Source organism: Perognathus longimembris, chromosome 1 (genome assembly GCF_023159225.1).
Source record: "Perognathus longimembris pacificus isolate PPM17 chromosome 1, ASM2315922v1, whole genome shotgun sequence".
NCBI classification, from domain to species: Eukaryota; Metazoa; Chordata; class Mammalia; order Rodentia; family Heteromyidae; genus Perognathus; species Perognathus longimembris.
The window spans coordinates 108,557,234-108,840,310 of NC_063161.1; the positions used below are offsets into that span (position 1 = coordinate 108,557,234).

A 283,077-nucleotide genomic window follows, 5' to 3' on the forward strand; every position below is an offset into this window, starting at 1 on the left:
AGCTCCACTTCCAGTTTTCTGGTGGTTAATTGGAGATAAGAGTCTCATGGACTTTCCTGCCTGGCCTGGCTTTGAACTGCGATTTTCAGATCTGAGTAGGATTACAGGTGTGAGCCATCAGCACCAGGCTCTGGTATTCTTGCTTGCTCCCATTTTCCCTGTGTCTAAACATGTGCCAGTTTCCTGAGGGTAACAGCTCCTGGAACTTCATACAGAGAAGTAATGCTGAAAGCAAAACCAAAACTTAGCACTGGATCAGAGTTTCCGCCAGAGTATCTCAGAACTTGTTACCTCCTTTTCCAGGAAAGCTGGACTGGACAACCACAGCTTTACTTCTCTTGTTTAACCCAAAGTTGGACAGATCGATCTTCTCTCTCTGTCTCCCTCCCTCCCTCCCTCCCTCCCTCCTTCCCTCCCACTCTCCCTCCCTCCCTTCCTCCCTCCCTCCCTCCCTTCCTCCCTCCCTCCCTTCCTTCCTTCCTTTTCTTTTTCTTTCCTCTCTCCTTCCCCCCTTCCCTCTCTTTCTTCTTCCTTATTTCCTGCCAGTGTTCAGATCTCCATCTCCTGAGTGGCTAGGATTACAGGTGTGAGCCTGTGAGGCTATCTAGTCTCTAATGCCCCAACTAGAAAGAATCCTAGGTTGCTGCTATTGCTTGTTGATGGTTTGGGTTTGATGGTTCTTGTTGTTGACCAGATGTGAATATCAAATGGGTTGAGATTTTTTTCTACTTCTGAGTTTGTATTACATGCAGACCTTGGTGGGGGGAGTGTAGTCATCCCTGTTTTTCTGCATTATTTGAGGTAAAATTTCTTCTGCCTCAGAAATTAAGCTTAGGGTTACAAACTAGGTGATACCCTCCTGATCCTCCAATAGTAATATTTCTATCACTTATCTCAGTGATTGTCATTCTTGCTGGAAAGGTTTTGGAGTGAAGTTATTTTCTGCACCAAAAATGTACACCATAGAAAAGTCGAACTATTCTTGTCTCTCCACTTGATTTTTTGAAGGGTAATGGCTAAGAATTAAAAAAAAAATCTGTTTCCTACAACTAACATCTGCTGGTGATTATGCTTTTGCCTGGCAGCCAACACATTAGGCTAGCCTGTGTTTATAAACAATGCTATGAAAGTATATTGTCAGGGCTGGGAATGTGGCTTAATGGTAGAGAGTTTGCCTAGCATGCTTGAAGCCCTGGGTTCTATTCCTCTGTACCACATAAACTGAAAAGGCCAGTAGCAGTGCTATGGCTCAAGTGGTAGAGTGCTAGCCTTGAGCAAAAACAGCCCAGGCCCTGAGTTCAAGGCCCAGGACTGGCAAAATAAAGTATATTGTCAGAGAGAAAGTTATTTTGGTAACTTATAGAAGTAGTTATTATTTAAGAAAAGCATGGTTTGGGGGCCTCTAAATGGCTTATTTGATCCATATAGAATGATTAGAAGAGAGTAAAATCAAAGACAACTATTATTACTCACCACCTGGGATACACAGTAGAAGGGATGAGGTGTGGATTTATGTAGGTTTAGATGTGGAGAAGTAAAACTTGACTAAGCCTATTTATCAGGACTATTTCTAAACTCAAAAAATTCTATGGTTTTGTGGATGGGAATGATAGTCACAAATTTCCAAAATGTAGAGTAAAAAAACAGTCAAGAGAGGGCTACTTGAATCAGAGAGTAGTATCTAGAGTAAAAAACATATTGACCCAGATGTTCTCAAGCAATTTTCTTTTTTTTTGTAATTTATTTATTAATTAAACACAAATTTTTTGACAAGGTGTTGTGCAAAGAGGGTACAGTTACATAGTAGGGCAGTGTGTACATTTCTTGTGATATCTTACATCCTGTTTTTCTTTCCCTTCCCTAGGTCAGGTAGACATATATACAATACACAATGTACCAAGAACATATACAGTAGCCACGTGGCCTACACCCAAGAAAATTTGCCTAGGGCTTTAAATGTAATGTCGATATTAGACAATATGTCGACAGTAGTCTTATATGAACGTACATACATAGCTTTTGAGCTATTGTATTCCACTGAGAGGTCAATTTTTGACCTTTATATGTTGAGTAGTTGTTTGGTTTTAGTTACATAATGTTGGATCACTGACCCAATCTTGTGGGAAATACCATTTGACAAGCAGTTTTTGGTTTCACAGACCTGGTCTCTACTGTCTCTCCGTCACCCCTTCTTAACAGTCATATATCAGGGAGCTCATGCCCCTTTGTTTTCTGTGTTCTAGGCTTGTCTCTCTCAACATTATTTGTTCAAGTTCTGGCCATTTCCCTGCGAATAACAATATTTCACCATTCCTAATCGCTATGTAGTATTCCATTGTGTAAAGGTACCATATTTTTTGGATCCATTCATCTGTAGAGGGGCATCTGGGTTGTTTCCATATTTTGGCTATTGTGAATTGTGCAGCGATAAACATGGAAGTACAAATGTCTTTTTGATATCTTGGATTTTGCTGTTTAGGATAGATGCCTAGGAGTGGTATGGGTGGGTCATAGGGTAGGTCTATATTGAGCTTTTTGAGAAACCTCCATACTGTTCTCCAAAGTGGTTGTACTAATTTGCACTCCCACCAACAATGGAGAAGGGTTCCTCTTTCCCCACAGCCCCTCCAGCATTTGTTGTTTCCTGAGTTCAGAGTATAGGCCATTCTAACTGGGGTGAGGTGGTATCTCAGGGTTGTTTTTATTTGCATTTCCTTTACTACCAGGGATGTTGAACATTTCTTCATATGTTTCTTTCAAGCAATTTTCTTAAACAACACTTGGAAAATATTTAATATTTTTAAAAAATTCTTTAAGTGTAAAAGCTGTGGTTTATGTCCAATTTTGTATTCTGCTTTGAATGACATCCTAATGATCATGAGTCAACAATAACATGTGAAATTTATTTCACATAACTCATGCTATTATGCAAAGATTAAAAGCCTATAAAGATTAATAAGTTCGTCATCTTAACTCCTTGCAACATGATGATTTAAATAAAGAAATTCAATTACTTTCCTATTACCTTATAAAGGTTGAAGATATATTGGTAATATTTCCAGTTTCTAATTTGCTCAGTCTTACAACTACCAATTTTTAGGATGATGGTAGTTAGAGAAGACTCATTCTTTTCTTTTTTTTTTTTTTTTTGCCAGTCCTGGGGCTTGAACTCAGGGCCTAAGCACTGTCCCTGTCTTCTTTTTGCTCAAGGCCAACACTCTACCACTTGAGCCACAGCACCACTTCTTGGCCTTTTCTATATATGTGATACTGAGGAATTGTACCCAGGGCTTCATGTATAAGAGGCAAGCACTCTATCCCTAGGTCACATTCCCAGCCCTCATTTTTTTTATTTCAAATGTAGTTGTTAATGAGTATATGAAAAAGCACTCAATATCACTAAAAATTAAAGGATACAAATAAGAATAAAATTCATCTCATTTTTTAACTTGCTTGATAAGGAGCTTTCTAAAAGTATTTGCCAATGTCATATAAAATAGGGAATTACTTCCTTTGGATCTATTATGACTATGAGTATTACAAATGTTTAGTAGTTTGTTTTTATTTACGAGATCTAGGATATCTCAAAGCAAAGCACGTGCCTGCTCAAGAACAATAGGGTATCTTTCCTGGCTGGGTCACCATGTTTGGTGAGTAGACACATTGGGTAGAGTCCTTCTCTTGAATAACAGAAGCTCTATAATCTTCATATATGTGACTTAAATAATTGTCACAGGGGTTCTTGTCATTCCAAACAAATGAAAATGGAAACACTTGGAGAAGAACACTAGGGGAGTTCTATATAGTTCAGTGTTTCACTACAGTCATTGGTTGGGATCTAGGTTCACAGGTAGATTTAGCTTCTCAAGCAATTTTCTAAGTTTGAAGTTGTAGAAACGGACAAACAAAATTGCTTACCCTCCTCTTTCAGGGGATCCTGGGCTTTTATCTGGGCTCCCCATCATCAGGCTCTTTGCTGTTTCATGATGTCTTCCATCCGATTTCTCTTATCTGGGAGCCCTTCTACTAATGGAAGCTCCTTGTAGGCATGGACTACATCTTTAAGGTTTAGAGTTGGGAATACCTAGCAAGCACGTGAGTGGGTGTTCTCTGTGTGCCTATTATTCAATTGTTTCATTAACATGTGTAAAATGGCAAATAAATCACCAGAAATGAAATGTTTGTTAATATACTAGGGACAGTTTGATTTTGATTTGAAAAATAATATGGTGGAAATGTCCTCTAAAACATTACATGTTATGATGTTTAGCTTTACATTGATTAGCTTTACAGTGTACTAGACAAGGAGCCATTTTGCTGTGTCTCATTTTTACTCCATGACAGTGTCTGAATATAAATTTACCACATCTTAAAAAGTCCAAAGATAATCATCTTCTCACCTTATTCAGCTGTGAGTGGCTCTAGCTGAGGGACAGTTTTTTCCCCCCTTCGGTTGCGGGGCTTGAACTCTGGGTCTGAGCACTGTCCCTGAGCTCTTTAGCTCAAGGCTAGCACTCCACCACTTGAGCCACAGCACCACTTCCTGTTTTCTGGTGGTTAATTTGAGACAAGAATCTACCGGACTTTCCTGCCTGGGCTGGCTTTGAACCGTGATCCTCATATCTCAGCCTCCTGAGTAGCTAGTATTACCCCCCCACCCCCAGTTAGGATCCAAATAAACAAATTGAATGATCTGTCTCTCTAAAAGGGAAAGGAGCCAACTTGTTGTCTGTCTTCTGAGCATGATGCTAAATCGTCTTGCATGAACACATTTCTTTGTCTATTCAATGAAGTTATGATGAGTCAATTAAGTACAAAGAGCTCTTGTTCTAGTAGAGAAGACAGAGCATAACAAGTTAACATGTGGTGGCCTGTTAAATGTTAATATATCAAATATTTAGGATATAACTGAGCAGAGAGGACAGCCTAAGGAAAGGCAAGCAAGAAAGGCTTGTGTGGAATGTAGATGAACAAAAGGCTTCTTAAGATATATATGATGTGACACAATTTTCTCAAGCTTATACAGAAACTGAGGTAAAGGAAAAATAATATCAGAAAAAATAAAATGAGATTTGAATTCTTTTTTTTTTTTTTTTTTTGGCCAGTCCTGGGCCTTGGACTCAGGGCCTGAGCACTGTCCCTGGCTTCTTCCCGCTCAAGGCTAGCACTCTGCCACTTAAGCCACAGCGCCGCTTCTGGCCATTTTCTGTATATGTGGTGCTGGGGAATCGAACCTAGGGCCTCGTGTATCTGAGGTAGGCACTCTTGCCACTAGGCTATATCCCCAGCCCGAGATTTGAATTCTTAAAGCAGCTATGAGGCCCACATGGAAAGTGTGTGTGTGTGTGTGTGTGTGTGTGTGTGTGTGTGTTTGTGTGTGTGTGTGTGTGTTTCTGTATGGCTGAGGCAAGATCAAAGTTTTGCAGGCTGTACTAAGAATAACTTGACTGTGAATAATGAGAACTCTTCAAGTCTCTTAAGTAGGAGTGACATCATCACATGTGGTTGTTCTAGAAATCATTCTGCTTCCTATGTAAAAGGGTAATTCATTCAGTAAGTACAGAGTGCCTACTTACTGTTTAGAAGCTGAAGACATAATCATGAGCAAAACAAAGATCCAGGTCCTCTTAGTACTTATGTTCGTATGGAAAATGATAAACAACAATATAGTTAAGGAGTACATTGTATCATACATTAGATGGTAATGACTGTGGGAAATGAGATGGGTAAAGAGAGTTGAGGTGGGGAGGGAAAGTGGGAGGAAAGGAGGGAGCGGGTAACATCGTTCAACAGAAATGTATTCATTACCTTACTTATGTAACTGTAACACCTCTGTATGTTACCTTTACAATAAAATAAGATTAATTTTTTTAAAAAGAAAGCAAAGTCTTCAAATTAAAATAAAAGAGGGAGAGTTGGGAATGCTTGGCTGGGTTTAGGAGTGCTGTTGCTATTTTACATGAGGTCAGCTTATCAGAAAGAATATTAAAGTGTCAAGACACAGGAATATGCACATTGGCCATGAGATCTGTCCTTGGGGGTTGGGACTGGGGAAAAGCCAGTCATTCAGATTGGCTGTCATTCAGATTGGGAATTCCAATGACCCAAGGATCCTAGATAGATTGTGATAGATGGGATGGGAAGTTAAAGCTCCCTGATAGCACCTCTCCATCCTGCAGATACCTCACACTGAAGGGAGGGGTATGAGTACAATGAGGACCTTTAAGTAAACCCAATGGATAGTAAAAGACAAAAAACTACACTTGGGCATGATAAATTAAACAGGAAACTCTAAACATTCACACAGTGAGACCAAAGGAGGCTATTCTTAGGAGAAGATCAGAAGGGCTCAATAGCTATATGTATATGATCACATAAAATGAGATTTATCAAAATGAACTCCAAGAAATGGAAACGAGCTTTTTTTTTTTAATTTTACTGTTTGCAGTTCTTTTTTACTGTCTCCCTCCCCCTCCTTTTGCCACTGTTTTTGATTTCTGTCTTTTGTCTTATGTGTTAGTTTTTCTGCTATAGGGAGGGGAAGGGGAAGCACAGAAACAGTGGAACAAAGGATAAATGAATTCAGCGGTGGTACTACACACTATGTTAGAAATGAACTATACAACTTTTCGGGGGCGGGGGAGACAGAGGTGACACTGCTCAAAAAGAAATGTACTCAATACCTGATAGGTAGCTGTAACCCTGCTGTACACCACTTTTACAATAATTTTTTTTAAAGAGTCTTATGAACTTTCCTGTCCAGGCTAGCTTTAAACTGTGATCCTCAGATCTCAGTCTCCTGAGTAGCTAGGATTACAGGCATGAGCCACCAGCACCCAGTTTAGCGCCTGAGCTTTTACTAATTTCATGGAATGCATTGTATCATAGGAAAAAAGTTTGCCAAATGGAAAGTACCTTTGTAACAAAGACTGAACCTCAGTTTGCTTGTGGAGGCAATGTGTCAACAAAGTCTCTTTGGATGGGCAAAGAAGGAGAAGTTAAAGGTAAGTGATTTTTTTAAGTACTACATTTGAATTCATGGTTTGAATTCAGGTTGAATTCAATCATTTCATAAGTGACCATGGTCAGTGGCCTCTACCACACCACTAAATCCGACTCTCAGGAGCATTTACTTCTACTGATTACTTGTTCCCTGTAGCATTATGTTTTAAAATATAGGTTTGGTTATTATTTAGGCAAGGTGAAACCAACAAATAGAAGATGGTTGATACAAAGCAAGGGTTTGTGGCTCATCCCACATAGAAACCAATACAATGGTACTGTTTTTGCATAGAAAAAAATTGTTTGGTGAGATGAACTGGAGAGGTGGTCAGGAGCAAGAATGAAATTTTAAATCTGCCTCCTCAATGGATTGGCAATGGAGGAAGTGAGAGGAACAGGGTGTTTGTTACGATGGGTGGTGAGAAGAGAGTTTTATAGTTCTTTTGCAGGCAAAGAGGATCATTATGCTTGTTCAGGTGTATTCTATGCAGAGGATTTTGATTTTTTTTTTCATCCAAAATGAGACTCAAACTTTCTATCTGATGCTTTTGGCCATGCCTTTAACCCTGGATTTTGAATTTTTTTTTTTTTTTGGCCAGTCCTGGGGCTTGGACTCAGGGCCTGAGCACTGTCCCTGGCTTCTTCTTGCTCAAGGCTAGCACTCTGCCACTTGAGCCACAGCGCCACTTCTGGCCATTTCCTGTATATGTGGTGCTGGGGAATCGAACCTAGGGCCTCATGTATACGAGGCAAGCACTCTAGCCACTAGGCCATATCCCCGGCCCCCTGGATTTTGAATTTTTGATGTCAAAGGGTCATTGGTTGGATGGATGACTTCCTTGCATGTCCGTTCTAAGGAAAAAAAATAGTTTAAAAGAACCCTTGAGTGGATTCCAAAGGGATTTCATGGAAAACAACCTAAGCACTTTGTTATTTAAGGAATTTACTTCCACTGTGCCAAGGACTCAGGCAATCTCACCATTGGGAAGATAATCTATTTATAATCACAGAGAAAAGGATCTCATGTTGTGGAGTTGGGAGTTGGGGAGTACCAGGGTCAGTGGAAGAAGGATGTGAACTGTGGACAAGTGCCTATATTGTGGTTTCCACAGGAATGGACGAGGCAGGGAAACATTTAGGATTGGCCGTTATGAATAATTTTTGTAGGCTTTTGGGAATTGGAGCTGTCTCTCGTGTGTGTGTGTGTGTGTGTGTGTGTGTGTGTGTGTGTGTGTGTGTGTGTGTAATTGGCCTTGGGATGATTATGGCAGATGGGCAGTGAGTAGGAAAGGCTCCAATAAAGGAAGTGGTTGAAGGTGCGGGGTCTGCATTGTCTGGTTTGCATTTAAGAGCTGTGCTCGTGGGTATGTTGTTACTGGCCAGCGGGACTGACTAACCTGAAGAGAATGGTTCCTTGAAGGCCAGCAAGAGCAAGGCTCCAGAACATGAGAGCTTCAGAATATAAAGAGCAGAAGATATGGTGAATAAACACTGTCACTTGTCATTTTACATTAGTGGCTCAAATTTAAGAATACTCATGTCTTTCTCTGTTTTCCTTGAAAAAAAAATAATGTATAGACACTGTCAACAATTCCCTTCAAACATAGGTCTAAGTAAATAGAAAGACAGGCTGCCTTCATGAGGTGAAAGGCAATAGTACTTAGGTGGTCATATTTCCCAAATGGTTCCACAGATTCTGTGTAATCCCTACCAAAATTCCAGCTTCATCTGCAGACATAGACAAGCCTATCCTAAAATTTCTGTGGAAATAAAAGAAAGCCAGAATAAAAAAAATCTTGATAAATAAGAGTAAAGTGGAAGCACTTAAACATTAGGACTTCAAAATTTACCACAAAGCTACAGTAATCAATACTGTGTGATATTGACATAGGGATAGATATAGAGTTCAATGAAAGAATGAAAGTCCAGAAATAAAGCCACATGTCTAAGGTGATTTATATGCCAGTGTGCCACCATTACTCAATAGAGAGTGAAGGTTTATTTTTTAAAATAAATTGTTTAGGAAAAACTGTATGTCTATGTACAAAAAATGATTTTGGAGTTCTGCTTCATATGATATACAAAACAACTCAGAATGGATCAGAGATCTAAATATGATATAGATATAAATCTTCATAACTTCAGACTAAGGAATATTTCTTAAGGTATAAAAAAGAAGAAAAAATGGATAAGCTGGTCTCTATAAAAGTTAAATTAATTTATGCTTCTAAATTTAAATTAATTTGTACCTTAAAGAACATTATCAAGAAACTGGAAGGAACTAAGTTGCACAACAGGAGAACTTTTTTGCAAATCATATATCCAATAAACTATTTGGAAGCTCCTGAAAGAGTTAAGCATAGTTATTTGAGAGTTATTCTACTCCTACATATGTACTCAAGAGAAATGAAAGCATATCTGTACAAAAAAGTACAACAAGGTTCATAGCAGCTTTATCTGTAACAGCTAGTCAATACAGCTCAAATATCCCTCAAGTAATAGATAGATAAATAAAATGTGGCATATTATACAATGGAATATTACTACTTAAAAAGAATGGAATACTGATGTTTGCTAAAATACAGATGAACCTTGACAACATTATGCTCAGTGGAAGAAGCCAGCCACAAAGATAAAGCATTAACTGGTACCATTTATATGAGTCATCCAGCATAAGCAATTGATAGAAACAGAAAGCCGACTAGTCATTGCTAAGGGCTAGTGGGAAGGGCGGAGGGGGAAGGGGAAGTAGGGAGTTTCTTTGGATGGGTTTGGTTCCTGTCTAGCATAATGAAAAGGTTCCAAAATTAGAAAATGATATATGTTGTACAAGTCTGTGAATATGCCAAAAACCACTAAAGTATACCACATACGTTTCTTAAAGTTTTGTTAAATGCATAGAGAAAGAAAGAAAAGGGATAGAGAGAGAGAACTCTTTTGGGGGTCAAGGATATTTCAGTAAAGCTACTTTTCCCTTAAGCATTGAAAAACAAATGTAAGGAAATATATAGAAACTTCAGATAGACCACTTCTCACCACATCTCGTCATACCACCCTCATCCAAGCTATTCAGATTTCTGCAAAGACATTCCTAAATAATCTTTCTGCTTCTAGTTGCCTTGCCAATGGACTCACCCTTCCAACCATAGTCTATTGCTGAACCAAAACAGCATCCTCTTCGAAAAATGTAAATGAGGTCATGCCATGCTTCTCTGCTTTTACGAGCTTTCACTGAAGAAATGGCTGCATGGCTAATGGAAAATTGAAAGACAGAATAGCTGGCAGTGGTGTAACTTGTCCTTTTTTGCCTCCAAACATGAGCATTCTGTGGATGAGAAAGCCCAGGATCAAAATTAAAAGCACAGGATATAGAATGGCAGAGAGTGAGGCACGCTCCTTCAGAGCCAGGGCTCTTCTTTTATCTAAAACCTCTTAGTAAGAGAAAAGTCGAATGATGGACACATTCAAGCTCAGTACTCAAGAGAGCTTGACCACTTTGTAGAACACTCAACTAGGAAGTAGTAATTCAGACTGCAACTCTTCTCTACCGAGAAGAGTCTGACTCTCTGACTCCCAGGCTAGCTAGAGAAAATGGTGTGTGTTCTTCATTTGACCAACAAGGTTAGGGTGCGGACCTGCTGTTGACGAAATGATGGAAGACTTTGCGAGAAACACAAAGAATTGCAGGTAATCATTGCCCACTGGGCAATGCATGAGCTCCATCTTCATCTTCACAAAAGGTCACTAGAAGAGAATGAAGAGTTTCTCCTTTGAATTGAGAAAGAATGAGTGCTTACTTCTCCTAATTCTATACTGGCAGTCAGCCTATGATTCATCTCCTAATCTATTCCATCATCTTCAACCACTTCTCAGAAAAGATTTGTTTACAGGTTATTACCATGTTCCCACGAGTAAATAAGTCAACAAATTTTGAGACCAAGGAAAGCTGCCTTAGGCCCTGAGACTTTCAATTGTCTATTTCAGACTGAGCACAGAACATGTTCCTCCTGCTAGTGTCGAGTCTCTGATTTCAGCTTCATTAGACAGCAAATAAAAGAGGACAAGAGAGGGGTTTAGGAAGGAGGAAAAGGTGGTAGCCCAAGCCAAGATGAATAATGAGAATGTAGTCCTCAGGCTGATAAGAGTATGCCTACTGGCTGTTCCAGGCACCACAAAAGAATGGTGCCTAGGGTGGCTTGTGCATTCCAATGTATAGGAACAGAAACTGATAATATTGACCCATCTATCTCCACTCTCCAATGCCCGTAATGAAAGGAAGACAGGGTCAGTCAGACCTCTTGATCTGAACTGACACAAGATGTCAGTGGTCCAATTTCCTTAAAGGTTAAATGCAAGAAATTGTCTCCTCTTCTGTCAGAGAGATAGAATAGACAATAATCAGGGGAATACCTAGAGGACTTTGTTAATACAAAGAGTCTCTTATTATTATATAATATTTTTAAAATAATTGTATGCTCATGTGAGTTCCTCTTTTAAAAAGCAACAGAAGGCTGGGGACCACTGGTTCATGCTTATAATCCTAGTTACTCAAGAGGCTGAGATCTAAGGACCACAGTTCAAAGCCAGCCTTGCCAAGAAAATCCATGAGAATCTGTATCTCCAATGAACCCTCAAAAAAGGCAGAAGTGGAGTTGTGGCTCAAGCAATAGAGTGCTATTTAGCCTTGAGCAAGAAATAAAAAGTTCAGAAACAGTTCTGAGGCCCTGAGTTCAAGCCCCAGGGGTGGCACACACACGCAAGCATGCACACACACACACACACACACACACACACACACAGCACTCATTGGTTATTCATACTGTAATGTGGCTTTATTAAGTCTTCCTAAAGCCCTAGTGAGCAACAAAACTTAATGCTATGGCACGCAGCTAAAAGAAGAGTCACTTAGTGGGGGATGTGTTTGAAGAGGAAGGGAAACCCTCTCAGAATTAGTTTTCTTCTTCTTCTTTTTTGCTAGTCCCAGGGCTTGGACTCAGGGCCTGAGCACTGTTCCTGGCTTCTTTTTGCTCAAGGCTAGCACTCTGCCACTTGAGCCACAGTGCCACTTCTGGCCTTTTCTATATACGTGGTGCTGAGGAATCGAACACAGGGCTTCATGTATACAAGGCAAGCACTCTTGCCACTAGGCCATATTCCCAGCCCACAAATTAGTTGTTTTCTTGGGGAAGCTAGTCAGGCTGTTAGAGTTGGGACCATGAGTGCGCTCTCAGATGAATCCTAGAAGGTAAGGAAGGAAGACAGCGGCAGGTACAAGGGATTAGATCTTCCATGATATCAACTGTAAAGCCATGGAAAATCACCTAACATTCTCCCCTTGATTAGCAAATGATCCTTTGGAACATGATAATCTTTTGAAGAATGTTCTGTGCCTGTTTAGGTGGTTCTGGCCATACTTCACAACCTCCCCTGGGCTGCCTGGCCTAATCTGGTACTAGAGACATAGATTTGGTTCTTTTTCTCACAAGAACATTCCTATGTTTTGCCCCCACAGGACCAGCAAGAGCAATATTTTATGATTCCTTGGCAAGGAATCCCAACTGGCTGGGAGTTTAGAGACATTACAACCCACATTAATAGAAAAGACCGCTTTTCTTACACCAGCCATTTATATTTTTATATCTTAAAAATAATGCTTCTAAAAATAGCAAACAAAACAACACCAAAACTCTGGAGAATAGAGAAATTGTGGTATATTAATCAAGTAGATTATTATATTAACCAAATATACAGCATGCAAATAAATTAGTTACTTAAAGAAGTACTATTGTATCTATAAGATTAATAGCATAATGTTGGAGGGAAAAATAAGATTGGTCCAGAAAGATGATATACAGTACCATATTTTTTTATAAATAAAATATTGGTCAATCATACTTACTGTATAAGATAAAAAGCTAAAATTCAAGCAAGACCTATGAGAAGCATAGGTTCAACTGTCAGTTAATTCAGTGCCGGAAGTAGATGTTTATCATTCATAGTGTTTTACTTCTTGGGATGAAGTGGTGGGTTCAGAGATGTTCACTGTCTTTTTTTTCCCTCCTTTTTTGTCCAAAACTGGGACTTAACTCAGTAGCTGAGACTTTACTCATTGGCTGGCACTCTCCTACCTGAGCCACATCTCCAACCCTTATTCCTTTATTTTTATATAAATTTTCTTAAAGTTTTTATAAAATATGTCACAAAAATAGTATAACACAAATATAAAGCCTAATGTTTCTGACCAGTTTTGTAGCCACCACCCAGATTAAGAAGTAGAGGAGTGCCAGCTTCCCCCTAAATCTTCATCTACCCCAGCCCAACTAACCTTCCCCCCCAACAGACATTTTTCTATAAAATAAACTACTAAAGATTACTAAAAGAACCTAGGTGCCAGTGGCTCAAGACTATTCTAGCTACTCAGGAGGCGGAGACCTAGAGGTTCACAGTTGGAGGTCAGCCTAGGCAAAAAAAAAATTGCTATAGTCCAAAATAATCATAAAAAACCTAGGCTAGAGGCATGGTGCAAGTGGTAAAGCACCAGCCTAGCAAGTAAGCTAAGCAAGCCTGAGGCCCTCAGTTCAAACCTCAGTTCTACACCCCCAAAAAATTACTAAAAGAAATCTTACTAAACATTCAGCATAAAATGTATATTTCTTATAGTTTTAAAATTAGCAAATGTAGATACACCAACATCTAAAATGACTTTATGTATTTTATTGGACATGGTATAATTTATTTAACCAGTCCCCTATTGATAAACATTGCAGTTTTATTTTCATTTTTTTCCCCTGCAGGTTCTTGCCTGTAATCCTACTGTATCTTACTATTCAGGAGACTGAGATATGAGGATTGCGGTTCAAAACCAGCCCAGGCAGGAAAGTCTGGGAGACTCTTATCTCCAATTAGCCACCAGAAAACCAGAAGCAGATCTGTGGCTCAAGGTGGTAGAGTGCTAGCCTTGAGCAAAAGTGCTCAGGGATAGTGCCCAGGCTCCAAGTTCAAGCCCCACAACTGACAACAACAAAACCAAAATACCTCCTAAAGATAGTGGTGAAGGGACTGGGAATATGGCCTAGTGGCGAGAGTGCTTGTCTCATATACATGAAGCCCCGGGTTCAAGTCCTCAGCACCACATATATACAAAAAGGCCAGAAGTGGCACTGTGGCTCAAGTGGCAGAGTGCTAGCCTTGAGCAAAAAGAAGCCAGGGACAGTGCTTATGATAGTTCCATCCATGCAAATAATGCATTTTGTTCAAATTCATCCTATTACTTGTTTTTTTTTTTTTTTTGGCCAGTCCTGGGCCTTGGACTCAGGGCCTGAGCACTGTACCTGGCTTCTTCCCGCTCAAGGCTAGCACTCTGCCACTTGAGCCACAGCGCCGCTTCTGGCCGTTTTCTGTATATGTGGTGCTGGGGAATCGAACCTAGGGCCTCGTGTATCCAAGGCAGGCACTCTTGCCACTAGGCTATATCCCCAGCCCCCTATTACTTGTTTTTAAACCCCATTCTCCACTTTACAAAATTGATAGGTTTTATTATTCTATTTTCATACTCAAACTGTGATCCTCCAAGTCTTAGCCTTCTGAATGGCTAGGATTACAGGAGTGAGCCAATGGCATCCAGAAAGGCTCATTAACTGTTACCCACAGGTATCCAGTGCTTCAGCCCCACTTAGCCTTTTCTTTATAGATGAGCCTTTGAGTCCTTGCCAAAAAGCAATTGGTCATATTGTATGTGAATTGGATTCTAGACTACTCTGTTTCATTGACTTGTGAGTCTACCCTTTTGCCAATATTGCTTTTGCTTATTGTTGATTTATAGTTGATTTTTTCTTATATTTTTTTAAATCACATGAAATTCCTTTATTTACTATTTAGTCAAATATCTTTTTTTATTGTCAATCTGATGTACAGAGAGGTTACAGTTTCATACGTTAGGCATTGGATACATTTCTTGTACTGTTAGTTACCTTCTCCCTCATTCCCCCTCCCCCCTCCCCATTCCCTTCCCCCTCCCCCTGAGTTGTTCAGTTGGTTTACACCAAACAGTTTTGCAAGTATTGCTTTCGTAGTCGTTTGTCTTTTTATCCTGTGTCTCTCGATTTTGGTATTCCCTTTCACTTTCCTAGTTCTAATACCAGTATACACAGTTTCCAATGTACTCAGATGAGATGAGTGATAGTGCAAGTACAACCACAGGAAGGGGATACAAGAGGATCATCAACAATAGAAGATATGGTTTCACATGGCATATTGAAAGTAATTACAACAGTGATATAACAGTCGTTTCCATAACATGGAGTTCATTTCACTTAGCATCATCTTATGTGATCATGAGGGCATAGCTATCGGGCTCTTGTGATCCACTGCTGTGACTTGCCTAAACCTGTGCTAATTATTCCCCATGAGGGAGACCATAGAGTTCATGTTTCTTTGGGTCTGGCTCACTTCACTTAGTATAATTTTTCCAAGTCTTTCCATTTCCTTACGAATGAGGCAATGTTATTCTTTCTGACAAAGGCATAAAATTCCATTGTGTATATGTACCACATTTTCCTGATTCATTCATCTACTGAGGGGCATCTGGGTTGGTTCCATATTTTAGCTATGACAAATTGTGCTTCGATGAACATTGTTGTGCTGGTGGCTTTAGTGTGTTCTTGTTTGTGGTCTTTTGGGTAGATGTCCAAAAGTGGGGCTGCTGGGTCATAGGGGATCTCTATGTTTAGCCTTCTGAGGAATCTCCATACTGCTTTCCAGAGTGGCTGAACTAGTTTCCATTCCCACCAACAATGAAGTAGGGTTCCCTTTTGTCCACATCCCCTCCAACATTTATTATTGTTAGTTTTCTTGATATAGGACATTCTTACTGGGGTGAGATGGAATCTTAATGTTGTTTTGATTTGCATTTCTTTTATGGCCAGTGATGTAGAGCACTTTTTCATATGTCTCTTGGCCATTCTCATTTCCTTATCAGAGAAGTCTCTTTTTAAGTCTCTAGCCCACTTGATGAGGGGGCTATTGGTTCTTTGCGGTTTTGTTTTGGAGGAAGGTAATTTTTTTAGTTCTGCATATATTTTAGATATGAAGCCTTTGTCTTTAGCCCACTTGTTGAGGGGTCTATTGGTTCTTTGTGGTTCTGTTTTGGAGGAATGTTGCAAAACCTAAGACTATTTTCTAACCTAGACATGCTTAAGGGGAAATATTTTCATAGCTTATCATGTCTTAGAAGGACCAAAAAGCAACCATTCTTCTCTCACTGGTATTTCCTCCTCTTTTCTATGTCCCACAGAGGAAAGTGAAAACCTGAATGGTGCGCACACAACTATGCTGATGCTTTGTTTTGTTTTTTGCCAGTCCTGGGCCTTGAACTCAGTGCCTGAGCACTGTCCCTTGCTTCTTTTTGCTCAAAGCTAGCACTCTGCCACTTGAGCCACAGCACCACTTCTGGCCATTTTCTATATATGTGGCACTGAGGAATCGAACTCAGGGCTTCATGTATACAAGGCGAGTGCTCTTGCCACTAGGCTATGTTCCCAGTCCCTATGCTGATGCTTGAGGTCACTCTGAAGACAGATCACGATTTTCACCTTTCTACTTGGCCTAATTCACTACTTCTGATCAGTGCCGACAGATACAAAAGAGAAAAATTAGGTTAGAGAAAGGATTTCTATGATAAAGAAATCTCTCTGTAGAATGCTCACACATAGAACGGAGCAAGAGGCAGTTGCTCAGAACAGGATTTTGTCCTAAACCATGCCTTCAAAGTTGTCTGAAATCTATGGCTGTGGAAATTAGCCCTCTAGGTCCCTCTCACCTTTCAAGTACACTATGTAGGAAGTCTGACAAAATTCAAGTTTCTGTTGTTAAATGGAAAAAAAAGTATAAAATTAGCTTTAGAAGGAAGCTATCTTTGGAGATGATGCAAATGATTTGTTTTGTGTTTTCTGGAGATGTGACAGGTGCCGACTCTCACTGTTTCCTGGTTGAAATAAAATGCAAAATTGCCTCCAGAATCTTCAAAAACACTCTGGCATTATCCAAATTTAATGTCTTAATCTGGCTAAAAATCATGTCTATATGAATTTTTCATGCTTTCCCCAAGTCCTTTGCCCTTTAGCTAGGTTAAGGACCCTAAGTGAATAAAGAAACCCATGTTTTCTGCTTACTTTCATAGTTGTGGAAATTTTCCAGTGTTCACCTTTGTCTGACAACTTCAGAAACTTTTGTTTGATAACTTCAGAAGTTCAATGGTAGATTGAAGAAGGTTAATTTAATAGCTCTGTAGTATATTAAAGATAACATAAAATAAAATTTTCCTCAACATAATGCTAATGCATATGTATATCTCTTGTAGATGTAGTATAAATATGACAGCAGAAATATAAGTCCTATCTGTAGAGTTATTAGGAACACAGGTTGATTGAGGAGAGGGAGAAATTTGGATTTCATTTCTTTGGCTACCATTTGATCTTCAGCAAATTATGTTACTTGTCAAGGTTTGGCTTTATTTGTAAAATAAAAAAGTAGTAACTCCTAACTTTCAGGGGTTAAGGATGAAATAAAATAATTATATGCAAGTTCAGTGTCTGACCCATTGTAAGTATTTGTGAAATGCTAATTACTTCTCACCAACAGTGCAAGATGTGAGAGCAATCTGGCTGTGACAATTGTCACCCCATTGATTGCCAGGACTACTTTGGCCAATCTGGCTGGTTAGGCCAATGTCCCCTTCCTTCCTCATTACTCCTAACGCTATGTATTTGGTGGAAGAGGATGACCAGTTAAGGGTGAATGAACGGCTGCTCTCCTCAGCTAGAACCTCCAAACAAGTTTTCAAAGACCAATAATAGTCCAAATGCAGACATATATTAAAATTCTCATCTCAAATATTAGTGTGCATGAGAATCACCCCAGCTTTTAAAAAATGTGGATCCTGAGGCAAGCTTGAGTCTTCATTTCTAAGTAGCTCTTAGGTGAAGCTGAGGACAACACTTCAAACAGCAAGATGGTAAAATGGGTGTTGTAAGTGCAGGTGCTTTGTTTGTCCAAGACACTCTAATGCTTCTTAGTACCAACCATACTTTAGAAACTCCAAGGAAAATTGTTCTTTTTTTTTTTTTTTTTTTTTTTTTGCCAGTCCTGGGGCTTGTACTCAAGGCCTGAGCACTGTCCCTGGCTTTTTTGCTCAAGGCTCTTGAGCCACAGCGTCACTTCCAGCTTTTTCTGTTATTGTGGTGCTGAAGAATCAAACCAGGGCTTCATGCATGCTAGGCAAGCACTCTACCATCATGCCACATTCCAAGCTCTGGACAATGGTTCTTAACCAGAGGTTTGTACAATCCCTCAAAGAATTTAGCTTAAAGAGACCAAAAAAGGGGGACACGGAGGTCTGGGCTACTTTGAGAAGTTTTCTGCTATGACTTAGAGATGATCTGACACCCCCCCCCCCCACCACCAAAGGCTCATATTCTAAGAGTTTTTCCCAATGTGGTAGTTTTGAGATGATTGAACCTTTCAGAAATGGAATGTAGGGGTTAGGGATTTAGTTAGGTAGAAGAGCACTTGCCTGGTAAGTGCAAGGCTGAATTTGGTCTTCAGCTCTGAAAAAACAAACAAACAAAACCAACTAAGAGGTGAAGCCTGGTAGAAGGCAATCACAAGCCCCAGGCACTGCACCCTCAAGAATGGATTAAAACTATACCTGAAGAATAGATTGTTGAAAAGCAAAACCATCTGAGCACTTGGCTTCTTTTGAAGGTGGTCTCTTCCTTTTCTGCTTCTTCACCATGTTGTGACACAGTCAAAGGGCCATCATCTAAATGTTAATGCCAGGCTGCTCTGACCCTCCATCCACCAATCATAAGCCTGCTTATAAGTACACATACTTAGGTATTGTTATTAAAGCACCACTAAACAGGCTCTTTTAGGTGATTTCAATGTCAGCAAGGTAAAGTTCTCTGCTTGGCACTTCTAATGAGCAATCAGCCTTGAGAAAAACCTCGTGACAGAATTGTTTACACAAGTATTTTCATTTCCTCTGTGACTTACAAAAAGTAAAAGTGTTTGGAGAGTTCAGAAATATGTTGCCTTTTCTGAACCCTTATTTGGTCTAGGTGAATCAAGCCGAAAGCTTTGCATGTCTCAGAAACTTTAATTGGAAGCAAACTTAAACCAAATAATCTTCAGTGATTCTGAGGAACTCAAGATGCATGATTTATGTTCTCTAATTGCTCTGAATATCAGCCAAAGAAAAATGTCACCTGTCAGAAAGCAAAACCATCTGAGCACATAAACTTACAATCCCTACTGTGTATTCTGTGCAAGGCAAAGGGAAAAATGAGTAGAAAAATGAAAATACATGTGTTTTTTTTTTAAACCTGGGCAGTGAAGAGGGGAGTTCTGCTGTATACTAAGGGGAGTTCCAGAGGAAGTTGCAGATGTTCCCGCCTTATGAGAAGAAACCACAGTGTGGTAAATAAATTTGCTAAACAGATTCAGTACAGTGTACATCCAAGTCTATCCTGTTCTCCGTACTCACACACAGCAGCTCACCTTCTCTGCATGTCCTAGCTCCTTCTCTGTTTCCTGCTCAACATCTGCAAGAAAATAGGAGATGCTCTAGGAAGACTGAAAATAGTAGAAAGCTTCTAGATGTGGCATACAGGCAATAGTTAATACATTTTTGATGACTTATGAGTCTCTCAAGGATTTTGTTCCGTATGGGGACTGAAGTGTATAGAGATGGTTCTCATCACAAAAGGATCTATCCTTAACAAGGTCTCATTATGGAGACTGTGGGTCCCAGTATATGAGACCATGTTATCACAAGTGTGTAGTGGATTCCATAACACAGGAAATCCTGAACCACAAAGTCCCTTTATATATTCTAGATATATGATATCTGTTCCCCACTTGCACAAATGAGTTCTTCACTTACATAATATTTGCTCTATATCATAGATCTTTGTAGAACAGGTATATTAATATTCTAGTTGTGGCTAGCTAAGACAAATAGAGACGAGATAAATATTTGCAAGGTTTATTTGTTCCCTCAGTTCTGGAGCTTGAACTCGGGGCCTGGGGGATGTTCCTGAGCCTATTTGTGCTCAAGGCTAGTGCTCTACCATTTGAGCCACAGTGCCACTTCTAGCTTTTTCTGCATGGTTTAATGGAGATAAGAGTCCTGTGGACTTTTCTGCCAGGATTGGCTTTGAACTGTGACCCTCAGATCTCAGTCTCGTGAGTAGCTAGGTTTACAGGTATGAATCACTTGGGTTTAGGTCAGATGCTTTATCTATTTATTTGTTTGTTTGTTAGAGTGGATAAAGGAGTTTATTGCCAGAAAGAAGTTTGGATCACTTTATTTTTAAATGACATGTCTCTCACAGACTCTTGTTCTGAATGCCTGGTCCCCAATCAATGACACCATTTTAGCAGGAGGAGAGAGAAGTCCTAGAGTGTGCCTTTCAAGGTTACTACTTGGTCCCAGGTTCCTACCTGTTCTCTGCTTCCTGTCTCCCCTAAGTGAGCAGCCTCTTCCTTCACATGCTCTTGCTGCCATGCTGTTCTGCCCCAGTACTGGAGGACAGCTAACCATGAATTGAACCTTCTGAAACCATGAACCAAAACAAAATCCTTCCTTCACTTACATTGCTCTGTCAGGTATTAGATCAAAATGATGCAAAGCAACAAGCATAAATTACTTATACTGTGGGTTTTAAGTCAGGAAATGGACTGTCTTGGTTAGTAAAATATTTGGGCTCATAAAAGATGGCTATGTATTTCATATATGATTTACTACCTTCCCCCAAAGTAAAAGATGGTGCAAGAGAATGCTTGCCAAATGCCTGGTTGCCACCAGACCTGGGCATTATATATGCTTTACCTTGCCATTTCCCCCACAATACCAAGAGATCAATGTTAACCTCGTTTTACACAAAAGAGTCTGTAATTAACAGAGATGCAATTATAGGCTCCCAGTCAAAGGGCTTCTAATCTCGATGTAGTCAGGATTTGAACTCAGGTATATCTGTTACTAAATGCTATGTTTTGTTTTTTCCTTATAGTGTTGTATACTGAAATTACATAGTCAGGATTTGAACTTAAAAAAATCTGTCACTAGAATGCTATGCTTAAAAATACAATAAAATACAATGCTATGCTTCATTCCTTATAGGGAATTCTTAGAAGAATGTTTTCTGAGTGGAAAATTTCTATAGTAGGTTTGTAGGTTGCAACGATTAACACCATTTAAGACTTAAAGAAACATTTAATAATTGGATTGGATAAATTAATGAATGATGCAAACCCTACAGAATCTAATTTGATTCAATCAATGATAACTTAAAAAGTACTTTATGATGTTCCCATGCCTCCATCATAGACTACCCATTCATTAATGATAGAAACAGCATAATTTTGTACAGTTTCTCATGCTTTATGTACACAAGTGCTATCCACACAAATGTTACCATGTTTGTTTACTTTATGCTATCTTTAGAGTTATTTAAATCAACTCAGTTTTTCTTTTTCCCTCCCTCCCTCCCTTCCTTCCTGTCTTCCTTCTGTCTTTTTTTTTTTTTTCCGAAGACTGAGACTTGAATTTAGTATCTCATTGGCTGGCACTCTACCATTTGAGCCATGTTCCAAACCACTTAGGTTTAAATTTTTTCCTCTGTATAAATGCAGACCAGTGCCACAGAAGCAAATAAATAAAATATAACAAATTTAAATATAATAAAAATAAAGCAGTGTTATAAAGTCTGTCCTGATAATAGTAATCTTCCCAGAAACTTCCTCTTTTATTGAAAGGGAAAGTTATGATAAAGATATGGATCTAGTTGTAGATTATATATAAAGGGATCAAAATCAGTTTGAAAAGAGAATAAGTTTCTTTGTAAATAAATCAACTCCCATTAAGCTTTGGTTCTGCTTATCTTATTTTGAGTGGTTCATGCCTCCCATTTTGGGAAATACAGTTTGGTGAGCAACTACTGATTTTTGAAGTCAAGCACCAACTAGCTCTGAATTTCAAGTTTATTAACTTGGTTATTGAGCTAACTTTTCTAAGCTAGTTTCCTCAACTGTACCACCTCATGATGACACATATTTCATGTCTTGTTTTCAGGGTTAAATGATATAGACATAAAGTGTCTAATATGACACATTTGTTACATAGTTGATATCCATTCAGAATTAATTCTATTTTCTTTTATTGATATAAAGTAGAAAACATCTACAGTGGGTTTGTTGAATGCAGTATTAAACAGCATTTAAGACTTAGAGAAATATTTAGACCGATCCTGGCAATGAAATCTTAGCGAGTTGTTTAACTTTTCTGTGCTTCAGTTTCATATGCTAAAAGCAAAGCATTTAGCAGGTATGCATTGATGGGAACAGAATGAAGAAAATGAACGTGTTGTTAAGGCAGTGAAATAAAATGGACTATGCTGACACAGAGAATGATGGAGAATGACATCTGGGCTCTATGGAGTTGGGGGGAGGGCATCAGTACTGTCCATCAGAAGCTCCTGCTAGGGGGTTCCCAAGGAAGAGCAGAGGAGGGAGCACCTCAAGGCAGTGGATCTAGCCCCACTCCCCCGCCTCTTTCTCTGGGGATGAGGTGAAGGAGATAAAGGAGCTCAGGTGGATGTTCAAAAATGACAGGGATTTCCTGGGAGATGAGGGTGGCGTGGGTCTCAGCTCTCATTCTGGAAAAAGTGGACAACAATAAAAATGTCTTTCCTTTTTGGATTTCTCCAGTCTGAACTCAGATCACATAGGACTTTAATCTTTGAACAAATGAACCTTTAATAGCTGCTGCACCATTTGAATGTCATTATTCAGTGACAGTCCCTAAGGAAGTATACGTAGTAGACCACTGCAGCAATGTGAGCCTGGCGTGTGATTTTTTTTTTGACACTGAAGGTTGTAGCAAGCTTGAAGAAATAGGAGCCAATTTGCACAAAGGAGAAAATTATACACCCTCACCCAGAGAGAGAACCAGTCTGCTGGGGAAGCAGCTGCCACTGGGGAAGGCTTTATTCCATATCTCCCTAATTCAAGTCAGAGAGACAGGCTAGCACCACTGCCAGGTTACCAGGTTATCAGTGGGGTTGCTTGGGACTACAAGTACCTCATTGTGAAGGTCAAAGATTAAGTGGTTGCCAGAAGGACTACAGTCCATGGAGGTATCACTCCAACAGAGGACTTGTTTTGGCTGCAAGTAACAGAAACCTATTAATAGTAGCTCAAACAGAATCTGGAGAATGGTTTTTAAGGAGACAGGTCTCTCAGAAGGGTTAAGAACACCTGCTCAGAATTACTTTTAAAAAAATCTGTGTATAATGCAGCTGAAGTATGGGTAAGTAGTGGTAGGAGTTATGGAAATTAGATGAGGTTAGATATTAAGCCAGGAAAATGAGGCCATGAAAGGTGGGAAGGGTATAATTCACAGTTCACTCTCCCAAAATGATTCCACAAGTAAGCTGCTCTTTTATAGTAGCTTATTCCTCTAGTTTAAAAAACCTCTAAGTTTTAAAACTATAGTTTATACAATTAATGAGATAAAGTAGAACTAGACATTCCCTCTAGCCCACCAAAATGACTGAATAGAATAAAGTAGACTAGGGCATCACTTAGTAGGGCTAAGTGCTGTTTAGTAAACTCTTATTTTAGGGGTGAAAAGTGGAGATTTTAGATCATTCTGTAAATATTTTTTTCTTATTTTGAGTCATAAAAAGTTAAAAGTTTAGAAAATTCAGCTTAAATCCATGTCCTCTCCATCACACATGATGTCAAGTAGTGATCCAAGCAAGCCTAGTTAACACAATGGCTGTCCTCAGCTCTCTAAATGCCACGCTGTCTCTACCCCAAACAAAGCCAATCTAAATCTGAAGACTTTCTCTCCTGCATCCATTATCTTGTTTATTCTGAAAAAGGCCTTAGCTCAAGGCATGTAACCCCCACGAAAGGGTAGTTAGCTTGTTGATTGGCTTGTGCCTATCGAGTCTTGTGGCTTAAGATGTGTGCACTACTATCTGGCCCTTCACTTCTCACATATTTGTCCTTAGGGATCTGTTCTGTTTTCTGGAGAAATGAGAGTTTGGGCTCACAAAGGCCATTGATCTTGGCAGCAATGATATGACTAGATCAGGTATGAAGAACATATGAGAAGGATTAGATGTGATGGTAAATGTTGATTCCATCTGTATCCTTGAGTGGTTATTTACCATTTTATAATCTCATGATTTTTTTTTCTTGTGAAATGATAGTAGCTCTTAATACACAGGATTATTGTCAACATTAAAAGAGGTAAAGAACTAAGCATGGTTCTTGGCATAGAGAAAGTGTTCAGAGATTCAGTTGAACGATTCCCCCCCCCCCCTTTCTCATTGGCTAGTGCTCTGCCAACTGAGCCACACCTCAACTCTGAGTCCTAGTTATTAGAGTGACAGTGACCTTCCCATACTTCTATCATCAATCAGCCACCAGGAGAACTATTGATTAAGAAGTAAGTATAACTTGCAATTCCTTCATCCTGGGATCAGCAGGGAAGGGCTTTTAAACACTGATGTTTGTCTGGGTTCAACTAATATGAGGAAAGAAAACTGTTCTCAGGATCCTCTAATGTACTAGAGACCTAAATCACTATCCCCATGTTTATTGATCCCTGTTTGAATTTTATAGTGTTTCTAGGGTCTCTTGGGAAATTGGAGGCCATCTTTGTCCCAGTCTTTCAGGCTGATATGACTTCTTATTCCTGGAAGATATCCTACTTACTCCCTCAGCGGAATCTAGGATTTGTCAAGTGTGGAAAGATTTGATCCTTACAGTAATGCTCACCACACTGGAGGTTGGGGGTCATGGGGATCACAAAGACATCCTGAGCAACACATAAGAAATGGTCAATTTTAAGAAATACATTTCTAGATCTTCATCTTCCCCAACTACTCTTTCCCAGTGTTGATAAACCCGAGAATGCGCCTGCCAGGCAAGACTCTAGGAGTTTCCCAATAGTACTTCCTCTTTTTGTTGTTGTTGGTGGTGGTCATGGGGTTGAACTCAGGGCTTGGGCACTGTCCCTGAGTGGTTTTGCTCAAGGCTAGCACTCTATCACTTTGAGCCACAAGCCATTTCCAGGTTTCTGGTGGTTAATGGGAGATTAGAGTCTCAGGGACTTTCCTGCCTCACTGGCTTTGAATCACCATCCTCAGAACTCAGCCTTTTGAGTAGCTAGGATTATAGGTGTGAGCCACCAATGCCCAACAATACTTCCTCTTTTACTATGCTTTCTCCATCTTCATAATGACTATCTCTTCCTCAATTAGTTAGTGGCCATTAATTCTGTCCATTACCCTCCCAAGGCTACAATAAAATCGCCATAGTGGTGAAGACAAGAGCAATCAGAAGCTTTGATGCCCTGCAGAACTCACATGATTAACTAATTCTTTTACAAAGCAAGTGGTAAAGAAACCATCAAAACTGAAGGACACTAAGGACTCTTGAGTACAGTAGCAGCTAATAATAAAAATGAGGATTTTTCTTTTTTTTTTTTTGTCTGTCCTGAGGCTTGAACTCAGGCCTGGGTACTGTCCCTGAGCTTTTTTTGTTCAAGGCTAGCATTCTACCACTTGAGCCACAGCACCACTTTTGGCTTTTCTCTGTATATGTGGTATTGAGGAATCGAACCCTGAGCTTCACGCATGCTAGGCAAGCACTCTATCACTAAGCCACATTTCCAGCCCCTAAATGAGAGTAATTTTTGCCTTTATAAACTATGCTATTCAGCCAGGCATTAAAAAGCACACATCAAGAAATCAGAAGTCTGAGCCAGGAGGATCAAGAATTCTAGGCCAGCTTGTGCTGCATAGAAAGTCAGGGTCAGTTTGGACTGAAAGTAAGAGTCTGTCTCAAATAAGTAAGCATGTCATTCAAAGAATGACATTGCTATAATAAAACTGTTTCTAGTTTTATTCAGGTAACGTATATGAACAATATTCCTTAGTCCTTTTGGTTACAAAAAATGAAACATAGGGCTGGGAATATGGCCTAGTGGCAAGAGTGCTTGCCTCCCATACATGAAGCCCTAGGTTCTATTCCTCAGCACCACATATATAGAAAATGGCCAGAAGTGGCGCTGTGGCTCAAGTGGTAGAGTGCTAGCCTTGAGCAAAAAGAGGCCAGGGACAGTGCTCAGGCCCTGAGTCCAAGGCCCAGGACTGGCAAAAAAAACAAACAAACAAAAAAATGAAACATAGAAGTAGAATGAATATGAACCCTATCTCATTGAAACATTCTAATTATAATCCATACACATCCTCAGATTCATGAACAATTTGAAAAAGAGACAATTCCAATGAATTTTCATGTTTTATAATTATCTTTATCTTTAATAATTATCAGAATGCTTAACATTTTGTATTTCAGTAACACATGCTAAAATGAAAATTAGTTCTCATTTCAGTAGATTCCCCACCCCCCAAAAAAAGTCTGAAATAGACAAGAGTGCAACTTCAATGAGTGGAGTTACACTGCATTGAAATTTCAGACCTTCACCACAGAAGAGGAAGATAAAGGTCACAGAGATGAAAGAGTAGGAAAAAAGCAGTGTGGAAGTGAAAAGTTGTTTATACCTGTAAGGGCCAGGAGAGGCATTTGCTAAAGTAACTTACTGATGGAGCTCCATCTCTGCTCTCAATGTCTTTCTTTTCCCTTAAGAGAAAGAAGCAAATAATGAAATAAGGAGTCAAGGAAACAAAGTCTTGACTTTCAAAGAAGGAAAAGCCCCTGAGAGCTACAAACTCCAACCTGACATTCCCTTCCTAGCTGCTTCACAGATGAAGTATAAGTAATCCTCAAAGATTTGTTTCAGGAATTATTAGGACCCTGCCTGGATTCCCTGTGACCAAGGTCAGTAAAGCATTTTTTCACCTTATTCACAATTATTATGATAATAAGGGCAATAATACCACATACACACTATGTTTTTAGTTCAGAAATGGTAGTCCCTAGTATCATAATATCTTCAATAGCCAAAGTCAATGAAAGAAACAAAAACTAATTAGTCTGTGGAAATCTAAAGCAGAAAATAGTATGAGACTATAAAATTGTATGAGAATAAAAAGCTAACCAGAGAAAAAGGAAACAAATCAGCACTTAACCAAAGCTACAAGTAGGTAGGTAGTCAAGGTTAGTGGAACTCTTGAGATGGAAAGACATCTGACAGGCAGTAGAACACAGTGGGCTTGCCAATGGGAACTAAAGATCAGAATCGGAGGGCTTGAAATATTATGTAACTAACCCTTGGCTAAAAGCCTAGTCAAACCTTTCAGATTCTGACATGCATGGTTTTAGCTATTGTGCTTACCATATGCTATTTGACTAAACCAGATAAGCAGCAACAAGTTGAAGCTTGAAAGAATATCCTGGTTGTTGTCCAAAAATAAACATACTCAATACTTATGAAACAGTAACCCCTCTGTATGACATCTTAAAAATAACAATACAATTATTTTATAAAAGAATATTCTGATTCAAGGATGAGCTTCCCAATGAAAGGATTATTTGCTTATTGTCTAATCATGGTAAAGATGGCTGCTAGAGGAAATGGGAGCTTTCACTTATAGATGTATTTTGCCAAAAGTTAGCTAGCAAGCTGATGGCTAGTATCAAAAAAATAGTGATTATGATAAGAAGCAAGCTGAGAATTGTGGCTCAAGCCTAAAATTCTAGCTACATAGGAGGGAGAAATCAAAGGATTACAGTTCAAAGCCAACTTAGACATAAAAGTTTACAGGACTCCATCTCAACCTATGGCTAAGAGGAGTGGCATATGCCAGTTATCTCAGATCTGGGGTGTGCACAATGGCTGGATACAGTGGCAAATGCTTATTATCATCAGCAATTCAGGGAAGCACAAGTGGAAGACTCACAGCCCAGGCCATCCTGAGCACAAAAAGAGAACCTACCTAGATAGTAACCAATGCAACAAAGAGCCAAAGGCATGCCTCTCAAGTAGTACCACTTGCCTGCATCAAACCCTGAGTTTAAACTCCAGTACTACCTAATAGAAGAAAAAATATAAAAAGCAAGAGTTTATTCAAATTAGTAAGCCATTATGAGGCTCAGTATATAGGTTCCTCAAAAGACTAAAAATATAACTAATCTAGTTGTGCTATACCACTCCTGAGTATATATACCCAAAAGAATCACAGTCGGCTTACTCTGGAGATGCATGCCAGGACCTGTATTTATTTGAGGCGAGCACTTTACCATTAGGCCATACTCCCAGCCCAGGACCTGTATTTATTGCAGCACTATTCCCAATAGTCAAGTCATGGAAACAGCCTATGTGCCCAACAGCAGAATGGATAAAGAAAATGTGGCTATATTATGTGTAAGGAAGAAAAAATGAAATTATGTCATGTGTAGAAAAAAATGGGTGGAACTGAAGTCATCAGATTAAATGAAATAAGACAGACTCAGAAAGAAAAGGCTTGCATGTTTTCTCTCATGTGGAATCTAAAAGCAACAACCAAAAGAGACCATAAAAGTAGAAAAGGAATTACTAGGGAAAGCAGGAGATCAGGAGGAGGAGGGGAATAAATAACCATAGTTGGGGGAGGGTGAAAACAATCAAAGTACATTATTTACATGTATAAAACCCATTCCTACATATTGCATATATGAAACCCACTATCTTTTATGATTAATATATATTCAAAAAAGAATTGGCATGATTTAACAAAAGAGAAGCATTGTCAGTGCTGGTGGCTCACACCTTTAACCTTAGCTACTCAGGAGGCTGAGATCTGAGGATCACAGTTTGAAACCAGCCAGGCAGGTAAAGTCCATGAGATTTTTATGTCCCATTAATACCAAAGAAAAAGCAGAAAGCAGAGATGTAACTCAAGTGGTAGAGTGCTAGTCTTGAACAAGAAAGGTCAGGGACAGCACCGAGGCTCTGAGTTCAAGCCCCAGGACCAGCACACACATACACGTCTGCACACACACAGAGGAACATTGCCTAATTGTAAAAGTCAGTAGGGAGAGATAACAATCCTACATGTGTGTAAACATAGCTTCAAATATTAAACAGAAAATGCTGAAAAATACAGAAAAAAAAGAGAAATAGACCATAATTATATTTGAGATTTTGACTCATCTCTATAAGAATTGATAGAACAAATACATATAAAAATGCATAAGATTTGAACAACACAATTAGTCATCCTGTCCTAATTGAGATGCACCAACTGTAGAATGTACACTGTTTTCAAGTGCAGGGAACACTCTTCAAGATACTTATCTTGCAGACTTGCTGACGAGACTTCTCATTGAGCAGGAAGTTAGATTTTGAATTTTAAGATCACTTCCACTTCTGAAATTCTAATATTTACTTGTCTTTTCTGAGAATATTACCCTTAACCCAGTTTCCCCAGTGTGTGTTATTGATATAATACCTCTTCAGTCATTTCCCAAGTGAGAAAGGTGCTGTGGGGGCATCTCAGTGTATAAAAAAAGTACCCTTCTTTAAAGGTTGCTTATTCCTTAGCTCACTTCCATCTCCATCTTCATTTATATACCCAAAGGGGAAACTTCAGCCAAGCTCCTGATTCCTGGCTTTCCTACTTCGGAGTCACTAGTCATCTCGGCCCTCAAGACCAGCTTCTTGTCCTGAGTCAGTCTGCAGAGCTGGCAAAAGTTCACTCACAGTGTACTGCTCTTGAATACTTTCTTTAATATGCAATACGATAGGATTACTATTCCCAATAGTCAAGTCCTGGAATCAGCCTATGTGCTGTGAATTTAAGATCATCTTTTCTTCAAAGATGGTATTGAAATTCTATCTTTTAAAGAAATATTACTATGACAGAAGCGGCGCTGTGGCTCAAGTGGCAGAGTGCTAGCCTTGAGCAAGAAGAAACCAGGGACAGTGCTCAGGCCCTGATTCCAAGCCCCAGGACTGGCCAAAAAAAAAAGAAATATTACTATGAAATGAAAACAAGTACTTATTCCCTCTCATATATCTACCTATGGTGTTCATTTGTTATTTTAAGGCATTATCTGTGATTATTAGGTAGTTACTGGTCCTCTCAACATTACCATCATCTGTTTTATTTATCTATTTTTCATTTCTTTATTGTCAGAGTGACATACAGAGGGGTTACAGTTTCATACGTAAGGCAGTGTGTACATTTCTTATCCAACTTGTTACCTCTTCCCTCGTTTTTCCGTCCACCATCCCCCTCCCTAATTTCCTCCCCCTCATGAGTTTTTCACCATATAGTTTTGTAAGTATTGCTGTTGTTCACCATACTGTTTTGTATGTATTGCTGTTGCCTTGGTTTGTCTTTTTATCCTTTGTCTCTCCATTTTGATATTCCCTTTCCCTTTCCTCGTTCCAATGCACATATGTACAATATCCAGGGTACTAAAATCAGTTATAGTGACATCAGGGGTTTAACCACGGGAAAGAAAGACAAAAGAAAAAGCGCATAATTTCACATGGTATGTTGAAAATAACAACAACAGTGACAAACCACTTGTTTCCATAGCTTGGAGTTCATTTCATTTAGCATCATCTTATGTGTTCATATGTACATAGCAATTGAGTTATTGTGATCTGCTAGATTTGTACTAATTATTCCTGATGAGGGAAACCATAGAGGCTATGTTTCTTTGGGTCTGTCTCATGTCACTTAGTAATTTTCTAGACCATAGAGAATCATACATAACTAATTTATCCAGCTTACACTGCACAGACATGTATCCATGAATGAACTCATATGTATGTATGTGTGTGTTAAATATGAGTGTATATATATTCAGGAGAACACCATAATAAATAACCCAACTCTTGCCTATTTATAGACATTGTCCAGATCCTTATTTTTTCTCTTCCTAATCTGAAAGAGAACAGAGTAAAGAAAAAAATCAGCAAGTAAAAATTCTACTGAAGATATTTGAAAAAGCACTGAATAAGATGAGATATGTAGATTATCTAGTGATTTTTTATATCTATCCCCTTGCTGCTCTCTAGCCCCTAGCTGGAAGATAATTTTTTTTTGGCCAGTCCTGGGCCTTGGACTCAGGGCCTGAGCACTGTCCCTGGCTTCTTCCCGCTCAAAGCTAGCACTCTGCCTCTTGAGCCACAGCGCCGCTTCTGGCCGTTTTCTGTATATGTGGTGCTGGGGAATCGAACCTAGGGCCTCGTGTATCCGAGGCAGGCACTCTTGCCACTAGGCTATATCCCCAGCCCCGGAAGATAATTTTTAACTGTGCATTTTTGTCTTATCTCTCTCTCTTCCTCCCTTTCTCCCTCCCTCCCCCACCCCTCTCTCTTTGATACTGGGGATCAAACCTAGGATATTGTGCTTGCTAGGTAAGCACTTTTGCCATTAAGCTTCATCTCAGCTCTGGGAGATAATATTTTACTACTTAGCTTAGAGTACTGTTAAGATCTAAATTCATAGCCTTATAGTATTCAAATATTGGCCTCATCAGTCATTATCCTTGTGACTCTGGGCATGTCACTCTACCTCTATCTGCAATTAGCTCCAATTAAAACTAGGGACATCAACAATTGGCATCTTAGTTGTAAGAATTGAATCATACAGTGCACATAAAATAATATGATCTCTGGGATATAGCATTTTTATAAGTGCAAAACATCATTACTTACTATTGCTAATGATCATTTTATTCATTTCACAGTATACAGGAATTCGAAAAAAAATCTCTTTTTCTTGTTTTAATTGTCCAGATTCTTACAAGAAAACAGACACTGGTATCTTAAAGGCCCCAGGGACAGATGAAGTGGAGCTCATCTGCCAAACTATAGTTTATCCTTTGGCTGAAGTATGCTGGCCAAATAATGTTCCTGCCAACACCGGCTGCAGAAGGACTCCAAAAGGACTCTACAGGTCTCTGGTGTTCTGCATCTAAAGCTACAGCCTGGCATAAATATCAGTTGCGTGTTCAGGAATTCTAATGTGAAAGAACTTACTTCAGCCATCATTGGCCCTCAAGGTAAGCACTGCCTCCACTTCCCAGCTCTAGCAATCATTTGAGGAAGGTATAATAAAGATACTGATGATGAAGGTTTGGTAATAATTTACAGGGATCACAGAATAGTACAGGGCATGGAGCTTCAGTATTCAGGGAGCCATTACCACTGTTGGAGAGTCTACTGGAACCAGGAGAAAGTAGCTGTGGGGACAGCACCACTTGGGAGCTGTGACCTTCAGAAGAGAGAAGCTGCCACCTGCAACAACTCTGAAAGGCAGAGAGGGGTACCAATCTCGGTCTCCTCCTACTCTTCAACTTCTCTGGTGCCTTGTCCTTTGATAAACCCAGCTAGAAGTCAGAGAACAAGGAGCCCACTAATGTCATGTATAAAGATCAATGCTCCAGGCTCAGAGTAGAGAGCTGCAGAATAGAAAATGGGCCTGGAAAATATCCACAGCAGCCACTAATCGCTCTGACTCATCTGTAATGCCATAGTGAGTAGGATGAATGTTACTTTGCTGGCTTTGCTGCCGGTCATCTGATTATAGAGTATTTCCAAGAAATGTTGTCTCCTACAATATCGTTAAGAGCTGTGACTGGCTATGCTAGGTATTTTTTTAAGTGAATTGCATACTTTTGAACATCATACACCATCAAATTTTCAAATAGTTAGGTTACAAACTTCAATTGCGAGAACACTTATTTGTCACCTAAAATCAACTATCACATAGAAAAACATGCATTTCATAAGACACAGGCAATTTTACCACCAAGCATATAATTGCTTTCCTTTTTTACTTCTTTTTTTTTGGTGGGGACAGTCATAGGGCTTGGACTCAGGGCCTGAGCACTGTCCTTGACTTCATTTTTGCTCAAGGCTGGCACTCTACCACTTGAGCCACAGCACCACTTCCAGCTTTTTCCATGTATGTGGTGCCAAGGAATCAAACCCAGGGCTTCATGCATGCTAGGTGGGCACTCTACCACTAAGCCACATTCCCAGCCCCAAGCATATAATTTCTGGTTGCTTCTATATCAAATTATGTTTCTGGGTACTTTTGTATCATTACCACAAACTTACTGGAAGACAACACAAAGTTTTTACCTTATACTTACCTATTTAAATATTTTAGAAGTCTGAAATAGATCTCACTAAACTTAAATCAAGGTGTTGACAATATCACATACATTCTAGGGGATAGTCCACTTTTTTTTTTTTTTTTTTTGACCAGTCCTGGGCCTTGCACTCAGGGACTGAGCACTGTCCCTGGCTTCTTCCCGCTCAAGGCTTAGCACTCTGCCACCTGAGCCACAGCGCCCCCTCTGGCCGTTTTCCATATACGTGGTGCTGGGGAATTGAACCTAGGGCTTCATGTATGGGAGGCAAGCTCTCTTGCCACTAGGCCATATCCCCAGCCCCGATATTCCACTTTTTAAATATAATTTTGTTGTTATTATTAAGGTACTGTATAGCAGGCTTACCATTTCATAAGTCAAGTTATGAGTATATTTCTCTTTTTTCCTTTGTTTTCCTCTAATTTCCCCTTCTCCTCCCTGCTCACAAGTTACATAGATCATTCCCCACGTAGTATGTACTGAATAGGGATAATCCATTTTATTGCCTTTTCTAGTTCTAGAGGTCATCTGAATTCCTTGGCTGCTGACTTCACATTATTCCATTCTCATCAAAACTCTCTTCTTTTCTTTTGTACCATTTTACTTTATTTATATTTTTATTGCCAGTCCTGGGGCTTGGACTCAGGGCCTGAGCACTGTCCCTGGCTTCTTTTTGCTCAAGGCTAACACTCTACCTCTTGAGCCACAGCACCACTTCTGGCCATTTTCTATATATGTGGTGCTGAGGAATCGAACCTAGGGCTTCATGTATAAGAGGCAAGCACTCTTGCCACTAGGCCATATTCCCAGCCCCTTTTGTACCATTTTAGTATCCTTGTGATTTCATTATGTGCCCCATTCTGGATCATCAGGATAATCTTCACATCTCAAAGTCTTTAATATTATCCATCTATAAAATGTCTTTTGCTGTGTGAGGCAACATATGCACACATTTTCGGGATTAGGACATAGCCTCCGTGGGGTGAGAGGTTATTCTGATGAATCTTTCAAGACCTAATATAGGATAAAGGATAGTTTCAGTACAGATTAAATTTGACTTTGTAGGAAACTCACTATGTTATCATTATGTCTATTTTCATTAGGTAAGACAGAGCCTAATGATAAGACTGTGATAAACAGGTATTTAGATGGTGACCCCAGAGAAGTGAGAACTTTAGAAGAGTAAGACAGCAAAGAAAGAAAAAATATGTAGATACTTTATTGACATAGATAGATGGTATATGAGCCATCAAATATTCCTGATTCACAGGACATACAAGATTTATAGGACATTAGATAGGCATAAATTTTAGAGCCAGCTGGGGATGAAATGATGAATTAGATAAAACAATCCTTCAACATTCTATCCCTTCCTCTCATGTTTTGTGGTCAGTACTGGGCCTTAAACTAAGAGCTTAAGCACTGTCCCTGAGCTTTGGTGCCCAAAGCTAGTGCTCTGCTAATTGAGCCACAGTGCCACTTTCAGCTTTTTGGTGATTAATTGAAGATAAGAGTCTTACAAAGTTTCCTGTCTGGGTTGACTTTGAACTACAATCCTCAGATCTCACTCATGAGTAGCTAGGGTTACAAGTATGAGCCACTGGTACCTGTTCTACCTCTCTTCTCTTAAATTACAATTTAGGCACTCCTAGGCACTGGTGGCTCATGCTTATCTGTAATCCTAGCTACTCAGAAGGCTGAGATCTGAGGATCATAGTTCAAAGCCAGCCCAGACAGGAAAGTCCATGAAACTCCTATCTCCAATTAACCACCAAAAAGAGATAGAAGTAGAGCTGTGGCTCAGGTGCTGCAGTGCTAACTCAAGTAAAAAAGCTCAGGGACACTGTGTAGGCCTGAGTTCAAGCCCCACAACTGACATAAAACAAACAACAAAATCATCAGAAGTGTTTCTTTATGAGAAACTTAATTCAGACTAAAGCTGGAGGGCTAAATCCAGGGAATTTAATTTTTTCCCCTCAGAATTGTTACTTGACTCTTTGTTGTTTGTAATTTCCTGCCTAAGTGTCAGCAAGTACTTCGGGTTAAATGTGATTTTTTTTTTTTTGCCAGTCCTGGGGCTTAGACTTGGGGGCCTGAACACTGTCCCTGGCTTCTTTTTGCTCAAGGCTAGCTCTCTGCCACTTGAGCCACAGCGCCACTTCTGGCCATTTTCTATATATGTGGTGCTGGGGAATCGAACCCAGGGCTTCATGTATATGAGGCAAGCAATCTTGCCACTAGGCCATATTCCCAGCCCTTAAATGTGATTTTCTAGAAGAACACTTACATAAGGACCTCTGTAGAAAAATAGGGCCCAGTGTATGAGGGATATAGGAATTACTAGAGCCTATCTTTTGTAGCTATTTACATCAGTGTTTAGATTTTTCTTTTGTTTTGATTTGTTTTTTTTCTACCCTGTGGAGAAGTATGAAGGCAAACTAAGTAAGCCTTTATACCTTGAGGAGCTAAGAATAAAGGAAAATAGCTGTTCTTACAATAAAAGGCAACATGGCTGATTAAATAGTTACCAGTTGTGGGAGTGATCTGTAGAAGTCTGCTTTGGAGCTGAGGATCTCCTAGAGTATCACCTATGAGTGCAACCAGTAGGGAGAAACATTTATGCTTTTAGAGGTACTGAAAGCTGTGTTCACATCCTTTCCAGCCTTGTACTTATCCTCTTATCCCACAGTTTGATCTTCTGTCTGATCCATTCTGGATCCTTTACTCACCTTATGGTCTCAACTTGCTTGCAACCTTCCCACTTTCTTCTTTGTGCTATGTATTTCATCCACATATCATTATTCTCGATCTCTTCCAGCCCCAAATTCACCCTCTCTCCAAAGGCAATTCCAGATCCCAAGGAAGTCTTTTTCTCCAATCTGATTTCTTAAGATCTCTTTATACTATTTGCTTATATACTTCTATGACTGCTTGCTTTTGCTTTTATCATTACCTTATTTTTCATGTGTTTTCAATGTTTGTCTGATTCTTCTTTATATCCAGATCAAAGAAAAAGCAGTGATTTGCCTATAACTACTCAGTAAAAGTTGGATTGATGAGTTGAAGTCTTAGTCTTGGATAATCCAAGTCCTATCATCACAGCTGCTGACCGTGTGAACATTCAGAACAGAGCAATCAAATGATGTCCTGGTTTGTGACACAAATACCAGCATCAAAATAACTAAAGCCACACATCCTCCCACTGGTTTCTTGCTTCTGTTCTCAAAGGCATTTTGAAGTTGTCTTATGACTGTCTCTTCTACTCATTCTCATAAATTGAGCTGCTCACTGATGACTTCTGTGAACTGTGAGCTTCTCCAGAAGCCAGTAAATAAAACAAACACAGAATGGAAAGCATCAGATGTGGAAGGTACACAAAAGGGTCTAGAAGGAAAGACTGAGCATTTCAACATTTGAAGTTTGAGAGTAATCAGATCATATTCCTTTAGAAATAGGGTTTCTTAGGATCATCCAGTTCTTGCTCTTTCATCATGAAATATAACTGGACTAGACCACAGGAAATAACTATATAAAGGCCCTTGAGGTAGGGCAGGCATAAAAATGAAACCCTAACAAGCACCAGGAGGTGACTCTAGGCAGTGGTCAAGAACATGAGCTATAAAATAAGATGACTTGAACTTCAAATGCTCTTTGTACTGACTTTGAAAACGTGAGTACAACTCCAAAGATAAGGAAACAGAGGACCTTTTCTTAATTTGTCTTTTCATTTTCTGATGACTATATTCCTCACCTTATACACAATGTATACACATGCACATCTGAGGGAAGGCGAGGGAAGGACACAGAATCAGTAGAAAATGGGTGGAAAGTACAGCAGTGGAGCCCACTGGCTGAATTGGACAATGAGGAAAGTAAACCGTGAAACTCATGGGTGGAGATGGGAAGGAGGGAATGGGGGAGAACGAGGGAACAGATGACACTATGCAAAAGAAATGTACTTATTACCTGGCATATGTAAAGGTAACCCCACTGCATATCACCTCTAAAACAACAATAAAGTAATTTAAAGGAAAAAAGAGAACTCTCAAGTACATACTTAGCCACCATGGAACTTAGTCTCATGTACATGGAACTTAGTTTCATGTACAGAATGGATGTAAATACTTGTGAATGCCTTAAAATGTTATTGTGATAATCAAATGAAATATACTTGTATTTCACTCAGCATTTAAAATGATGAGAACAAGAAAGCATACATCTGGGGCTGGGGATATGGCCTAGTGGCAAGAGCACTTGCCTTGTATATACATGAAGCCCTCGGTTCGATTCCCCAGCACCACATATACAGAAAATGGCCAGAAGTGGCGCTGCAGCTCAAGTGGCAGAGTGCTAGCTAGCCTTGAGCAAAAAGAAGTCAGGGACAGTGCTCAGGCCCTGAGTCCAAGGCCCAGGACTGGCAAAAAAAAAAAAAAAAAAAAAAGAAAGCATACATCCCCTCTTACAAGACACCTAGCTTCCTCTTGAGACTGATAAGGATATGGCAGACATTTTTTCATTGTAATTATATCCTTGTTAAATAACATGTAATGATTATGAAACAGTTTGGGGTTGGGAATATGGCCTAGTGGTAGAGTGCTTGCCTCACATACATGAAGCCCTGGGTTCGATTCCTTAGCACCACATACATAGAAAAAGCCAGAAGTGGTGCTGTGGCTCAAATGGTAGAGTGCTAGCCTTAAGCAAAAAGAAGCCAAGGACAGTGGTCAGGCCCTGAGTTCAAGCCCCAGGACTGGCCAGTGGGTTCTCAGGTTCACATTAAAGCACTGGGCCTTAAGAGCTGCTTTGAGCTCATCCTGAAGGTTTTTACACTCACCTTTGAGAATGGAACATTCTGTTCTTGTGGCTGAAATAGGGTATAGTACCTTGTCCTTTGAGCCAAAACTCTCATCAGCCCCATGGGTGTGAAGGATGTCTTCTTGGAGATCACAAACTATGTTTTGAGAGTTTGTTGGTGAGAGGTTTCCAGGAGCCTTTTGAGGATTCTTTATGTGTCATCCTTCTTTTTTCTTATTGTGGGCATAAGCCAGGTTAAGCCTGACTCCTTGTTTCCCAGGAATCTGAGTCTCCGATTTGGAAGAGCAAAAGAGAAAAGTTTAGGAGTTGTTTGGGGATAAGGAGACCTCAGTACTCTCAGGGCATCTACTAGGCAAGTCCCCTCACCAGCCACTCCCATTCACTGTGCCAGCTGTATCAGGGCATGCCAGCTGTATCAGGGCATGCCTGCTGTCTGAGCCCTGAACACAGCATCTGATTGCTTCTGTCTGTCTTTAGTTTCCTGAGAGGAGCCTGCCTATAAAACCCCTCAACACATACAGGTCTGTCTGATGCTTTCCTCAACTGCCTTTTGTTCATATCTAGTAAACTTCTCCCCAAATCTACACTGGCCTTGTTTGTAGAAAAGGAAATGATATCTGTGATTAATTCCGTGGAGTTTGGGGCTGTATTAGTGAAGAGAAGGGACAGTCATAACTTCTATATTCTCATTTGCCATGAAATCTGAGTGCCCTATTTGTCCATTATCATTTATGTGTCTCAGTTTGGATGTGACCACAATTATGTAGTTGAAGGGACTCTTGTCAAAAGAGAGAGGGAGGGAGAAAGACAGGAACAAGGAGAAGGAGACAGAGAAAGAAGAGGGACAAAGAGGGAAGAAAGCGGGAGGAAAAATGAGAGAAATTTAGAGACAATAAAAGAGAGGGAGAAAGAAAGAGCAAAGGAAGAAGGATCAGAAAGAACAAGAGGGGAAGAGAAAAGTAGAAGACAAACAAAACTTGACAAGATTGGGCATTAGTAGAGGAGAATAATTCAGGATTTGTTCAGCAGAACTTTGACTTAAAAAATAATTTTATTGTTATTATTAAGGCATTGTACAGAGGGAGGTGCCACTAAAGAAGTCAGGTAATGAGTACATTTATTTTTTTTTGGATAATGTCACCCCTTCCTTCCCTTCCCCCCAGTTTCCCCCTTCCATCCCTGCCTACAAGTTACATAGATCACATATAGTGTGCATAGTATACATAGTATATACTAAATTGAATGATTGCATTTATTCACCCTTCCTCCCTCCCTTTCTGTGCCTTTCTTTCACCCCCTCCCAGAAGAAAAAGAAACTCAAATTGAAAACAAACATCATCCTCACTACCACCAATAACAACAACAAAAACAACAACAACAACGAAAACGTGTTTCCATTTCTTAGAGTTCATTTCAATAAGTAGTATTTAAGGGAGATTTTTTTTTTGCCAGTCCTGGAGCTTGAACTCAGGGCTTGAACCTGTCCTTGGCTTCTTTTTGCTCAAGGCTGGCACTCTACTACTTGAATCACAGCGCCACTTCTGGCTTTTTCTATTTATGTGGTGCTGAGGAATCGAACCCAAGGCTTCATGCATGCTAGGCAAGCACTCTAACACTAGGCCACATTCCCAGCCCCAAAGTAATGGGTTTTATTGTGATGTTTTTGTGCATGTATATAATGTACGTGGATCATAGTTATCCTTTTGCTATCCTTTCTTATTCTTCTTCTGTTTTCATGTCTTTTATTTAAATATATAAATCTGGATCCTGCATAGAGAAAATATGTGATTGTATTTCTGCATCTGGCTTATTTCATTTAACATGAAATAAAAGTAATATTTTGTATCTACTTTTACTGCAATTGATATGATTTTATTCTTTCTTTTTTCCTTTTTTCTCTTCTTTTTCTCTCTGTGTGTATATGTTTTGAAATAGGATCTCAGTATGTGGTCTAGACTAGCCTCAAACTCCCTATGTAGCTCAGAGCCTTAAACTCATGTTCCTCTGGCCTCAGCCTCCCAAGTGCCTTTGTTGGACAGAAAGATGGTGTCTGCTCTTCAGCCCAGAAATGTTCATGCTATCTTTTGTTATATCTGTATTGCTTAACTCTTATAAGGAATGTTTGTGTTCACAGTTAGAAACTTGGTTAAACTTCACCAGTAAAGTAGAGATAGTCAACTTTATTGCAACAATGGTTACAAAGTATATTACTGAGGCCTATGCTTCAAAAGCAACTCTAGGCTCTCTTCAGAAGATTGATAGATATAAAGGTAAAATTCGTGTAAAAAGAAAGGGTGTGATGTGGGGGCCAAAAGATATGAAATTGCTGTAATCATGAAGTTTGGTTGCCTGGAAAGCACAGATCCTGAGAAGTAGTGCTTTTGGCAGCAAGATGAATAGGCACTTCTGGCTTTTTTTTAGAAACTCTGCCTTTCCTCTTATGACTTAGGAATCACATGGTATGGCACAAGAATTTGTGATCTGACCAAGATGGAACAAACATGTCAGAGAAATTTCTAAGTAATTTTATATTGGTAACTCAGAACACTCCAAACTACTATTTTTAAATTCTGCCTAGTATATCACCACAATTCAAGAGATATTAATTATCAACATAATCCTAGAAAACATTCTTCAAATTCCAGGGCTTGTGTCCAGTTCACATATAAGATCTAGCAGTCATAAAAACAGAATATGATAGAAAGAGATGACATGGGCCTGTGCTCCCTCTCCATTTCCTCCATTTCTCTGTGCTGCTCTGAAAGTCATTCTTGAAAATGCATCCTTTGTTTTCATAAGCCTGAGCATAGTGCCAAGGCACAAATGCAGCTTAAAGCATGGCTATACTGGAATTCAGTTATATTAAGTTTCTCAAATTCAGCAATTAAATTATCTTGACTCAAACTGATTAAAAGTTCACTTCTTTAAAATGAAAATTCTGGATTCCTAGGAAATAGTCTATGTAGCCTAGAGATGTGTTATCAAGAGAGGTACCAGTGTTTGAGTTTCATGGTGTGATGGTTAATCTTGATTACTAACTTGATTAGATTAAGATTAGTCTATTAAAGTACCCCTCTAGGGAGTCTGTGAGGCTATTTCCAGGAAAGATGACATAAGGGGGAAGCCTTAATCTGAATGTGGGCAGCCATATTCCAAAGGCCTGGGCAAAATAAAAGGGAGAAAGAGAAAGCCAGTTCTGCCTCCTGGCCACCATGATGTGAGCTAGTCTGTTCCACTATGCTCTCCCCACCATGGTAAACTGATACCTCTGGAAGTATGGGCAAAAACAAATCCTACCTTTGTTAAAGTGTGTTTCCTGGGTACGCAGTCATAATAACACAAAGTAAAACCTACCATATATGGTAGTGACTCCTTCAGCTCCTTGGTATAGGGAAGAAATGTTGAGAAGAAAGCCTGAGATCAGAGGAGATAAATTCTGATTTCCCCAGAATCAGGTAGGCAATGAGATGAGCAAAAGGGCTTGGTATGACAGGGAGTAAAGGGACTGAGGTCAACTGAGAACATAAACTCTGTCAACTCAACACTAGCCTACCATTGCCATGAAGATGGAATCTAGATGCTTCTTCACAGTCTCCTAGTTATTAAATGTGGGATGAAAATATTTTAAATACCAAGCAAGTCAGGTTGAATAATCCATATGCTAATATAGCAAATGGGTGATCAGTTTGTAATTCCTGCATTAGAGAAAAAACACTATCAGAAAGAGATTAATATCTGAATAATTAGGAAAACACATCTGTTTGAGAAGCCGAGCAACAAAAACTTGTTAAATGTCCAAAATATTTTCTATAGGTGGACACATAAAAAGAATATCATATGGGAGAGAGTAGCTTTTTTGAGTTAACAGGATCTCACAAACATTTCAAAATACATTTTTAAAATACTTTTCCTTATAAACAGAAAAACCTCAGAACTTTTACTTAATTTGAAATTCAAAATGAAATAACCATCTTGATTAAAAGTCAAATTAAGGAAGTGGGAAAGCCAGAAAAACTGATGCCTGTTGTTAAGAATCAATAGTCCTCAAGAGAAATAGAACCAGTGGTAGAGGGGAGCAGGGAAGAGAGGTGTGGAGAGGTAAAACAACAGGGGGAATAGGTGGGAGAAAGAGGGAGAAAAGGAAAGAAATGAACAAAAAGAAAGGAAGGGATGATTGGAAGGAAAAAAGAAACTGATTCTAAATGTTCGGCTCACAGAATTGTAGAGGTTTACAAGTCTAAAATTAGAATTCCTTATACTAGGGAAAGTAATCGGCTTTTCCTAAGACCGATAGTTCATGTTAATCACATCTACAGGCTCTGAAAAAGGACAGCTAAGCCTAGCATTTGATCGAACAACTGGCATTATACCCTAGACTGATAGTTCATGTTAATCACATCTACAGGCTCTGAAAAAGGACAGCTAAGCCGAGCATTTGATTGGACAACTGGCATTGTAGCCTAAATACATCAACACAAAAAATAAACTGACTGAAAAGGGGGTGCATTTTGGCCATACACTTAGACTTGCCTGAGCCTTTGAAAATAGAATTAAGTAACTATTGTTTGGTCACAGAAGTTGTCTAATAGGTTAAGCTTCTGTCTAATATCTGCTCATGTATGAACCCACCACTCTAATTTGCATTTAGATGGGAGCTTTTATGTAGGTCTGCAGTTATTTTTCCCTTACTGCTTCTAAATATTTGTGTAACAAAATGACATTTGTGGTATCTATGAACTATATATTTTGAAATAATGAGTATCCAAATGCCAAAAGGACTTGATAAAATCTAACAGAAATCTTGAAAATGACTTCTTGATAAAGTCAAGAGAAAACATGAAGTTGACATGGTTAATATCTTTTGTTTTTGTTTTGCCAGTCCTGGGGCTTAATCTCAGGACCTGAGCACTGACCCTGGCTTCTTTTTGCTTAAGGCTAGCACTCTACCACTTGAGGCACATCTGGCTTTTTCTGTTTATGTGGTGCTGAGGAATCGAACCCAGGGCTTCATAAATGCAAGGCAAGCCCTCTACCACTAAGCCACATTCCTAGCCCCCATAGTTAATATTTTATTTTTCTTCACAACACTCAATGAGGAATTTATAGAGTGGAGTCAGCCAGCTCTAATCCTTCAAACACACTTTTCTTCATCATGCAAATTTGGTGTCTCTATTTACCAGAACAAGTTTTTTTTGCCAAGGCTTTTCAGTCTTTTTTTTTTTTTCCAGCTGGACATAGTTTACCTAGCCCAGCTCATTTATTATCCCACCCCTACAACAAAACTTTCCTCAACTCAAGCTTCTGACCATTACTATCTTACCCTTCCCATGTCAGGCTCATTTCCACTTCTGCTTTTGCTGATCGTGGTTCTTCCTGGAATGCCTTCCCTATTCCCTCTTGATTACCTGAATTCAAGCTCCTTGAAGCTACAATAGTAATTACCTTTACTATCATAATGCCAGGCTATTATTACAAAAACTTTGGAGATTCTAACTTTTTCAGTAACCCTCTCAAGAAAGTATATTCTACCACTAACACCCCATCCTATAAAATCAGAACTAAACATGGAGAGGTCCAATAACTTGCATAATATCTTATGGCTTGTAAATAAGAGGTCCAGTAAAGTTATATAGCTATCTAAGTCTAGAGTCAGCACTACATACCATCTTATAGTGTTACTTAATGTGCAGGACTCTTTCTTCTGATTTATACACATACTTAAATGTATAATAGTATATACACTTCTGAATTATACACACACATCACTTTTAAGTATGTGATTATAGCATTATATTCAGAATACATCCCTGCTTCTATATTTTATATCTACATGGTCAATGTATTGAAATGAGAGATGTTAGTAGATCTCAGGTGTTAGATCTTTGTCATGACCATTATTCTGTGCCTCCTTACTTTAGCAATGATGATATTGGAGATGAGAGATTAATCTCTTGAATGAAATAATGGCAGAAAAAGTAGTGAAGGCCACATGGAAAATATGAGGATGAATTAATCATAATTTCAGCCATCCAAAATTCTTATCATCATATATTAGATATAAGGCACCTAAATATCTGCTTATATTATCATAATTTGGGTTGAAATGAAAGAATATTTAAATGAAAGAATTCATCTTTTAGGCTAGTGGTGTGACTAAAGTGATAAAGTACCTACCTAGAAAAAACTGGGTTCAACTTCATATATTCTCTTGTAATGGATCCAATCTTTGCCCTTTTTCATTTTGTTTCATTTGTTTGCATGAGTATCCTGACTTCTAAGAACTTCTACCCAAGAACTGACCATAACCTTAACATTCTACCATGAGTGTGTTTCTTTTCTCCTTCCTTTTCCTAGTGGTTTCCGAATTTTTTCTTTTGCCATTTATAACCTTTTACCATGGAAATTACCATTATTTGACAGAGCTCCTATATATAAAGCAGATTAAATTAATGAGAGTATAGAAGCAAATAGAAAAAATCTGACTAAAAATGGAAAATCATCTGAATAGCTGTTTCTCAAAAGAAGATATACAAATAGTCAACAGGATATGAAAGATGTTCAACATCACCATTTAGTTAGTTGGATTGGGGGAAGTTTTGTTGGTGTTGCTGCTTGGTTGTTGTTGGTTGGTTTTGGTCACTGTGAAAGAATATCTGATGTATGCAACTGAAACAGGAAAGATTTATTGGCCTCATGGTTTCAGAGTTTTCAGTCCATCTGGTGGCTAAGGCATGGCAGAGCAGCACCAGAGAAGGATAAGGGCAAGATATAGTCTCCAAGGACACATCCTTAGCGATTAACTGCACCCAACCACATCTCACCTTCCATAGTTCTTCCACTTCTTAATAGCCTATTCAAATTTTAAACTCATAACTGAGTTAAACCATTCATTAGATTTAACCTAACCAAACTTAAAGATACACCTAGACTTGCAATTCACTAATATCATAGGCCCTTCTCAATCCACTCAATCTGATAATGGAAATTAATCATCACTAATTATCAGGTAAACTTATCACAACCACAATGAGACATCATTTCACTTTAGTAAGAATGACTATTGTTAAAAAAAAAATACCAAAAAAGTGATAGTAGGGGCTGGGAATGTGGCTTTGTGGTGCTTGCCTAGCACGCATGAAGCCCTGGGTTCAATTACTCAGTACCACATAAACAGATGGAAGTAGTACTATAACTCAAGTGGTAGAGTGCTAGCCTTGAGCAAAAGAAGCTCAGGGACAGTTCCCAGGCCCTGAGTTCAAGGCCCAGGACTTGCAAAAAGAAAAGTGATAGTAGGATGTGGAGGAAAAGAAAATCTTGCATACTGCTGATGAGAATCATATTAGCATTGCCCTTATGGAAAACAATATGGAGGTTTTTTAAAAATCTAGAAATAGAACAACTATCTACACACACACACACACACACACACACACACACACATCAGTGGAATATTAACCAACCATATAGTTAATCCTGTAGCTGTGTGGCAACATGGATAGAACTGAAGGACATTATGTTGAATAAAATAAGTCAGGACCACAAATACCAAATATACTCATATATATGTGGAAGCTCAAAAATCTGATCTCAGAGAAGTGGAGAACAGAGGATGCCAGAGGATGAAAAGAGTGGTGGGTAGAGATGGAGAGAGGATAACTAAAAGACGCAGAGTGAAAGTTGGGCAGGAAGAATAACTCTAATGTTCTATAGCACAACGAGATAACTATGATTGATAACAGTTTATTAAATATTTCAAGATAGCTAACGAAAAGAATTTTGAGTATTCCTCAAAGAAATAAGTGTTCGAATATACTCATGGTGATGAATATGCTAATTACCTAGTTCTGATCTTTACACATTGTATATGTTACAGGGTTCCCCTCCTTCTGAGTCCACCACTCAGAGACAGTCTCAAGCAAAAAGATGGATTTATTGGGGAAGCAAAAAGCAAACTAACCAGCCAGGGACACAGTGCAGACTTGGGAGCTAATACCGTGACCCCGAGCAGACCTCAAATTGGGGTTTATAAAGGTAAAACCATAGCACAGATATAGGGGGCTGACAAAGGGGTAGAACAAGCAACAAATAAGCAAGCTATTTACAGAAGCAGAATTTTGGGGTCAGGTTGACCTAATCTACTCCCCTCAACATTTCCTACCATGTTTCCCTAATCAAGATTGCGTCAGCTGTACTCCCTACAACAGCATACAGTACTAACATATCACATTGTATTCTATAAGTTCATACAACTACTGTGTCAGTGAAAAAAAATTTTTTTTTGGCAGTACTGTGGCTTGGACTCAGGGCCTAAGCACTGTCCCTGGCTTCTTCTTCTTCTTTTTTTTTTTCCCAAGGCTAGAACTCTATCACTTGAGCCACAGTGCCACTTCTGGCTTTTCCTGTTTATGTGGTGCTGAGGAATCAAACCCAGGGCTGCATGCATGCAAGGCAAGCACTCTACTGCTAAGCCATATCCCCAGCCCCTGTGTCAGTGAAATTTTTTTAAATGACTTTAAAACTAAGTGTAAAATTAGAGTACAGGATATAAACACTCTATTATAGGTCCCTGCAAAGATCTCTAAGTCACCATGTGCTTCATGCAAAGTAGAATAACTTTTGCAATATCCTCTTTTTTTTTTGCCAGTCCCAGGGCTTGAACTCAGGGCCTGAGCACTGTCTTCAGCTTCTTCTTTTGCTCAAGACTAGCACTCTACCACTGGAGCCACAGCACCACTTCTGGGTTTTTCCATATATGTGGTGCAGAGGAACCCAGGGCTTCATGTATGTGAGGCAAGCACTCTACCACTAGGCCATATACCCAGCCCCTGCAATATCCTTTTATTCCTAAGTTTTCTGTATGTATCTATCCTTGTAATCCCCAGAAATTCCTACCCCATGTAAGGACAATTCAGATTTCCTGTCCTTTCCTTACAGAGCACATTGAGAAAGAGGAAGATTAGAAGAGGAATCATTAACAATCACTTGGGCTGATAAACTTCCTTTTTTGTTTTCTTTTTTTTTGGGGGGGGGTGCAGGGGTTTTGGCCCTGGGGCTTCAACTCAGGGTCTAGGCACTATCCCTGAGTTACTTTTGCTCAAGGCAAGTGCTCTACCACTTGAGCCACAGCATTACTTCTGGCTTTTCCTGAGTAGTTTATTGGAAATAAGAGTCTCAGAGACTTTCCTGCCAGGCTGGCTTGGAATTTTGATCCTCAGATTTCAGCCTTTCGAGTAGTTAGGGTTACAAGATGAGCCATCAGCGCCCAGCTTTATAAGCTTTTAGTAATGTGAGAAGTTTACATTTTTCTGGCTCTTCATGGCTATGCCAGGGGACTAATAGTGCATGAGCATTCAGAGGAGGTAAAAATAGCACTTCAGAATAGGGATGAAATGGAAGAAGGAAGAGCCTCATGGAAGAACTGACACATGAATTAGGTAGGAATGAAAATGACAGACTACTCTAATAACTAGTAACTCTAGTAACTATGGCCTGAATGGGAAGCAAAGGATACAGGTACCAGAGCCAGAGCAGCAGTAAGAAAGGGCCACTTAACAGCAGCTTTGACTTTTAGTAGAGGGACAAAGTCAACCTGCAAACTGTCATGGAATAGAAACCCCAACCTCACTTTGTAGCCACTGTGATATTCTTTCTCCCCTAGAATGACTGAGTGAGAGTCAGGGGAAGAATCCAATGATACAGTGTACAATGTCGTATTTCCAGGGCATGAATGGGGCAGAGCAGGGTAGGCAATGAATCTGCAGGAGCCCATAAAAGTATCTAGTGTAAAAAGGAATTATAAAATATTTTCAATAGGAAAGTTCCATGAAATGTGCTGCAATACTACTGAGCTTTTGTGGTCCATACAATAGAGAGAAAGGTTCTCATCTATCCACTTGATCTGGAAAGAGACAGTGTGAGGGCGATGGCAGGGTGAGTGGAATGAAAGATTTTGAACCATGCTGGTTCAGATGGTTTATTTTCCCCCCTAACATTTCTCACTCCAATCTAAGTTTTCAATGGACTTTTCTTCCCAGATCTGAATCTGTGGCTTTAAGAACTGGGATGACCTCGTGGGAACTCCTCAAGAAGCTTCTGGATTCTGAGCGAGGAATCCTCAAGGCTGCAGAGCAAGCCAGGAACCATTTGGCTCAGCATTCCATGATGGGACCATTTAGCTAGCACTTTTTATTAAGAGGCTGCAATGTGTCTAGGCAGAGCCTGGCCACAATGTGATTAAAGGAGGTCAAGCTGCCTCCCCTTCTCTGCTTTCTGTGCTTCTCTCCATTCTGTGCTTCCGAACAAACATTGTTGCTCTTGGAAAGTTATCTTTAGGATGCTGGGTTCCAGTGAGTGTCCCAAAGCTCCTTCATGCTGCCAGGCTGAAAGCAAAGGAATTGCTTTCTCTAAACTCTCGAAAGTCAGCTCCAGAGATGTGTGGAAATTTCCAGTTACAGAAACAGACAGATAGCCAATAGAATATTTTTTTAAAAACATTTATCATTTCCTCTAGAGTTTGGAAGCTCACAGACAGGGCTTTGACTATACTGAATCCATAACTGATGTTTTTATGATGTTTTCTATTTATCAGTATTGAACAGTGATAGTATCTGAAGTATCTAAACTATAGTATCTGATAGTATCTAAAGTATCTAAGAAAGTATTTAAGTTGTTCACAGAAAACATTTAAGTACACACTAGTACACAAATTGTGGAGTAAAGGCATTGAGTCTCTGTTTTAAGATTAAAACACAAAACATTTGTTTTGACTTAGAGAGGCATTATGTTTATTGGTACCTCATTTTTCTCTGGAAGAGCCTTGTCCACCCTCTTGACAGCTTCTGTCAGTGAGTATTTTCTGATTCACTTTAATTGAACATGAAGTTTTTTTCTTTTTAGCTACAGAAATACTGTTTTTGTTCCTCTTGGAAAACAGTTGTATTTCTCAACTTAAAAAAAACCAAATACCTCTTGTTTCTATTTCTTGGAGTTCATTTAGATAAGCATCATTTTATATGGTCACATGCACATAGCTATTTAGTCCCTGGGATCCTTTTCTAACAATATACTCCTTTGGTCTCACTGTGTGATATTTCTCAATTTTAACTCTCCAAAATTGGAACATATATTGTATCTTCTCCTTGGACTCCTGGAGAGCAGAGGGAGAGTGTAAGATCTGATCAGTTCCTTGGTATTGAATAAGAGAGGGGCTTTGTACATGATTGGTTCTGAGACTTCATTATATATTGAGGAGAGCAGCTACACTTAACGTTCTTACCTTTTATGACTTTAGTACAGTTAGCTAAAAAGTATACAAAAACAATTATTAAAATTATTTTAAGCTTTATCTTTTTATGTTTTCTTATGTTCAAGATTGGGACTCAAACTCAATATCTGACCTTTTTACTCTTTAGCTAGTGCTCTACCAACTAAACCACAACTCCACTCTCTAAGTCCTACTTAATCAAACACATATCAGAAAAAAATATCAACAGGGTATCCTATGTTGTTAGTTTACAACAAAATTGAACAAGGTAACTGTGTTTACGGAATAAATTTTCAGCAAGGAGTGCAGGATGAAAAGTCCATTATAATGCCATGTTCATACTTTTTAGGTATATAGGAAAAAGGAAAATAAGAAATCCTTTGCCTAGCATGCACAAAGCCCTGGGTTCTATTTCTCAGCACCACATAAACAGAAAAAGCTGGAAGTGGCGCTGTGGCTCAAGAGGTAGAGTGCTAGCCTTGAGCAAAAAGAAGCCAGTGACAGTGATGATCAGGCCCTGAGCACTAGCCCCAGGAATGGCAAAAAAAAGTCCTTTGTTACTCAGCAAGAAAAATAACACTTGAAATCCATCCTAAATGATGGATTTACAGGTATGAAAAAATAACTTCTTGGTGATGACACACATCTATCTATACCTATAGTCACACTCTTGGCCTTTTTTTTTTTTTTTTTTTGTCTTTTCTTGAACTTGGACTCAGGTCCTGAGTGTCCCTGAGCTTTTGTGCTCAAGGCTAGCACTTTCCTACTTGAGCCACAGTGCCACTTCTGGTTTTCTGGTGATGAATTGGAGATAAGAGTCTCAGGGACTTTCCTACATGGGCTGGCTCTGAACTGTGATCCTCAGATCTCAGTCTCCTGAGTAGCTGGGATTACAGGAGTGAGCCACAGGCACCATGCTCTAAGCCTTTTTTCCAAAATCAAAAAAGTACCTTTTATTACCAGAGCAAAAATAGCATTTGGGAGAATTTGAGGAATTGAGATAGCATATAAACAAAAATCACCTCTGATCTCATTCAATCATAAATATTTTCACTTTTACTCCTCATCTTTTATTTTGTTCATTTATGAATATAAATTTGTTCATAGTTTTTTTTTTTTTGGCCAGTCCTGGGGCTTGGACTCAGGGTCTGAGCACTGTCCCTGGCTTCTTCCTGCTCAAGGCTAGCACTCTGCCACTTGAGCCACAGCGCCACTTCTGGCCATTTTCTATATATGTGGTGCTGGGGAATTGAACCCAGGGCCTCATGTATATGAGACAAGCACTCTTGCCACTCGGCCATATCCCCAGCCTGTTCATAGTTTTAACAGATATCTATCTTTTCTAAAAGTTTGTCAAGTACCATAGTGTATGTTGCTATTTTTTTCATAATCACCTTTGTGTGTGTGTGTGCGTACATGCACGTGCATGCATTTGTGTGTATGTGTGTGTATATGTGTGTGTGAATTCTGGGGCTTGAATTCAGGGCCTGAGCCACTGGTGCCTGGCTTCAACTTGCTTTTAAAAAGCATCACCAGTTGCTGGTGGCTCATGCCTGTAAGCTTGGCTACACAGGAGACTGAGATCTGAGGATCATGGTACAAAGCTTTGGTTTAATGTGCCACTGCTTTGTCTTTCTGTTACACATACAGTTGTTTTGATTTATTTACAATATATCCTGTGCCATTTTGATTTTTATTTTGGTTGGTTGGTTAAATAAATTTGCGACACTCAAACACTTGAAGTGATAGTAAAAAAAAAAATACCATTATTTGATTCAGTTTCACCTCAACTGTGTTATACCTGGACATTTTAGATGTTTATCAAAGGTCTTTTATGGGGAAGAAAGTAAATGTATGAAACAATAAATGTGTGACATTTATGAGTAATGTTGGCTCTGAACAAACTTTTAAAAACTTAGTTGACAAAATTTTTGCTCAACTGAAAAAAAGCATGACTTTTGAAATCTCTGAATGCCTTGGTTCTCAGTATTATCATTCTTTATTGAATTTATTTCTTATTAAAGTATGTAGTTTTTAAGACTTTCTGACAGTATTATGTAATTTTTTTAGTGTGGGTAGATGGGAGTGTCACTTGTATGTTATCATACAGCTGACATGTATTTTTGTCTATTCTTTATTATCTTAGTAGTTTCATGCTATGTATGTACCATAACCAACCTATTGCCTATGAGAAATATGTAAGATAATGTATTTACAGCCATTGTTACAAGTTTACAATGTATTTTTCTATATTTCTATATGTATTTTTCTATATGTATGTTATATAACATTCAAAAAGAATTTTTTTTCTTGATTGAGAAAAAGATACAAATACAAAATCCACAATTTTGATAACTGAAAATTGCCAATTGCCAATTGGGTGTCTTGTCTTTCTTGGGCTTTTAGTTAGCTAATAAATGAATACATGAGACACTTCTGGGTTTTAGTTGGGATTTTACATAGCTTGCATTTTAATTCTTTTGTTCTTTGCTGTTTCTATTAACCCATAACATTATTTTAATAAATGTTATAGGGGCTGGGGATATGGCCTAGTGGCAAGAGAGCTTGCCTCGTATACATGAGGCCCTGGGTTCGATTCCCCAGCACCACATATACAGAAAATGGCCAGAAGTGGCGCTGTGGCTCAAGTGGCAGAGAGCTAGCCTTGAGCAAAAGGAAGCCAGGGACAGTGCTCAGGCCCTGAGTCCAAGGCCCAGGACTGGCCAAAAAATAAATAAATAAATAAATAAATAAATAAATAAATAAATAAAATGTTATAATACCACCCTAAAAAAAAGCATAAAAATTCATGATTATCTCCAGCTAACCACCAAAAAGCTGTAGCTCAAGTAGTAGAACACTATCCTTGAGGAAAAAAACTCAGAGGCATAGCGCAGGCCCTGAGTTCAAGCCCCACGACTGGCACCAAAAACAAAAAGCATCTGTTTATATTGCTACCAGCATACTCTATCAACACTGGTTATTTAAAAAATATATAATTTTACTCATTGAATAGGTAAAAATAATGTTTTATGGTATTTTAAGTTTTTAATTACCTTTAACTTTTCTCCTTTTCTCTTAGTTCTTCTTATGCTCATTCTTGGCTTTGTGCATGTTTAATCTGCTCTTCTCTCTTTTTGTTCTCTAGTTATGAGTTCTATTTGCTTCATAATTTAATCTTTTTGACAGATTGATTAACATTTTTAAGCTGCGATGTTTTTATCTATATAAAGCTTTTCCAATAATACCTCCCTTGTGGAATTATTGTGAAAATTACATACACCTAGAATAACACATTAAAAAGACTCCCATGAAATATGAATTGCTCTCTCCTTAATAAATACATATTGAGTCCAACTATTAAGTGATGTCACTTTTTGACAAAAACTTGTGTTAATTTTCTTTCAAGCTTATCTTGACATCTCATAAAATAATGCTGTGGTGATCTACACAGGTCAGTACTATCTATATTTGCTTTTATATTATGTGACTTTAGATTCCTAACGCCTTTTATTTTTATTTATTTATTTTTTTGGCCAGTCCTGGGGCTTGGACTCAGGGCCTGAGCACTGTCCCTGGCTTCTTTTTGCTCAAGGCTAGCTCTCTGCCACTTGAGCCACAGCGCCACTTCTGGCCATTTTCTGTATATGTGGTGCTGGGGAATTGAACTCAGGGCCTCATGTATACAAGGCAAGCACTCTTGCCACTAGGCCATATCCCCATCCCCCCAACACCTTTTAGAATAAAATGTTCAAGCTTTGTATTTTAAAATTATTCTTCTTAGCTGTGACATGGCTAAGTTTAATGTGCTCTAATTCATACCTATTTGTAAATGAGGAACATGCTCTGATTCTCTTTTGTGGTAAGTCCAGTATGTTTTCTGTTCTGGAGGTCAAATAATTCTTTGGCAGGTGAATTCTTCTATTTAATGCTCAGCCCCAACAACTGCAGAAGTTCCTGTAGGATCTTCTTTCCATTGAAATCAGGAAGCCCACCTCAGTGCTGACATTCGTTGATATCATCCTTCCTACAGGAAATAGCACCTAGAAAGGTATTAGATTACTGGCGTCTTCTCAGTAATGTATTTCTTGGTGATTTAGTGAAGTAAATATTCCTTCAACCCTTCCAGGGCCCAGGGGATGAGGAAAGATATGCAATTACACATGACTAATTGCTGAAATATTGCCATTAGCCTAAATCTTTAAAAATCCTTCCTTTATTCTAGAATATAGCCTACCACCAAGTCCAGGCTTTAATCAATTAGGCAAATTAAGTTCCAATTATGTATCCAAGTATACTTGTCCCAGTTAAAATTTGTTGTGTAATGAATTATCTGAACTGTAATAGCTTATCACAATTAGACATGATATTATGATTTTCTTTTTTTGCCAGTCCTGGGGCTTGGACTCAGGGACTGAGCACTGTCCCTGGCTTCTTTTTGCTCAAGGCTAGCACTCTGCCACTTGAGCCACAGTGCCACTTCTGGCCATTTTCTATATATGTGGTGCTGGGGAATCGAACCCAGGGCTTCATGTATACAAGGCAAGCACTCTTTCCACTAGGCCATAATCCCAGCCCGATATTATGATTTTGTAGACTAGCATTTTGGAGCTGGGCTTAGTGAAAGCAATTAATTTCTGTACTACTGGGTGTCAGCTAGACTCATTCATGCATTTGCAGCCAGCTGACAGTTTCCATCAGAGGATATCTGGTTTCAGATGGCCTCATTCACAGGTCTTTTTTTTTTTTTTTTTTTTTTTTTTGGCCAGTCCTGGGCCTTGGACTCAGGGCCTGAGCACTGTCCCTGGCTTCTTCCCGCTCAAGGCTAGCACTCTGCCACTTGAGCCACAGCGCCGCTTCTGGCCGTTTTCTGTATATGTGGTGCTGGGGAATCGAACCTAGGGCCTCGTGTATCCGAGGCAGGCACTCTTGCCACTAGGCTATATCCCCAGCCCTCATTCACAGGTCTTATCTTCCCTGAATATTCTCGAAATTGACTCAAGAAAAATCCTGAAGGCCACAAGGGCTAGGAGCCCTGTGGTTTAAAATGAATACGGTTATTCCTTGCAAGGACATTATCTCATATAGGTAGTTATTACAGTTAATCTCAAGCAAGAAAAGGTTGTCATCAGTAGGCAGAAAAGGTAAAAGGGAGGGGGGGGGCTTCTCCCACTATGAAGGGAAGCCTAAAGATACACAAGAGGCGCAAGATTCTTTGTTTTATCCACTTCCACCTAATGTCCTAGACTCAGTGTCCTAGTCCTTCTAAGAATTGCTCATATGTTCACATAGGGGATTGGCCATTCTGTAAACACTTGATTTGAGTCTGTTTTTCCCCCCCAGTCCTGTCTAGTTATTCTTATATCTGGGGAAAAATGAGAGATTCTTTTAGAGCCAACCTAGAAGGTCACTGGTGTTTTACATCTGATTTGAGGTGAAATTCTGTATCGTGAGGTTTTCTTTTTGCAAGCAAGCTAGTGTATCAGAAGCCATCATCTTACTTCATGTCCCTTAGGGTCAGCAATAACTACCAAGATGGTCAAATGTAACTACTACTTATTCTCCAAAAGCCTTCTTTCCATTGGCATTCGACTCTAGCAAAAAAAGATGATAATGCAATCAATTATGGTGCCAATGCATGCAACTGAGTACCAGCATCTCATGTAATAACAATATATAATAATAAGAGACAGAAAGTATAAAAATGTTAGAAATAGGTGGGGATGTAGCTCAGTGGCAAAGTGCTTGCCTAGCAAGTGCAGCATTCTGGGTTCAACGAAGCCCCCAGTACCAAAGAAGAAAACACAGAAAAAATACTTTTAGAAAAAATGTTAGCAGCCTATTCTTTTTAATTTTTAAATTGTTATTATAAAGGTGATATACAGAGAGATTGCAGCTACACAGTCAGGTAACGAGTACATTTCTTTTTGGATAATGTCATTCCTTCCCTCTCTTCTAGTTTTTCCCTCTCATACCCTCACAAATTGTATAGTTCATTTTTAACATGGGATGTCTAGTGAAAATCACTACTGCTAGAAAACTATTCTTTAAAAACAAAACAAAACTAGGGGCTGAAAGTAGTTGCAACAGTGATATAACAGTCGTTTCCATAACATAGAGTTCATTTCACTTAGCATCATCTTATGTGTTCATAAGGGCATAGCTATTGGGCTCTTGTGATCCTCTTCTGTGAATAGCCTAAACCTGTGCTAATTATTCCCTATGAGGGAGACCATAGAGTCCATGTTTCTTTGGGTCTGGCTCACTTCACTTAGTATAATTTTTTCCAAGTTCTCCATTTCCTTACGAATGGGGCAATGTCATTCTTTCTGATAGAGGCATAAAATTCCATTGTGTATATGTACCACATTTTCCTGATCCATTCATCTACTGAGGGGCATCTGGGTTGGTTCCATATTTTAGCAATGACAAATTGTGCTGCAATGAACATTGTTGTGCTGGTGGCTTTAGTGTGTTCTGGTTTGTGGTTTTATATCACTGTTGTAATTACTTTCAACATGCCATGTGAAACCGTAGCTTCTATTGTTGATGATCCTCTTGTATCCTCTTCCTGTGGTTGTACCTGCACTATCACTGTATCTTATCTGAGTACATTGGAAACTGTGTATTCTGGTATTAGAACTAGGAAAGTGAAAGGGAATACCAAAATTGAAAGACACAGGATAAAAAGAAAAACGACTACAAAAGCAATACTTGCAAAACTGTTTGGTGTAAACCAACTGAACAACTCATGGGGGGAGAGGGAAAGGGGAAGGAGAGAAAAGGGAATGAGGGAGGAGGTAACAAACAGTACAAGAAATGTATCCAATGCCTAACGTATGAAACTGTAACCTCTCTGTACATCAGTTTGACAATTTAAAAAAAAACACCAAAAAACAAAAGTAGGGACTGGGAATGTGGCTTAGTGGTAGAGTGCTTGCCTAGCATGCATGAAGCCCTGTCTTCAATTCCTCAGCAGCACATAAGCAGAAAAGGCAGAAATGGCTCTGTGGCTCTGTGGCTCAAGTGGTAGAGTGCTAGCCTTCAGCAAAAGAAGCTCAGGGACAGTGCTCAGGCCTTGAGTTCAAGCCCCAGGACTGGCAAAAAACCAAAAACAAAAAACCTATCATACCAGACACAGAGAAAAAAAATTGAGATAAAGCATGCTATTTTCAGAAGTTGATCATTGTATATTTCCTGGTAATATACTTCTGACTCATCATGGTATATAAGTGTGTTAAAGTATTGGAAGAGGTTTTCAACTATGATCCCCTTGTTTAGGGTTGGAATACTAGGTTGCTTATGTCACATTGCTAGTATCTAGCTTGAAGTTTGATTAAGTTTATTGTTATAACTAACTTTCATACCAGGTACCAGATACTGTCCTAGAGGTGTCTTCTCATTCATCTTCACAATTTTGTGAAATTTGGTCTTGACATCTAAGCAACTTAAGCCAAGAGAAGTAAAGTTACTCACATCATCTAGCTAGTAAGGGACGTTAGCTAAATATTAAGATTCTGAAAGGCAGCCATAACAAGAGGCCTGATATCCTAAGTCTGTGACACAGTCAAGCCCTTGTCATGTAGTACTTTGGAATTAATATATGTCTTTGAGGTTCTCTCATAGCCTGAGCTCAACAAGGATTGACACTTAAAAGATGTGGAATTGAGGGTTGGGAATGTGGGTTAGAGGTAGAGTGCTTGCCAGGAATGTGGCTTAGTGGTAGAGTGATTGCCAAGCATGCATGAAACACTGGGTTTGATTCCTCAGTACCAAAAACAAAACAAAGCAAAAAAACAGAAAAGACTGGAAGTGGCATTGTGGCTCAAGTGGTAGAGTTCTAGCCTTTAGCAAAAGAAGTTCAGGGACAGTGCCCAGGCCCTGAGTGCCCAGTACTGACAAAAAAAAAAAAAAGTGTGGAATTGAATTTAAGGCAATTTGGTTTGCATGGAGTCCAGAGAAAAGAAGCCAAGATGGAAAAATCTCAAGAATGGCCAATGGAGAGGGGGAGGGGTCTCTATCCATCCCACCCACATAGTCCTGTCATGTATCAGGTCTATCCCTCCAGTGGTGATGGATGGACCAGATTCACACAACTTGATAAAGCCAGCCATTGGGATCATTCTAGCTACCTCTCTCACCACCTCGCAACCTACCCCATTCTGTGGTTACAGAGAAACCTAACTGTAATTTGATCTCTCACATAGACATTGAGTATTCTAATCATGTCAGTGGTATTCTTATAGAAAAGTAATTGAGGAGTTTGGTTAATACAGTCCACTTTCTTGTGTGTGTGCCTATCCTAGGGTTTAAACTTAGGACCTGACACTGTCCCTGAGCGTTTTTTTCTCAAAGCTAGTGCTCTGTCACTTGAGCCACAGCTCCACTTCTGGCTTTTTTCCCCCTCTTTGATGCTTAATTGGGTATAAGAATCTCATGGACTTTCCTGTCTAGGCTGGCTTTCAACTGAGATCCTCAGATCTCAGTCTCCTGAGTAGCTAGGATCACAGGTGTGAGTCACCAGCATCCAGCACAGTCCACTTTTTTAGTCTAATTCTGAGTTTGCTGATTGTAATGGTTATTCGTAATTGTCAAGCTGACCAGATTGAGAAGCACTTAGGAGAAGAATCTGTGAGTGTGTAGTGAGGATTAATTAAGCTTCCAGAGATGATGAATTAAGTGGGGAAGACCTGTTCTAAATGCAGGCAGCAACATCTTATAAAATGAGGTAGCAAATGGGACAAAAGAGAGGAAAAGAAGAAATTTGCTGGAGGTATGCTGCAGGTGAGTTCACCCACAGGTGGGCTGCTCTTCTCTACCATACCCTGACTACCATGATGGGCTGAAACTATTAGCTAGCATAAACCTTTCCTTCCTAATGATGTTTTGTCAGGTATTTTGTTACACTGGTGAGAAAGTTAACTAATACACTGCCAGAATCAAATTCATGGGCCTTTAAAAGAGTATGGAGGACCTCAGCTGCTCCCTGTAACACATTTATCTTGAACTCCATATTCCCAACACCCATGGATCCTCTTAGGAGATGTAAACTAGCAGAGAGAAAGTAGCATGTTTTCTGCTTTGTTCTGTTTGTCCTATAAAAATAGAATTCCATATTTAAACAACTGCAGATAGAACAGAGGAAGCAACTAATGCCCAGAATGCTGAACTTCAGAGCTTAAAGAGAAGGCTTCTGGTCAAATCAGACAACTTCCCAGTATCTCAGTTCCTTCTTTATGATTCAGAACTTGAAACACTTAACTAACCATGTAATTTAAAATTAAAATCATTCCTATGAGGATTTCTATTTTCATTCATCAAATACTTCATTGTATGTAGTCTTTGGTAGTTCATTGTTTGTTCTAGACAGGGTGTCACTACTATATAGCCCAGGCTGGCCTCAAACTCCATATCATTCCCTCTTCTGCCTCATAAATGCTGGGATAACAGGGCATGCTCCACTACATCTGGCTCATTTGCCTTTTTTTTTTTTTTTTTTACAATTTCCCCTATGTGATGTATTTCTCTAGTTTGCTTTAAACGGTTCAAGGTGGAACATATCCAGGACAATGGGTTGTCTTCTCCCCATCACACAGCTGACTGGTATTCAAGAGAAACTATGATAATCTCTGGATTAGATTATCTCTCACGGCCCTGAAAGGGAAGGGCACTACTCTCCCTGACTCACTGATAAAGTCAGAAAGTAGAGGCTGTGGTTGATCTGAGTTCGAATTTTTCATTTTGTTTCCCCTGGATTGAGGAGGTAGCAGTGGATAGGGATGGCATTCAGAGACTGTCAGACTGGCACTTTTCCTGAACAGCTCTTTCAAATGTCACATCCACCATCTAGCATTCATATGTTTTTCCCTTCTCTTTATTCTGAGAACACTCAGCCAGAGTGTATGTGTGTTGGGAAGACCCCCTCTCACTCCCCAAATGGCAAATCTTACCATTTAGAAGGTTGTTCTGAGGACAACTGCTCTGAGCACTAACTGGAAAGGACACACGCAGCTCATCTGGTCACACGTAACTCATGTGCTCAGCCACAGCCCAGTCATGCGTGCTGTCCACAAGCCTTGTGATGTTTGATGAGGCAGGATGCTGGCAACTCCAGGGCTTCTTCAAATTTTCACTAGGTCAGCTTTTCTTTCTGTTTCGCTTTAGATTCTTATAAGAGCATAGGTGTAATTTTGCACTTAGCATGAAAGGAAAAACCCAGGTTGTACATATAAAAATTGTTTTCAAAGATCCATTATATCTGGCATCTGTGTGACCTTTTGACTTTCAGTAGATACAAAGATTTAAAATTATTGACTTTTAGAAAAATCATTCTGAAGTAAATTTAAATGAATTTTGAGTTTGTCCCATTTGGTAATATTTTTTAAGAACTACATAAAAATGTTAATATCACTTTAAAAAAAGAAAAATCATTCAGTGTTTAAAGACTTTTTTAGGTTAAAATGTTAAAGCTTTTAGATTGAAATTATTAAACTGGCTTTTACACCCTGCGATAGAGGAGAAAACACAGTAAGAATATAAAGAAAATAAAAAAGGTTCATAATATCATGACAACGATGAAGACAGTGATGCTTACTATCATTCTAATTTGACAATTGAGGAAGCAAAGCAGAAAACAAGGAATATGAGCTTTTAAAATTTCTTCTCAAGCCTTTACAAATGACTGAGAGTTGGGCACTGGCGGCTCATACCTTGTCATCATAGCTATTCAGGAGGCTAAGATATGAGGTCATAGTTCAAAGCTAGCCTAGGTAAAAAAGTCCATGAGACTCTTTTTTTTTTTTTTTTTTTTTGCCAGTCCTGGGGCTTGAACTCAGGGCCTAAGCACTGTCCCTGCCTTCTTTTTGTTCAAGGCCAGCCCTGTACCACTTGAGCCACAGCACCACTTCCAGCTTTTTCTATATATGTAGTGCTGAGGAATTGAACCAAGGGCTTCATGTATACGAGATGAGCACTTTACCACTAGGCCATATTCCTAGCCCCTCCATGAGACTCTTATCTCCAATTAACTAGCAAAAAGTTGGAAATGGAACTATGACAAGTGGTACAGTGCCATTCTTGAGCAAAAAACTAAGGAACAGTACTCAGGCCCAGGAGTCAAGCCCTAGTACCAGTACAAACAAACAAAAAGAAAGGATTCTAGGGAGAAATTTCTTCCAAATTTTGGAAGAAAATGACAGATATGTCTATGTTCATTAGCTCTATCAGAACATTGCACCAGGATTTGAAGGAAAGAGCCATTCCTAGAGTTTGGGGCTATCCTGGATAATTATCATCATGAGAAAAACACCTGCTGTCATTTTTTATTTACTCATTCAATGCTATGCATTCTATTAGGCCCCACAGGTACAAGATAGCAAAATCATCCCTGTTCCCAAGAGACTTGCAGGTAGGTCACAGATTAGATAATTCTGAGATGTCCTGAATTAAGTTTCAGTCAGAGAATGGAAGGCAGAGGGAAGGGCTTCAAGCTAAATCAAGGAAGAAAATAAAATAAATATAACTGTTTTTTATTCCTTTTTTTTTTGTATACTGAAAGTAGCCATAAAGGCAACTCTTTTAGACCAGACCAATCAAGAAGCAGCAAATGAGATCTTATTCTATTAAGTGAAGCAAACCAGGTTTAGAAAGACAAAGGCCACATGTTTTCTCTCATATGTGGATGCCAGACCTAGAAGATAAACATATACTTACACACAAGATTACACACACACACACACACACACACACACACACACACACAACATGTTTGTAATTGTGAGACTGTTTGAAAGGACTAGAAGTGGTGGAGAAGAGAATGTTAGAGGGTAAACAATACCAAAATACAGTGCATTGGTAAATGAGGATGGCACAATGAAGTTCACTGAAAGCTGTTGAATAATAGGGCTTAGTAGGGATAGGGAGAGGGTCAATCTGATTAAATACTGTGTGTGAAATATACTGAAATACCTTTAAAACTTAACATACAACTTCTAAAACATTTAGTAAAATAATTGTATTGTTATTATTAAGGTGTTGTACAGAGGGGTTATCATTTCATAAGTCAGGTAATGAGTAAATTTCTCATTTTAGATAATGTCACCCCTTCCTTTGCTTTCCCTGGACATACACATATCTAGAAATGAATGACAGGAAGGTAGTTTGGATTCTGTCTGTAATGTGGGTTCTAGTAGGAATGAGGAGACTGAATTGAGAGGGTAATGGTCAAAATCCTCTATGTACACATGTGAAAATGAAATAAAGAAGCTTGTTGATGTTTGTGAGGGAAAGGGAAGGGAGAATAAGGGTGAGTCAGAGGGGATGAGTCTGGTCAAGGTATACTGTTGGCATATATGGACAGGTCAAAATAAAACTCCCATGATGATTATATGAAATAAAAAGCTGGCTGAGGATGTGACTTAGTGGATGAGCACCTGTCTAGCATGCTCAAGGTCCTGGGTTCAATCCTTTGGTCCTCCCTCCACCTCGCCCCCGCCCCCCAAAGAAAAGCAGAAGCAAATGTTTTCTTTCTGGGTTTTCTCAGGACTTTTCCATCATTGCATTGTAGTTCAAAGTAATAATTTGTTTCTTCTCCTTAATATTTCATTATTATAGAACATTCTGACTCCTTAGGCCTGGTGGATATTTTACTAACAGTTAACTTGTCCATCCTGCTCATAGCTTAGGGAATCAGTCCTAAGACCTGTCCCTTTTACCTCTGCTAGCATCTCTAACATCTCAATAAACCTCTTTACTTCATAGACCTATTCACCTCAAACTTTATTAAACATCACAAAAGCCCCCTCTTTGAATTTTTTACATAGGAAATACCTTACATAAAAAGGAAAGCTTTTAGAAGATGACCAACTTGGGGGAAAAGCTGGAGTAAAGTTGGGGCAGACCGCAGCAGAGCCCTTATCCTGATTAAGTGCTGACACCTTTAGTCACTAAGGGAAGTGACTAGAACTGGATGGTGAGGGCAATGAGGGAACCAAGCTGAGACTGGGGAAAGTGACTGCATAAGAACCGGAATCAAATAAAAACTTTCAGCCAGGAGCTATGAAGCTTGGCTGAAGAGTTCTATTTTTTCTGGAAAACATGTACAGAATTAAATAGCATTGCCCTGGAAATATTGATAGGGGAGAGGGGAGGAAAGAGCTAAATTTTCTCAGAACTTTCTTTTGGAACTAGAGAGAGGAAGAAGGCAAATGACAGAAGTAGAAATTTGTAATGGTGCTTAACATTTTACCATTTCCAAACATTGAAGAATAATTTCACACTCTTTGGGCAGTAACATCCCCTGTTCTTTGCAGAGATTTACAGTCATTATAGGTATATATCAAAATGTCATGTAAGTGTGAGTGGGAAGTGATTTCATAAAGCTTCCTAACTGAATCTACTATTACCTTTTCCCATTTGATTTGAGATATCCAGGTGCAGGTTGGGTTGAATTAAACTCTGCCACTAGCCAGCAACATGACCAGGGACAGATCACTTGTTCTGAGCCTTATTTCTACATATATGAAATAATAAACCTTACCCAACAGCATTATTGAGAGCCTTAAAGATAATGTACTAAAAGAACTTATCAGAGTTAGTGTATAACCATGTAGCCAGTTCTTAATGTACTGAGTAGACATTAGAATAATAATAATTTGTGTTATAAGGGCTGGGAATATGGCCTAGTGGCAAAAGTGCTTGTCTCGTATACATGAAGCCCTGGGTTCGATTCCCCAGCACCACATATATAGAAAATGGCCAGAAGTGGCACTGTGGCTCAAGTGGCAGAGTGCTAGCTTTGAGCAAAAGGTAAGCCAGGGACAGTGCTCAGTCCCTGAGTCCAAGGCCCAGGACTGGAAAAAAAAATCAGACTTGCCTCTAATAATTTGTGTTATAAAACTGTATTGTATGATTATAGGTTCTGCTCAGCCAGCCTTTAGGAAAAATGGAAAATTATGGATTTTCAGAAATATACTCTTAACAATAAATGCCCTGTATAATAAGGTGTATCAGTTTAGACTGAGGTCAAATATGAGAGTTGAGAAAAGTTAGTATTTCCAAGTTGACAAGTTATTAATCTAGAAGGGAAAAAATTGCAATCCTCTTAATTTTGTGTGCAATAAAAGGAAATTTTAACTTTTGCATTTGAGTTTAATTGAGGGAATCTAAAAAACAAAACACTTTTTTCTAAAATCACATGAACATAAAGCCAAGATCTTAATCTGAGATGAGAAGGTTGAGACTTCATTCATTTATTCAGAGTTCCTGCTGCCTTCATCAGACAAAGTACAGCACAAAAAGACAATGATTGTGAGAAAAGATCGTCCTGACTATGAGTAGACCTGTAGTCCATTTTCTCATGGGTCTGGGAATGGGAGGCATGTCAATGGGCTCTTGTCTGTAGGAAAAGTGATCCCTACCACACAATAGAAGGACGACTTCCTATGAGGAAAGGGTAGAGCACATTTTGGAGGGTCCAGTTTGATATTTGATATATTTGTTTTCTTCATTGCTATTTTGTTCAAGTAATCCTGTGTCTTCGACAGGAAAGTCTTTGTTAAATGGGATAGCCTGTTCCCTGGGGAAGTTATAAGACTGGCCCAGCAGTAGGGTCCTCACAGCTTACTGTTTAGTAGCAAGCATTCCTTGGAAATTCCCAGGAATCCTTAGGGAGAAGTCAGAAAATGATCTCATAGTTACACAAGGAGATGAAGCTTGAGACATTCATTCCAAGTGTGGCCCCTTGAAGACTGGTGGCCTCAAGATGTGGATATCACATGTGGTACTTCTGTGCCTTGAATGGTTGTCACAAAGCTGGTGGCAGATACAGGAGTAGCATCAGTTGAGTAGGTGTTACAAATACAAGTGACTTCACATGCTGGGCTACAATGTCCCGAACAAGCTGACCTAGAAAAACTATAGATGATTTATCCAAAGTGTGTCTTTGCCTCCTTTCTTAGCCACTAATCCTTCTGCTAATCCTTCTGTTGTTCAAATGAAGTGAAGGAGTTAATACTCGTGGAAGTGTGCAATCCTAATTACTAAGTGGGTGTTCCGCATGCCTTAGTTTATTTAACTCCTTATATCAACTTGGCAAGACAGGTGGGAATAGCTCTACTTTACTATGACAAATAGAAGCTAGGAGTGCAATGTAACATAACAAATAGGTATATGATAGTTCTGGGCCCTAACACAGGTTTATTCAACTCCTGAGTCCTTTATGGATCCTATAAAGGAAAATGTATTTTAAAATTCACCAAAGCAAAACATGACTAAGAAGAAAAGTAATAGGGAGAAATGTTTACTGGTTTTAAACAAAGTTAAATGATTGAATGACTAGAGGCACTGACTTCAAGGTACAACAGAAGGAGCCCTGGTCCAAGTAATCCTTCCCCACTTAAGAAAGGGAAGAAATGGTCATAGGCAGGTTTAGCCTGGTTGTGACAAAATCAGATAAACGCTCCTGAGTGATAGGTTCAGGGATGCTATCTACCTAACCAGGAGAATGGTGTTGTCTAGAAAGATGATAAAAATCTGAGCTTTCAAAAACAAGTCAAGGGGGCTGGGAATGTGGCCTAGTGGTAGAGCGCTCGCCTCGTATACATGAAGCTCTGGGTTCCATTCCCTAGCACCATATATATAGAAAACGGCCAGAAGTGGTGCTGTGGCTCAAGTGGCAGAGTGCTAGCCTTGAGCAAAAAGAAGCCAGGGACAGTGCTCAGGCCCTGAGTCCAAGGCCCAGGACTGGCAAAAAAAAAAAAAAAAAAAAAAGGAAAAAAACCAAAACCAAAAAACAAACAAACAAGTCAAGGGGCTGGGAATGTGGCCTAATGGTAGAGTGCTTGCCTCACATACATGAATCCCTGAGTTTGATTCCTCAGCACTATATATATAGAAAAGGCCAGAAGTGGTGCTGTGGCTCAAGTGGTAGAGTGCTAGCCTTGAGCAAAAAGAAGCCAGGGACAGTGCTCAGGCCCCGAGTTCAAGCCCCAGGACTGGCAAAAAAAAAGAAAAGAAAAGAAAAACAAGTTAATATATACATCTGGTCCTAATAATTAAAGTATACAAAATATCCTCTGTATGTTTCAAATCACTTTTTTACACATAAAGGCATATCTGTGTCCCAAGTGGATACTTTATAGCCCTCTATGACACACTAATCATGTTAAGAAGTCAGGATTATTGACTGAAGGATAGCATCATCTGGTGTTATACAGTGACATAGCACAGAAAGCAACAGTAATATGGACACAATCTATAAGTGCTTCTCAAATGGACTGTGGTAGAGGAATGTTATTACTTGGTTTTTCAGTCTCAAATACTTTACAGATCAATAATTTGGGGGGGGGGTCAGGGAGGGGACAGGGATTATGTAGCTCAGGCTGGCCTCAAACTCTGAATCCTCCTGTCTCAGACTCCTGAGTGATGAGACTCTATGCATCACTATACCTGGCCACAGACTAATATTACTACAATGACAATAATTTAATAGAGAAATGAAATGAGCAAAGAGATCTCAAGTGGAAGCTTAAACTTTTTTTCTCTTTAGAATCAATAGACCTAAAATTACTCTCTCATTTCTGTGAAAGCTTCTGAATACTCAGTTTCTGTCTTTATACTTTTGTAGAGGGGTAAGTTATGGCTAGCACAGATGTATTGATTACACACAGAGCTCATTCACTGATACTGCTTTACAACTCCAGTTTTAACAGCCTTACCTTCTAAGAAGAACTTAATGGTTTTGCCTTCATTGTGGTCTCCATCTACCAATTCATAACAAATTACTTCTTCCTTCTTGCACCTTTGTCTTTTTTTTTTTTTTTTTTTTTTTGGTTAGTTGTGAACTCTGGGCCTGGGCACTGTCCCTGAGCCCTTCAGCTCAAGGCTAGCACTCTACCACTTGAACCACAGCACCACTTCCAGTTTTCAGGTGGTTAATTGGAAATAAGAGTACCACAGTCTTTCCTGCCTGAGCTGGCTTTGAACCATGATCCTCAGATCTCAGCCTCCTGAGTAGCTAGGATTATAGGCGTGAGTCACCAGCACCCGGCTTTGTCTTAAAAAACAACAACAACAAACCCTCAAGCAAACTATAGGCCTGATTAAAGCAGTCCTTAATCACTTTAGACATTCTATAAAGAAATAAGAGAGAGATGGAGGTCTAGACTGTTTCTTATGATGTGTAAATGATAAGACATTTTTATCCTATTAACTTTGCTTCTTTCTTTTTTCTTTTTTTTGGCCAGTCCTGGGCCTTGGACTCAGGGCCTGAGCTTCTTCCCGCTCAAGGCTAGCACTCTGCCACCTGAGCCACAGCGCCCCTTCTGGCCATTTTCCATGTATGTGGTGCTGGGGAATCGAACTGAGAACTTCATGTGTAGGAGGCAAACGCTCTTGCCACTAGGCCATATTCCCAGCCCTTAACTTTGCTTCTGATGGCACTAGGGTACAATAAAATATTTGCATGTTTCTTCTTGAATTTTCCTCTTTCTGAACCTGCAGCAACACTTTTAGAGAAACTAGGTACCAAACAGTACCTAAACATAAGTAGAGTAACCAACTTGGATTGAATATATTTTAAATTCATATGAACTTGAATTAAGTTTTGTATAATCTCATTATAGAATTTGACTTTAAAACTCAGACACCACCACATGTTTTTCTATCTTTCATTTGTCATCTTTTTTTGCAACATTATTTTCTATCAGCAGTTGATGATATAATCATACCCTCATGGGTTTTCTATGCACATGTCCCAGAATCTGTTAGCAGTAATTACTGTTTGGAGTAATAATACTATTTCTCTTTATTTTCCCCTCCTCTAGAGGTCCTTCAAACTTACCCTCCAGTCTCAACTCTTTGGAGTAAAATTTGTTAATATGGTTTTTAGGTATCTACCCGAGCTGTGATCTCAGTGACCTAACAAAGCCTTCCACAGGTGTTAAAGGCCCACTAGAACCTGGAGTATTTTTTTTTATCACATTTGATCATGTAAATTAGTGAAAGTTCAAAACTTTAGTACCAGGGAGAGAGAGAGAAAGACAAAGAGACAGAGAGAGAACCACCAAGAGAGAAAAAGAGAAAGAGAAGTCTACTGATGGCAGGTCTGCGAGAGCACTAGAGTAAAAGTGTTTGACAATATCCATTGAACATGCTTCAAAGCAAATTTAACTTCCCATCAGCTTGCACTTAAACATTTTCAATAAGCATATGAACCACTAGAGATTTATTAAAATGATTCAGAGATTAATGTTGCTATGATCTCCTGTGGAACCCCACACCTGGAACAGCTGAGACCTCTAATTTGGATCCTAGCCTGTTACTATAGTGTCTTCCAGTTGCAGTTCTTGCTACACCTGTCCTACTCTTCTCCCTCTACTCAGAGCATGGCAATCTGGACATCATCAGTGACTTGAAGATTCCTGAACATGCAATTGTCTTTCACAAAATACCTGTCACAATGAAATTCCAACAGAATGAAAGTTTTAATTAAACATTGGTTGCATAAATGAATGATGAGAGAATGGAGAGCTACTCAGAGGAAACACAAAATCATTTCATTCTGTCCTAAGGTATGACAACTCAATTGTAAGCAAGAGGTCAGGAACATGTGAATATGCTGCAGAGAAGGGTGAGAGATGGAGCTTATAACTGGTCATACCTACATGATGAAGTCTTCATTAAACATCCCTAAACTATGATATTTAGAAAGCTCTGGGTTGACGAACACATTCACAAGCCAAAAGGATGAAGTACCCCAACTCCATGGGGAAGAAGCTCCTATATTTAGGATTCTTGAGACCTTCTCCATTATAGTATATTTGTATTTCAAATATGTTCATCATAGACTAGTATATTATAATACAATGTAATCCTTATTATTATAATAGACTACTAAATTTAAGGGTTTCTATGATTTCTCTGAGCCACTATAGCAAACTCTTGAAGCTAAGGAGAGGGTTATGTGAGCCCCTGATTGTGGTCTAAAAGTTTATCTGAAATACTGGAGGTCTGGATTTAGGATTGGTATCTGAAGTGAAGGCAGTTCTATAAGCTTGAACTCTGTGTGTGCGTGTGCGTGTGCGTGTGCGTGTGTGTGTGTGTTCTGGTCCTGGAGCTTGATCTGTGGGCTGGAGCACTGTCCCTGAGCTTTCTTGCTCAAAGCTAACACTCTACCACTTGATCAACAATGCCACTTCTGGATTTTTTGGTAGTTAATTGGAGACAAGGTTCTGAGGGAAAGTCAGGTACCAATGGCGCACGTCTGAAATCCTAGCTACTCAGGAGGCTGGGATCTGAGGATTGTGGCTCAAAGCCAACCCAGCAGGAAACTCCATGAGACTCTTATCTATAATTAATCACCAGAAAACTGGAAGTGGCACTATGGCTTAAAGTGGTAGAGCCCAGGCCCTAAGTTCAAGCACCACAACTGACAAAGGCAAAATAATTGAGTCTCATGAACTTATCTGTTCCACTTGGCTTCTAATATGGACTCTAAAATATCAGTCTCCTGAGTAGCTAGGATTTACTGCCATGTGCTACCAGTGCCCAGAAGGCTTGAGTTAGTGTCAGGGGTCTGACATTAATCACAAGTAGTGCCAAAAAGGAACCAAATTGTTGAATACTCAGTTGGGATCTACAAGTTGGAAAATTGGTTGTTAATGTAGAAAAAAAACATACATTTAGAAGTGTTATGAATAGAATAATCCAAATTTTCTTTTAGGTTGAATTTGGAAATAACACAAAGAAAGTGTTGTGCTATAAGTGAAGTTCCCTCAGTTGCTAAGGTCCTAGGCTTTGTTGAGAGAGATGCAACACCAATAAATAAGCACTTTTAGTGCAATCTTATAAATGGAGCTTATTTAATTTGCTTTGTAAGAATGTCCAGTTGTGCCCTAGTGAATGTCTCTCTGACAAGACTGTAAACTCCTAGAAGTTTGGGACTACAACTTAGCCAACTTGTGCCAACTTGGAACTGTGTAATGCTCTTCAAAATGTAAAGGGGAGTTTATAGATGTTAATAGTGTTGATTAAACAAAAATAACAAAGTGCAGAAGCCAAATGTAGTGTTGTATCCCTAAAATCCCAACACTCCAGAGGCTGAAGTAGGAGGAACAGAAGTTCAAGGCCAGCCTGGGCTAAACAGTGAGAGTATTATCTAAAATAACTTTTTAAACAGGTACAGAATGCTTAACCCCTCAATCAAATTTTCTAGAATTTTACTTTGGGATTATGAAAGAGATTCCTCAGAGAAATGTACTGACATCTTACAAAACTCCAGCCTGGGTTTTGCCTTCCTATCTCTTCTTGTTTTCATTCACTCTGGTTTCTGAAGTTACAATTGTGGTTCTGCAGCAAAAGGAACTGAGAATTCTCAATACTGTCTATTATCATGTGACTTCAGGATAAAATGCTATTCAAATCAAAACCCAAATGAAGCACACTCATATATACAAAAGGAAAGGAAAGTAAAATATCAAAATTTCCACTTTTCTCCCTTTCAAAATTTAATCCCAGATTTCCATAGTTTGAAAGACAGTATAACCAACATTCAGGAGCTATTGTGGGCCTTATATTATCTTTTAGATCTTTTCTGCAAGGGACTCTAATCTACTTTTCTAGGAACACACTTGTGATTAGAGAAGTGTGAAATCATTGGTGGAAAGAGATAAAGTCTTTCTGAGACTTTAGTACCATAAACTTCGACACTATCTATATTAGAATCAAGAATTGAGCAATTACAATTTTCCTTTTTCAGCCAATGAAAAGTGCTGACTTAATATCTATTCCCTGGATTCTATTTTTTTTCTTTTGCCAGTCCTGGGGCTTGGACTCAGGGCCTAAGCACTGTCCATGGCTTACTTTTGCTCAACGCTAGCACTCTACCACTGGAGCCTCCCTGGGTTATTTCTATAAGGCAATTGAGCTAGTTTCTTTAGTGAAATAAGCCAAATAGCAAATATTAAATTTTAAAATGTTTCAGCTGTTTGCTTATTTCATAAAAATTTGTAAGAGAATTCAAAGAGCAGGGTTTCTACACCAATATATTGCTGTAAGCTTTTAAAGTTACAAAGAAAATCACCAAAGTGTTTTGAATTCCCTAACTGAACTTAATACAGGCTATTCTTTTATGGGGTGTAGATAAATGAAATGGAATAAATAAAATGATTCAGAAGATATATATGTCAAGGGGCTGGGAATATGGCTTGCCTTGTATATACGAAGCCCTGGGTTTGATTCCTCAGCACCACATATATAGGAAAAGCCAGAAGTGGTGCTGTGGCTTAAGTGGTACAGTGATAGCCTTGAGCAAAAAGAAGCCAGGGACAGTGCTCAGGCCTTCAGTTCAAGGCCCAGGACTGGCAAAAAAAAATCATATGTCAAAATAAACTATTAAGAAAATGTGTGATGGACTGGGAATGTGGCTTAGTGATAGAGTGCTTGCCTAGCATGCACGAAGCCCTGGGTTTTATTCCTTAGCACCACATAAACAGAAAAAGCAGGAAGTGACACCATGGCCAAGAGGTAGAGTGCTAGCCTTGAGTGACAAGAGGCCAAGGACAGTGCTCAAGCCCAGAGTCCAAGCCCCAGGACTGGCAAAAAAAAAAAAAGTATGAATATTAACAATTACTTCCAGTGGAAGATGGTAAAAGTTTTCTAAAATGTCTTTTTTTTTTTTTTTTTTTTTTTTTTTTGCTGTTCCTGGGCCTTGAACTCTGGGCCTGGGTGCTGTCTTTAAGTTCCTTTTACTCAAGGCTAGCACTCTACCACTTGAGCTATAGCACAGCTTCTGGCTTTTTCTGTGATTAGTTGTCTCACAGACTTTCTTGTCCAGGCTGGCTTCAAACAGCAATCCTTAAATCTCAGCCTCCCTCATAGCTAGGATTACAGGCATGAGCCACCAGTGCCCAGCTCATTCAAAAACTCATTTATTTTCTGTTCACTATCTTTGAGGAAAACTAAGAGTACTTCCTCAGATACTATTGGGGACACACACACACACACACACACACACACACACACACACACAGAGAGAGAGAAAAGTTAGAGAAACCCCAATGTTATTTAACAAGCAAGTCTGATTCATCTTTTTGAAAGGACTTGGCTGGAAAAAATGTGTCACTTATAATTCCAATTGCAAAACATTTACAAGACTGTGACATTTGCAATTCCTCTTACTGTGCTTCCTTACCTGATTCTCAGGAAACAGCTGAAATGACCTAACATTACAACAGATTGCAGCATTTCTTACTGTACAACATGGAATTGTTTTGAAGCTATGCTCTGTAACTTGATTTGAGCACCAAAAAAAAGTTTAAGTCAATAAATGGGGTTTGACATGTAAACACAACAGTAGCAGTAATAAAACATTTTAAATAAAGTTTTTACTGTTTGCAGGCACTAATCTATAAGCTTAGTTCATGGTTGTAACATTGTCCTTCTATGTGCTAGAGATTATTACTGTTTTCATTTTATATATAAGGCACAAAGAATATTTTGCCCAAAGTTACAGAACTAGTGAGCCATAATAGGATACTGACAGTCTACCTCGAGTCCATATATATACTAATCCCCTAATATACTTAATTATCTCATTTACCAACTGATTCCCCCCACCGTAAAACTTCATTGATTCCATCTCCCATTCTGTCCCATTCAGCACATCTGAATGATTGGATTCTAAATTCAATAAAGTATATTCTCAGGGCTGGGAATATGGCCTAGTGGTAAAGTGCTTGCCTCGTATACATGAAGCTCTGGATTCAATTCCTCAGCACCACATACATAGAAAAAAGCCAGAAGTGGAGCTGTGGCTCAAGAGGTAGAGTGCTATCCTTGAGCAAAAAGAAGCCAGGGACAGTGCTCAGGCCTGAGTCCATGCTCCAAGACTGGCAACAAAAACAAAACAAATTTTAAAAATAAGGTGTATTCTCTAACAATCCCCCTTCCCAAAGTCCATAGGAGATGCTGGCTGCTTGCCCATGAAGCCTAGTCCACTCTCTATCTGAAGGGATCTGAGAAAGAATAACATTTAATTGGAAGGGAAGTTTTCTGTTCATTTAGCATGAAGCATCTGTTAGAGTTGTGGCCTTCCCTTCTCCCTTCTTCAAGCCAGCCCCAGGAGAGAAGCTTTTCTGACTATTCATTTCACAAGATCTGCCTCAAAGGAAGATAGGTCATGTGCTCTCATACAGAAATGTCTTTCCTTAGCTTTGCTGCGAACAGCATATTTTATATACAGGAGTTTAAGAAACTGACCACAAAAATATAAACAACTCTCCTGCTTGGTGACTTAAATAAAACCATTTTTCGTTTTCTCTGCTAAGAGAGTGCCAATATTACCAAAGCAAAGAAAAACAAGTCCTCAAGTTATCTTGTCCATAATGCTGCTCTTTGGCTGAGACCGCCTGAAAGCATGGAGTAGTAGAGCTAGAGAGGTAGTTCAATATCACCCCCCACATTTTACAGATCGGAAAACTGTACAGTGAAGTACAGTGCTAACTTGTGACTTTAAATAGTAATAATCATTCCACCTTTGGCTTACTTTCTGTTTGTGACTTTTTAAAAAGCAGATTAGAAAAAAGAAATTAAGAAGCCTGTCTGTCATTCTATAAATGGCTTAGAGAACATAGCTCATGACAAAGTGGTTTGCATTGCTATACAGAGGAAAATCCATCTATTGACTGCCCCGACCCCACTCTACTCCCATCATTCTAGGACTCTACACTTATACATTGTCATGAAAGTGGAAGGGAGCCTGGATTTTTGTTCCTTAGCTACTTGCTATCTATCAGCACTTGATAGGACCTATTGCTCTTGGTAGACTGCTGAGGATCTACCTTGAAGGTTCTGTCTTTTGGTCATGAGTCTACCACAGTGAATTTTGCTATTGTGAGTCCACAGCACTCAGCACCTAGCCTGTATAAGCATCTATCTGTGTCTTCCCCATCTGAGAACTCATCCACAAAAATGAGACCAAATCCTCAACTGGTATAGAACCTATAGCAAACCTGTTCTTCTTTCCCTGTTGATCTATACTTGTCTTCTGCATTTCTCTTTTCTTCAGGTCCGACTACTCTCTCCCTCATCCTTTCCAAAATCCCCGTTCTCAACAATCCTAAAGCTTTCTATAGTAAAAGTAGTAATGTATCCCTAAGACTCCAAAGACCTGATCTCTAAGACACACAACTTCGGTTTATAATCTTTTTCAGAGAGAGCCTGCAACAGAACACAAGAGCTCTTTTATACTAACCGATTATTTGTATAATTCAATGTTTAGTCTCTGTTTCTCTTTCATGTAGAATTTTCATGAACATGGAATAAGTTTTCAACTATATTTAGGATCTGTATTTTATTTGCTTTGCATCATCTTCCCCTGTACCAGCCCAAGACCTAATTAGTTATTTAAGATGCATATTTGTAGAGGGAGGAGGTTGGGGAGGGAACACGAGAAGGTGGGAGGGGGGAGAATACTAACCAAAATTCTACAGTGGACCACAGAAACATCAAGACTTGGGTTTGAGTAGTCAAGGGGAGATTGAAAAGGATGGAGATGAAGTTGAACATTCCAGGACTTGGTAAAAAGATGTTATGATGAATGTGAAGAAAAGGGCACATCACAGAATATATAGGCTATGTGAGAGATCAGTCAAGGATAAGCCTGACATGTTTCAATTCACCTGAGAATAATATGGGCCTGGGAGAGGAAGGTGACATTCAGTTTCATTGGTAAAGAATGTAGAGTATTGTAGTCCAGTTTGGAAACTGTAAGGAGGATAATCTCTGGAGAAGATGGCCAGCCAGCAGATGGCTAGGTGGGTCTTATCATTTTAAGGACATTTGAATAGGAAAATAAAAGTGAAATTGTGTTGCCAGGTGCTGGTGGTTCACACCTGTAATCCCTAGCTACTCAGGAGGCTGAGATCTGAGGATGGTGATTCAAAGCCAGCCTGGGCAGGAAAGTCCCTGAGACTCTTATTCCAATTAACACACACACACACACACACACACACACACACACACACACACACACACAACCCCCCCACCCCCCTACACAAACCTGGAAGTAGAGCTATAGCTCAAAGTAGTAGAGTATTAGCCTTGAGCTGAGGAGTTCAGAGACAGCGTCCAGGCCCTAATTTCAAGCCCCATGACTGACAAAAATAAATAAATAAAATTGTGAACTAGATAAAAGTATCTCCACAAACCCCCCTCTCCTTTACTCTCCTTTAGTAGCCATTTCAAGTGTCCATTTCCCTAATTTTTTGTCTTCATTTGTTCTCAAAAAACATCTGACAATCTCACTTACATAAAAGGTAAATCACTGATGAGACAGAAAAGATTAATCTTCTTGTCCTATGTGTGAATGCTGATGGACAGCACAGTTTCAAGCCAAAGAAATAACAATAACTATTAGTAAGAGCCAGAGTTTTTATGCCTCTTGCTATGCAGACACCTTTTCAAGAGCTGAGTGTTATAAGCAAAAACATGAAGTAAGAACAACTTTATAAATGTGGAAACTGAGGCACTAAGAGGCTGTGACTTTTTGGGGCTGGAGATATGGCCTAGTGGCAAGAGAGCTTGCCTCGTATACATGAGGCCCTGGGTTCGATTCCCCAGCACCACATATATAGAAAACGGCCAGAAGTGGCGCTGTGGCTCAAGTGGCAGAGTGCTAGCCTTGAGCAAAAGGAAGCCAGGGACAGTGCTCAGGCCCTGAGTCCAAGGCCCAGGACTGGCCAAAAAAAAAAAAAAGAGGCTGTGACTTGCTTATGGTGGTCTGTGTTTAGAACTACTAATCTGGGAATGAGTGCATAATGGTAAAATTTTAAAGGAATGGAATTTAGAACTAGACAGAGTAGTACACACTTGTAGTCTCAGATACTTGGGTCAAGATAGGAGGATATCTTTAGTTCATAAGTTGTAGACTAGCCTGGCTAACCCAATGCCTCTCCCCCCCACCAAAAAAAAAGCAAAAATGTTTGTGGGCAATACTTAAACCAGATTTAGATCACAACCAGTGTTACCCTACTAACTGATGACTATCGTGACATGTTTTGCCAAAAGTTAACCTCAGATAGCTTAATCTCCATTTCATTTTCCTCATGCATAACATGAGAAATTACCTACATACAAGGTTATTCCTTATAACAACATTTGTAAATAGAAGATGATTGGAAATAACCTAAATTTCTATTGATAGGAAGCTGGCTAAAAGGTGAGACTATTCCTACAGAGTGGAATATAACACTATTGTAAATAGGAATAAGGAAAATTTCTATGTACTGTACAAATGGATCCCCAGGATATTTTATATGGAAACAAAGTAAAACCATGGTGAATAAATAGATATACAATATGCCATAATTTAAGCAAATAAGGGTGAAATAAATAAACATATTTCTGTATGGGTGTATATGTACAGGAAGTCCTAAAGAATTGTTTGCTTTGGGAGGAGAACTATGTGGTATGGAACAGGGACATGAGGAGAAAGACTGTACAAGTTAGAATCCCAGCAGAAAATGCATAGTATCATACTTAAAAGATATAACTGTAAGAGACACAGATTTTTTTTTCCAAAAGTTTGGATGGGTCTAAGATAGCCAACAAAGGATGGTGACCATTCTCCACTGGATAAGCTACCAAAGGCAGTAACTCTACTGGGAACTAAGGAAAATTGGAGTAAGTGAGCCTAAACTCAGAAACAGAGATAATTATAGGTAGAGACATGATCCTTGGACAAAAGGCATAGCCTCCTCTAGGTGAACCCAGCAACTGTCTACCTGTAGCCAAGCAGAGAAGGAGATAGGATAGATAATCTGGCTCTACTTCTTCTCCCCTGGGATCTCTTGCTAATGGCTCTCAAAGGGCAAACCCTGAATAACTCCCTTGTCAGATGAAATTGTGAGTGCCTCTTTCAGATTCGCTGGTCAGGAAGAGCCATGGACAGGAAAGAGAGAGGGTTTGGAAGACACAAAGAGAATATCCACTTTCCAGACGATAGAGCTGTTTTATGAACATGTAATATATGCAAAGTAGACAATTGTGTTCATACAGTAGAAGAAATTAAATAACTAAACGTCAATGAGGAATTATAGTATGTGGTTTCCAAGTCTCAAATTCTTTCTTTGAAGCCCCAATTTTTCAGTTAATACCAATCTATAGCTCCACCTAGTGTCAAGTCAGTGCTTCACAGCTTCCATGCCAGTTGTCACCTACTGGGATTCTGGAAAGAATACGTACACTAATGATTTTTCCTGGAAAGAATATACATAATAATGATTTCCTAGGAAAATAATAACCTAACACACTTTACACACAAATATACAATGGGAGTTTTCTTGTAACTGTTAAGTAGGCACATGAGAACTTCAAAAATCTTCCCCAAGGAAAATATCTACTTTGGGTATTTTTTACAAATGACTTACACTAGGATTTTAATAAATGGATATTTCAATCTAAAACTATCTCAGAAAACAGAAAAAGAGAGTCTATGACAGAACATATTCCGTGAGATTAGCATATCCTTGATATCAAAACAAGTACAATAAAGAAATTTGGAGCCAGGTATCAGTAGCTCCCACCTATAATCCTCTCTATATAGGTGACTGGAGATCTGTGGATCACAATTTAAAACCAGCCTGGGCAGAAAGGTGCAGAAAGGCACACACACACACACACACACACACACACACACACACACACACGAGCCCGTGCTTGAGATTGAGGCTGGGCTTGGAGTTTTATACCTGTCATCTCAACAAGCAGGATGAAACATAAGACTGAACTTCACAGCCTGAGCTACATAGCTAGAGATTTTGTCTAGGAAAAAAATCCACGATTGTGAGTAGAGATTCACCACAGAGGGATGAAGAGGGAGAAGGAATGGGAGTGGGGGGAGAGGGAAGGAGAGGGAGAAAACCTTCTGTGCATTTTAAATCATAAACATAGCTGCAAAATAAAAAAAAAATGCAAATCAAACAAGCCCAGGGTTTTATCTCACATAGATACAACATCCTAAGTTAAGTTTATGCAGAAATTCAAGAGCAGTTAAACGTTAGAAAATGTGTAAGTGTAATTCATCACACAATAATCCCAGAAAATAACAAAAATTATGAGCAGCAAAGGCTATTAAATCAGGAGCAAAGCTAAGAAGATCTATTTACTTCTCTTCAATAATATTCTGAATTTCCTAACAAGTGCATTAAGACAAGAAAAACAATAAAGGCAGTAAAAAGAATTCAAATACTCTTTATGTTTAAATATATAATTGTATGCATAGGAAGTCCCAAAGGTCTGAAGAAGTAGATCAACGGTACACAGGGTATTTGCCTAGCATGAAGGCCATGGGTGAAATCCTCAGCACTACAAGAAGGGGGGCAAAAAAAAAAAAGCAAAAATAAATAAAAGCGTCAGTGGCTTACACCAGTAGTCGTAAGGTCAAAAGATTCACAGTTCCCTTTTCCTCGGAGCGGCGGCGAGAGGAGCATGTCGTGGTCTCTGTGTCTCCAGGCCCCCAAAGCTGGCGTTAAACAGAGTGCAGCGGCCCTCAGCGCTGTGGTTTCTCCTCTGGAGGCCGGGCCTCAGTCTCCCAAGTGCACTTCCACGCCTGCCTGCCTATTTTTATTTAACAACTCTACTGCAAAGATGGTCAACGTACCTAAAACCAGAAGGACTTTCTGTAAGAAGTGTGGCAAGCCTCAGCCTCACAAAGTGACCCAGTACAAAAAGGGCAAAGATTCCCTGTACGCCCAAGCTTGGAAGAGGTGCTATGATCGGAAGCAGAGTGGCTATGGTGGGCAGACCAAGCCAATATTCCGGAAGAAGGCTAAAACCACTAATAAGATTGTGCTGAGGCTTGAATGTGTTGAGCCTTACTGCAGATCCAAGAGGATGCTGGCCATTAAGAGTGCAAGTATTTTGAATTGGGAGGAGATAAGAAGAGAAAGGGCCAAGTGATCCAGTTCTAAACTTTGGGGGGAGGGAGGTGATATTCATTTTGAGGGGTAAGATCTTGGAAGCTACAGAATTACGTGATGGAAAACTAATAAATCACAGAAAATGCCCATTAAAAAAAAGGTTCACAGTTCAAGGCCACCCTAGATAGAAGTTTACAAAACTCCTTATTAAGCAATAGCTTGGTGCAATTGGCAAGTATCCCAAACTATGTGGAAGGGTGAGATTGGGAAGATACAGGTTCCATCTCAACAGAGGGAAGTTGGACTTAGTGGTATGTGCCTGTGATCCCAGCAGTGACAGGAAGCCTAAAATAGGAGGCCCAGAGCCCAGGGGTATGCTTAGCTGAGAAGTGAGACCCTATCTCAAAAATTATCAGTGGAAAAGAAGGCTGCAGTCATGACTTAAGTGGGATAGTGACAATCTAGCAAGCATGAGGTCCTGACTTAAAACCCTAGTACTGCAAATAAACAAACAAAAAAGAATAAAATATACCATGGAATCTACAGAAAAATCATTAATAATATCCCTTAGTGATATCAGTAATTATCAACGTGGCTGTGTAGAAAACCAGTCAATATATAACCAAAATATATTTCTAAGCATTAACAACAAATAGAAATAACACTTTTTAGAAATTCAGTTTATCTCCGGGCACTAGTGGCTCACATCTGTAATCCTAGCTACTCAGGAGACTGATATCTGAGGACCAAGGTTCAAACCCAACTGGGGCAGGAAAGTCTGTGAGACTCTCATCTCCATCTAACCAGCAAAAAACCAGAAGTGGAGGTGTGGCTCAAACGGAAGAGCACTACTCTTGGTCAAAAAAGCTCAGGGACAGTGCCAAGGCCCTGAGTTCAAGTCCCAGGACTAGTACATGCACGCACGCACACACACACACACACACACACACACACTTCAGAATATAAGTTGTATCTAATGAAGTTGTATTAAAAGCTATGTGGATGTGTATCTGTAGCTACTATTATTGACAATGTTCTTGTATCACCTTCCTGTGGTTGTACCTACACTATCTCTGTAATCTTATCTGAGTATATTGGAAACCATGTATACTGGTATTAGAACTAGGAAATTGAAAGGGAATACCAAAATTGAGAGACACAGGGTAAAAAAAGTCAAACAACTACAAAACCAATACTTGCAAAATTGTTTGGTATAAGTGAACTGAACACCTCATGGGGGGAAAGGGAAAGGGGGAGGAGGATGGGGGGGTACGAGGGACGAGGTAACAAACAGTACAAGTAATGTATCCAATGCCTAATGTATGAAACTGTAACCTCTCTGTACATCAGTTTGATAATAAAAAATTGAAAAAAAAATAAAAGCTATGTGGAATAAATCTAATTAATTGATAAACATTAAAGAAGATCTATTACAGAGATGAATAGAAACAGTTTGCTTGGAAGGATTTCTATTGTTGTGTAATAAGTACTTCCCAATTTGATCTATAGATTCAATATAATCTAATTCCCTATGCCATTGCATTTTCCCCAAGAAATTGACAAGATGATTCTATGGATTTGTATGGACAAAGGAAAACAAAACAAAACAAAAAGACTTTTTGGAGAAGTATAAAGGAGGAGGGTTTGCCCTGGATTATTTGAAGATATTGATAATAAAGCTATAATAATGAAGAAAATGGGTTATTAATTATGCAATAGACAAATATGTTAATGAATAGATTATGGAACCAGATTCACACATACACAGACACACTGGTAGTAAAGGTGGTATTTCAAACAACCACAAGAAAATATGGGGTAGTATTTTATGATTCAAAGTAAACACCAAAAGAATTTATTTAAAATGGAAAAGATACACATCTGTAATTAGAGCACTTAGAAGGCTAAGACAGAAGGATTGTAAATTCAAAGCCAATCTGTGTTACATGGTGAGACACTGTCTCAAAACAAAACAGATAAACAAATAGAACAATAAGTTTATGTTCTTTACAAAATAATTTTTAGACAAGATAGAATCCCATAGTAGATATGTACAATGCATGTAACTAGCAGTTCACTTGAAAATGTTTAAAAGCTAGCTTTCCAAGTATATATGTGTATGGGAACTTTGCTTGGGTCTGATGATGTTATGTGGAAAGACATTTTAAGTTACCAGTATAATGCCATTAAATATAGTGTCAGAAAGAGATACACAAAATCTATCTAGAGGGACTGTATAAGCCAATCCAATACATTACTGTATTAATTTCCCAAAACTTTCTAGAATGTATTTTTAAAAAACTCTTTCCTTTGTATATACCAATAATTAATGGCATGCAACATCACAGCAGTCTGGTTAAAGGACATTTTGCAGAAGAGGAATAAAAAGCATAAAGAGTTTCCACCTGAGTAGAATTGTATGTCATGTAAATTGTATATCTTCTAAGATTACAATAAGAAAAATACTCTTCAGATGTACTAATTAATCTCATATTAAATATTTGCAAAGACATGAATCCAAGGGAACTTCTGAATGCTGTTTTGAGTATAAATTGGCACAACTACTCCCAAATACCATTTGGTTTTACCTTGCACATTTAAACAATATTAATCTGTCTTACAATCCAGCCATATGTACTCTCAGGTCTGTTTCAAGGAAAATTTCTTGTACATCAGGAAAAACACACATGGATATTCACAGTAGCACCATTTTTTGTTTTGTTTTGCTCAAGGCTAGCACTCTACCACTTGAGCCACACCTCCACTTTTGGCTTTTTACTGATTAACTGGAGATGAGACTCACAGACTTTGCTGCTCCAGCTGGCTTCTAACTGTGATCCTCAGAACTTAGCCTCCTGAGTAGCTAGTATGACAGGTGTGAGCCGCTAGTGCCCAGCACAGGAGCAACAAATGCTCCAATCCAAATGTGTCAGGATTTGTTCAGAAAAATACAGAACCACTAAGGTAAATAAATATAACAACGAATTATTTTTCATAGAGATTTGACTGTACTTAGTTAAGAGAGTTGGTTTATCCTGTCTTTGTGGGGCTGCTGTTTCTTTGTGTAATGCTATAGCTCAAGTCCACAGGATAGGCAGTCAGGATGTGAAGTAAGGGAGCTCAGACAGACTGTCATCTAGGAGGATGGGCTAAATCTGCATTGCTCTCTCTCTTTTTTTGCCCATTCTTTTTGTGGTGTTAGGATTTTTTTTTTTTTTTTTTTTTTTGGCCAGTCCTGGGCCTTGGACTCAGGGCCTGAGCACTGTCCCTGGCTTCTTCCCGCTCAAGGCTAGCACTCTGCCACCTGAGCCACAGCGCCCCTTCTGGCCATTTTCCATATATGTGGTGCTGGGGAATCGAACCAAGAGCTTCATGTGTAGGAGGCAAGCACTCTTGCCACTAGATTGTTAGGAATTTTTAAACAGGCCTCAAACATGCAAGGCAATCTCTCCACCACTACAGCCATCTATTGCTACTCAACAGTGTGTCAATGGTACCTGGCTCAAGAGTTAGAAAAGAGGAAGCAGACATTGCAGTAGTTGGCAGTCATGGGCACTGCACAGACCTCCCAAGTATAAGAAAACATGGCTATTATTTTGCTTCTACCTTCCACATCAGGCACAAAATACCTCTGGCAGTCCCTGTGGCCTGATTTCACATGAAAAGCCTTCAAGAATTAAAGTGACTTGTAAGTTAGACACTTATTTTTTTAAATTTTATTGCTCATAAAGTTGATGTACAGATGTGTTACAGTTACATAAGGCAGGTAAAGAGTACATTTCCTTTTGGACAATCGCATCTTCTCTTGCTCTCTCTGGGTTTTTCCTCCTGTCCCCACCCACAAATTGTATAGTTCATTTTAAACATAGAATCTAGTGAGTACCATTGCTGCATTTGTTCACCCTTTGTGTCTCCATTTCTGTGTAGATGTCTATTTTTAAAATTTTTACTTATGAAGTTGCAACTCTTTTCAAGAGAATGTATACCAGTATTCCAGGTTTGAGTACAAGTTATATCTCCTCAACGAGGGATATTCCTGACCCAGGAGCCTAGCCTGTTGCTTCTAATAATATCAGAGACCCCAGGTAACTTTGCAATAACAGTGCTATTTATTATTTTTCAGAATCAATTCCTCATTCCATTGCAAATGCATGAGTTCTCAGGACTGATCTCCTCCAGAATGACTGTGATATAATCTTACCTACATTTGAACTGCTTCCTTAGAGTTAGGGTCAAGTTTCCCATGCTATATACAGATTTGGTGGCAACTTGGTAACCATAAGTCTATGATGAATAACCTTGGGATAGAGAAAAGAGGTGAATTCTTAAATTTAATTTCTTTATGGTTGGCCAGTTATCCAAGATGAGAACTAAATCCAATGCCAAAAATTTGCATTAGATTTAAGATTCTTATAGGGAGGACATAAGTCTTTGCCAACGAATTTATTTCCAGCAATAATAACATAACAAAATTCTAATACCAGGAATGACTTGGGCTAATCTCAAGAATATCACAGCAATACAATCTTTTTTTTGGGGGGGGAGGCCAGTCCTGGTGCTTGAACTCAGGCCCTAAGCACTGTCCCTGGCTTCTTTTTGCTCAAGGCTACCACTTGAGCCACAGCGCCACTTCTGGCCTTTTCTATATATGTGGTGCTGAGGAATCAACTAAGGGCTTCATGTGTACTAGGCAGCATTCTACCACTAGGCCATATTTCTAGCCCAATATAATCTTTTTGTCTAATCTAAAACATTAAGCCAAGAATAATTACATTTGAATTAAATTTCTTATCAGTAGTTTTGCTAAGCTGTTAGATTTTCAGTAATTACTACATTAAATCATGTCAGTGAGCAAAACTCTAGTTCCATAAAGTAATGAATAAGCAAGAAATTATTTAAATTTCCAATTTTTTCTTTGCAAAAACTGTGTCATAAAAATCATTAAATGATGAGTTATACTGCTGCTTTAGAATATAATTTAACATTAAGATAAATTCATAGCCAACCTTTTCAGGACTGTGGTCTCTCTCTCTCTCTCTCTCTCTCTCTCTCTCTCTCTCTCTCTTTAAGTAATTAATTATACAAAGCAGTTTCCATTCAACAAAGCGGTATTTGAATACAAGGAATCCTGATCAATGTCATCAATTACTTCTTTATTTCTGACATTATTAAGTCACTCTTATTCAGTAATTTTGACCCTATCCCTAAAATAGTTTACACAGCCCCATTTACAGGAATATTTTACTTAGAGACTTTATTCTTTTTTTTTTGGCCTGTCCTGGGCCTTGGACTCAGGGCCTGAGCACTCACTGCCCCTGGCTTCTTCCCGCTCAAGGCTAGCACTCTGCCACCTGAGCCACAGCGCCCCTTCTGGCCGTTTTCCATATACGTGGTGCTGGGGAATCAAACCGAGAGCTTCATGTGTAGGAGGCAAGCACTCTTGCCACTAGGCCATATTCCCAGCCCCTAGAGACTTTATTCTGATAAGACTATTGTGAACAAACCTCAAAAGAGAGGAAACTTTCCCTGACAAGAAGAGATCATCAATACTGCCAATCAACTAAGCAACCCCAGGCAACAGGCTGCTCTGACTTTTTCTTGCTCTAACTCTCTGGAGTCTAGACTTGAGGAGTTAAGGTGTCTAGGCATATGTTTCTTGGTTCTGAGTAGCTGCCATAGATTGGCTTCTCCCAGAATCACAGTCTGACAGAGTTTAGGGTAAGTGTGCTGTTTGGGTGTAGGCTAATATGTAAGAGAGAAACTGTGCCCTTCATTCCAGGCTAAGGGAAGATTCTTAGGGATACAAATTCCAGCCAGTACTGGTGCTCATGCCTGTCATCTAAGGCACTCAGGAGGTGAAGAGCTGGAGGGATGCAGTTTGAGGCCACTCTAGGCCAAGAGTTAGTGAGAAGCAATATCAATTGATAGTTGGGCCTGGTGGTGTGTGACTGTCATCCCAGTTATTTGTGTAGGAAGTATAAAGATAGGGATCACAGTTCTGCCAAATCTTGGCCAAAATAAAAAGATCCTGTACCAAAAATAATGAGAACAAGAAGTACTGGAGGCATGACTCAAGTGGTAGAACGTTTGCCTACCAAGCATGAAGTCCTGAGTTTAAACCCCAATAACACCCTAAAAAAAAAATTCCAGCTACTCCTCCCCATGTGAAGACTCTTCTCCCAATGCTGATTTTGGAGAGGTGTTTATTGTTGTCACTTATAGACTATACATATATTAATAGTCAAACATATTTTCAAATTTGGGATTTCTGTTAAAATCTGCATGATCAATGATTGATTTGAAAGATACCACATTGTACCAAAACATATTAGTAAACATAATATGCAAATGTTTATTTCAGACACTATCTTAAAAACTGAAAACAAGTGTTTCCTTCTCTTTGAAAAATACATTTCCTTCCTTCCTTCCTTCCTTCCTTCCTTCCTTCCTTCCTCCCTCCCTCTTTCTTTCTCTCTCTCTCTTTCTTTCTTTCTTTCTCTCTCTCTTTCTTTTCTTTCTTTCTTTCTTTCTTTCTTTCTTTCTTTCTTTCTTTCTTTCTTTCTTTCTTTCTCTCTCTCTCTTTCTCTCTCTTTCTCTCTTCTTTTTCTTTCTTTTTGCCAGTCCTAGTGCTTAAACTCAGGGGCTAGGCACTGTCCCTGAGCTTTATTTGGTCAAGGCTACCACTCTACCACTTGAGCCACAGCACCATTTCTGGCCTTTTCTGTTTATATCGTACTGAGGAACTGAACCCAGAGCTTCATGCATGCAAATCAAGCACTCTACTACTAAGCCACAATCCCAGCTCTGAAATAAATTTTCTGTAAGTTTTCTTTTGTTGCAGATTTTCTGTGGCTTCATGAGGGGGCTTCATGCTCTTTCCTCTCTCTAATTCTGTTCTTACTGTCAGTTAAGCAAAGATGTTTAACAACAAAGGAAAAAGCCTGACCCACCCAGCTTTTATATCCTGCATGGCTGAGCTTTAATGAGAGCTTGAGTTTTCCCCCAAATCGGGTCTTCACTGACGAGGAAGGAAAACAATTGGGAAAAAATGCTTTGAGCATATGAACCATGTAATTTCATCGGAACTAAGGAATTCCAAAAATACTTGCTTATTGAAAGGGCCATTATGCCTTTTTTGTTTGAACTTGTTATGGAGAAGGACAAGTAGTAGTTCTTTTCTCTATTTTTCTCATAAACATAAAACAAAATTAAAGAATGGTTTAAGTAGGAAAACTGGATTGAGGGTAAACTGGCCTGCCATGAAACTACTCCTTCCTGGCTACACTTCAGGGCTCTATAGAGCCCCACGGAGCTTAAAGCCAGCCTCTGTCCCACTGGTGACAGTCAGGGCTCGTCTTCAAGTCTACTTGAATTGAGTCCCAGAAGTTCCATCTGTTCTGCTCACCGATGCCAGTGTAAATGCTTTTCCAGTAGCAAGACTGGAACTTCTGTGTTCCTGCTGGGCAGCCTGGCTAAGCAGAGAATATTTTAGATCCTTTTCAACTTTATGGTTCTTTGAGGTGACCAGGTGTCAGGAATATTAATAACTACCACTCTGGGGACCATATAGTAGGTACCAGGCACAACCCTAGGTACTTTTACATGGATTATATGGTTTAATTCCTTCAAGAATCCTTTGTGGAATTCTGAATCTTGGATTGCAAATCCAGTGATTTTAAAAAGAGTTTTAGGGGGCTGGGAATAAGGCCTAGTGGGAGAGTGCTAGCCTCGTATACATGAAGCTCTAGGTTCTATTCCTTACCACCATATATATAGAAAAAGCTGGAAGTGGCACTGTGGCTCAAGTGGTAGAGTGGTAGCCATGAGCAAAAAGAAGCCATGGACAGTGCTCAGTCCCTGAGTTCAAGCCCTAGTACTGGCAAAAAACAAACAAGCAAACAATAAAAAGAGTATTATTTTTATTGTTGTTATTCTTTTGTGGTAGTGGGGATTAAACTGAGAGCCTCCCACTTGCTAGGCAAGCAAAGTCCTCTACCATTAATCTACATCCTCAACAACCTAGGATGTGAGGAAGGGGAGACCAAGAATTATGGAGGGGGTAAGCTCCAAGTACCCATTATTTTGTACAATTAATATATGCTAATAAAGAGGAGGAAAAAGAAGAACCTAGAATGTGAAACAGATCAGTATGTTTCCAGAGCCTTTTATCTTTCCTCCTATTTTGTAAGCTCTGGTATACTGGTTTGGGATGGCAGATACCAATGCAGTGGATATTGCAGGTGAACTGCCACGTCTCCCTGGGTCTCTTACCAATTGCAAACAGCCTCATCACCTTGCCTAATAGCCTTCTTTATTGACTAAGAGTTGCAAGTGTGAGTATGGCTGTGTGGAAATGTAACTCCTCCCCAAACCAACCCTTAATTGATGGCTAAGGAATGAATTCTCTTTGGCAGAATGACTCTGCGGCATAGATTCTACACTGGCATCCAGAATTCCCCAGAGAGATTAAAGCCTCAATTGCCAACAGCAGCAGTAACGTGCTTTCCTCCACTGCATGCTTTAGCCACAAGAGGGAACTGCAAAAGCTATGATAAGATAACATTGAGACAATCCTTAAGAGTATCTCAGCACCTAATCCCCATTCCTGGACTCTTGAAGATTCAAATCCAAAATATGTTGTTAAAGGTATAGATTAATCTAAGCTATTGGCTTCTAGTATTAAGGGAGGGGGTAACAATATTCCAAAAGAAATGTGCTCATTACTTTATTTGTGTAACTGCAATCCCTTTGACATCACCCTTACAATAAAATAAAATAAAATAAAATAAAATAAAATAAAATAAAATAAAATAGAATTTAAAGGGGGCGGGGAGAAGTAAAACCGGCTGTGGTGGTACATGTCTATAATCCCAGCTATCAGGAGGTGGAGGCAAGAGAATCCCAATCCCAGTTTAGGCCTTGATACATAGCAAGACTGTGTCTCAAACAGAGCAACAACAATAAAGTAACACTTGGTGAGATAGATAAGATTGTCTTCATTGTACAGGTGAGCCAGGCTTCCAGACTCACTTTATGCTATAGTGCATGACTGCTACTGACAACCCAAAGTCACTTCTAACATTGCTCTCCTCTGGTCTCCACAGCAGAGCCATTACTTCTGGCACATAGATCTCTCATTAGGAAACCAAAAGACTTAGTTTAAATGCTCTCAAATCTGAGAGTTGGCAAAAAAACCCTGCATTTTTTAATATAATTACATGCAATTCTGATGTTGATGATTGAGTGGGCCAGACTTTGGGGAAAGTGATATTTTTGTAACAAACTAACATAATTAAAAAAATAATGCAATCTTTCTGGTTTGAGAAAATGCTCGAATATGAATGCAAATTTAAAACAATTATGCTTTCTAGAGATGATTCCAAGTATTTTTTGATAGTTACCCCTTAATCTTTTTTTTTAAAATAAATGATAACAAGAGCAATTAATATGTCTTTTGGGGGACAGCTGTTTTGCCATAGGACTTTTCAAATAATCATACTCAACCAGTTTTGGTGTTTCTTTTCTTTCTTTTTTTGGGGGGTGGGTGGGTGGGTGGGTGAGTGGAGGCAAGTGTGTCAATTCTTGGGCTTGAACTCAGAGCTTGGGTGCTGTCCCTGAGCATTTTGCTCAAGAATAGCATTCTACCACCTGAGCCACAACTTCACTTCTTTTTTGTTGATTAACTAGAGGTAAGAGTCTTAGGAACTTTCCTTCCTGAGCTGGCTTCAAACCATGATCCTCAGGCCTCAGCTTCCCGAGTAGCTAGGATTACAGGTGTGAAAGACCAGCATTTGGCTTGGGTATTCTTTTTTTTTTATGGATAGATTTCTTTTATGTTACTTCTTCACTGTTTTGAGAAACTACTCTCATAATTGAAGTACATACAATTTTATTTAGAAAGTTACTTATATTTCTATATATTCCTGTTGGTTCAGGAGCTTGGACTAGCTAATATTTAAGGCCTGTTCTCACTAAGGTGCCATACATGTAAGATTCTTGTAACTGAGTATAAAGAATAACAACATTCAAATTTGATGGAGAATCTGAAATTATATCTTCCCAAACTTATACTCCAGGAATTTATTCTTTTGTTCATTTCAATAAATATTATTTTATATGATCAGAAGCCCACAGGCATTGTGCCTTGTGTTTGTTCCGTAAGAATATCCTCCTTTGGTCTCACTGTGTGTAAATATTTAGAGTCCTATGTAATTTATCATGTCCCAGGGCATTTTAGAGCCAGATTATGCATATGAGAGAAAACATGCACTATTTGTCTCTCTTAGCTTGGCTAACATGATTTGTTCTAGGTCCATCCATTTACTGCAAATGACAATCTTACTTTTTCTAATGGCTGTATAAAATTACATTGTATTGTCCAAGTGTCTTTATGGTGTCCTGGCTTGTGATATTCTGGGTAGATGCCCAGGAGTGGTATTGCTAGGTCATAGAGAAGATCTGTATTTAGTCCGAAATTTACTCTTAAGCTGTGACTTTTTGTACAGATCATCTGATGGCACAGTGCTATCAAAGAATACATGGTTCATGTATAAATATGGATATATTCTAATAACTACATCATTGTGGGAATACCACTGAATGTACTCACATAAACCTAGGTAATATAGATCAATCACACCATGTGGCTTCTTGATAAAATTAAGAGACATCAGAAACACAAAATGTATGAGGTTACTGCTGGTGTAAAACAGCATACTGCTTTATAGTAAACTTTTAATGCAAGTAGGAGTACACACTAAAATAATGATAAGTATAGCATAGCAAGTATGTAAACCAGTGGCATAGTTGTTTATTATCAAGTATTTAATGCTGTACATAATTAATGTGTTATATTTTTATATACAACTGGAAGTACTGGTTTGTTTATAGGAACATCCTCACAAACAGGAGTTAGACATTGTGTTATATTATAACAACTATGGTGTTTCTAGGTGATGGGAATTTTCCAATTCCATTATAACTTTATGGGATGATTGCTGCATGTGTAGCTTGTTGCTGAACAAATACCATTATGTTGTGTGTACCTGTATTATGTCCAACAGGCATACGGAAAGATGCTCAGCACTGTGGTCATCAGAAAAATGCAAATCAAAATCATAGTGGAATAAATTAATAAAACCCCAAAACTGAGAACTAGGAGTTTTGATGAGAATTTAGAAAACTGAAATCTTCATGTTCTGCCATTAGGATTGTAAAATGGTGAAATATTATAGAAGCAGTAGTACAGCTCCTTTTTTAAAAAATCATAAAAATAGCGACTGGGAATGTGGCTTAGCGGTAGAGTGCTTGCCTAGCATGTATAAAGCTCTGGGTTCAACTCCTCAGCACCACATAAATAGAAAAAGCCAGAAGTGGCACTGTGGCTCAAGTGGTAGACTGCTAGCCTTGAGCAAAAAGAAGCCAGGGATAGTGCTCAGGCCCTGAGTCCCAAGCCCCAAGACTGGGGGAAAAATCATAAAACAGAATTATCATGATCCACCCATCCTACTTCTGGGTATTTATCTAAAGGAACTGAAATCAGGGTCTCAAGGAGATATTTGCATAGCTACATTCATAGGACCATATAAAAAGATATCCTGTTGCAGTCTAGTAAGTGCATAAACTTTGAAGACATTATGCCATGTAAAACAGGCAACACAAAAATACTGTATGATTTCACAGATACAAGGTATGGATAATAGATTCGTGGAAACACAATATAGAATGGTGGCTGGCAGGATTTGGGGGAAGTGTTTAGTGAGTAGTTTTGGTTTTGCAAAAAATTCTGCTTCACAACAATGTGAGCATACACTACTAAGCTGTACACTTAAAATAGTTAAGAGGATAATTTTTATGGGGTGTGTGTGTGTGTGTGTGTGTGTGTGTGTGTGTGTGTGTGTGTGTGTTTTCCAGTCCTGGGGCTTGGGACTTAGGGCCTGAGCACTGTCCCTGGCTTCTTTTTGCTCAAGGCTAGCACTCTGCCACTTGAGCCACAGCATCACTTCCAGCCCTTTCTGTTTATGTGGTACTGCAAACTGAACCCAGGTCTTCATTCATGCTAGGCAAGCACTCTACCACTAGGCCATACTCCCAGCCCACTTATGTTTTGCTTTGTTTTCTTTATTCTAAAACAGGTTCTTACTATATAGCCAAGGCTGGCCCCAAACTCTCCATTCTCCTGCCTTAGAATGTCAAGTACTCTGATTATAGGCAAGCTCTACCACACCATGCCTGTTACATGGTGTGGGGTGTGTGTGTGTGTGTGTGTGTGTGTGTGTGTGTGTTGGTACTAGGTCTTGGACTCAGGGTCTCAAGTTCTTTCCTGGCTTTTCTGCTCATGACTGCCACTTTACCACTTGAGCCATGGACCAGTCTAGCATTTTGCTGGTTAACTGGACATGGAGACTTTCCAACTTTTCTGCCCAACCTGACTTTGAAACAAAATCCTTCATGTCTCAGCCTCCCATTTACCAGCACCTGGCACTGTTGTATTTATTTTTACTACCCTAATTTTATAAATAACTAACAATGGTAATATGAAAAAGAACACTATTGTCATTTTATAACATCTTAGACTGTTATAAAACAATATTAACTACAGTTCATGTTAAGATTTGATTTGATAAAAATTTACACAAACTTGACTTTTAGAATTATACTCACTTGGGATTTATAATTCTTGAAGAATTAGACTAAATGTAGTAGAATAACATGAGAACAGGACAGAAGCTGAAACTCCCATATTCTAGAATGGTTTGTTACAAGTGCTGTTTGGATAAGCCTGTAGATTTTAATCTCAGTTCACTGATAAATATAGCAGATCTGGGATAACACAATGAATATGATATTTTGGCTAAATTAATGAAGGTTGGCTAAGGAGTTATATTGACAGAGGTCTCTTACTACAAGTATGGTCAACTTTCTACAGTTATGGGGATCAAAACACAAAATTCAGGTGTAGCATTTTTTAAATACCTGAGAACTAATTGAAACATGTCTTAACAGAGCAGTTACAGTTGATTAAGACTGTTTTCAACCAATGATTTCCCATCTCTAAGAAGACCAAAGGGATGCAGTTCCACCATTCATTAGACTGAACCAGAGGGATCATAAGTTCAAGACCAGCCTGGGTTACGTGGAGACCATGAGGCCAGTCTACATTACCTAGAAAACCCCTGTCTCAGAAATAAAATGAAAAAACAAACATAGCAAAGTGAATGAAAACAGTATCTCCTTTCCCATTTTGCTTAGTTAGAAGTAACAGACTTCTTCACATTATTTTCTAGTTTGTGCTAATGTTTTAACCTGAAGTCTCATTTGTAGCTATTAAGGCAGTAATTATAAGCCTTCCTGACTTCACGGTTAATTTCGAATTTTTAAAGAAAAACAGCTGGAGTTGGAAGGGGAGAAAGATGGCGCCGAGACAATAGGGAGGCACCCCGACTCGCACCAACTGAATAGCGAGCTGGGAACTCCAACACCCAACACTCCACCAAGAACCCAGCAAAACCAGCATCCAGAAGCAGTGGAGAAACGCAGGAAAACAAAAAGGAGCAAAAAAGAAGAACCGAAAACCTACACGGAGCCGGAGATTAATCGGGGCACCCTCCCCCCACCAGCCGGCCCTGGCCCAAACAGGGTCAGGCTGGGAAAGGGAAACCCGGCGATCGGCAGACAGGTTGCCAGGAGCGCAGAATCCATATAGCGGGAGACCCCACGGACACAAAGCAGGGTGCGGACCAAGACACACCCAGCAGCGACGAGAAGTTCGGGTCCACACCGGATTCGGACAAGGGAACCCAGCGCGGCAGAAAGAGGGAACGGGGGAGCCACCACGACACTTCGCCAACCCCTGAAGGGCCAACGGCGGTGCGGGACACGCACACAAAGCAGCAAAAGTGAGTCCCCCATAATCCCTTCCCCCAACGGGAGACCCAAGCCCGACAAAGACGATATATCTCCCTCCCTCCCCCTCCCCACTCCCGTGGGAACAAAGATTCCCCAAATCAGGCGGGAAGCTCCCAGCAGGCACTGGGAAGCCAGTCTAGCAGGGGAAGGGCGGAACAGCCCCAAGCCCCCAAAGGTTCCTGAACTGGCAGAACCGGCCCCGTCCCCTTCCCAACAGGGGCCAGGGACGGCCGGCAGGGCAAGCCCCACCCGAGGCGCCTAGACCTTGCGGACTCTTACAACTAAAATCACAGGCGCTGGTGGGCAATACCAGCCCAGCAGGGTCACCTGAGCCTGATCTCGTTCCCCCTCCTCGAAGCGGAGGCGAGGTCTGAGGGTGCCAAGCCACACCCGGACAGTCGATCCCACTGGGCCCCACACATACTGCTTCCCCCCCCCAACGGACTCGCGGGAGGGCGCAAGCACAACCCAACAACCCAGGGCTCGCTCTGGGAGGCAGACCCCACTTAAGTGCCTGTTGTAGGGGACTCACAGTGCACAGGAGGGCGGGGCCCCGGCGAAAGCGCCCGCTCTGATAGGCGTGCCCTGCACTGGTGGGCGGGGCCACAGCGACAGCACCTGCTGACGCAGACACGCCTACACAGAAGGGAGGGAAGAACTACACAGACTTCCAGATGCGCAAATCACAAAGAAACATAACTCAGTTCATCAAAGGACAAGCCAACTCGCCAGCTCCAAAAAGCAGCACGACTGGAGAGGAGATGGAGAATAAAAAAGCAAATGAGGACATGTTAACAGGAATGATCGAAACCGTCAGAAATGAAATCAGAAAACAATTCCAGGAGTTTAGAGCGGAAATCTGGAAGGACACCCAGGAAGCCAAGAAAGAAATGGAAGCAAAACTGGATACAATGCAAGCCTCGTTTAAAGAAATGGAAGCAAAAATGGATACAATGCAAGCCGCCTTTAAAGAAAATCTCCACACCCTGAGAATTGAAATGCATGAAAAAATAGATTTAAAATACAACTCTTTAAAGGAAGAAATTTCCACGATCAGAGCTGATATGACAACCATGAATAGCTCTCTGACATCCATAAACTCCGCAATTGAAACCATAACACAAAGAGTGGACCATATGGAATCCAGAATCTCTCGCCTGGACGATGAAGCAGCTGACAACAACCAGAAAATGACCACACTCCAAGAAAAGGTGAAGCTTCAGGGAAGATTACTCCAGGAACTAATGGACAAAGACAAGAGATATAATCTGCGTATAATTGGAATAGAAGAAGGAGCCGAATATCAGAGCAGAGGGCTTAATCATGTTCTCAATAAAGTTATTGCAGAAAACTTCCCCAATCTCACAGGGGACCCCATCCAGGTAACCGAAGCCTATAGGACACCTGGCAGGCCAGACCCCAGGAAAACCACCCCAAGGCACATAATATTCAAGACTACAGACCTCAAGATTAAAGAGCAAATTCTGAATTCAGCCAAAGCGAAGAAGGAAACTTTTTTCAATGGGAAGAGGATTCGAATAACATCCGACTTATCCACACAAACTTACCAAGCTCGAAGTGAGTGGAAGAACACCATCCAAGTACTTCAGAATAACAATTTACAACCTCGGATCAAATATCCAGCGAAACTGGAGTTCACATTCGAAGGGAGAACCAGATCTTTCCACACCAAAGAGGAGCTAAAGGAGTATGTGAATAAAAAACCAGCCCTACAGCGAATATTAAGAGGGGAAGCCCACCCAACAGAGATCGTAAAAGACACACAGACAGATTCAGAAAGAAACTTCAATAGCCAAAGTCCAGCAGAAACACAAGCTCACTAAAGACAAGAAGAAAAAAAAAAAACAACAGGAAAAAACAGCCCAACAAGAAAATGGAAGGAGAAAAAACACCCTTATCCTTGATCTCTTTAAATATAAATGGCTTAAACTCCCCGATCAAGAGGAGCAGACTGGCAGAATGGATCCGCAAGCAAAAAGTTGACATCTGTTGTCTACAAGAGACCCACCTTACAGCAAGGGACAAAAACAGGCTTCGAATGAAAGGATGGAGCAAGATCTACCAAGCAAATGCACCCACCAAAACGGCAGGTGTAGCCATCCTGATCTCAGACAAGCTGGATTTCTCTTTAAAGTCCACTCAAAAAGACAAAGAAGGACACTACATATTGATACAAGGAAAAATCCAGAATCAAGACATCACGGTGATAAATGTATACTCACCGAACAAAAGAGGCCCGACATATGTCAAGCAAATTCTCACAGAATTACAGAGCAAGATAGATGCAAACACAATCATAGTGGGTGACTTTAATACTCCTCTCTCTCCAAGAGACAGATCCAACACCCAGAGGATTAGTAAGGGAGCTGAGGACCTAAATAACACCATTGCCCAAATGGATCTAACAGACCTATATAGAACCTTCCACCCTACAGAGACCCAATACACCTTCTTTTCAGCAGCCCATGGATCATATTCCAAAATAGACCACGTCATAGCCCACACAAAGAACCTCAGCAAATACAAAAGAATTGACATCATCCCATGTATTATATCTGATCACAGTGGATTAAAGGTAACCCTCAACAACAAAGGATACCACAGAGCCTATACACACTCTTGGAGGCTAAACCCCACGCTGCTATCCAACACTTGGGCCACAGATCAAATTAAAGATGAAATCAACGAATTCATAAGCCACAATGACAAAGAAAACACATCACAAAGAAACCTATGGGACACAGCTAAGGCAGTACTGAGGGGCAAGATCATTGCACTCAGTACCCACATTAAAAGAATGGAAGCAGAGCAGGTGAATACCCTCACGATGAAACTAAAACAACTGGAGAAACAAGAAATGACAGAATCTAAAACGACTAGGAGGGGAGAGATTACAAAGATTAAAGAAGAGATAAATCTGATTGAAAATAGAAAGACCATTCAACAAATAAATAAGACTAAAAGCTGGTTCTTTGAGAAAATAAACAAAATTGACAGACCCCTTGCAAGACTCACAAAAAAAAGAAGAGAAGAGACTCATATACGTAAAATCAGGGACTCCACAGGAAAAATTACAACAAATACACACGATATTCAAACAAACATAAGGAGCTATTTCCAAAACCTCTACTCAACAAAAAACAATAATTTTACAGAAATGGATCAATTCTTAGAGAAGTACAAACTGCCCAAACTGAACCAAGAAGAAATAAATCAACTAAATAAACCAATAACTTACGGTGAGATACAGGAGGTAATCAAGAACCTCCCTACTAAGAAAAGCCCAGGCCCAGATGGATTCACCAATGAATTCTACAAAACCTTTAGTGAGGAGCTAATTCCAATACTCCTCAAACTCTTCCGCGAAATAGAAACGGAGGGAAAAATCCCGAACTCATTCTACGAAGCTAATATCATACTCATCCCCAAACCAGGCAAAGATCCAACAAAAAAAGAGAACTACAGACCAATATCACTAATGAACACAGATGCAAAGCTCCTCAATAAAATATTAGCTAACAGGATCCAGAAAGTGATCAAGAATATCATACATCATGACCAAGTAGGCTTCATCCCTCAGTCACAAGGATGGTTCAACATCCGTAAATCAATCAATGTAATTCACCACATAAACAGAACTAAAATCAAGAATCACATTGTTATCTCAGTCGATGCCCAAAAAGCCTTTGACAAAATACAACATCCATACCTATTAAAAGCTTTGGAGAGAACAGGAATAGATGGAACATTCCTCAAAACAATAAAAGCCATATACAACAGACCAACTGCTAATATCATATTAAATGGAGAGAAACTTAAATCATTCCCCCTAAACACAGGAACAAGACAAGGATGCCCACTCTCCCCACTTCTGTTCAACATAGTACTGGAATCCCTAGCCATAGCAATAAGGCAAGAGGAGGACATCAAAGGGATCCACATCGGCAAGGAAGAAATCAAGTTATCCCTATTCGCAGACGACATGATCTTATATCTCAAGGACCCAAAAAACTCAGTACCCAAACTCCTACATCTAATAAACCAATTTGGCAAAGTAGCAGGATACAAAATCAATCCACAAAAGTCAGCAGCTTTTCTGTACACCAGCAATAGACAAACAGAAAAGGAAATTATGGAAACGATTCCATTTACAGTAGCCAAAAAAAGAATAAAGTACCTAGGGATCAACTTAACCAAGGACGTGACGGACCTATTCAATGAAAACTACAAAAATCTAATAAGGGAAATCAAAGAAGACACAAGGAGATGGAAAGACCTCCCATGCTCATGGGTAGGCAGAATCAATATAGTGAAAATGGCCATACTGCCCAAATTGTTATACAAATTCAATGCAATACCTATCAAAATCCCAGCCACATTCTTCACTGAAATAGAGAAACCAATCCATAAGTTCATATGGAACAGCAAAAAACCTAGAATAGCCAAAGCAATTCTAGGCAAAAAACATAGTGCAGGAGGTATCACCATACCAGACTTCAAGCTCTACTACAAGGCCATCATAACAAAAACAGCATGGTATTGGTATAAAAACAGATCGGAAGACCAGTGGATTAGAATTGAAGACCCAGAAATAAAACCGCACTCTTACAGCCAACTGATATTCGACAAAGGAGCTAAAGACATACAATGGAATAAACATAGCCTCTTCAACTACTGGTGCTGGGAGAACTGGGCAGCCATATGCAGAAAACTCAAAGTAGACCCAAGCCTATCACCATGCACCAAGATCAACTCAAAATGGATCAAGGACCTCAACATCAGACCTGAATCCTTGAAACTACTGAAGGACAGAGTAGGAAAGACACTAGAACTTATAGGCACAGGAAGGAACTTCCTGAATAGAGTCCCAGGCGCACAACAAATAGGGGAAAGACTCAACAAATGGGACTACTACAAATTAAAAAGTTTCTGCACAGCTAAGGTCATAGCCACCAAAATAGAAAGACAGCCAACGATATGGGAAAGGATATTTACCAGCACAGCAACAGACAAAGGCCTGATATCTGTCATCTACAGAGAACTCAAAAAACTAAGCCCCTCCAAGCCCAATAAACCTATTAGGAAATGGGCAAAAGAGCTAAAGAGAGACTTCACAAGAGAAGATATAAAAATGGCAAAGAAACACATGAGGAAATGCTCAACATCCCTGCTAGTAAAGGAAATGCAAATAAAAACAACCCTGAGATACCACCTCACCCCAGTTAGAATGGCCTATACTCTGAACTCAGGAAACAACAAATGCTGGAGGGGCTGTGGGGAAAGAGGAACCCTTCTCCATTGTTGGTGGGAGTGCAAATTAGTACAGCCACTTTGGAGAACAGTATGGAGGTTTCTCAAAAAGCTCAATATAGACCTACCCTATGACCCAGCCATACCACTCCTAGGCATCTATCCTAAACAGCAAAACCCAAGATTTCAAAAGGACATTTGTACTTCCATGTTTATCGCAGCACAATTCACAATAGCCAAAATTTGGAAACAACCCAGATGCCCCTCCACAGATGAATGGATCCAAAAAATATGGTACTTATACACAATGGAATACTACATAGCGATTAGGAATGGTGAAATATTGTTATTTGCAGGGAAATGGTCAGAACTCGAACAAATAATGTTGAGTGAGACAAGCCTAGAACACAGAAAACAAAGGGGCATGATCTCCCTGATATATGACTGTTAACAAAGGGAGATGGAGAGACAGTAGAGACCAAGTCTGTGAACACTGTATATGTGCTTGATACATTGTATACTGCATATGGGTCTACCTGACCTAGACAAGGGATGGGAAAACAGGTTGTAAGATATCACAAGAAATGTACACAATGCCCTACTATGTAACTGCACCCTCTTTGCACAGCACCTTGTAAAAAAAAAAAAAATTTATGTTCAATTGATAATAAAAAAAAAAAAATATTTTTTAAAAATTAAATAATTTATACTTTAATTATTATATTAGTATGTAAAGTAAATAATTAAAATTAACTATGATATTAAATTTTAAACACGTTTTAATTTTTAACCATGTTAAAATATTTAACACAGTGATCTGTGAGTAGAGAGAGATGTGGACACAATAGGTTGATTACTCACATGACTAATATTTAATTTTTATAATATTTACAATGTTTATTATTGAAAGGTTTGTGTTTACTGAGGACTGGACTACATGTGCTGAATTTGCCCCACAAAGAAAAAGCTCATTGAGAAATATTTCATTGAGAAATTGTACACACACCTGGGCAATGATGTTCACTTTAACAGTGCAGACACATGTGAGGGAATCAGTAATATTCCCAACAGAAGCTCCAAAAAAGATGGCAAAATTATGCCATGGGTCTGATGAAGCCAACTGAAAAGCCAGGCAATGTCTGTTACTGACCCTGTCCAGCTGTAAGAGGAGGAAAAAGGAGAAGAGGGGGGAGGAGGGAGTGACAATAATTATGACCTCGAGGTCTCCACCTGCATTAGATCATTGAGGTAGATCCTGATCTAAGCAAATGCTGGCAGTTTTGGACTTTGGTAGTCTGTCCAGATCACAGGTCACCTCCTTATAGTTGGAATGAATTTCAAAAACATCATACAGATTAATCCAACTCTTTCTGCTATGCCTCAAGAGTTTTAGTAAACCTAGTACAAAAGTGAAAAAGAATAATAAAATTCTAGCCATATACAAAAGTGTAGAAAATAACAGTGGATTCCCAAGCATTTTTCATTCAGCTCCCAAGATTACCAACCTAAGGCCAATCTTGTTTCACATATATTCTCACTTACCCTTCTTACCTCCATATTATTTTAAAGCAAAACATGGACATCATATCATTTCAACTGAGTTATTCATTACCAGTTTTCAGAAGGCAAAAGTAATCAAGGGTTCAATTCAATAGCAAATGTATCAGTTGCACATCATTAAAGAATCATTCCGGGCTGGGAATATGGCCTAGTGGCAAGAGTGCTTGCCTCGAATACATGAAGCCCTGGGTTCGATTCCTCAGCACCACATATATAGAAAACGGCCAGAAGTGGCATTGTGGCTCAAGTGGCAGAGTGCTAGCCTTGAGCAAAAAGAAGCCAGGGACAGTGCTTAAGCCCTGAGTTCAAGCCCCAAGACTGGCAAAAAACAAAACAAGAATCATTTCTAGCTGGATGTTGGTGGTTCTTGCGTATAATCCTAGCTACTCAGGAGGCTGAGATCTAAGGATCATGGTTTGAAGCCAACCCAGGCAAGAAAGTATGTGAGACTCTTATTTCCAATAAACTATCAAAAATCCAGAAGTGTAGCTGTGGCTTAAGTGGCAGAGCACTTGTCTTGAGTGAATAAAGCTCAGGGACAGTGTCCAGACCCCGAGTTCAAGCCCCAGTAATAGCATACACACACACATATACACACACAAAGAGTAATAAATGAAACAGCATAATCTTCAGTGGATATTATCAGAGGCTCTTATTGAGGGCTCCATACATTGGCAGTGATATGCTCAGAACCAAAAGGAAGCCTGCCAGTGTATACAAGAGTAAACAAGGCCTACTTTTAGTCTGGTGACTCAGGGTTACTTTCCTCCTAATCCTTCTCTCACTAGTCTTGGGCCTGTGCCCAAAATGCTACATTACATTACTCCCTTTGATTTGTCATCACTGTAAGACTACTTAAAGTAGGACAAGTGGGACATTTCATCATCAACACTTCACAGTTTTAAATAACCCTTTTCTCATCATAAAAGTAACATGAATTTATTATAGATTATTTGGAAAACCATACAAAAGGCCCAAAGAAAACAGTTTTTTTCAGGAGCAATTTGTATTTTTTTCATGAGATCAAATATTTTATTTATTTTTAATTATTGTATTATTAAGTAGTTCTATAAAGAGGTTATAATCCCATAAGTCAGATTATGAATATAATGCTTCCTGGACAATGTCACCCTTTCCTTCACTCTTCCCCACTGTTCCCTCCACTGTCCCTCGCTACAAGTTACATAGTTCATTTTTTACATTTGTATATTGAACACAATGGATCAACCATTTTAGCTTCCACATTTAAGTGAGATAGTGTGGTATCTGTATTTAGTTGCTTGACTTATTTAACTTTGTGCAGAGGTCTCTAGTTCCATCCATGATGTCATAAATAAAAGGAATTCCTTTTTTTTTTTTTTTTTTTGGTTAGTCCTGGGGCTTGAACTCAGGGCCCAGGCACTGTCCCTGAGCTGCTTTTGTTCAAGGCTAGCACTCTGCCACTTGAGCCACACTGCTACTTCTGGCCGTTTTCTATATATGTGGTGCTGAGGAATGGAACCCAGGGCTTCATGCATGTTGTCAAGCACTCTATCACTAAGCCATATTCCCAGCCCATCCTTCTTCTTTTTTATGGGCCTAATATTTCATTGCGTATATGTACACATTACTTTATGTATTCATCAGTTGATCATTACTTAGGTTGTTTTGATTTGGGGCTATTGTGAACAATGGAATGGAAGAGCAGATATTTCTTTGGTTTACTAATTTCATTTTTCTTTGGATGTATACAAAGTTGTGGGTTTGCTGGATAATGTGGTAGTTCAGTTTTTAATTTTCTGAGGAACTGCCACACTGTTTTCCACAATGGCTGCACTAGTTTACATTTCTACCAACTGTGCAAAGCTTCATTTTTCTCCAAACCCTTGCCAAATCTTGTTATCTTTAGATTTTTTGATAACAGCCATTCTTAATGGGTGAGATCGTATCTCAGTTTTTTATTTGCAATTTCCAGATAGACATTTTGAACATTGTTGCATATACCCACAGGCCATTTAATGTCTTCTTTTCATTTTAAAATTTACTTTATTGTTATTATAGAAGTAATGTACAGAGGGGTTACATTTACGTGAGTCAGGTAATGAGTACATTTCCTTTTGTACAGTGTCATCTGTTCCCTCATTCTCTCCCATTCCCTCCCTCCCATCTCCACTCACGAGTTGTATATTTCACTTACATGAATGTCCAGTGCACTCCACTGCTACACTGAACGTATTAAGTACTCAAAGTCAAAGGCCTTTTTATCATCCTACAATGTCATCTATGTGGGGGCATTTAGATTGTTCCTTTTGAGGTAGAGTTTTAAAGGTAAAACTCTGTGTATATTACTGTTGATTTCATAAGAAAGTAATCATAGGAGAGATAGCTAAGTCTAAACATATTTATATTTTAAAGATTTCTCTCTCTCTCTCTGTGTGTGTGTGTGTGTGTGTGTGTGTGTGTGTGTGTGTGTGTGTGTGTGATAGCAAGTTGTTTAGAAAAACTGTCCTGAATTATCTTCCAATCTATGGTTAAAGGTTGTTTCCTTTCACCCTTACCAACATCATTTTCTTTTCCTTTTTGATGGTATGAGGATTTGAGCACAGGTTCTGGAGCTTGCTAGGCAGGTACTCTACAATTGGAGCCATGCTCCCATCCCTCTTTTGCTGTCAGGTATTTTTCAGGTAGAATCACTAATTTTTGTTTCGGGTTGGCCTCAGACCTCACTCCTACCTATTCTTCTTGTGTAGCTAGGATCACAGGTGAGCATCATCAGTCATAACTGGGATCACAGATGCAAACCACCGTGTTCAGCATATTGAGAGGGGGTCTCTGACTTTTGCTCAGGCTGGTGCTGATATTCTTGATCTTCACCACCCAAATAGCTAGTATTATAGGCACAAACCACTGTGCTTCAATATTATTTCTTCTAATAAAGTGAGTTTGAGGGCTGGGAATATGGCCTAGTGGGCAAGGGTGCTTGCCTCATGTACATGAAGCCCTGTGTTCAATTCCTCAGCACCACATAAACAGAAAAAGCCAGAAGTGGTGCTGTGGCTCAAGTGGCAGAGTGCCAGCCTTAGCAAAAAGAAGCCAAGGACAGTGCTCAGACCCTGAGTCCAAGCCCCAGGACTGGCAAAAACAAAACAAAACAAAGAAATGTACTCAACTGCCTTACGTATGAAACTGTAACCCCTCTGTATATTACTTTGACAATAAATAAGTAAACATTAAAAAAATAAAGTGAGTTTGGTTCAAATATGTACCTTTTTAACTTTGAGCAGATTAGTTCTACTCAGGATAGAATTTGGTAAGTTTCACTAGGGAGTGGTAGTGATGGGATAAATGAACAAAAAGGAGGGCCCTGCCATGCACTGGTGGCTCATGCCTGTAATCCTAGCTACTCAAGAGGCTGAGATCTGAGGATCACAGTTCAAAGCCAGCCCAGTCAGGAAAATCCATGAAACTCTTTTCTCCAATAAAACCACCAGAAAACCAGAAATGGCGTTGTGGCTCAAAGTGACAGAGAGCTAGCCTTGGCCAGAGTTCAAGCCCAACTGCAGACAACACAAACAAAACCACACACAAAAAACAAACAAACAAAAAGGAAGGTCCATGGGAATTGGTTAGGATACTTTACAAATAAAACTAAAATGCTATCTGAAAGCTGAGTGCATAACTTTTCTGACACAATGAGGAATCTTTGAGGCAAGAGTGAGGAACCTCCAGCCCTTGGTCATATATATTTCAAAATCATTTGAATCATGACCCATATGCTTCTGGTTAGCTGCCTGGGCCTGTATTGAGAATGTTATATGGCCTGTGAATGATGTTATAAATATCCAGTGGTCCTTGACAAGCAGAAGGGGCCTCATCTGAGAGTTAAAAGATATTACACACACACACACACACACACACACACACACACAGAGAAAGAGAGAGAGAGAAAGAGAGAGAGAGAGAGAGAATGCACGCGGGGTTCCCTTTACCCTAAGGAGAAAGGCCCAGAGGATGTCCTCTTCCTTTTTCTCAATTCTCAGAGTAACTATCACAATTCAGTTCAATCCCGTTAAAGACTCCTAAATGTGTAGAAGGAAGACCAATTCTTTTCAGGCCATGTGGCTTTAGTCATATTCACCACTTCTGGTCCCATTTCACCTTTAAGAAGGCAACAATAATAAGGCCTGGCCAATTTTACCTCCTTGAAGCTTTTATTTTAGAATTAACTAAAATAAAGCATTTGAATTTATTTTTATAAACTTTTTGACTTCTACAAAGAAGGGTGGCAGGGAACTTACATTCTAAATTTGGTAAGGTCAAAATTGAGCACAATAAAAATTCTTTAAATTGCCAATGAGTGCAGGAAGGTAATCACTTTTGACGCTTATGAGAATAAAGACGTGAAGGGAAATAATTCAGTTTGGCAAATAATTCAGTCGAACTGTTGCATCTAACTTCCCTGCCAAGTGTACAGACAACTTGTATCTAAGATGGTTTTGTTATGCTTCTATAATTGTATACTGGACCTTTTTTTCTATTGATGTAGCTCAGTTGGCTCAACATTCCATTGGCTGTTCCCACCACTTTCAAAATTCTAGGAAGCTATGCTTGCTTTGTGGTTGGAGGAACATACCAGGGAAACAGCCTGAACACTGAGTGGTGAGGCAGTTGCTTTCATCACCTTATAGAGATTGCAGTAAATGTTCAGAAAAAAATATGTAAAGTTACAGATTGTTACAAATACCAGCTATGATGCTTTATCTAGCACGGGTTAAGTTACTTCTCGCCTACTTGCAATTAATGTCACTGCTTTTTAATTCTAGCCAATGTTTTAAAACACTCTATTAAATTTTGAAACGAAAAGGAACATATGGAAATTTTCAAAAGAGGAAGGCAAGATCGTTTCTCTTCCATTCAGAATCCCCTTCCTCCACTCCACTTTCCTTCCCCGTTCTTTTTTTTTGGGGGGGGGGGCAGTCCTGGCGCTTGGACTCAGGGGTCAACTCTGCCACTTGAGCTGTCACAGCGCCACTTCTGGCCGTTTTCTGTATATGTGGTGCTGGGGAATTGAACCCAGGGCCTCATGTGTATGAGGCGAGCACTCTTGCCACTAGGCCATATCCCCAGCACCTTCTTCCCTGTTCTTAATCAAAGTTTACTATCACCAGGTCTGTCCTCTAAAAGTACTTATTGTTAAGGTGATCCCTTGGGTCTAAAAGTTCAGTGTCAAATTACAGCATATCTGGTCGGTTCCACCTTAAAAATTAAGTATAAGACGTTAATAAAAATCCCTCTGCTGGTGCAAAAGACACGTCTAAAAGTCTAGCCTTAGCTTTGTCTAACATTCGATTCGTAGAGTAGCAGATAAAGACAAATTAAATTTAAAATATATACCGTCCTCGAGTTAGAAGTCCTGATGGGTAGAACATCACCTCCAGCATTTTCACGACTTGGGGCTCATTAACTGGATAAAGACCCAGGCTAGGACGTAAAGTTCACCTGCAACTCCAAAAGAACCTCAGCACCCCAGCTCCTTGGCTGCCCCGGAGCCTGAAGAGGGTGTGTGTGTGTGTGTGTGTGTGAAGAGGTGTGTGTGTATGTGTGTGTGTGTAAAAACGGGAGTCACGAGACTAGAGCTCGACCCCCCCCCCTTCCCCTCCCAGCCAGACCCGTCCACCGGGGGCCCCACAAATCCGGAGGGGAATCAAATTTGGTTCGGCCTGGTGAGGGGTGTAACCTGCTGCGGAAGCTCTCCGTATTTAGGACAACTTTGGCTAGTTGGCTTCGGACACTCACAGATGTCCTTTTCCCACCCCCAGACCCAGTCTTCAAATCTACAAGTGGGAGGAGCAGCGGAGAGCACAGTCCGACCACGTGCTAGCTGACGCAGCGCGGCCGCGACTCCGACGACCGAGGAGGAGCTTCAGAAAACGGCGTGGGTGGAGGGACGCGGTCCGCAGCACGCATGCGCGCGTTCGCCTTTTTCCCCACCCCCACCCCAGCTCCACGCGACGCGGCGTGGTGACGCTCACGCGGCCCGAGGAGGGGCGTGGCCGGGCCCGGGGCGGGCCTCCGCGCTCCTCCCACCTCTCTCGGTCCAGACTCGGCCTCCTTCGCCCTCCCCCACTCCGGGCCCCGTCAGCGCGGGGGTGCCTTCGTCGCGCAGCCTCGCGTCGGCCCGGTGCGGCCGGGCCAGCGGGCAGATGCCCGGAGGTGCTGCTATCGCCGCCGCCGATTTGGCCGGTGGCGGTGTGGGAGGCAGGCGCCCCACCCGGGGCCGCTGAGTGTGACCGACGGGGCCGGGGGCCGCTGGGCGCCCCGGCGTCGGCGGCTGCGTGCAGACCATGTATTTCCTGAGCGGCTGGCCCAAGAGGCTGCTCTGCCCTCCGGGGAGCCCGGCCGAGGCGCCTTTCCACATTCAGTCGGACCCGCAGAGGGCTTTCTTCGCTGTGCTGGCCCCGGCCCGCCTCAGCATCTGGTACAGCCGAGTAAGTAGAGCGCCGCCGCCTTTCGTCGCCGCCTCCCCGGCGTCCCAGCACCGTCCCACTCGCAGCCGGGGACCCCAGCCCCCTGTGCGCCGGACCTTCTCGCCCTCCGAGGCCGAGAAAGTCGCTTCTCTCCTGAAATCGCGGCGCCTCCCCGCGTCGGACCGACCGCCGCGTCGCGCGAGGAGCAGACCCCGCGCTCTCCCTCAGCCGAGCCCAGGCTTGCCCCCTCCCCCGCTCACCCCCCCCCCCCCCCATCCCGCTGGAGCAGATTTGTTAGAACTTTCTTCTGGTGGAAATCTGGCCGCTGGGGTGTCCCAGCTCCCCCTGGCTTTCAGTCTAAAGGTTGTTGTGCTGGAGTTAGGGAAAGCCTTTTTGGGCTTTTCCCAGTATTAGACTTCACAGGGCGGTGGTAACTTACTGCTCAACAATCAGAGATCTTTTTTATTACTGTTTTTCCCTAAAGGTCTAGTTATTGAGCTCTCCGCCTGACCCCCAGCGTCTCTTAGCTCCACTTTTAGGTTAGTCCCTTTATCTGTTGCACTTGGACTACGGACAATTAGCAGGGGGGTTAGGAGGAACGGAAGTAGAACTCCAATCTGTCTGCCCTACTCTCAGTGACACCACCTGGAAATAAGACTGGGAGAGCGCTTTGGACCCAATGCTGGATTTGCTTTGAGTCCTGAAAACCTTTTCTTCTTGTAGCTAATTACTCGAAATAACTCGAAAAATGTGATGCAGAAAACTGTAGAATTCAGAGGATAAAAATGCTTCCCCCTTCCCATTTTCCTTCAACGGTAAGAGTACCAATCGATGCCACAGAGAACTTGTTCTCCTTTCAAAGCTGATTTGACAATGTGGAGACTGGTTGTGACCTTGCCCTTATTAGGTCTATGTGAAATATTGGTTTTAGTTTAGTTAAAACCCTCAAGCCATTGGAGGACATCATTGGACATACCTTATAAATGTCCTTGACTGCCCTCACCCACAGTTCTGGTTAGACTGGTGATGGGATTTAGGTGATAGGATTCTGGTAACGCTTTTTTACTCTGTTGGGCTGTAAAATCAGACTATTTGCTGTTAAGTTTTGGCTGTTGTAATTTTCAAGGATCGAACTGGTTGCTAGTTATACCATCAGTATGACATTGTGTCCATTGCTTCATTTATGTATATTGCATATTATTTGTTTCTTACATACTCATTAACAACTTATATGACAGTTGAATAAATTTTAATTTATTCAGGTTTGTATGTAGCTATTAACTTTTAGGTATATGCAGACAAAATAATTAGAAGTTGAATTTTTAATTGTTTTCGAACTCTAGTATGTAACAAATATAACAAATTATAAAGTTCCAAATTCAATTGTTTAGACCCCTAAAAAGAGGAACTTGACTTAATTTTGGACAAAGGTAAACTTAATATGAGAGCTGAATTGAAGCCTGTAAACTACCTTATTTTCCAGAAAGTGAAAAAGTGCCTCAAGTTACTTAGGGACAGTGTTAATATTATCTACTGTTTGATTATGGAGTTAGATAAAATACTAAAAAATCCAAGGCAGTTCTGGAATTTAAAACTACTCAAGCTCAGATTGCCAAGTTATCTCAGCCGGTAAAGCATGAGTTTCTTCATCCTAGGGTCCTGGAGGTTTATGTTCAAGGTGGAACACAAACCTTTATTTGGGGCTGTAGGTGCAACTCCAGTAGTAGAGCACCTGTCTAGCAAGTACAAGCAAATTCAATCTTCCAGTATTGCTCAAAAACCAAGGGGAAAAGAAAACATGCATACTTGTTTTCTTCAAACTCCCAGACTGCAGATCTCCTTCCCCTAGTATTGAAGATCTCCTGTAGCTGGTTTCTGCTGGCTTATACCTGTAATTCTAGCTACTCAGGAGGCGGAGATCTGAAAATCAAGCTTCGAAAGCAGACTGGGCAGAAAAGTCCTTGAGACTCTTACCTCCAATTAACTGGTAAAAAAGGTGGAAGTGAGGCACAACTGGTAGAACACCAGCTCTGAATGAAAATGCTAAGCAAGAGTGTGAGGCCCTGAATTTAAGCCTCAGTACTGGTGTGATGATATCCCTTAGCCTTAGCACAGCACACACACATCCATCCTGGTTCAGAGGTATGTAGTGAAGTGAAGTTTAGGAATACCTTAGGGAGGCTTTCTGGTATCTCTAGTTTATATGATGGTTAATCTTGATAGTTGAGTTTACATTTGTTTGTTTGTTTTTTGTTGTTGTTTGGTTGGTTTTTATTTTGGCCAGTCCTGGTGCTTGAACTCAGGGCCTGAGTACTGTCCCTGGCTTCTTTTTGCTCAAGGCTAGCACTCTACCACTTGGGCCGCAGTGCTGCTTCTGGCTTTTACTATATATGTGGTGCTGAGGAATCCAGCCCACGGCTTCATGTATAAGTGGCAGGCACTCTGCTACTAGGCCATATTCCCAGCCGGAGTATAAGTTTTGTTACTTAGAAAGTCAAGATTTGAACAAGATGATGTTAAGGTCTGTGATTATTTGACTGGCTAAGTGAGGGAGGTTCCAGCTTCTAGTCTTTCTTAAGCTATGTCTTTCCTTGCTCTCTAAAAGCTTTTGTTTTTCTAATTTCTAAATTTCCTGGAACTATGTAATAAAATAAATTTAGATTAGCAAACTTTGTTAAAAGTGAAAACTTTTTTGGTAAATTAAGATGCTGTCAGTTACCACACACAAAATTTAGAAGCAATTGGTTTAAAACGTTTGTATTGGGAACATGAAAGCTTTGATTTTGAAAAGGTTGTAGGTGCAAGTAATTTTATGGAATCAAATGAGTTTTGAAGATCTAAAGCACATTTTATTTTATTTTTTTTTTTTTTTTATTTTTTTTGGCCAGTCCTGGGCCTTGGACTCAGGGCCTGAGCACTGTCCCTGGCTTCTTCCCGCTCAAGGCTAGCACTCTGCCACTTGAGCCACAGCGCCGCTTCTGGCCGTTTTCTGTATATGTGGTGCTGGGGAATCGAACCTAGGGCCTCGTGTATCCGAGGCAGGCACTCTTGCCACTAGGCTATATCCCCAGCCCCCTAAAGCACATTTTAGAGTTGAAGTATTAACAGCCACTTGAGGGCATTTGGAGGCAGGGAGAAACATGCTCAAAGAGAAGATTTGCTTACTTGAAACTTTGTTAGGGTTTATGTAGTAAATTAAGTTTTCTTAGAATGCCTTTTTAAAAGAGAAAACTACATTTGTGGAAGAAACAGAAAACATACACGTACACACATCTTTTCTTGATGTTGGGCCTAAGGCTTGAATCCAGGGATTCAGCATTGTCCCATAATTTTTTTTGCTCAATGCTAGCAAGCACTTTACCATTTGAACAGCTCTACTTCGGGCTTTTTCGAGGTTAATAAGAGGCAAATCTCATAGACTTTCTTGCCCAGGCTGGCTTTGAACTCAACCTGTTGAATAGGATTACAGGTGTAAGCCACTGGCTTGTTTCTGTCTTTTAGAGGCAGGGTCACCCTATAGAGCCCATATGGGCCTAGAACTTGGAGTCTTTCTACCTCAGCCTCCCAGATGCTAGGGTTATAGGCATATGTGAGTTTTCCTGGCTAGAAGCATGCATTTAGCAAGTCGTCTCAGTTGATTATTTTAAGGTCCACAACATTGGCAATGTGTGAACTGTTGGTTGCCTGTGAGACTATGGAAACATTAAAATCTAAGAATAATTTGTATATATTTAATGAGTCTTCTAGTGAACTTTTATGTACTTCTTATAGTTACTATTACATATCATAAGTAGATACTTGGAAGTCTAGTGTCATGGAGTAATTTCTTTAGACTTTCTATCTCTCTGTATCTGTCTCTCTCTCTCTCTCTGTGTGTGTGTGTGTGTGTGTGTGTGTGTGTGTGTTTACATAGGTTTCAAATTGGAGCCTTGAGCTTTTGGTTGGCCTTTTCACTCATGGCTTGTGCTCTGAGGCATGCCATCAGTCCAGCATTTTACTGGTTAATTGTAGATAAGAGTCTCAGGGGCTTTTGTGCTTGGCTAGCTTTGACTCAATATTCTCAGATCTCTCTCAGCCTTCTGAATAGCTAGAATTGCAGGTGAGCCACTGGTGCCTGACTCTACCTCACATTTGAGAAATATACTATAGTGTTGTTTGGACTTGTTTATGAAGAAAAGAATTGCTCTAGCTATTCATTGCTGTTTGTCTGGTTTTGTGTATATGTGTGTGTGTGCGTGTGCACGCGTGGGTGTGTACCAGTACTGGGGTTTAAGCTCAAGAGGCCAGGCTCTGTCCCTTGGCTTTTTCACTCCAGGCTGGCACTCTACCACTTGAACCACAGCTTCACTTCCAGCTTTTTCTGGTTAATTGGAGATAGAGTTTTAAGGAATTTTCCTGCCCAAGCTGGCTTCAGACTTTGATCTTCAGCCTCCTGGGCCACTGGCTCCCAGCTTGCTCACTGCTTTTCGATGATGATTTAAAAATAGCATATTTCATCATTAAAGTGTGAAGGTTTTATTGCTTTGTTGTCAGGGTAATATGCGAATGTAAGTTTGCTTTATCCATATTGTGATCCTACTTAGGAGTTCATAAAATTATTTAAGAGCCAGGCACTGGCTACTCAGGAGGCTGAGATTTGAGGCTTGAAGTTTGAAGCCTGTCCAGGGCAGAAAAGTCCATGGGATTCTTAACTACAGTTAACCAGCAAAAAAGTCAGACATAGAGGTGGGCTCTAGTGATAAAGAAAGTCAACTTACTGTAAAAAGACAAGTGAAAGCACGAAGTCTTGCGTTTAAGCACCAGGACCAGCATATACACACACAAATATTACTCAAGAATTGTACATTGATTATCTCCTCTCTCTCTCTCTCTCTCTGTCTGTCTGTCTGTCTCTCTCTGTCATGTGTGCGCTTATTTATTTTGTGCTAAGTCCTGGTGCTTGAACTTGGGCCTGGATGCTGTCCCTGAGCTATTTTGCTCAAATACTTTACCATTTGAGCCACAGGACCACTTCTGGCTTTTTTTGTTTTGGTACTTAATTGGAGATAAGATTCTGGTAGACTTTCTGGCAAAGGCTGGCTTTAAACTGTGATTCTCAGATCTCAGCCTCTTGAGTAGCTAGGATTATAGGCACAAGCCATGTATGTTGAAGCTCAAAAGGGGTGTTATAAAAAGCTTTAGTGTATATATCAGATTGAGGTGCAATAAGTGGAGCTTTATTGATGGCACAGTTGATTTGATTCTCTTGAGTACTGTAAAAAGATTCAGCTTGGAGGATAAAGCTTTTCTATAAAATAGTATATTATGACTTACATGGGTGTTGCATGAGATTAACTGCATTTTGTTTTATACCAGAGGTCCCAGAACTTGTTTCTTTTTACTACTTAATGGTGAATATGAAAGTCTACATATTTGAACCTCATTAAATTATTATCTGGAGTATTTTGGTTACTAATTGTGAAAGAAAGCATAAATAGGTAGTATATGAAAGGAACAAAGAGGCATGTATAGAGCATACTCTAGTGTTATTATATGTAAAATACATTCCATTTCATTGTTAATTATATTCCTCTTACTGGACATTAGATCTTCAAAACTTACCTTTTTTTTTTTTTGCCCTGGGGCTTGAACTCAGGACCTAGGCACTGTCCCTGAGCCTCTTTGTGCTCAAGGCTAGTAGCGCTCTACCACTTGAGCTTTTTCTGAGTAGTTTATCTCACTGACTTTTTTGCTCTGGTTGGCTTCAAACTGTGATCCTCAGATCTCAGCCTCCTAAGTAGCTAGGATTACAAGTGTGAGCCACTTGCTCCCGGCTTCGAAACATATCTTGTAGTTAAAAGTTTGTACTTTGAACAAAAGCAACCTCATTTCTTCTGCTCCCTAACTCCTGGCATCTGCTGTTTTCAGTTTCTATGAGCTTGATTCATTGAGATTCAACATATGAGATCATATATTGTGTGTCTTTCTGTGTCTCACTTCACTAAGCATAATGTCATTAAGGTTGAGCCATGTTGTAGCAAGTATGGAGTTCCTCATTTCCAAACACTATAATCATATACAGTACATATTCTTTATTCATCTGTTGAAAATCATTTTGAGTGTTTCCATGTTTTGGCTGTTCTGAATAATGACACAGGAAGTAATATGGATTCCAGTTCCTTTGGAACTCCCCCACCCTAACACATATACACCCTGGGTGTCCATGGGTTAATGGTTTAACTGCCATTGAGGAAAACTGGATAATCATGATACAGAGTTTAGTACTCTAAAACTACTCAAATTTGCCTATACCATATGTGCAATAGTCTGAATATCCTTAACTTAATTGAGCCCTCACCAAGTAGACTATATGATTGTCGAAAAAAAATACTGTTATACATATTAATCCTGCTTACCAAAAACAGATCTTATTTCATGTTCTTCATCTTGAACACTGTGAATGCTAGATTCATTGTTTTCTGTAATACTACCCAGCTTTCTCTACAGAGTTCCTCTAAAATTAAAAAAAAAAATTGTGTGGCCTCCTTTTGAGGTTGGGAGGATTATAATCTCCCCCCACCCCCCTTTTTGGTGCCAGTCCTTGGGCTTGAACTCAGGGCCTGGGCAATATCACTGAGCTTTGTTTGCTCAAAGCTAGTGTTCTGTCATTTGAGCCACAGCTCCACTTCCAGCTGCTGCTGTTGCTTTTTTTTTTGAGTAGTTTTGTTAGAGATGAGTTTCACAGACTTTCTTGCTTGGGCTAGCTTTGAACTGTGATCTTCAGATCTTAGCCTCCTGAGTAGCTAGGATTACGAGCATGAGTGCCCAGCTGGATTTTCTTTTAACCTTGCTTTTGAGGCATGGTTTACTTTTTTTTTTTGCCAGTCCTGGGCCTTGGACTCAGGGCCTGAGCACTGTCCCTGGCTTCCTTTTGCTCAAGGCTAGCACTCTGCCACTTGAGCCACAGCGCCACTTCTGGCCATTTTCTATATATGTGATGCTGGGGATTTGAACCCAGGGCTTCATGTATAAGAATCAAGCACTCTTGCCACTAGGCCATATTCCCAGCCCCCCAATTGTTATTTTTGGTGTCAGCACTGGGGCTTGAACTCAGAGCCTAGGTTTTACTGCCCAAGACCTAGTGCTCTGCGACTTGAGCCACACCTTCGCTTTTTGCTGACTAATCGGAGCTAAATGTCACAGGGATTTTCCTGCTGAGTCTGACTTTGAACCATAAACCTCATATTTTAGACTCTTAAATGGCTAGGATTATAGGTGTGAGCCAGTGATACCGGGTTAGTCTTAATTATTTTTGCTTTTATCACCTGTGCATTTTATGTCATTTAGCACTAATTATTTTTGCTCCTTAAATAATTGTAAGGAGCATTAACCCTGCTTTCTTTCAGAGTTTTTATGGTCTTATTTAAGTGTTTAATCGTCTTTGGTTGATTTCTTTGGATGTGGTGGCTGGTATAGTTTTTTTTCTGAGACTGTCCAGTTTTCCCATCATTATTGTTAAAGACTGTCATTTACTCATTGTGTAATCTTGGTGCCTTTGTTGAAGATTATTTGACCATATATGCATGTATAAACTTATTTCTGGGCTCTACATAATGTTCCATTGGTCTATGTGTGATCTTAAGCCAGGACCATAATATTTGATTACTGTGGTTTTGTAATATACTTTGAAATCAGGTAGTGTGATCCTTTATCTAGAGATTCCCTCTCTATTTGTTGTCTTTTAAGTTTGAATTTTAGGATTTTTAAAATTTCTGTGAAATGTCAGTATTATACTATTTTGATGACTGTGGGTTTATAATGTACTTTGAAATCAGGTAGTATGATCCTTCCAGCTTTGTTTTATCTTGAGATTGCCTTGGCTGTTTGTCGTTTTTTGAGTTCTGAATGAATGTTAGGTTTTAAAACTTTGTGTGTGTGGAAAATTTCATTAGGATTTTGATAAGGATTACTTTGAATTTGTGTATCACTTTGGGAAGTATAGCTATTACTTCTTTCAATACATGAATATGACATATGCTTCTATTTGTGTCATACTCAATTTCTTCCATCAGTGTTGTATAGTTAGCAGTGTCACCCCCTTTGGTTAAGATTATTCCCACTATTTTAGTTTTTGACATTATTATAAATGGCCTTATTTCTCTTAATTTCCTTTTCAGACAGTTTTTAAATATATATTATTGTTAAATAGTTGTACAAAGAAATTTCTGTTCAAAATGTCAGTTTGTGAGTACAATGCATCTTGATCAATGTCACATTTTCTTATTTTCCTTCAATCTGTCCCACCCTTACCCATCCCCTCAAGCTACTTGGTTCCATTTTCACATAGATAGGTTGAATGACTACTATGACTGTATTCTCCCACCCTTCCTTTCTGTTCATCTGATTTGCCCTTCCTTTGATCTCACCTAGTGTTTTTTAGTTATTAGTGATTTTTAGTATACTTTTTTTTTAACTCTGCAACTTTCCTGCCGTATTTTCTATTATCTATAGCACTTTGCACCAAGCAGATGCTTTAAAAGCTTTACTAGAATTAAAAATGTCAAGATATCTGTCTAGTGTGTAGGATTTTTTTTTTATGGTGTGTAGAATTTTTAAGTGGCTTAATTGGGAGACTTTTTTTTTTGTCTTGAGACCAGGACTCGAATTTGTTATCTGATACTTTTGCTCATTGGTTACAGCAACCTGATCTACCACCTGAGCCATGTTTCCTACCCTGAAGAGTTGGTTATTATTATTTTTTTTAATTGAAAAAAAAATTTTTTTTGCCAGTCTTGGGGCAGGGACTCAGGGCCTGAGCACTGTCCCTGGCTTCTTTTTGCTCAAGGCTAGCACTCTACCACTTGAGCCACAGCGCCACTTCTGGCTTTTTCTGTTTATGTGCTACTAAGGAATTGAACCCAGAGCTTTATAAATTGTTGAGAAGTAACATCATGCCTCAGAAGGATTTCTTTTTTCTCTAAATCAAAACAGTTGGAGAATTGAAAAATAAGAATTATTTTGTCATTATTAACAGTTAAGCACTCATATTTGTCACTTAAAAGAGTGAAATAGGAACTTCATGAAAGCATTTACTGGTATTAGTTTATTAGGTAATTAAAGTAATCTATAATTTTTTTTGTGGTACTGGTGATTGTACTGAGGACCTCATGCTTGTACTGAGGACCTCATGCTTGCTAGGCAAGCACTATCACTTGAACCACACTCACATTCCTTTTTTGCCTTAGTTATTTTTTGGATAGCATCTCGTATTTATTTATTTATTTATTTATTTTTGGCCAGTCCTGGGCCTTGGACTCAGGGCCTGAGCACTGTCCCTGGCTTCTTCCCGCTCAAGGCTAGCACTCTGCCACTTGAGCCACAGCGCCGCTTCTGGCCGTTTTCTGTATATGTGGTGCTGGGGAATCGAACCTAGGGCCTCGTGTATCCGAGGCAGGCACTCTTGCCACTAGGCTATATCCCCAGCCCCCTCGTACTTATTTTTAAATGTGTGTATATGTGTGGTCTTGGCTGGTTTCAAACCATACCCTCCTGCTATGCCTCCTGTGTTATAGGTTTGCATCATCATGCTAACAGTAAAAGTCTTGCTTTATCTGTGATTTTGAAAATTATTTTGCCAGTCTAGTTCCTTTGCATCGCTATGTAGATTTTAGAATCATTCTGTCGGTTTCTATAATAGGTCTTGCTGGACATTTCAGGAAATTGCCTTAATTTTGCAGATTAGCAGGAGAAAATTTACATCCCAACAACACTGACTTCTCTAGTCCATCAACTGGCTGAATTTAGTGTTTTAAAAGAGATATTTGCAATCCAGTTTAATGATTTCTGCTCCAAATTTCTTCATCCTACTTTGAGTTTAATTTGCTCCTTTTTCTAAGTTTAGAAGTTTGGCTTCTTGATTTGAGACACTCCTTCTTTTTTAAAAGATCATTTTAAGTTAGGAGATTTCCCCTTAACAATGTTTTAGTTGTGTCCTGTGACTTTTTTTTTTTTTTTTTTTTCCAGTCCTGGGCCTTGGACTCAGGGCCTGAGCACTGTCCCTGGCTTCTTTTTGTTCAAGGCTAGCACTCTGCCACTTAAGCCACAGCACCACTTCTGGCCATTTTCTATATATGTGGTGCTGGGGAATCGAACCCAGGGCTTCATGTATACGAGGCAAGCACTCTTGCCACTAGGCCATATCTCCAGCCCCTCCTGTGACTTTTTATATGTTCCAATTTTATTTTCACTTAGTTCCATTTTTAAAAATGTAATCATTTGCCAGACTCTAGTGGCTCACGCCTTTAATCCTAGTTACTCAGGACGCAGAGATCTTAGAATCACAGTTCAAAGCCAAGCCTGGGCAGTAAAGTCTGTGAGACCTTTTATCTCCAGTTAACCACCAGAAAACCAGAAGTGGAGCTGTGGCTCAGTGTTGTAGAATGCTAGCTTTGAGCAGAAAATCTCAGAGACAGTACCCAGGTCATGAATTCAAGTTCCATGACTGACCAGAAAAGTAATTATTTAATTGAATCATAGGTTACTTGGAAGTATAATTTTTAGAAATATGGTATTGGGAGCAGGTTGTGGGTGGCTCACACCTATAATCCTGGCTACTCAGGACACTGAGATCTGAGGATTGTGGTTCAAAGATAGACCAGGCAGGAAAATCCATGAGATTCTTATCTCCATTGAGCTACCAAAAAGCTTTTAAAATTATTTCAGGATATTCTGTAGGTTATTTTTAATTTTTTGTATATATTTGCATGACATATTAATAAAAATACATTTTTTTCAGCCTAGTGTGTTAATTGTAACCTACAAGGAACCTGCAAAATCATCAACACAATTTGGATCCTACCAACAAACTGAATGGAGGCCAGATAGTACCATGATAGCAGTATCAGTAAGTAGATTTTTCTAACTTTAATAGTGTTTTCTTATGAAATCATCATATTACATTTCAGTTTCGTTCTTGTAGATGATTTCCCTTTAATCATTCACATACAGAAGTGTTTGTTTTAGGTATTGCTGTACTGATTCTTCTGTGTGCCCATTATATCCTATATTTTTGCACTTACTTTGTCTTCTGTTTGCTTTACTGCTTTTGCCATCTCTAAAAATATATTTGAATCTTCTCCTGTGTGATCTTCTTACTTTCCTGTTTTGTCCCTGAAGTCTAATTCTATTTTTTTAAGCTTTTTGCATGGTGCTGCTGTGTTCATATTCAGTTTTCCCCTCCATTTAAGATGTCCAGCAAAATAATGAACTTTATATAATAAGCTTATTTCTCATATAAGCTTATTGCTCATATAAGCAAATTCTCATATCTATTTGAATCCTTCTCCATTTATCTTTTGTTTCATTTGCTATGTGTAGAAGTATTAATCCTTTTTAACTTAATATCATTGTCATCCTAAGGGGCCTCATATTACCTTTGCAGTGGCAGTATGTATGGTTAATTAATATAAGTTTTGCATATGTATCAGTTTACATGGGTCATCTCATTTAATCTTTTTTTTTTTTTTTTCCAGTCACGGGGCATGTACTTGGGTGCTGTCTCTGAGCTCTTTTTGCTCAAGGATAGTGTTCTGCCACTTGGAGCCACAGACTCACTTCTGGTTATCTGGTGGTTAATTGGAGATAAGAGTCTCATGGACTCTACTGCTTAGGCTGGCTTTGAACTGTGATGCTCAGATCTTAGCCTTCTGAGTAGCTATGATTTCAGGTGTGAGCCACCAGTGCCTGGCTTCATTTGATCTTTAGATCAATGCTTAGACATGAATATTGTTATCGTTCATAATATACAAATTGAGGAGGTGAAAAATTAAGACATACAAAGTTATACAGAGTGTCTTACATGGTAGGGAGGTACTCCAACACTGAGTTGTTCTCTGGTACCATAGATATAGGGTATATTCGGTGGGGATCCAAACCAAGCCTTGGACTCAGACCCTGGTGCTCAACCACTGAATGAAACTACTAGTCTCTTACTATACTTTAACTTCTAGACTAACTTGTCTCTGTTTTCAATCTCTTTCTAGTCCACCCTATAAAATACTTACTAGATTACTAATTTATAAATGTTTTAAATGGTTTAAAATATTGAGTAATTCTGTACTTCATTTAGCAGGAGTTTGAAGACTAAGAACCACATAGCAAATGTACTCTACAATCCATTTATATATAGTCCATGAACTAAGAATAGTTTTCATATATTAAGTGATCAAAATAAATCAAAGGAAAGTATTTTGTCATACTTAAAATGACAGGCACTTAAGTTTTCGTGTCATGTACAATTTTAGTAAAGCACAAACATCTTCACATATCTATTTGTAGTCTATGGTTTCTTCAAGCTACAACAGCAGATTGAGTGAGTTTTACTACTGGACAGTGCATTTCTGTTCAGTGCACTATAAATTATAGTAGCATGGTTACATGGTATATCAGCAACACTTTCTAGTATATCAAGCTCCACACATATTGTGACATTTTATATTGTTTTGTTACTAGTAAATACTCAGGTCAAGGAAAGAAGAGGAAAGTTGATTTTGAATATCATGCTTTTAAAGCATATTCGACTCTAGATTCTTTTATTGAATTAAATGGCAAAGCATTATGTGTGTTATGCAGTTTATTACACTATCACTGACAAGAAATACATTGTAAGTTGATATCATCAAACAGCACTCATCACAGTATTTCTATTATTAGAAAATATGACATTGCATCATAAGAATTTTTTCACAAAAACAATATGAAAATGAAAGTACACTAAAAGTAAGTTTGTTTTTTGAGTTAAAACTCTTACAGTATTGGTCTCTTGTTTATTCAAATGGTCACTGTGGAATGTGAAATAATACTTTGTATGAGTAACCTGTGTAGAACAACTCCAGATGAAGAAATTCTCAAAATTTGAAAAAATCAGTATAATCTGAAAGGAATTCATTAATGAGGACATTAGCAGATGGGGGCTGGGAATGTGGCTTGGTGGTAGAGTACTTGCCTTGCATGCATGAAACCCTGGGTTTGATTCCTCAGTGCCACATAAACAGAAAAAAGTCATGTGGCACTGTGGCTCAAGTGGTAGAGTGCTGCTATCCTTGAGCAAAAAGAAGCCAGGGACAGTGCTCAGGCCCTGAGTCCAAGCCCCAGGACTGGCAAAAAACAAACAAATTAAAAAAAAAACATAACAAGTAGTATAAAAAAAAGTTACCTTGCTTTCAAAGCACCAACAATGAGTCTCTTAATTTGACTTCTCATAAGAAACAATAAAAAACAGGACTCTATTGGCTCAAGGCTGTAATACTACTCAGGGAGGCTGACTTGGAGGATCACAGGTCAAAGCCAGTTTAAGCAGGAAAGTCTGTGAGACTACAGTTAGCCAGCAAAAAGCTGGGCTGGAGGCATTGATTCAGTGTACCAGTCATGAGGAAGAAAGGTGAGCAAGAGTTTGAGGTTCTGTTAAGCTCTAGTGTCTCTAGTGTATACACACACACACACACACACACAATTTTATCTTTATCTTAAATAACTGGCAATTCAAATTCTATACCTTCTGAAAGTGAAGAGAAATTAAAGATATCTTAAACCTAGTGAGTTGCCTCTCACCTGTTATCCTATCTATGTAGGAGGTTGAAATTTGAGGAACTCATTGTGAAGCCAGCCCATGCAAGAGACCCTGAGATTCTTATTGCCAGTTCATGTAGACAGCTGGAAGTGAACCTTTGGCTCAAGTGTTAGAGCATCAGTTGAACAAAGAAGCTAATGAACAGTGTCCAGGCCCTGAGATCAAAACCTAGTATGGGCACCAAAAAACAGTAAATATGTTTTTACCCAAGTAAAATGCAGTGAATACTATATGATTCAAGTAAGTTTATGTTTTATAACTTCATTCTTACTGCTTAATAAACTGCTTAGCAAATAGAAGGTACTCCATAAATAGCAGACTCCATTAATGTTGAAAATCATTGTAAAACTGTGTAGCAAAAGTATCCTTCAAAAAATGATTATGTGGCTTAGTGGTAGAGTGCTCCCTAGCACACATGAAGCCCTTGGTTCAATTCCTCATTACCACATAAACAGAAAAGGCCAGAAGTGGCACTTGTGGCTCAAGTGGTACACTAGCTTTGAGCAAAAGAAGCTCAGGGACAGTGCCCAGGCCCCGAGTTCAAGCCCTAGGACTGGGGAAGAAAAAAAGAAAGAAATGAATATAAAAAGATAGTCTTTAAAACAGTGCTATATGGTTCAAAATATTTTTTCCTCCTCAGATTACACCCCCATTGATTGCACAAGGCTACTGCTCTACCACTTGAGTCACAGTACTACATACCACTTATTCTGCATAATGTATTGTAGATAAGAGTCTCATGGACTTTTCTACCTGGCTGGCTTTGCATCTTGATCCTCAGATCAGCCTCCTGAGTAGGATTACAGGCGTGAGTCACCAGTGCCTGGCTTTATTTTTATTTTTTTTGTATTCAGGTTTCATCTTTTAATCAGCTCCATGAAGGACATCCTAAACACTACATGAGACACAACAGAATATCTTTTTCTTCCAGTATTAAAAAATGACATTCACAAACATTTTTAAGGAGCTTTCTTATATAATCAAGGTGGTGATCTTGAATTTAAAAAATCTGTAAGCTAATTACGTTCTTGATGCAGACTGCTTATACTTTAGAAATCACTTTCTGGCCATGATAAACATTGTATACAGGTTTTAAAAACGTCCCTAAATACACATCATTTTTAGTTTTAAAAATCAGTCTGGCCAACCTTTTTGGTCAGAAGGAATAATCTTGAGATCTCTAACAAAAAACCTGATAAAAAGATAAAAATACCTGGATTCTAAAAATTTGTCTTAATTTGTCTTTAAATGGGAAAAAGCACATGGAGCTTTCTGAAAGGTATTTAACAGGCTACCTTGGGAGCTCAATTAAAAAATATAACTTGATGTACTAAAACATATGTTTCAACGCAGCTCCAAAAGTCTTTATAAATACAGCAATTTGGAAGGATGATCCTGGATCAGAAGTGTTATTCCTTGTGTATCTACATATGTGCAAATGTCTCATCTCAGTTGTCGTAATTGTCTTTGTAATTTCCTCCTGTGTAGCGGTCATAACCACCCTGGCTTCTGCCACTGTAATCTCTGGAGCATCCATATCCATATCCGTATCCGCCAGGCCGACTGTCATATCTGCCACTCCCATATTCCTGGTCCCCACCACGTCTAGAATAGCTGCGACCACGTCTTTGGTCCCCAAAAGGACCCCCTCTGGTGCCCCAGGCAGACTTGCCTGCATGGTCCACTCAGATATGGCGACTATCCAGGGACTCTCCATTCATGGCTCTCGTGGCATCTGAAGCATGTTCTGGGTTGGTGAAGGTGATGAAGCCAAAACCTCGGGACCGTTGAGTCTCTCTGTCCTTGACAACCACCACTTCAGAAATAGGCCCGAAGCTACTGAAGTGGTCTTCAAGTGCCTGCTCATCGGTGTTAAAGTTCAGTCCTGCCACTCTTCAGAAGACATGGTAGTGAATTTGAATCCTTTGAAAGTGAAAAGACTGGCGTGCCAAGTTCGGCGGAGCAGGGAGAACAGGCCTGGCGTTATTTTTAAAATATATTTTATTTAAAATTTTTAAACAGTTCATAAAAACAAACATTACTGGGCTGGGATTGTGGCCTAGTGGTAGAATACTTGCCTAGCATACTTCAAGAAGCTCTGGGTTTGATTCCTCAGTACTACATAAGCAGAAAAAGCCAGAAGTAGCTCTGTGGCTCAAGTGGTCGAGTGCTAGCCTTCAGCAAAAGAAGCTCAGGGACAATGCTCAGGTCCTGAGTTCAGGCCCCAGGATTGGCAAAAAAACAAACATCGCATTTACTTATATGGGACCACATGATTAAAAAATTATGTGGTTTGAATTAATGATTTTTGAATATACGTATTCATTATATTGTATTTAAATCAGGGTAAACCTGTTTTAAGGAATGATAATCTCAAGTATTTATCTTTTTTTTTCTTGGCAGTAATGTGGTTTAAACTTAGAGACTGTATGTACTACTTGGACCATACTCTATCCTTTAGTTATTTTTCAAACAGGGTCTCACATTTTTTCCTAGGACTGTCCTTGGGTTGATTCATCCTATCTCTGCCTCCCACATAGCTGAGATTACTGATGTGGACCACTATGCCCAGCTTGTTCTTTGAGACAAGGGCACAATAACTTTGGCCTTGAACCCAGTCCTCCTATTTCAACCTTTCACATAGCTGGAATTACGTGGATAATCCACTCACCCGGGCCATTAATTATTTCTTTATGGTATAAACATATAAAGTCTTTTCTGTCTTTTTGTATTTAATACATTATTGTTACTTACTGAGCATTAGCACATCACAAATTTTCTCTCTAGCTGCTAGTGTCATCCATCAACCCTCCCCCTCCCTCCCCCTCCCTCCCTCCCTCCCTCCCTCCCTCCCTCCCTCTCCTTTTCACTTTCTCCTTTTCTCTGTTTTATTGTTTCACTCCCTCTCAGTCTCCCCTCCCTTCCTTGCTTTCTTCTTTGTTTCTAAAAAAGGAACTGGCTCTGTAATCTCAGTTTATCTCAAATTCACTATGTAGTCCAGTCTGACCTCAGTTTCATGATCCTCCTGCCTTGCCTTCATTGTGCTGGAATTCTTATTCTTTTATTTTTTTTCTAGAATATACAGTTATGTTGCCCCACTCATTTCTGATAGTGATAATATTCTTTTTTGCTTGGTCAGTATGATTAAGAGTGTCAAATTCACTGATTTTCTTTAATAACTCGATTTATTTTGTGTGTTTAAATTTTTTCTATTTTATTGATTTCCCCTCTGATCTCTATTTGCTTCTCCTCTCCCTGCTTAATTTGAGCCATTGGGTCTTTTGTTTCTTGTGTAAGGCAGAAAGATGATGTCATTGCTTTAAAAATTTTCTTTTCTTTTTTCTAATATAGATTATTTAAAAAGACACATTTTCTCCTTGGACTGTTTTAGCAGAATTTCAAATTTCTTCAAAATGTTGAAATTTTTAAATCTTTCTATTATTTCTTCTTTGATTCATCATTATTTAGAATTATGCTATTTTAGATCTTAGAGTACTGACCCAAGTTTATAATCTAATGAAACCAGATTCTTAGATCCAGGTCTGAATTCCAGGACTACCATGTTAGGTATATGTTAGGCCAAATAAAGACGTATCGTGAAGTATAGAGAAAGAAGATTTTTATTACATGGTAATCATGGAAAGATAGCACCCATCTTCCAGGTTATGGACATTGTCCCCCAGGTTAAATAGGAAGAATTGGGAGCAGAATGAAGAAATTATGTATAGTTAAAAGAGTTCCAAATTATAGATACGGTGTAGCTGACCATTAGCTCAGTCTTTGTCTCCAAAGGTCTGGTAAGTGGCCTGTAGTTTTTAGCCCCCTCCCCCTCCCCCTCCCCCTCCCCCTCCCCCTCCCCCTCCCCCTCCCCCTCCTCCTCCTCCTCCCCCTCCCCCTCCTTCCTCCTTCCTCCTCTAAGCCACATTCCCAGCCCCTAGCTATTCTTTTTTAAGGTGGTAAGAAGATGGCATTGTCTCTCAGCTGTTTTTATTTTATTTATTTATTTATTTTTAACAAATCAGTGAATCCTGTCTTTCCTGGAGCCCAAAGTGATTATAAAGTGACTGCAGGAGAGAATGGGTGAGATTAAGAGGTATGGATAACAAGTGACAGGAGCAGAGTATCCAGCCTTCAGACCCAGAGAAAGCATCTTTTAACTTGTCTCTTAGACCAGCACTTGGGAGGTGGAAGCAAGAGGATTGTATAGACCAACTGCAGCCACATAATGAGACCCTTTGTCAACCAAAACCAAACCAGAAACAAAGGATGCTACTTTAGTTTAAAAACATTTGAAGGCTGGGAATATGGCCTAGTGGCAAGAGTGCTTGCCTCATATACTTGGAGCCCCAGGTTTGATTCCTCAGAACCTCTCTCTCTCTCTATATATATATATGGCCAGAAGTGGCGCTGTGGCTCAAGTTGGCAGAGTGCTAGCCTTGAGCAAAAGGAAACCAGGGACAGTGCTTAGGCTTGAGTTCAAGCCCCAGGACTGGCCAAAAAACATTTGAAAGTCTTCCAGAATCATCCTTTATTGGTCGATACATACACAATTTTTAATTAACAATGTAACTTGGGGTCTCTTAAGCCTCATGAAGTCTCACAATTAATTGATTTTCTCTTATATTTTTTAACTTTTTTTCTTTGTTTTGTTGTGATTTTTTTTAGTTTTATGATCGTATTTTTTGGCATTATCTAACTTGTCATTGATCCTATGCAGTATATTATTCATCTTTTGTATTTTAGACTTTATCTCTATAGAATTCTGCTTGAAGCTTCTCTACTTTTTTAACCTTTTACCAGTAAGGAATGTAGTAACGTTTTGGTTTGAGATATTTTCTGTTTTTGTTTTTGCTAGTTCTGGCGCTTGAACGCCACCTGAGTGCTATCCCTGAACTTCTTTTTGCTCAAGGCTAGCACTCTACCACTCTATCACTTGAACCACAGCTCTACCTGTGGCTTTTTTTTTTCCTTTTTTGTAGGTTATTGGAATCTCACAGACTTTACTTGCCCAGGCTGGCTTTGAACCTAGATCCTCAGATCTCAGCCTCCTGTGTAGCTAGGATTACAGTTGTGAGCCACTAGCTCCTGGTTTTTGGTTTGATGCCCTGTTTTGATGCCCTTTTATGTTTATTTCAAGCTCTCATTGTATTCTGGATTCTTTTGATTGGCTAAGTTTCTTCATTATGTCTCCTGTTTCTCTCTATATGTATGGCAAACTTTTGATTGGATGCCACACACAGTAGTGTTACTTAGTTATGTCCTGGGTATTCTTGTAGTAGTATATACTTTTGGGATGCAGTAAAGTTACTTGAAAATAGTTTGATCTCTTTCATATCTTAGTATGCTCTGTTTTGTGGATTCAAAGTAGTGTTCAATCTTGACCTAATGATTCCCCACTACTACTCAGGTGTTACCTTTCTAGGATTACCACAGAAAGACCTGACCTTTGAGTATTCTACCCTGTGCCCTGCAGGACAACTTTGTTCCCATGAACATGCACCAGGCATTGCTCCCATGTACCGTGCATTCTTCTCTTTATGGGTCCTTTGTTTTTCTCCTACCTTGAGTAGTTTCTTCTTATGGGTTTCTACTAATGGGTAGTCTTAAATATTCTGTAGTTCTTTCCTCTTTGACATTCTGAGACATGAATTTTAGCAGCTATTCTTTCAGGACTCAGCTTCATTCTCCTAACTCAGTGAGTCTATTAGGCATATCTCAGTTCCCCTTTTTAGTGCTAGAAATGCTCATAAGGCAGTAAGCTGAGTGAGAAGGATAGGGCTTAATTTAATTTCAAGAATGACCTATATTTATAGCTTGATGTACATTTTTAAGGGCATTTTGAAAATCTTGTTTTCATGTATGTTGTTAGTGTTCATTTTTTCCTATTTTCCTGTTGTTCGTGGTAGAAGAGAATTAATTTTAATCCAATTTGATTTGAAGCAGAAATCTGTTCTTGTTTTGGTTTTTTTTTTGACCAGCCCTGGGGGCTTTGGGACTTAGAGGGGCCTGAGCACTGTCCCTGGCTTCTTTTTGTTCAAGGCTAGCACTCTACCTCTTGAGCCACAGCACCACTTCCAGCTTTTTCTGCTTATGTGGTGCTGAGGAATCGAACCCAGGGCTTCATGCATGCTAGGCAAGCACTTTACCACTAAGACACATTCTCAGCCCAGAAACCTATTTTGTTAAACTAGTACTGTGGTATAAAACAATATGGTGGTATTAATAATTTTGGTGAGTATTCATGTCAAAGATAGTCATCGCCTATATTTGAGAGTGCCTATGATTTTGTTTACTTAGTAATGGTACTGGGGCTTGAACTCAGGGCTTCACACTTTTGCTTGGCTTTTATTCTGCTCAAAGCTGGTGTTCTGTCACTTGAGCAACATCTCCACTTCTAGCTTTTTGCTGGTTAATTGGAGATAAGAGTCTCATACAGACATTTTTTCCCCAAGCTGGCTTTGAACCACATCCTTAGATCTCAGCCTCCTGTATACCTAGGATTATAGGCATGAGACACCAATACTCAGCAATTTGTAGCTTTTAAAATCATTTTGTAGGGGCTGGGAATATGGCCTAGTGATAAAGTGCTCGCCTTGTATACATGGAGCCCTGGGTTCAATTCCTCACCACCACATATATAGAAAAAGCCACAAGTAGTGCTGTAGGTCAAGTGGTACAGTGCTAGCCTTGAGCAAAAAGAAGCCAGGGACTATGCTCAGGCCCTGAGTCCATGCCCCAGGACTGGCAACAAAAATAAAACAAATAAAATAAAATCATTTTGGGGCTGGGGATATAGCCTAGTGGCAAGAGTGCCTGCCTCATATACATGAGGCCCTAGGTTCGATTCCCCAGCACCACATATACAGAAAACGGCCAGAAGCGGCGCTGTGGCTCAAGTGGCAGAGTGCTAGCCTTGAGCGGGAAGAAGCCAGGGACAGTGCTCAGGCCCTGAGTCCAAGGCCCAGGACTGGCCAAAAAAAAAAATAAATAAAAAAAAATCATTTTGTAATTAAGTATCTTAATGTATATGTATATACAAATGTAAAATTATTATTTTAGGGTAATATGATTTGGGATTAATTTTGTGAATTTCTTATTTTGAATGTATGTAATTGAAATAAAAACACAGATTCCATTTATAGGTTAGTGTAAAGAATCTACAAATACCAGTCTCATTTCATTCTTATGGTAACAATATATATGTTGGGATGGACGATAAATATTTAATCAAATCTTTATGTGAAATTAATATGAAAATATTTGTGATACATCATTCCGGTCATTGGAGCCAGATGTGTAATCTGTCTTCAGAAAGGTAAATAAAATAGGCAAGGGATGGGTATGTAGTGTAATATAGTACCTATAATCATAGCTACGCAGGTGTCTGAAGTCTGAGGATTGCAGTTTGAAACTGGCCCAGGAAGGAAGGTCTGTGAGGCTCTTATCTCCAATTAACCACCAGAAAACCAGAAGTGGTGCTTGCTTTGGCTCAAAGTTGTAGAGCACTAGCCTTAAGTGAAAGAGATCAAAGATAGCATCCAGGACCTGTGTTCAAGCCCCATGACCAATAAAAACAAAATACTGAAATAGTAAATAAAGATATAATTTCGTCTAGTACACTGTGTATATAAAATTGCTACATGCTAGTAAAAAATGATGCTATATTCTCTTTGACACTGTAGTCTTCTATCTACTTTATCACATTTTTTAATATATCACTGGCATTTGATAATGTGAAATGTTGAACTTTTTGGCCTTTGAATGACTAATGATCCAGACAACATTTGTATGTTAATGTTACCCAATGCTATGTTACTTTTCTAGACCATAAAGTTTTGAAGTCACAATTCTATGTAACGATAATGATATGTTGTTGACTTTTTCTTTAGTTTGATTTGAAATAAGGTTTGTTTTGCTCCATGTTCTGTTTTTTAATGAGAACATAAAATTGCCACTTAGAATTAGATAATCTTTGCTGAGCAATCCTCACCCTTTTTCCTTTACATCCTAATGTATTGAACTATACTTTTTGAAAATACATTATAAAGTAGTAAAGCTTACACTTAAAAGATGACACAAACCTGACTTTGCTGAAACATTTCCTCTGTCATTCCTTTGAGTGGAAAACAGGAAACATATTGGAAAGAAATTGAAACCTTAATGATTTTTTTATTTTGTTTGTTTCTACTTTGGATCTACTGCCTATCTGTCTCTAAAATGATAGGAATTCAGTATTAATGAAAGGTAGTATTGGGAAAATATTTGCTAGTTTACTCTATTACTATTGAAAATGTTTTACTAGAAACAGTTATGTATATAGTGTTATGTACTTATATAAACTTAAAATGGTTATCAAGTCACATTTTACAAGTCACAGCTACATGCTGGGAGTATGTAGTACTTTGTTTTTGTGCAACACTTTGTTTTAAATACAATTTTTATTTTAAAATATTTCATTGACTTAGGAAATTGTTTAAATTTATTATTGAGATGTTCATATATCAGAGGTTCTTTTTCTGTATCACAGACGTATTTTATGAGTCAGGCAAAAACATTAATTTGAACTATATAAATTTGCTCTCTATAAGGCATATATAGGTTTATTTGAGTAGAATGAAGCATTTTATGTTTTGTTACTATGTTAGCATTGTGCTTTACAAGCTGGAATAAAAATTCATCATATTGCAGCTTAAAATGTTTTGTGTATTTTGCTAGTCACTTAATGTTCTACTAAATAGCATAATTTGAGACCATCCATGTAATAATGTTCTACAAACTAATTGTTTCAATAATGTGTCCATGAAATGTTGTCAAATCTATAAAATCCTTTCTATTCAAGATGGGTTGTATTAAAACAAAAGTACTCTTAAGTACAAGTATATAATTATGTTGTAATTCTTTAGAGGGAAGGTCTATTTTTTTGTTTTAAATTTCTTCAGTCATGGGGCTTGAACTCAGTGCCTAGGTGCTATCTCTGAGCTCTTCTTGCTTAAGGCTTTTGCATTCTATCGCTTTGAGCCACAGCACCACTTCCAGTTTTCTTTCCTGCCTGGACTGGCTTTGAACCGTAATCCAGAGATCCCTGCCTCCTGAGTAGCTAGGATTACAAGTGTCAGCCACCAGTGCCCTGCTTTTAACTCTGTTTTGTTTTGTTTTCCTGTGGGTCATTGGGCTTGAACTCAGGGCCTGGGTTCTATCCCTGAGCTCTTTTGCTCAAGGCTAGTTCTCTACCACTTTGAGCCATGGCTCCACTTCTCGGAAAGTTCTCAAATGAAATTTATTTTATGGTAAGAATATATAAAATTAAAACTGTGATAAATAAAGTTAAAATGAGTGTGATAAAATTTCTCTTACAGACAGCAAATGGATACATCTTGTTTTTTCATATTTCATCTTCAAGAGGGGACAAGTACCTTTACGAGCCAGTATACCCCAAGTAAGTTGGTTGATTCTCATTCTTTCAAAATGTGAATTGCATACTTTGTATTAAGAAAAAGAATGCAATTTTAGTTGTCGGACTTTCTTTAAAGGTAAGCCAGCATTTCCAAAAATAGCATTGTAGAAATTACTAAGTCTTTGAACTGTCATTTCTTGAATAAATTCTTGAATAATTCTCTAATTACATATTGAAGAATGCATTATATCTTTTCTTAGGCATTCAGAATTATTATTAATAGTAGTTACTATTAATAGTAATACACTCCGTGTCTAGCATTCTCCAGCTTTATTAGGGAATGCTAAGAGATAAGAAAAAGTAAATAAGGTTCAGACACTTAAACCATTTTTATTTTTTTATTTTAATTTTTTTCCTTTTCCATTGAGATTTATTATAAGAATAAAATTTTAATTTAAAATAATATATTCATACAAATCTTGCTTGGTGGTCTGAAGATTCAGGCTGTATCACATTTTTATAGTTAATGTTAAACCGGTTTTTATAAATGCATAGAGAAACAGACAGTTGTTATCTCTTAATTAAGACTTGGAGTACTGGGCTGGGAATGTGGCTTAGCTGTATGGGTTTGATTCCTCAGCACCACGTAAACAGAAAAAGCCTGAAGTGGTGTTGTGGCTCAAGAGGTGTAGGGTGCTAGTCTTGAGCAAAAAGAAGCCAGGAATCGTGCTCAGGCCCTGAGTCCAAGCCCTAGGACTGGCAAACAAAACAACAACTAAAAACCCCAAACCTTAGAGTACTTCTGTTTTTTATGTATTTATATGTCACATTTTTTCTCACCTAGTGTACTTTACTTTTAAGATAAAAGACAACATAGCTTTAAAGCACAGCGTTTTTAGCCAAGCTATAATGTTAGATTAAAAAATAAAAGCATTTATGATATTTCTAAATGATAGACAACATACAAAGTTTAATAGTAGTATAAAAATCAATGTGAAGAAGCCAGGTACCAGTGGCTCATGCTTGTTATCCTAGCTATTCAGGAGGCTGAGATCTAAGCATCAAAATTCGAAGCCAGCCAGGGCAGAAAATTATGTGACTCTTATCGCCATTAATGACCAAAAGCCAAAAAGTAAGGCTGTGGCTCAAGTGGTAGAGCACTAACTAACCTTTACAACGAAAACTCAGGAACAGTGACCAGGCCCTGATTTCAAGCCCCAAGATGGAGAGAGAGAGAGAGAGAGAGAGAGAGAGAGAGAGACACACACACACACACACACACACACACACACACACACACACACACACCCCTCCCCCCCCCAAATAATAGAAGAGTGAATATTGTTAAGTGAGTTGAATTACTTGAAAAGTTACTGGAAGGTAGCAGAAAAAGAAGTAACAAATTTAGGAAAAATGCTTCTATTAAATAGAACCAAGGCTTTTTTTTGTTTTGTTTTTTTTTGTTGTTGCTGTTGCCAGTCCTGGGCCTTGGACTCAGGGCCTGAGCACTGTCCCTGGCTTCTTTTTGCTCAAGGCTAGCACTCTGCCACTTGAGCCACAGCGCCACTTCTGGCCTTTTTCTGTATATGTGGTGCTGGGGAATCGAACCCAGGGCCTCATGTATACTAGGCAAGCTCTCTTGCCACTAGGCCATATCCCCAGCCCTCGTTTTTACATAAAGAAATTATGTAAGTTGTTAAAAATCAGTAAAAATATTCTAAGAGAAAACAGAATGACTACAAATACAAACGAAACTGTTCAGGGCCACTATTATCCAAGTGTAATAAGATACCAAATTCAACTTTTATTTTTAAGTTTTACATATTTTAATATAAATATTTGCATATTTTTAAGTTAGTACTCAGTCTTCGTGGAAGTTTAACAAATCTTCTGTTTTACTCTTTTGATGATAGCTATGTACAAAAGTGCCATAAGAAATTGGTTAGCAAGTTCACTGTAATAGCTATCTCAAGTGTGATATATTCATTAACCATGTCTCAGAAAAATTTGTAAATTTGAAAATCTGATCATATATAATGTCAAATGAAGAAACAAATCACATAAAATTTGTAATATGACCACACTTATTTAAAGCAAAATCACCTGAAAAAAACTCTAAATTTTAAACACAGAATTTTATAGTAATTGCCTATATGTGATATATTGCTTATATATGATTTTTCTGTTTCTTTAAACCCTAAATTCTTTAAACCTAAAAATTCTTTGTATTTAATGTGGTTAAGTAAAATGAGTGGATTTGAAAAATTCAAAACAAAAACAAAACCCAGTTTTCCAAGAAAAATCACAGTTTTTGTTTTAAATAACATTTCATATTCTTTAGAATACATTTTGGGAAAGACTAACCTAAATCTTGTAGAATAAAGTTCATGGACTCTAATAAGCTATCTAGATTTGCCAGATTCTTTAAGCAAAATGAATTAACTGGTATTAGTTGAATTTTGTAAATCTTTGCAAAGCATAGAGGATTTCTTGATAATTGATTAATTTGGTGACTCATCTTTATAAAATTTCTAATGTGGGGGCTGGGAATATGGCCTAGTGGCAAGAGTGCTTGCCTCCTACACATGAAGCTCTCAGTTCGATTCCCCAGCACCACGTATATGGAAAACGGCCAGAAGGGGCGCTGTGGCTCAGGTGGCAGAGTGCTAGCCTTGAGCGGGAAGAAGCCAGAGACAGTGCTCAGGTCCTGAGTCCAAGGCCCAGGACTGGCAAAAAAAATAATAAAATAAAATAAAATTTCTAATGTGAAACCCTTTTGACATATAAATACACTGCTTAAAATGATATGGACATTATGATATATTTAAGTTCTTTTTAAAATATGAAGCTTAGCATTTTTTTCATTGTAAGTAAAATGTTTCTGAGATTTTGAAGAACCATTGTAATTAATGTCGACTTAATTAGAAGTAAAATTTAATGCATATTTTGAATCATTGTGTCTCATTTTTTGTTTTGTTTTGTTTTGTTTGTGCCAATACCAGGGCTTGAACTCAGGGACTGGGTACCAGCCCTTAGCTTTTTTGATCAAAGCTAGCTCTCTACCACTTGAACTACAACCTCACTTTCTTCCTTTTTGTGATTAATTGGAGAAAAGAACCTTAAGGATTTTGATACTCAGGCTAGCTTCTAACTGTGATCTTCAGATTTCAGCCTTCTGCGTAGCTAGTATTACAGACATGAACCACTGTCACTTAGGTCTTTTTTTTTTTTTTTTGCCTGTCCTTTGGGCTTGTTCTGTCCCTAAGCTGCTTTTGCTAGCACTTTACCACTTGAGCCACAGTACCACTTCTGGCTTTTTCTGTGATTAAGTGGAGATAATTGGAGATTAATTGGACTTCCTACAAGGGCTGGCTTTGAACCATGATTCTCAGATCTCAGCCTCATGATTAGCTAGGATTACAGGCATGAGCCCAGCAAAATTTTGTGTGTTTTTAAAACTATATATATATATATATATATGTACATATATATATATATTTGTTTTTCTCCTTTAATACTGGGGCTTGAACCCAGGATGTTGCACTTGCTAGGCAAGTGCTTTGCGACTGAGCTACATTTCAGCCCTTCTAAACTGCTTTTTACTGATTGATTCAGACATGCTCCTACAAATAAAAAGCAGTATCAGAATTAATTAAATTTAAATCTGTTCTACTGTATGCAGGATAGAGAAATAATGACTCTTGGAGATGGTGAAAATGCTGTTTTAAATTTTGATATTCCTTTATGTGAACATTTGAAGTTTCAATACCTGGGTTTAATAAGATAGGTACTGCTTGAAAGAAGCATGAATAGTAGTTGAAGGCTGTGGTGTCAGACCTGGCAATGAATGACTTCTTTCAGTTAGTTTATTACTGACAAAAATACTTTTCTCATAGAACAATATAAAAGTTGTAATCACTTCATAGGGTAAAATAATATAATCTGGTTTATAAATAAAAGTGATAAAACAGTTACCGCTAATGTATTTTCTTTTGATACAAAATTTTTATTTTATTTTTTAGATTTTAAATGATTAGTAATTAAAAACATACTTACCTATCTTTTATTTAAGTACTTTTTTTGCCACACTGTAACTTCTAGTAACTGATGTTTCGATTCAATAAAATCATCTTTATGAAAAACATTTCTTCAAATTAAAGTTAACTGGCTTTGTATTTATGTACTAAAGTACCTTTTTTTTTTTTTTTTGCCAGCCCTGTGGCTTGAACTCAAGACCTGGGCACTGTCCCTGAGCTTCTTTTGCTCAAGGCTAGCACTCTACCACTTGAGACACAGCACCACTTTGGATTTTTCTGTTTATGTGGTACTGAGGAATAGAACCCAGGGCTGCATGCCCACTAAGCCATATTCCTAGCCCCTAAACTGCTTTCTAGTTGAGTTCTTTACTCTAGCAAGTTTCTTGTAGTTCTCCCTCCACCCCCGCAGAACCCGTTTATAAAATGGAAATAAAAACATTTCTTCTTCAGTTGTTAGTAGTTGGTATTTTTGTTAGCTTGTTTGTTTTTTGACAGTCCTGGGGCTGGAGCTCAGGATCTGGGCGCTGTTCCTGAGCTTCTTTTGCTCAAAGCTACTAGCACTCTACCACTTGAGCCACTGTGCCACTTCTGACCTTTTCTGTGTATGTGGTACTGAGGAATTGAACCCAAGCCGTCATGATGCTAGGCAAGCACTCTACTACTAAGCCACATTCCCAGCCCAGGAGTTCATGTTTGTAAGACCTGAAAAAAATAGGACTAGGTGTGGCTTAATGGTAGAGTGCCTACCTAGAAAATACAAAGCCTTGAGTTTAAGACCCACCCTCGTGGCTCATACCTGTAATCTTAGCTACTCAGGAGCCTGAGATCTGAAGATGAGGATCGAAGCCAGATTGGGCAGGAATGTCCCTTACACTCTTAACCTCCAATTAACCATCAGAAAAGTGGAAGTGTCACTGTGGCTGAAAGTGATAGAACACTGGCCTTGAGCAAAAAGGCTTGGGGATAGCCTCCAGGCCCTGAATTCAAACCCCATGACAGACTGAAAAAAAAAATACAAATTCCCCCTTCTCCTCCCCCCCCCCCAAAGTAAGTATAAAATAGTGATCATAGTAGTAAGAAGGAAAGCAAAGAGAATAAAAATTTGCCTTTGACAGAAGTATCTTTATCATCTTTGCTGTGTAAATTCTTACATAGTTTAAAATACTGTTCTAGGGTACTCTTAGGATGCTTACTAATTCCAAACGCAACCCAGTGAAGTAATCAGGTATGGTTATGCAGACTGATTATGCACAGAGAGGCCCATAACTCACCTAGAGTCACATACTAATGAGTGGCACAGGCATTAGGATTGAGGCCCAAGTACCATACTCCAAATTTTGGGCTCTTAATCACTAATACTATACTGCTTGAACACTATTTGTGCCCAACCAGCCATGTAGTACTTTACAATTTATTTTGAGAGTAGGGAATAGGAAAAAGGAGAAATGATATGGTTGGTTTTAAGAATCCTAAAGAACAGAAGAAGTGTAATTAAAGACAGTAGTTGTCCCCTTCTCAATTATAGAAATACTCTTGTCTCTTGTTTCTCTTCTCTAAATCTTATGAGTTCATCGAAGTTTATTTCTATAGTATCTCAACCTTCCTGTATTATATGACAACATCTTAACCTCCTTCTACTTATCATTTTCCATTATACTCTACCTGAGAATGCAGGTCAGATACCTCCGTTGTTTCCACCTACTGTTGTTTCCTTCTTATAAATATATAGTCAGTTTTCCACAGTTGTAACAGTCCTATTTAATGACCCTTTCTACTTCAAAGGGATTTTTTTTTATAAATGAGTTTTCCATTTCTTTATCTTCTGTAGTTTCATAGACAATGTGCAGACGAGCTGAAGATTGTCTTGTTATTTTATGTTTTAGAATGTTAAGATTAATTAGCAAACCCTGCCAAAAATAAATCAGAAATTTATGTTTGGCTTTAAGGTGTGTTCATGTACCTGGTTTAGTACATCTCAAAATTACTAATTATATTGAATTTTTCCATATTAACTTTCCTTTTTTAAAGACAAAAATCTCTTACCCAGACTGACATTAGAGTTACTAAAGCAGTCTTCCTTTCTCAGCCTCCCAAATAACTGGTTCTAACTACAGGCATGTTCTGCCATGTCCAGCTCAACCTCTTCTATTAAAGAGATTGGCCTTATTGAGGCTAAGGTGTTTTTTAAAAAAAATTTTTAGTTATTATTTTTTATTTATTGTCAAAGTGAGGTACAGAGAGGTTACAGTTTCATACGTTAGGGTACATAAGGTTCTTAAAAAAAAAAAAAAGAAAGGTTATTTGAGTTGTGGTTTACTGGTAGAGTATTTGCCTAGCATGAGGTCCTAGGTTTGATTGCTAGCACTACAAAATTAGAAGAAAATAAAAGTTACTGGGTTAAAATCTGGTATAATTTATTATCATCATTAAAGGAACAGATACTGTCTTCTTTATCAGTTATTCACTGAAAGAAAAACAAATGAAATTCCAAAACAGCAGGTATGAAAACTCAAATCTCCTTCATTACCTCTCTTTCCCTTGACTTATTTCCTTCTAGTTTAGAGGAGCCCCTATTGAGGTTAGCATTATCTAATTTCAGTCATTTATTGTAAAAAATATATGCTATTTTCTTGTAGGAGAATCCTCCATTATGAGTCAGAAGCACCTAATTTCAGTGACAGAGAGATCTAAAGTAAACTATGGATTTAACATTTTCCATAACATGCATTTACAGTCATGCATTATTTATATACACAGTTTTTATATTTTTAAATAACCAGTACCAAACTGTGTGTACTTTTTTTTTTTTTTTTTTGGCCAGTCCTGGGCCTTGGGCTCCGGGCCTGAGCACTGTCCCTGGCTTCTTCCCGCTCAAGGCTAGCACTCTGCCACTTGAGCCACAGCGCCGCTTCTGGCCGTTTTCTGCATATGTGGTGCTGGGGAATTGAACCTAGGGCCTCGTGTATCCGAGGCAGGCACTCTTGCCACTAGGCTATATCCCCAGCCTGTGTGTACTTTTATATAACTGACAACCCTGTTTATTTAAAATGCCAGCATCATCACAAGTATATGAGTAATGCATGTTATGTAAATGTTACAATGACTATACTGCTAAATGATAGGAAGTTTTCCGCTTCACTGATTGCACTTCTGTAGTTGATTTGTCTTTATTTATTCTTTGTACAGACCAGATTTTTCTTTTAAAAATATTTTTATTTAAGTAATTCTACAAAGGTGTTACTGTTCAAATCAGTATATCAGTACAATGAAGCTTGATTGAGGTCACTACTTTCATCATTCTCCCCATCTCTCCCAACCCATCCCTTCCCTTAGTTTTCTTAGTTTCATAGGATATGAACTGATTATGTCTGCATTCTTCCCTCCCTACTTCCTCTCTTCATTCCTCTACCCACCCAGATTTTTTTCAAACTAAGAAATTTAATGATGTTATTTTTACCTAATAAATGTTTGATGCTCTGCCTCTTGAGCCACAGCTCCATTTCTAGCTTTTTGGTGGTTAATTGGAGATAAGTCTCCTGGACTTTCCTGCCCAGGCTGGCTTTGAACCATGATCCTTAGATCTCATCTTACTGAATAACTAAAATTGTAGGTGTGAGCCACCAGCACCAGACTTAGTTACTGTACTTAAAGGTGTTCTCCCTTTACCTCAAATCCATTAGGTAATCTCCTGTGTTATTATTTTAATAGTCAATGTAGAATATTTGAGGTCTCTTTTCACAAAAGAATTTATTCTAATAATGCCTATTGAATTTAATTGTGGAGTAATTGTTATCTATATCACTTGGTATAGGCCTCCAAAGCATAACTGACATGCATTAAACACAGATATCTTATTTTTTTCTTTAAAACACCTCTGTAACTTTCATGGTATATTTGAGATTACCGTGTCTTGAGTAGTGTATTATTATTATTGTTATTATTATTACTATAAAATAAATCCCATGGGAAATTACTCTATCCCCAAGGCTGTGGCAAATTAGTGTACTAATTGACTTACCCCACAGAAACACTTCATCTTCAGTACCCTTCATTGGCATGAATACCTTTCCTTTGTTAAAATAGAAAGCTGGAAAACTTTATGTAAAATATATTGTGAAACAAAATTCTCAAGCTTGCTTACTTTTTCCTACTTGATTATACTACTTCAAATATATAGTAGTTTAGAAATGTGGAGTGGGATCTGGATGGTATTTGGTATATGGCAGTTAGGATTAACTGGTTTTCAGTTTGAGTTCTGTTTTTATTAGCAAAGTCTTTAGAAAAACCCTTTGAAAATTACTTTATGTGTTTTTAAGTTACTGTATATTTATAAAGTGAGAAAATAAAATTATGTGAAAATTCTTAATAAATTATAATTGGTATTGTTATCCAGGTTGCCTTTTAAATTGTTAACATAATCTGCCTCTATTGGATAGTTAAGACAATTGATGTATCAGAAAGTGAATTCTAGTTGTCTATGTAAATTGTTTACAATGAATACTAATTTGAATAATAAAACCTTAAGAAGTTGAACAAGTAAGTGTTCCAGTCCAAAGCAGTTCTCAAAAATTAAGTCTTATAGATTGGGTGCCTGTACTCACACCTGTAATTCTAGCTACTCTAGCTGAGATCTGAGAATTGCAGTTTGAAGCCAGCCTGAGCAGGGAAGTCTGTGGGATTTTTATCTCCAGTTATCCACCAATAAATCAAAGTGGTGCTGTGGCTCAGGTGGTAGATCACTATCCTTGAGCACAAAAGCTCAAGGACAACATCCAAGATCTGAATTCAAGCCCCAGGACCAGGGCGCATGGTTCTTGTGTGTATGTGCACACACAGGAAGGAAGGGAGGGAGGGAGGGAGGGAGGGAGGGAGGGTTTAGTTATGTATTAAACATAAGCAGTCTCAGTCTTGACTGTTCTGAGAACTTAGGCAGCATATTAATTTATATAATACTTGGAAATTCAAATTATTTATAAAAATAACTAACTGTAAAATCTTAATTACTGACTACTATTTATATTACCATCCTTGCTTATTTTATTTTTGTCTCTAATTTTAAATAAGTCACAGAAATCAGGATTTAAATTTGTTATAATTTTTAATACTTCAGTCCTAATAAATGAAAGTATTTATATAAAATGCACAATGTTTCCATTTTAAGAAAGATGAATGTTTTCTTTCTATTGAAAATTAACAGAACAAAATATTGAAAATATCCCCATCTTTAGTGAAACACAGAGGTATCTCTAACCTATGAGCTAAAAGATGGAAAAATTATGATTTAGGAAGGCTTTCAAACATGACTGAGAACTGTCAGAATCCTAGCAGATAGCTCTTTACCAGCATACCCTAAAGGCTCAGGAACTAAGATAGGCTAGTACCACAAAATATGAGTGAGGCAGGGACTGAAGGAGATTTCTTTAAAAATCTACATAAAGAATAAGGATTCTTTTGTTTCTACTTTACAAGCAGCAGGAAATACATATCTGGTTGAATCAGAGAGATTCTAGACACAAAATAGGACAGAAGTAAAATGCTGAAGATAGAAACTAAGTGAAACTTGTCATACCAGCAATAGTTTAGATTTCCTTCTCTTTAGGATTCCGGGTTTTTGTCTTTCACTCTTAGATATCCTAGGTAAAAACTCAAGAACCTTCCTGGGGAAATTGAACCACTCCAGGAAAGCTATTTAACAGGTACTAGTACTTGAAGACTTCAGCAAAACAGCATGCTAAGGGCTGGGGATATAGCCTAGTGGCAAGAGTGCCTGCCTCGGATACACGAGGCCCTAGGTTCGATTCCCCAGCACCACATATGCAGAAAACGGCCAGAAGCGGCGATGTGGCTCAAGTGGCAGAGTGCTAGCCTTGAGCGGGAATAAGCCAGGGACAGTGCTCAGGCCCTGAGTCCAAGCCCCAGGACTGGCCAAAACAACAACAACAACAACAACAAAAAAAAAAGCATGCTAGTTACAACACCGAATGAAGTCCATCAGTTTGGCAAGTCCAACTGTTCACATAGAGCAATATTGTCAACTATAATAGGAGAGATTCCAGTGTAAAGGAGAGACACAAAACAAAACCTAAAGGGAACAGAAAATTCAGGAACACAAACATTTGAAGGAAATAATAATTAACCACCAAATACATAGACAGACATTTGCCTAGTGAAACAAAATAGGATGCTTTGGGGGGAGGTAGTCAGTGAGAAAGTTTTGGAACTGCAATGTACAATAGAAATAAATTCTACAAACAAACTGTAGTACTCGAAGTCTCCCTGGATATAGAACAAAAGACAAAAATAGAAAAGGAAATTAATTAGAGGTTAATGTGAGGTTCCGTATTTAACCTAGCAAGAGTTCCAGAAAAGGCAGGAAATCAAGAACCTTTTATTATATAAAGGAAATAAGCCATGTAAATTTTCTAGACGTAAAGGCACTACTGAACTGAACAGATCCAAGTGCTCAGTGCAGACAATGATAAAGATTCAAATACCTGTAGAAGGAACATCATTTTGAAATTTGGGAACCTACTGAAAAAGGGGAACATAAGATAGATTGAGATAAAGCAGAATAGAAAATATGTGAATAATAATGTCATTGAGATTTGGAGGTATAGTTCAGTGGTAAAGCACTTGCCTACCATGTAAGGCCCTGTATTCCATCACTGACAATTTAGTAAAACTTGTTAAACAGTGTCATGGAACTTCAAAGCCATGTGTGGGAAGCTAAAAGACATTGAAACTCTGGTAGAGCACTTGCCTAGACTGCACTGGGCCCTTGGTTAGATCTTCAGCAACACACACATATATACACACCATTATACATACTGTAGCAAATAAAATACTCAGGAAAGATAAATTGGTTTGTCAAACATTTTCAAACATATCAGAAAGAACACTATGTACTCCTCTTCTGCATTCAGAGTTTATCAATATCAGCTCCTCCCTATATGCAGTTTTTTTAAGTGAATTCTATATATTATATAATTCCAACACTAAATTTTTCAGTTTTGTTGTTTTGGCAGTACTAGACTCTAAACTCAGTGCCTTGTGCATGCTTGAAAGACACTATATCACTTGAGCAATGCTTCCAATCCTTTTTGCTTTAGTTATTTTGGAGATAGGGTCTCTCATTTAAGCTGGCCTTTACCGTGTTCCTCCTGTTTATATTTACTGGGTACCTGGGATGGCAAGCATGCACAATGCTTTTTTGGTTCCCTCATTTCACCTCAAACTGCCCATCATCTCAATCTGTGTCTCCCAAGTAGATAGGATTGATAACAGGCAAGAGACATTGAAACCAGGTTTCAGTTTTACCTGTAATATATATTTTAACAAAATAGATAGTACCAAATACAGTTAATATGAATTTATCTATATGACCAAATACTTATTTGCTGTTTTTTTTCTCCAGTTTGCTCCATTCTCAAGTCAAAGCATTTATTTGTTGGTTTATTGCCAGTCCTAGGGCCTCAATGCTTGCTCAGCTTGCCTGCTCAACTAGCAGTCTACTACTTGAGCCACACTTCTGTTTCTAACTGAAAGCTTTCTTTGAGCTTAGTCTTTTCAGAATCTACTGCATTTGGTGAATAGTGCCTTAATTTTTCACTAAAAGAGACTACTGTGTTTTTTCTTTTTCATAAGCCTTCTATCACTGAATTCTAATTTCCATACTCATTGCTTTGAAAAATTCAAGTTAACTTTAAACCCCATTATGCTTGGTGAGCTTTTCAGGAAACTCATTGTAGAATTTGTCATCAGTAGTTTAAATGTGAGTTCTACAAATTAGTCTTTTTTTTTTTTTTTGCCAGTCCTGGGGCTTGAACTCAGGGCGGGAGCACTCTCCCTGGCTTCTTTTTGCTCAAGGCTAGCATTCTACCTCTTGAGCCACTGTGCCACTTCTGGCTTTTTCTATATATGTGGTGCTGAGGAATGGAACCAAGGGCTTCATGTATATGAGGCAAGCACTCTACCAGTAGGCCATATTCCCAACCCAGTCATCTTTTTTTGTCACATTAATCAGACATTAGTAAACCCATGTGTCTTCATCACAACTAATTTAACCATTCTGACATACAAAGAGTATAATATAACTGGTTATTGAAATAATAAGACAGGATGGCAATTAAGACACCATCAAACTTACATGAAAAATAGTATAGAATTAAAGCAAGGCACTAAATTTGAGCACTAAAATTATTTGCACACAAACCATGAACCTCAAAAGCTATTTGACTTGTTCAGCTCTTTGCAAATAATTTTAGTATTGGAAAATTGAACAGAAGAATTGTAGTGACTGGAAAGGAAAAGTGATGTTGGCAGGTTTACTGTTGCCAAGATTGTTAGCTAGCAATAAGAGACAGATAGCTATTAAATCCCAACACAGGTATTGAGGAAGAATATACTGTAGTGACTAGTAATATACTCCTATGCCATGTGGAGATAAAGAATCTAAAACAGCCCTGTAGGCCTTCTGAGAAATGTATGTGGCAGTTCAGGTATGTTGGTATTGATATTGTCACTCTAGTCAGCCATTTACTTAACCATGGACTTGAAATTTTTAACAGGTAAGTTTATTTTTTTAAAAAAAATCTTAATTATATCCTTTAATCTGACTTCAGTTCTTATACCAAAGAAGAGAAATCAACAATGAGGCATGGAGTTAAGATGTAACAATTTGGATCACAAACAATGTAGAATGATATGTTCTTGCCATGGTTTCTCAGCTCAGGGCTCACAGTCATTTTAAACAAAATACCTGTTTGTTTTCTTCAGAGTTAATTTTAATTTTAAGTGTTGTTTTATAGTCTCTACTTATTCTCTCTCATCCTCTCAGCAGAGTTACATTGGTCAGATTTATTCATATACAGGAGATTAATTTGTGTCTGCTGTAATATAATTTAAATCTTTTTCATTTGAGAATAAAGATTGTTTATTTAATTTTGTAAGTTATATTTAATTGAGTGTATATTAGTCTCAGGAGGCAAATTCAGTATCTTTCTCTTAACCACATGCTGTTTTTCTAGGGGAAGTCCACAAATGAAAGGGATGCCTCATTTTAAGGAAGAACAGTGTGCTCCAGCATTAAATTTAGAGATGAGGAAAATACTGGATTTACAAGCACCCATCATGAGGTACAGTGCCTTAGTTAAACTTGACATTTTGTGATGACAGCAGATAAGTAATTGGTTAATCACATGACCAACAGCAAAAAATGTTTTTTTAATTTAAAATAACTTTTTGTTCTAATAAGATTTGATTAACATTTGAAGTTTTATAGATGGAACATTATCATGCATAATTTGTTACATAAAACTAATAAGTTGGCTATATCAAATCCAATTTATTTTGAAACAAATATGCTAATTAAGGTCTAGAGTTTTTTGTTTTGTTTTGTTGCCAATCCTGGGCCTTGAGATTCAGAGCCTGAGCACTGTCCCTCACTTCCTTTTGCTTAAGGCTAGCACTCTACCTCTTGAGCCACAGCACCAGCCTTTTCTGTTTATGTGGTGCTGAGGAATTGAACCAAGGGCTTCTTGCATGCTAGGCAAGTGCTTTACTGCTAAGCCACATTCCCAGCCCCTAGAGTTGTTTGAATGATGTAACAAAGTTCTTCATAAACAGCTAAAAATCATGGAAGTTGAAAAAAAGAGAAAGTATCTTTGTTTCCAAAGTACAGTACACTTGGAAGAAAGTTTAAACTTTCTGATCAAAGCATATATATTTTGTGACAAGGCAGCCCAAAACACCGAAGTACCAAAAATCTATTTTATACCCAATGATAGTAAGCAAGTGATCTCATAACTCAGCTTTATTTTCTTAATTGCTTTGTGGTTGATAATTTAGTTTCACTTAGTGTAGCAGTATATTATTTTCATTGTGTAAATTTAAGAATTATGTAAGTGTAAGAATTGTGTAAATGTAAGAATAGTTTACAGCCAAAAAGAATGAGGATATTCTTTTCTGAAAGATTCCAAATATATTGTTGGATGAAAAACCAAGTTGTATATAATAATGCTGTTTATTTTTAAGAGGGAGAGAGATACTAGTATTAGAATGTTTCAGATTTTTTTTTTAGAAGAATGCATAAACGAGAGAGAACTGAGTCTCTTAGAGACAAGCTTTGGAAAGGGGCTCTACCTTTTAAAAACACTGAGCTGTCTGACGAATATTCTGAATTATCTAAATGTAATTTTTTAAAAAGGTCCTCATGATCTAGTAAGTGCTTCTTTCACCATTTATCTTGTTATAATATTATATATAATGACACTGGAACATTGCATGAAATTGTAGGTAGGTGGTAAGCTAGTGTCTGACTTGCTTAGTCCTTTTTATACCTGATTCCCCAAATGGAAAAGAACCACTTTGTTTTTTCTTTAAATGTGATAGATTTTACATAAATTTGTACTTAGGACATTGATCACTTTAATCTAAAGGATCTCATTACTTGAGATTTTTCTTATTTCAGTATGGAAATCTCTTCAAGAATATGATTTAATGCCATAGTAATTTTGAATATTTCTAGGAACCAAGCAAGGTGAAACTTACAGACTTAGCTCTCTGCCTCCATCTTGTGGTTAAAAAAAAAAGTAATGGTATATTGACATAGGATAGAAAATAAGCTTTTAGAAAAAGGATTTCCAGGGCTGTGGATGTAGCTCAGTAAATAGAGCCGTGCTTATGCTCCAAACTCTTGGTTCAATCTTGAGCACCACCTAAGGGGGGGTGGGGGGGGAAGGAATCTCTTCCACCTGTACAGGTTAACGTGTTAAGTGGAAGGTTCTACAAATTGAAGTGGTTAGAAATCTTATGATTTCTTTCAAAATTCTAATAAAATAATCTCACTTCAAAGTGATGTTGTGAGTACCTGTAATACATACTTTCTGGAAATTCGTTTGAAATTTCCTAAAGTTAGATATAATGAAGATGAGCATCAGTAGCTCACACCTGTCTGTAATCTTAGGACTGCAGTTTGAAGCTAGAGAAAGTTCGTGAAACTTTAATCTCCAGTTAACTATCCAAAAAACTGAAAGTGGAGCAGTGGTTCCAAGTGAAACATTACTAACCTTGAGCAAAAACCGTTTAGGGGCAACATGTAGGCTCTGAGTTCAAGCCCCAGGACTGGCACAAAAAAAGAAAAAGAAAAAAAGTAATAGTTACACTGTTGGAACAAAATGGCTTAACAAACTTACTTAAAATATTGGAGATTTAACTCAGGGGTCTCACGTTGGCTGAGTAAATGCTCTAACATGTGAGCCATACATACCCCCATCTCTTCTGCTTTTAGTTTGTTGAGATAGAGTTTTATTAATTTTGTTCGGGCTGACTTCAAACTGTGATCCTTTTGACTGCCAAAAAGATTTTGTTTTTTATTAAGAAAAAATGTAAAGTTTAATGTTAAGCATCTAATAACTTTTGTTACTAATTGAAGATAGACAGTATTTGAAAGTAAAAATTTATTATGCCATATCTTCCTTTGTTTGGGGCATTGAAGAGCATCTTGTAGTATATAGAGTTTAATATTGGTTAAATATTAAATATATTGTATTTTGAAATGATTTGCAAGTTATATAATTGGTATAATATCTAAAAGCATATTTGATTAATCATAAATATTATTCTACTTTGAAGTATAAATGGCAGCATATAATACTGTATAGGGATTGTGTTACTTTCTGACCATATTCTTTAAAATCCAACTAAGATCCTAAATTTAAAAATACACACACAGATTTGGGGTGCTAGATAGCTGTTAAAAAAGCTCACAAAGCCAATGATTAAAGAGCCTCTCTAAGGACAAAGCCAAGATTACATTTGCTGTATTTTGTATGTATTCACAACTAAGGATGTTAGTCACAATATTTAAGAACTAGTATAGCATTAAAAGACAAAGGTTTTGGGGTTGGAGATATGGCCTAGTGGTAAGAGTGCTTGCCTTGTATACTTGAGGCCCTGGGTTCGATTCCCCAGCACCACATACACAGAAAATGGCCAGAAGTGGCGCTGTGGCTCAAGTGGCAGAGCGCTAGCCTTGAGCAAGAAGAAGCCAGGGACAGTGCTCAGGCCCTGAGTCCAAGCCCCAGGACTGGCCAAAAAAAAAAAAAGACAAAGGTTTTGGGGCTGGGAATATGGCAAGAGTGCTCGCCTCATATCCATGAAGCCCTGGGTTCTATTCCTCAGCACCACATACTTAGAAAAGGCCAGAAGAGGCGCTGTGGCTCAAGTGGCAGAGTGCTAGCTTTGAGCAAAAAGAAGCTAGGGACAGTGCTCAGGCCCTGAGTCCAAGCACCAGGATTGGCAAAAAAATAAATAAATAAATAAAATGTAAAAAAAGACAAAGGTTTTTAATCTTGACATGCAAGCCAAGAATTAATCTTTTATTGTACTACATTTTTATGAGGATTGGAATCATTAGTGGAACTTGGGTAGTTTAGGCCAGCTTTTATGCAAAGGTTTCTTTAACAGCTGACATCGGCCTTTGTCCTAACAACTTTGTAATTAAATGAGGTGAATAAAGTATCTTTTCACATAGATAATTTTGTTGTGGTTGTTGTTTTTGGCAGTACTGGTGTTTGAACTGAGGACTTTCTACTTGCTAGGCATGTGCTCTACCACTTGAGCCATGCCTCCAGCCCTCTTTTGCTCTGGTTATTTTTTGTTTGGTTTTGTTTTTTTTGCCAGTTCTGGGGCTTGAACTCAGGGCCTGAGCACTGTCCCTGGCTTCTTTTTGCTCAAGGCTAGCTAGCACTCTGCCACTTGAGCCACAGCGCCACTTCTGGCTTTTTTCTATGTATGTGGTGCTAAGGAATCGAACCCAGGGCTTCATGTATACGAGACGAGCACTTTACCACTAGGCCATATTCCCAGCCCCGCTTTTGTTATTTTTTATTTATTTATTTATTTGCCAGTCCTGGGCCTTGAACTCAGGGCCTGAGCGCTTTTGTTATTTTTGAAGTCAATATTCTTTTTTTTTTTGGCCAGTCCTGGGGCTTGGACTCAGGGCCTGAGCACTGTCCCTGGCTTCTTCTTGCTCAAGGCTAGCACTCTGCCACTTGAGCCACAGCGCCACTTCTGGCCATTTTCTGTATATGTGGTGCTGGGGAATCGAACCCAGGGCCTCATGTATACGAGGCAAGCACTCTTACCACTAGGCCATATCCCCAGCCCGCTTTTGTTATTTTTGAGACGGGCGTCTTACTTTTTCCCCTGGCCCATCCTGAACCATAATGCTCTTATTTATGTTTCCTACCATAGCTGAGATGGCAGGCACAAACCACCATACCGATTTGTTGTTGTTGTTGTTGTTGTTGTTGTTGTTGAGATGGAGTCTTGAGAGCTTTTTGTGGCCTGTCTGGTCTGAACTTGATCCTTCCACGAAGGCGAAATGTCAGGCACACATACTGCAACCCAGCCATTGATTGAAATGGGGTCTTGGAAACTTTTTGCATGCAATGGCCTCAAACCTTGATCTCAGCCTCTTGATCTTAGTCTCCGGAGTAGCTAGGATTTATAGGCTTGAGCCACTGGTACGTGACTGACAAAGCTTCTTTATCATGCTAATCACAGTTATTCAAAGTCATTTTCTACTAATTCCAGCACTTAAGATTGTCTCCTAATGAGTTGTTTATATTGATAGATTTTGTTTTCATTTGATTCTGGGTCACATTTTCTTGTTTGCTAGTGTGTCTGGTTGGGTTTTTTGTTGTTGTTGCAGCATTGTTATAATGGCATTGTTTATAAACTCTTATTTTGTTAGAATGGCATTGCTAATAAACTCTTATTTTTAAGTGTATAATCACTATTTATGGAAAAGGGCTACTTTTATCAGTACAGATATAGACCATATATTCTTTTGGTAGTTTTCTGTTTCAAGTTCTATATCACTTATTTTGCTGCTTCCATTTTTGAGACAAGATCCCCTATGTTGACTAAGTTGATCTCAATCTCCTGAGCTCAAGTGATCCAGTGATTCTCTTGGCATCATGAGTGCTGGGATTGCAAGAATGTATGTGCTATTGTACCCAGATCTCATGTTTCTAGTTAATTTACTTTTTCAGTTTTTCTAGCTTTAACCCGTTTCATCAAGTTTATAACTCTGTCTACCTAAATAATCTTTCTCTGAGAACTTGATTTTAGATGAATTATACGTAGCTACTAAACAGCTAACAGTTGCTGACAAGTGAAAATGTTTTATGATTTCATGATCTTTGCATGGGCCTTTTTCTTTTTGCCAGTCTTGGGCTTGAACTCAAGTCCTGGGCACTGTCCCTGAGCTTTTTTGCTCAAGGGTAGCACTCTACCAGTTGAGCCACTGCACCACTTCTGGCCTTTTCTGTTTAAGTGGTACTGAGGAATCAAACCCAGGGGTTCATGCATGCTAGGCAAGCACTCTACCATTAAGCCACATTCCCAGCCCAAGCATGTGCCTTTTTTAAAAAGACTTTTTATCTATTTCTTTTGCATGAGCGTTTTTTGAAGCAATCATATTCAAACTCATTGCTCTCTTAAAATTTAATTGATTCAAGTTGCTTGCTTCCCTACAGTTTGCAGTCTGTACTGGAAGATCTCCTGGTTGCTACTTCTGATGGATTTCTTCATCTTATTCACTGGGAAGGAATGACAAATGGAAGGAAAGCTATTAATCTTTGCACAGTACCCTTTTCAGTTGATCTACAGTCATCTAGAGGTAGTTATACTTTCTGCATGAGGTAGAACCAGTTGTTTAAAATTTGACATTATCTAGTACTATACTTACAGACTTTATGAGCAGAAATAGGAGATAATATTATAGTTAAAATTCTATTTTGTATACCTGTTTTTTCATCAGTAGGTTCATTCCTTGGCTTTACAGATGTGCACATCAGAGATATGGAATACTGTGCCACACTTGATGGGTTTGCTGTTGTGTTTAATGATGGTAAAGTTGGATTTATTACACCAGTATCAAGTAGATTTACTGCAGAGGTATGGCCTTTTTACTTTGTTTATTTATTAATTTTACTATGTAAAAATAAGTCCATCCCCAGTTATTTTTATTCGTACAGATTTTGGTGTTCTTATTAATTTTTTAGTGAAATTATCAAGATGAAATAGTTATTGTATTACCTACTTTATGCTATGCTATTTCCTTCCTTCTTTTCTAATCCCAATGTCATCATGTATCTTTCCCATCTTATCCAATTAAAAAAAAATTTTTTTTTGTCTTTTTGACAAAGATTCAACACAAGACCACAGCTTGCTAGGCAAGTGTTAGGAAAATGGAGGAGAAAGGAAGGAAAAGGCCAGACTCGATCCACCCGTGAGGACTGTTGATTGAGATAGAGCAGCTAGGGGCACAGCCTTCCCACAGGCTTGGAGACTGCAAAGAGATGGAACAGTTGAGTTTTCATAAGGTCAGAGCAAGGAGGCAGAGGTTACTGAAACAGCCATTAGGTCTAGGGAGGTGGGGGCTTTTTACTTGGGCCCACAATAGAATGTTTTACCACCAGGTTTAGTAGATTGCCCTGCTGCATCAGGTAGGCTGCGCATATCTTTGGGGGCTTGCCTGAATATGTATGCACATGGGAAAATGGGGGGGATGGGGGGGTCAGTCCTTCATATTCCATCTTTGGATACATAGAATGAATGGGCCAAGAAGGGAGAAGCTAGTCCTTCAGCAAGTCATTTTGCTTTAACCATGTTTTTCAAGTAGATTTTTTATTGTGCTTGCCGAGGCTTCAGACTACTACCTCCTACCTCCCTCTACCCCTCGAGTACCTAGATTACAAGTGTAATTGTAATGCCCTGCACATTATTATTTTGAGTAAGTTACTACTCATTGTTTATATTTTTGTCAATATGTAAATCACTGTTAGTACTTGTTCTATGAGTACCTTTTGATTATTTTTTCCATAGATTTTCTTTTCCCACCTACTAGGAATTATTAATGGTTTTATTCTTTACATTTTCGTAGTCTTTGTATACTTGCCACTTATACCAAAACTGCCTGTCAGTTGTGCAGATATTCTTTCAATTCTTTTAACTACATTAGTATTCTACCTGTTTCATCTTGAAATTTCTCTAAAAGCCCTCTGATCTGCTACAAAGTAGACTGGATGCTTAATATATATAAATCTTTAACATAGCTATATTATCTGGTTTATCATCATCCTGAGGATTCTCTTTACTCTTTTATTTGTATAGAATCTTTTGATAAATAATGATTACTAATATGTGGTAGTTAAAAATAGGTGTTTTGCTGCTGTGACAGAGATACAAAATAAAACGGAATTCATTATTCTCAGTTTGGTTGGATTTGGTTATTTGTCTGTCACCATAGGATGAGTGACACGGAGTTATTATTCTCTCGATGAACTCCTTTTCTTTCCTTTGCTACTTCTTAGTCCACTCCTCGTCCATCTCATCTGTCACTTGTCTCCAGTGTTCCTTGCAAAAGCATCTTGGCTATCAACATCGTCTAGGGCTTGGGTTATGGAAGAGTTAGGCTAGAGGGTCCAAATTCAAAGTGTGAACTCTGACTTTCTTAGATTTTCCAACTTTTCCTGAAAGGAATGCAGGTGGGGCTTTTTTTCATGGAGACGTGCTCTGAGAGGACCCAGTTACTTTTTAAAATAGGCTTTGAACCATTCCTACTGCTTTTAGTCCAGATTTGTAGACATTACTGCAGTTTCAAATGCTCTTCTGTATCCTGCAATGTAAGCTTAGCTATTTCTCAACCTTCTTTACCAGTTACCAAAACTGTCCAATGCTGAGTCTTCTCCCATTCTGTGTCTTTGTCAGGTTATGCTTTTAAAAAAGTCTTTTCTGCTAAAACAGAAGTTGGAGCTTTAGAAATCTGAGAAGGCTAAATACTCATTTTTAGTGTGCTCTTTCAAGTTTTAGGAACTTTTTTGTTACTCAGCTTTGTATTTTCTTTAATATCCCTAAGAAGTAGTTTCTATAATCAATTTTGTTCAAATACTAGGCACTGAATAATATATATGTAGTAACTATTAGAATATGTAAAACAAACTTTGAAAAATAACTTTTTGTATAAAATTTACATATGTTCATAACTTAAATGTTTATACTGAAAACAAATATTTGGACTAAAAAAGTGATTAACACTTTCGTACTTACTTTATAGACTTAGTACAAAAGTATTTTCAGTGTTTATTATTATGTGACTAAAGAAATTTTTAGTAAATTAGGAATTTAAAAAGTAGATTGATATTATTATTACAAGTGCAAGTGAATTACAAGAAGAAATACAGACATTAATAATCAGTGGAAAATACATTAAAGGACATTTAACAGATATGTTAAAATATATAGACTTTGCAACTCATTTGTTCCAAATTGTCTGTTAAATTAACTAGTAAAAATTATAGATAATTAGGGGAAAGACTACTGCTGTGTTTCTTTATTCTAGCAGCTTCATGGAGTTTGGCCACAAGATGTTGTTGATGGAACGTGTGTAGCAGTAAATAACAAATATCGACTAATGGCATTTGGATGTGCAAGGTAATTGATGTGGACTTAGAAGTTTTTATTGTTTATTTACTTTTTTGGGGGTGGATACAATTCCTTGGCTTGAACTCAGGCCTGGGTACTGTCCCTAAGCTTTTTGCTCAAGGCTAGTGCTCTACCACTTGAGCACTTTTGGTGCTACTTTTTGGTGCTGAATTGGAGATAAGAATCTCATGGTCTTTCTTGCTTAGGCTGGCTGCAGTCCTCAAACCTCAGCTTCCTGAGTTACTTGGATTAGAGGAGTAAGCCACCAGCCCTTGGTCTGAATTTGTAATAGTAATTGCCAAAAGTACTTTTAAAAATATACTTGTAAACTTTTTCATAACTTAAAGGTTTTGTTGTTTTTTGTTTTGTTTTGTTTTGTTTTGCCAGACCTGGGGCTTGGACTCAGAGCCTGAGTCCCTGGCTTCTTTTTGCTCAAGGCTAGCACTCTACCTCTTTTTTTTTTGGTGGGGGGGGGACAGTCCTGGGGCTTGGACTCAGGGTCTGAGCACCATCACTGGCTTCTTTTTGCTCAAGGCTAGCACTCTTCCAACTTGAGCCACAGTGCCACTTCTGGCCTTTTCTATATATGGGGTGCTGAGGAATCAAACCTTATACGAGGCAAGCACTCTTGCCACTAGTCCATATTCCCAGCCCCTCTTTTTTTTTTATTAAAATTTTATTGACAAGGTAATGTACAGAGGAGGTACAGTGACATAATAAGGTAAGTGAGTACATTTCTTGTCATATTTATTACACCCTCCCTCATTTTTCTTTCCCTTCCCTAGCTCAGGTAAGCATATTAAGTTTTCTTTATTGTTAAGAAGATCTGGCCAAGCACCATTGGCTTGCTCTTATAATCCTAGCTATTCATGAGGCTGAGATCTAAGGATCGTGGTTCAAAACCAGTCTGACAGGATAGTCTATGAGACTCTCTTCTCCAATTAATGACCAAAAAGCCAGAATTGGAATGGTGTCTCAATGGTAGAAAGCCAGCTTTCAGTGAAAAAGCTAAGGGAGAGTTCTCTGGCTCTTAGAGGTTTTCTTGTTGTTTGTTTCTTTACTTATTTATTCATTTTTGTTTGTCCTAGACTTGAACTCAAGGCCTGGGCACTGTCCCTGAGCTCTTTTGCACAAGGCTAGCTCTCTACCACTTTGAGCCACAGCACCACTTCTGGTTTTCTGGTATTTAATTGGAGATAAGAGTCTCAAGGGACATTCCTGCTCTGCTTCGCTTTGAACTACAATCCTCAGATCTCAGCCTCCTGAATAGCTAGGATTACAGACATGAGCCACCAGTACCTGGCTTATTTTTTTTTTTTTTTTTTTTTTGGCCAGTCCTGGGCCTTGGACTCAGGGCCTGAGCACTGTCCCTGGCTTCTTCCCGCTCAAGGCTAGTACTCTGCCACTTGAGCCACAGCGCCACTTCTGGCCGTTTTCTGTATATGTGGTGCTGGGGAATCGAACCTAGGGCCTCGTGTATCCGAGGCAGGCACTCTTGCCACTAGGCTATATCCCCAGCCCCCTGGCTTATTTTTGTTTTTGCTTAGTACTGGCCTGAAAAGAAGAAAAGATTAGAATATTTTTCTTCTTTAAAAATTGTCCTTTTCAGATATCTGTGTTTATATTGTCTTTGAATTGGTGGCTGTGCTTTAGTTAATAAAAACATTTAAAGCTCACAGAGACAAAATCAGTTTATTGCTTTCATCTGTATCATGGAGGTTTCAAAAATAAAACCGAAGAGGCTGGGAATAGTGGCAAGAGGCTTGCTTTCATATACATGAAGCCCTGGGTTTGATTCCTCAGCACCACATATATAGAAAATGGCCAGAAGTGGCGCTGTGGCTCAAGTGGCAGAGTGCTAGCCTTGAGCAAAAAGAAGCCAGGGACAGTGCTCAGACCCTGAGTCCAACCAAGGCCCAGGACTAGCCAAAAAATAAATAAATAAATAAAAATAAATAAAACTGAAGGCTGCATGTGGTGATTTATGTTTATAATCCTAACACACATGCAACTGAAGCAAGATGTTCCTGAGTTCCAGGCCAGCCTAGGCTGCATAGGGAGACCTTATCTCAAAAATAAAGAAAAATGTGTAAGGTTACTGACTCAGCCAATATCTGTGTGCCTATTATGTGCCATGCTCAGATCTGAACACTTACTTAGGATACTTAAAAAACAAAGACACGTGACTTTGCTCAGCTTATATTTTAGCTCATATAAAAATATATCAATCAGTTGTAACAGTGCCTTGCAATGTGTATGGTCTTTTAGAATGTATGTGTATGTATGCATGAGTGTATGTATATGGTACTGAGATTTGGACTCAGGGCCCCATGCTTGCAAAGAACTCTTTATCACTTGAGCCATGCCCCCTAGCTCATGAATTAATTTTTAAAACTTCTTTAAATACAAATTTTCATCTTGCTATCTGTTAAACATATATCTTGTATGTTTTCCGGCCACATAATATCTATCCAAGTTAAGTATCAGAGTTCTCTCCTCTCCTCTCCTCTCTCCTCTCTCCTCCCTCCTCCGCTTCCTTCCCCTCTCTCCTTTCCCCTCCCATCCTCTCCCCTTGACCCTTCCCCTCTCCTTCCCTTCCCTCCCCTATCTTCCCTTCCCTTTCCCTCCCCACTCCCCTCCCTCTCCTCCCCTCCCTCCCTCCCTCCCTCCCTCCCTCCCTCCCTCCCTCCCTCCCTCCCTCCCTCCCTCCCTCCCTTGTTTTTTTTTCAGAGAAGAGACAGTTGTAGGGTTTGGAACTCAGGGTCTTTTGTTTGCTAGGCTGGCACTCTAGCACTTAAGCTCTATCTCCAACTCTGTTATTTTTGAGATAGGGTGTCAGATTTTTCTCCCCAGGTCAGCCTCAAACCTTGATCTTCCTGTTCTTAGCCTCCCTAATACCTAGGGTTATAGGCATGAGGCACTTGTGTCCAGCTTCAGTTTTTTTAAAAAGTTAGTACAGGTTATTTACAAATTATAAATCACCACCTTAATTATACATTCAGTAAGCTATAAAGTGTATACTCTTCCACTTACTTTCTACTACATATTATCTGTCACTGGGCAGTTAGATATAAAAATACAAGTAAGCTTAATTTAGTGTAAGAAGGAGAACCATTTCTTTTTATGGATTTAATTCAGCCACATTCAGAATTTAAAAATAGATGTTTGTGAATACATTTTGGTCCAGTACTGAAGGCTCACACCCATAATCCTAGCACTCAAGAGACTGAGACCTGGAGGATCTTGGTTAAAATTCAGATCCCAAGTAGAAAAGTTGGTAGCCTCCATCTCCAATTAACCCATAAAATGCCAGGCTGGAAATGTGGCTCAAGTGGTAGAGTCCTAGCCTTGAGCAAGAGGGCCTGAGTTCAAGTCCTAGTACTGGCACAAAAATTAAAAGGTTCATGTTGCTTATTATCTTCCTTTTATCTAACTGACCTGGGGAAGCAGATTATGCATGTGAAAGAAAAAGTTGAAGCCAATTAAAGGTGGCTTGTACCTATAATTCTAGCTATCTGGCAGGCTGAGATCTGAGGATCAAGGTGCAAAGTCTAGCCTGGGGAGGTAAATACATGAAACTCATCTCTAATCAGTCAACAAAAGCCAGAACTGGAGGCATGATTCCAAGAGTTACAGCACAGCCATGAGCAAAAAAGCCAAGTATGAGATTCTTAAGTTGATGTTTCAGCTGGGGAATAGTTTTTTCTTCTTTTTATCTTTAAACACATGATAGGGTTTTACTAGTGGTGCTATCTGGGACTGGAATTTTCTTTGGGGAAATTTTTGAGTACTGATAAAATTTGAGTGGTTTCTACACACACACACACACACACACACACACACTCAGTACTACACACACACACACACACACACTCAGTACTAAGGTACCACCTGCTTGCTAGGCAAGTGTTTTTTTTTTTTTTTTTTACCAGTCCTGGGCCTTGGACTCAGGGACTGAGCACTGTCCCTGGCTTCTTCCCGCTCAAGGCTAGCACTCTGCCGCTTGAGCCACAGCGCCGCTTCTGGCCGTTTTCTGTATATGTGGTGCTGGGGAATCGAACCTAGGGCCTCGTGTATCCGAGGCAGGCACTCTTGCCACTAGGCTATATCCCCAGCCCAGTAAGTGTTTTTTTGAGATAGGGTCTTACTTCCTACTTGGGTATAGTTGTGAACCACGATTGCCAGTTTCCCAATGTTGTTGAGATCACAGGCACTTAATGTCACATCCAGCTTTCCTCTGTGGAGATGGAGTCTTATGGACTTTTCTTCCAGGGCTGGCCTCAAACTTTGATCCTTTTATTTTCTGTCTACCAAGTATCCTGGATTACAAGTATGAGCCTCTAGCACCTGGCAAGAATTTCTGGGATAATGAAATGATTATACAGAACATATATTTATTCAAATGTGATATATATATATCTACAAATTACATGCAAAATGATTTTGTTCTGTTTTACCTTCCTATCAATAAAACAGAATTCTCATAATAATAATCTCTCTATTTGTATTTGTCCTTTTTCATTAAAAGTGATTTTGTTTCCACAGTGGTTCTGTACAGGTTTATACAATAGATAACACCAGTGGAGCCATGCTGCTGTCTCATAAGTTAGAGCTTACAGCAAAACAATATCCTGGTGAGTATTTTTAAAGCATTTTTAATGTAGTCCTCTCTTTTCTGTGATGTATACAATCTCCCCATAAGCAGGGATGTCTGAACCCTCAGACATGCTTTGTCAAATGTATACCTATTATATAAGTTTTGCTTACAAATTAGGCATAGTAAGACTAACTTTGATTTGGTCATTACACATTGTAAATACACTTTGAATTGTCACACTGTACCCATAAATCTATGTAATTAAAATAAAAAAATTAGACATAATAAAAGAGCAAATATAACCATATTGTAAACATTATGTGAATATGGCCTATCTTTTTTTTCTGTCTCACTCAGAGTCAATTTTTACTTTGGTTTTTAAGAGCATATAAGTTGTTGGTTGTGTATATTGCCCTGAGATATTGCCACTTAGTATGGGGGGTTCATCTGTGTTTCTTTCTATATGGTTTCCCCTGGTGCTTCTTTTGCATTCTTACAAATGTATACTCTGTATGTTCTATTGGATATCTTATTCCAGCAATTGAAAACTTGCTAATGGATGTCCTTTCTCTTTCAACTTTTCACCTCTATCAGAAAGTGGCAGTAGTTGCTTTATTGGCAGATATACTGTCACCAATAATACATTTTTATTTTTCACTTTGCACTGATTCCCAAATCAGTGTAGACATCTCTTAAAGGACTTAAAGATCAGTTGTTTGGGGGGATTCTTTGTCAGTCTTTTCGTTCATTGCTTTCTGGTGCAATACCTTGCTGTCAATGTGGTTTTTTTATTCATATCATTCACCCTTTTAATACTTAGAAATACACTTATTTCACACTGTGGCCATAAAGTTTACAATTTGAAATACAATACCAAAACTAGTATGAATTTCTTTTTTCGTAGCAATTTCAGACAGAAGATTCATTCTTACCATAGGTCTTCTTTTTTTTACTTTATTTATTTTTATTTAATTTATTAATTGAACACAAATTTTTTGACAAGGTGTTGTGCAAAAAGGGTACAGTTACATAGTAGGGCAGTGCGTACATATCTTGTGATATCTTACACCCTGTTTTTCTTTCCCTTCCCTAGGTCAGGTAGACATATATACAATACACAATGTATCAAGAACATATACAGTATCCACGTGGCCAAGCCCAAGAAAATTCGCCTATGGCTTTAAATGTAATGTCGATATTAGACAATATGTCGACAGTAGTCTTATATGAACGTACATACATAGCTTTTGGGCTATTGTAGTCCACTGAGAGGTCAATTTTTTTTTTTTTGTGGCCAGTCCTGGGCCTTGAACTCAGGGCCTGAGCACTATCCCTGGCTTCCTTTTGCTCAAGGCTAGCACTCTGCCACTTGAGCCACAGCGCCACTTCTGGCCGTTTTCTATATATGTGGTGCTGGGGAATCGAACCCAGGGCTTCATGTATACAAGGCAAGCGCTCTTGCCACCAGGCCATATTCCCAGCCAGAGAGGTCAATTTTTGACCTTTATATGTTGAGTAGTTGTTTGGTTTTAGTTACATATTGTTGGGTCGCTGCTCCAATCCTGTGGGTAATACCATTTGACAAGCAGTTTTTGGTTTCACAGACCTGGTCTCTACTGTCTCTCCGTCACCCCTTCTTAACAGTCATATATCAGGGAGATCATGCCCCTTTGTTTTCTGTGTTCTAGGCTTGTCTCGCTCAACATTGTTTGCTCAAGTTCTGACCATTTCCCTGCGAATAACAATATTTCACCATTCCTAATTGCTATGTAGTATTCCATTGTGTAAAGGTACCATATTTTTTGGATCCATTCATCTGTGGAGGGGCATCTGGGTTGTTTCCATATTTTGGCTATTGTGAATTGTGCAGTGATAAACATTGAAGTACAAATGTCTTTTTGATATCTTGGGACCTGCTGTTCAGGATAGATGCCTAGGAGTGGTATGGCTGGGTCATAGGGTAGGTCTATATTGAGCTTTTTTTTTTTTGGCCAGTCCTGGGGCTTGGACTCAGGGCCTGAGCACTGTCCCTGGCTTCTTATTGCTCAAGGCTAGCACTCTGCCACTTGAGCCACAGCGCCCCTCCTGGCCATTTTCTGTATATGTGGTGCTGGGGAATCGAACCCAGGGCCTCATGTATACGAGGCAAACACTCTTGCCACTAGGCCATATCCCCAACCCCTATATTGAGCTTTTTGAGAAACCTCCATACTGTTTTCCAAAGTGGTTGTACTAATTTGCACTCCCACCAACAATGGAGCAGGGTTCCTCTTTCCCCGCATCCCCTCCAACATTTGTTGTTGCCTGAGTTCAGAGTATAGGCCATTCTAACTGGGGTGAGGTGGTATCTCAGGGTTGTTTTTATTTGCCTTTCCTTTACTTCCAGGGATGTTGAACATTTCCTCATGTTTCTTTGCCATTTTTATTTCTTCTCTTATGAAGTCTCTCTTTAGCTCCTTTGCCCATTTCCTAATTGGTTTATTGGGCTTGGAGGGGCTTAGTTTTTTGAGTTCTCTGCAGATGACAGATATTAGACCTTTGTCTGTTGCTGTGCTGGTAAAGATCCTTTCCCATATGGTTGGCTGTCTTTCTGTTTTGGTGGCTATGTCCTTAGCTGTACAGAAACTTTTTAATTTGTAGTAGTCCACATTTGTCGAGTCTTTCCCCTATTTGTTGTGCCCCTGGGACTATATTCAGGAAGTTCCTTCCTGTGCATATAAGTTCTAGCATCTTTCCTACTCTGTCCTTCAGTAGTTTGAAGGATTCAGGTCTGATGTTGAGGTCCTTGATCCATTTTGAGTTGATCTTGGTGCATGGTGATAGGCTTGGGTCTACTTTGAGTTTTCTGCATATGGCTGCCCAGTTCTCCCAGCACCAGTAGTTGAAGAGGCTCTGTTTATTCCATTGTATGTCTTTAGCTCCTTTGTCGAATATCAGCTGACTGTAAGAGTGCGGTTTTATTTCTGGACCTTCAATTCTAATCCATTCTGATCTATTTTTAATACCAATACCAGGCTGTTTTTGTTATGAGGGCCCTGTAGTAGAGCTTGAAGTCTGGAATTGTGATACCTCCTGCACTGCTTTTTTTGCCTAGAATTGCTTTGGCTATTCTGGGTCTTTTGCTGTTCCATATGAATTTATGGATTGCTTTATCTATTTCAGTGAAGAATGTGGGATTTTGATAGGGATTGCATTGAATTTGTATAACAATTTGGGCAATATGGCCATTTTCACTATATTGATTCTGCCTACCCATGAGCATGGGAGGTCTTTCCATCTCCTTGTGTCTTCTTTGATTTCCCTTATTAGATTTTTATAGTTCTCATTAAATAGGTTTGTCACGTTCTTGGTTAGGTTGATCCCTAGGTACTTTATTCTTTTTTTGTCTACTGTAAATGGAATTGTTTCCATAATTTCCTTTTCTGTTTGTACATTGCTGATGTATAGAAAAGCTGCTGACTTTTGTGGATTGATTTTTGTATCCTGTTACTTTGCCAAAATGGTTTATTAGGTGTAGGAGTTTGGGGACTGAGTTTTTTGGGTCCTTCAGATGTAAGATCATGTCATCTGCGAATAGGGATAACTTGATTTCTTCCTTGCCGTTGTGGATCCCTTTGATGTCCTTCTCTTGCCTTATTGCTATGGCTAGGGATTCCAGCACTATGTTGAAAAGAAGTGGGGAGAGTGGGCATCCTTGTCTTGTTCCTGAGTTTAGGGGGAATGATTTAAGTTTCTCTCCATTTAATATGATGTTAGCAGTTGGTCTGTTGTATATGGCTTTTATTGTTTTGAGGAATGTTCCATCTATTCCTCTTCTCTCCAGAGCTTTTAATAAGTATGGATGTTGTATTTTGTCAAAGGCTTTTTGGGCATCGACTGAGATAACAATGTGATTCTTGATTTTAGTTCTGTTTATGTGGTGAATTACGTTGCTTGATTTACGGATGTTGAACCATCCTTGTGACTGAGGGATAAAGCCTACTTGGTCATGATGTATAATTTTCTTGATCAGTTTCTGGATCCTGTTAGCTAATATTTTATTGAGGAGCTTTGTGTCTGTGTTCATTAGTGATATTGGTCTGTAGTTCTCTTTTTTTGTTGGGTCTTTGCCTGGTTTGGGAATGAGTATGATATTAGCTTCGTAGAATGAGTTTGGGATTTCTCCCTCTGTTTCTATTTTGTGGAAGAGTTTGAGGAGGTATTAGCTCCTCACTTATTGGTATTAGCTCCTCACTAAAGGTTTTATAGAATTCCTTGGTGAATCCATCTGGGCCTGGGCTTTTCTTTGTTGGGAGGTTCTTGATTACCCCCTGTATCTCACTGTAAATTATTGGTTTATTTAGTTGATTTATTTCTTCTTGGTTCAGTTTGGGCAGTTTATACTTCTCTAAGAATTGATCCATTTCTGTAAAATTATTGTTTTTTACTGAGTAGAGGTTCTGGAAATAGCTCCTTATGATTGTTTGAATATCGTGTGTACTTGATGTAATTTTTCCGGTGGAGTACCTGATTTTTTTTTTTTTTTTTGACCAGTCCTGGGGCTTGGACTCAGGGCCTGAGCACTGTCCCTGGCTTCTTCTTGCTTAAGGCTAGCACTCTGCCACTTGAGCCACAGCGCCACTTCTGGCCATTTTCTGTATATGTGGTGCTGGGGAATCGAACCTAGGGCCTCATGTATACGAGGCAAGCACTCTTGCCACTAGGCCATATCCCCAGCCCAGTGGAGTACCTGATTTTACGTCTTTGAGTCTCTTCTCTTCTTTTTTTTGTAAGTCTTGCGAGGGGTCTGTCAATTTTATTTATTTTCTCAAAGAACCAGCTTTTAGTCTTATTTATTTGTTGAATGGTCTATCTATTTTCAATCAGATTTATCTCTTCTTTAATCTTTGTGATCTCTTTCCTCCTAGTCATTTTAGATTCGATCATTTCTTGTTTCTCCAGTTGTTTCAGTTTCATCGCTAGGTTATTACCTGCTCTGCTTCCATTCTTTTAATGTGAGTGCTGAGGGCAATGATCTTGCCCCTCAGTACTGCCTTAGCTGTGTCCCATAGGTTTCTTTGTTATATATTTTCATTATCATTGTGGCTTATGAATTTGTTGATTTCATCTTTAATTTGGTCTGTGGCCCAAGTGTTGAATAACAGTGTGGGGTTTAGCCTCCAAGAAGGTGTATAGCCTCTGTGGTAACCGTTGTTATTGAGGGTTACCTTTAATCCACTGTGGTCAGATATAATACATGGGATGACGTCAATACTTTTGTATTTTCTAAGGTTCTTTGTGTGGGCTATGACATGGTCTATTTTGGAGTATGATCCATGGGCTGCTGAGAAGAAGGTGTATTGGGTCTCTGTAGGGTGGAAGATTCTGTATAGATCTGTCAGATCCATTTGGGATATGGTGTTACTTAGGTCCTCAGCTCCCTTGCTGATCCTCTGGGTGTTGGATCTGTCTCTTGGAGAGAGTGGGGTATTAAAGTCTCCCACTATGATTGTGTTTGGGTCTATCTTGTTCTGTAGTTCTGTGAGAATTTTCTTGACATATGTAGGGCCTCTTTTGTTCGGTGAGTATACATTTATCACCGTGATGTCTTGATTCTGGATTTTTCCTTGTATTAAAATGTAGTGTCCTTCTTTGTCTTTTTGAGTTGATTTTTAATGAAAAGTCCAGCTTGTCTGAGATCAGGATGGCTACACCTGCCGTTTTGGTAGGTGCGTTTGCTTGGAAGATCTTGCTCCATCCTTTCATTCGGAGCCTGTTTTTGTCCCTTGCTTTAAGGTGGGTCTCTTGTAGACAACAGATGACAACTTTTTCTTTGCGAATCCATTCTGCCAGTCTGCTCCTCTTTATCGGAGAGTTTAAACCATTTATATTCAAAGAGATCAAGGATAAGAGTGTTTTTTCTCCTTCCCTTTTCTTGTTGGGCTGTTTTTCCTCTTTTTTTCCCTTGTCTTTAGTGAGATGCTCTTTCTGTTGGGCCTCTGGCTATTGTAGTTTCTTTCTGTTTCTGTCTGTGTGTCCTGTACGATATCTGTTGGGTGGGATTCCCCTCTTAGAATTCGCTGTAGGGGTGGTTTTTTATTCACATACTCCTTTAGATCCTCTTTGCTATGGAAAGATCTGGTTTTCCCCTTGAATGTGAACTCCAACTTTGCTGGATATTTTATCCTAGGTTGCAAGTTGTTGGCCTGTTCTTCCACTCTCTTCGCACCTGGTAGGTTTGTGTGGAGAGGTCTGCTGTTATTTGGATCCTCTTCCCATTGTAGTAAATTTCTTCACTTTGGCTGCATTTAAAATTTGCTCTTTATTCTTGAAATCTGAAGTCTTGAATATTATGTGCCTTGGCGTGGCTTTTCTGGGGTCTGGCCTGCCAGGTATCCTATAGGCTTCGGTTACCTGGATGGGGTCCCTTGTGAGATTGGGGAAGTTTTTTGCAATAACTTTATTGAGAACATGTTTAAGCCCTCTGCTCTGGTATTCGGCTCCTTCTTCTATTCCAATTATGCGCAGATTATATCTCTTGTCTTTGTCCACTAGCTCCTGGATTAGTCTGTCCTGAAGCTTCACCGTTTCTTGGAGTGTGGTAATTTTCTGATTCTTATCAGCTGCATCATCGTCCAAGAGAGAGATTCTGGATTCCATATGGTCAATTCTTTTTGCTCAGGATTCAGTTGCGGAGTTTATGGATGTCAGAGAGCTATTTATGATTGCCAGATCAGCTCTGATCGTGGAAATTTCTTCCTTTAAAGAGTTGTATTTTAAATCTATTGTTTCATGCAATTCACTTCTCAGGATGTTAAGGTCGTCTTTAACGGAGGTTTGCATTGTATCCATTTTTGCTTCCATTTCTTTCTTGGCTTCCTGGATGTCCTTCAAGACTTCCACTCTAAACTCCTGGAATTGTTTTCTGATTTCGTTTCTGAAGCTTTCCATCATTTCTGTTAACATGGCCTCATTTGATTTTTTGTTCTCCATCTCCTCTTCAGTCATGCTGCTTTTTGGAGCTGGCGAGTTGGCTTGCCCTTTGATGAACTGTGTTATATTTCTTTGTGATTTGTGCATCTGGAGATCTGTGGGTCGCTTCCTTGGTTTGGCTTTGTGCTGGTTCCCGCTGGTCCATCAGTGGGATCCTGGTGTCCTGGTGTCCTGGCTCTGGGTTTGGGTTTGGCTGTTGAACCTTGCTGCCCAATTGGTGAGCGTGTCCTTCTCGGTTGTTGCTGAGGTGGTCACTCTCTCTGCACTTGGGGGCCGGTAGTTCTGTGTCTTTCTCTGCAGGACAGTGTCCTGCCGCAGTGTTTTGCTGACCCTAGTGTGCCTCTGCTGGGGGTTTGCTGGTCGCTGATTCGGTGTGGAGGCTTATCTCTTCTTTGGTTCTTTTTTCCACTCTGTATCTTGGTCAGAGGAGCTCACCTCTCAGGCTGTTCGGCCTCCTGTGTGGACCGCTCTGGGGCCAGTGTTGTTGAGGGGCGGCCCACCTATGGTCCTGGATTGTGTGTGTGTCCTGCGCCGCCGTTGGTCCTTCGGGGGTGGAGTGCTGTGGTGTGGTGAAAGGTTGTGGTGTCCTCGGCTCTCCTCTTCTGCACCGATCGGTTCCTCCACCGCTCATGTCCGTTCCCGGCCGTGTGGTCCCGAACTTCCCGTTGCTACTATCGCCATGTGTCTTGGTCCGCGCTCTCCCTGGGGTCCGTGGAGTCCTGCTGTCCGGACTCTGCGCTCCCAGTGTGAGGTTTCGGCAGTCGGTCTGCTGTTTGCTGGGTCCCATTTCCCAGCCTGGCCCTCTTTGGGCCAGGGTTGGCTGATGGGGGGTGGGTACCCTGGAGATTCTCCGGCTCCGTGCAGGTTATAGGCTCTTCTTTTTTGCTCCTTTTTGTTTCCTGCGTTTCTCCACTGCTTCTGGCTGCTGGTTTTGCTGTGTTCTTGATGGGGTGTTGGGTGCTGGAGTTCCCAGCTTGCTATTCAGTTGGAGCGAGTCAGGGTGCCTCCTACTGTGGCGGCGCCATTTTTCTCTCTCCCTTACCATGATCTTAACATACAACTTTATCTTTTCTCAAGAACTATCACCTTGTCACTTAAAGGAAGCATTTTCTAGAGACAGAACATACAGGTATAGGTAGGAACTTTGGAAAAGAGTCCCAGGGGCACAGCAAATAGGAGAGAGATTTGACAAATGGGATTACATCAAAAAAGGTTTGCACAGCAAAGGACATAGTAGCTGAACTAGAAAGAAAGCCAGCACACTGGGAGAAAATCTTTACCAGTAATACACCCAATAAAATATACAGTATATGGAAAATGATCTATGTAACTTGTGGGCAGGGATGGGAGGGAAAAACTGGGGGAAATCTAAAGCAAGGGTGACATTGTTCAGAGTAAGTAATGTACTCATTATCTGACTTATGAAATGGCAAACCCTCTGTACAACTTAATCGCAACAATAAAATTATATTAAAGAAATAAATATTTTTAGAAGTGTAGGTGTTAGTTTGCTTCTCTGGTGACGTAGTTCTCTGGCTTCTTGCTCCTTTGTTCATGTATTTTAGGATTTTTGACTGAGAGCTGATTATGTATTTTGAAAAGCTATTTGTATGAATGCTTTGGGACCTTGATTGCATTTTACTTCTTCCAGAGAGACTTTATCTTTCTGCTGATCACTTGGAGCACGATACCAATCTGGAACTTTTTGTTGTAGTCTGTTTGAGGTTTTGGTTTTTTTTTTTTAAAAAACCATCCTCATTATACAGATTCCAACCAAAGTGAGGGCTGATTTGTGGCTGAGTACTGTCAGGAGAAGTTTAGCTTGTATACCATATATAGAACTTGGAAGTGTTGCTATTTCTTTCCCTTCCACATAAGTTTTTAATTCCTCATTTTCCTTTATACAATGGATGTCCCTTTGTAGCTGAGGCTTTTATAGACTTCCTGCTTTAGGTCTAAGCGCTTCCATTTTATTTCCTCTTCCTTACATGCTGTGTGAATCATCAGAGGTGATAGTAAAAGTTTGTCAGATAAGTCCAAGAAAAAAGTGCTTTGTAAGCCCAGTATTTTTGGTTGTTTTCAAGTATTTATTCTCTAAAATAATTTTTTTTTTTTTTTGGCCAGTCCTGGGCCTTGGACTCAGGGCCTGAGCACTGTCCCTGGCTTCTTCCCGCTCAAGGCTAGCACTCTGCCACTTGAGCCACAGCGCCGCTTCTGGCCGTTTTCTGTATATGTGGTGCTGGGGAATCGAACCTAGGGCCTCGTGTATCCGAGGCAGGCACTCTTGCCACTAGGCTATATCCCCAGCCCCTCTAAAATAATTTTTAAAAATCTTTATTCCTAGTTTTTTTTCAGTGTGGAGAATCATCCTGAGAATAATTGATGCACTACCTTAAACAGGAGGTTTCCTCCTTATGTTTTTATCAGTATTACAGTATAGATTGTAAAGGTTTTGTATGTTTTTCTCTAAGCACAGTGCGTGTGCAACTTTATTTGCATTTTATAGATGCTGATTCACACACAACCACACATACAGCTTTAATTTGTTGCAAATCACTTGTACACTATTTTTTTTTTTTTTTTGCCAGTCCTGGGGCTTGAACTCAGGTCAGGAGCACTCTTCCTGGCTTCTCTTTGCTCAAGGCTAGCACTCCACCACTTGAGCCACAGCGCCACTTCTGGCCGTTTTCTATATATGTGGTGCTGGGGAATCGAACCCAGGGCTTCATGTATACAAGAAGAGCACTTTACCACTAGGCCATGTTCCCAGCCCACTATTTTTTTCTTATTAAATGATGACAAGACTAGTGGTCTTGTGTGAGCAAGATTTGTGTCATTTGAAGCAGTTGTGTCTTTCTACTCATTTAAATTTGAAAGTATAGATACTAAAGATAGTACTAAAGATTTCTGAAACAGTCATTTATTATTACTTTTTCTCACTATTTCTTAACAGATATTTGGAACAAAACAGGAGCTGTTAAATTGATCAGATGGTCTCCTGACAATAGTGTTGTGATAGTGACCTGGGAATATGGTGGCCTTTCTCTATGGAGTGTGTTTGGAGCCCAGCTGATTTGTACACTTGGAGGAGATTTTGCGTGAGTAATAAAGACAAATTTTACATAAAATAATTTTATTATCTCATTGACAGTACATACATACAGAAATCTTAGGTTTCTTTACTTTTTTACTTTATTTGACTCTTAAACCAAAATAGTTTGTAAGCATCAGAAATAATTTTGCCAGAATGTATTGATTCTTCAGATATCTACCCTCTTAACTGACAATTCAATAAAAAATGTATTTATTGGTCCCCAGATTGGTAAACAGATTTATTTATATGTTTATTTATTTATATGACCTGATATTAAGATATAAGGCTAAATCAGACATGCTTCTTCCTTCAAGTAGCTAGTGCAGTAAAGATGGCAGTGCACATAAATAGTAGCAAGTAAAAAGCTATGTTATAGGATTAATGTAGATTTGCCAGTAGGTATATATTGCTGCCACATCGTATATTACCCTAGACTTCAGTCCTGATGATCATCTTCCCAAACTATGTGATGCTGTTAAGTTGACTGGACCTAGCATAGTATGGCCGAGTGATATAACAATACTTTTACTGATATTAGTATTTTTTAACTTCATGCATTGTTATGTATTTCTAAGGAGAAAAATTATGTATGTCTAAAGAGAAAATTTAATTTTTATTTTTTAAGTTTAAGCTAAATATTATGTGCTTTGTGTGTAATTGGAATACTGTCAAATTAAGCTTCTATTCTGTTTCAGTTACAGATCTGATGGTACCAAAAAAGATCCCCTTAAGATCAACTCTATGGTAAATATTTTATTTTAAAAATTGACTTTAGGTGCTGGTGGCTCAGTCCAAGCAGAAAAGACCCAGTAAGACTCTTATCTTCAATTAGCCACTCAAAATCCATAAATGATGCTTTGACTCAAGGTGGTAGATCACTAGCCTTGAGTCAGAGCTTGAGGTCAAGCCCCATGACCAAAAAAATTGGAACAGACTAAAAAAAATCTCTCTTCCTTTTTTTTCCCTCTGACATAGGTTTGATAAAAATAACAACCAGGTACCAGTGGCTCACATCTGTAATCCTAGATACTCAGAAGGCTGAGATCTGAGGATTACCATTCAAAGCCAGCCTGGGTAGGAAAGTTAATAGGCTCTTATCTCCAGTTAAGTACCAAAAACCGGAAGTGGTGCTGTGGCCCAAAGTGGTAGAGCTCTAGTCTTGAGAGAAAAATCTCAGGGACAGCCCAGACCCCAAATTAAAGCCCCATGATAAAAAACCAACAACTCTAACAACAAAAATCAAAGCCAACTTAGTGCCAATAGCTCACACTTATAATCCTAGCTACTCAGGAGCCTGAGGTCTGAGGATTGTTGTTCAAGGCCAGCTGGACAGGAACATCTATGAGACGCTTAACTCCAGTTAACTACCAAAAATAACAGCTGTGGAGGAGTAGCTCGTGATCGAATGCTAGCTTTCAATAAATAAACCTCAAGCACAGCACCCAGGCCCTGAGTCAAAGCCTCAGGATAGGTGCTAAAGAAAAAAAGGAATTTTAGCTTCAACAGATTCTTCTTTATATAGCTCTTACTTTGATGAGAGGTGTCTTTTTTTTTTTTTTTTTTTGGACAGTCCTGGGCCTTGGACTCAGGGCCTGAGCACTGTCCCTGGCTTCCTTTTTGCTCAAGGCAGCACTCTGCCACTTGAGCCACAGCGCCACTTCTGGCCGTTTTCTGTATATGTGGTGCTGGGGAATCGAACCCAGGGCCTCACGTATACGAGGCAAGCTCTCTCGCCACTAGGCCATATCCCCAGCCCCGAGAAGTGTCTTTTTGATTAGTGTATAGTTATTGTACAAAAGAGTTTCACCATAGAATTACACATGAAGATCAGATTAGGCCACTCTATTGCTCTGTCATTTTCCTGAGTCATTCCCCACTCCCTCCTTTTTTACTATTGGTTCACATCATAATCCAGGCACCTGGTAGCCTACCAGTTGTAAACCACCGTGCCCTGCATACTAAGTCATTGTTTTGTTTCACATTTGGGAGGCTTCCTGGATGTTCAGTATTTGACTATTGTTTAGATATGTTTAGTAAGCTTCTTGTCATCTTTGTAGAAATAGCTCTTCAGATGAGGTCCTTCTTATTTCAGAGCATACTACCTTTGTGTGACTCATTGGTATGCAATCCTCATGGCTTTCTTTCAACGTAAGGTGAAGTGAATTGGACATTTTTCCTAAGCATATTTTGAATTTTTAAATAGATGTACATAAAGACCTTTGTAGTCATTGTTATTCACCTATTTTCCACAGTTTTGAGGAAAAAATGAGATATAACCTCTACCTTAAAAATAAAAGTTATATAGCCCAGGTTGATCTTGAATTTCTAATTTTTGCCTCAGCTTCCCCAAGTTCTGGGACTATGGGTTTGCACCACTGCTCCTGGCTTAGAACCATTGTCATTATATAAAACATTCTCTTACTATACACCCTCAAGGTTGCCATCCTAATGAAAGTGACAATGAGGTTTCCTCACTACTCTTTTTTTTGTTCCACAAAGAAAGACATTTTCTGATACTGGCTTTTGCTAGGAGTTAAAACTTTACACTGTGGGTTAGTTTTGGTATTGTTCCTCATCTCCATGACTTAAAATAAATTTCAGCCACCTGGCTAGTGTTTCTATAACTGATACTCAGTGCTTCTGAATGGCATGTAACAGCCACTGCTGTAAGCCTCACTAAATTAATATTTTCAGCCACAAACCAAGAATTGAGTTAGCTTATGCAAGTTTATCATTGGAAAGTGGTAAAACTTGTCTTAGATTTAAATTTTTTTTTTCTAACAGTTCATGAACCCCAAACCATTTTTATTTTCTTGCCTTACAGATTGGAAATTGCAATCTAAAACAACAACAACAACAACAACAACAACAAAAAACCTCATGGGACCAGGTGTGGTGCTACACACCTGTAATCCCAACTACTTGGGAGGCAGAACTTGGGAATCTCAGGGATAAGTTAGCTTAGGAAAAAAGTTAAGACCCACTATCAAAAAATAAATCAGCCATGGTGATTCACATCTGTAATTTCAACTCAAGGTTATCATAGGTAGGAGGATCAGCATAGTCTGAGGCTGGCCACAGGCAAAAGGGAGAACCTATCTGAAAAGTAACTTAAACAAAAAAGGGGGTGTTGGGGGTATACTCAAGTAATAAAATACCTCCTAGCAAGCACAAGGCCCTGAATTTAAACAAGTACTGAAAGACAAAAAAAAAATCTCATTGTAAAAATATCCAAGCTGAAGTAACGTGGGGAAATTTATTTGGACCTTCTCATTTTACAGAGGAAGAAACTTAGACCTTACAACACGAGACAGCTTGCTTAAGGTTGTATAATACAACAGAAACATATCTGCTGTAGGTGCTTCTGTAAACTTCTGTTGATAAGCCTGGTTATTTTCAGTAAATTTCTTTGTCCTTAAGAGGTTAGTAAAAATAAGTTGATGGAAAATTTACAGAGAACAGTAGGTGATTCTTAGGGGTAAGATTTTGAACTTTAAGCTAAGAATAGTAGTGTTTTCATTATTCTAGGTAGAGAACATTGATTTGAGTTTTCTATGGAAATAGCTAAGATGTACTAGGAGATGTTATTTTGGTCTGTATGGTTTCTCACAGTTTTGCCAACCTTCAGTAGTCAGTAATGTCATTGATTAGTTCAGATACTGACTGTTGCTGTTATTGACTAAAGTTAGGGAAGGATAGTAAGAACATTTTATACATTTTATTGTCTTGACTTCTTTTCTCCTTTCTCCATCCTCCAAGAGCTGGGGTGCAGAAGGCTATCACCTGTGGGTCATCAGCGGATTTACTTCTCAACCCACTGACATTGAGGCTGACATCAGGAGTATTGGTAAACAGCCCAGTATTCTGCTGTTTCAGTTTATCAAGAGTGTACTTACTGTAAACCCTTGTATGGTAAGTGCTCTGTTTCTTTGACGTCATTCATGTTAGAACTTTCTTTATGGTCTTTTTTAAGGCTATGGATATTGAATGTCCTCCCCAAGTTAGCATGTTTCTTTTGTGTATTTTCTTAAAATTTGATATTAAATATATGCCACAATATTATTTCTGAACATGTTTTGCATTCCTTTGATTTTTTTTCTTCTTTTTTAAAAAAATAAAACAGGGCTGTGAGCAGTGTTTATATGTTAAATAACTTGAAAAATGTAGTCTTTATCTGAATGGGCTTTCCCAAACTCTGTTCTGTCAAACACTATATCAAAGATAGCAGTTCTGCAGAATAGGAAAAAAAAGTTTTGAAGCCGGGAATGGCAGTATGTGCACTCAGCACTCAGAAGGCTGAGATAGGAAGCTCACAAACTCAGTTCCAACCTGGGCTAAAGAAAATGTGAGATTTTGAAGAAAAGATTTAAGGCTTTAAATTAAACTATAGATATTTGTTTATTGTTGAGTCCACAATCTTAAATATGCTCATGTGCATCATGGAAAGCTAGGAATAATATAAAACGCAGTGTTTCCTATGCTCATTAAGCTTTGAGGAACACCTTGAAGAACTATATCTAGGGATCTGCTTTGAGAAACATTGCCCCAAATTAATGCTTTGTGCTTTCTTAGCTGTAATACTATATAGTAATATTATTATTGTATAATAGTATGGTTATAGTAATGTAGGTTATATGTTAGGATTATGTATCTCAATGCCTGTTGTCAGTGCCTTTTTAAAAATAGTGTTAACAAGTTAGTTATAATTTACAAACTATTGAAAAAATAATGTAAAAAATAACCTGGATCTAGATAATATTACTGCAGTTGAAAATTAAGGATTCTCAGAAAAATAGAATTGTTGTTATTTGTTATTGTTGTTTTCTGACCTTCTCCATCCCAAATAACTTTAGAGTACCCTTGAGGGTTTTTTTGTTTTGTTTTGTTTTGTCAAAACAGCATTTGGGCTAAAATGGCCTGGAAGAGGTAGGTTGCCTCTCTGACTTAAATGTTAAGAATCTCCCTACTTTCTCATTGAAAACTAGGGCATAAAACCTAAAGGCAGGAACTATCTTATATATCAGCATAGTCTTACTGTCTTAGAGTCCTTGAGACGAGTCAGGCATTCACTAAGTGATTGATTACATTTTCTGCACCCAAACTACAGACTTGAATCTTATTTTCTTCCTCCCTCATGGGTTAGAGATCCTCTAGCATCCAACTATCCCTGCTTTGTTTTTGCCACGTTGGTACATGGTACACACACAGACATATCTTTGACAAAATGTTTTCTTACCATTGATGTATTTTTTGTGAAACTAATTTTAAATTAGAAACAATAAGTAGTTATAATTCAGTTTTTCACTTTTCATATAATTCAGTTATATTTCAGTTTTCAGGTGTAACTTTTTTGTCTTACATTAAATTAATGAAAAGATACTACTATAACAGTTGTAAGCCTGAGCAAGATTACAGCTCTATGATAAAACATACTTTAACAAAAATCCTATTTATGCTGGGAAATAATCACTATTTGTGCTGAAAAATAATCCCTAAGATATAACCTATTCTTTTTAAGAGTGCTGAAATTATTTAATCTTTGTCTTCTGTGAAGAAAATCAACATTGATTCATGGTACATTTTCTGTAATAAAACGAGGTCAGCATATTACTTAGATTCCCTGCCTAGATTGTTACTTCTGTTTGATTTTTTTCCCTCTTTTCTTTCTTCTTCTTCTTCTTTTCCTGTCTAGAGTAACCAAGAGCAGGTATTGCTTCAGGGAGAGGATCGCTTATACTTGAACTGTGGCGAGGCATCGCAAGCCCAGAATCCCAAGGGCTCTTCACACTCTCAGCCGAAGCCCAGCAGGGAAAAGAGCCCATTTACAGATGGAGGTTTTGAGTCTCAGGGTTTAAGCACTTTACTTGGACATCGACATTGGCATGTAGTACAGGTAAGTGTTCATTTGCCAGTTACTAGTGATTTATTTCATGGTAAGATATCACTTGGAACAGATTTTTCTAAGTATTTTTGCCTGTTCAGAAAACAGAATTTTTAACTATTACATCTCATTTACACTTTTCTGTGCTTTTATATTTTTTCTTTCCATTTGATACAGAGTATATGTTAATCTGTATTAAATCCATCAGTAGTGTTAGTAACTAGAAATTTCTTTGTCTCCTCATTGAAAATAATTATTTACTTTCAGCTGCCTATTTTATTTTATGTTGTTTTACTTTATTTTAATATGCCAATCCTAGGGCTTTATTTAACTCAGGGCCTGGGCACTGGCACTGTCTCTAAGTTTTTGTTTGTTTGTTTTTGTTGTTGTTGTTGTTCAAGGCTAGTGCTCTACCACTTGAGCCACAGCTCCACTTCCAGCTTTTAATGGAGATAAGAATCTTACACCTTTTCCTGCCAGGGCTGGCTTCATACCATGATTCTCAGATCTCAATTTCATCACCAGTGCTTGGCTCTGCCTCCTTTTTTGCTTAATCTAGCTCTATGAATTCACAAAGGTGAAAGTGTTAACACTGCATAGAGAGTGGTAATTTTGACTAGTACCTTGTGCAGCTAACCTAATTAATTGGGTCACATTAATGTTAATCACCTGACAGTGCACCCAGGTCATTCTACAACTTTGTTGTTAATACCTTTATTTTTTAAAAGAACTCGTATATATATTTTTTAAAGTCCTGAGTGATTTGTTTCCCCCTTTGGAGCCAAAATATATCAGCTCCTATTCTTGGTTTACTTGTGGTCACTTTTCTTATCTGTGTGTATTTGTGCACGAGTGTGTTGTTTTTGTTTGCTTGGCTTAGTCTAGCCTTGAACTCACTATGTGGTCCATACTGGCCTCAGACTTCTGGCCCTCCTCCTTCAGTCTCCCCAAGTATTAAGATTACATGTGTGTTCCACCCATCCAGTTTCTTTTAGGTCTGTTTAATTTCTATTTCCATAATCCTTTGCCAGCTTCTCTCTGTGACAGAAAAATAGCCATTATGTAAAAGGTTGAAGGAGAAATATCTCCTACATTGACTTGTATAGCTTACATTAATAAATTCATAGAATCAAACAATGTACATACCATTTTATAATAAGTAACATTTTTAAATAAAACTGCATCAGCTACTTCCTTGACTAAAATTTTCCACTGCTCCCTTCTCTCCTATAGCCATTTCTCTGCTATTTTCATTTCCCCATACTTTGAACTATTCATTCTACACTGACCTAGCATCAATGCCAGTTCTGCCTAGCCAGGTCTGTGTTACCAGAGAACCACTAGAGCAGAGGATCAAAGAAGGTAGGTCTGGAACTCAAAAATCCATCAGGCAATAACAATATTGAATTTCCTTCCAGTTCAAAAATTCAGTGATTCTTAGCTATTTATGAAGGATTCCAAAACAGTAGCATACAACACTTTTAGACAGGTATTAGCAAGATTCTTCTGTCATTCTGTTCATTAAATAGCTAGAGATATTTAGAAAGATGAACTTTTAAAGTATGAGTTTACCTAAGTTTTTCAGTTTCCTTAAAAATAATGCCACAATTGTACTCCCAAGGCAATTAAATTACTATAGATTCATAGAATTTTTAGAGCTGGAAGGACCTTAGTGATCATATAATCCAATTGGAGTTCATACAGGAGGAAATTGAGGCCCAGGAAAGTTAATGGTACTTGTCTAGTGCCACACGACAGAGTAGTGGCAGACCTACCCTTACTGTGATTACATTAAAGTAATAAGTTTAGTGTTTTTTAAAATATAGGTACTAAATGTTAAAACATATAATATACTACCAACCCTGAGATAAAACTTCGAATTAGCCTGTTTGACCACGGTTTACTTGGAGTTGCCCAGGCAGAGTGGTGGTCATTACCAGGGACTTATATAGTATGAAAGCTTCCAGCCTTTAATGGCTCCACAAGAATATAGGTTCCTGGATGAATTCCCCTTCCAACATAGCCTCTTTTCTAGGATCAAATCACATCCTTCATCAAAGTTGGTTTCTTTGTGTTACTTATACTTTGTATGCTTATTGTATAGCTTAAAGTTCATCAAATGAGCTCCAGCATTCTCTGCTGCTCTTTTTCTTCCTCATCTAGAGTGGTGCATGTTTGTTTGTTTAAACCCTCTATCTTATAGTTTCTAGCTTAGAAGAAGGTTCTATGTTAATTTTTTCTTTAGCTAAAGTGGAACATACATGGTTAACTGGCAGTATAAACAAGATTATGAACTGGCAATATAAACAATGTTTTTTTTCCATTTATTTTTATTCTTTTAATTTATTCTTTTAATTTAATTCTTTTAATTTAATTTATTCTTTTAATTTAACTTTGCTAGTTACAAATTTAGGAAGTAATGGAGCACAGTTTGAGGTTTTGTTTTTTTTTTAATTTAAAGCCTTCTCGTTTTAGGCAGTGTGACTATTTGAATTGTCTTTTAAAGTTATTTCATGTAATGTAAATTACATTAATTTCTGGAAGGGTCATTAATTATTATTGTCTAGCATAAAATGCCAGAGATAAAAACCTACATTGTATCAGGCGCTATGCTAGTGGTGTCAGGAGTAGGTTTATTGTTTTTTTAAGGCTGTTTCAGTCTTCAGTATTTTTTAAGTATGCCGAGTGTGGAATTTGACACAGATCAATTTAAGAAGATAGTTTTCTTAACTAGTTAGGAAGATGTGTTTCTTTCGCAGAATTACTTATAAAAGATGGTAGGTTCCATGTAATAGAAACTGGAAAATCCTTTATTAAGAAGGGTGGAGGTTGTTTCTGTGCCTTTTCTAGTGATGTGGCATGACTTTTGTGCCCTGAGTATACATTTATGACTCGGGTTCTTGTTATTATTAGCTGCCTCTTTCCTCCTACCATTTTCTTTCTTAGGATTAGGTGTGTAGTTCAAAGTTCACATGACACGTATCCTAGTAAAGGTGACATCAGGAAAAATACAAGATTTTTGTTTTGTATTTCATATCTTCAGACATAAAATGTAAAACTAAACATGAAAAATAAAGCTTAAAGTTTTGAACATCACCCAAATATGCCACTTGTAATTTATAATACTTTATAGATTTTTGCACTTTAAATTAATAAATTTTCTCTTGCAAATATTCATTATAGCGTGATGATGTGATAAGACTTTATTTTGCTTCCCATGAATTGAAACGATGTTGAAGCCCATTTTTGTAGTGAGATACTAGCTCCTACATTATCTACCCAACTGTTTTATAAGTACTAATGAAGTTAGAATTGCTTTTTAGGTGTCACAGATCAAGGGGGGAGAAGGTTATACTTAGGTATATCTGTCAAATCTTTTATGTAAATTATTGTTATTTTTTCTGGTGCCATTCTTAAGGTTTGAACTCAGGACCTGGTCATTTTCTCTGGGTTTTGTGGTTGTTTTTGTTTGCTGTTGTCGTTTATTTTTGTGGTTTTGTGGGTTTTTTTGCGTTTGCTTTTTTTTTCCTTTCTTTTTCTCAAGGCTAACACTCTACCACTTGAGCCACTACTCCTGGCTTTTTGGTAATTAAATTGGAGATAAAAGTCTCACAGACTTTCCTGCCCAGCTGATAATCACAATTCTAAGATATCAGCCTCCTGAATAGCTAAGATTATAGGCATGAACACCAGTACTCAGCTATTCTTATTTCTTAATTAAAAAAAAATACACTTACAGCCTTTTAGAAAGCTGCTTTTGGGGGCTGGGAATATGGCCTAGTGGCATGAGTGCTTGCCTCGTATATATGAAGCCCTGGGTTCAATTCCGCAGCACCACATATATAGAAAAGGCCAGAAGGGGCGCTGTGGCAAAAAGAAGCCAGGGACAGTGCTCAGGCCCTGAGTCCAAGTGCCACAACTGGCAAAAAAAAAAAAGAAAAAAAGAAAAAGCTGCTTTTCGGGCTGAGAATGTGGTTTAGTGGTAGAGAGCTTGTCTAGCATGCAAAAAGCCCTGTGTTCAATTCCTCAGCATCATCATAAACAGAAAAAGCCAGAAGTGGTGCTGTGGCTCAAGTGGAAGATTGTTAGTGAACATTGAGCGAAAGAAACTCAAGGACAGCTTGCAGGCCCTGAGTTCAAGCTGCCAGACTGGCCAAAAAAAAAAAAAAAAAGCTTTTATCTTTCATTTTACCACTCAGTCATTACCATTTTACCTTTATTCTAAATTAATTTTGCCTGTCATGGTGAACTTTATTAATTGGCTTGAAAAGTTTACCAAATCTGTTAAGATATAAGTTATTCATTCTTTAAACATCTATTATCAGACTGTTGTCTTTAATTCTGTAGGCTAGGCTTCTTTAAATCAGCATTGAGAATAAGAATTTTCTAATGTACTAAAGGGTATTAACTTTGATTTTAACTTACTAGATAATAGTTTGATTTTAACTTACTAGATAATAGTCAATTGTATGAATTAATTTTATCATGGATAATACAGATGTTTTCAATATGTTATTTTTACTTGATTCTTCACAAACAGTTGGCAAACAACCTTATTGTTTTTATTATACTTTATATGGCTTTGGTTTTAAAAAAATATATATATATGACCATTTTTCTTGCATACGAATAAATTGAAGCATTTCTCATTCCAGGAACAGAAGATTCTTCCTTTGTTCTATTCTGTTAATTTATACTCACTACATTTCTACCCAGTGCTCAATAAAACTTTTAATAGGCTAATACAGTGATCAGAGCCTATGCAGCTAAAATTTATGAAGTCCAGTTCTTGTTTTGTTTTTGTTGCCAGTCCTGGGGCATGGACTCAGGGCCTGAACACTGTCCCTGGCTTCTTTTTGCTCAAGGCTAGCACTCTACCTCTTGAGCCACAGCGCCACTTCTGGCTTTTTTCTATATATGTGGTGCTGAGGAATCGAACCCAGGGCTTCATGTATATGAGGCGAGCACTTTACCACTAGGCATATTCCCAGCCCTGAAGTCCAGTTCTCTAAGCATAAAAGTTTTGTTAGTGCAATTCAAAGACTCCTGTACAAAGGTGGAAAAGACCTATCATCAGAAAATATGACCACTGGTGTTACAGAGTATAGATGAATAGAAGGAAGTAGTAGTTTAAGTATAGCCATACATGTTGATGGATGCTTTCTTTTTTTAAAAGCAAACCACTGGTTGTTGCTGAGCAACATAATGTCACTTTGTACTTTATACATTTTTATATCTTTTAATTTTATAAGCACTGTTCCATTCATCAGAAAAACATACAGGTAATATAAATATTTCTGTTTAAAACCAAAATTATTCCTGAAGCTATAATTAATTAGATAAGGTTTTTGAAAGATGGTTTATATCTGTAAACCAAAATTCTTCATCAGCATAATTCATAACTGCTGTCATGTGTACTTTTCTAAAAGAAAAAAACTTGCTAGTTTGTATTTATTTTAATATTATAATCATAGAAAAAAGAGGAAAGCCTGATGTGAGATTTGAAATGTTATTTCATATATAAATTATAAATGCTGTTATATATAAATTCCAAGTGCTCTTCCAATAAGCCATTTGATGAGACATCTTAAGCCCTATAAAAGCTGAGTCTTATATTGTGATAAGTTACTGCTTTAATTTTATAAGTTTAATTTTATAAGTCTTACCAAATTGATGTGTTATTTTCTATAGATTTCCAGTACCTATCTAGAAAGCAATTGGCCTATACGGGTGAGTTATTTATTGATACTGTTGCAATTCAGTCTGGGAATTAAGAGACCTGCACTGTGTATATTGATGAGTAAAATTTTAATAATCATTGTACTACCATATTTAATTTTGTAAAGTATTACTATATTTGTATTTTTAAATTTAGCATTTTATATTATTTCACTTAGCAAGTATTTGCTAATCATCTATTCACCTTACATACTATTAAGTATTGTATAGCTAAAAATACGCAGATTTTCAAGGAAAAGTTTCTAATTTTTTTTTATAGTTTTCAGCTATTGATAAACTTGGACAGAATATTGCTGTGGTTGGCAAGTTTGGTTTTGCACATTACTCTTTACTCACCAAAAAATGGAAACTCTTTGGAAACATAACTCAGGTTAGTCTTTCTGACACTAAAATGCAATTTCACAATTATAAGCGCTTTAAAGAGAAACACAAATATAAGGAATTGATATTGGATAATATTGATAAGGCATTTTGATACAGTACTTGATAATTTCACAAAGGATCTTTTGTTGAAATAGTTGGGTTTTTAAAATATATATATATTTTTTTTTTTGGCCAGTCCTGGGCCTTGGACTCAGGGCCTGAGCACTGTCCCTGGCTTCTTCCTGCTCAAGGCTAGCACTCCGCCACTTGAGCCACAGCGCCGCTTCTGGCCTTTTTCTGTATATGTGGTGCTGGGGAATCGAACCTAGGGCCTCGTGTATCCGAGGCAGGCACTCTTGCCACTAGGCTATATCCCCAGCCCCTTTAAAATATTTCTTAAGATGGATAAAAATAATTTTTTAGCTTGAAGATTTAATGTCTTCAAGGTTGAAGATAACACTCTTATCAGGTATGATAAAATTTGAAATCATTCACTGTGATGTGATAAACACACATGTGCATACACACACACAAGTAGACTCTACAGGAATCAAATGAGAGGACAAGAGAAGAAAATGAACATATAATAGGTGCCCTTTGTGTATCAGGCACTCAGAGGTGCTTTTACATGTATCCTCACAGTCATCTTCACAACAATGCAATGAGGATCCTGCTCTTACCTACCATTTGATAAAAAAGGAAATTAGAATTCAGTCACTAGTCTGATGAATAATAAAGCAAAAATTTAAACCATAATGTTTTTTAAAAACATCTTTAGTGTTTTACAAAGGGATTCAACCTGTCAGTTTATAAGTACAATGGATATATATTAATTGATATCACCCTTCCATTATTCTTCCTCATCCCTTACAACTTCACCTCTTCCCTCAATTGCATATTTGTTTTTTTCATTTTTATTTATTTTTTTTTGCTGTTATTCTGGTCCCAGACCTTGAACTCAGGAATTTGGGCTATTGCTTGGTGTTTCACCTCCAGTCTGGCATTTTGTTGGTTGGAGATAAGAGTCTTGGACTTTTCTGAATGGTTTGGCTCTGAAGCAGTATTACCAGATTTAAGGTTACAGATGTGAACCACTTTGCCCAGCTTAGAAATGTTAAAGAATAGGATATGAAATATTATTAATAAAGCTTCTAGAGTAATCAATAGAGACTGAAGCAGAAAAAAATGTGAAACTTTTATGTCTGCTATATTCTTGTAATTTCTGGTAACATAATTAAGGTCATTATGTTTTTAAATTTTCTTTTAAGGAGCAAAACATGATTGTGACTGGTGGCCTAGCATGGTGGAATGATTTTATGGTCCTTGCATGTTATAACATAAATGATCATCAAGAAGAGGTAAGTTTTTTTTTCCTCTAAGAAATAATTGCTTTTTATATTTTAAAGCTAAATAATTCATTGAAAACTAAAAAAAAACATACTGTTCCAAGTTGTTACTGTTTGTTTTTGTTTTTTAATTTTTGTAAGTGACAGTTGGAACTTAAAAAATCTTTTCTATCCTAACCCTCTGGAGTTAGGGCTAGCCTTTATGTAGTGAGAGCTTGTCTTAAAAACAGAAAGGAAAACAAAATTTTTGTAACAAGTTTAGCTGCTAGATTTGTTATCCTCTGTAAAATTTGAAAGTTAAAAGTAAAAATGCTCGAATGAATGACTATTCTTAAAGAGACTTATTATTTATATGGTTTGTTCTGAGAAACTGCGGTCTCATAGGAAGTGTGAGCATGTTTAGTCTAAAAGGAATGTCTTATGGGGTTTTTGGGGGGAGCCAGGGGATGCAGGGGAGTAGTATGTGTGTGTTTGTGCTGGTCCTGGGTCTTGAATTCAGAGCCTGGGCGCTGGGTCCTGAACTATTTTAAAATCTCAAGGCTCTGCTACTTGAGCTACAGTCCCACTATCAGCTTTTTGGTGGCTAATTGGAGATAAGAGTCTCACGGATTTCCCTTCCTGGCCTGGCTTCGAACCACAATCCCTCAGATCTTAGCTTCCTGAGTAGCTAGGATTATGGCATGAGTCACCAGTGTCTGACATATCTCATGGTTTTGATAACCATGTTTTTAACCTATGTGTAAAAATGAACATAGCCTGCCAAAATACAATTACTTGAATGTTAAGGATAAAGCTATAGATTAAAAAAAATAAATAGTATGGCTAAAGTATTTAGATATCCCTGGTTAACCATCCTGTTCTTATGATTTTCATTTTTGTCTTTTTCAGCTCAGAGTATACTTACGAACATCCAATCTGGATAATGCCTTTGCTCATGTCACCAAGACACAAGCAGAAACATTACTGCTTAGTGTTTTCCGGGACATGGTAATAGTATTTAGAGCAGACTGTTCAATTTGCCTTTATAGTATTGAAAGAAAATCTGATGGGTAAGTTATAGAATATATATCACAATTGTACTTATTTATTGTATTCTTTTTTTAATTTTCTCCAAACATTTCCTATACCTTTATATTTAGTTTTAATATAAGGACTTTTTTATTTGTTTTTTTTTTAATTATCTTTAAAGTAGTTACAATGGAGTTACATTCCGTGAATCTGTTTATAAATACAGTGCTTTTTTTTTTTTTTTGCCAGCCCTGGGTCTTGAACTCAGGACCTGAGTACTGTCCCTGGCTTCTTTGGCTCAAAGTTAGCACTCTACCACTTGCCACAGCGCCATTTCTGGCTTTTTCTGTGTATGTGGTACTGAGATCAAACCCAGGGCTTCATGTATGGTAGGCAAGCACTCTACCATTAGGCCACAATCCCAGCCCCAAATATAGTACATCTTGATCTATGTATCCCCTTTCATCATTCTTCCCTATCCCTCCCAATTCTACTCCTCCCCTCAATTTTCTTAATTTCATAGGAAATTCAAATGTATTGAATTTTATGACTATATACCTCCCTTTCCTTCATATGTCTACCCATTAGGAGTTTTAAATGAGTAATAATTATGTAGTACTCACGAAAGGAAGAAATAGCCTGTCCTAATATTGTCAGCTGATTTTCCTGGATTCTTTTGGTAGGGAGGGAAAGATTATGACTAGAATAAACCATTGTGTATATTTTTGACATTCTTGAGACTGATTGGTATCCTAATATTCTAAACACTTGGAGAAATTTGAAGTGGTTCCATGGCTTAAAGCTTTAGAAAACATGTCCTGTGCAGAGTCACATTTCCACTGCCCTTGATGGCTGTAGTCTGGAACAGGACAAAGCAAAGATCCTGCTACATGTGGCCATATATTTTTCTTGGTACCTAATCTAGTCAGCTTGGAGCATTTCGAACTATACCTTGTGAGTTTAGTTTTGTTCTGAGAGATGTTTGTTTAATTGCCCTGAAGTATGTTTTTGCTAAAGTAGCACAGTGATTGGGGAGTAAACCAGAGATAAAAATTAAGACACATTATCAGCCCAAGTATTTAAATCTTTATCCTTTCACAACCCCTTAAATACATCTGTCCTTATAGCTTCTTCCCTGTTTTTTTAAATCCTTCTCACCAATGTCATAATTTTCTTTTGTTTCTTATTCCCATATTTGTTCTTTGGAATTTTCAATGTTGCTAATTCTTATTGGGGGGATATTTAGAGATGAGAGGATGATAGTAAAAGACATTTATTTGGATCTTTCATAATCATGAAATCTATGATGTTACTACATTAGAAGCACAAAAGGAAAGGGGAAACAAGACCTTGTTAACATTGTTACTGAGCTATGAGGATTACTTTTGTTTTTATATAGTTCACATACTACTGCTGGTATTCAAGTTCTTCAGGAGGTCTCCATGTCACGCTACATTCCTCATCCTTTCCTTGTAGTATCTGTCACTCTGACATCAGTGAGTACAGAGAATGGAATCACCTTGAAAATGCCACAACAGGTACCATACCATTTTCAGAGCTCTTGGGAATTTATATCTCAGTGTTTAGTGTTTTAAGTTAATATTAGGAACTATTTATTTGTTTAACATCTAAATGCTATCTACAGTGTGCCTTGTATGATGATATACTGCATTTTAGTGGCCAACTAAACAACTGTTTCTGCTCATCATTAAATAATTATATACATAATTAATTGTTCTTCTGTATACCAAAAAGTATAGATTACCAAGACCAAATACCACAAACCTGATGTAATCTGAACAGTCAGAGATTCTGTACCACTAAATTGCACTATAGAAAATGATTAATGCTTAAGCAACAAGGAGGAATTTCAGGCAGAAGGCATAGTAAGGCCCACAGACAGGAGGGAACATGACACACAAAAGGAATTGGCAAAAGTTTAGAGCAACTAAACACATAGAAGTGAAAGTGTGAATCTTACATAGGCTATTAGTAACTTTAGACTTAGAATTTTAAGAGTGGTTAAAGGTAGGTATTACTAGAGCTAAGCTTACAGTGTTTATTCTGTGAGGAGGAAAATAAACTGAAATGGAATACAACTGCATCAAGGGAGAGCAGCTGGGAGGCCATCATGAGGATTAGTGAATGGTGTTAGGGGAGATGAGAAGTAGAATAAATTTAGAATATGGAAGACTCCATAATTAGTTAAGGTATCATTCCATAGTTTCTGATTGAAGTAATCAAGTACCACCCAGGACCATAATTTCCTGTTTTAAGGTTCCTTCTATTATACCAGCACTTGCCAAACTTCATGTCAACTGAGCGTCTACTGTCAGTGGAAAATGCTCTGTACATATGTCATCCACAACCATGCTTGCTTGTCTTTTACTTCTTGAGGAACTTCCTTTAAACTCACCACTTTATACAGTAATGGAAAATTGAACTACCTCATTAAAAAACTTGATTTGTAACAGCCTGTTCTGTTTCTCTATTCTTTGAAACAAATAATAAAAGCAAAATTTCCTTCCATGTAACAACCCTAGAATATTCACAGACAGTTGTCATTCCTTGGCTTTCCCTTTGGTTCTCATATCTGTTTCTGAATTTTCATATATATGCTCAAATTTTTCATATGTCCAACTACACCTCTTAACTATTTTGGTCCCTCTTCTGCAGCGAAACTTATGATTTTCCTTAAAATACAGCTTCAGTTTTCTCTGCAAATTATACCTTGGTAACCAGATAATCCTAATTGATTAAAGGAAGTTGGGTTGGGGGTGGGTTGTTTGTTGGTAATAATGGGGATGGAAGTTGGGGCCTCCTACTTGCTAGGCTGATGCTCAACCACTTGAGCCACGACTTCAGCCCCTTTTTGCTTTATTGTCAAGGTAGAGTCTATATACCCATCCTGCATAGGTTGCAGTTCTCTCTTTGTATTTTTCTATATCCCTGGGGATGACAGGGACACACTATATCACACAGCCATTGTTTTACCTTTGTAGCTCTGCACCACTGTACCTGGAGTCTCACAAACTTTTATGGCCAGGCTAGCCTTGAACATACATTCTCTAATTTCACTTCCTAAGGAGCTAGGATTACAGGTTTGAGCTACCACAACTGGCAAAGGAAGTTGTATTTTATATAAGAATTTCAGTTAAAAGATGTGAGCTGGGTGCTGGTGACTCACTCCTCTAATTGTAGCTACTCAGGAGGTTGACATCAGGATCATGGTTCAAAGCCAACCAAGGCAGCAAAGTCGGTGAGACTTTTATCTCCAATTAATCTCCAAAAAGCTGGAAGTGGAAGTATACTCAAGTGGTAGAGTGCCAGCCTTGAGGGAAAAAGCTAAGGGATAGCAGCCAGGCTCTTGAGTTCATGCCAAGTACCTGCACCGTATTAAAAAAAAAAAAAATGGTTAGAAGGAACATGAAAGCTACTATTTTACAGCCCAAGAAGGCTGAGTTAGCAGTGGTCACTGTTGTATGAATCTTCACTACAAAAAGATCAGACCATCATACCTAACCATTATTAATCATAGCACCAGTAAACGTGGGAAAACCAGATATGCTGTGTTTCCTGGGGTGATATAATATGAAGTTCATGTGAAGAATTATTACCAAAAACATTGGACCTAAATCAAAACAAGTGTTTAGAGTCATCTTTCATTCACAGGAATTATAGAGAGGATTACTCTAGGTTATACCACAAGGAAACAGAATGCAGGACTATCTGTAGGAGAGCTATAAGGGAATAACATGGGCAAAAGGCCATAACAACCAAATCCAATAGGTAAGCTAATTTATGAGGTAAATGTGATTAATCACTGTACTATAGAAAAAAACAAGCCTGTAAGCTCTCTTGAGTCCTATGTGTGCGTGTTTGTTTTTCCTTTTCCTCTACCACCTAGCTACTACATTTTTTGCTATTATCTGGGTACTTTGCCCTTATAGTTGCCATATTTTTGGGGGGAGGGAGTGGTAGTGCCTTACACTAGCCTTACACTAGCCAAGCAGAGCAAGTACACCACTTGAGCCATGTCCCAGCCCTCCTTTTGCCTAGGCTGGCCCTGGACCAAGATCTTTCTGTTTATCCTTCTCAAAGGTCTGTTGCCATCTAGTTGTATTTTCATAATATTTGTTGTATGGCTACATTATTTTCTCTTTCCCAATAGAACATTTCTATTCTAGCTCCATTTTATATCTGATGCCTTAACTAGAGTATTAAAAATACCTTCTCCTTCTACTCACATAGGCTTTCCTAATCTTTCAAGTCCCACTTTATCCTTTAAATCTTTTCTCTCTCTGCCAGCAAAATTGCTAGAATCTTTTTAAAAAGATACTTTATTTTTAATATGAAAATCTTTGACATTGATGTCTTTTACATTTGTATCTCATACTAGATTATCCATATTTCAAGTGCTCATTGGTAATATGTGGCTACAATATGGGCAGCGTAGACTTTTTTTAATTAAGTGGTTGTACAGAGTTACCATACAGTGCTTCTCTGTCAGTGTTATCCCCTCCATTGTTCTCCATTTTCCCCCCTTCCTATCCATACACTCAATCTGATCTTTCTTTTTTATGAACCTGTAAGGTTATTTTTGTTTCTTCAGGATAATTTAGTTCTTCTCCCAATTATGTGTTACCTGATATTGCTCATCGATTGTAACCCTTTTTCCACCATAGCCAGAAAGCCTAACAGAATGGCTATACATCATAGTCTTAGTACATATTGATGCATAATCTATGTACCTTATAGATTGGGGCTGGGAATGTGTGTGCAAAAACCTATAAATTAGCACAAATAATTACTTTGTCTGAATTTCAGGCTCGTGATGCAGAGAGCATAATGCTGAATCTTGCAGGACAGCTCATCATGATGCAGAGGGATAGATCAGGCCCTCAGATTCGGGAGAAGGACAACAATCCTACCCAAAGGAAACTTGTGAGTAAAGTGCAAGTAATTTCCCAGACAAGAAGAATGTATGAGATGGATGAAGGAATAAAAGAATTTTTTTGGTCAGTTGTGGGGCTTAACATCAGGGCCTGGGTGCTGTCCCTGAGCCTCTTTGTGCTCAAGGCTGCTGGTGCTCTACCACTTGAGCCACAATACCACTCTGGGTTTTGAGTAGTTAATTGGAGATAAGAGTCTCACTGGAACTTTTTTTCCTGGGCTGGCTTCAAATTGCAATCTTCAGATCTCAGCCTCTTGAGTAGCTAGCCCCACAACTGACCAAAAAAATTCTTTTATTCCTTCATCCATCTCATACATTCTTCTTGTCCCTATTTTTCCATAAAGTATCATACTGTTATTTTGAAAGACCTAATAAATTAGTTCCTAAAACTTAAAAACAATTCTTGTGTTCCTTCTCCAGCTGCCATTCTGTCCTCCTGTTGTACTTGCCCAGTCTGTTGAAAATGTCTGGACAACCTGTCGAGCAAATAAACAAAAACGTCACCTTCTAGAGGCCCTCTGGCTGAGCTGTGGTGGTGCAGGGATGAAAGTCTGGCTTCCACTCTTCCCTAGAGATCATCGCAAGCCTCATTCCTTCTTGTCCCAGCGGATCATGCTGCCTTTCCATATCAACATTTACCCCCTGGCGGTTCTCTTTGAAGATGCATTGGTTCTTGGTGCTGTTAATGACACTTTACTCTATGATTCTTTGTATACTCGAAACAGTGCTAGGGAGCATCTGGAGGTGCTCTTCCCTTTCTGTGTTGTGGAGAGGACCTCCCAGATCTACCTCCACCACATTCTACGTCAACTTCTGGTTAGAAACCTTGGGGAGCAAGCCTTGCTTCTGGCTCAGTCCTGTGCTGCATTACCTTACTTCCCTCATGTGCTGGAGCTCATGCTCCACGAAGTGCTAGAAGAAGAAGCTACCTCACGGGAACCTATTCCCGACCCACTGCTTCCAACTGTGGCAAAGTTTATCACCGAGTTCCCCCTTTTCCTGCAAACAGTTGTACATTGTGCTAGGAAGACTGAATATGCCCTGTGGAACTACCTTTTTGCAGCTGTTGGAAACCCCAAGGACTTGTTTGAAGAATGTTTAATGGCTCAGGATTTGGACACAGCTGCCTCTTACCTTATTATTTTACAGGTAATAATTCTCTTCTTACAAAATGACAAGAATGAGCAATTAGAAAAAAAGAAATGCCCCATTTTGACCCTGTGATTGTATTTAAGGAATAGTCACCATTTCTGTTTAGTTTGTATATCTCACTTTGAGGAACTCAGTCTTACCAAATGACCACAAATTTCTTTGAATAATAATAAAGTAGCCTTACACAAATATTTTATCTGGTTTGTCTAGAACAATCTAGATGTTTTAGGTATAAAACAGATGAATAAGTTCAGATTCTCATTTTAAATAACACTGAAATTTTTTTATTATATGTAATGTATATGTAGTATATTGCAGAATAGTACATTAGATTGCTAAAATACATAAGAAGCATTAACAGTGAAGAAAATGTAGTTTTGGACATGGGTGCATTTCTCTGAGCTCCCCACAACAATAGATTTGTTTCCTTCTGGAATTGCTTAAGGAATTCTGACTAAACTAGGGTAGTAACACAGCACCTTACATTAGTTTCACATAGCCAGACTTTCTGAGAAGGCTTGCATTTATCACAGGAATGACCCTCATAACACATTTTTTTCCCCAGAATTATAGGTTCTTTGAGAATCCTTCAGATTTGTTTTCTTATACATTTGCAAAAGGATTTGACAGCTGTTCTCATAAGTCTGAAATGAGTTTTAGAAGCTGTACTTACTGGTTGTTTTTTTTACATTACTGTAAAATTGGTTTTAATGGGCATAAGAAGCTAACTATAAACCTAGTTTGAATCTTAGCCAGAAGCTGGTTTTCTGTCAGCTTCACAATAACTAACTGAAACCAGAGATGCTGAAGTTGAGGCTAATGGCTCTGAGATCCTATTATTTCCTGACTAACCCTAAAGAACAAGATAAAATTCTTGAACGGAATAAATGCAGCTGCTTTTTGTTACCCTCAGTGATCTCACTAACTTTCCACAGAATTCCTAAGCTGTTGTGGATAGGCAGATAATGATTATGATTAAACTCAGTCTCTAAGGTACCTTTCCCTGAAAGCACACACAAGCCAGTAAGGTTAAATTTATAAAAGTACTCAGGGTGTTGAGTGTATAGCAGTACTACTTTAGTATTACCCGTGGAAAAGATACTTGTCACATCCTCAAAACTTTCTCTGTTGTAGGAGACATACAATTTTTTGGAGCTAGGCAAACCTAGATTTTTATTCTTGCTTTTCTGCTGATCTCCAACAATTTATATAACTCCATCCCCTCATCTGTGAAATAGGGATGATTTAACTATTTTTGCAGTTACTGAAGGAAATGAATGTGTAATATATGTAGGGTATATGTTACTTCTCTGGCATATAATGGGAGTTGAGTAAATCATATTTTCTCTTGTGCTAGCAGAGTACTTCATTTTTCCTATATGATACTTTTTAACATTTCTAATATATTAATGCCCTTTCTGTTAAACTGATGCATTTGGTATTGTGGCTACATTCCTTGGGTTTAAAGTATGGAGAAAAGATATGCACGTATCTTCCAAGTCATGCAATAGAAAAGAAATGTTCTCTTCCTTGGTTATTATAGAATATGGAAGTCCCAGCCGTAAGTAGGCAGCATGCTACCCTTCTGTTCAACACAGCATTGGAACAAGGCAAGTGGGACTTATGTCGGCACATGATTCGATTTCTTAAAGCCATTGGCTCTGGAGACTCTGAGACCCCTCCATCCACACCTACAGCTCAGGTTAGTTGCAAAACTATATAGCTTCTTTAGGTCATACATCTACAAAACATCTTTGTCTTACTATACTGCACATTGTATATAATCACAGGAACCCAGTTCAAGTGGTGGATTTGAGTTCTTCAGGAATCGAAGCATCAGTTTATCCCAGTCAGCTGAAAATGTTCCTCCTAGTAAATTCAGCTTACAGAAAACACTAAGTATGCCATCTGGTCCTTCTGGAAAAAGGTAAAAGATACAAGAATAAAAATCTCTTACTGCTGTTAGGGTATTCGTGATGCATTCTATTTTAGGGCATTTATAAAATTAAGTTTTAGGGAAACTGCCATTTAATCCCATTGCAAATCCTTTTTTCATTTCCAAGAGGCGTAGAAACCCTACAGAAGGCTTCCTTTTTCTCCTTTCTCAAAAGTCCATTTCTGGATTATTTGTATACTTTCTAAGCCTTGGGTTTTTTGTGTGTATGTGTGTTTATTTTTATATTTTGGTGATGGTGAGATTTGAACTCAGGGCCTCACGCTTACTAGACAGGTACTCTACCACTTGAGCCACACACTCTAGTCTTTTAGGTCATCCTCATCATCAAGACAGTAGTCCTCATCCCTATGCTTCAGAGTAGAAGGATTATAAGTTGTGCAATCCATGCCCAACTAGTTTGTTGAGATGAGGTCTCACTGACTTTTTGCCTGGGCTGTCCTTGAACCACAGACCTCCTGATTTCCACCCTTCTGAGTAGATGGGATTACAGGCAGTTGGAACACAACTTGATACACCTGTTCTGAATGCAACTAATTTTAAATTGTTCTGAAAAGACAAGAATTAAAAAAAAGTATCTTCAGACAATCCAAAAGCCTTCTTAATTCCAGTAGTTTACCTGCCTTTCCAACTGACAAAAATAATAAATATTGTACATCCATTTGACTCTCGTGGCCTTTTGATTAGAGAAATCATTAAACAGTGGGAGAAGACCTAACACTAGTGGCTCATGCCTGTAATCCTAGCTACTCAAGATGAAGGTGTGAAGCCAGCTCAGGCAGAAAAGTCCAGGAACTATTATCTCTAACCAGCAAACAAAAGCTGACATGGAAGTGTGGCTCAAGTGTTAGCATACTGGCTATGAGTGAACACAAAAGGCCCTACTACCCTTGAGGTCCTGAGTTGAAGCCCAGACACTGGCCAAAAAAAGAAAAGAAAGAAAGAAAAGGGGGAAGAGTTAAAAGGGTCTGTTTATTCTGAAGACTAAAGTCTACATAATCCATGGATAATGTCTCCAGAAAGGTGGCTATGAACTCATACTAGACATTACAGATCATTAGAATTTTCCCTGGTTTGTAAAGTCTTTGTATTTCTTTATTATGTGTTTCTGATTTTTCTTTTTCTCAGTCTTTTAATATTGTTCCCATTGTTCTTACACATAAGCTTGCTGAACATTTTTATTGTGATTTTACTTCATTCTCTTACCACTGGCCATTAACATAACCCATGCCTCATTACATACAAAATAATCATTATTATCACCATTATCCTGGACTATGTACAAGTAAAATGGGTAGGTTACATCTTTTCAACCATACCATGAGGTTATTGGCTAATAAGCCAAATGCTCACTGTGTAGCAGGCACCGTTCTAACCACATGTGTGGGTTTTTTAATCCAAACAAATATATGGGTGGTAAAAGAGGCTCAAAAAACTTGGTTCTGTTCATGCAATGGGTGGCACAGCCAAGATCTGAATCCAGGCATTATTACCCCACACTGGACTCTTCATTTTTCCACTGTACTCACAGTAAGTTATACCACATTAGCTTAAGATATGAGACTATATCCAGTTGTTACTTTTTAAGTCAGTTTTATTTTCCTATGTCTATATAACTCATGTTGAGAGATTTGATGTTACTTTGTATCTTTTAATTTCTTTGATCTCCTTCCCTGTTTTCATTGGCCTTTCCAAATATAGCACTTATTTATTCCTTTCCTTCAATTCCATTACCTTCTTCCTGATCTGACTTTTTTTGTCTCTTATTTATTCCTATTCCATGTGTTCATTCTACAAATTGGTCTTAAGTGCTATTTTGGTTCAGATGTTCAGGTGGAGAAGCACTGAAAAGGTAGTAGATCTCATACCTCCTTTTCAGCTTGGTTAGTGCTGCTGCATGAAAGTATGCTGGCTCCTATAGTAAAGATTATTCTGTAGCTTTCTTCTGTTTCCACTTACAGATGGAGCAAAGACAGCGACTGTGCTGAGAACATGTATATTGACATGATGCTGTGGAGACATGCTCGGCGTCTTTTAGAAGATGTGCGGTTAAAGGATCTTGGCTGTTTTGCAGCCCAGCTAGGCTTTGAATTAATTAGTTGGCTCTGCAAGGAACGTACCCGAGCCGCCCGGGTAGACAACTTTGTGATAGCCCTGAAGAGACTCCACAAAGACTTCCTGTGGCCACTTCCCATTATCCCAGCCTCTTCTATCAATTCCCCTTTCAAAAATGGAAAATACCGAACAGGTAATATAAAGTTTGTGCCATTTTTGTAAGAATTCTACTTTACTCGCAAGTTTTTAGAGATTTTACTCTATTGCCATTTAAAGAAGTCTCTTCATTCCTAAATTAAGCAAGCAAATTTATCCTAAACTCAAGCAAATAAAAGCCAACTTATTGAACAATAATTCAAACATTTACTATTTGGCAAAGACATAGAACCTGTGTCTTTTAACCTTGAGGTCTGATCATTCATGTATCTAACCACAATTATAAACAAGTTGAAGACAGTGTAAAAGCTAACATGATTGTTTGATTACGTGAAGCTTTTCCTGACAGAATTCATCCCAAAGAAATGAAAAGAAAATGCATTTTAGACAACTTGATGGGATAAAGCAAAGCTGTTTAAATGAAAGAAATTAAAAGATAGCTTTCAGTTCTGATCTTTTTATGAAGACTTATTATGAAAACTTGTGGTAAAGCATCAGTCTTTAGTGAAAAAGTTAAGGGACAATGCCCAGGCCCTGAGTTCAAGCCCCAGTATGCGCGCTCTCTCTCTCTCTCTCTCTCTCTCTCTCTCTCTCTCTCTCTCTCTCTCTCTCTCTCTCTCTCTCTCTCTCTCTCACACACACACACACACACACACAAAACTTTTTATGGTATTTACAAATTTTTTTTTCCCTGGTCCTGGGGCTTGAACTCAGCCTGGACACTTGGCCCTGAATCTTCCTGTGCTCAAGGCTAGTGCTGTAGCACTTGAGCCACAGTGCCATTACTAGCCTTTTCTGTTTATGTGGTACTAAGGAATTGAACCTACGGCCTCATGCATGCTAGTCAAGCACTCTACCACTAAGTCACATACCCAGCTCAAACTTTGTATTATCTTAAGAACCAAAACAAGTCACTTAGAAGATGAACAGAATAAGGTTCTATCTAGTTCCAGTAAGAGATACCATGACATGATGCTTAGATGGCATTATTTGGTCAGTTTATTTTATGAACACATTCCAAGAAAGTTTGGCTAAATCATCAGTGGCTTTGTACTGCTAGTAATGGGTAGGTGGGTGGAGAAAGTAAAAGGACTGAATTAGAAACATCAGTGAATATATCTTGAATTTCTCCCATGTTTTGTTTTTGAACCTGCCCTGCAGTGGGAGAGCAGCTGTTAAAATCTCCAGCAGCAAATGCTTTTTTAAGCCTTGAAATTGACACTAGAATCTCTAATATCCAACGAAGTCAAAGCTGGTTTAGCAACATTGGCCCTACCCATCACGAGGTAGACACAGCCTCATCCCATGAACCGCAAATGCAAGATGCTTTCTTGTCTCCATTATCTCATAAAGGTAAATGTTAAGTCTTCGTTCTTCAGTTTCTTTGGGAAAAAAGTCAATAAGCTATAGCCTTTCAGAGATAGAGCTTTACTCTTCTTGATTATTCTGTCACATGTATGACAGATGAAAGAACCATAGAAGTAATCAGCATAAATCTTCCCAATCACTTCTGATAATAAGGAAACACTATCTTTAAGCCCCAGGCAATGAGCAAAAATGTTCTCTTGTGTAAGGAATTTCATTCTTATCATAAGTAGAATAGTCCATTATTAGTTTTTGTTTCATCAGTAAAATTTTGTGGAAATTTGCTTTTCCTTATATGTAAGTTCCTAAATAATAGCCTCAATTTTTGCTTCTTGGCTTTTAAAGCCTAAAATACTTACCTGTCTACACACTTTCAAGAAAAGTACACTGATGTTTTCTCTTTAGTAAAAGAGATTTTGAAGCAATTTATGCTGACTTTATAACTATATATACATATATATATATAATAAGTATGTGTGTGTGCATGTCATATAAGTAATTTACTGGTACAAGTACTTGGGTCTTTTTCTTTGTAGTTTTAATTTTTGTGTGTGTGTGTCAAGGTTTGTGCTTATTCAGCTTTCTTTTTTGTGGCTGATGTTTTACCACTTGAGCCATGCTTGGTTTTTTGCTAGTTATTTGGCGCTAAGAGTATTGTGGACTTTTCTAGCAAGGTTAGCTTTGAACTGACATCCTCTAAGTATCAGCCTCCTGAGTAATTAGGATTATACACATGAGCCACTAGCAGGATCTTTGTAGGGGTGTGTGTGTGTGTGTACACGTGCAAGCACGTGCATGTGCACATGCAAATGGCCTAGGTGCTGTTCCTGAGATTTTTTGCTCGAGGCTAGCACTCTACCACTTGAGCCATAGCTAGATTTCTAGCTTGTTTGGTAGTTAATTAGATAAAGAGTCTCACAGATTCTCCTGCCTGGGTACCTTTGAGCCTTGATCCTCAGATCCCACAGACTTCTAAGTAGCTAGGATTACAGATGTGAGACATTGGCGCCCAGCTCTTTGCAGTTTAATTGTTCAACATTTACCCAAGGTTCCATTATCAGTCTGTTAACACTATTGCCTGGCCTTAATGCCATGTGGGGAGGCCAGTAACTACCATCACTTTTTAATTAGAAAATACACATAGGATTATTTTTCTATCCAAAGTAGCACTTTCCTGACTTTGTTCAGTTACCAGCTATTGTTGAAATAGGTCTATTTTAGCAGTAGATTAAATGTTTTGGTTTCAAAATCCTGAGAAGTCAACATTTGATAAACTAATACTTAAAATTAATGAAAAATTTACTTTCTAAATGAAGCTGGTTTATAACCTTGAGAAATTCTTTATCAGGTGATGAATGCAGCATTGGGTCAGCCACGGACTTAACTGAAAGTAGCTCCATGGTGGATGGGGACTGGACGATGGTGGATGAGAATTTTTCTACACTCAGTTTGACTCAGTCAGAACTAGAGCACATCTCCATGGAGTTGGCCAGTAAAGGGCCTCACAAATCGCAAGTGCAACTTCGGTGAGTTTCTTAGCTGTTTAGAAGCACAGAAAGCCTACTAAGTGTTTTTGTACATGAGGTACAGAATCTGTTTTCCTGAAGTAACATACTTTTGCACATCTCCACAGGCCTTTGCACTTCTTCATTTCATGTGTGCTTTGTATGTAGGTATTTGCTGCACATTTTCATGGAGGCAGGATGTCTGGATTGGTGTGTTGTCATTGGCCTGATTCTTCGAGAGTCTTCAATAATCAGTCAGGTTTTGACTATTTCCCAGTCATCAGAGGTAGATGGAGAGATGTTACAGAACATAAAGACAGGGCTGCATGCGGTGGACCGATGGGCCTCTACTGACTGGTAAGTTCTGGTTTCTATAGGCTTGTTATCCTCTAGTAGTCCCTTGACCTTTCACATAAAGACTTAATTATAATTCATTTGTTTTGGATATGTTTTGGATTTGTAGAAGTAAAAATGCTTTAATACATTTTAAAGCTGTCTTTACTAACCATCCAGTGTCCACCTATTTGAGTGGTACTCTCCACCTGGCACAGTGGATGGATAAAATACCACTGACTTAAGATTGATGCAATACAAATAATCTTAGAATTAGACTAGAACAAAGATTTGTGGCTGTATAGAATTAGAAGTTATTTTTTAAAAACCTGCTTACCAAGACAAAAAAATGCAGTAGTGCACATTGGGAAGCCGAGACAAGAGTACTGTGAGTTCAAGTCCAACCTGGGCTACATAAAGAGCCTTATCTTCCAAGAGAAAAAAAGATGTTATAATTTGTATGAATTTAACATTCATGGCAGTTACTAACAGGTCCAAATTAAAGAGTATTGCATATTACCATGCATGGGTGGTTCATGCCTATAATCCTAGCTACTCAGTAGACTGAGATCTGAGGATCACTGTTTCAAGCCAGCCTAAGCAAGAAAGTCTGTGAGACCCTTATTTCCAATTAACTACCAAAAAAGCCACAGTGGCACTGTGGCTCAAGTAGTAAGAGCACTAGCCTTGAGCCAAAGAAGTTCATGGACAGCATTCATCATGGACAGAACTCAGGCCCTGAGTTCAAGCCCCAGGACTGGCACCAAAGAAAAAGAATATTGCATAGGAATTCAAATCCTTGAATCCTAGCCCTGTCTTTGACACCAGTCATATGTAGATTTGGGACTGTTATTTCCCTTCTTTAGATCTAGTTTTCCTACTGGTTTAAAAGTGCTAGTCCTTGATCCTACTTTAAAGACTTGGCCTGTGCTACAACCAGCCATCTTTGCGGTACAAGGTGACCCCAAAGGCCTTTCTTCCCCTCATTTTCTTATTGTATCCATGTTTAGTAGGAGTTTGTAACACTCTATGAAGTCTTCTAAATGATGGCTAAGAACAAATTCTTTTTTCATCCTCCTCAGTCCTGGATATAAGCCATTTTTAAACATTATTAAGCCACAACTGCAGAAGCTCAGTGAGATAACAGAAGAGCAGGTCCAGCCTGATGCCTTCCAGCCAGTAGCCATGGGTAAAACTATTGAACAAACCAGCCCCAGGGCAGAGGAAAGCAGGGGCTCTTCCTCCCATGGAAGCATCCCCCAAATTGAAGTTGGTGGTAGCAGTGTGGTCAGCCGGAAAGAAGAGGACACAACCAGTGGAGATGAAGAGGAACATTTTCAGGATGGGACTTACGACTGTTCTGTGTCGTAATGACAGTGAGTAGCATCGAGCTAGGCAGTATTAAGTAGCACAGTGTACATCTGAGTACACTGTGACCTAGGTGAATGATTAACGGGAAAGATCTCAGCTCAGAGACTCTTCAGCTAAAGTATTACAAGGTTTTAATGAACTCTTTGTCTGAGAAATCTCTTTGACTTCATAAAAATGTGATACCAAGGCATCTTTCATAATTTTTTAAGCTGCAATAGAAAGTAATAAAGAATATTATACAGATGTACATGAGAATATTTTGGTCTTATTGAAAGCTTGGTTATCTTAAAGCATAGGGATTGTTTTATTTAACCCAGTTGAGCTTACTTTTTCACTGCTTATAGCTTCCTATGTTTTTTGGTTCAGTGTGTGTCTTGACTGCTTTTTACAAACTAAGGTGCTTGCTGTAGCTCCTTCAGTACTTGAGCTACCTGTTGCTTCCTTGGTAGAGCCCACTGGACTCCCAAGTGAGTCCATCCTTCTCAATGGATCTCTGCTCTTGCACAGTGTTACCAGTAGAGTGGAGATATATTTATATTTTTGACTTTACTAGCCTGAGAAATCCCAGTCATGAATTGATAGGAGCTACTTATCCGTGAGTTAATATGCCTGCTCTTGCAAGTGTGATTGCGACTAGTACAGCGTGGGCAGAGGTGTGAGGGATTCTTACCAATTATGAAGACACCACCGAACTGTTTTGAATCAAAGAATTGTATCTTTTTGTGAATATTTTTGTGTAAATATACCCAATGGAACTATTCATATTTTTTAAGCTTGTATTATAATTTATAAGGTCTTATGGTGGATTCTGCATGACCATAGATACTCACTCTTGGACTAAAATGAGAAGTCTTCAGAAAGGAAGACAAGATTTTTTTGGCTCGGTTGTAAAGTAACAGAAGTGGACCCACTGATCATGAAGTGGAAGAGGTTTTGTGCAAATTAGTTTCTTATTTATTGCTTTTGTAAACTGAATAAAAATGGACTTTTGTGTAAATAGACTGCCGGATCCTATATTATCATGGCTACTAAAAATTATGTAAAAATTCATTCTTCACTGTAAACTTTTAAAATATTTTATGTATTTCTAGACAAATTTTAATTTTCATACATTATGAAAACTACATACTTCTTAATTTCTTTTGACTAAACACAAATTCACTGTATGTAATTCTAATTACCTAATAGTATTAATTCAGCTTGTTTTTACTGTGCAATTTGAACAAGGAATGCAATGTTATTTTTATAAAAAACGTGTTTATTTTTGTAAAACAGTATATTCAATGTGGACCAAATTCATACCACTATGTAAAACAATTATACAATTATAGTTTAGAAATAAAACTTGGTCCTCTACCCTTGCTTTTTAAAGTAAATAGCTAGACTTAATTGTCCCAAACCAACTTCCATTAAAGGGAAACAATCATTTTTAAATTTCTCATTTCAGAATTCATCAACTATTAAAATTTCTGAATTTGGTAATTTACTCTTATTTACTTTTTATGCTAGAAGTGCAATAATTTCAAATAAAACTCTTGAGTGGATAGAGTATGTGACTTGGTACTTGGTGCTACTTTTAAATCTTTGTTTTAAACCACCCTTTTTGGAATCTTAAGACAGAAAATGTTTCCCATTGGAGTACACACAGTGAAACAAAAACCTAAACTGAATTTTCTTCTGTCCTATTCCGCTAGGAAGAATCAGCATTACTTTTGTATTTAGCCAATTTAGTGCACAGTGAATAAAAATGATTTATCGTTATAAACAGATTTGATCTTTTGAAGTATCCTAAATAAAACACTGTGCTGCTGAGTTCATCTCACTTTTATTGCAAGTTGGGGGATCGAACTCAGGGCTTCTCACATACTAGACAAGCATGCAACCAGTTAGATTTATTTTTTTCTTTTGAGACAGAATCTCAACAGATTGCTCAGGCTGGCCTCAAACTTGGAATCCTCCCACATGAACTGCTCCAGTAGTTGGGGCTATAGGCTTGGGCCAACCAACCCTTTTCCCCACCATCTCACACACTTAAAAGCTCTATTTCTGTAGGACAGGTTCTTCTGGAAAATGTTCACTTTTCAACTGACAGACATAGGAAGTACCAAGGCAAGAAATTTGGCAAGTTTACTGAAAATTTCTCTGGTAGTTTATTTGCCTTAATTTTTTAAAAACTTATTTATGATGTGTTGTTTGGTTCGAATACATATCAGCTATTTAAGCCATAATTTTAACCAATGAATTTAAGTATAACTATTTGAAAGTTATAGATACATTTAAATTATTTGCTGATACCAAAACATAAAAGTCATTTGGGGGTACAATCAACTTCACTTGTAATTAAAGTTGCTGCTGCTTTCTGTAATGTGTATTTTTTACTTGGCAAAGGGAAATAAAACCATTACACAAACTTTTGTTTATTCATCATCTCAGGTGAACAGCAAAAAGTAATTCAGACCAGACTGGTTTACTTGAAATGCTCATTAGATAGGATTTGACAGCATACAGATACCTGGCAACAGGAAGAGCAGTCCACAGAACACAGGGAGAATGCCCAGAATATAATGAAGAAATGACTTTAAAATGACACTAAAACTAAGATGAGGCATCATTTATAATAGATGGGATTAAAATTCATTTTCAATTTTCCTATGTTCCTGAATCTGTCTAGGAATTTGCTTATTCTCATAATTCATAGAATCACATAATATATGGACTTTCATGTCTGACATCTTTTACTTGGTGGGATGTTTTCAAGACTCACCCTTTGTTCCTTTCTTTTTTTTGCCAGTCCTGGGCCTTAGACTCAGGGCCTGAGCACTGTCCCTGGCTTCTTCTTGCTCAAGGCTAGCACTCTGCCACTTGAGCCACAGCGCCACTTCTGGCCATTTTCTATATATGTGGTGCTGGGGAATCGAACCCAGGGCTTCATGTATACGGGGCAAGCACTCTTGCCACTAGGCCATATTCCCAGCCCCATCCAGACTTTTTTTTTTTTTGTGCCAGTCCTGGGCCTTGGACTCAGGGCCTGAGCACTGTCACTGGCTTCTTTTTGCTCAAGGCTAGCACTCTACCTCTTGAGCCACAGTGCCACTTCTGGTTTTTTCTATATATGTGGCGTGGAGGAATTGAACCCAGGGCTTCATGTATACGAGGCAAGCACTCTACCACTAGGCCATATTCCCAGCCCACCATTTGACAGTTTGAAATTCAATCTTTTTCCACTTTGAGCTATTAGTGTTAACGTCCATGAACAAGAATTTCCTCTTAGCCAAAGTTTCACTTTCTAAGGTTTCAACTACACAGTTATTACAAGTCCAAAAATACTAATTGGAAAATTACAAAAATCTCTTTTTTTTTTTTTTTTTTGGCCAGTCGTGGTCCTTGGACTCAGGGCCTGAGCACTGTCCCTGGCTTCTTCCCGCTCAAGGCTAGCACTCTGCCACTTGAGCCACAGCGCTGCTTCTGGCCGTTTTCTGTATATGTGGTGCTGGGGAATCGAACCTAGGGCCTCATGTATCCGAGGCAGGCACTCTTGCCACTAGGCTATATCCCCAGCCCTATAAATTTTTAATTATTCTCCTGCTACGTAATATAACTCAAACTCTTATCATAGCTAGTTGCTATGTCGGGACACATCTGTGGATAAGAGTAAAGGGACTAAAGTGTAGAGTTCTTTGTGGACACATGCTTTCAATTTCTCTAGAGATGGAATTTGTTAGTCATACAGTAACCAGTTAAAATTTTTGAGAAAATGCCTATTTCCACAATAAATGTCTAATTATCCCACTAGCAGTGATGTCCCTCTCTATGAACAATACTTGTCTTTTTGGTCAAAGTCGTCCATGTAGTATAAGAAATGGGCATGTCAGTATAATAGATATTTCAATTTAATGACTAATGTACACTTCTTAATTATTAGCCAGTTGTATATTTTTGCAGGAAAATGTATGGGGTTTATTTTTTGGTGGCCTGGTTGCTGTCCCTTAGCTTTTTTGTTCAAGATTAGTGTTCTTGAGCCACAACTCCTTTCTGCTTTTTGGTGGTTAATTGGAAGAGTCTCACAGACGTTCCTGCCCAAGCTGGCTTCTAACTTTAATCCTCAGATCTGAGTCTCCTAAGTAGCTAGGATTACAGTCATGAGCAACCAGCACCCTGCCTCGGTTTTTTGGGGGTTTTTTTGGTGCCAGTCCTGGGGCTTAAACTCAGGGCCTGGTCATTCTCCCTGATCTTTTTTGCTATCACTTGAGCCACAGCTCCCCTTGTCTCTTTGGTGTTCAATTAAAGATGAGTGTCTCGTGGACTTTCCTGCTAGACTGACTTCTGTGATCCTCAGATCTCTGCCTCCTGAGTAGCCAGGATTATGAGTTTGAGCCACCAGCACCCAGCTTCTCAGTGGTTTTGAGATAGGGTCTTGCCTTATTCTAGGACCAGTCTGGATTACGATCTTGTTTGTGCTTCACCTGTACTTGGGAAGGAGAAGCAGCAGCACTCCACTATACCCATTAGTCAAGATGGAATCTCACAAACGTCCAACCAAGACCCTACCCTCATCTCTACCTCCCATGTCTAGGATTACAGGCTGGGGTACTTTGTCCATTGTCATTTATATTTTTATCACTGGTTTGCCAGGAATACATTCTGGATACCAGATCCATACTAGGTATATGGTTCATAAGTATTGTCTGTCTACTTTTTCTTGATGGTACCCTTTGAAAAATCATGTTTGCTCTTTTGACCCTATTTTTCTTTGGTTACTTGTGCTTTTTGACTTTATAACTAGGAAAGAAATACCCTAATCCAAAGCACCAATCCTTATGCCTACGTTTCCCTCAAAGGATTTTATACTTTTAGCTTTTACATTAGGCTTCTGATACATTTTATTGTATGAAGTAGGAATCAAACTTTTTTATGTGGATGTTCAAGCACCTGGGCACCATTTATTGGAATGGTTTTTCTCATTGAGTTGTCAAAAATCAAGGTTAATTTCTGGACTCTGAACAATGATTTACATGTTTATCTCCTACCAATAATATAGTCTTGATTGTTTTGTAGGAAATTTCAAAAGGTGAGCCCATGTTTGTTTTGTTATATAGCTATTAGGCTATTCTGGGTCTCTTGCAGTTCCACAAAAGGGCTAACTTGTTAATTTCTGTACTTTAAAAAAAAACAACAAAAAACCCAAATCCCGGTGCCAGTGGCTCATGCCTGTAATCCTAGCTACTCGGGAGGCTGAGATCTGAAGCCGAGGTTCTGAAGCCAGCCTGGGCAGGAAGCTCCATGAGACTTAGCTCCAGTAAACTACTCAGAAAAAGCTGGAAGTGGTGCTGTAGCTCAAGCTGTAGAGCACTAACCTTGAGCAGAAATTCAGGAACAGCACCTAGGCCCAGAGTTCAAGCCCCAGGACCAACAAAAAAAACATACCAAAAACCCCCCAAAACACCAAGGACTTTGCTAGGAGTTGTATTCAGTCTAAAAATCAGTTTGGAGAATCCCAATTCAGGCACATGTCCTTTTAAGCAGTGTTTCTTAGTGTTCAGTGTCAAAGTCTTTTGCTTTTGTTAGGTTTTTGGTGGTGGTGGTCATGGGGCTTGAACTCAGCCTCGGCACTGTCCCTGAGTTTTTTTTATCAAGGCTCTACCACTTGAACCACAATACCACTTCTGGCTTTTTCTAAGTAATCTATTGGATATAGAGTCTTGCAAACTTTCTTAGCTAGACTGCCTTCAAAACACGATCCTCGTGGGGCTGGGAATATGGCCTAGTGGCAAGAGTGCTTGCCTCCTACACATGAAGCTCTCGGTTTGATTCCCCAGCACCACATATGTGGAAAACGGCCAGAAGGGGCGCTGTGGCTCAGGTGGCAGAGTGCTAGCCTTGAGCAAAAGGAAGCCAGGGACAGTGCTCAGGCCCTGAGTTCAAGGCCCAGGACTAGCCAAAAAAAAAAACAAAACACGATCCTCAGATCTCAGCCCCCTGAGTAGGTATGATTACCGGTATGAGTCACCAGCTCCCACCCAACTTGTTACTTATTTCTAAATATTCTTCTCAATGCTCTTGTAAATGAAATTATTTCTGGATTTTCTTGTGTATAGAAATGCAATTAATGAGTTCCATCAATGTTCAACGCAAGCATTTTATTTTATTGCCAGTCCTGGGGCTTGGACTCAGGGCCTGAGCACACTGTCCCTGACTTCTTTTTGCTCAAGGCTAGCACTCTACCACCTGAGCCACAGTGCCACTTCCAGCCTTTTCTATATATGTGGTGCTGAGGAATTCCAGGGCTTCATGTATATGAGGTGAGCACTTTACCACTAGGCCATATTTCCAGCCTACTACAGTGCTACTTCTGGCTTTTTCTGTTTATGTGGTGCATGAACCCAGGGCTTCATGCATGCAAGGCAAGCACTGTAAAGCTAAGCCATATGCCCAGTCCCCAATGCAAGGTTTTTTCCTATGGATTCTTAGGGTTTTGTTGTTGTTGTTGTTGTGGGGGTTGGATTTAGGGCCTGTGCGGCTATCCCTGAGTTCTTTGTGCAAAGCTAGAACTCTACCACTTTCAGCCTTAGTTCCACTTCCAATTTTTGAGTAGGTAATTAGAGATGAATGTCTCACAAGGACTTTGCTGCCCAGGGTAGCTTCAAACCCTAATCTTCAAATCTTAAACTTCCTGAGTAGCTAGGATTATAGGCATGAGCCACTGGTGCATGGCTCTTAGGATTTCTGACACAGATGATCACATTGTTTGCAGCTGGAGGTAGTTTTAACTCTTCCATTTGAATCTGGATGTTTTCTAGAAAGGCTAATTATGCTGGCTAGAGCTACCGGGATGATGATGTGCAGAAATAGCAACACTTATGTCAGCTGTGTATTTTTCATAGATGTCCACTTCCCGATTAAGGAAAATTCTCCTTTTGAGTTTGTCGAGACTTAAAAAAAAATCATGATAGGGTTTTGGATTTTATTTTTAACTGAGATTTGGGCTGTGAATATGGCTTAGTGGTAGAGTGCTTGCCTAGCTTACCTGAAGCCCTGGATTCAATTCACACACAATTCAATTCACAGTGCCTCAGTGGCACTGTGGTTCAAGTGGTAGAGTACTAGGTTTGAACAAAAGCACAGGGATGGTGCTCAGGCCCTGAGTTCAAGCCCCAGGATTGGCAAAACAATATGAACTGAGATTTACTGAGGTGATCATGTGACTTTTGTCCTTGAATATAGTGTGCCATGCTGGTTTTACAATGTGGAACCAACTTTGCATTCTAGGACAAATCTTACGGGTCATGGTGTAGGGTCCAATTGGATAAAAGACTGATTATCAATGAGTCAGTGTCAAGAATACAGTATACTCTAACGTTCCATGTTTTTTTAACCAAACAGATATAACGTACCTGTACATAAGTACATCTTGACTGTGGGACCTAAGAGAATGGGAAGTGTTTATTTAACCAGGTTAAACTTTTTAACTTTTCTGAGGGTATGCGCTCTATAAAAGCAGATGTCTTTGAACAAGAATGGGCTCTTGTTTTGGTGAGTGATGCTGTCCTTCCAGTTAGTAGGTAGGTCACTGGCTGAAAGGCAATTTCTTCCCTCCCCCTCCCAAATTCAAAAACAAACTTGTTAATTAGGCCTTTTGTAATTCTTCCCCCTAGTGCAAATGATTTAAATCTTTGCTAAAGTTCAACACTGCCAAATAACGTTTCTACTTTCTGTGAAATTTAGGTGCACCATTTGTTTCCCAGGGTTTTCTTTTTAAGTGATCATTTCCATGGTGAGGTCTTTCCTCATATCACTTATTAAAATAGCAATTATATCTATAGGAGCTATCTGGGTCTTTTACCAGCAGTTAAAACTGTGTGTGGACATGAAATAACCTTGAGATACAGGAGAGAGTATAAATAACAGATCTGTTTGTTTAAGAAGATACCAACAAATATGTTAAAATTTATTTCAGTAATATTGTAAGGCAACAATTAATCCTCAACATATCAAACCAGTAAAAAGAAGTAGACACACACACTTGTTCTTCCTGAATCAGTAGGCAGGCTTGTCACTCCCTTTATGTTAATATTTTAAGGAATCCTAATGCACTCATCCATATCCACTAAAATGTGGAAACCAACACTTTATCAAACTAAGAGCTACTTTGAAATGACAATTTTTCACTTTCCCTGAATATGCAGTACTGTGCTTTTACATTTAGATTCTCTGGAGGGGGAAATGCAGTTGCTAGAGCTTTCAGAAAGACCCTTTTAGAAAGGAGTAACTCATCTTTTAAAGAGTGAGGGGTGGTTAACAAGTTTACTCTCAGTAGCTATTGATATGACAGTGTGCTTATTGACAGCCATAAATACTGTGTATAATTACCATTTCTGACATTAAAGCCTCTCAGACTATTAGAATGAACTCAGTCTGAGTATCCTGTCACTGACTTGCACAGTATCACAGGTTCATGATGCTAAAGAAAATCCAAATGAGAACTGCTTTCATAGAGAAGCCAAAGGTAAAACCATGATTATTAAAAAGGTGGCCCTTTATCAAAGTAAAAAATCAGAGAACTTATTCATACAATGGCCTCAACATGATGTTTTACTTTTTTCTATAATCTCTAGTAATATATTCCCAATTAACACAAAGAATATGTGCCTGTACACTGAAATAATTGAGATATTACCACACAGTTTTTCTCCACAAATAATGACTCTTATAAGCCACAAGCCCTGCAAAACTTGTGTGCTACCTAACAGATGTATTTGGCAGGAGCCAGACACTTGAAGCAGTTGAGACGAATAAACTAAGAAAGTCCAGGAAAAGCAATGACTGTGTGTGCAGTGCCAGTGCAGGGGCCATGCTGCCTGTCCTTCAGCTCTGCTGTTTGCCTGGGCCCAGTTTTTAGAGTCACCGGTCAGGCAATATGAGGTGCACAATTAAGAAAACACATTATCCAAGTCATACAAGCAATGCATTTAACTATGCTCAGACAGAATGAAGGGGTACTTCTTAAGAAGCACCTCTCTTATTCCAGTATCACCTGAGTAGTATGGCTTTTCTTTCTAACTTTGGTCTATGCTTGCTAACTCAAAATCAGTGTAACTTTTTATATCTCTTAACGTGGAAAGGAAACAGCATAGTTTAACCACTGATCTCACCAAATCCTATCAGACTAACCTAGGAGCCTATACCTCGCACACTCCTGTCTTCAAAGTGAAAAGCACTTTTAAGGCCTTACTGCCGCCATCATGCAGGACCTTAATACCAGTTATCTGTATACTGATTTCATCCTATACAAGTCTCAGAGAAGCCAGTTCCGTTACACAGAAAGTTACTGAGAAATTATTCATTCAACTGACTAGAAAATAAAACAGAAGAACCCAGTGCATTAGTAAAAGTACACCCTAAGTTAGGATTAACCTTGCACTAATAGAAGACTCCTGTAAAATGAAGATATTTTATAAAGTGCCCACTACTCCCAATCTCACCATGCCCTTCCACCACAGAATAGCCACACTGGTAACTCAGTGTTCTAAGGAAATTTAGTTCCTGTACTTGCACAATTTTCTGAGCCCACCAGCAAAAACCCAGAGGGAAATACAGCTAGAAAAGTGTCCCCCTCTCAAATTGGTGAGGGAGAAACTTATGTTTCAGAGGCACTGAAGATAACCTCAGAATAGTGAGTCACCAGGTCATATCTACAGTCAGTTAAAAAAAATACAGATTTATGCTCAGTAAGAAAAGCACTACGAGGTTGCCTGAAGAAATACAGCTTTAGAGCCTCAGAGGCCCAGTGCTTCTTGTGCAGTCCTCTGGCATTCTTCGTCTAGTGATTTGCAAAGTTAGATCTCACTGGGGGGTGGGGGTCATTAATTATAGCAATGGGTGGTGGTCAACTCACTACTCTCTGACACAACAAATGAACATTAAGTGGAAAATTATGTTTATCTCATTCACAGTCTACATCTTCCTTGAGCCTAGTAGTAAAAGGAATTTGCTGGCTTTTGTCATAGGTCATATAAGGAGGACAATCACCCACACATACCAGAAAAACTGGCATTTTCAAGTGTCAAAAAAGGCCATGCATCACTGTGTCACCATTTATCCCATAATACAGTGTATGGGTCTGAAAAGTGTGAACCAAAAGCTTTTTGAACATATGCTCATTAAAATTCAATGACATACATTAACAAACATCCACGTTACATGGAAAGTAACTGTGCCACATGAAATATTCACCAGGTATGTACCTAGAGCCCACCTACAACATTAAAACACAAAGAGATTATAGGTGCACACCCAGGAGGAGGGAAATGTCCAGTCTGGGAATTTTTTACTTAGTGCATCCAGTTGAGAGGATCTCTTGTCGTCCCCAGATAGATAGTGAGCAGCAATGGCCACAGTGACCATTCCTTCAGGTTGTTCTTCTGAGACCTGCTAGAGAAAACCAGTTAGTTCTCCGAACCCAAAATACTGAACTTAAATACCCACACGGAGCTTCAAGATATTCCCACCTGCACTTCTATCCAGAACTGCCATGCAGAGGCCTGAAGTCCATGGGAGTAAAATACAAAGTAGTCCCCTCCTTTACTTGTGACTGGGGTGCCATTGCCAAGTGACCACTGAGAAAGTGTTGACCCTTTGTGGGTTCGAACATAGAATGACATATGGCTTGGTCCTGTAAGATAACAGGAAGAAAGGATAGTTGATCACTTAAAAGCATCAATAAGAGCACTTAACTAGCCACCCAAGGTACACTGTGAAGGTTCCTGCCTTAATCACTTTTAAGTGTACTTACTATAAACCAAATGGGAGCTTTGCCAGTATGGACAAGACACTTAGTATCTATCAACAAAGTTAAGTAATGAAGTAGGGCAGAAAAGTCATGAATCAAAATGAGAAAGCCTGCATTCTGTGTTCACACTGTCACTTGATTCCTGTATGGTATTAGCAATTCATGTAGTCTGAATCACAATTCATAACCTGTGAATTTTTTGGAGAAGATTGTATTAGCAAAAGCATGTGGAAGTGTTGGGAAGACCACAGAGTGCCATAAAAGTTCTAAGGATGCTTGGCTTGGAATGCAGCTTAGTGATAGAGTGCTTGCCTAAGCATGCATGAAGCCCTGGGTTCGATACCTCAGAACCACATAAAAAGAAAAGGCTGTAAGTGGTGCTATGGCTCAATTGGTAGAGTGCTAGCCTTGAGCAAAAAAGCCAGGGACAGTGCTCAGGCCCTGAATTCAAGCCCCAGGGCTGGGAAAGCAAAAAGTTCAAAGGATGATTTTAAGAGTTTACTTTTCAGACAGAATTGATATGTAACATCTTAAAAACATTACTTGTTTTTCCCTATTTAGGCAGCAGGATGAAATCAGTTTTTCTGACAAGCATTTGGAACTTCCAAGAAACGAATGGGAGGGTCAAACCAAAAATGAAAAGCCACACTCAACCTAATTTCAAAAATACCAAACTTGAAATAAAGATAAGTAATAAGTTTGAAGACCAATCTCATATTCATGCCTACTCTGTTCCTGCTTCCAAATTTTGTAATAAGCAAAACACATCAATCCTAAATGTGAAAATACTATCATTCAGAGCAAGGGCTGACGGGGAGCTACTTAAAAGTACACATACTCTTTGAAGTGCCATTTACACAAGCAGAGCTTCTGTGGGAAATAAATGCATTGACACATAGACATGCACACGCCAAAAGGGAGAGACTTTCCCGGGCATGTGAGGGGTGAAGGTGATGAAGGATTGGAGTGTAATTAGTACAGCAATTGCCCAGGATACACAAGGTCCCGGATATTTTAGTCTATCACAAATGAAACTGTTTTCCTAATTTCTGTCTACATCTGCACTGTTGGTATACAGAAAAGCTACTGATTTTTGTGGGTTAATTTGGATTTTTTTTTTTTTTTGCCAGTCCTGGGCCTTGAACTCAGGGCTTGACCACTGTCCCCTGGCTTCTTTTTTGCTCAAGGCTAGCACTTTGCCACTTGAGCCACAGCACCACTTCTGGCCATTTTCTATATATGTGGTACTGGGGAATTGAACCCAGGGCTTCATGTATATGAGGCAAGCACTCTTGCCACTAGGCCATATTCCCAGCCCCTTATTTGGGGATTTTTAAAAATTTATATGCTGACAATGTGGAACATAACTTCTCAGGTGAGCATTAACATTCATAAACACTAAGTATTGGTCAGAAGAAATACTCGGAAGTTACACAGCATTACAAATAAATTATCATAGTAAAATTCAGTTACTAACAAAATAGCTTCCATGTGGAAAATAAATATCTTCTTTCAAAGATTCATGGTGAAGCTGGGCGTGGTGGCTCAGACCCATACTGTTAGGAGGCTAAGGCAGAAGGATCATGAATTTACATAAAGCCAGCCTGAGTGGGCTGGGGATATGGCCTAGTGTCAAGAGTGCTTGCCTCCTATACATGAGGTCCTGGGTTCAATTCCCCAGCACCACATATACAGAAAATGGCCAGAGGGGGTGCTGTGGCTCAAGTGGCAGAGTGCTAGCCTTGAGCAAAAAGAAGCCAGGGACAGTGCTTAGGCCCTGAGTCCAAGCCCCAGGACTGGCAAAAAAAAAAAAAAAGCCAGCCTGGGACACACAGTGAGAGCATGTCTATTAAACAACAACCTCACAAAGAAGTAAATGAAATGAAAGAAATCCAAATGAAAGCAGGCCTAGATCTGGTCTGTCTTCTGCCTCCTTGGGATGCTGAGATCTGGGTGATTCAGGTTCAAACCAAGCCCACACAGGAAAACCCAAGGATTCTTCTCTCCCAGTTAGCCATCAAAATGCTGAGCTAGAAGTGTAGCTCAGTTGTTAAGAGAGTTAAGCACAAACACAAAAAAGTCAAACCTAATTTTAAATCTAAATCTTATATTTTTAAACACAGTAGGTCAGCTATTAGCTAACTTAAGAGAAATAAGCCCAAATATACAAAAAGATCAAAGCAGAAATTTTAAAAGTCACATTGACTATCTTGTAGGTCTCTATAATAATTGATAATGAAAAATAAAAATGAGTTTCTAGGAAAACAGATTAAAAGCAAAATTGAGCCCATTAAATACAGGCTTAAACTGACCAATTTTCCTAGATTAAATTGTAAAGAAACTACAAAAAAGCATCAGGGCCAGGTAGCTTCACAGAGAAATTCAAATGAACATTTTAATCAAATAGCTCCAATGCACCACAAATTAGCTAAAGGTATTGAAAATGAAGAACTTGTTATTATTTGTAGCTTGACAAGAAGTACAAATTTTGAAACAGACCAATATCATTTATGAGTATTGATACAAATCCTCTAAAAGCAGGCAGGCACCAGGGGCTCATGCCTTTCATCCTAGTTACTCAAGAACTTGAGATCTGAGAACTGCAATTCATAATCATCCCAGGCAGGAAAGTCCCATGCGACTTTCCTCCAATTAACCACCAAAATGCCAGGAGTGGGGAGGTGTGGTTCAAGTGGAAGAGTACTAGCCTTGAGCAAAAAAACCTCAGAGACAACGTCTATACCCTGACTTCAAGCCTTAGGAACATACACACACACCACACACACCACACACACACACACACACCCCTTCTATTAAAGTATGTCAAATCATATACAAATATACCCACATAAGCACATTATTTTTGACAAAGGCACCAAAGGAACTGTAAAGAAATATTTTCAATAAATAGGTGATAAACAACTAGATGTCTGAAAAAGTACATTAACACATACACCTCTCATATTGAAAAATTATTAACGAAGTGAAACACAAGCCTAAATATAAAAGCTAAAACCACAAAGCTCATAAGAGCAAACAAGTGTCTTTGTGACTTCTGAGTAGACATAGATGTTTTAGAACATATAAACCACTGATGCTGAAAGAAACCCTGGTAAGTTAAGATTTTATAAAAATTTAAAACTTGGCTGAGAATATGGCTTAGTGGAAGAGTGCTTGCGTTAGCATGCACTAAGACCTGGGGTTTGATTCCTCAGTACCACATAAACAGAAAAAGCCAGAGTGGAGCTGTGGCTCAAGTGGTAGAGTGCTAGTCTTGATTACAGAGAGGCTCAGGGACAGAGCTCAGGCCCTGAGTTCAAGCTCCAGGACTGACAAAAAAAAAAAATTAAAACTTCTGCTCATCAAAGAATATTAAGGAAGTGAGTAAGAATAGAGAAGAGCAGGAAGCCAAAGCAAACAAAACCAATAAACTTTAAACTAGGCTGTAATTTCTGCTTAATTTTTCTGTAAGCCTGAAATTGCCCTAAAAATAAAATCTAATGAGTAATAGGGGGAGGTGCTGGGAATGTGGCTTAGCGGTAGAGTGCTTGCCTAGCATGTACAAAGCCCTGGGTTCGATTCCTCAGCACCATATAAACAGAAAAAGCTGGAAGTGGCGCTGTGGCTCAAGTGGTAGAGTGCTAGCCTTGAGCAAAAAGAAGCCAGGGGCAGTGCTCAGGCTGAGTCTAAGCTCCAGGACTGGTAAAAAAAAAAAAAGTAATAGAGGGAGTGAATATAATCAAAGCACATTATATGCATATCGCATCAAAATGAAACTCCTTTGTACAATTAATACATTAACTAAAACAAAAAAGTTGAAAATATCAAAAAATAAAATGTACTAAATTTCTTTACAGAATCAATTCCTGCTTTAATTGCTTTTAGATAAAGAAGCCAGGTTATCCGGAGGTTGAGGCAGGAAGATTGTGAGTTCAAGATCAGCCTGGGCTTCATAGTAGACTGTCTCAAAACAAAAAAGCACTATACAATTATCCTAAGTTACTAATCATTCTGATACATTTGAGAAGACATGCATGCAATTTTAAAGTTTAAGAAGCAGAGGGGAAAGCCAGCACCAGTGGCTCACACCTGTAATCCTAGCCACTCAGGAGGCTGAGATCTGAGGATCCCAGTTTGAAGCCAGCCTGAGCAGAAAAGTCCATGAGATTCTTATCTCTATTAAACTACTCAGAAAAAAGGACAGAAGGCACACTGTGGCTCAAGTGGTAGAGTGCTAGCCTTGAGCAAAAGAAGCTAAGGGACAGTGCCCAGGCCCTGAGTTCAAGCCCAAGGACTGCCACTCCCCCCTCAAAAAAAAGCAGAAGGGAGAAGAAAAACTGTCATGTGACTCACCTGTTGCTTCAAAGGTCAACTTTATAGAATCCCATGGTGTCTGTTCTTTGGATATAAGTCTGAAGTGAGGTGGATTTCTTGGCGAAACTTCTGGAGCCGGAAGATACCAGTTTTTTCTATTTGGAAAGGCAAAGTCAATATTTAGGATGACTTTAGCTTGCAGCTATCCATAACTCCTGGTGTTCAGAACACACAAACACATCTTTGGGTAAGAAGTCTAACAGATGTGATGAGATCAACTATCCTGAAGTCCAAGTTACCTTTTTTGGGTACTGGGCATTAAACTCGGGGCCTTATACTTGTAAGGAAGTCGTTCTAACACTTGAGGTAGACCTCCAGCTCAAAGAAAAATTTAAGTTTATGTTCTGAGTGCTTTATGTACTAAAGAAGTAGAAGTTTAGTGACAATGGACTTGTAAGTTAAGGAGAACAAATTAATCCCCAATTTAAGCAGCAAAGTAATGAACCAACCTGATGAGAAAGTGCACTGGAAGATACCATGGGAAACCACAGAGGGGGGCATTCTCCTCACAGTGAGCTCGGACTGTGTCATTGATCTCAGGAATGTGAGGTGTTATATGAGACATTCCAGTATAATCAAACCCATTGATCCATATTCCAGAATCTCTTTTAACTACGTTTCCTTCCAAGTTGTGAAATGTTCTAGTCATATGCTGTAAAGAACAAGACTACTGAGAAAACCACTCTCAACTAGTTCAGCCACATTCTCACCCCCGACAGGTAAAGTATGAACATAAATAATGAAATAATGTAAATCTAAAGAAACAAAAAAGGAACACTCTGGGTTAAGTTACTGCTAGTAGTTTTTTCTTTTTCTTTCCTTTCTTTCTTTGTTAGTCAGTCCTGGGGCTTGCACTCTGGACCTAGGTGCTATCCCTGAGCTTTTGTGCATCAAGGCTAGCATTCTACCACTCAAGCCACAACTCCACTGATGGCTTTTTTTTTTTTTTTTAGTTGTTTAATGGAGATGAGTCTCACAGACTTTCTTGCCTGGTCTGGCTTCAAGCCACAGTCCTCCGATCTCAGCCTCTTAAGTAGCTAGGATTACAGGCATGAGCCACCAGTACCTACCAGTGGTTTTTCTTTTGTCATTTGTGGGGCTTGAACTTAGGGCTTGGGTGCTGTCCTTGAACTTTTTTTTTTTAACTCAAGACTAGTGCTCTACCACCTTGAGCCATGGCTCCACTTCTGTTTTTCAAGTGGTTAATTGTAAATAAAGAGCCTTGCAGCCTTTCCTGCATGGGCTGGCTTTGAATCACAATCTTCAGTTCTCAGCCTCCTAAGTTGCTAGGATTACTGGCGTGAGCCACCAGTGCCCAGCCAGTTTTTCTTTTAAACTGGATGATGGATATATAACCATTTTGCTGTACTTTACAAATACATATTTAAATTTTATACTAAGACATTTTTGACTAGTGCATAGCTATAGTCCCAGCCACTTAGGAGGCTAAGGAGGGAGGACTACTTGAACACAGGAGTTCAATACCAATCTAGGCAGCATAATGACACTCTGTCTCAAAAAAAAAAACACCCAAAAATAATGAACATAAAAATCAGATTTAAAAGGAAGCAATATTAGAACTCCTTGTAGAAAAAGACTTAAATGCATTTTACACTTAACTTCCCTTCTGTGTGCTATACGAAGCTAATTCATGTGCAGAGAAAATAGGAATCGCAGCCCACTACTAAAAGACTTGTGCCCAATAGACATCTATGAAAAGATACCATTAGCCTATTGAAATAGCCTTATTGACAACTTGAAGAATATCAAACAGGAAAAGAAAAACGTTACATAGGGTAAGGTTTTGCAGACTGTGGCTGACAGGCCAAATTATCATTTGTGTACATTTCATCAGAAGGCAGTCATGCTGGGAATATGGCCTAGTGGCAAGAGTGCTTGCCTCCTATACATGAAGCCCTGGGTTCAATTCCCCAGCACTACATATACAAAAAACGGCCAGAAGTGGTGCTGTGGCTCAAGTGGCAGAGTGCTAGCCTTGAGCAAAAAGAAGCCAGAGACAGTGCTCAGGCCCTGAGTCCAAGGCCCAGGACTGGCAAAAAAAAAAAAAAAAGGAGGTTAACAGAAGGCAATCATATGCCCTTGGCTCAGGTATAATCTATAGCTGCCTTCACTCTTATAAAGAGACTAGCTGCAACAGAGACTGTACAACTAACAAGTTCTAATACATATTACTACTTTGCCTTATACAAAAGGGAAAGAGAACTCAAAGACAAATCAAAACAAGACTTTAAAAAAATAAAAACCTAGCTTCTGGGGCTGGGAATGTGGCTTAGTGGTAGAGTACTTGTCTTAGCAGGCATGAAGCCCTGGGTTCGATTCCTCAGTACCACATATACAGAAAAAGCCGGAAGTGGCGCTGTGGCTCAAAGCGGTAAGAGCTCTAGCCTTGAGCACAGAGAGGCTCAGAGACAGAGCCCAGGCCCTGAGTTCGAGTCCCCAGACTGGCAAAAAAAACAACCCTAGAGTCTCCTAAATACTAATGACATGATTATAAAAGTTAATATCCTGTGGAAACACCACTGAATCTCCTAAAGACTTAAACTTGTCACATTAAACGTATCAGGGTGACCTTTAGGACTAAGACAAGGAATATTTGTTTCATCTCAAATGGCTCACAAAAATGGTGCTTACCTGAAGAAACACTCGCTTTGGCTTTGGATTCGCAGGATCGGAGCTATATGGGAAAAAAGTGCCACTGCAAACAAGGAGGAATGTAACTGTACATACCACACTTAGAGTAAGCATGATTTTTTTTGTGCTTCTGGTAAGGTAGATGAAGTTAATCTAAAACAAAAATATTACAAATTGATATCACTGGGCAGGTTTGTTAACTGACTTTTATTTTTTAACTGGTATTGCCTAAAAAAAGGCAAGGAGAAAGTTTATCAGCATGTGATGACACATTTCAACACCCCATAAAGAAAGCACTAATTCTCAGTGATTTCCATCAAAAGACAGAGCCTAAAGAATAGCAAATTATTCATAATTGCCTATGGCAAGTGAAAACATTTCCCTAATCTATGGTGTTCTAATATCCTATCCTGCATAATCTCCACTAAAACAGTGTCATTCCTAAGTGGAAGATCCTATAACTACATACTGTGAGTTCAGAAACAAAACTAATCACCCAGGATTTAAGGCAGTGAGTTACCAAAGCATGTATCCCTATCTGCCTTTCAACCTCCTAAGTGACACAAATATTAAAATGTATCTCCTCCAACTGTATGCAAGAACAACTTGGAGAGACTTTGACAGCTCAGGTCTGCACAATACCTGTAACTACCACTGGCCTTTCCTATGATGTAAAGAAAAAAAAAAAGAAAAAAGAAAAAAAGGATCTCCTTAGAAAGTTTTAGATATCCCATTAAATAATGCATTTCTCATCTACTATAAGTCTGGTAGATTTAAACAGAGATAGTAGTTTGGGTTAAAGTTTAAAAAAAAAAAAAAAGAAAGTATGCCTAGCATAATGCTATAGCTGCAGCCATTCTTTAGCTAGCTACTGCCAAAGTTGTCCTAAAACCTCACTTTAAGTTACTGTTTTCATATTCAAGTCCCCTCTTCTCCAATCATGAGGCCCATTTGCCTCTTCTATTCATCTTCAGAACATGCTTGGTAATGGTTACAAATGAATGGCAATCACAGAAGAGGAGTGATGAACATAAAGTGACCATGTGGCTGGGTTTCAGCTTATTCTATTAACCAATCACTACCTTTCACATTGCTACATAAAAACAAGAAAATGAAAATTAAAAACCCACAGCATCAAAGGTTATTTCACATTATAATGAAATTAAATGAGAAAAGTATTCAAGAGTCATTCTTCTCTCCACAAAAGCTTCCCTAATAAATTTATGAACTAGGAAAAATACACTTTACATCCTTTTTCTTCTGACTAGGGACATTTTCAATTTCCACAGTCAAAGTATCTAGGACTCATTTTGTGCCCTTCCATATGATCATAACACAGAATTCAAATGTTCCACACTTGGGTCATCTCTTACTGTTAACTTCCAGTGATTCAGTGTAATAAATAAGAGAGGGAGTGGTATATTAACAACACAGCTAACTTTAGATCAGCATTTCATGTATTGATGACAAAACTCCACTATCTCCTTTTTGTTGTTCTTTGTATTTTGAGATGGAGTCTCACAGGCTAACCTCAAATTTACAGTCCTCCAGTCTCAGCCTTCCAATTAATCTTCTCAACAGCAAACCTATCTATCAACAAACACAGAGCTTTGAAAGATTATTAATAAAACCCAAAGATGTTAACCCTGCAGACAATAAAGAACATTTTAGAACCTTCCATGTCTACCCCTACAAATTCCAGTAAGGACATAAATCCAAATCTTAAAGGTATGCCCAGATTTCTTTTGGGATTAGGACAGCCAATCTCAAATAGTAATGTACTTATGAATTCACTAGAGGGTGATAGATGCAAAGCCATTTAGGCAGAGTTTTCCTGGCTACTGAGGGGATGTCTATGGATAATGCTGACCATAGTTGTGGTACTTCCCTATCTCCACAGGTCTATCTCCATAGGTCTTCAAAACCTAACTGCCACCAGAGGTTCCTTTTACCATAGATGCATGAAAAAGCTCAATATCCTCTCCATGAGGAAATGAGCTATAATGCAGTTATAATTCCAGTTTCTATTTGGTCTGCTGGCATCAATTCTCAAGGCACACTATGGCTATTCAGTAAGTCATCCCTAAGAATGACAATGAAAAGAGTCACAAAACAGAGACCTCCATTCTGTAGAGGCTTAGCCTGTTCACGAGAGGTATGGACATGATGCCAAGAGAACCCTGGTTTAGGTTTCTGATCTGAAACTCATCATAAACCAGCTTCTCTTCCCCTGGAAAGTACGATGAGATGAGAAGCACAGACAACACAGCACAAAGCAATACAATGATGCAAAGGCCTGTACTATTAGTACTTGGTAAATGACAGTATGTTTAAGTGTCCTCATTAGTCATCAGTCAAAGAGACAAATTCAATGAACTAATTTTGATGTGTTAGCAATGAGGCAATAGAATTGCAGTGCAAAAAAGCTCCACTCCAATCTTATTCACTATATCTAACAACTCTAATAAAACTACTATGTTTTTTATTCTCTACTTCTAATACTCTCAGAATACACTATTAGTAATTATTTTTAAAGTTCATCAACAGGCAATGTCTTAACAATTCTCATTTGATATATGTCTTCAAATTCACATTCAGACAGAATGAAAGCAACACAACAACAACAAAACTCATCTACTTTTTCTTATCAAACTGAGCCCACAAGATGTTCAGTCCTTCACTGTAACTTTTGCTTAAGACTTTCTCAATAAAGCATAATAGACATCATTTCACATATGTATTATGGCTAAGCTTAATACATGTTCACATTTAAAAAATGGAAAACAAATGTTTTTCCTTACAAAATAAGAAGAGAGCACCATCGTACAACCAGCCAAAATGGACGCCAGCACAACATCAGGTGGAATTTCTGAACCACTTCTCCCAAGGATAGGAGTAAACATCTCAAATACTGCCCAGATGAGGTACAATGCATAGACATAAGGAATAAACATTCCCAAAAGGTAAAGGGCAATAAATTTTCCTTGGGTACCTAGGAAGAAGAAAGGAAAAACAACACATACATCTAAGAAAATCCACAGGGAGATACGGCATTTCATAGCAATGACATGCCTTGGCACTTGACAGAAAGGTTTAGATGTGACCCTGGCTCTTTAGGTACATGTTATCTACTAAGATCAAGTACTTCACTCAGAGAAGAGAAAACACAGTAAGAATAAAAATATAGAAGGAATATATCAGTATGTGTTCTCATATACTATAAGAATGGGATAAGATATAAGGTGTAAGATAATTTACATAATATGAAAATTTAAGAAAACAAACAGTAATACAAAAAGCCTATTTGATGAGATTTTTTAAAAAGAATCCCTATAAGCCTTAATGAATTTTTCCATTTGTATCAAAATAAAAAATACCCTACCATGCTGCTTAAAGTCCTTGGGCACAAAAAGCTTTGTGAGCAATGGAAACACTACCCAAACAGCACTGATGAAGGCTGAGCAAAATCCTTGGTAAGTGAGAGTTATGAGAAAAGCACAATGCACAAACAGTGAGACATCAAAAAACACTTCTCCCAGGTACTGGTCACTGAGATTCTGAAAGAAAGAAAAATAAACAAGTCTCAATCATGGGTTATTCATAAAAGTCATTGATTATACCATAATTTCCATTGTTCATAATTTTCATTACTCAAATTATAATCTCTTATCTCCATTGTTTACCAGGGTCTACTCTTAAAACCAACAAAGTAAACATCTAACAGAACTCCCTTCTACCAGGAGAAGACAATTTAACAAGCGAGAGTGCCAATAATACCATTTCTTATATTAACAGGCTAAACGTAACCCTTAGAAATTATCTAAAATAAAAAGATTCTCCTAAAACCAGCCATTTCTCTAAGATTTTGCTGTCTGTACAATTTCTAAAAACTTTCAAGCAAACTAGGAAAGTGGTCTATGAAGGCAGGTGATCCTCGGCTGCAGCAGGGACTATCACCAGCACAGCTGGCGTGCTGCGGGCCCTCTGCACTAATAATAAGCAGTGGTTCCAAGCCTCATAGTGTAATTCTTTCGGAAACTGAAGCTACGACAATAAAAGTATGGTCTGAGCCATATGCTAATCTTGAAGAACCTTTCTTCATAAAACCTGATAATACAGAAGGGTTCCTATAACCAATCTCACACATTATTTGGAACTGTAACTTAGGTTCAGATACTAAAAACATCCTATGGGAAGGACACTGGATTACCGTGGTCCATTCTATTCACTATCAGGAAACATTGAAAAAAAAATCTGATTGTCTTCAAAACAAAGGAGCTAAGATTTTCCCCTTTAATTCACTTAGAAAATTACAGTGGGTCTCATTCACCATAATTCATTTATGGTTATTTCATAACAATAACTTCTAATTTTATTTTTACCAAACACAGTTGAAAGTGTAATGTGGCAAATCTCTGAAACATCAATATGACTCAATTAAAGTCTCCATTTTGCTTTCCATTTTTTACTTCACAATGGGTCTTTAACTCTGATCATACAAATGCATGCTGTCCAACAAAAACATGTAAGAAAAAAATGAAAAAAAGGAAACTGAGATTTGTGTGTATGTGTGTGTTTCATTTTTTGCTTTTGTTTGGGTTGGCTGTATTTGGGTTTAAACTTAGGGCCTAGTGCTCCCTAGACACATGCTCTACCAACTGAACCACATTCCCAGCAAAACTGAAAACTTTCTATGCAGTATTCTTTCAGCAATAAATACTGTGTGTTAATTCCACCTGCCAGACTGCCTAAATACAAAGGAGACAGCAACCCCTGCCATCATGAAGCTTACATTGGGGTGGAAAATGATGATTTTAAAATACCATAAATAACTGCATGAACCCAGAATGGGTTAGTAGTTACAACATTACAGCACAGACAAGGGAGCTGTGCAAATAAGCCTTACATCCTAAATGGTGTTTAATCAACTTTACAACCTCAATTACATTCTTCATCACAACTCTCAGAATAGAAAATGACCAGTGAATTAATACAGTTGTAGAGAACAGTGGGAGAGAATTCTCTATAAACATGGTGAACAATAGCTCAAACAACAAATTACAATGAATCCCACTAGAGTCTGTCTTCAATCCTTGCAAGCAGCAAAAATAAATCAATATGCCTTACACTTACCACATAATAAAATCTCTTTGCAAGGGTATGTATGAATATTATTTTGAGTATAGCTGCAGTCCCATACAGACAAACAGAAACATAGAAGTGGTTATACCACGAGAGAGACTGTCCGGTAAGAGAGACCAACACTGCTACAATGAGAACTGTTACAAGACTAGTAAACCAGCTAATGAGAGTGATGCCAAGTCCACACAAGAAGTCTTTCATGTAGTTAGAATCTAAAGAAGAAAAAAAACAAAAAGTTATAGTCACCAATTTAATCAATTATATAACCAGTAGTAGGGCTAAAGTTACAAATGCTTAAACAAAATATTCTCCACAATAAAAGTACTGGAATGTCCCAGTGTTGAGGTAGTTAAACACTGGGACAGGGAAAACATGAAGAGGAATATTCAGGAACACTTACTGAGAGTCTGTGGATACTACAGACTCAGAGATATATCTTGTAGGAACAATTCAGATACACTCCTTACTAGGGAAAGTGGGTAGGTTTAGTCTTATCTTTGGGATGCTTTGGGTACCAAAATATTAGCAAGAACAGAAGTCAAAGTTCCATATAAAATTTTGCTAAAAGTTCTATATAAAATCTTGCTAATATAGGAAGATAAGGACATGAGGGAGAAAATATGATAAGGAATAAACTTGCTGCTAAACATAAACATTTTATCTTGTAACAGTACATAATTTAAGGCTGAAATATTTCAAACAGAAGGAAAATACTTAACAAAATGTACTTCATTCATACTTCAGAAAAGTATGATACTGGTCTATAGTGATACTGATCTATAGTGGAAAAAAACTTCTTTTTTGGTGCCACTATTAGGGCTTGAAGTCAGGGCTTTATACTTGGCCTTGGCTTTTTCACTCAAGGGTGGTGCTCTACCACTTGAGCTACACTTCCACTCTGTACAAGCTATTTTTCAGTAACACCTATGTGGTATTGCTATGGAACAAGTTCATGTAAATAGTCTCTTTCATCAAGACTGAAAGTACAGTGTGTATGTCAATTTAACATTTAGGAATTTCTTAAAACACAAAATGAGTATTATAAAGATTGTTTATCTTCCTGGGAAGATACAAACACAATGACTAAAAACTTTCTAACAAATCCTATACTGTGCCTATATTTGCATTTTAGAGAAAATACTTACTCTTATGTTTGGGCTGAAACAATTTTTTGCCCAGGTATAAAACAACTGCCATTATTATCATGTAGTTTATTATTGCGCCAACACGGGATGGGTAGGCAATGACAAAAAGGCCAAGAACATCAAAAAAGACCATGTTTCCATGTCTATACTCAGATGAAGAAGCTAGCATATCAGATGTAGCTAGATATTTAAGGACTGCTAAAATATTGTCACCTGTTAGTAAGAAAGAAAACAAAGTTGAATAAACTATCAGAATGCAACTTACATGTACCATGTAAAGCAGAAATAAATCATCTACTAGTTGAATAAAGAAGTACCTAGAAAGAACATGGACAAAACTACTCTCTCCCCAATTGGTCTTTCTAAATTTCTCCAATATGGTCCCTGCTCCTTTCTCCATTTTCTTTTCACTTAGAAGCTCCCTTCTGTTGGAACTAGTCTTTATGATCAATTATACAACACACAGATATCTTAGATCTGATTCTTCTACTATATATTAACTATACCAGACACTTCTAGATATCAAAAGTTCCATAAATCAAGGAACAAAAGAACTCTTATAAAGCTCACAGGCACAGAACAAGTTGTTACAAGTAAGATGAAAATTAATTAAAAATAAAAAAAGGCAGAGGCAGGAACCATCTTGAGCTTCATAATAAGACAATCACAAAAAAGAACACAAAAAACTCAAGGGCTAAAAATGTAGCTCAGTGGCACAATGTTTGCTTAGCACAAGTTAGGCCCTAAATTCAATCTCCAGCACTAAAGATACTATAAATAATATATATATATATATATATTTTTTTTTTTTTTTTTTTTGGCCAGTCCTGGGCCTTGGACTCAGGGCCTGAGCACTGTCCCTGGCTTCTTTTTGCTCAAGGCTAGCACTCTGCCACTTGAGTCACAGCGCCACTTCTGGCCATTTTCTGTATATGTGGTGCTGGGGAATCGAACCCAGGGCTTCATGTATACGAGGCAAGCGCTCTTGCCACTAGGCTATATCCCCAGCCCCATAAATAATATATTATAAAGAATTTTTTTGGTGTTTCTATTTTCTTTCCTGTTTGTTCTGTTTGCTCATTTATGTCTTTGGGAGAGTAAGGGAAGGGACAGAAATGGGAGGAAGAAAGGTGAACAAATGCAGCAGTAGTACTTACTGGACACTGTTGAAAATAAACTATGTAAACTGCGGGTGGGAAGGGAAAAACTGGAAGAGAGTGAGGGAAGGGGTAACATTGTCCAAAAAATATGCACTCTTTAACTGACTTATGTAACTGTTAACCCTCTCTCTGTACATCACCTTTATAATAACAATGAAAAGGCCAAGCACTGGTGGCTCAAGCCTTTAATCCTAGCTACTCAGGAGGCTGAGATCTGAGGATCGTGGTTTGGAGCCAGCCTAGACAGGAAAATTCATGTGATTCTTTATCTCTGATTAACCACCAGAAAACCAGAAGTAAGGCTGTAGCAAACTGGTAGGGCACTAGCTTTGAGCAAAAAAAAAAAAGCTCAGGAACAACGCCCAGGTCCTAAGTTCATGTCCTACAACTAATGAAAATAAAAGTAGTAGTAGTACTAGTAGTACTACTGCTAATAATAATAATAAATTTTTAGTAAAGGAGCTAGATGCTGGTGGCTTATACCAATAATCCTAGCTACTTAAGAGGCTGAGACCCAAGGAATATGGTTCAAAACCAGCCTGGGCAGTCCATGAGACTTTTATTTCCAATCAACTACAAATAAAGCTAGAAGTGGAGCTGTGGCTCAAGTGGTAGAGTTCTAGCCTTGAGTATAAAAACTCAAGGACAGTGCCCAGGCCCCAAGTTCAAGCCCCTAGCCCAGAAAAGGGGGAGGGGAGGGAGGTGGGGAAGAGGGGGGGTGAGGAGGAGGAGGAGGAGGAGGAGACAAGGACGACGACATATAGTTGTGAGAGATTGAAAGTTTGGAAAGACAGGGAAGCAACCCTGAGAAATGATATTTACAGCTGAAGAATGAACCTAGTTTCAAAACCACAAATTAGTCCTAAATGGAGGGGAATATTCAGAAATGTAGCTGCAGGAGAGTCAGAGGCAAAACCTAACACATGAAAGGTCTCTAAAAAGTATGTTACATTAATCAATGAATCCAATTAAACATTTTTTGATATAAGATCTAGCTAGTTATATTGCTCAAACTAACCCTGAGCTCCTGAATTCCAGCTATCTTTAGGCCTGGAAGTAGCTGGAAGACAGCATTCAGCCCATTATTTCAATAGTAAGCCTACTTCCTACTGCTCAACCCACTTAAGATACACACTCTTGCCACCAGATTGCCGTCATTTCATTTTCACTTACTTCCATTTAATACTCATTGTGACATTCTTGCTTAAAGTGTATTTTCCCTAAAGCTTCAGTCTTAGTCCTCCACCTTAACTTCCCTCTTCTAAAAATCATGTTCATTCTCTATTCTTATGTTGTATATCTTTAATTCCCAAGTTCCATGCCCAGATTTTCTGAGCTATAGTATCACCCTTGACCTCATCAGGCTAGTTAGTTCAGACCCCTGCATTTTACTAGTCTTAGCAGAGCTCATAGTCTGCTTCTGCTAGTCAGTTCCACTTAATTTATCTCTTCTATCTAACCTCTCAAATATTGCTGATTTATGCTGTACACAATGTATCTAATTTTTTATCCTTCCCCTTTTGTTGTCCATCTCCTTATCCTCCTTTTTCTGAATATAACACATTGTGAGAACACTCCTTGTAAGCTAGGGCCTCTCTAAGAGCATTACCAGTACATTTAAAACCACCTAATGACTTCATTTGGAGATCCAAACCTTCAAAAGTTCTTTAGTCCTTTAACATCTTCCTGCTGATTTTCTTTCCTTTATTGTGTGTGTGTGTGTGTGTGTGTGTGTGTGTGTGTGTATGTGTGTGTGTGTGTGTGTGTGTGTGTGTGTGTGTGTGGTGTTTAGAATGGAACCTAGGGCCATGCACATACTATGTTAAGTGTTCTAGAACTGGACTTTTGCTGATTCTTTTTTTTTTTTTTTTGGCCAGTCCTGGGCCTTGGACTCAGGGCCTGAGCACCTTCCCTGGCTTCTTCCCACTCAAGGCTAGCACTCTGCCACCTGAGCCACAGCGCCCCTTCTGGCCGTTTTCCATATATGTGGTGCTGGGGAATCGAACCGAGAGCTTCATGTGTAGGAGGCAAGCACTCTTGCCACTAGGCCATATTCCCAGCCCCCTTTTGCGGATTCTTAAAACTTTCTAGGCCTACTATTTCTGAAGAGGTTACTTCTATTCTAGTGTGATGGCCTACACATAACAGCCTCCCATATACACACACCATGCTCTTGAATGGAGTATCCTCTTTCCTTCACGTGCCAAATCCTAGCAATTCTTTAAGGCTCAGCATCTCATCTGCCTCCTCCAACTACCCCAGATCTCTCTGGAAAGCTCTTTAATTTCCTATCTTATAAAGGCTCTCACCTACCTTCACTATTCAATTATGGACTATGTAAGCATATTCCACATTGGACAAACTACCTACACCTGTATTCTATTGTCAGCTCCAACTCATAGCTTTTTCCTTAACAGCAGGACTAATATTTAAGCACTGATGTCTCCAACTCTAAATCCGTAGCCCATTCTACCACATACTACCTCTCCAATGTAGATGCTACAGAATAGTCACATATTTCTGTAAGTCACCCCTAATAATTTATCTTAGTGCAATTCAGAAGTTGAACTTGAGATACCAACCTGCTCTCTGAATAGAATCTGTTAGAATTCTGTCCGCTGTGTCATACTTTGTGTGATAAATGTATCCATTCTCAATAAAAGCTAAATCAATTCCTGTAACACATGGGGGGGAAGGTCATTTTGCTTTAAATATTAACCTTGTTTTACTTGCTTACTTGTTTTTAATAAATTCCTAAGAGACAAAATGTCAAAGCAGTGGGATAATTCATTGTCTTGCCATATTTATAAAGAATTATATTATCTTCCAGACTTATAAAATATACACTTATGATCCATAAGGCAAAGCATGATTATGGAAGTATACTATTCCAAAGAGAAGAGGAATTTGCCCAAGGAATAGAAAATTTGATGTCCTGAGTTTGGTCAGTCATCAAAATTTTACCATCTATATGCCTGGCCAGAGCCAAATTTTAACTGCAAATAAATGAAAAAGTTATTGAGGGAATTGGCAAAGCAAGAGCCACAATAAAAGTAAAACGCCCCTGAAAAATCTATTCTATCTTTTGATAATGAAGTGCTAAACCATTCTTTTTGTTTTGTTTTGTTTGTTTTTTGCCAGTCCTGGGCCTTGTGCTCTGGGCCTGAGCACTGTCCCTGGCTTCTTTTTGCTCAAGGCTAGCACTCTACCACTTGAGCCACAGCGCCACTTCTGGCCATTTTCTGTATATGTGGTGCTGGGGAATCGAACCCAGGGCTTCTTGTATAGGAGGCAAGCACTCTTGCCACTAGGCCATATTCCCAGCCCCTGCTAAACCATTCTAATCAAAATGTGAGGCAAAACAATTTATTCTTGGGGAGGCAAACATTTAAATTACTGTGGAGTTTTAAAAAATAAAACATTTGGCTTAGGTCTGTCATCCTAGCTACTCAAGAGGCTGAGCACAGAGGATTGAGGAAATTCCCAAGCCAGCCCTGGCAAGAAAGTTTGTGGGCCTCTTATCTTAAATTAACCAACCAAAAATCTGGAAGTGGAGCTGTGGCTCAATTGGTAGAGCAAAAAATGCTCAGGGACAGAGCCCAGGTCCTGAGTTCAAGCCCCAGGACTGCCAAAAACAAACACAAAATAATGTGGTTTACTCATAAATTTTCAAGAAGTAAAGCTCACTTTTGAGAAATCAGTTTTGCACAACAGCTTATTAACTATTGACAAAATACCTGGAATGTTCCCAAAATCTCTATAGATACGGAAGTCAGTATCTGAAGGAATGATTCCACTCTGGAAAACCTCTTGAGCCACCACAGAAGCAAAAGGGTGTTTAGCTGCTGAAACATAAGCTTGAACTAACCAAGGATTTTCAGGACCTGAAATGAAATGTAACAACATAATGCAAGGTTCATCTTGTAATTTTTGTTTACTTGTTTTTTGTTGCCAGTCCTGGGGCGTGGACTCAGGGCCTGAGCACTGTCCATGCTTCTTTTTTTTTTTTTTGCACAAGGCTAGCACTCTACCTCTTGAGCCACAGCACCACTTCCAGCTTTTTCCTATATATGTGGTGCTGAGGAATTGAACCCAGGGCTTCATGTATATGAGGCGAGCACTTTACTACTAGGCCATATTCCCAGCCCCAGTCTTGTAATTTTTAAAAAATATATCTGAGTAATTACTTTGTTGATAGTGTTAGGATGCCAGCCTTGCATGTACTAAGCAGGCATTCTATCAATAAGCTCCATCAACATGTGGTTTGGGGAGATGGACGCAGATACATTCCTTAATCCCTTTTTCTATATCTTCCAACACTTCTCAGATATATGTGTATGGCTTTTAGAGTGAAAAATAACCTCTCATACAGATAAAATTACCTTAAACTATAAAAGTTTATCTGAAAATGGGAAAATAATTTATAATTCTGTCATCCTCAGATAACTATTATTAATATTTTCAATTTTTGATGGTGTGTTCATAGCTACAAACAGTATACTCTGTACATTCTTTCACTTACCATTAAATGCATTTTCCTATATTGATAGAATACTTGAAAGTTTCTTCTTTGGGATTATAGGATGTTGCCTGGGATTGTTGCATTCAACAAGGGCCTAATATCCATAATATACAAGGAGCTCAAGAAACTAAACCTCAAAAAAGCAATTAACTCCATTAATAGATGGACAAAGGAGCTAAATAGAGAATTCTCAGAATAATGGCCAATAAACAGATGAGGAAATGCCCTGGCTATGAAGGAAATGCAAATCAAAACAACACTGAGATTTCATCTCTCCCCAGTAAGACTGACCAGCATCAAGAATATGAACAACAAATGCTAGAGGGGCTGCAGATAGGACTATAAACTAGTACAACCACTCTGGAAGGTGGTTTGGAGATTTCTCAAAAAACTAAACATAGAACTATCCTATGATACAGCAATACCACTCTTGGGAATTTACTCAGAATAGTATATAAGTCAAGATTCAGTAGAACTATTAACCATAGCCAAGGTCCTGTAACAACCCAAATGCTCTAAATAGATGAGTGGATCAAGAAAATGTGGTAAATATATACAACAGAATTTTACTCCTCTATCAGAAAGAATATTATGTTATTTTCAGAGAAGTAGGTAGACACAAAAAAATTTTAAGTAAAGCAGTCAGGGTCAGACAAACAGTGTATTTCTTCTCTTATATGTGGAAGTTAGATCTAAGAAGCAGGAAGGTTGAGTAAATGCAATCACTATATTCAATGTACAATAGTAGGAATAAGATAGGGAAGAATGATGGTAGGGATGACATTGATCAAAAGGCACTGAACTCAAACTGTCTTTTGGAATTGAAACCCCTTTGTACAACTACTTAATAATAATAACTTACATGAGACTCATCTCCAATAACTACTCAAAAAACAAACAAACAAAAAAAAAAAACTAGAAGTGTGGCTCAAGTGTGGTATTAACCGTGAGCAAAAAAAAGCTTAGGGAATATGGCCTGGTGGTAAAGTGCTCGACCTGTACATATGAAGCCCTGGGTTCGATTCCTCAGCACCACATATATAGAAAAAACCCAGAAGTGGTTCTGTGGCTCAAGTGGTAGAGTGCTAGCCTTGAGCAAAAAGAAGCCAGGGACAGTGCTCAGGCCTTCAATTCAAGCCCTAGGACTGGCAAAAAACAAAACAAAAGCTTAGGGACAGCTCCCAGGCCCAGAGTTCAAAGCCAGGATTGGCAACAAAAAAAAAAATACAGTACTGTTTCAAATTATTCACTCTTTCCTCCCAGAAAAAGGATTACACATTCCTACCTTGGCCTTACCACATATATAATTAATAACACTTTCCAAAGGAATCACTATATATTTTCTCTACAATATTAATTGAAGGATTGGTATAACTTGCTCTGGATGAAAAATTGAGAGCAGGGCTGGGAATATGGCCTAGTGGCAAGAGTGCTTGCCTCCTACACATGAAGCTCTTGGTTCGATTCCCCAGCACCACATATATGGAAAATGGCCAGAAGGGGCGCTGTGGCTCAAGTGGCAGAGTGCTAGCTTTGAGCGGGAAGAAGCCAGGGAAGGTGCTCAGGCCCTGAGTCCAAGGACTGGCCAAAAAAAAAAAAAAGAAAAATTGAGAGCAGGAACAGAACAAAGCTCAACCCAGAAGACTTACAAAAGCCATGCCATACTTTAATTTTTTATCTATATCTTTGATAGGAGCTTCTCCTTTAACCTGGCTCCCAAGCTAAATAATAATGGGATACGACTATATTATTAAAATAATTAATACTAGTAAAAGCATACTATTAACACGTAGGAGAAAGGCAAGTAGGGAGGATACACAAATGGAAAGAAGAAAGGGTAAGCAAGTACAGTAGTTATATTCAATGTATATGAGGCAAGCACTCTACCACTAGACCGTATTCCCAGCCCCGCCATTTACTTTTAAGTGTTTGTTTTTGCATGTTTTTGGTCAGAGGGCTTGAACTCAGGGTCTGGGCATGGTCCCTGATCTTCATCCCTCAAGCACTCTACCACTCTGAGTCACAGCTCTAGTTCTAGTTTTCAGGTGGCTAGTTAGAGATAAGAATGTCAAGATCTTTCTTGCCTGGGCTGACTTCAAACTGTTATCCTTAGAGATCTCAGTCTCCTGAGTAGTTAGGATGACAGGTATGAGCCACTAGTGCCCAGCTAAGTGTTTACTTTTTTTTTTTTTTTTGCCAATCCAGGGGCTTGAACTCAGGGCCTGGGTGTTGTCCCTGAGCTTCTTTTGCTCATGGCTAGCACTCTACCATTTGAGCCACAGCACCACTTCCAGCCTTTTCTGTTTATGTGGTATTGAGGAATCAAACCCAGGGCTTCATGCATGCTAGGCAAGCACTCTACCAACTGACCCACATTCCCAGATCCTAACTGTTTACTTTTTAAGGAGGCCATTTAACCCTTTCTATTTCAGTTCTGATCTTTCCTTCCTTTTTCTAAAGTCACCATATCTGACACAGAACAACTGTCTTTCAGTATTCAGTTTTAAATCATGTTTTCATCCCCCTTCTATAGACTTTGCCCATTTAAAACTTCCTTCTATCTACAAGTAGAAGCATAACTCAGCTAATTCCCAGTCTTAAGTAATCTGTGAGAAATTACTACCTAAGAGGACTCAGAAGAGAGAAATCTCCACCAAAATTTGGCCACGGATGCTTAAATTCCAAAAAAAAAAAAAAATCACTAAATTCATGAATTAAGAAAGCAATATGTCTCCCTTAAAAACCAACAATTCCATAATAAAAGACATAAGAAGGGGCTGGGGATATGGCCTAGTGGCAAGAGTGCTTGCCTCGTATACATGAGGCCCTGGGTTCGATTCCCCAGCACCACATATACAGAAAATGGCCAGAAGTGGCGCTGTGGCTCTAGTGGCAGAATGCTGGCCTTGAGCAAGAAGCCAGGGACAGTGCTCAGGCCCTGAGTCCAAGCCCTAGGACTGGCCAAAAAAAAAAAAAAGACATAAGAAATGGTGAACAGAAAGAAAATTCAATAAAACAATGACAACAATAATCAATAAAATTAAGGAAGTCTGAATAAATTCAAAGATGATACAAATAACTAGAGAAAATTCAAAGAGCTCAATGAAAGAAGACAATTCAGATTCTAAAGATTTAAATGAAGATATTGAAATCTTTAAAATCTTGGAAATTAAGAGCACAATAGCCTAATTTAAAAAAAAGCAACTGAAAGCTTTGCAAACAAGAAGGAACAAGTTGAAAATAGGGTATCAAGGATTGAGAGTAAAATAGAGGATTTAGATCAGTCAATTACAATTTAAAAAACTAAGAAAATAAAAATTAAATTACAAAACCTATCAGAATCCATGAAAAGACCAAACAAGCTCACAATGTAATCCTAGCTACTTAGAAAGCTGAGATCTGAGGTTTGATTTGAAGCTAGCCCAGGCAGGAAACTCTGTGAGAGTCTTACTTCCAATTAACCACCAAAAAGCTAGAAGTGGAGCTATGGCTCAACTGATACATCAATAGCCCTGAGCAAAACAAAGCTCAGGGACAATTCCTGAGTTCAAGCCACAAACAAAACAGAAAAACAATTATACAAATTATGAGTGTAGAATGAAAAGAAAAGCCAAAAGTATTAAGTATCTATAAAATAATAGCAAAAAACATTCCAAAGGGAGAGTCATTCATGTAGGGAAGGCTTACAGAACACCAAACAAGTAACATCTGAAAAGAAATATTCCTAAATGTTAACATACAGAATAAAGAAAATTGAAAGCAGCAGAGAAGAGACAAGTTATACACAATGACAAATCTATTAGAATAGCTGATTTCCCAACACAAAGTTTAAGTGTCAGGAGGACATAAAAAGAGTTTGAACTCTGTAACATAACTGCCTATCTAGATTAAGATACCAGCATCTTCCATAATTAAGAGAGAATTAAAAATCTTCCCATGATGATCAAAAGCTACAGGAAGAGATAACTAACAAATCAGCTCTGCAAGACACTTAAAAGAATGCTAACCTCAGAAGAAAATAAAAAACAAGAAAACATAAGGAAGAATAAACCCCACCAGATGAGTACATTGGCAAATGAAGAATAGAAGTACCATAAAAACAGAAAAATGACATGAAAGATGGAATACTTTTCTATTTTATTGTTGAATATTAGTGGTCTTATTTCTCCAATCAAAAGATATAGAACAGCAACTTAGATTAAAAAGCATGATCCAGACATGCACTGGGGGCTCACACCTGCAATCTTAGCTACTAAGGAGGTTGAGATCTGAGGATCATGGTTCGAAGTCAACCTGGGCAGAAGTCTGTGAGAATCTCATCTCCAATATTGAGGGTAAATAATGTGGTAATGCATTACAGCTATAGATCATTATCTCAATGAAAGATGTTGCTCAATAAGGAGTTTGAGGAGACAGAGAAAGAAAAAGCAATAGAGAAGGTTATTCAGAACAAGACATAATGTTTGCATGTATGAAATACCAAAGTGATGCCAGGTACTGGTGGCTAACTCTTGTATTCAGGAGGTTGAGATCTGAGGAACACAGTTCAAAGCCAACCTGGGCAAGAAAGGCAATGACACCCCTAAAAACTGGAAGCAGGCTATGGCTCAAAGTGATAGAATGCTAGTCTTGCACGTGTGCACATGCATGCGCACGCACACACACACACAAAGAAAGAGAGAGGGAAGGAAGGAGGAAAGGAAGGAAAAGAAAAAAGAAAGAAAAAAATGGCACAGTGAAATCCCCTGATACAGTTGATATAGTTAGTGTACATTTAAAAAAAAAAAAAGAAAGAAAAGAAGAGCAGGGCAGCCTCTGTTAGGGAGGCTGGTAAAGCAGGTGAATGAAAATAGAACAATGAAGCCTGTTAAAAGGAAGAGGGTAGTAATAAGGAAGAGTGATGAAGGGGGTGAGGTTGATGGGGATACATTATACGCAGGTGGGGAAATGTCACAGTAAAACCCTCGTTGTACAACTAACATATGTTAATTTAAGTCTTGACTCTTTCAAGAAGTGAGGTTTATAAGGGTATTTGCCCTGTGATAATTAAGTTTTATAGCCTTTGTGTTATATGATTGTGATATATTTAATACTATGTAAATGCCATGCTTGACTGGACTGTGATAAAAACAGCTAGGACAGCATTGGAACAGCTGGATAAATCTGAAAATACATTTTTATCAGACAATAGTTTTATTAACATTGTATTTCTCAAGTATAATAAATGTACTTAAGAGACTATATCTATTTACTAGAAGAATATGCTAAGATTATCAATTAATACAATTTTTTTCTCCTTTACTTTGATAAATGTAGTGAATTACATAGTTCTCAACTTGGTTGGAAAGGCTTGCCTATTTTGTGTATATTATTTGAATTCAGTTTGCTAATACTTCATTTAGAACATTAATATCAGCATTTGATGTTACATACTAAAGTATCTACCACAGCTTGTATATGCACATCTATGACTCAGAAATGCATATACACAGACATGTAAGACAAAAATGCTTTTAAGAGGGAAAAACTGGGAGAGAGCAAGGGAAAGTATGACACGATCCCAAAAGCAATTTACTCATTACCTGACTTCGGTAAATGTAACCTCTCTGTCCTGTACATCATCTTTACGAGGCCAATTTAAAAATAAAACAAAAAAGACTTGAAGATACAAAAAACAATCACAGGGAAAAAAATACATTTGAAAGGATGTTCACAGCAGTAGTATTCATAAGAGACAAAATTTAGAAACTAAGTCCATCAGTAAAATGGATAGACTGCAGTGCAATGGAAAATCAGTCATCAATGAACACAGAATGAACTACTGTGAAATGAGAGGAGAGACAAAAGTCACCCACACAAACATAGCACATGACTCAATTTAAATGGACTTCAAATACAAACAAAATTAAATCTACCAAGGTATGTCAGTGTAACAGTAACCTTCTGAGGCAGAAATAACTGGGATGGACCAAAGGAGGCCTCTAGGGTACTTATTCTGTGATCTGGTGATGATTTATATTGCATTTGTAGAAAATCACTATTCAGAGTGCTAAAAGCTATGAACTTCTTGGATTACAATAAAAGATGAATTAAAAACATTTATAAACATTAAATATATGATACATATGATATGTAGTATTTGTAATATTTTTCATATACTTATGTATCTTTACTTACAAAGACATATAAGATACTTTATTTACATATAAAGGAATAAAATATAAGTACTTATAAAGTTCGTTTTATGCATTGTGCCCTAAGAACTCATTGAGAAAAATCTAAGATACATTAGCAGGAAAAGCTTTTGCAATTTTAAAGATCTGATACCTGGCCTTTAACCTCTTATTGTTCTATTACAGCATGGGCATGCCTAAGGTCTATTAGACCTTCTCTTGGATTGTCCACTGATGGCTATAGGTCAAGTTTGGTGTAAAAAGTGAGGCTTTGGGGGCTAGGAATATGGCCTAGTGGCAAGAGTGCTTGCTTCGTATACATGAAGCCCTGGGTTCGATTCCCCAGCACCACATATGTAGAAAACGGCCAGAAGTGGCGCTGTGGCTCAAGAGGCAGAGTGCTAGCCTTGAGCAAAGAGAAGCCAGGTACAGTGCTCAGGTCCTGAGTCCAAGGCCCAGGACTGGCAAAAAAAAAAAAAAAAAAAAAAAGTGAGGCTTTGGGAGACTGAGATGAGGAAATAGATCAGCTCCTGAGTAAGAAAATCCTCATCATATAAACAAAGCAAAGGGGAGCCCCTTAAATGAGAAACTGTAGACCTAAAGATATTACACTGTGGTCATTAACTACAAAGGGATAGGAACTAATAGAATCCCAGTTTTACAGATCAGAACAAGTTGCAGATGTGTGTGACTGGTTCAAGACTCCACCCATGGCACATGCTAAAGGTTTGAGGTTTTAAGTCTATCTCATTTAATTATAGGTCCAGTGCTCTAAGTCACTTCTCTAACGTGCCAACCAAAGAAAGCTTTTACCTTAATTATCCTCAAGAGAAAAGTGCTGGGCATATATGAAAAATTTTCAATTTGTATTCTTTCTCCTACCATCATCCAATCCTGTGATGCTTCCTGGGGCTGTGACAGGTTCTTTTTAAAGAATGAGCCCCAGCTTTCTTCTTGCAGAGGGCAAGAGCATGTATGACACTGAAGGGAGCTAAGAGCTCAATGCCAGGTTGAAGACAAAGCTTCCTAGAAACAGAGTAAAAGCAGACCCACAGCATCACCTTACACTGCTCTACTTGTTTCCACCTTTGGTTGATGGCAATGATACCCAGCAGGAAAAAAAAAAAAAAGGATGCTATTAACGTTACTTTGATTAAAAAATGTTAACAAAGACAATCAAACTATTCCTAACTTGAAAAGAATGCTTATTCAAGAGATTATTCATTTAAGAGAGTTTACTTATGTTCAAGTTTCCATTTTATAAAAACTAGAATTGCATTAAAATATACAGAGCCTTACATACCTGTTTGGAACACAAGTTCTTTCCCTCCCACACCTGCTGCCTCCAGGTTAATAAATGCACGAATTAAGCTTGCCCAGGGGTGCTGAGTAATGAAACCATGACTGGCCTTAATGAGAAGGAAACAGAATATAGGTTAAACAATCTTAAACTATCAAACTTCATCTCATTTATTTTAAGGACAGAATAGCTATCTTGCTACAGTAAACAATCTGAGTAAAAAATAATCATTTCTTAAAGGCAGTCTGCAAAGACAGGTTCCGTTTCTCATTCTATAAATAATGGCTGTGTGCAGTTTTCTGGTTGCAAATTCATTCATCACAGAGGCAGTCTGTAAGGAACAACATTTTTGCTAAGTATGAAACTACACAAAAAGCAAACAAAATAGGAGTACAGAAGAGCAAATACAAATGGTTGGGCTTTTATACTGTGTACTACCACAAGACATCTCTGAAACTCTAGGTCAAAAAATATGTAAGCAGAATAATTGTGCCATCACAGAAGTTTCATTAATGAAAGCTCCATGTATTCTGGCTTATGCCTACAATACTAGCACTTGGAAGGAGTTCAAGTTCAGCATGGGTTACATAGCAAGACCATCCCAAAATTAAAAATTTTAAAGAAAATCACATGAAGTCAGGTGACAGTGGCTCTTGCCTATGAGCCTAGCTATTTGGGAGGCTGAGATTTGAGGATTTGGTTCAAAGTGAGCCTAGGCAGGAAAGTCCTTGAGATTTTTATCTCCAGTTAACCACCAAAAAGCCACAAGTAGAGCTGTGGCTCAAGTGGTAGAGCGTTAGTCTTGAGCATAAAAGCTCAGGGACAGTGCCTAAGCCCTGAGTTCAAGCCCTGGACTGGCACAAACAAACAAACATAGGTGTGTACATATATGTATAGTAATTATTTGATCAGAGTACATTATATGTATGTATATAAACTTATACAATTTATAGTAATAACATACATCACTACATAAATAAAACCAAACCTTAGGGCGGCCTAGTGGTAAAGTGCTCATCTCATACACATGAAGCCCTAGGTAAAATTCCTCAGCACCACGTATATAGAAAAAGCCGGAAGTAGCACTGCGGCTCAAGTGGTAGAGTGCTAGCCTTGAGCAAAAAGAAGCCAGAGACAGTGCTCAGGCCCTGAGTTCAAGCCCCAAAACTGGCAAAAAACAATACAAAACAAAAAATCAAACCTTGCCAAGATAGTATGTTCTAAGTTGAGCTTTTCAGATATTGAACAACTCTATATAAGTTTGTGTATATGTGCCATTACTAGTGCTTAAAGTCTTTATGCTCTACTTTTACCTTTTCACTCAAGAATGGAGCTCTACACTTGAGCCATAGTTCTACTTCTCGCTTTTTGTTGGAGAAAAGAAGTCTCTGAGATTTGTGTGCCCAGGCTGGCTTCAAACTGCAATCCTTGTATCTCAGCTTCAGGCATAAGCAACCAGTGCCTGGCCACTATAAGTACTTCTTTTTTTGTAATTTCTTAAAATTAATTTACTTTATTGTAATTATAAAGGTGATATACAGAGGGATTACAATTACATGAGTCAGATAATGAGTACATTTCTTTTCATACAGATCTTCTGCTCCCTCCCTCTCTCCCAGTCCCTTCTCTCTCTTCTCCACCCATGAGTTGTATAGTCCCTTTGAATCAGTGTCCAGTGAGCTCCACTGCTGCATGTTTTTCCCCCTTTTCTCTTCTTTACCCTTCCCCATACCTTTCCCCCACTCTCCCCAAGATATACAAATGAATACACTATACATAAAGAAAGAATCACCAAAAAATAACTTTGTTTAAAAAAAGAGAGATAGGGCTGGGAGTATGGCCTAGTGGCAAAAGTACTTGCCTTGTATACACGAAGCCCTGGGTTCAATTCCCCAGCACCACATATATAGAAAAGGCCAGAGGTAGCACTGTGGCTCAAGTGGCAGAGTGCTAGCCTTGAGCAAAAAGAAGCCAGGAACAGTGCTCAGGCCCTGAGTCCAAGCCCCAGAACTGGCCAAAAAAAAAAAAAAAGAGAGAGAGATAAATGGCACATGTTTTCTGATACAAAGAAATCAGATCTAAAATACACTGGATATGATAAATTATACAAGATTCAAGACACTCACACAGAGTGAGACCAAAAGAGGATATTCTTAGGAGAGAAAAACAAACATGTAATGCCTACATGCCTCTTCATATTTATATATGTACATGTGTATATATAAGAAATGAACTCCAAGATACAAGTATTTTTTAAAATACAATCAGGTACAGTAATTTCTTGAGTTTTATGATACTATGCATATTATCTTTCTTCATCATCATCATTATTAAAACCTAACAACAAAATCGTACTTGCAGGACATTTTCCTCAGCACCATTGAAGAGAAATACCACGGCATGGTGTAAGGCTACTGAAGAAGTTGATAAGACTCGAAGAACTTCCAGCATCACTGAACAGCTAACTGCATCATCACTGGCACCTTCAAATCAGAAAAACAGATTTGCTTCTCAGATTTTAAAGCCTTTACATTATGAAGTAAAAATGGAACGTTCTCCTCAGAAAAATATGACCAGAAGTATAGCTCTACCACGATCAGGAGACAATTACATCCACCACAGACAAGCCCCACAAAAATCCTGGTCTGGTTTGTTCACTGGCAATCACTACCTATAACCACGCCTTGCTCACAGTACACACTCAATTTTTGTTGAATACATCAGATACTTAACATCATACAACAAAGTAGCAATCTCAACAACCCAAGGTCATTTGTGATATCCTTTGCAGAGCTCAGGATCAAACTTCCGCCTCACCTGTGCCAAACCACACTGACAGCTCCCATTTGTGTCATTCTTTATCTTTATTCCATCATTGTAACATTCTCACTTCCTATACTCCCAGCTTCTTCCTCATCATCTCGCACTGCCATTCTCTCCTTTCGTGCTTGTTTCTCCTCCAAAATCATAATAGCTACAGATTACTCAACATTTACAGAAGGGTCAGTTTAGATGGCATAGCCTTTTTTAAGGTTCTTCTAAGAGGATCATGAATGGAAAAGTACAAATAAAACACTTGTCTTCTTAATTGACACTTGTCTAGTAAGACACAGAAAAGAAACTAATGACCTAACTTGTACATATGGTCCTAGTACTGAAAAAGTAAAGGGCTTAGTGAAATCTCCTAACCTCCTCTTAATTCAGAAACTTCATACTATAGGAGACTATAAAAGTACTATAAGAGGTAAAAGAAACTGACTGGCTGGCTGCAGATGGCTCACGTCTGTAGTCCTAGCAACTTAAGAGGCTGAGATCTGAGGATTATGGTATGAAGCCAGCCTAGCAGGAAAGTCCATGAGTTTCACTTCTCCAATGAACCACCAAAAAGTCAAAGCCTTGAGCAAAAAAGCTCAGAGACCTGAGTTCAAGCCCAAGATGGCACAAAACTTAAAAAAAAGAACTGATTACATATTTGATGATACTAGGAAATTACTGTTAGGTTTGTAGTTCTCTTTTTTTATCCCTTTCCTTTTTTTGTTTTGTTTGTGCCTGTACTAAGGCTTGAATTCAAAGCCTAGTGCTGTCTCTTAGCTTTTTCTCTCAAGGCTGGAACTATGCCACTTAAGTTATAGCTCTACTTAGGATTTCTGGAAGTTAATTAGAAACTGGGAATATGGCCTAGTGGTAGAGTGCTTGCCTAGCATACATGAATCAGCCCTGGGTTCGGTTCCTCAGCACCACATATATAGGAAAAGCCAGAAGTGGTGCTGTGGCTCGAAGCAGAGTGCTAGCTAGCCTTGAGCAAAAAGAAGCCAAGGACAGTGCTCAGGCCCAGAGTCCCAAGCTCCAGGACTGGCAAAAAGAAATAAAAAGAAAAAGAGTCTCACAAACTTTCCTATCCAAGCTGGCTTCAAACCACAATCCTCAGATCTCAGCCTCCTGAACAGCTAGACTACAAGAGTAAGCTACCAACAGCCCGCTTATTTATAGGTAAGGTAACTCATGATATTGTAAGCATGTCAAAGTCTTTATCTTTCACTAAAATACTTAACAGAGGAAAAAGAATACAGCTAAGATCCACTTTAAAATAAGCAGAGGGTGGCATTACAATTAAAATAAAGTTAGACTACAGAAACTGAGTGGGTTGTATATTGGAATTCACTAATTATGGCTTTGGGTTTTTTTTGGCCAGTTCTGGGGCTTGGACTCAGGGCCTGAGCACTGTCCCTGGCTTCTTCTTGCTCAAGGCTAGCACTCTACCACTTGAGCCACAGCGCCACTTCTGGCCATTTTCTGTATATGTGGTGCTGGGGAATTGAACCCAGGGCCTCATGTATACGAGGCAAGCACTCGTGCCACTAGGCCATATCCCCAGCCCCACTAATTATGTTTTTAAACATATTTGAAATTTTCCATTATAGAAAGTTTAAAGAGTACTAAAAGTAAATAAACACTATCATAAGCTGAGCAATAACATTTCTGGATCTACATATCAGGAGGCAGAATGCTACAGCTCAGTGACAATTTTAGGGAAGGAAAGACTTGGCAAGTAAATTTTAGCTGTCACTTTATTCTTTCTTGGTCTAGAAAAACAGGTTAATGATTCATCTTACAGGTTTGTTGTGAGCATTACAGAAGATAGCACTGCTGCCAGACACCTGGGGTGGAGGTGGGAGGGCATCTGATGTTAAATTTTTCCTTCTCTTTGCAAATTTAAGGAAAGCTCTACAACCGGCTAAAATAAAATGGTTGTTTCAGATGTTAAATTCCAGATTCCATTTCTACTCAGGAATGACACTAGTCTTGGTGGTGGTCATTCACTAGTGGACAATATATTCATCAAAGTGAAACAGACTAGTAATTATGTAATTGTTATCAACCAGGAAGGTCTATGTTGGTGTCAATAAAGTGCCACCTTCCAGAAATCAAATAAGCATTTTTTTACTTTCACACTGAATTACTTTAAAATAAAAAGTAAACTATAATTTTTTATTCAATATAAAATGGAAATTAAAAGACGTTTATCTTTACTGGTTATTTAGTAAGTAATTACTGTTATCTTAGAAGAGAACTAGAGAAGGGTCAAATATTTTTAAGAAGGTAAAAGAAAGTTAGATGACAATAAAAGTGTTTCTTTCCATTTAAAATTAACTCTGAAATTGAAGCCACACCCAAAATTACTCAACATATTTTCTTCCAATAACTTGGAACACAACAGAAGAAAATAATTAAGGTCCTTCTACAAGTAACACTAATTCTAACTGATACCAGTTTCTGAGTCCTAGACAGACTGCTGAGAAGAACTGCAAAATAATATTCATGGGAAGCCAGGATGGTGACATAGGCCTGTAATCCCAGCATTCTAAAGGCTCAAGCAGAAAGATCGTAAGTTCAAGGACAACCTGAGTTACAAAGTGGGGTGGAGGGCTGGGGAGGAGGAGGAAGATGAGAGGAAGTGGAGGAAAAGAGAAGGAGGTGGTGGTTAAGATAATAATAAGGTTAAGAATCTATCTCAGTAGTAGATTGCCTGACTTGCATGTGTTACCCTGGGTTTGATCCCTGGCACTCTAAGAAAAGAACAACAAGAATAATAGTAATAATCAGGGATAGGGATGTAGCTCAGTAGTTAAGAGCTTCTCTAGCATGTGCAGGCTCTGGATTGTATCCCCAGTAGTGTGAAAAATAAAATGTAAACTATTCATCTTCTAATCTGTAGTCTGATGTGTTCTATCCATTTCACCACTTACCCATGAATTGGAGGGAGAAAAATTGATTACTCAGTGCCACAAACTTAGAAAACATAAATGTAGAAAACAATGTCTCCCTGACTGATGAGAATCCTTGTTTCTGTCAACTAACATCAGGCACTTATCTTTAAAAACTAAGTTACTGTTAGGAAAATGTGAGCAAACATCAGTAACTGATTTTTTATTTCTACCAGGCTGTCTAATCACCTTGAACTCTACAAAATGAACATTAGAATTGACTTTACATATAACTACAACACATTTAGTAAAATGTTATGAGATGATAGTTGTTGAATTCCATGCAAGGTTTAGGGTGTTTTCTTTTTAAAATTAGATGGCCCACTGACTACCTTCAAATAATCCATCAACTTTTTTGGGAAAACAGGACATATCTCAACTGAACATTTGAGTATTATTATAAAAAAGATTAAATAATATAACCTATTGTCAAAATATATGCCATAGCACTCACAGTGACAGATACTACAATTCAAAACAGATACCCAGGGGGCTGGGATGTAGCTCAGTGGCAAATCACTTGCCAAGCAAGTGCAATGTCCTGGGTTTGATCCCCAGTGCCAAAAAAGAAAAGACAAAAAAAAAAAATACCCAGATAGACCACTGCTACTCTAGCATTATGTGAAATACTATATTACTTTTTCTTTGAATTCTAACTGAACACAAGTTCTTAATGTAATCCTTTAAAAACTAGAACTAAAGAATAAGTTATACTACTTTTTATAGTTATCATATAATATATGGAGAAATCCTTGTCACATGTTATTTTTCCTGTAGAAGCTGGTTAGCATAAAAGTCAATGCTAAAGGAAAAAAAATACTCAACTTCAACTAATTCAATCACTAAGAAAACTTAAGTGATTAAATTATTTTAGGGATGTAAAAAACATTATTTTTAATAACTTACTACTGACAGAAAATTCTAGAGATCACTAGTGAAATATTAATAGAATTTCAGGTAAAAGTGGGTTCTAAGGCTCACAGAAATGCCATCTTTTAGTTAGTGGACTTCATTTATGAAACTTGTATTATTTGACATTAGGATGGTGAAAAATAGTAGAATATGGTACTCCAAAATATGATTATTTTCACATAAGGGTTATTATTATTATTTGCCAGTCCTGGGACTTGAACCCAGGGCCTGAGCCCTGTCCTTCAGCCTCTTTGTGCTCAAGGCTAACACTCTACCACTTGAACCACAGTGCCACTTCCAGCCTTTTCTAAACAGCTTATTGGAGATAAAAGTCTCACAGACTTTTTCTGCCCAGGCTGCCTTGAACTGTGATCCTCAGATCTCAGCCTCCTGTGTAGCTAGGATTATAAGCATGAGCCACCATCACTCAGCTACATATGGGTTATTTCGAGGTAAAAGAAATCGAGAAGCAAGTATAAGGAAAACTCCCCACTCTCCTATTTGCCTAAAAGTATAACATAAATTTATGCAGGTTCTACCTTCCTTCTCTACCAGGAAGGACAAAGGTTGATTACCAAAGATAATCTTGGACCCTTAGCAGCCTAAAAGCAGCACCAGATAAATTTTATCAACTAGACTCCATCTACCACATATACTTTCTCACAATTGGCTTTCTACAGAGCTGTTCAAGGTCTTTTTCCTTTTCTCTTTGTATTTTTTGTTTTTGTTTTGTTGTGCTAAAGAATGAATGCAGGAATTAGACATGCTAGAAAGTACTCTACCTCCAGCCCTGTTCTTTTCCCTGGTCTTCTCACTTCTCCAAAAATGTTAGGGGTTTTTGTTTTCTGTTTTTGGTTTTTTGGTCAGTTGGGGGGTTTAAACTCAGGGCCTCCTTCTTTTACTCAGCTTTCCCATCATTGCCCCAAGGCTGGTGCTCTACTACTTAGCCTTCTTATATCAACTTCTGGCTTTTTGCTGGTTAATTGAAAATACATCTCACACAATTTTTCTGCCTGGGTTGGCTTTGAAATGCAATTGTCAGATCTCAGCCTCCTCAGTAGCTAGGATTACAGGCATGAGCCACCAGTGTCCAGTTTATCTTTCCTTATAGGAGTCCATCCCACATAAGAACTGTGAAAGGTGGGGCTGGGAATATGGCCTAGTGGTAAAGTGTTCGCCTTGTACACATGAACAGCCCTGGGTTCGATTCCCCAGCACCACATATATAGAAAATGGCCAGAAGTGGCGCTGTGGCTCAAGTGGTAGAGTGCTAGCCTTGAGCAAAAAGAAGCCAGGGACAGTGCTCAGGCCCTGAGTCCAAGGCCCAGGACTGGCAAAAAAAAAAAAAAGAACTGTGAAAGGTATAGGGAAAGTTACTTTTTCTTCCTCTATATTTGTTTCTGATACTTGTATTCTCAAGCAACCATAGTATTTTCTTTTCCCTTCCTACAATTTAAACATTATAACAGTTACTGTAGTTTTATTACTGCTTTGAAATGGATATAACAAACCACTGTTTTCCCCAAAGATACTTCTGCCTTTACATAAGAAAGTGTGTGCATCCTGATTTCTGAAAAAAGAAATCAAAGTACACTCTCATTTCAAGCAAATATTTTATCAAGCAAATATTTTGTGCTATATGTAACTATACCGTTATATTGGGTTCACTATAAATGCAAACAACTCAGAAGTATTTGTGTTTAATAACAGCTAATAGCAGCAACAACCACAAAAGGCTTACCCTGAAGAATACTATTCTGATATTTACTTATATTTAATACTTTGAGCAACATTTTGGGACATTAGTACTATTTTTTCATTAAACAGTTGAAAAACTAAAGAACAAGTTAAGCAAATTGCCAAAGTAGCATTAGCTAACATTCTACTACTGTTCTTCCCTATCAAAGGTTAACTGTAGGAACTAACCCCGCAGGAAATCTATTATCTGATTCTAATTCTGTTTCTTTACCAGCAACAATCAGCTAAATTTGTTCCTATATAAAAAGAAGGAGTTGGGTCAGGCACTATCTTGTCTAAAACGGTATCCGTGTAAAATGCTATTTTATATTCTTATCTATCTATGATAATTGTTGAAAACATATTTTTCTCAAGAATCTTACTTTTAAAAATCCAAGTAGAGCGGGGGGCTGATGCTCACGTCTGTAATCCTAGCTACTCAGGAGGCTGAGATCTGAGGATCGTGGTTCAAAGCTAACCAGAGCAGGAAAGTCTGTAAGACCCTTATCGCCAATTAACCACCAGAAAATCAGAAGTGGCACTGTGGCTCAAGTGTTAAAGCGCTAGCCTTGAGCAAAAGGAGCTCAGGGACAGCATCTAGGCCCAGAATTCAAGCCCCACAACCGGCAAAAAAAGGAAGTTAAATTTAAGGATTCTCGGGCTGGGAGTATGGCCTAGTGGCAAGAGTGCTTGCCTCCTACACATGAAGCTCTCAGTTCGATTCCCCAGCACCACATATATGGAAAACGGCCAGCGGGGGCGCTGTGGCTCAAGTGGCAGAGTGCTAGCCTTGAGCAAGAAGAGGCCAGGGACAGTGCTCAGGCCCTGAGTCCAAGACCCAGGACTGGCCAAAAAAAAAAAAATTTAAGGATTCTCAGTCATTTGACATATATCCATTATGTCAAGCACTGACTTAAACATCAAGTATTTTCAGAACAAATATTAAATTGACTGAGTATTCTAATAGTATAGCATACCCTCAGTGGACCAAATCCTTACAGAGCAACAGAAACTGCCCGATATGATATCTTCCAAACCATGTGTCTTTTAAAAGGCTGGTACTATCCTTTATCCAGTAACTCCAAAGTCTATTAACAATCTGACCTGAGAAGGCACTTGAAGTAATATAACCTAGCTTCAGACACAATGACACATGGTAACACTGATAAGGAGGCGGCTTCAGTCTACCAGAAACACTTTATGTACTGCCATTGCATTGGTGGCCCAAGGCTTAAAAAAAACACAGTAATAATAAAATACCTAAGAAAATATCAAACAGTTGGACCCTAAAACTGTTATTACCAGCAGAAGAAAAGGTGTGTTCAAGAAAACAACCCTCACATCCCAAGAAGTTAAGGGTTAAGTTAATTAACTTTCGACTACTATAATTACTTAAAATGATTAAAAAGTGGGTACCTGGTGAATTTGCCACTGAGTCAAAATGACAGTTAGCCAGGACAGCATGTTGGGCTCCATCTCTTGGTTCCAACTTTACTACAACATTGGTGATATTGTCATAATAGCTTGTAAAACCTCCCAAGAAGTCAATGCTAAAGGAGCCTGTAGGCCGTTGCACGTCTACTGAAATCTTGTGAAGGCTGCTGCTTTGTACTTCAATCAGTTTAATCTGTTCCAAAAGGTAATGTACTGTCAGAATTTCATTTTCTGGACTTCCTGTAGTCCTGGGGCCAATGGATGTTATATGCTCAAGATAATCTCTGGAAGCAACCAAAAAGAATGGTGATGACAAATATTGACAGGCTTAAGACAGTGTTAAGCAACTATCCTACTCCACTCCCCTCCCCCGCTCTCCCTCCTGTCCCTCTGGTTCCTTCTCTTCCAGGTTCAAGTGATAAGAGTGCCAGTCTAGAGCACAAAAAGCCCAGGGACAGCACATAAGCCCTGAGTTCCAGCTCTAGGGCCAGCACAAAAGAAGTAGTTTAATTTTTAAACCCCCCCCCCAAAAAAAAACACACGTTAGAGCCATTAATTTCATGGGCACACAAACTGTGAAGCTGTATGCAAAATTGAGTGCGTAAGCGGGCGCTGGTGACTAACCTCTGTAATCCTAGTTCCTGAGGAGGCTGCGATTTGAGGATCAGGGGTCAAAGCCAGCCCAGGCAAGAAAGTTTATGAGACTCAAAAAGCCAGAAGTGGAACTGTGGCTCAACTGATAGAGCACCAGCCATGAGCTCAGGGACAGCGTCCAGGCTCAGAGTTAAAGCCCCAAAACACACGCGCGCGCGCGCACACACACACACACACACACACACACACACACACGGAAGGAGCTGTCTCACACGAAGAGTTCCATAGCTTTCAGATCTGTGAAGCTCAGAAAGTTGGCTCACTCTCTCCCCTGACAAAAGAAATGCATTTGCGATAGAGCCTAGGGTCACGGATTTCGCTCTCCCTTGTCATTGGAAATGCAGGACGGCCCGAGGTATAAAGTGGAAGTGTCTCAAGCCAAGGGACGGCCAACCCAGCGATGCGCAGGTTCCGTCCACCCGCCCCCTCAGTCCACACACCGAGAAGACCGCAGAAGGGACCGGCCAAGCCCCCACACCCCGAGTTCTGAAGACAGACGCGCACCCGCACCCGCACCTCCACCCCCTCCCCCCAGGCCCCGCGAGCATCCGGGGACCCGCGAGCCGAACCCCGCGGTCCCGCCGCGCGTGCAGGTGCGGTGCCCGAGGAAGGGGGGGAAGGAGCGAGGGGTCCAGCCCGCGGGGAGTCGCCGGTACCTGGCTCGGCCCGCGTCGAACTCGCCGGGGAGCCCGGGGGTCCCGCGCCACACGAGCTGCCGCAGCGAGAGCCGCACGAGCGCCCACAGCGCCAGCAGGTAAAGCGCCAGCGCCAGCGCCGTGCGCGCCTCGGGCAGCCCGGGCCCCGCTACCCGGCCCCCGCTGCCGCCCCCCGGGCTCCTCTTCCGCGTCCTCCCGCCATCGCGGCCGTCCGCGGCCGCCGAGGGCTCCAGTGCCGAGGCCTCCCGCTCGGGGCGCGGCTGGGCCGGGGGTCCTTCCCGACGCTCCGCTCCGCCACGGTGCCGCCTCACAGCTGCCGACTCCGAGCTCCACTCCATGACCGCGAGCCCAACCGCGCCAGCCCGCGCCAGCCCCGGCCGCCGCCGCCGCCGCCGCAGCGCCTCCTAGTGAGCGGACGGAAACTGCACTGGGCCAAACTTCTCCTGATTGGCCCGACGCTCGCGCGGCGGCCCCGCCCCTTTGGGAAGATCCCGAGCGGACACGGGCCGGGCGGGGAGGGCGGACTAGAGGCTATGGCCCGACAGAGATTTCCGTGGAAAAACTTCCAAGATCTAGCCGGGTGCCGGGGGCTCACGCCTGTAATCCTAACTATGCAGAAGGCTGAGATCTGAAGATCGCGGTTCAAAGCCGGCACGGGCAGGAAAGCCCTTGAGATTCTTATCGCCAATAAATTACAAAAGAAGGAGCTGAATGTGGAGCGCAGGGACAGTTTAAAAAATTTTAAACTCCCAAGAGCATAGAAATGGGCAGCCCTTAGCCAGAGAAAAGTGAAAGTTTACCTCTAAAAGTATAAACGAGCCAGGCACAGGTGGCTCTCGCCTGTAATCCTTGGTTCTCAGGAGGCTGAGATCAGAGGATCACGATTGGAAGCCAACCCGGGCATGAAAATCTGTGAGACTCTTATCTCCAATTAAGCACCCAAACGCCCAAAGTGGAGTCATGGCTCAAGTGGTAGAGCGCTAGCTCATTGAACAAAGTCAAGGCCCTAAATTCAAGCCCCAGTACTGGCACACACAAAGTAGGCTTCTGGCTCCTAAAATGTGAAACTGGACTGTGTGGCGTTGACATGCCATCGGGCGCTGGCTTGTAATACCCAGTCGGGTGGGGCAGACAGTGAATATGAGGGAGTTCCTGTTTATGCTGTGTAGCAAGTTCATGCCAGCCTGGGTTACTTATGAGACCCTATCTCAAAAACAAACAGAAATAGGACTATACAGAGTATACTTGCTGCATTTACAAAAATAATCAAATCCCCATAACCTTGCAAAGGAATTCCTATTGCTGTCTCCATTTTAACAGATAAAGAAGATAAACTATTACTGTGTCCCTGCTCTGAGCCAAACACTGGTTTAAGATCTTTGACATATTGCCTTGCATAATTTCATAAGGACCTTGAAAAGGAACTAATTTTATTCCTAGTTAATAGTAGAGACCTTAGAACTAGCAGATGAAGAACTGAAGTCTAGTCAGACACTGGTGGCTCACCTGTATAATCCTAGATACTCAAGAGACTGACCTGTGATTATCATGGTTTCAAAGCCAGCCAGGGCAGAAGAGTCCATGAAATTCTCATCTCCAGTTAGCTGCCAAAAACTCAAGTGGTACACTGTAAGCCTTGAGTGGAAAAACCTAAGGGACAGCACTCAGGCACCAGTACCAGCACACACACACACACACACACACACACACACACACACACACACACACACACACACACACACACACTCTCTCTCTCTCTGAAGAAATGGAGAAAAAGAAACAGACAGACCTAATTTGATGGGTCTCCAAGGCAGCATTCTATCTCACTGCCTCATGTGGTTCTCTGGAAGCAGGTTCAAAAGCTATTCTTCCTTCAGTGTTATCCTGGATTTTAAGCAGCAGATCCTTTAATAGCCATCCTAGCAATAAACAGCCTTCTTTCTGCTTGCTGGTGCAAAGGCTCTCAGCTTCAAGGTTCTGTGTCCCAGCATGGAGCTGCTGAATTGCCATGAGCAACTAGGAAAGTGTGCTGCAAAATATTAAGTAAATATGTCAGATTTCATACAACCCCTATGCATTTACCTTGCTTATTTCACATGCTTATCTGACATTAAAACATTTCTACAGCCACTCTGGCCTCTCTCAAAGGCTTTTGGGTCACCATCTCACAACAGGATCTCTCATAGGACGTTTAGTTTACCTTCCCTTCATTGCCTAGTTACTCTTTTTTTCCCTTCATCGGTCATGAGGCTTGAACTCTGGGTCTGGGCACTGTTTCTGAGCTCTTCAGCTCAAAGCTTGTGCTCTACCACTTTGAGCCACAGCAACACCTCCATGCCTAATTACGCTTATTCTTTCAACTCTCAGTTTAAGTGGTACTTCTTTAAGCAAGAATTCTAATCTGATCAGTTCTGAAGTGTCTCACACCTGCAATCCCATCTGCTTGGGAAGTAGAAACTGGGAAGACTGAGATTCAAAGACAATCTGCACCAAAAATAAGAGAGACCCCATTGAGAAATCAACGAGCCATGAATAGCGGTATACACCCACGATCCCTTTTCTGAGGAAGGTTATAGGTAGGAGAATCTTGGGTTTGAGGCCAAACCAAAGCCAAAAAAAGAAATCTTACCATAATAACTAAAGCAAAAAATGGACTGGAGGCTTGGCTTAAGTAGTAAAGCATGTGCCTAGCAAGAATAAGGTTCTGAGTTCAAAGCTCAGAATAGCCAGAAAGAACAAAAAGAAGCAAAGATTTTTTTTAAAAAGGATCCCTCAACCTAATTAAGCCTATTTCCCTATGTATCCATTCTTATATAACACTAGTATAGCCTGTCTATACCTGTGGCTATTTAATGCAAGAATCATGTCTGGTTTTGCTTGCCATTTTATCATCTCTTAAAGCATAAACTGTAGTGATTAGTCAATAAATAACTCTTGAATATGTGAAAAATAAAGCAGTTGATATCATCAGCATAATTGTAGCTCTGTAAGATCCCCCCTAGTCCATAATCTCTATGAGACCAAAGACAGCATCCAATTTATTCATCTATGTGTAGTCCTTGGCTCTTTGCCTTAGTTTGTGGTCATCACTCAATGCATATTTATCGAGAGAGTGATTGCACATTGCCTTCTATAAGAACCAGCTGTTCTTGCTATATACTTCCTCTAAACCCTCATCACTGAGCATCTTCAGAAATTAAGATTCCAAGAACAACTCAGTATCTACTTCAGAATAACAAGAAGTAGGGGTTCCTAGTTCCTGTGGGAAGAGGAACAATGTCTCACAGCCTTTTATTTATTTATTTGTAGGTATGACTTGCTGGGCTAGATGGTGTCTGAAGAGTAATAAAAAATTTGCAACTCTCAGGAGCTGTGGTATTGGGCAAATAACTTGTGTTCTCTTTTTCTGGATGCAGATGTATGTTTTACATCTGATACCATATCCCATGGATGCTGTGTGTCATAATAGAAAAAAAAAAAAGCCTGGCTGCTGACCCAGAAAGATTTGATATCCTGAATCTAAGCCCATTGATAGTTATGTCATGATTCAAGTTATAATTTCATGCAATCCCAGTGTCCTTATCTGTGATAATAGAGATGTCTGCCTTGTCAGTGAGAATCACTCAGCTAATTTATGTGAAAGATGCATACACATGGCGGTCATTAGAAGCATTTTCAAGTGTTTTCTGATAGAATCCTTTGTAGATTAGATAAAAAGTAATTTTCCTGTCATCAAGCTCTAAGTAGGCATTAAGCTGTTATGGTTGAGCTACTGGAAGGTTCTTGGGTGTGTGTGTGTGTGTGTGTGTGTGTGTGTATGAAATGTCAGAAGTTAAGTGCTCTAGGAAAACTGAAAGTGCTAGAAGTTTCTGTTTTATTAGGGTGATCAAGGAAGGTCTTTGTTTGTTTGTTGGTTTGTTTTGACGGTCCTGGGGCTTGAACTCAGGGCCTGAGCACTGTCCCTGGCTTCTTTTTGCTCAAAGCTAGCACTCTACCACTTCCCACACAACACATCTTCCCGCTTTTTCTGTTTATGTGGTGGGTGCTGAGGAATCAAACTCAAGGCTTGGTGCATGCTAGGCAAGCACTCTACCTCTAAGCCACATTCCCAGCCCTCAAGGAAGGTCTTTGAATGAAGTGAGAAACGGAGTCAGAGCCAGGTCAGTCTGGAGAGACTCTCTGGACTGAGCTGGGATGTTCAGAAGCAACACTGAGTAAGGGCAGTAGAAGAGGTGAGGTCCCAGTTGCAGGCAGACACCAGCATCAGGAGCAAGCACTGTGGCATGGTTTTGAGTAGTGAAAGGGCATTTTCTAGTGATGTTTCCTGAGAATGCTCTGTCTCAATCCCAGGCAGAAGCAGATGTCAAAATCAAGAGGCAAATGAGTCAAAGATGGATTCCAAATGCAAGTGAGATCCTGCCTACACTGCTGACAGGTAGGTGCTGTTGCCTATAACTGGCCTGATGTGCTCTTTTAGTTAGTATCTGGTACACCAGCTTTGGGTAAAGGAACAGGGATGGAGCTCATGTCTAGACTCCTGAGTTAGTTTCATTGGTTGGTTTAGATGCAGCTGAGCTGTCCTTAGAATCTCTATCTCTTAGCTCTGCTGCAAAATCCCACTTATACTGTCTACGGTCTAGTTCCTTGTGTCGGGAAGCACAGAGGAGTTAAAGGTCCAGCTATATTACTAGCTGAACCTACCATGTCTGATTACATTTGTCTATAGCCAATTATAAAAGAAACACTTTGATTTTGGAAGAAGCATTATCTGGTGAAAATAAAAAGCCTTTTGGAAATAAATGAGGCTGAGAAAATTGGTTCTCTGAGGGGGGATCAAATTGGAATCTCATATTACATGCCAAAAAAAATCAAGTAGAATTTAGAATCAAACATTTTTTAAATTGCCAGTACAAAAATAATTATATTAATTAAATATAATTATAATAATTAAAATTCAAAATAGACAAGACTCAATCCGAAAGGAAATAGAAGGCATTGTACTAGGACATATTACATATTGACTACACAAAATTCAAAACTTCTAGGCATGAAAAATAGCTGATGGGCATGGTGGCTCATGCCCTTAGTCCTAGCTATTTAGGAAAAAGAAAACAAGAGATTGAGGGTCAAGGCCAGTCCAAGAAAAGCATTAATAAGACCCTATCTCAACAAATAAGCCAGGCAGGTGTGATTTTAGTTAGGGCAATCCTTAGACCTCAGTCCTCCAACCTATGGCCGCCTGGATATCAAGTGTGAATCACCTGCCAGGCTCCAGTGGTTCATACCTGTAAGCCTAGCTCAGGAGGCTTAGATCTGAGGAGCATGGTTTAAAGCCAGCACAGGCAGGGAAGTATGTAATATTCTTATCTCCAATTAAGGACCAAAAAGCCAGAAATGGAGCTTTGGCTCAAATGGTAGAGTGCTAGCCTTGAGCACACACAAACAACTCAAGGGCAATGCCAGACCCTGACTACAAACCCCATGACTAACACAAAATAATAACAATAACAAAATAAAAGGACCAAAGCAAAATGTCGGGGTGGGGGGCAAACTGGCTCAAGTGGTATAGCGCCTGCTTAGCAAGCATGAGACTGAAGTCAGTTACCTTTACTTCAACAACAACAACAAAAGTCACCAAAAACAAGAAAAGGAAAAGGAAAGGGAAGAGAGGGGAAAGAGAAGAGAGGATGGGAAGGGACAGAAGAGGAGAAAAGAATAGAGGAGAAGGGAAAAGAGGGGAGAGGGGAGAAAGGAGGGGAGGAGGAAATAGGAGAGGGACAGGGAGGCAGATCATGAGAAAAGAAGGGAGGGGAGGGGAAAAGAGAGGGAAATGGAGGAGAACAGAGAAAAGCCCAAAAGACCTCTCCTTAACCTACAGCTGGGTTTAGTGGCACACATCTATAATCCTAAACTATGCGGGAGACTGAGATTGAGAGGATCACTGTTCCAGGTTAGTACAGGTAGAAAATTCCATGAAACTCCACCTTCAGGGCGAGAAGGTGGATGTAGTAGCTGTTCCTGTGACTCTAGCAAGGACAAAAAAACCTAAAATAGATGGATTACAGCTCAGGCATACACCCAGAGTGAGAAGTGAAACCCTGTCCTAAAAATAACCACCGAAAAAGAGCATGGGGAACATGGCTCAGTGGTGGTGTGCCAGCCTAGCAAGTGTGAGACCCTAAGTTCAAACCTCACTGCTGTCAAGAGGGGGCAGGGGAGAGAGAATGACACATCATAAAAATAATATTCAACAAATAAAAAACAAGAGGGTAGTGCACTTTATGGTCTCTCTCTTTATAGTCTCTCCTCTCTGAGGAGTGTTTATATGTACAAATAAGAAAATTGCTGGGGCTGGGAATATGGCCTAGTGGTTAAGTGCTCACCTCATATACATGAAACCCTGGGTTTTGATTCCTCAGCACCACATATATAGAAAAAGCTGGAAGTGGCGCTGTGGCTCAAATGGCAGAGTGCTAGCCTTGAGCAAATAGAAGCCAGGAACAGTGCTCAGGCCCTGAGTTCAAGCCCGAGGACTGGCAAAAAAAAAATTCCATAAAAACATGTAACATGCTCATCCTCTGTGTCAAAGGAATACATGTGAACTTGTAGCCCATTTTTAACTTAGCCTGAAAAGTTTATTTAATAGATACTTATACAATGGTGATAAGATCCTGGAATAACTTTCCTGGACTATTTATACAAGTTGTACCAGGAACCTTGAAAGAATTTGTGGTTTTTTTAAGGGGGAGGGGAGAACAAAGACCATTTACTTCCTTTTTTCTTCCTGGTTGGTGATCATGTTTATTAGAACAAATGGAGAAACATAAGAATGCCATTTAGCTGAAGAAATTGTAAGTCACTTGCAAATCAACTCGTCGTGGGATGAAAGAATCCTTGGTCATATCTTAAATATAGAAAAATATGCAGGCTTCTCTCTGAATCTTTTGTACGTTTGAAGATGCAATTGTACAGTCTCCTACTTTCTACACAGGATAAATCCTCTCAGAGGAGGGGCAAATGAGTACAACACCAACTCCCTGGACAAAGAGCATTGGAATATTCCGTTTTGTTGATTTGTATATTTCTTCATATGTCTCTTCTTCAATTTCTATGGTAGTCACAGTTTCTTCCACGTCTCCAGTATCAAATTCAAATGTTGGTCATAAGCATGTAATCTGCCTCGAAGCTGTCAGGCATTCCTCATCTTCACGTAAGTGCGCTCATCCAAGCTGAGCCTGATGAGACCTAGGGGCTCCCCTACAGGATTGGTAGTTTGTTGCTGGTCCACGCCGTCAGCCATGTTCCAAAACCTGCGTGCTACTTCCATTTTTAATGCAAGTATGAGAATGCAACAAAATCCCTTCCAAACTATATACGTGTAACAGGACGACACAAATGACGGCTTCCCTTTAGTTTCCAACCTCACAATTGGAATCTAGTGATTTTGTCCTTAAAGAAGGGTAAGGGCGGGGAGTTACCTTCATTAGGAGGGAAGAAACTTACCTCAATTACCTTCCCTAGAGATAAAGCTCTTGAATCCAATGGGGGAAAATTCTCTGAGATTTATAAACAAGATTTGCAAGTTATAGAGCTAGCAAAGATTTGTTAGTAAAGAAGAATTAAACAGGGAGAAATAAAATGAGAAAACCTCTCATGGCCTGCAGAAAGTGGGAGCTGAGGGGTCCAATGGCCTTTGCCCATCTGAGCTGGGAGTGTTATGAAGAGGCTCAGTGTGGACTTTGTCCTGATTATGTGACCAGCACCATCAGTTATTATGATATTTTCCCATTTTGATGTTAGCGCCCCAACATTGCACCTTTAAGCATTTCTTTCTGGTCAAAGATATACTGAGCCAAGACTTAATAGCTGAGAAAATTATGATTCACTTAACATTTAAAAGAGAGTGACATGATTAAATGAAGAATATATATGTGTTTTTTTCTTTTTGGGGCAGCACTAGGGTTTGAACTCAGAGCTCATGCTTGCTTGTGTTTTATAGCAGCGCCACATCTCCATTTATGTCCTCCTTTCTCTTTTTGAGGAGATTTTTTTTTTTTTTTTTTTTTGGCCAGTCCTGGAGCTTGGACTCAGGGCTTGAGCACTGTCCCTGGCTTCTTCTTGCTCAAGGCGAGCACTCTGCCACTTGAGCCACAGCGCCACTTCTGGCCATTTTCTGTATATGTGGTGCTGGGGAATCGAACCCAGGGCCTCATGTATACGAGGCGAGCACTCTTGCCACTAGGCCATATCCCCAGCCCCCTCCTTTCTCTTTTTCTCTCCTCCTCCTCTTTCTTTCTTTCCTTCTTTCTCTTTCCTTTCTTCCTTCCTTCCTTCCTCTTCTCTCCTCCTCCTTTTCCCCTTTCCTCCTCCTCCTCCTCCTCCTCCTCCTCCTCCTCCTCCTCCTCCTCCTCCTCCTCCTCCTCATTCTCCTCTCCCTTCTCTCTTTCTCTCTCACTTGCTCTCTTCTCCCTCCTCCTCCTCCTCGTCGTCATCCTCCTCCTCCTCCTCCTCCTCCTCCTCCTCCTCCTCCTCCTCCTCCTCCTCCTCCTCCTCCTCCTCCTCCTCCTCCTCTTCCTCCTCCTTTCTTTTGTGCTGGCCCTTGGGCTTGAACTCTAGGTCTGGGAACTGTCCTTGAGCTATTTTGCTCAAAACTAGTACTCTACCACTCGAGCCACAGCTCCTCTTGGCTTTTTGGTGGTTAATTTAAGATGAGTCTCGTGGACTTTCCTGCTCAGGCTGGCTGTGAACAGTGGTCCTCAGCTCTCAGCCTCCTAAATAGCTAGGATTATAGTCAGCAGTGCCTGGCTCTTACACATTCTTTCTTTAAAGTATTCATTTAGCTTTTGTTGCTCTAGTGATTTTTTTTTAAGTCTTAGTTCCTGACTTTGGCTTATCTTCAGTCATTTTCTTATTTCCCTGTCACCTTATCCTATTTATTCTGCCTCAACTTCATATATGGAAATCTATCAAAGATGTGATTGGGTTTTCTTTTGGTAGTACTAGAGGTTGAACTTAAGACCTTGTGCATGCTAGGCAGGTGCTCTATAACTTGAACCATGCCATGAACCCTTTTTGCTTCAGTTATTTTTTACTTTTCTTGCACTGGCCAACCTGAACTTTGATTCTTCTATTTTACATCTCCTGCATAGCGGTGATGGTATGTGCACACTACTACACCTAGCTGTTTTTGGTTGAGATGAGGGGTTTTACTAACTCTTTGCTGGGGCTGACCTCAAACCATGATCTTCCCAATCTCTGCCTTTTGAGGAGGTAAAAGAGCTTTTCTTTCTCCCCTCTATTTCTCCCCTTTCTTCCTGTCTTCTCTCTCTCCCTCCTTCCTTTCTTCCTCCCTCCCTGCCTGTCCTTCCTTCCTTCTGTCCCTTCCTTCTTTCTTCCTTGCCTTTCCTCCATTCTCCTTTCACTCTGTCTTTTCTTCATTTCTTTCATTTTTTCCCCTCTTGTTTTCCTTTCTAGGGCCAAGAATCAAACCCAAGGTCTCACACATGTTAAGCAAGTGCTCTATTACTGATCTCCATCCCTAACCCCAAGTACATTTCCAGACTAACCATTTAGGATAAAGATTCAGTAATTGCTGAACCAATAAAAAAAATTGAGGGATTTTTTTTTTATTTATTTTTTTGCCAGTCCTGGGCCTTGGACTCAGGGCCTAAGCACTGTCCTTGGCTTCTTTTTTTGCTCAAGGTTAGCACTCTGCCACTTGAGCCACAGTGCCACTTCTGGCCATTTTCTATATATGTGATGCTGAGGAATTGAACCCAGGGCTTCATGTATACAAGGCAAGCACTCTTGCCACTAGGCCATATCCCCAGCCCCTGAGGAGATTTTTTTTAATGTGGCATTTACCCATCTTTAAAAAATAATTCACATTCCAAGCCTAAGATGTGTTTTTTTTCTTATGTTAACATGTACATGATGAGGGGTTTCATTATGTCATTTCCATGTGTGCATATATGTGCTCTGATCTTGTTTACTCCTCATTTTTAAAAATTATGTTTTATTGTCTTTAAGTAGTTGTACAAAGAGGTTACCATTCAACCAAGCAATTTATGAATACAATACCTCTTGGTCAATATTACCTATTTCATCATCCTTCCCCTAACCAACCCCTTCTCTCCCTTTTCTTAATAGTGTAGGATATGCATTAAATACTGTGACTGCATCCCCCTGGCCCAGACTTCCTCTCTTCATTTGTCTACTTACCTCTCCTTAAGTTTTAAGTCCTAGTTTCCTGGTATTAATTTGTTGGAATGTGAGTTTGTTTTTCTAAGGAATCACACTGCTTGAATTCTCTCCTGCAAATGCCATATTTTGACTAATACACTTGTGCACACTTGCGTATTAACCAATTTGAGGGATTTTTTTTCCTTATTTATTATTCTTTAAATTCAGCCTGTGACACAGATTTTTAATGGCTTGGATTGGTAACTTTCTCTTGCCTTCTTTCCATATTCCTGGAGTGGAGGATCAGCCAGCCACCTGAAAGTCTTTAAGGATGTTATTTGAGAGTCACAAACCCAGGGCTGTATTTGCATTTTTTTTCTGGGTAGCAGGGACAGACAACTTAGAACAAAGGGTATGGCTTAGTTGTTTGGAGGCTAGGAAAGCTGACTCATACGAATTCATTCCATGTTGAAACTTGGCTGTTTCTCTGGACTGAAATATTCATGAGGATGTTTTTGCCAAAGCTCAGTGCATCTAGCAGGGTATTTTCAGAGGCCCAGTGCTTCCTCATACCTCTCTAGTAGCTGCTGTATCCTACAGCCCAATGAGTCCACACAGACTCACAGGCTTTGTCCAGTACTGCCTTTACTTAGTCTGCAAATGGTGCCCTTCTTCAGGTCCTTGCTCACCCAGAATACTCTGCAGCTTCTGCTTTTCCAACATGCTCAAAGGAAAAACAAGAGATGACAACACAGTTGTGGCATGAAAGTAACCCATCTCTCTAGAGGGAGGTCTGAGGAGCCTCTTCCTGTGTTTTACCCACTTAGTGCATTGTCTGTAGGCAAAGTCCTGTAATCTATGATTCCTACACAGACTAACATGATGAACCACAGTGTCATCCAGAGTCTGCCATGCTTGATCCATGTGTCCATGGAGGCTGCCTGAGACAGATCACCATCCTCCAGCTGTATGAATGGCAGATCTGCACTGCTCTCTTCCTTCCTGCCCTCCCCAAAGTCCAGGAGACCTGTGGGGCACCTTGCTATATGTTGTAAAACAGGTGTAGTCAAACCATTTTGGTATGTTTTGTTCTATGACTATCCTCCTGTGTGACTTCTGATGAATTATCTAACCTTGTTCTACTTCAATTTTCCCATCTAAGAATTAGGAGTAACAGGACTATTATAGGCCCCAGGCAAGGAGAACCTAGTAAAGGCTCAAAGTGTGTGTATTGCTAGATTCTTCATCTATATAGCATTTTTAAACTGGGAGATAACATCTTCTGGATTCCACAACCTTCAAAATGCTTTGTGACATAAGCATGAGGGAAGCTGGACCTTACTACTTTGTTGTTAGTTGTTAATGAGGCTTGAACTTAGTGCTGTCCCTGAGCTCTTTTTGCTCAAAGCAAGCACTGTACCACTTTGAGCCACAGCTCCAAGTTCCAGCTTCTGAGTAGTTAATTGGTGATAAGGATCTCACAGGGATTTTTATGCCCTGGCTAGCTTCAAACTGTGATCCTCAGATCTCAGCCTCCTGAGTAGCTAGGGTTACAGATATAAGCCACTGGCACCCAGCTTTGTTAATAATCTTAACACTTCTGGAAACACATTCCTGTCCTAAGAGGTATTTGCCTTTTATTCTCAATTTCTTGGTGAACAAAAAGGAAAAAAAATACCAACTATTTTCCTCTCTAATGTCTCAGTTCCTTCTTTTGGTACATTAGCAATCTGTGAGGAAAAAAAACCCAGAAGTATCAAAATTGGTACTTTTTTTTAAAATAACAAAACTTATTCACAGTATGATTCAGCTATTAGAATGACTGAATTTTAATGGAGATAGGCCTTGAAAACATTGTGCTAAGTGAAAGAAGGCATAATCTGGTTCTATTCACATAAAATATCCAGAATAAGTAAATCCATAGAGTTTGATGGTTTTCACAGCATTTTAATATATGAATTGTAATATACTAAATGCTATGTTCTCTTTTAAGGGGTTAGTTTTATGTAATGTGAATTTCACCTTTAAAAAAACACCTTACTGTGTATGATCCATAGCTGACTCTAGTAAGCAGAATTTTGCAAGAATTCTTAGTTCCAGAGACAGATGCCTGCTGGAGTTTGATGTCAGCATAGCAATTTGCAAGTTCCTTGCTTTTGTTGTAGTGATGCTAATGAATGTCTTGGAATACAAGAGCCTCTGTCAAGCAATCAAAATACAAAACCAGAATTCCTGTCCTTAGTTTTTTTTTAAGGAGAATAAGTAGATCTATGGCAGAGATGCTGTTTCTTCAAAAAATAGTTTACTTCCTAGTCTTTGTTTGTTTGTGACAGGGTCTGGCAGGCTAGCGGTGTTCCTGCCACAGTATTTGTGTGCTTGCATTATAGGTGTTCACTACCATGCCTGACATAACTTAAAGTTTTAAAAAACATTCTCCTCCCAGACTCTGCCACTGTTTTAATATCTTATACTAGGACTCCAAACCAAGAGATTCAGAAATAAAAAAACAAATGACACTTTGATCTACTTATTATTATTATTATTCCAATATGCCATTATGTTACCAGAGTAGTTATGATTTATTTAGGAAGTAGAAAAGAGCATTATCAAACCATTTCCTGGCTAGGCCTAGGAGGTAAGAAAATAATACTGGTCGACTTAAGGTTGCAGGAATGATGAGAATCAAGGTGAAAAGCAAACCTGAGCCCCACCCAGGTCAATACCAGCCAATTATTGCTCTGTGGAATTTGGCCAGATCTTCTTCCTCTTCTTTTTTTCTAGAAATGGCAGCCAGTCAGAAGTGTATGTGAAACTTTTGCTTTGTACCTTTGGAAACTATAACAGAAAGGACCAATGCCAAACAAAACAAGTCTGTAAACTGGATCCTGCTCACAGGCTGCCAGTAGAATGCTCAAGGCCTCACTTTAATTCCTGAAGGACAGACTTGCCAAAGATAAAATACTTCCCTGCATGGAAATCAGGTGATAGGTAGGATTCTTTTGCTGAGAGTTAGGGGAGAGTTGACATTGCTACACTTAGTCAGAGAGTTTAGGAAGGTGAAAAGTCAGACTTGTCAAATGTCTCTTTCCCCTCCCCCATCACCAGCACTGCTGTTTCTTTTGTATGACCCATCAATGAGTTAGGAGAGCCCTAACTATAAGCAGTTGTATTTATTCTTCTTACGTCTCCTGTGAGGAGGAAGGAAAGAAGGAGAGTGTAGAGAACTAGAATAAGGTTTGCAATTAGGGAAAATAGGAGCCCTTCTTTACCTTAGGCAAATCTTGGTATCAAGAGTTTTAATTGAAGGGGAGAAAACTTTGTATACTATAATGACATTGCTGGGAGGTAAAACTCAATCAAAGGTACTTACTAGTTCCCACATAAAGGAAAAACATTTCTTCATAAAATTAGACACACTGGCCAGATGCTAGTGGCTCACACCTGTAATCATATCTACTCAGAAGGCTGAGATCTGAGGATTGCAGTTTGAAGGCAACTGGGGCAGGAAAGTCCATGAGACTCTTATCTCCAATAAACTACTAGAAAAAGCCAGCAGTGGCTCTGTGGCTCAAGTAGTAGAGTACTAGCCTTGAGCTAAAAGAAGCTTAGGGACAGCACCTAGACCCTGAGTTCAAGCCCTGGGATGGGCACACACACACACACACACACACACACACACACACACACACACACACACACGATTAGACATGCTGCCTTAGATGGCAATACTATCATCCTAAATCCTGGAATCTCGGGGCTGGGGATATGGCCTAGTGGCAAGAGTGCTTGCCTTGTATACATGAAGCCCTGGGTTTGATTCCCCAGCACCACATATACAGAAAACGGCCAGAAGTGGCGCTGTGGCTCAAGTGGCAGAGTGCTAGCCTTGAGCAAAAAGAAGCCAGGGACAGTGCTCAGGCCCTGAGTCCAAGGCCCAGGACTGGCCAAAAAAAAAAAAAACAACAACAACAACTAAATCCTGAAATCTCCTTCTTACAGTCCTTCAGCTCTTTCTCCCAGGTTTAGGTAGATGTAGTTTTTCAGGAGGAGTGACTAAATCCAATCATCCTGACAGCTAAAGAGAAATCTCCACTGTCTACTTTTTATGATCTGCTGAAGAGACACTAGATCAGTTTCAGAAGGACTTCCTAGAAGCCTAAATATACAACCTCCACCCCTTCTCCTTATTTTTGCCTATATATGGGAAGATTTTCTTTGTTTTTAACTTTGATCAGCTTTATAGGAAACTGTAAATGTCAACCCTGTTTCTTCCGGAGAAGCCATCAGCTCGAGATAACAATCAAAAATACCACATTCTGCCAAGCTGGTCTACCATAAATAAGGGCTAGTTACAGCATGCTGACCTTCTGGATTTTTCTGGTGTGCAAGATGTCCCCTGTCCCCACTGGTGACTCAGGTGGGTTTCCTGCCAACAGAAACAAGAATATGCCACTCCCCCTGGCTGGCCTCTCTGTTGGGTCATCCATGCAGAGCCTTTGAAATTAAATTCCCACTCGCATTTCTCTTGTTTTCTGTTCTCATCAGGCAACTTTTGAGAGTGTTGGGGTTTTGTTCTGTTGTGTGCTTGAACTCAGAATCTGAGGCCCTGAACTCAAAGTCTGGGCCATGTTTCTTGGCTTTTTCATTCAAGGCTAATTCTCTACCACTGAGCCACAGCTTAACTTCCAGTTTTTTGGTGATTAATTGGAGGCAAGGGTCTCCTAGGCTATTCTGCCCTGTCTGGCTTTGAACTGTGATTTTCAGACTCCTAAATAGTTAGAATTATAGGTATGAGCCATCAAAGTCTGAGATTCTGCCTCTTTTTTTTCCCCTTGAGACACAGTTTCATCATTGTAATTCTCCTACTTCTGCCTCCTGAGTGCTGGAATTACAGGCATGTGACACAACACCATGCTCAAAATTCTGCTCTTCCAAAAGACTTAAAGGTGAGGTGAGGGGCAAAAGAGAGTGGACAATAATAGCAGTCTACATTCATGACATCAAGGCAACAGAAAGTCTTAAAGGAAGGCAGTCAAATGCAGAGCGTGGCCCCTCAGTGCCAGGCAGATCTGGGCTCCAATCCAGGCTCTGCCACTAATTGTGACTTTAAGGAAGTAATTTCATTCCTTTGTGCTTCAGAAGATAGTAAAACTTACCTTGGCCATTTCATAGAGTTATTTTGAGGATAAAACAAAATGCACTTTCATTATGTGTGCTAGTACTAGGGCTTGAGTTCAGGCCTGAGCATTATCTCATACCTTTTTTGCTTAAGAATGGTGTGTGCACCACCACTCCACTTCCAGTTAACTGGAGATAAGTCTCATGGACTTTCCTGCCCTGGCTGGCTTCAACCGTCAATTCACAGATCTCAGCCTCCTGAATAGTGAGGATTACAGGTATGAGCCACCCACACCCAGCTCTTTCCTTTGTCTTAAGAACTTTGGGTCTGATTTAAGCTTAATTCTATACACAGGCATGCTAGTTATTTTAGGACTATTTGTCTAAAAGTTACTGTTACCTAACCTATCTCATGGTCCTGGAAAGTAGAAGGCCCCAGGAGTAATTGTGCATTTTACTACTAGCTGTCCTGTTGCAGACCCCTGAATAGTGCCTGAAAGTCTTGTTGTCTAAAAACTCAGTTACCTTGAACTTCAGAAGTTCCAAAACTTCTCAGATAGATCAGTCCATGATGAGATCAACTGTCAAATAGGAGGGATCATTTCATGGAAATCAGCTTGTTCTCCTCAAAATAAAGATGTCTTCACGTTGCCTTGAAAAACCAGAACCCAGACAATAATCAACTAGACCACCTCTGACCCAAACTATTAAATTGTGTCATCTCTTGCCCCCTGCCCCAATTCTTCCTCTATTTGAATCTAAAGCTCATGTTGATACCTGAAAAGATGAACTTAGATGCTTAATCTCATTTGAATTCCCAACATAGTTGTGTTGATTAAAATCCTTCCCTGCCTTTTCACCATTACTTCTATTTACTTCCTTTGGGAAAGTAGCCAGAGCCTGACATGTGAGAATCCTCAGCGCTGGGCCTGTGGTTTAGAACTTTGGTTTCACAATTTTACAATCAACATTCACAGCCTGTGGGAGAGAGAAGGGACCTTCAAGAAAATCTTCCCTCTCGTCATCTTACGAGCAGGGGCCTGGGCCTGGAGGATGGTAGACCTGACTTGGTCAGGGCATCCAGCAGCTCTGGGTCAGTCCTAGAGCCTCAGCCCCTGGCCCAGTCCTTGACCTTCCTTCCTTCCTTCCTTCCTTCCTTCCTTCCTTCCTTCCTTCCTTCCTTCCTTCCTTCCTTCCTTCCTTCCTTCCCTCCCTCCCTCCCTCCCTCCCTCCCTCCCTCCCTCCCTTCCTCTCTCCTTCCCTCCCTCCGTCTCTTCCTTTCTTTTTTTTGGTTTGAACTCAGGGCCTGGATGTTGTCCTTGAGCCTCCCCCCGCCCCCCACACACACTCAAGGTTAGTGTTCTACCACCTGAGCCACAGCTCCACTTCTGGCTTTTTTGGTGCTAAATTGGAGATAAGAGTCTCATGCCTGGTCTGGCTTTGAACCACAATCCTCAGATCTCAGCCCCTTAGGTAGCTAGGACGACAGGCATGAGACACTGGCTCCCAGCTCTGGCTCTGTGTACTTTTCTTATCTTGGCATATGGTGTAGGGATTCTTTTCCTGTTGGTCTTAAACTCTGGCCAGGGACTCTGTCCTTGTGCAGTTCAGCTCAAAACTAGTGCTCTACCACTTAGAGCCACAGTGCCACTTTCAGTTTTCTGGTGGTTAGTTGGAGATGAGTGTCTCATGGACTTTCCTGCCCGGCTGGCTTTGAACCACGATCCTCAGATTTCAGCCTCCTGCGTAGCTAGGATTACAAGCATGAGCCACCGGCACCCAGCCATGGCGTTGTTTTGAGGCAGGACAGCCCAAGGAAAAATGAGGCATGGTTAATGACTGCCAGGAATTCAAAAACTCAAGCTTAAAGTTTGTCCATGTACTTCCCTTAAGATTAAAGGAACAAAGGCATTTTAAGGGAAATGAAGCTGAATAAACTACGGAAAATGAGGTATAGTCAGCTCACAGCGAATACAGAAGGCATTATACTTCTCTTAAGATTAAGGGAACAAAAGTCATTTGGGGGAAAATGCAACAGGATAACTTAAGGAAACTGAGGCCTAGTGAAGGCAACTCAGAAATATGGTGTTTAGAAACAAGGGAGTGCCATCCTTGCATTCCTTCTTGAGGGAGGCATTCCTCACCCTAAGAATTAACATTTGTCTGACAAAAGGTATGTCTTCCTGAGAAAAATGCTTCCCCAAACTTAAGCCACCTTCTGCCCCCAAACTGCAGATAGCAGAGTGCCCCTTATCTCAAGGATAAGGATCTGTTTTCCGGCGGGATACATTCTTTTTTTTTTTTTTTTTGGCCAGTCCTGGGCCTTGGACTCAGGGCCTGAGCACTGTCCCTGGCTTCTTTTTGTTCAAGGCTAGCACTCTGCCATTTGAGCCACAGCGCCACTTCTGGCCATTTTCTGTATATGTGGTGCTGGGGAATCGAACCCAGGGCGTCATGTATATGAGGCAGGTACTCTTGCCACTAGGCCATATCCCCAGCCCCAAGGGATACATTCTTACCTGGAAACTCAGAAAGTAACATCAGATGTGATTAGAGCAAAGACAAAGCAACGATCTTTACATGACTTTGAAGCCAGACCCCTGCCTTACCTTATAAATACCCCAACAGCCCAAGGAGCTGTGTGTGTGTGTGTGTGTGTGTGTGTGTGTGTGTGTGTGTGTATACCTCCCTGTGAGAGCACCCACAAAGTGCTAGAGTATGCCCCTGCCCTTCTGCTTGTCTGTCTGCTTGCCTTCTTGTTTAGTTAATAAAGCTCTGTCAAGTTTTCTTACCACTGTGACTTGTCCAGAAATTCTTATTCTGCAATCAAAGTCAAGGACCCTGGAGTTCCTACATTTAAAGGGAAACTTCACTAAACCTCACCTCCATCCAGTGATAGTTTCATCTATACTAAGGGGACATTTCATATAAACAAGGTCATTTGGTCACTATTCAGAAGGTGATATTTGTAAAAATGTATCTCTTATACCACCAAATCATATTTCCATTGCAACAAATTGTCCTCTAACTCATGAAGCTTATTTTAGGTCTATTATTATTTTTTTTTTATTTTTATTTTTTTGCCAGTCCTGGGCCTTGGACTCAGGGCCTGAGCACTGTCCCTGGCTTCCTTTAGCTCAAGGCTAGCACTCTGCCACTTGAGCCACAGCGCCATTTCTGGCCGTTTTCTGTATATGTGGTGCTGGGGAATCGAACCCAGGGCCTCATGTATACGAGGCAAGCTCTCTTGCCACTAGGCCATATCTCCACCCATAGGTCTATTATTAACTGAGGCCATACTCAGTAGTATATCTTTGGCATGTTGGGTTCTTATAGAAGGGTATAGGCAGGCATGGTAAATTTAACCATGTTCTGGCTGGATAACATAAATCCCCACATTTTGATCAGAGTGGAAACCAGGCCAATGGGTGCTCCTCTACCAGGCCCCAAACTCTGTTATCATTGCTTTCAGCAAGCACACTTGAAAATAGTGAACACACATACACACTCACAGACCTCAAATAAACATGCATACTGTGACCAAGCCACATTTAATCTTTTTTAGTCTGCTTTCCCAAATACAGGATCACTTTTAATCTAGCTGAGTACCTTCTGCATGCCAGGCACCATTTACATGCTGGTGACAGAATTAGTAGGCATAGTCCCTGGTGTCATGATGCTCCCATTCTAGTTGTGAATTGATCGGAAATTCTTACAACCATGGAAGATATAGGTACAGGGGATCATTTCTTTAACCATTTGAATAATCGACCCCAAAGGTCCCACACCTGCTGTGCTCAAAGCACACCGAAGCCCAAGTCTTTCTACTTTGCACATGGACTCCTGTCTGTGGGTTATCTGTATCAGAATCCCCCGGACTTCTTGTTAAAAATATAGACTTCCTGGGTGGGAGGAGGCTAGAGGTCTGGGAGGGAGAGTGTGACTGAGCAGTAGGAATGAAACTCCATTAGGTAACTGATGAGGTGGTAAAATTTGTGACCCTCTGGGAATACCCAGTGGTTGTAGTTCTCTCCTGACATTTTATATAAGATTTAGAGCATTAAGGAAAGATATAAAATTCCCAGGCTCAGGCCTAGTGGTCTATGTCCTGTTAATCGGAGTAATACCAAGGCAATTATATAATTTTGGGAATTTGCTCAAAGGATCTACAGAGTAGTCAAAATTGGAAACCCAAAGCCAATCATGAGTAGTAATAATAAATACTCCCTATTCCCAAAGTTGAGGCAAATCCTGAGCTAAATCAGCCCTATCCACTGGCTATGCCCTGGCTTGTGGTGTCTCAAAAGATAGTTGAGGGCTTAGGAAAATAGAGACTGAGAAGCAAGTCTTGGTCTCCCAAGAGCTCCTGAGCTTCTGCTACATCACCCACAAATCAATCAGGAGGGAAGCACTAACATTTGGCCTCCCCTGATGTGTTCCTTCTTTTGGGCCTTTTAGGATATGTCTTAGATATCTTGCTGCCATGCTGATAGGAAGCAAAGCCTCTGGGGTGTTTCTAAATTGTGGACAGAGTGAATCTTGTAATTGATTTGTTCTCCTCATTGCTCTGTCTGCGATGAAGCTTAGAGTCAAATTTGAACTTTGCCTTGAGCAATTTTACAGGGCCTGGTGGAATACATCATTTTGCATGTTCTTACCCCTGGGCCTTGAGTTTCTTTCCCATAGCTTTTCTTTCATTTGTTTCTATTATTTTGCTTTGTTTTTTAGACCAGTACTGGTACTGGCGATTTGAATTCAGCATGTAAGGTTTGGTAGGTAGGCACTCTACCACTTGAGACACGCCTCTAGCCTTATTCATCTATTCTGACATGCTATAAATGAGTACATTACATTAAAGACTTATCATTGAATATTTTTTCTTTCTATTGGGCCAGAGAAAAGGTGTGGTTTGATAGTGTGCATCTATGATCCCATTACTCAGAAGGCTGAGACAGATGACAAGTTCAAGGTTAGCTTGGAATACATAGTGAGACCCTGTCTCAAAAAACAAAAATGAGGGGCTGGGAATATGGCCTAGTGGCAAGAGTGCTTACCTCGTATACATGAGGCCCTGGGTTCGATTCCTCAGCACCACATATACAGAAAACGGCCAGAAGTGGCGCTGTGGCTCAAGTGGCAGAGTGCTAGCCTTGAGCAAAAAAAGAAGCCAGGGACAGTGCTCAGGCCCTGAGTTCACGGCCTAGGACTGTCCAAAAAAAACCCAAAAAAACAAAAACAAAAAACGAATTACATTTAGTTTAAAACATGCTTTTAAAGAAAGAAGAACAGTAAGATGGAGAGGGAACCCATGTACATGAACAAACTGTGAAAGTAGAAGGGAAGAGGGAGAGGGTCTGAAACATGGGGCCTTTCAACACAATGTGATGTTTTCCACTCGGTCTGCTTCTAGCCATTCACAAGTATTTTAAACAAACTTCCTTTGTGTAGAACCCTTTAATTCTTTCCTTATTCAAAATCAGATAGGCTGTAAAGTCTGGCAGCAGAAGTTGCAATTGCCAAGGCCTGGTAGTTGAAACACTAGGCATGATGAATGAGTCATTAAAAACAAAAACTAAAAAAACAAAAACAAGAAAGGGTTGTGGTGGCAGTCAGGGGTGCTTGCCTGGCAAATGTGAGGCTCTGAGTTTGATTCCCAGTACCACAAAACAAAATAAAACAAACAACAAAGTGTCTTTTCCTTTCATAGACACATACCAACAATATTTTAATCAAAAAATTGTAACACTGAAAGTAAAATGATTTACAAAGAAATATTACCTGAAAAAAATCACCTAAAGTAGTTTATGAAGAAATTAAGGAACTAGATACTGGTGGTTTATGCCTGTAATTCTAGATACTCAGGAGGCTGACATCTGAGAATCATGATTCCAAGTCAGCCGGGGCAGGAAAGTCCAGGAACTCTTATCTCCAATTAACCACCAAAAAGGTAGAAAAGGAGCTGTGAACTCAACTGGCAGAGTGCCACGCTCAAGTGAAAAAGCTAAGGGAGACTGTCTAGGCCCTGAGTTCAAGCCCCAGTACCAGTACATACACATACTCTCTCTCTCTCTCTCTCTCTCTCTCTCTCTCTCTCTCTCTCTCTCTCTCTCTCCAAAAAATTAGGGTGACTTTTTTTTTGGCCAATCTTGGGGCTTGGACTCAGGGCCTGAGCACTGTCTTTGGCTTCTTTTTGCTCAAGGCTAGCACTCTACCACTTGAGCCACAGTGCCACTTCTGGCTTTTTCTGTGTTTGTGGTGCTGAGGAATCCAATCTAGGGCTTCATGTATGCTAGGCAAGTACTCTACCACTAGGCCACAATCCCAGCCTGAGGGCAACTTTTATTTTTCAGTGAGCCAACCTTCCCTTTACTTTCTAAACTATCTTCTGATGCATTAGTACCGGGAATATCCGGCAGTCTAAAATTACATCATTCTGGACTGGGAATATGGCCTAGTGGCAAGAGTGCTTGCCTCCTATGCCTGAAGCCCTGGGTTCAATTCCCCAGCACCACATATATAGAAAATGGCCAGAAGTGGCGCTGTGGCTGAAGTGGCAGAGTGCTAGCCTTGAGCAAAAAGAAGCCAGGGACAGTGCTTAGGCCCTGAGTCCAAGGCCCAGGACTAGCAAAATAAATAAATAAATAAAATAAAATAAAATAAAATTACATCATTCTTCCATTGACATTAGTATTCAGATAGGCTGATGAAAGACGGACAGTCCCTCAAATCCTAGTGGGTGAGCATGAATATGATATTTTAAAAAATACAAATTTTATTGTAGAAAAAACTGAATCCTAAGGCTAATCTAGCAGTTTCTTTTTTTCTTTCTTTTTCTGGTGCTAGGGCTTAACTCAGGTCCTGAGCACTGTCCTTGAGTCTCTTTGTGCTCAAGGCTAGTGCTCTACCACTTGAGACACAGCACCACTTTTTCTGAGTAGTTTATTGGAGATAAGAGCCTTACAGCCCAGGCTGGCTTTGAACTGTGATTCTCTCATCTCAGTGCCCTGAGTAGCTAGGATTATAGGCATGAGCCACTGCTTGGCCTTAGTCAGTTTCTTTAAGCTTTCACTTTAGATGTTATTCTAATACATGTAAAGAACACAGAGTTTGATGTGTTAAACATTTGTACTCCTTGGCAGTTAACTTATCCATCAAGAAGCTAATGTTTTACACTGTTTTAGGTAAACAACTTGACAATCCTAGGGATGTCTATTTTTTTTAACCTTCCATTAGATATATCTTAATGAGCTGCCTTAAAGCTGCCTTGATTGTTTTGTTTTGATTTTGACTAAGACACAGGCTTTTTTTTTATAACACATTCTAGATGGAACAAGTGTAGTTTATTACAAACTAATAATTTATATGCCAAGACTTGAGCCAAGTCCCCTAGGGAAGCTGCCTGGAGAATCTAGATATGGATCTTTTGATGATGGTGATAATGATGTAGTTACACAAAAAGATTTCAATTCTATAAGCCAGGTTATGAATATAATGCCTCTTGACCAGTGTTACCCCTTCCATCATTTTCCCCCTCTCATTTCCCAAGTTACATAGTTCAATTTATTTATTTTTATTTTTATTTTTTTTTTGTCTCAGAGTCTGGGCCCTGTTCCTGAACTCTTTTGCTCAAGGCTAGTTTACTAGCCTAGTGTACTTTGAGCCTCAGGTCCACTTTCAGTTTGCTGTTGGTTAATTGGAGATAAGAATCTCATGGATTTTCCTGCCTGGGCTGGTTTTGAACCTTGATCCTCAGCTCTCAGCCTCCTAAGTAGCTAGGATTACAGGAGTGAGTCAACAGCGTCCAGCTCATAGTTTGATTTTTACATAATGTATGTTAAGTATAATGATTGTATTTGCATATTCTTGAAAAGCTGCCTTTTGAAGTCAGGGAAGACATGGAAAAATTAGTAACAGAGGGTTGCCGACATGACTCAGGACGTAGATCCTTGACTAGAAAATGCAAAACTCTGAGTTCAAATTGTTGTGCCAAGTCGCGAAACCACCACCAAGAAGACCACCGAGACTCAGACATTCCGAAATGAAATAGCAAGGCAAGACTTTATTCAAGTGGGGCCGTGGCCTGGGCCTTGTCCTACCCACCGACACAGTGGAGGTTAGGAGGCAGCCTCCAGCTGCGGTTACACAGAGCTTATAAAGGCAAAAGACAAAGTTACAGCAATCAGGTGTTTAAGCAAGCAAGATTACGGGTACAAATCTGATTGGCTCAGGGCTCGAGGCATTCTAGGGGCAGTTAGAGTTAAGCATTCCCAGTCGTTAGAGTTCTTGACCGGCTGGGCCCTAATAAGCTTGTCCTAGGTTTACTCACAGGGCCTGCTTATCTCAGGTTTATGTGGTAAAGTGGGGTTCGCGTGGTAAAGTGCGGCCTGACTTCAAAGTCTGACACTTCAAAATCACAATATTGCCAAAAGAGAGAGAGAGAGAAAGAAATCTACAATAAATGGAATCCTGTTTGCTACACTGAAACAGGTTTGTGCAAATGAGAATAAATAAGATCCTTCCAGGGTTTGGTGGCATGGCTCCAATAGAGTGTCAGCCAGTGATCCAGAGCATCAGATCAGGAGCCTGAGTCTCCTCGAAAATAAGAAAGAGAGAGAGAGAGAAAGAGAGAGAGAGAGAGAGAGAGAGAGAGAGAGAGAGAGAGAGAGAGAGAGAGAGAGAGAGAGAGAGAGAGAGAAAGGAAGGAAGGAAGGAAGGAAGGAAGGAAGGAAGGCAGGCAAGAAGATCCTTTCCTCTTTGAAAGCCAAAGGGCCATTCTAGCTGTGGTAAGGCACCTCTGCCAGTGCAATGCAGAGAAGCTACATTTTGAGAGGTCCAACTGAGAGTCTTTATTGGAGAGCCAGCATCTGCATGGTGGATTATTGTCTCAAAGGCCAGCAGCCCGGCAAATACACTTAACACTGTCAGAAAACTGAGCCATGAGAGCAGGAGAGAATAGGAAGAGCAGAAAAACAAAACCAACAAACCAGATCAGCTCCAATGGAGAGCTGAAGTGGGGCACCATGGTGACCAGAGGAGACACAGAGTACAGGAGCAGACAGGAGACAAGTGGCATGGCATCCTGGCATCGGAGCTGGTCTGGGCCTAAATAGGGTCAGGTCAGGGGGTGGGGTTACAGGGAGCTTGAGAATTCACCATCTAAGACTGGCAGGTCTAGTAACCTATTGTCCAAGTCCCCATCCCGCCTCTAGAAAGTTAGGCAGGCCCATCACCTGGGGTGGGTGGGATTTCCCTGCCTCTACCATGAAGACAAGGTGGCACCAGTAAATTCCCATTTCTTATCATCCACCATGTGGCCAAGATGGTGCTGGTCAGATTCAGCATTCCTACTTTACTACCAGTGGTTCTCTGATCCTCTCACTTTTAGGGAGGATAAAACAACCCTTTTCCTCTATCCTCTGTGATTTAATGACAGGGGCAGGAGACTTAAACAAAAGACAGATTAACAGGAGAAGAGGCATTCATTTTGTGATGTTAATATTTCTAAATACATGAAGATTCACAGAAAATAAAATTCCATAGAAGTGGTGATAAGCTGGGAAGAAAACAAGACAATAGGCCGTTAACTTAGAAGTACATGGGCAAAGGAATAGAATTGTCCTTATAGTAAGAACTGTTTACGTAGACTTAACTCAAGGCCAGCTCTTGGGCTCTGGTGGTTAGGGATGTTTTCCTTATCTTGACACAAAAGAAGGATGGAAATTTATGCCCCCTTCATGGGACGTTTATCTCCTGCTTTTAGGCAGAAGGATGAGAGTAGAGAGCTTGTCCTTTGTCTATTTCTCAAGCGGCTTTGGATCCCAATAATCAATATGCCAAAATGGTATGTTTGGGGCTTGTCTGTTCTAATCTCCATTACCACACAGCTTATCTTTCCTCTTGTTCTGTGCCTTTTCTTAGAGAGGCGTGGCATTTCCAAACTGTCATACCTGCCCTGTAAGGTACTGTGCTGTGCTGGCTAAAAAAAAGAAAAAGAAATAGCAAACCAGATGTAGGTAAGGCATAAACTGATTTGCTGAATGGTAATGCCTTTACACAATTACTTAAAGATAATTTTTAAAAAAATTTAGTTGTTATTATAAAGGTGATGGACAGAGGGGTTACAGTTATATAAGTCAGGAAGAGTACATTTCTTGTTGGACAGTGTCATCCCTTCCCTTGCATTTACCCAGTTAAAGATTTTTTTTTTTTTTTTTGCCAGTTCTGGGCCTTGGACTCAGGGCCTGAGCACTGTCCCTGGCTTCTTTTTGCTCAAGGCCAGCACTCTGCCACTTCAGCCACAGCACCACTTCTGGCCATTTTTTACATATGTGGTGCTTGGGAATCAAACCCAGGGCTTCATGTATACAAGGCCACTAGGCCATATTCCCACCCCAAGATAATTTTTAAAAATTAAAATAAAAACAGCTTCATGTTGTATGTGTTCTTAACTGTGTCTCAACTTGGAGAAACTAGGACCAGGAAAAGGTGGAAAGCTAAAGCTAGGTAAGTGGGAGTCAGAGATCCTATTAAGGGTCCAGAGCAGTTGCTCTGCTCTTCTGCGTCCTCTCCCACATCCCCAGTTCTCCAAGAAGTGTTTTTCAAACTTGAGTGCACGTAGAATAATGTGAAGACTGGGCTGGGAATATGGCCTAGTGGCAAAGCGCTTGCCTAGTATACATGAAGCCCTGGGTTCGATTCCTCAGCACCACATATATAGAAAAGGCCAGAAGTGGTGCTGTGGCTCAAGTGGTAGAGTGTTAGCCTTGAGCAAAAAGAAGCCAGGGACAGTGCTCAGGCTGAGTCTAAGCCCCAGGACTGGTTAAAAAAAAAAAAAAGAATAACATGAAGACTTACAAAAATACAGATTCTATGGCTTTCAGATATAGCAGATCGAGGATGCTAACTTGCATTACTAAATTATACTGATCAGATCAGTAGCATTTAATAAGTCAAGTCATATCAGCAGATTAGCCTAGAGGATAGTTAGTTCTCACTCTTCATAGTAGCTACTTTCTACAAAGTCATCGCTGTTGCTTTCACCAACCTGGACCAGCATGAAGCTGGAGCTGAAGAAATGAGAAAAGACAGAGAGTACAGCAAGCAGGGACCAGGGGGTCAAGGCTCTTGCACCCTGAGTTACCTAAAGGAAGCTTATTTATTTAGCTTAATACAGGGAAGGTTACTATAGGTATATGCAGGAAATAAGACATCTATACTGTTATTACAATCATAGAGAAGAAACAGAGTTTTTGTAAATAACTGACTCCCTTATTGTTTGGGGGGTGAAGACTGCAACCCAGGCATAATTCAAATCTGTATTTACTTGATCTGTCTTTCAAGGTCCAGCTGTCAGCCCTTCCAGCACTCTCTAAGGAAGCAGCCTTCCAGCCTCTTAACCCTCTCCAGAGCTGGCTGTTTTCACTTTTCCAGGGTCCAGCTCTCAGCCCTCTGAGTGTAAGGTCTGCCTAGGAAGGCCATGCAAGTGCCTCCTGCTTCCTGTCTAAGTCTCCATCCACTGCCTGTGTTACCTAGGTAACTGGCACACCTGGAGGCAGTTATCTCCCCTTTCTCTGAGGTCACATCCACATCCAGCATGACCACACCTTCCCCCCACGTGGTCACACCTTTTCTTCCCCACTGCCCTATATATGTGTCCCCCCCCTCAGCGACCCACCCCTTCAACCCCTTGTATCTCCACCATGTATGGTGGGGCAGCAATTTGGAAATGAAGTTCTCTCTCCTGCCTGAATACTGTGTGGTAATATCTTCACGGTTTACATACTTAAAATCTAACACTGAGTACTAATGAGGTGGCCTTCCAACTTCCTACCTCTTTCTAGATCTCACAGCTCAGCTTCAGAGTTCCCTACAATTGCAAGCACTGAATTAACTCATTCCATTGCTCCTAGAGTAGACATGGGGTTGGGTTCCTCTAAGTCTCTGATCACATCAACACATCACCAATCAACACAATCTTGTTTTGGCTTTGAGATATTTTATTTAATATTACTGTTGACTCATACACTTAGAGCTCCTGGCTTATAACTCTGAAACGCATGCCTGACCACCACTTTTTTTCTTTTCTTTTCTTTTCTTTTTTCTTGGCCAGTCCTGGGCCTTGGACTCAGGGCCTGAGCACCATCCCTGGCCTCTTCCCGCTCAAGGCTAGCACTCTGCCACCTGAGCCACAGCGCCCCTTCTGGCCATTTTCCATATATGTGGTGCTGGGGAATCAAACCCAGAGCTTCATGTGTAGGAGGCAAGCACTCTTGCCATTAGGCTATATTCCCAGCCCCTGAACACCACTTTTTTCAAACACACATTTTTCTGAGAGGTATATCATCGATTTCTGGGGCATTGGAGCACTAGACAACACTTTCGTAACTTCAGTACTGCTCTTGAGGGCCATTTGAAACAACAAATCACCAATGAAGAGCACAAAATGTGAAAACTGTGACACTACATGGATCCTGAAAAGGGCAGTAATCGGCAGTCTGAGGCTTTGAAACAAAAAAGCCGAGTGTTGCTGTGTCCATCATCTGGGAAGATGCACACTGGGGAAAGGACAACCTCAGATGACTAAAATTTTTTGGCAGTCTGCATGTCCATTAAGGATCACAAAAACATCCTGAGAAGCATTGATTTCAGATTACAAATAGATTTCAACAAGTAGGCAAATTTAGGAGTACAGAATCCCTATTTGTCACCATGCATGAATAGCAACTCAAAGTGGACCAAAGGCCTCAATGTCAGACCTCAAATGTTGACATTACTGCAAGAGGGAGAAGGAGAAACACTAGAACTCATAGGCATAAAGGAGACTGCCACTTAGTCGTTCAGGCAGAAAAGAGTTTATTAGAGGAAAGCATACTGCCTGCCTGCACAAGATGGAGGGTGCAGGAGATGCAAGGGATTCAGAGGAAGAGAAAGGGGAGAAGAGGAAGGGAAAAACTGAACCTTCAGTCCTGCATGAGATGTAATGTTCAGAGACTGACTCATAGTGAGACTGGGGTTTACGTAGGGTGAGGATTGGGAGGAGGAGTGGGCATGGCAGATGCAGACATGACCTAAGAGCCTGGAAACCTCTCATGGTCCAAAGGAGGCGTGACCAGGGAGGTCCAGGAAATGACCTCAGAGGGAGAGGAACTGACTTCAGAGCCTGAGGCACCTTCCACTGGCCCCAGGTGCAGTTGGTTACCTGGCATACAGACGCTGGGGTCCCTCATGGACAGAAAACACAAGAAGAGGCCATTTTCCCAGGTGGATCTAACAATAGGCAGAGGCAGAAACTATTGAAGAGTCCCAGGGGCACAGCAGATAAGAGAGAAATTTGGCAAATGGGATTCTATCGAACCTTAAAATATTTCTGCACAGCAAAGGACATTGTTACTGAACTAGAAAGACAGCAATGAACTGGGAGATCTTTACCGTCAATACATCTGACAAAGGCCCAATATCCAAAATATACAAGGAGCTCAAGAAACTAACCCTTCCTAAAGCTAATAAAACAATTACTAACTGGGCAAAAGAGCTAAGAAGTGACTGCTAGGAAGAAGAGGTAATAATGGCAAAGAAACATATCATCATCTGTGGCTATAAAGGAAATGCAAATCAAAAGAACTCTGAGATTCCATCTTACCACAGTTAGGTTGGCCAACATGTGAATTTGAACAACAAATGTTGGCAGGGATGTAGGGAAAAAGGAACCCTACTGCACAGCTGATGGGAATGTAAAGTGGTGCAGCCACTCTGTGATAGGAATCTGCTTTGTTCTCATAACTCAGTATTGCTCCCATGGCTTGGCCCATTGACTACCCTTCCCCCAAGATCTTCCCAAAATTCTCCAACCCAATCTCCAGCCCAGAATATTAATCTAAATGTGGAAGCCCACTCCCCCACCTCTTCAGGTGATAGGCCCCTGATAGAAAGGGCAGAAGACTTGCTCAAACAATAGGCTCCTGGAGCCAGACTAATATAATAAATATTTTGAACCCTCCAGCTACCTGGAATCCTGCTCCCCACCCATAACCCCTTAAGTCCCTCCGCCCCTGCATCCATATGCCTTGCTTTATATTTCCTAACTCTCCTCACGTCACCATGGCAACCTCTTCAACTTTCCATTAAAGTTCATTTGTTGAGATCATTTTCTGCTCTTTCTTTATTCTAATACCCTCATGCCCTCATGACTCCGTTTTCTAACACTCTGGACAAGAGTCTGGAGGTTACTAAAAAAACTAAACAGAGATCATCCTTGTGATCTAGACATAGTATACTTGGTTATCTACCCAGAACATAACAAGTCAGGATACCATAAAGACACTTGCACATCCATGTTCATTGCCTCACTCTTCATAATAGCCAACTTGTAGACACAGCCCAGATGCCCTACAATAGATGAGTAGATTAAAAAAAATGTGGTACCGATACACACTGGAATTTTACACAGCCATTATAAAGAATGGTATTTTTGTCATTTGCCAGAAAATGGATGGACCTAGATCAAATCATGTTAAGTGAGGCAAGTCAAGCTCAGAAATAAATGGCACATTTTTCTCATATGCAGTAGCTAGACTAAAATTCTAGGACATAATAAATTATACAGGTCTCTAGATATTCATACGCAATGAGACCAGAGGAGGATAGTCTTAGGAGAGGAAAAGAAAGGTACAATTCTATGTGCATTTGATTATACAAAATAATATTTATCGAAATGAATTCCAGGAAATAAAACAAGAGGCTCTTTCTTTTTAAAAAAAAGTACAGAATTCACAAATAACTAATTGATTTGACAAGTGCCTCTAACTAACAGAACCCAGAAGGCAGAAGAAGATACTAATAGATAAAAAGGTCATCTTCCTGAGTACTAAGCTTGATGGAGCTGGAGGAAATCTAGGAAATACAGAGTACGTACTGTTATATGTGGTTTTAACTGAAATCCCTAAGGAATTTGCTCCAGATTGGGTGCATGGATCAGCTTGTAGAGCACCAGCCAATGAGCAAAGTACCAGGTACCAAGTCCAGATCTTGTAGCAAAAAGAAAAAAAAAACCCAACTCTAAGGGCTCTGCCTATTTTATTAGACTTTTATCACTCATACATTCACTCATTAGCATTTACAGAGCACCTAGGACCAGGTCATGCCTTTGTATGTTTATTAAAAGCTTAAAAAGGGTGAAGACGGGAGCTTGGAATATGGCCTAGTGGTAGAGTGCTTGCTTTGCATACATGAAGCCCTGGGTTCGATTCCTCAGCACCACATAAACAGAAAAGGCCAGAAGTGGTGCTGTGGCTCAAGTGGTAGAGTACTAGCCTCGAGCAAAAAGAAGCCAGGGACAGTGCTCTGGCTCATGCCTGTAATCCTAGCTACTCAGGAGACAGGTATGAGGGTCACAGTTTGAAGCCAGCCTGAGCAGAAAAATCTGTGAGACTGTTATACTCAAATAGCCAGTAAAAAGCTAGAAGTAGAGGTGTGAAGTAGTAGAAAGCCAGACTTGAGCAAAAAAGCCAAGAGGGAGCTCGAGGCCCAAGTTCAAGCCCTACTGTAAGCACACACACACACAGAAGCTGAAGTCATAGTCTCCATTCTCTAGGAGCTCCTAGTGGGTGGGAGGGGGCGCTGTCAGTCAGCTGACAGACACTTGAGCATTCCTCACTTTCCAGATTGTGTTAGGGGCTCAAAACCCACTTCTGGGTATCTATCCAAAAGACCACAAACAAAATCGTAGTAATGCCACCAGCACGACAATGTTCATCGCAGCACAATTTGTCATAGCTAGAATCTGGAACCAACCCAGATGCCCCTCAGTAGACGAATGGATCAGGAAAATGTGGTACATATACACAATGGAATTTTATGCCTCTATCAGAAAGAATGACATTGCCCCATTTGTAAGGAAATGGAAGGACTTGGAAAAAATTATACTAAGTGAAGTGAGCCAGACCCAAAGAAACATGGACTCTATGGTCTCCCTTATTGGGAATAATTAGTACAGGTTTAGGCAAGTCATAGCAGAGCATCACAAGAGCCCAATAGCTATACCCTTATGATCACATAAGATGATGCTAAGTGAAATGAACTCCATGTTATGGAAACGATTGTTATATCACAGTTGTAACTACTTTCAACGTCCCATCTGTATCTGTAGCTTCTATTATTGATGATGTTCTTGTATCACCTTCCTGTGGTTGTACCTACACTATCTCTGTAATCTTATCTGAGTATATTGGAAATCGTGTATACTGGTATTGAAAGTAGGAAATTGAAAGGGAATACCAAAATTGAGAGACACAGGGTAAAAAAAAGACAAACAACTACAAAAGCAATACTTGCAAAACTGTTTGGTGTAAGTGAACTGAACACCTCAGGGGGGAAAGGGAAAGTGGGAGGAGGGAGGGGGGTATGAGGGACAAGGTAACTAACAGTACAAGAAATGTATCCAATGCCTAACGTATGAAACTGTAACCTCTCTGCACATCAGTTTGATAATAAAAATTTGAAAAAAAAATACAGCAAGAACCAGGACAAAAACTTCACCCCATAGGAAAAAACACCTCTTGTACACAGGTCTCAATATCAGAGTTTTTTTTTTTAATTCTAAAAAAGATCTCATAGATGCCAAATAAACACAAGACAGTACTTTGTGATAAATGTACTGTCCAGGGCTGGGAATATGGCCTAGTGGCAAGAGTGCTTGCCTCCTCCTATACATGAAGCCCTGGGTTCGATTCCTCAGCACCACATATACAGAAAATGGCCAGAAGTGGCGCTGTGGCTCAAGGGGCAGAGTGCTAGCCTTGCGCAAAAAGAAGCCAGGGACAGTGCTCAGGCCCTAAGTCCAAGCCCCAGGACTGGCAAAAAAAAAAAAAAAAGTACTGTCCAGTGTTAGGCAGGCACTTTGCTGCCGGTGAACACAGGGCAGGCAGAAACTCTGTTCCCTTTTTACATTTGATGTCTGCCCAGATGTACATTAACATATGCATAATGTTATATATATATGAATTATGTATGTGTGCATTCATATACATAATATATGAATGAATGAATGAATGGGGCTGGTCTCCATGGCTTAGGCAATTGACTGCCTTCCTGGCAAGTGCAAAGTTCTGGGCTCAAACCATAGAACCCTTTAAACAAACAAAATCAAGTGCATCAGTGAAACGAAGAGCCATTTATGAATAATCAGTAGCATGTTCCATGTCCTCCCTCTAGTGGCCACAAAAATTACAGACAATTGCAGCTTGGCTCCACAATTTTTTTAAAAAAGTTTTTTTTTTTTTTTTGGCCAGTCCTGGGCCTTGGACTCAGGGCCTGAGCACTGTCCCTGGCTTCCTTTAGCTCAAGGCTAGCACTCTGCCACTTGAGCCACAGCGCCACTTGTGGCCGTTTTCTGTATATGTGGTGCTGGGGAATCGAACCCAGGGCCTCATGTATACGAGACAAGCTCTCTTGCCACTGGGCCATATCCCCAGCCCTTAAAAAAGTTTTTAATATAGACACTTTAACTTCTAAGATGATACCCGTGAATGCGCTCTCCCCTCTCTCTCTATTTCTCTGTGAGTACATGCAAATGCAGTTACAAATACCATTGAGCAGAAAGGCCCCAAAGTTAAGGTTCTTCATGTTCAGACTGGTGGCTGCAGTGTGGGGTAATACTTCTGCCCTGGGGTTGGGAGAGGGGGAGGCCTCTAAGGCAGGCCAAGATAGCAGATGGAAGGGCAGAGAACCACCCTGCTTGAGAAACCCATTTCAAAATGCGACTTTTGCTTGATAGGAGCAATCAAAAGAGGACTGTCCCCATATCACGACTCCATGGCTGTGTTCACTGGAGCAGAACTTGTTCTTTCTTCCACAGACCACTGATTTCAGGGAAGCTGGGACCCTAGGATGAAATCATAGGGGGGAGGAACAGAGTATGGTATGGGCTGTGACAGGAACAGACTCTAGAAGCTAGAAACACCATTTTGTTCTGTTTCTCAATTCCATTTCTATTTCAAGTGCTCAGATTGCAGAAGTGCTGAGAGTAAATCTCATTAAATGGGGGGTGTTCAGAGTCCTGCTACTGTGTTATTGCCAATCACTGATGAGATGTTTGGGTTCTTGCCTTCTGGCACCTTCTGTGGGTAGCAACTTCTGCTTCCAGTCTGGCAAGCTGTGTGGGAGAGAACCTCCTTTCTCACGCCCCTGGTAGTTACCAAATGAAGGCCCTGGAGGTCCGAACTACCTCCACCCTTTCTGTCATTCTATGCTATTGTAGGTCAGAGGACCTTTTCCAGTTTGGGAAAAGATTCTGGATTTGTGTTTGTGTGGTTTGAATGATCATCCCTTCGAACACTCATCTGGAAGCCAGGTGTGCGGGTGTACCTGCAGTCCCAGATACTCAAAGACAAATGTGGGAGACTTTCTCAAGCTCAAGAATTCAAGGCAAGACTGGGCAACACAGATTCCATCTGAAAGCAAGAAAATAAACAAATAAAAATTCGTGCTGATGCTAGGTATGGTGGTTCACACCTGTGATCCTAACTATGCAGGAGGCCAAAATGTGAGGATCGCAGGTTGAAGCCAGTTGGGCAGAAAAGTAAGTCTGTGAGACTTATCTCCAATAAAAATTACCAAAAGCTGGAAGTGATGTGGTGGATCGAGTGGTAGAATGCTAGCCTTGAGCAAAAGAAGTTCAGGGACAACACTTAGGCCCTGAATTCAAGCCTCAGAACCGGCACATGTGCCCACCCCTACCCCCAAATTCAAAATCCATTTTGAGATTGAATTGCTATTATAATGGCATTCAGAAATGAGACTGTTAGGCAATTAGGCCTCAGTGGATTACTGGCATCATGGAGAATGAGTTCTTTACCAAAAGGAGAGTTTGGTGCCCTCTTTCTTTCTCTTCCTCATTCTCATGCGCTCTCTGAGCCCTGGTCTCCTGCCAGATAATGGCTCAGCAAGAGGTCCTCACGAGATGCCTGGACCTTGACATCGCACTTCTCAGCTGTGTCAAGCCGTGAGCTAATACAAATCACACAATGCTTAGCATTCTGTTTTAGCAGTACAAACCAGACTGAGGGGCTTGAGACAACACTGTGCCCTCTGCCAGGATGTTTCTGCGTTTTCTGAGAGGTGATGAACACACAAGGGCCTATGGAGTGTGTGTGTGTGTGTGTGTGTGTGTGTGTGTAAAACACAAGGAAATCAAATCAATAGGGAGGGGAAGAATCAGTTCAATACTCAAAAGTATTAGCCTAGGATGTTATTCTCTTCTGGATTGAATGGTAAAGAAAATATTTAAGAAAATGACATCTATCTAACATTTTTCTATTCAAGGTACATAAATAAGTTTTCAAAGTTATACTTTCTGGTGTGTGTGTGTGTGTGTGTGTGTGTGTGTGTGTGTGTGTGTGCCAGCATTAGAGCTTGAACTGGGGGCATTGTTTTGTTTGGCTTTCTTGCTCATGGCTAGTGCTCTACCACTTGAGCCACACCATCTATCTAGCATTTCCAGTTCATTTTTGCTGAAGTCTGAAAGATTTTTCCGTGTAGCTCTCTAGACTCTCATGAGGCAGCCCAGCTCAACAGGCCTGGAGCTTTCATATTTTTCCTGATAGGTCTACTTCTTTAAAAATCCATGGTGGCTGAGAATATGGCCTAGTGGCAAAAGTGCTTGCCTTGTACACATGAAGCCCTGGGTTCGATTCCTCAGCACCACATATATAGAAAACAGCCAGAAGTGGTGCTGTGGCTCAAATGGCACAGTGCTAGCCTTGGGCAAAAACAAGCCAGGGACAGTGCTCAGGCCCTTAGTCCAAGCCCCAGGACTGGCAAAAAACAAAAAACAAAAACAATAAAAATCCATGGTTCATTGGGTTCCTATGTGCCAGACTGTGCTTGTGTACACTTGTGCACATAGGTGTGTAATCCCAAGCTTGTTGGGACTAAGGAATCAGTAGGTTCACACCACATATGAATTGCATCATGACATGGTGGGATGGGCACGTAAGCAGATTGTCTGCAAGACTTCCTGAAATAAAACTAGATTCTTCCTCTGGGCTTATTCAGAAACAGTGCAAGTTAGGAAGACTTCTCAGGGACAAATCCTTGCTCTATGAACCCAATACTTTGGTGGTTGCTTCTTGCTAGGTACAGTAGCAGCTGCCCTGTCTTTGTCTTTCTGGCCTCTCTTCCTTCTTATTTTGGTAAGAGCAATCTGCATTCCTTCTGAATTTCTCTTCCCTTGTTGCATCATCCTCTATGGGTGAGTGTTAATCTCTATCTTACCTCAGGAGAAGATTTGCCATGAGATCCATACTAGCTAAAAAGGTTCTCCCAAGAAACTGACTCCAGTACACAAAGATAGACATGGTGTAAGATGATGTCATCCTGTTGGCCACAACCTAACGGGTCAGCCATTAATTATTGCTACTCATACCCAAAAGCAACATCATTCTATCCTATCCTATCTGAAACAGGGTCTCACTATATATCCTAGCTAACTTCAAACTCTTCATCCTCCTGCCACAGCCTCCTGAGTACTGTAATGACAGGTGTGTATTAACCAACATGGCCATTCTGTTCTCTCACTCTTTGGGCAGTACTGGGGATCAAACTCAGGGCCTCGATCTGTCTAGTGACTACCACTTGAGTCATACCTCCAGCCTCATTTTGTGTTGAGTCTTTTCCTTAAAATTTTTTTGGTCAGGGGCTGGGGATATGGCCTAGTGGCAAGAGTGCTTGCCTGGTATACATGAGGCCCTGGGTTCAATTCCCCAGCACCACATATACAGAAAACGGCCAGAAGTGGCGCTGTGGCTCAAGAGGCAGAGTGCTAGCCTTGAGCAAAAAGAAGCCAGGGACAGTGCTCAGGCCCTGAGTCCAAGCCCTGGACTGGCAAAAAAAAAAAAAAAAAAAAAAAAAAAAAATTGTCAGTCCTGGGGCTTCAACTCATGGCCTGGGTACTGTCCCTGAGATTCTTTTGCTCAAGACTAGCATTCTACCACAGTGCCACCTCTGCCTTTTTCTGTTTATGTGGTACTGAGGAGTCCAGCCCAGGTTCATGCATGCTAGGTAAACACACTGCCAATAAGCCACGTTGTGTTGGTTATTTTCAAGGTAGAGGCTTACTTTTTTGCCCAAGCTGGCCTGGGCTTTGATCTTCCCCATGATTCTAAGAATAACAGGCATGCACCACTGCACCCAGCCATTGGTTGAGATGGAATTTCAAAAACTACTCTTTTTGCCCAGCTTCAAACCACAGTCTTTTGATCTCCACCTCCCAAGTAGCTAGGGTTACAGGCTTGAGTCACTATACCTGGCTCATTCTATTCTTTTTAAAGGCCTAATTTACTTAGACTTATCTTCAGTTCTCTTGGATCCTTTGTAGCCTGTCATTAATTTCCTTACTTATCCAGATTCCGGTTGCTGTTGTTAGTTCTCAAAGGACATGCACTAGTAAATAGTTTTCTCCATACCAAGCACACCAGACCTCTACTATCTACTTTTTGGAGACACTGTGTTCCCATTGTGCAGAGAAGGAGCCTAAAATTCTCGCATACCTGAAGACACATGGCCCTTCAATTTTGGAGCAAGCATTTGGATCCAAATCCAAAGCCCAATCTCCTCCTATTTGCCCTTCACCCATCCTGTGCCCTACCAATCAACAGCAAGCTGTTGTTCTAGGCCCTCTCCTCAATATGCTACACACAAACACACACACACACACACATACACACACATATGCAATACCAATTATGACGTGTTGTCACATTCAGGTGATCTTTATAACTCCCCTTGAAAGTGGGTAACTTTATGATCCTCAGTCTGAGCCCACACAGAACCAAGACCCTGGCTGTCATATGATGCTCTGGTATAAACTCACACTGTCACGAACATGCAGGTGACCCCTCAGGATCTGTATCCCAGTATCTGTCCACCTGATGGTAAAAATCCATTCCTGGGTAGTGAGTGCTCAAAGTGGCCATAGGGCATGGAACATTGGGCTGTGTTCTCCCCTATAAGCCAGCTCCTGTGCTCACGTCAAGCAAAGACTAGCTCACCGGACCACCTTTCCTAACGGATGGGACTTGATAGAGTCCTTCCCCTTCCTTGCAAGGAAGCTAAATGGAGTCCAGCAGGAGCAGCAAGAGATTTTGAGCATTGGAGGAAGGAGGGGGATGCTCTGTTATTCACAGTGTACCTCCACTAGGCTCCACCCACACAGCTTCCTCTGCTCCTACTCAGCTTCCCCCTGATACCTTCAGAATCTCTCTGCCTGAGGGCTAACCCCATGAGCCATGACTTATTAGGTCATTTAGCCATTTCAGCCATGATCCTGAGCTCCCAGGCTTCTCTGCCATCCCTTGTCAGGTGCTTTCATGTTCACAGAAAATTCAGAGCCCCCAAGACTTTCTCCAACTTTAGTAACTTACCAGGCACCGAGCTACATGATTTTACATAACACAGCTCATCTAATTCTCACAGAAATTTTGTAATTATTCTTTCATCTTATTTCACAGATGAAGATGATGTTCAGAAGCGGGCAGTGTAGGGGCTAGACTTGCCCAGGTCTCACATGTAATAAACAAAAAGCTGGAATTCAAGGCTCCCATTCCAGATAGCAAAGAGTCTGTCTGCACCTGCCTCAGTCACGAAGGTGTCTACTTGTCTTGTCTGTTTTCCAACTGCCAACTCATTTGTTCAGCCTCTACAGAAACGCAGCAGCATCAACCCCATGGCTTTAGAGGTATGTGTGTGAGATTAAAGCTCAGTGTTATGGAGAGTATTGAGAAGATCCAAAGTCCCAAGGAGGAGGCTGATCTCTGAGACGATTCTGGCCCCCAAGACTGTAAGCAGGTGGGTTTTTTTTCCCCAATCTTGAGGTTTGAACTCAGGGCCTGGGGGCTGTCCCTGAGCCTCTGTATTCAAGGCTAGCACTCTACCTCTTGAGCCACAGCACCACTTCTGGCATTTCTGAACAGTTTATTGGAGATAAGGGTCTCATGGACTTTCCTGCCTGGGCTGGATTTGATTGTTTGCTTGTTTGTTTGTTTTGCCAGTCCTAGGGCTTAAACTCAGGGCCTGAGCTTTGTCCCTGGCTTCTTTTTGCTCAAGGCTAGCACTCTGTCATTTGAGCCACAGTGCCACTCACAGCTTTTTCTATATATGTGGTGCTGAGGAATCGAACCCAGGGCTTTATGTATACAAGGTGAGCACTTTACCACTAGGCCATATTCCCAGCCCCCTGGGCTGGATTTGAATCATGATCCTAAGATCTCAGCCTCCTGAGTAGGTAGGATTACAGGTGTGAGCCACCAGCTCCTTGCAGCAGGTGGATTTTGAAGAGATCAAAGCTATCTGCAGTCCTTTCATGAGATGGGCTTGTGTAGTGCAGGGGAGACAATGCCCAGTAAGGGGCAGCAGAGAACTAGCCAGTGGCTCAGAAATTATTAATGGTGCAGTACTGACCCTGGGCAGGGCAGGGGAATTGGCAGGGACATCTGAGCTGCCCCAGGAAGGGATAACAAGTGGGCAGACTTGTAGGAACAGTTCACTCAATTGTGACTAAGCATGTTCTGAGCCAGATGCTGTACCATCAGTGGAAAGCATCATTTCTTTAAACTCTCATGATGAACTTGTGGGGCGGGTACTATTCACCCCCATTCTTAAGATGCATGTGCTGAGGTTTTGGAGCCTTCTCCCTGTCCCAAGGTCAAGTAGGTTGAAGTGATGAAACACAGGTAGTTTGGATCAGAGCCCCTGCTGTTATCCTAGGGAAGATAAGCAGTCACTGGGGAAGTGTTGAGGGTCAAGTAGATAAGACCTAGCTGGGCTGGCTTCCGGGTGGGCTCACGGTCAATCTAAGGACAGGGACTAGGACTTAGTCAAGGAGAACTTTTGGGGACTTACAGAAACAGGATATGGTAGGATTTTCAGGCTGATATTGCTAGAGTATTCTTATTGGCCATATTATTATTTTTACATTATTATTATTATTATTATTATTATTTTGTTGGTCATGGGGCTTGAACTCAGGGCCTGAGTACTCTTATTGGAAGAAGCCTAATTCAGAGTATTCTGGTCATAACCCTGAAGGACCGGGCACCTAGAAGCTGCAAATCACTCAAAACCCAAAGAGATGCTTGTGGAAGATTTTAGACTTCCTCCTTGAATCTCACAAAAAAGGAGTTGGAAAGCAGACATCTGACAGGAAGTAGTTTGGCAGCATGCTGTGTCTGGAATGGAGCCCCTCTAGAGGGGGGGCTGGGGACAGCTGCTATCCAGTATCCACCCTGGAAAGATGCCAGGACACATTTAAGAGCTTCGAGTCAATCTGTATCACCAGAAGACTAGCACCATAAGACCTAGAAGCTTCCCCTTACCCTGAGACCCATGACAATCCTTCCTCTGTGGTTTCCCTCTACTCATCTAGGGGCTCATTTAAAGTTGTGGAGTCCAGCTGCATCCAAACTTTGGTCCTCTCAGTTCAGAACTACTTGGGTTGGAGGCGTGGCTCAGTAGGTAGAGCACTAGCCAATAAATGAAAGCATCAGGTACCAAGTTCAAGCCCCAGTCATACCAAAAAAAAAAAAAAAGAGGAAAATAAAATACAAATTGCAGCATTTTATTTTATTTATTTATTTAGACTAGTAATCGCCGTGAGAACTTTCTAGGAGTTAAACCAGACATAATCTTGAGCTTTACAATTAAGTTGCTCTGTTCTAGGGATTTTCATTTTCCTCTTTTGGATGTGAGAATATGGGGCTTAGAGAATCTTCAGATCTGAGCCCACTTGAGAGGCAGAAATAAGAGAGAGGGTTAAATTTGGATCTCACATAAACTACAAGTAATTTTTTAGTGTGTCCAAAGCAATATGAGACATTTATAAGTACAAATATTACACGAGGCATAGTTATAAAGCAATTATTAATCCTTTAAATGAAATTCAAGCTTAACTGGTCATCCTATTTTTTTCTCTGGCAACCCTACTCAGGAGACCCAACTTTGAAAATAAGCGGTTTCCTTTGGATGAAGCATTGGGATTAGGGGAAACAAAGAGGCCACAATGATGTGTGTGTGTGTGTGTGTGTGTGTGTGTGTGTGTGTGTGTGTGTGTGTGTGTTTGAAGTTTGGAATTAAGTTGATTTCTTTCATGCTAAATAAGCAATCAGACCACTCTGTTGGGAATTCAAACTCGTGACTACCATGGGACTCAAGATCAAGGAAAACATTTTTTTGATGGTAAAGATTAAGAGCCAGAGAAGCAATCTTCACACAAACAGAGCCAGTGAGCAGGCAAAGGACTGTATCACCAAGGAAGGTAAGAGCATTGCCCCTCTCACCAAATAATTGTTGTCCAGTTCTTCCAAGACAGTGTTTGGGGAATGCTGGGGGCTTTCATTCATCACTCAGTGCCCCCCTCATTGCTAGACTCTCAGCAGACTTGTTTGAACTTCTAAGGCTTCACCACATCTCCACTTAGACCCTTTCTCAATCTAAGAATTATGATTATTTGGGGAGGAGAGTGGCAGTCTGGTGGCTGGTGATAGGCTGTCCCTCTGCACTGGATCTATTTGTCACTTCAAGGATGGCTTATCCTGCTTTGAGTGGGAAGAGACACTGTTGCTGTCCCCACACTGTTTTTCAGAGCTCTGAGCTTGAGGTACCAATGTACAAAAACAATTTAATGCAGAATT

At 39.5% G+C, this 283,077-nt stretch overlaps 4 protein-coding genes, 1 long non-coding RNA gene, 1 other non-coding gene and 2 pseudogenes across 11 annotated transcripts; 4 read left to right on the forward strand and 4 right to left on the reverse strand.

The window, feature by feature from the left end:
• Positions 1-6,904: 6,904 nt before the first annotated feature.
• Positions 6,905-40,279, forward strand: Pdcd1lg2 (programmed cell death 1 ligand 2). The gene is given in 7 exon segments (XM_048347807.1): positions 6,905-7,004; positions 22,822-23,096; positions 23,099-23,157; positions 31,770-31,927; positions 31,930-32,037; positions 34,236-34,297; positions 40,082-40,279. Coding segments are annotated over 7 exon segments (960 nt in total).
• Positions 40,280-77,666: 37,387 nt separating this feature from the next.
• On the forward strand, positions 77,667-78,181 carry LOC125355594 (60S ribosomal protein L36a-like). The gene has a single exon (XM_048352042.1). The coding sequence runs from the start codon at positions 77,696-77,698 to the stop codon at positions 78,164-78,166; it is 471 nt and encodes a 156-aa protein (XP_048207999.1). The 5' UTR covers positions 77,667-77,695; the 3' UTR covers positions 78,167-78,181.
• Positions 78,182-104,941: 26,760 nt separating this feature from the next.
• Ric1 (RIC1 homolog, RAB6A GEF complex partner 1) lies at positions 104,942-195,854 on the forward strand. Of its 5 annotated transcripts, XM_048345807.1 has the most exons (27): positions 104,942-105,332; positions 116,086-116,193; positions 128,274-128,353; positions 141,375-141,482; positions 146,892-147,034; positions 147,176-147,312; positions 149,759-149,850; positions 154,387-154,475; positions 164,364-164,508; positions 165,200-165,248; positions 168,264-168,416; positions 170,197-170,397; positions 176,077-176,115; positions 176,384-176,494; positions 177,756-177,845; positions 178,722-178,882; positions 180,241-180,379; positions 183,669-183,785; positions 184,216-184,944; positions 186,491-186,649; positions 186,738-186,874; positions 188,863-189,149; positions 190,274-190,465; positions 191,826-192,003; positions 192,151-192,339; positions 193,398-193,691; positions 194,480-195,854. In XM_048345807.1, exons 1-26 carry the CDS (start codon positions 105,189-105,191, stop codon positions 193,684-193,686), a joined length of 4,266 nt encoding a protein of 1,421 aa, XP_048201764.1. In that variant the 5' UTR covers positions 104,942-105,188; the 3' UTR covers positions 193,687-193,691; positions 194,480-195,854. The 5 variants fall into 5 exon arrangements, with proteins under 5 accessions (XP_048201764.1, XP_048201812.1, XP_048201871.1 ...); XM_048345855.1 differs by having other exon boundaries at positions 149,762-149,850; positions 193,398-195,854; XM_048345914.1 differs by having other exon boundaries at positions 147,200-147,312; positions 193,398-195,854.
• LOC125356584 lies at positions 120,282-122,479 on the reverse strand (annotated as a pseudogene).
• On the reverse strand, positions 122,695-142,333 carry LOC125351462. Its single transcript, XR_007210961.1, has 4 exons — positions 142,026-142,333; positions 141,704-141,710; positions 129,879-129,885; positions 122,695-122,711 (listed from the first exon to the last, which is right to left on the reverse strand). It is a non-coding gene; the product is annotated as an uncharacterized LOC125351462 (long non-coding RNA).
• Positions 195,855-201,520: 5,666 nt separating the features above from the next.
• On the reverse strand, positions 201,521-242,488 carry Ermp1 (endoplasmic reticulum metallopeptidase 1). 2 transcript variants are annotated; one of them, XM_048346066.1, is made up of 15 exons: positions 242,099-242,488; positions 240,771-241,072; positions 233,296-233,423; positions 230,944-231,049; positions 222,683-222,829; positions 221,528-221,620; positions 217,786-217,998; positions 216,632-216,852; positions 214,881-215,055; positions 214,300-214,490; positions 211,499-211,651; positions 209,296-209,498; positions 208,826-208,941; positions 204,192-204,355; positions 201,521-204,114 (listed from the first exon to the last, which is right to left on the reverse strand). In XM_048346066.1, exons 1-15 carry the CDS (start codon positions 242,434-242,436, stop codon positions 203,947-203,949), a joined length of 2,718 nt encoding a protein of 905 aa, XP_048202023.1. In that variant the 5' UTR covers positions 242,437-242,488; the 3' UTR covers positions 201,521-203,946. The 2 variants fall into 2 exon arrangements, with proteins under 2 accessions (XP_048202023.1, XP_048202113.1); XM_048346156.1 differs by having other exon boundaries at positions 201,521-204,111; positions 242,099-242,487.
• On the forward strand, positions 212,021-212,170 carry LOC125341521. The gene has a single exon (XR_007208999.1). It is a non-coding gene; the product is annotated as a small nucleolar RNA SNORA44 (small nucleolar RNA).
• A 6,593-nt stretch (positions 242,489-249,081) lies between the features above and the next one.
• On the reverse strand, positions 249,082-249,398 carry LOC125352612 (annotated as a pseudogene).
• Between the last annotated feature and the right edge of the window lie 33,679 nt (positions 249,399-283,077).

Coding starts and splice junctions, on each gene's coding strand:
- LOC125355594 (XM_048352042.1), top strand. CDS start 77,696: ATGTCGTGGTCTCTGTGTCTCCAGGCCCCCAAAGCTGGCGTTAAACAG.
- Ric1 (XM_048345807.1), top strand. CDS start 105,189: ATGTATTTCCTGAGCGGCTGGCCCAAGAGGCTGCTCTGCCCTCCGGGG. Junction 168,417..170,196: donor TTACTGTAAACCCTTGTATG/GTAAGTGCTCTG, acceptor TTTCCTGTCTAG/AGTAACCAAGAGCAGGTATT. Junction 180,380..183,668: donor CCTTGAAAATGCCACAACAG/GTACCATACCAT, acceptor TCTGAATTTCAG/GCTCGTGATGCAGAGAGCAT.
- Ermp1 (XM_048346066.1), bottom strand. CDS start 242,436: ATGGAGTGGAGCTCGGAGTCGGCAGCTGTGAGGCGGCACCGTGGCGGA. Junction 231,050..233,295: donor CTGAGGAAAATGTCCTGCAA/GTACGATTTTGT, acceptor CTTCTCATTAAG/GCCAGTCATGGTTTCATTAC. Junction 217,999..221,527: donor AGATTCTATTCAGAGAGCAG/GTTGGTATCTCA, acceptor TCTTACTAACAG/GTGACAATATTTTAGCAGTC.